This window comes from Ictalurus furcatus, chromosome 3, assembly GCF_023375685.1.
Source record: "Ictalurus furcatus strain D&B chromosome 3, Billie_1.0, whole genome shotgun sequence".
Classification (NCBI taxonomy): Eukaryota; Metazoa; Chordata; class Actinopteri; order Siluriformes; family Ictaluridae; genus Ictalurus; species Ictalurus furcatus.
This window is the reverse complement of record NC_071257.1, coordinates 15553201-15836077: the sequence shown is the minus strand read 5'-3', so window position 1 is coordinate 15836077 and position 282877 is coordinate 15553201. Positions and strand designations below refer to the sequence as shown.

At 39.1% G+C, this 282877-nt stretch overlaps 17 protein-coding genes across 36 annotated transcripts in view; 8 read left to right on the top strand and 9 right to left on the bottom strand.

The window, feature by feature from the left end:
* Positions 1-26108: 26108 nt before the first annotated feature.
* LOC128605513 (semaphorin-4G) lies at positions 26109-80042 on the bottom strand. Of its 7 annotated transcripts, none has more exons than XM_053621000.1 (23): positions 79914-80042; positions 78510-78580; positions 75697-75784; positions 74859-75283; positions 74339-74563; positions 74191-74233; positions 70008-70846; positions 69149-69228; positions 68953-69057; positions 68706-68873; positions 68470-68572; positions 67284-67371; positions 67064-67205; positions 66887-66974; positions 66606-66782; positions 65521-65615; positions 65340-65427; positions 65107-65229; positions 64766-64843; positions 64136-64222; positions 63961-64029; positions 59233-63055; positions 49744-49881 (listed from the first exon to the last, which is right to left on the bottom strand). In XM_053621000.1, the coding sequence occupies exons 3-22, from the start codon at positions 75731-75733 to the stop codon at positions 62579-62581; spliced, it is 3537 nt and encodes a 1178-aa protein (XP_053476975.1). In that variant the 5' UTR covers positions 75734-75784; positions 78510-78580; positions 79914-80042; the 3' UTR covers positions 49744-49881; positions 59233-62578. The 7 variants fall into 7 exon arrangements, with proteins under 7 accessions (XP_053476981.1, XP_053476982.1, XP_053476975.1 ...); XM_053621001.1 differs by having other exon boundaries at positions 70008-70843; XM_053621002.1 differs by having other exon boundaries at positions 74200-74233.
* A 10541-nt stretch (positions 80043-90583) lies between these two features.
* Positions 90584-105617, top strand: cpxm1a (carboxypeptidase X (M14 family), member 1a). 2 transcript variants are annotated; one of them, XM_053620991.1, is made up of 13 exons: positions 90584-91033; positions 92879-92988; positions 93255-93394; positions 95497-95581; positions 95671-95848; positions 95940-96028; positions 96567-96690; positions 97214-97410; positions 98735-98914; positions 103636-103930; positions 104046-104185; positions 104270-104372; positions 104485-105617. In XM_053620991.1, exons 1-13 carry the CDS (start codon positions 90772-90774, stop codon positions 104793-104795), a joined length of 2214 nt encoding a protein of 737 aa, XP_053476966.1. In that variant the 5' UTR covers positions 90584-90771; the 3' UTR covers positions 104796-105617. The 2 variants fall into 2 exon arrangements, with proteins under 2 accessions (XP_053476966.1, XP_053476967.1); XM_053620992.1 differs by having other exon boundaries at positions 90586-91033; positions 95671-95821.
* A 913-nt stretch (positions 105618-106530) lies between these two features.
* wdr32 (WD repeat domain 32) lies at positions 106531-118029 on the bottom strand. The gene is made up of 7 exons (XM_053620993.1): positions 116533-118029; positions 116339-116452; positions 112073-112270; positions 111792-111994; positions 110861-110935; positions 110244-110389; positions 106531-108096 (listed from the first exon to the last, which is right to left on the bottom strand). The coding sequence occupies exons 1-7, from the start codon at positions 116952-116954 to the stop codon at positions 107725-107727; spliced, it is 1530 nt and encodes a 509-aa protein (XP_053476968.1). The 5' UTR covers positions 116955-118029; the 3' UTR covers positions 106531-107724.
* A 106-nt stretch (positions 118030-118135) lies between these two features.
* On the bottom strand, positions 118136-121086 carry pomk (protein O-mannose kinase). 2 transcript variants are annotated; one of them, XM_053620994.1, is made up of 3 exons: positions 120963-121086; positions 119217-119497; positions 118136-119083 (listed from the first exon to the last, which is right to left on the bottom strand). In XM_053620994.1, the coding sequence occupies exons 2-3, from the start codon at positions 119481-119483 to the stop codon at positions 118316-118318; spliced, it is 1035 nt and encodes a 344-aa protein (XP_053476969.1). In that variant the 5' UTR covers positions 119484-119497; positions 120963-121086; the 3' UTR covers positions 118136-118315. The 2 variants fall into 2 exon arrangements, with proteins under 2 accessions (XP_053476969.1, XP_053476970.1); XM_053620995.1 differs by lacking the exon at positions 120963-121086 and having other exon boundaries at positions 119217-120453.
* Positions 121087-121088: 2 nt separating this feature from the next.
* On the top strand, positions 121089-124735 carry grxcr1b (glutaredoxin and cysteine rich domain containing 1 b). Its single transcript, XM_053620998.1, has 2 exons — positions 121089-122047; positions 123566-124735. The coding sequence occupies exons 1-2, from the start codon at positions 121643-121645 to the stop codon at positions 123608-123610; spliced, it is 450 nt and encodes a 149-aa protein (XP_053476973.1). The 5' UTR covers positions 121089-121642; the 3' UTR covers positions 123611-124735.
* A 478-nt stretch (positions 124736-125213) lies between these two features.
* Positions 125214-127332, bottom strand: zgc:123321 (Protein YIPF5-like). 2 transcript variants are annotated; one of them, XM_053620997.1, is made up of 6 exons: positions 127283-127332; positions 127043-127162; positions 126796-126935; positions 126197-126342; positions 125858-126039; positions 125214-125576 (listed from the first exon to the last, which is right to left on the bottom strand). In XM_053620997.1, exons 2-6 carry the CDS (start codon positions 127159-127161, stop codon positions 125414-125416), a joined length of 750 nt encoding a protein of 249 aa, XP_053476972.1. In that variant the 5' UTR covers position 127162; positions 127283-127332; the 3' UTR covers positions 125214-125413. The 2 variants fall into 2 exon arrangements, with proteins under 2 accessions (XP_053476972.1, XP_053476971.1); XM_053620996.1 differs by having other exon boundaries at positions 127271-127329.
* Positions 127333-145319: 17987 nt separating this feature from the next.
* On the bottom strand, positions 145320-161955 carry alms1 (ALMS1 centrosome and basal body associated protein). 5 transcript variants are annotated; one of them, XM_053620987.1, is made up of 18 exons: positions 161763-161955; positions 157916-158099; positions 157665-157779; positions 155544-157581; positions 155294-155453; positions 153882-154877; positions 153657-153775; positions 152507-153395; positions 152287-152406; positions 151106-151231; positions 150056-150984; positions 149704-149821; positions 147572-147793; positions 147234-147481; positions 146406-146565; positions 146234-146303; positions 145777-145876; positions 145320-145674 (listed from the first exon to the last, which is right to left on the bottom strand). In XM_053620987.1, the coding sequence occupies exons 1-18, from the start codon at positions 161763-161765 to the stop codon at positions 145630-145632; spliced, it is 6642 nt and encodes a 2213-aa protein (XP_053476962.1). In that variant the 5' UTR covers positions 161766-161955; the 3' UTR covers positions 145320-145629. The 5 variants fall into 5 exon arrangements, with proteins under 5 accessions (XP_053476962.1, XP_053476960.1, XP_053476963.1 ...); XM_053620985.1 differs by lacking the exon at positions 161763-161955 and adding an exon at positions 161567-161655; XM_053620988.1 differs by lacking the exons at positions 145320-145674; positions 145777-145876; positions 161763-161955 and adding exons at positions 145890-146140; positions 161567-161655.
* Positions 161956-163611: 1656 nt separating this feature from the next.
* si:dkey-33c12.4 (uncharacterized protein LOC560112 homolog) lies at positions 163612-170761 on the top strand. Of its 2 annotated transcripts, none has more exons than XM_053620983.1 (18): positions 163612-163788; positions 164214-164257; positions 164432-164513; positions 165722-165903; positions 165986-166069; positions 166177-166245; positions 166417-166605; positions 166715-166867; positions 167074-167143; positions 167253-167343; positions 167447-167588; positions 167698-167802; positions 168367-168457; positions 168592-168727; positions 168825-168899; positions 169164-169266; positions 169870-169973; positions 170189-170761. In XM_053620983.1, the coding sequence occupies exons 1-18, from the start codon at positions 163761-163763 to the stop codon at positions 170298-170300; spliced, it is 1860 nt and encodes a 619-aa protein (XP_053476958.1). In that variant the 5' UTR covers positions 163612-163760; the 3' UTR covers positions 170301-170761. The 2 variants fall into 2 exon arrangements, with proteins under 2 accessions (XP_053476958.1, XP_053476959.1); XM_053620984.1 differs by having other exon boundaries at positions 163788-163813.
* Positions 170762-172008: 1247 nt separating this feature from the next.
* Positions 172009-178017, top strand: si:dkey-33c12.3 (uncharacterized protein LOC335380 homolog). Its single transcript, XM_053620981.1, has 3 exons — positions 172009-174675; positions 175183-175307; positions 175568-178017. Exons 1-3 carry the CDS (start codon positions 173719-173721, stop codon positions 175626-175628), a joined length of 1143 nt encoding a protein of 380 aa, XP_053476956.1. The 5' UTR covers positions 172009-173718; the 3' UTR covers positions 175629-178017.
* A 99-nt stretch (positions 178018-178116) lies between these two features.
* mrps26 (mitochondrial ribosomal protein S26) lies at positions 178117-180648 on the top strand. The gene is made up of 4 exons (XM_053620982.1): positions 178117-178471; positions 179937-180083; positions 180176-180299; positions 180380-180648. Exons 1-4 carry the CDS (start codon positions 178251-178253, stop codon positions 180509-180511), a joined length of 624 nt encoding a protein of 207 aa, XP_053476957.1. The 5' UTR covers positions 178117-178250; the 3' UTR covers positions 180512-180648.
* Positions 180649-182488: 1840 nt separating this feature from the next.
* Positions 182489-189142, top strand: LOC128605501 (serine protease HTRA2, mitochondrial). Its single transcript, XM_053620980.1, has 8 exons — positions 182489-183694; positions 186367-186571; positions 186715-186909; positions 187024-187056; positions 187172-187280; positions 187360-187429; positions 187539-187634; positions 187792-189142. Exons 1-8 carry the CDS (start codon positions 183252-183254, stop codon positions 187955-187957), a joined length of 1317 nt encoding a protein of 438 aa, XP_053476955.1. The 5' UTR covers positions 182489-183251; the 3' UTR covers positions 187958-189142.
* On the bottom strand, positions 189104-207239 carry loxl3b (lysyl oxidase-like 3b). Of its 3 annotated transcripts, XM_053620975.1 has the most exons (17): positions 206963-207239; positions 203739-204065; positions 203453-203616; positions 202793-203004; positions 200566-200622; positions 197893-197967; positions 197361-197568; positions 197094-197274; positions 196827-196981; positions 194827-194997; positions 194405-194560; positions 193535-193694; positions 192774-193017; positions 192491-192606; positions 192257-192393; positions 191370-191481; positions 189104-190036 (listed from the first exon to the last, which is right to left on the bottom strand). In XM_053620975.1, exons 2-17 carry the CDS (start codon positions 204055-204057, stop codon positions 189963-189965), a joined length of 2541 nt encoding a protein of 846 aa, XP_053476950.1. In that variant the 5' UTR covers positions 204058-204065; positions 206963-207239; the 3' UTR covers positions 189104-189962. The 3 variants fall into 3 exon arrangements, with proteins under 3 accessions (XP_053476950.1, XP_053476947.1, XP_053476948.1); XM_053620972.1 differs by lacking the exons at positions 194405-194560; positions 200566-200622 and having other exon boundaries at positions 206963-207231; XM_053620973.1 differs by lacking the exons at positions 194405-194560; positions 197893-197967; positions 200566-200622 and having other exon boundaries at positions 206963-207226.
* A 189-nt stretch (positions 207240-207428) lies between these two features.
* pank2 (pantothenate kinase 2) lies at positions 207429-212936 on the bottom strand. 2 transcript variants are annotated; one of them, XR_008385564.1, is made up of 8 exons: positions 212420-212936; positions 211573-211925; positions 210707-210960; positions 210354-210530; positions 210034-210157; positions 209663-209788; positions 209427-209563; positions 207429-209265 (listed from the first exon to the last, which is right to left on the bottom strand). XR_008385564.1 is itself a non-coding variant. In XM_053620979.1 (7 exons), exons 1-7 carry the CDS (start codon positions 212715-212717, stop codon positions 209513-209515), a joined length of 1383 nt encoding a protein of 460 aa, XP_053476954.1. In that variant the 5' UTR covers positions 212718-212936; the 3' UTR covers positions 207430-209512. The 2 variants fall into 2 exon arrangements, 1 of the variants encoding a protein (XP_053476954.1); XM_053620979.1 differs by having other exon boundaries at positions 207430-209563.
* Positions 212937-213578: 642 nt separating this feature from the next.
* On the bottom strand, positions 213579-222112 carry mavs (mitochondrial antiviral signaling protein). 3 transcript variants are annotated; one of them, XM_053620976.1, is made up of 6 exons: positions 221973-222112; positions 219757-219847; positions 219542-219671; positions 219210-219390; positions 218087-218997; positions 213579-216369 (listed from the first exon to the last, which is right to left on the bottom strand). In XM_053620976.1, the coding sequence occupies exons 3-6, from the start codon at positions 219662-219664 to the stop codon at positions 215467-215469; spliced, it is 2118 nt and encodes a 705-aa protein (XP_053476951.1). In that variant the 5' UTR covers positions 219665-219671; positions 219757-219847; positions 221973-222112; the 3' UTR covers positions 213579-215466. The 3 variants fall into 3 exon arrangements, with proteins under 3 accessions (XP_053476951.1, XP_053476953.1, XP_053476952.1); XM_053620978.1 differs by lacking the exon at positions 221973-222112 and adding an exon at positions 220605-221959; XM_053620977.1 differs by lacking the exon at positions 221973-222112 and having other exon boundaries at positions 219757-220582.
* Positions 222113-229580: 7468 nt separating this feature from the next.
* Positions 229581-230702, bottom strand: LOC128605058 (G-protein coupled receptor 151 protein). Its single transcript, XM_053620169.1, has one exon. It carries the CDS (start codon positions 230700-230702, stop codon positions 229581-229583), a length of 1122 nt encoding a protein of 373 aa, XP_053476144.1.
* Positions 230703-250544: 19842 nt separating this feature from the next.
* Positions 250545-270218, top strand: rab11fip5a (RAB11 family interacting protein 5a (class I)). The gene is made up of 6 exons (XM_053620168.1): positions 250545-251229; positions 258115-258626; positions 258928-259672; positions 262427-265192; positions 265949-266078; positions 266429-270218. Exons 1-6 carry the CDS (start codon positions 250853-250855, stop codon positions 266684-266686), a joined length of 4788 nt encoding a protein of 1595 aa, XP_053476143.1. The 5' UTR covers positions 250545-250852; the 3' UTR covers positions 266687-270218.
* Positions 270219-270324: 106 nt separating this feature from the next.
* Positions 270325-282877, top strand: part of sfxn5a (sideroflexin 5a) — a 15264-nt gene continuing 2711 nt past the window's right edge. The window contains exons 1-12 of the mRNA XM_053620971.1: positions 270325-270593; positions 274546-274614; positions 276014-276091; positions 276450-276476; positions 276700-276754; positions 277299-277324; positions 277503-277556; positions 277662-277718; positions 278175-278240; positions 279363-279453; positions 281100-281215; positions 281946-282031. Coding sequence (XP_053476946.1) covers positions 270417-270593; positions 274546-274614; positions 276014-276091; positions 276450-276476; positions 276700-276754; positions 277299-277324; positions 277503-277556; positions 277662-277718; positions 278175-278240; positions 279363-279453; positions 281100-281215; positions 281946-282031 — 902 coding nt within the window. The 5' untranslated portion in view covers positions 270325-270416. The remainder of the gene's footprint in view (positions 270594-274545; positions 274615-276013; positions 276092-276449; positions 276477-276699; positions 276755-277298; positions 277325-277502; positions 277557-277661; positions 277719-278174; positions 278241-279362; positions 279454-281099; positions 281216-281945; positions 282032-282877) is intronic.

The window sequence follows — 282877 nt, the reverse complement described above, 5'->3', positions numbered from 1 at the left end:
ATGGAATCAATTGCCACCTGACATTAAGAGTGCTCTCTCAATCTCTTAACACACATTTTTACTCTTTGCACTTCCCTGGCTATTAACTTGTTAATTAGTAACTGTTATCTTTTATTTTTTATTTTATTTCATTGTACATTTTATTGTATTTTATAATTGTTTCTGTACAGCACTTTGGTCAGTGTAAGCTGAATTTAAATGTGCTTTGTAAATAGAATTTACTTATTGACTGACTGACTTAATTCTTTTCAGTGGAGCTAAACTCTGTAGATTTGATGATCCCTTTGATAGATCATGCTTCACTGTTGCCAATATCAAATGTAGTAACATTTTAGACTTCATTGACCAGTTTAAGCTATTGTACACCAATCATAAACATAATTACTGTAAAATACTGTTCATTTTTATTATTTGTTATGCTTATACAGGTGCATCTCAAAACAATTAGAATATCATGGAAAATAAATTTTTTCTGTAATATATTTCAAACTCAACAGACTCAATATTGACACATTTCCCAAAAAAATAGCATAAATAATGAAAATGTAATGTTTTCCTTATACAGTACCAGTAAGTGTTGTAGTGATTACTTCCTGTGTAAGAATTCATTTAATAGTTTTACTTTGTACCATTAAAAATATCAAAGAATAACTAATGTTTTGGCATGTATTGTTTAATGTTGCTTTAAGAATCAATACCTAAGAAAGAAATCATTAGCACAGAAAAACATTTCTAGTTAATGGCATCTTTGTATAGTAAAAATACATTATATTAAGAACAATTAAATGTTCCATTTGGACGAGCAAACATTTGATCATCTATTAAACAGTGCCTATTAATGAAGTTGATATACTTGAAAAAAAACACAAGGAAAATTAACTTTTTCAATTAGTTATTCAACAGAAATACCAACAGATGTGAAAAAGTAAGTACCCCTTGGCCTCAGAAACTAGTATTGCCCCCTTTTATCAGAAATAACTTCCATAATTTTGTATCATTTTCCACCAGTCTCTGACTTCGGCTTGCTTTAATTTTTTGACCACTCTTCCATGCAATAATCTTTCAGTTGCAAGATGTTTGAGGGTTTTCTTGCATGTACTGCCTGTTTCAAATCCCCCCACAACATTTAAATGGGATTCAAATCCGGCTTTGACTAGGCCATTCCATAATCCTCCATTTCTTCTTTTTGACCCATTCCTTGGTGGATTTGCTAGTGTGCTTAGGATCATTATCCTGTTGAAAGGTTCACTTTTGGTTCATCTTCAAGCACTCTTTGAGATGCAGAATTCAATTCAATTCAGTTTTATTTGTATAGCACTTTTAACAATGGACAGTGTCCCAAAGCAGCTTTACAGAAATATATACATTCATAATATAGATTTTAATTGTATGAATTTATCCCTAATGAGCAAACTAGAGGTGACTGTGGCAAGGAAAAACTCCCTGAGACGAAATGAGTAAGAAACCTTGAGAGGAACCAGGCTCAAAAGGGAACCCATCCTCATCTGGGTGACACCTGTGCAATTATAAATAAATCCCTTCTATAAATGCGCTAATACTACATGGTCAAATAGTGCAGTTGGAAGACATGAGTGCAAAACTGTTTGTGGCAATTGCAGTCCTAAAGCTATTATGGCAATTGTAGTACTATGCCATCATAGCATAACTGTTCATATGAATTGAGGTCCAAAGCCATCTTATGGTTTTTAAGTGGTACCATCCTCAGTAATCTCAATGATGTTTAGGCTGCACCATGTGGGGCCATCCTCAGCAGCAGCATGTGACTTCCAATTGATAAGAACTCCAACCAGAAGTAGGGCATCAGGATGGATCAGAATTCATAGTTGAAACAATGCAAGCTGTCTAGTCCCTGAGGCAGTGAAGCAACCCAAAACCATAACATTTCTACCACCACTCTTCACAGTTGGTATGTGATTCTTCTCCTGAAAAGCTGTCTTTGGTCTGAGCCAAACATGTCTGCTGTTACTGTGGCCAAACAACTCTATCTTTGATTCGGCCTGGTCTGGTCTTTGCCTTTATGCTCATTGGCAAACTGTAGTCTTGCAAAGGGTTTTTCCTGGCACACCTCCCATGCAGGTCAAATTTGCGCAATCTCTTTCTGATTGTAGAAGCATGCACTTTGACACCAACAGTTGCAAGACTTACTAGCAGATCCTGTGATGACATTTTGGGGTTCTTGGAGACTTCTTTTTGCATCAGACGGTCTGCTCTTGGGCTGAATTTGCTGGGATGGCCAGTCCTGGATAAATTGGTAGTCATTTGAAATTATTTTCCTTACAGTGGAATGATGTATTTCAAATCATTTGGAGATCTTTTTCAATCCCTTGCCAGACTCTAACCACTAGCACCCAAGCTTGATGTAAGGCCACAATCAGAGACCCACTCATCCCACCACCAGAGAGAGCCCTCTCCTGAATATTGACTCCATCCCACCTCCTCTTGAACCACTTCTGGATTGTAGGTTTATAAGCCATGTGCTCTGTAAGTCTCATTGTGAAGTATTGCCATGGAGTGAGTGTCTATTGGTCTTCTTTTGCTTCTTGTTATGACCCTTGGCCTGTGTTTCTGGATTACCTGTCTGTTCTGTCTACCCGTTATTGAACCCTGGCTGTTTCATAGACCATGTTTGAGCCTGGTGTTTTGGATTTGTTTAATAAAAGCTTCAGCAACATGGATTCCAAGTGATAAATGTATGGGGTGTACTTACTTTTTCCATATGACTAATCTGCTTTTTGTTCATTTAAATTGGGAAATTTACTACAAAATGTCAACTTTGTGTTATTTGATAGAATGTATCAACTTTATTAATAGGCACTGTTTCAAAGAGGATCAAATGTTTTCTTGTCCAAATATGTAAAAAATAAAATAAAATAAATAAAAATAATAAAATAAAAATTTCCACGGGTGTACTTATTTTTTCACCTGACTGTATATATAATATAGTGATGAGCTTTAAAACTTTATTTTAACATATGGAAAATGAACAATGTGTAGTAATTACTTGTTCCATTTAAATATTAACTTCTGAGATTATACTGCATGAAAAAGTAGTCATTGTGTATTATCTAGTTATTAGGGCTATTGAGTCAAGAGACTGCTTACTATGCAAAGGCTTCATGGCATCTTTTATTCATCAGCTCTCCAACCTGAAAACACAATTCACACGTTGATGGACAAACAGGTGCAAGCTGAGATTGCAGCATATTTTTATTGAGACATTCTCATTGCTGACACCTATGACAGGCAAAATGATTTCTGTAACACAATCTTTGGCAAGACATCTCATCAATTCAAGCTGCACAAATAAACCTGAGTTAATGCCAGTGACACAAAATCATCTTTGAAATATGACATCTTTCAGTTTGAATGGATTTCTATTACAGAGGTGCCAAGTCACCAAAGAAATGCATGCGAAGAGAAGACCATTACTGAATATAAATGAGAAGTGGAATCTTCTGAAATATTTCCATCATTCCTCACCTTCTTTCAATTTATGCTGATTATTTGTGTACTTTTTAATCTGTTCTGTAATATCCTTACATTACCATGATTCTCATGTTTAATAGAGCATGCAAAAAAAAAAACCTTCATGTAAGCATACAATCACAATGTGGTGATTCATCTGTAAACAACGTTTTATTTACTTTTTTGGGTTGCTTTTACAATTTATAACAAATTCTCAGTATGACTGTAAGAATAGAAGAATAAAGGCCAGTACAACCAATGCAAATAAGTGCAGGCTAGTCAAGCAGCTATACATTAGTGACTAGTATCTCAGCTCTCTAAGACAGAAACCAGTGTGTAACTCCAGTAAGCAATCTGGCATCTGATTAAATCCACCCCTCATGAAAGCACAGCCAGTTGTGTCCTAAAAAGCCCAGACTCCACATATGCCAAGTGGTAACTGAAACCCAGCTGTAGGACTCAAACGTGTTCTATATGTTTCTATAATGTGGACAGTAGGATTTGCTTTCCACAAGTGCTAGGCTCAAAAATATATTGCACATTTATATAGATAATAAAGCATGACATTTTCTGAATACTGTTTTCTGGATGGTGAAATGTATTTCATTTGTGACTTGAGTAATCTTTTCTTCTTTCTTTTTTTAATTCACTGCAACATTCAAAGATCTAAATAAGGCGAACCATAACCTTTAATTAAAGACATTGATCTAGCTAAAATATGGTATCAACTAACACATTTACATCAACTATGATAAGACATACATGTGGAATCTAGATTTATTATATTTTTACCATTATTGCAGAATTTCAATCATGGATATTAAAGAAATCAAACTGACCACCATTCACTTCTGCGCTGTTCTCACCCTTTTCTTTACTTTCACTCTAACATAATTAAGACATGAAGTAGCACTCTGTTTCTATTCAAACATTCTACAAAGTACCAAGTTTTGCATTTGAATCATTCAAATGAACAAAATGAGTATGAATTCCTTTGTTTATAAATAAATAAATAAATAAATAAATAAATAAATAGGTATGGCATGTCACCCATATTGATGCACAGAAGAACATGCCAGACCTTTAGGCAAGGGCTTCATTTGCATATATTAAAAATCATTCAAATCAGTGGAGTGCCCCAGAGCATGAACACGCTGTCGGAAATACTGTACTGTGGTGTAATGTATGTTCCTTTAAAACAATATCCCTTTTTTTTGGTTTGTGACTACCTAAAAAGGGAACCAGGGCACTGAACCAGCTTATTCTGGTCTTCTAGCACTAGCTCTGTTAATAGTGATCACTGGTTTGGTAAATATGTATACTGAAATCATCATTTCCCATAGATGTATGTAATATTACTTATTTATTTTATATTTATATATCACATTTATATTTCAACATTTGTTTTTGTTTTTATCCACTTACACCTGTGACAGTATACATTAAAAACACCGAGCTGTTTGAGGAGCTGAACAGCTACACAAAATAGTAATAGTTAGCGGGAGTACATAGGAGCACTATAAACATCAACATAAAATAGTCGGTTAAATTATGAAGATACTTAATAAGACACAGTAATATCAGTAATGGAGTAATATCAGTTACCACAAAATCTTTCATTTTAAAATGGATGCTCCTGTGGCAAAACACACTTGGATAGACATCTAAAGAGATACACATGCTCAGGTACAGAGAGCTAATGGAATTTAGGATTAATGGCCAGATGCTCTCTGAAGTGCTGAGGGAATTTGCACAGTAAATGATGTCGGGTAGTTTGTCCCACGTTCATGAAACTAGAAGTTCATGGTTTTACATATAGCCATGCAGTGGATTGACATTAATTAGCCTTTCCATTGTGAGCCAAAATTGGTGGTTGAACATGATTGCAGAGTTCCTGATCCCTTTGGGAAGGATCTATAGGAGATGTTTTCATTATATGGATGCATTTGCCTTCAAATATTTGCATAGATTAGCAATTTGGCAAATGTTGCTATCAGAAACAGCTCACAGCTTTTTAATGTAATGGATGTCAAAATGTGGCATCCTAAATATCACTCATTTTTTCTATGTTCGCAGGTTTGGTGCTGGTTTCAGAGGCACTTCAATGGAAATGCACCCGTAATTATTGCCTGTGCACACATAACTGTTCATAACAAAAAATGCCACAGTAGAAAGGTCACTATTAGGAACTGTCTACTGTAACGTTATTCTAGTTGAAAAATACAGGGTGTGCCAAAAGTTTTGATACAAAGGGGACTATGTTTGCCATCACCACATCGATTGTGACTTTGTCAGTGGATGTTCGTGGGAGTCCACCTCTCGGTCGGTCCAAAACACTTCCAGACTTTGAATTTGTTAATAAGTTTGGTAACAGTGTCATGTGTGGTGTACCTGCCATGTTTCCTGTTAAAGTCCATCACAACCTCGTTACACCTTCCCGATTCAGCCATGAGAATGATTTCAATACGTTCTACTTTTTTCAAAGGCATTCTCAAAGGCTATATATACATATATAATATAAACTACATATGTAAGAAAACTAACTAAGTAAAACATTTTGGAAGACATTTTGGGGAAAAAAAAGTATTAATTTTCCCTATGTATGGAGAATTTTGTGACACCCTGTAGTGACCTGTTGTAAGAAAGTTATCCGAATTGCGAAATAATACACATGCTCATTCAAGCACGTTCTTCCATCTATCTGTTTTCCATACCGCTTATCCTACACATGGTCGTGGGGAGCCTGAACCCTATCCAAGGGGACTTGGGGCACAAGGTGGGGAACACCACGGATGTTGATGCCATGGATGGGATGCCAACGTATCACAGGGCACAATTGCACACACTCTCACACACCCATTCAAACTTTACGGACAATTTAAAGATGCCAATCAGTCTACAATGCATGTTTTTAGACTGAGGGAGGAAACTGGAATACACGAAGGAAACCCCCGAAGCAACCCTGGAGGTGAGAGGCAAATGTGCTAACCACTAATCCACTTTAATGAAAATAAAGATTTTTTAAAATGACATATTTCAGGTTTTACATATTAATTTCAGACTTAATATGTAAAACAACAACAAACAGACTTTAGATGATATTCATAAAAGTAGGCATTTGCAGTCATGAGACTACCTGCACAGCTTGAGCCTTTAAATAATATCTGCATTTAATCTCTCCTTCTGTCACGTGTCATAGCTTCACTCAACTTTAATGACAAACAAGAACCAGTAAAATCAGTTCAGTGTATGAAGAAAATGAGTTGCAGTGATAACAGTCAAGTATACAAAAAACATCTCAACAGCAAGGATTATTAAATATGTCTATCATCAGAGAGTGATTGATTTTTCCTCATCTCTGTATATTTGTAAGCACATTCAGAGGACACTGCTTCATTGCCAATTTATTTATAAGAGTGTGTTTATTGTGCTGAGTGATGGGAGAGAGAAAATTGACGCAAAAAAAAAGTCAAGAGAGAGACGCATTGCACTATGACACAATGCTTTGGATGTATTAGGGACAGTTTAATGGCACTGTGCTGGACAGGCAGAGTTTTACATGAAGGGAATGATATATTTATGATTGTTCATAGAAAGCTGGACTGGACTAACTGAATACAAATGCACAAATGAAAATGCAATATTGCATGACTAATTCCTTGTAATTCATTTGTTAGAAATTACTGCAAAAAACTGTAGTGTTCCCCATTGTAACGCAGAGGCAAAAAATTATAATCAAGTTCAGAATTTATAGCACATCTTCCAGAAGTTATCATTCTGTATCCCATAAGAGAGCCACTTCTAGCAAAGCTGGATAATTGCTTATTGCATAACAATGACAGCCGTTTTAATGTACGCATACCACCTCCTCATGAGCAGAGGTGCATTATAACAATCAGAATCAAATCATTTTAATTTCATCAATTGACTTGAAAGTGGAAATATACTGTATGTGTTCATAGGAATTTGTGTGCTTAAATATTCTGGCCTGTTCTAGGCAGCAATTGAATTAGTTTTCTTACACATTTACTTAATTTACATTCCTCTTGCATTCAGCTGCAAAATTAAATTACACACTTACTTTAAAGTGAAGGTTTTCTGTCAGGCCTGTTTCAGTGTGCCACAGTGCCGAGCCAGTGGACTGTAAACAGTCAGGTTTAACAGATTAGCTCAGAGGCGCTCACTTTAAAGTAGGGTCCTCAGTGTAGCTAATTTAAGCACCCCTTTGATTCATAGGAGTAGTCTGGGTGGGCCTCCAATCCACAAAGGTCTTTGTGTGTGGTGGGGAGTGAGGGGGGGTGGGTGGGGTAGGGGGGGCGGGTTGCAATTGTCTGGCCTGAGTATCTTTCATGATTATCTGAATGAACCATTGTGAAACAAATGGGACAGTGAATACATTTGGAACATCTCTAACAAGATTTAATGAGTTAAGTCATGTTTAGAATTTATTTTCATTAACATAACCCTGTATAGACTGATTAATACTTAAAAAAAAAAAAAAAAAAAAAAAAAAAAAAGGTTATTTGTTGAAGGGTCCTGATTGCTATGTTTATCTAATTCTAATCCACATGTTTTGAAAGTGTTTGAGATGTATAAAACAGGAAATTCTTATAATATAAGGTTTTCAACTGTATACTGCAAGACAAATGTGCAGTTGTGTTTGTGTGTATGTGTGTGTGTGTGGGGGGTGGGTTAACTGATAAACTTTTGAAAGAAGATTAAGAATGTCTTCAAACACACACACACAAAAAAACAATGGTGGACATCTCCTCTCAGACTCTCTCAATTGTGAATGTGTGGGACAGACAACATGCAGAGAGCTAATCTTTTACTTTGTGTGTATTTGCATGTGTAAGAGCTTCCTACAGTGTGTGTGCAGAACTGTGAGAGATTCAGGGCCTGCTCACTGTGTAGGTGGACTGATAATGTGTAAACACATACACAGACGATCAGCGACAGCCGTAAACACAGGCAAACACACACACACACACACACACACACACACACACACACACACACAGATGCAGCATTCCCATCTGTCTCAGAGCACACCAGCAGTCAAGGCCAGGTCAGCTCAGATCCACATATGTTCTATATCTATGTCTCCAAAACCAAAGCTTTTTATGTTATGTTTGAATTCAGATGAGTTTGTGAACTATGAGCAATTCAGTATAGGCTTTTTGAATAAATCACGGAACAAGTGTTAGCACATCAAGAACAAAGGAAACTCTCCATATGAATTATAGCTACATGAAAGCAAGATTAACATCAAAATAGCATTTCTGTGGCAAATGGAGGCTCTTCTCTCAAACTCTATTTAACTAGGGAAGAAGTATGAAGGCCTTGTCTTAGAAGTATCAATAGCATACAGATTTCCTTTTCTCCTGCTGATAATAAGATCCTGGGGCGAGGGCAATAATGAAGACAGATAGTAGACAAGATAGCAATATGCTCTAGGATTTGGGCAGATTTATATGCACTACAGTTGAAAAGAATCTAAATAGAAAAAATGGAAAGAGTTTTCCCTATATGGTCCCATTTAGCTTGAAGTGAGTCAATACAGGGCTTGCCCCCATTTTATAGTAACAGTCCCACTATGCAACACACACTCTGTGTGTAGCAGAAAGTATTGACTAAAAGGGTGCCAATAATTGTTGAACACCTATATTTAACAAAGATATTTGTTTATAAACCTATGTTATGTTTGCAATTGTTTGATATCCATGAAAACAGAGTATTTTTGTGAACTGTTTGAACAAAATAGCAAAAGGTTAAACAATGAAGACAATTTTTCACAGCCTTCTTTGCTCACATTTACCAAGGGTTCCAATATTAGTGGAGGGCATTGTATATAGCACTTTACACTAATCAGCCATAACATTAAAACCACTTGCCTAATATTGTGTAGGTCCCCCTTGTGCGCCAAAACAGTTCTGTCTCGTTGAGGCATGGACTCCACAAGACCTCTGAAGGTGTGCTGTGGTATCTTACACCAAGATTTTAGCAGCAGATCCTTTAAGTCCTGTAAGTTGTGAGGTGGGGCCTCTATGGATCGGACTTGTTTGTCCAGCACATCCCACAGACGCTGGATCAGATTGAGATCTGGGGGAATTTCGAGGCCAAATCAACACCTTGAACTCTTTGTCATGTTCCTCAAACCATTCCTGAACAATTTTTGCAGCGTGGCAGGGCACATTATCCTGCTGAAAGAGGCCACTGCTATTAGGGAATACCACTGCCATGAAGGGGTGTACTGTAGGTTGGTGGTACATGTCAAATAACGTCCACCTGGGTGGCTAGAACCCACAATTTCCCAGCAGAACATCGTCCAGAGCATCATGCTACCTCTGCCGGCTTGCCTTGTTCCCATAGTGCATCCTGGTGCCAACTCTTCCACAGGTAAAAGAGGCACACACACTCTGTCTGTCGACAAAATGTAAAAGAAAAATATGATTAATCAGACCAGGCCACCTTCTTCCATTGCTCCATGGTCCAGTTCTCATGCTCACGTTCCCATTGTAGGTGCTTTCGATGGTGGACAGGGGTTAGGATAAGTACTCTGATTGGCCTGTGGCTACGCAGCCCCATACACAGGAAGCTCTGATGCACTGTGTGTTCTGACACCTTTCTGTCATAACCAGCATTAACTTTTTCAGCAATTTATGCTACAGTAGCTCTTCTGTAGGATCGGACCAGGTGGGCTAGCCTTCACTCCTCATGAGCATCAATTACCCTTGAGTGTCCATGACCCTGTCACACCAGTTGTCCTTCCTTGGACCACTTTCGGTAGGTACTAACCACTGCATACCAGTACCACCCCACAAGACCTGCTGTTTTGGAGATGCTCTGACCCAGCTGTCTAGCCATCACAATTTGGCCCTTGTCAAAATCACTCAGATCCTTACACTTGCCTATTTCTCCTGCTTCCAACACATCAACTTCGAGAACTGACTGTTCAGTTCATAATATATACGCATAATATATCCCACCCATTGACAGGTGGCACTGTAATAAGATAATCAAAGTTATTCACTTGTCAGTGGTTTTAATGTTATGGCTGATTGGTGTAAATAGTCATTTACAAACTCATTTACATGTGAAATACAAAAGAAAAAAAAACAAAGTACCTAAATGATAGAACATGCTGTGGAACATAGTATAGTTACCTCAAATGTACTATGGAAAATAAGAATAAGGCAAGCATTAGGGCATTAGGACAACAGACAGAAGAAAAGAGTTCAATTCAGGGGCAGAGAGGGTATGTGTATGGAGAAGACCTTCATGGTGCAGTGGACTACAGCAGCATTCTGCCCACTGCACTGATGAAATGAGACAGGCACAGAGGCTTGGGAGCATCTGTTTTTAGAACCTGACTTTTCCTACTCAGCTTCGATGTCCTTCCATTTCGGCGGTCCTCTCAGCAACCCTTGGACACTTCACACATGCTCGGCAGGGAACCTACCACCACTATCTCACACACACTTAAAAAAAAAAAAAAAGAAAAAGAAAAAAGAAAACTCTCAGAGTTGTCACAGGGTCAGCAGAGGACAGACTCATTACTGCAGGTGAAGCTACATGTACAGCTGCAGTGTTATATAACACACCTCTGCATAAAATATCACATATTAGCCTCCACGGGTTTCGCTATTAGGTGAAAAACATAATGATTAGCAGGTGAAACGGGCTGCAAGAGACCGCACGAGGCAGTTAAAGACGTCTGTACTCATGAGACCAAAAGGAAAAAGAGGTATTATTAATACAGGGATTATCCCCTTTGGAAAAACCCACGAGCTCTTAAATAAACAACAACAAAACGAGGAAGTTATTTTGTTGTTAACAATGTAGAGATATAGCAAGAAGAAATACAAAGCCTTAAAAGTATCTACCAAACAAATAAAATCAACATAAACAAAGTAAACTACAAAAAAGTAAATGAACATTGAAACATACAAGCTAAATATACAACAAATACTGCAGTGTGACAAAAACGTGGCCATCTAAATAAGATTCAGAGGTGGGGAAGGACAAGCACAAGTCTTTGGATAGAGGATGAGTGAGGTTAATAGTAGATATCTACAGGAATAGGAAAGAAATGGTAAAGTAGAATAAAGTAGTTTAGCAAAGCCAGTGCTGCTTCAAATGGACAAATTTGTGAGTTTGAGAAGTCTTAAACTCCCATGCTCACTGGCAACAGCACTGAAAAACACTGCTGTGTTTTTCCTGACGATGACAATGAGCTCATTATGAATTTATGGATTAGCTAAGGTCCTCCAGGACTAGGAACTTGAGAGAAATCTTATGTGCATGTACTTTAGATAACATTCAAGGACACAAGCTTCAAACAAGTTTGTGTTCGAATATCTAATGAAACATATTGATGACAGTAGTTTTATCTATTTTGTCACCTTAGTTCTAACTAAGTAGAGGTTCTATGACTAATAAGAGGACCTTCAGGGTAGTTTCCTTTGAAAGTAGTGCTCATTTCCTAGCCAAGTACTACCTCCTGAAAATAAGCTCATGTGTGTGTAGCCTATAAAAGACCCCAGCAATGTCATGCTCATGACTCTGGTCATTCTCATCAACCCAAGTGACCTGAGTAGTCTGAGGGTCCTTCATTTAGTTGTAGAACCACAGTTACGGACTGCCATGATGGTTTCCTTCCAGTGTTGACTGCATATCAAACTAGTCATGATGATGCTGAGACCACTTTCTATAGGCAACGATGACCACTCAAATGATCTATACTGCTCCCTCTTGTGGATAGTCATCCAAGCATGATGCTGATCCTTACTGATCTGCTCAAGTACAGATACTGATCTTATTTGACCATATGAATTATGGGTAAGGATAGACAAGTCATTCAAGTACTCAAGTATGTAAAGACAAGGAGAAGAGTCACTCAAGTACTGACACTGTGCTCTGTTGATGTAAATCACTGCTCTATTGATTTGAATCATTCAATCCATGAATATTGCAGTTTGCAGAGGACGAGAATATCATTCAAATGCTGGTACTGATCTTAATTGAGAATCATTCAAACTCAAGCACATGTGATTTGAGGACAACAATTAGTTTGAAGCACAAAATAGTGCACATTATGCAAATTGATTGGCTGGGTGTTTCATTTTTATTTTTTGCAAAGGTTTATCCAGCGTAGAGTGTTTCCTGTCTTTTAGGTTACCATAAAGTATAAGGATTGCATTGAGAAATTGTTGAGAAATCTTTTTTTCTCTTCAAACAACATGATCTGAATCCCCCCTGGTGAAAAATATTTTTAAACATGAGCCAGAGAGTGGTTATACTGAATATCGGCACGGCTGTGATTTCCCCGTAGGCACAACCCCCCCAGGCCGACTGCCATAGGTAGTCACAGCAGTGCCGATATTCACTATAAACTTTAATACAAAAGGTTATTTTGCTTTTATACAACAGTTCTATAAACAAGAAATTAGTACTGAGTAAATGACATTTCAGACACAATATGGCCAAATGTACTGCTTGTTCTTGCTTTGCTAGCGGAAACGGATCCAGAAGAAGCTACAGTAACTTTGTAGCACGTTGGCGAGCTAGCTAGCTAGCTCACATCGATTTCTACATTCCTGTTAAAGGTGGCAAATTGGTGTCCCTTCTTCCTTTTCTGATCTGATGACCTCTACAGTATATTTTAAAGTTAAAAGTTATATTTCTGAAACATATCATTTGCCATGTCATTGATGATGTCATTAATACTACTGTAGTAACTGTTTCGGACTAGGAAGTAATTTTATATCGTGAGCAGAGTGATACAGTGAAATGTCCTAATGCAGTTATACACAATACAAGCACTCTTGGAATGCTGCTCGATCAGTCAAATTAGTGGACAGGAACTAACTGTTGTATATGATTTATACTACATAAGGGGAATTCAAATGTTCTTTTTTATGAGTTTATGTTCTATGTTGTAAAATAACAGTTCTACTGTATGCCATGGTCTTGATGAATCTCTGGCAGAAGTCACCATCTAAGAGCGCATTTGTCCTCAATACAGATTACAGAACATGAATTCTTTGAGTTACAAATTCTTTGTGAACCAGTCTAGTGTAAGACAAGCTCTCCACTCCATGCTAGTGTGTGGAAAAAGCAGTAAAGCAGAGTCAGTCAGTCTCCTCCCAGGTCAGGGGGATTATGTTTTGCCTAAAAGCAGTTTTGAGTGTAAAATGGCCCTCCTGCATGTGCTTAGGGTGGATTCTTTTGAAATCAGCGTGATCAGTGAGATCAGTGTCTGTACTACAGACGAGATCACAATGACAAACTTGAACTCCATCAACAAGAAATACCATGACCAGTCCTGGTTGGAGTTATAGAGGATCAGTGTAAAATGGCAAGAGGAAGAAAGTGGAATGACAACACTGTTTCCACATCGATTCTCAAGTTGTGCAATGATGCTTCATTGCTACAGTCCTACATAGTATATAACCCACAATGAAGAGAAATTTGTAAAAATCTAGTCAGAGATACAACCTACTTTAAATTGCGGATGGGTGACTTATTTATTTGGGTACTACCTCAGTTGAAATGTGTAATACACTGAATCCAACAATTATAAGTTGTTATATAACTGTTTGAGAAAAACTGGGCCACCAGTGTTTCTATTTCAGTAACACATTTTTGACATAATATATGCATGATTGCAGAATCTCTCACTATCTTCAAAAAACAGCTAAAGACCCACCTCTTCAGTGAGCATGTAACTAACCCCTAAAATGCCAACCCCACGTTATCCTTAAAAAACGAAACAAAAAATAAACCTTACTCTGGCTCGTACACCTCTACTCTTTGCACTTTGCTTCTCTAGAACTCAATTATAAATCTTGTATAGTTGCACTACTTGTATTGTTCTCCGCGTGATATATCGCTTTCCTTGTATTTCCTCATTTGTAAGTCGGTTTGGATAAAAGTGTCTGCTAAATGAATAAATGTTAATGTTCTTCGATTTATAGGGTGCATGTTTTCAGTGAATCCTCTTAACAGGTGTGTATATGTGAATGTCTACTTTTCGTCATTGAAGTGTCTGACTGTGTGTATGTGTATTTCACCCCAGCCCATGATGATGTACGTATTGGCCTGGTTGTTCCAGTAGGGGAAAAAATGGGTGGGTGGGTGGGGGGGATACAGGATAACTTCCAGTGCAGCTGTTCCTTTTTTCCCTCTATTTGAAGCCTTCTCACTTTTCTCATGACTAAAGATCAAACCTAGTAGGCTTTCATCAGGAATGAAAATAACAGTTACAACACACTCCAAAGGGCACTTTTTCTGTGCACCCCTAAGCTGGGTTGAGCTTGGACCATATGGAAATTCTGAGATGTGTCATTCTGTCCATTCTCCTGAGACTGGAGCAAGGCATCCATATCTCTCTCTCTCTCTCTCTCTCTCTCTCTCTCTCTCTCACACACACACACACACACACACACACAGCTGCACACCTCTCAAAGTTCTCACATCATTTTGTGGTTTTCACATACAACCTCTTCTAGATTCCAGCACCATAGAGACATATTATAAATGAAAAGATGAAAACTTAGAGCCAAACATGAGCACTTTTAAATGTTTTTTTCAGCATACCAGAGCATCAAGTCTATTCTCTGTAAGGTTCCTACAAAAGTATGACAGAGTCTGCAAGTCTGAATTAGACTGGTTGAATGGAGAGAAAATTGGGACTGGCTAGTGTTTAGATAAAGCTCCATGGCCACTCACCATAACCTCTCCCCCGTTACACAAATCTTCAGACAATGTGCACAAGCAAATGTGATATTCGTGCAAAACGAGCATGCAGACAGTCAGTCCTCAAGGATGACTGTGCAAGCTCACTGTGTCTAAAAGGCTAACAGCAATTTTCAATTTTCCGCTGGCACACACAAACACTTGCAGTGTCCCAAGATTCCAGTGACTCGACCGGTTTCCTGAGAACTGTCATTAGCGAGGCCCTGATTCCACTTGGATCGGCACTCAGACAAAAAAAAAGGGCTGTTGTGATGGAGACAGAGATAACAACCAAGAAAGAATACAACTTAATATAAAGGCAGACCATGTTTCAACCCTTCCACAAATGTGGTTCCACAAATGACCAAAAATAACCACTTAAGTCTTTAGCAATACTCAAAGGTCACCACGGAAATAATGGTAAGCTTAAACTGTTTGCACTCACTGATCCATATTGCAAATTTAAAGGCACTGATGCTTGTTATGAGGAGAGTATGAGAGAAAATGTATTAGATGCTCCAGCAAAAAGCCAGTAGTTTATTTGCTAAATGTTAATCATTTCAAAAAAAGAGGGATCATTAAAATTGCATTTTGGGGTTTTTTTTTGGTACTGCACTGAATAAGCTTTCACATAACAGATATTTACATATAGTCCACAAGACACTATAATAACTGAATTTACACAAACTGGTTACCAGTACCCTTGATTTATACTGTGTGTTGTTACCTGGATGATCAGCGACTGTTTTAATGTTCTGTGATAACTGTTCATGAGTCCCTTGTTTGTCCTGACCAGTTAAACTACTCATTGTTCTTCAGAAAAATCCTCCAGGTCCTGCACATTCTTTGCTTTTCCAGCATCTTCTGCATATTTAACCTCTTTCCAACAGCGGCTATATGACGTTGAGATCCATCTTTTCACACTGAGGACAACTGAGGGACTCGTACACAACTATTACACAAGGTGCAAACATTCACTGATGCTCAAGAAAGCTATACATTACATTAAGAGCCTGGGGAGTGTAAACTTTTGGATCTCACTTTGATTTCTTAACATATACCATTTGCTTAAAAATATACCATATTATCATGGTCTCTTTCTCAACTCCTAAAAATATACTCAACAAAAAAAAAACGTCCCTTTTTCAGGAGACTGTAATTTTGTCAAATCCAAATAAGCTTTACACATCTTTATTGGAAAGGGTTTAAACGATGTTTTTCATCCTTGTTCAATGAACCATAAACAATTATTGCACATGCACCTGTGGAACAGCCCTTAAGACAGGTGGTAGGCAATTAAGGTCACAGTTACAATAACTTAGGACACTGAAGAGACCTTTCGACTGACTGCGAAAAACACCAGAAGAAAGATGTCTAGGCTTCCTGCTCACCTGCGTGAACATGCCATAGACCTGCTGCAGGGAGGCATGAGGACTGCAGATGTGGCCAGAGCAATAAACTGCAATGTCTGTAATGTAAGACGCCTAAGACAGTGCTACAGGGAGACAGGAAGGACAACTGATCGTCCTTGCAGTGGAAAATTACGTGTAACCATGTGTCCCCCCCAGACGTGATCGAGAACTTGCAAATGCCTTGGTGGAAGAGTGGGATCCAGAGAGACACAATGTCCAGAGAGACATAGGGGTAGCACAAAAACTATTGCAACATTATATATTATAAAAAGGTAAATGGTGGCCCTCATGTCACAACCATATAACATTTTAAATTAATTTCCCTGTCTAACTGCATTAGATGCTAAAATTATAGGCTAAGCTATAGCACATACATTTACATTTATTCATTTAGCAGACGCTTTTATCCAAAGCGACTTACAAATGAGGAAATACAAGCAAAGCGATATATCAAGTGGAGAACAATACAAGTCGTGCAACTATACAAGATTTATAATTGAGTTCTAGAGAACCAAAGAGCTTTTTTTTTTATAATATGGAGGTTGGCATTTTAGGGTTTAGTTAAGTGTTCACGGAAAAGGTGGGTCTTTAGCTGTTTTTTGAAAATAGTGACAGATTCTGCGGTCCAGATTGAGGTTGGAAGTTCATTCCACCTCTGAGGGACAGTTAGTTTAAAGGTTCTGGAAAGGGACGTTGAGCCATGCTGAGTAGGTACTACTAAGCGTCGGTCGTTAATCGATCGCAGATTGAGTAAGGGAACGTAAGCCTTCAGGAGAGAGTTGAGGTAGGAGGGTGCTGTTCCAGACAAGGTCTTATACGTGAGCATCAAGGCCTTGAATTTGATACGTACGGCTACAGGAAGTCAGGTGAAGATGGGTGTGACATGGGTTCTTTTGGGCTGGTTGAAGACAAGACGTGCTGCTGCATTCTGAATCAATTAAAGGGGTTTGATGGAGCTGGCTGGGAGACCCATGCAAGAGAGTAGCGCATTGCAGTAGTCCAGTTTTGAGATGAAAAGAGTCTGGGCTAATAGCTGTGTAGCCTGTTTGGTGAGACAGGGTCTGATTTTCTTGATGTTATACAGAATGAACCTACAGGGTCGTACAGTTGTTCAAATGTGGTCTGTGAAGGTCCAAATGTAATCAAAAGTCACCCAAGGTTCCTGGCTGTCCTGGTTGGCTTGAGTGTAGTTGAGCCGAGTTGTACAGTGAGGGGTGGTTGAATGTGTCATGAGGTGTGTGTATATAGTAGGTAGACCTTTGGGTCATGTTGGGGAAATCCAAATTCCACATTGCGAATTTGGTTTTCTGGGTGCACTCTGATTTGAGACTGACTGATTAACATCAAAGCAGCTACATGCAATGGCTTTTCTGGACACTTCAGCAATAAACCCAACCATAAAGTTCAAGAGGTGGGACACGCAAAAAACACAGTAGTGTCCTTTCCCAACCTTGCTGCACTCTAAATTAAGAACATAGTAGTGTTGTTCTTCTGGTTTTACAATATGCTGTTACACATGCTGTGGAATTGTGTATTGCTGCGCAAAGATGGATCCTGTTTTATTAGAATTGCAAAAATCCCCAACCCCCCGAAAAAAAAAATGTCACAGTTTACCTGTTCTGTTGCTGAAATGTGACATCATCTTCAACCAGCCGCCACACTGCAAAAATGATTTAACAAGTGGAAATCTTGAATGAAGGAAACATTATCCAATACTGAGATAACTGAGATAATTGTATCACAAATATAAGACTATTAAGCCTACTTATAGCCATCATTATTCATTTCAATCTTAACATTGTTTTATTCTGTTGGCAGTTACTTTTGCTTTTTTGAAACAAGGACATTTCCCACACTGTGGATTATGGATTTCTTCAGGATGTGGCCCACTTCCAGCATGCAGTACACTAACTGCTTAGATGAAAACAAGACGGAGGTGCAAAAATTCTGCATGATGATCATCAGAGTGGGAATTGTTCAACAGTAGAACTGTGTCAAGGCCCACTGAAAGTTCATTCAGTGCTTTAATACAAACTGTTTTAAAAGGAATAAAGGCAAATAAAAAAGGGAAAGGTTTTAAGGGAAGCGAAGAGAAACTATTTACATTTATTTATTTAAATATTTATGTATTATTTAAAGATTGTAAATCTGTGTGATATTAGACAAACAAATTATTTCACAAAGAATTGTGCCCCAGTTACAATGTAGCACCAATGTTCTATGCCCTAAAATATGAACAAAAATGTTTGTTTGAAGTCATCAAGTTTTTTTTAATGTGGTCATAATTTGTGCAGTTACTTTTCATTTTTGACCAGTCCTAATGGTGCTCATTGCTTTGAATACGTTTCAGCAGTATTCTTGGGTTATTACTGATCCCTAGTGGAGAAAATACACAGATGCAACATTTCTTTTTGTACTATCCCAAAACCGTTATGGACAATGGGTATATGATGGAATATTCACAGCTCCCTATAGTAAACAAACAAACAAACAAGTGTGCTAATGTAAGGCTAAAAAACAACAATTTGTGGACTTTAGAGTTAAAGGAAAAATCCACAGTGATTGTCTTGCACATCAGTATTTATAACCATTATGTAATCTTCAACTGTGCAAAAGATTTATTCTATGATTCAGATTTAAGTTGACTTTTTTTGGTTTTTCATTGACAAGTTTATTTTCACTTTGGCTGCCAGTTTCCTATATTACCCACAATGCAATATGACCGCATGCTGAAAGTGATGCCAGTGGGGATTTAACTATACCTAAAATGAGCGATGCAGGAGCGCTTTAGTCCTTTAGTTTGTTTAGGTGTCTCGCCTCCTTATCTGTATTCTTTGCTCAAACAGGTAAGGCTCCAAAGCTTCAACTTCTTCTTCTCATAGAATGCTAACTGGCCGAGCAGAGTCTCTGCCATAAGTCAAAAATCCTGCATCGTATACTTGCATTACATTCTGGAACTTGAAACATTTGCTGTCTCCATGACTACATTGGATTTCTCATTAATAAAACATTGAATTTCAATGGAAAATGGTGAGTAAAAAGAAAGCTCTTACTCTCTTGTTTTTAAGGGCTAGCAGCAAAACCTGACTGTTAGTAGTTATGGTTGAGCTCAATTAAGCACCATGCAGTGTGCCCCTGTGGCATCAAAGCAATACACAACCTCTAACTTCTGACAGAAACAGCAAAAAACAACAACAACAAAAACAAAAACAAAACAACAACAAAAAAAAACAGCATACAACAAAGTAGCACCAGAGTTGCTAAGTACATCACATATATTTAGACATAAACATAATGTGTTTCAGGGTGGACTTTTCTTTAAAATGTGTCCAGTTTACAGTAAATACAGTTCCAAATATAATGGTTCCCAAATAGAGTTATGAGTTCCTCACTCTTTCCACCATCATATAAGAAATAGACCAGCAGAACCAATATTTGTGGTTGTCCATGTCTACAAAACATACATTATCAGAGGCCATCGCCCCTTAAACAATGCTTTTTTGTTTTTGTTAGACAAAAACCCCCAAAGGACAGAGTTATACGTCAATCATGCAAGTTATCCAAGCTGTGTGGAAAGAGCACTGGTACATATTACTCGGGCTGTTCTGGAAAGTAAAACCAAATTATGGCTGTACTGACTTTCAAAGAAGCTAGACATTTTAGCTAAACTTATATTATTTATAAAGGTGTACTTCCATGACTGACAATTAAGCTTTATGTACATGTATTTACATGTGAATCTCAACAGATGGCAGCATCACAGCATCTCTTCAGTCTCCTCTTCAGGAGGTGAAATGCATGCTCAATTGAAAAATAAGGTCTGGTGATTGACTTGGCCAGTCTAAAACCTTCCATTTTTCCCCCCAGATAAGACTTTGTTGAGTTGGCAGTGTGTTTTGGATCATTGTATTGCTGCATAATAAAGTTCTTCCTTGTTAATTTGGATGTAATTCTCTGTAAATTGGCAGACAAAATGTTCCAATAAATAAACTTCGGAATGAATTCTGCTGTTCCAGAAGCAGCCGTGCAAGTCCAATTATGACACTACCTTCATCATGTTTCACAGATGAGCTTGTATGTTTTGGATCATGAGCAGATCCTTTCTTTCTCCACACTTAACATTGAAACCACTTGCCAAATATCGTGTAGGTCCCCCTTGGGCCGCCAAAACAGTTCTGATCCGTCAAGTCTTGGACTCCACAAGACCTCTGAAGGTGTGCTGTGGTATCTGGCACCAAGATGTTAGTAGCAGATCCTTTAAGTCCTGTAAGTTGCGACGTGGGGCCTCCATGGACCTGACTTGTTTGTCCAGCATATCCTACAGACACTCGATCAGATTGAGATCTTTTTTTTGACACCAAGTCAACACCTTGAACTCTGTCATGTTCCTCAAACCATTTCTGAGCAATCTATGCAGTGTGGCAGGGCGCATTATCCTGCTGAAAGAGGCCACTGCCAGTAGGGTATACTGTTGCCACGAAGAAGTGTACTTGGTCTGCAACGATGTTTAGGTAGGTGGTACGTGTCAAAGTAACATCCACATGAATGCCAGGACCCAAAGTTTCCCAGCATCCTAGAGAATCACACTGCTTCTGCTGGTTTGCATACTTCCAATAGTGTATCCTAGTGCATATGATGTAATAGAAAACATGATTAATCAGACCAGAGCACCTTCTTCCATTGCTCCATTTTTCAGTTCTGATGCTCACGTTCCCATTGTAGGCACTTTCAGTGGTGAACAGGGGTCACCATAGGCACTCTGACCGGTCTGCTGCTACACAGCCCCATATGCAGCAAGCTGTAATGCACTGTATATTCTTACACCTTTCTGTCATAGCCAGCATTAACTTTTTCAGCAATTTGTGCTACAGTAGCTCTTCTGTGGGATAGGACCAGACAGGCTAGCCTTCACTCCCCACGCTCAATAGTGAGCCTTGGACGCCCTGTCACACTGCAAAAATTGGTCAGGAATGGTTTAGAGAAACATGACAAAGAGTTCAAGGTGTTGATTTGGCCTCCAAATTCCCCAGATCTCAATCCGATCGAGTGTCTGTGGGATGTGCTGGACAAACAAGTCTGATCCATGGTGGCCCCACCTCACAACTTGCAGGACTTAAAGGATCTGCTTTTAATGCATTGGTGCCAGATACTACAGCACACCTTCAGAGGTCTTGTGGAGTCCATGCTTCAATGAATCAGACCTGTTTTGGGGCCACAAGGGGGATCTACACAATATTAGGCAGATGGATGTAATGTTATGGCTTGCTTATATATATATATATATATATATATATATATATATACACACACACACAACACTACACTGACTATACAGTATAATGTTTTTAAACTATTAAATGTTTATCTTACAATCTACAGTCATTTTACTTATCTTTAATTAAAAAATAATAGCGCTTTAAAAAGGTACTGATCTGATACATCTGCGTTTGTGGAAGCCACAATGTTCTCTGAACACTCAGTTCAGTCTTATATATATTATATATATATATATATATATATATATATATATATATATATATATTATATATATATATATATATATATATATATATATATATATATATATATATATTATATAATATATATATAATATAATATTATATAATATATATAATATATTACTTATATATATATATAATATTATATTATTTATATATATATATATATAATATTATATTATATATATATATATATATATATATATATATATATATATATATATATATATATAAATAAATAAAAATAATGAGCTATAATTTGGAAAGCCAATACTCCGAATGTACTCAAAGAATAAAAGTCTCATTGTTTTGACACAGGCCTGTCAAGCGAAGGTGGAAAAGGTGGGGATGTTCTGGTTTTTCTGGTTGAGTTGTGGGTGTTCACAGGTATAAGAAAATACATATGTGTTTTGATGTGTAAAAAAACAGGTTCAAATGTTTAAACTGTCAAACTGGAGTTACTGGAGTGAGAAGTGTATTGCGTGCAAACTCTGTTTGGTTCATTGCAATGGAAAATGTGACAGCACTATTGTTTTCTACTGCATAGTAACAAACAGTGAAAGTATACAGAACAGCATCAGTACAGGAGCAGGAGGAAAAGCATCAACCCAAATTTAAATCACAAGGTGTTTCAGTCTCTTTTCCTTTTGGTCCCAGATCGGTGTAGGTAAAATCAGCTCATATTTGGCATTAAGCCCATCCACTCATACAGAGCCCAGCAGAACTTGGACATGCACACCACAACATTTCTAAACTAAAGGAGTTTTCAGAGTGAGGTTGCTTAGCAACTAGTCTGTACAGTATGGAGCCCCTGCAGTTCCCTCCAGAGTGTGTGTTTTGCCTGTCTCAGCAAGGCAGCCCTGAATCCTGTTCCATAGCTCAGCCAGAGCCTTGAAAACCAAATGAGAAGGTGATACCTGAAGTGCAGCTGCGTTGGTGACATTTGCAGCACTATGTGGGAGGGCTCACTGCTACAAGAACTCATCACCGCACTGTAATTTTAAACGATGACACATGAAATTCACTCGGATCTCTGGAAAAAGAAGAAACTCTGGTGAAATAAGTGGAAGCAGGGGTGGACAAAGCACTGGCCTAGGCGTCCGACACAAGCAGATTACGTGCCTGGGCTATTCGTTTTTAACGAATTTGTAGTTACACTGAAGAGAAGTATACTATACACACACACACACACACACACACTATAATAATGTTTCCAGTTCTGCTCTACATTGCCCTGTAATTATTTATTTTGCACATTCTGAGTTAGAGAATGTGAAATGACCTTTAAATGTGACTACAGAAACAAATACATTAACACTGAAACAGACCAAAGTTTTAGCACTTCAATATGTCTGCATAGTACACACATGATTTCTGAAAAACTAGTTTTTAAAACCCAAACACGGCATTTTGTCTTGTAACCCTGAATTCACTCTGGATGTGTCACGTAGGTTCAACAACCGAAAAAAACAAAAAAAAAAAACTCAAAACAAACAAAAAAAAAAACCCCTCCTCCTTAATGACTTTCACAATACGAATATGTTCATTTTGCGTGTTTAAGCTTGTTTCATGTGTTTCACTCCGGTGTAACACACCTCAATGCTGTAACTATAGCAGAACAACCAAAGAGTGATTTGTCTGATGGTAAAATGGTGTTTATTAAATGGATTAATTATCATGTATGAAAGACAGAAGAACTTTTCAAAATCAGGAACACACCGTTATGTGCAAAATAAAGTTTTCCACAATTCTGTCATATAACTCTCCTGCTAGCACAACATGCAGTCACTTCATGGTTAAACAAGTCAACAGAATACAGCTAGCCAGACGTGAATAATATATTTTTACATGAGATGCAAAGGCAGAACACCAAATCTCATCACTAAAACACATTTTGTTGAGGGCACAAACACAATGTGCTACATTTGAAACTTAGTTAGAAGAGTATAATAATCATATACATATTTGTTTCATTTAGTCTGACTTAACTAGGTGGTCATGCATTATTACATTACCAGTAACCAGTTTGGCTTCCAGGCAACCAACACATAAGACTGGGCAGCATACTGGAGATTTCACTTGCCCATTGGTCTAACTAATCAAAGTCCTTCAAGGATTTGTGCGGCTGCAGAAGTGAATGCAAAATCAAAGAAACACCGGAATATTCTAAGGAGCTTGCGATTTTTCAAAATGACGGAAGATTTTGGCCGGGACACGTCATGTGACATCCTCACAACGCGCATTCAGCCAAAGTCCTCTTCGATTCATGTGCGTCGAACATGAGTACGGCTCAAAGGTCTCATTTACCAACAAACATCACTGTGAAAGACTATTTCGTTCAATTGCAATTTCGCCACTTCAAGTAGTTTTCTACTGAAAAGCGCAACAATCTCATCACACATTTTGAAAGAAAGAAAGAAAGAAAAAAAAAGCCGCAGCAAAATCAAGCATTTTTGGCTGCAACAATCAGAAGGAAAAACAATCAACAAAATCCTGTACGGACTGATTAATGAAATTGTAATTTGTCCACCACTGGGAGCGTACAAATATGAATTACAAACTATTTGGATTGACAAGTAGTTATATAACAGCATTTTGTAAATGAGGCACAGGCCAGGAGCCGGAGCTCCACACACAGAGCTCAGATTTCGCAACCTTTGTTGCATGTTAGTTTATCGGAATCCTTCCTAGGAAAACACAGCACACGCCCGCGCTGCAAGTGAAAAGCTTGACTGACAACTGACAACACAAGAGTTCTGTTTTGACTGAGACTGCTGTGCTAAATATGAATCTGTTATGCTGAATAATGAGTCACACTACACAGACAGGTGCTAATTAACCTTCCCTCTTATAATGAAGGTAACCCTGAGTGTTTATGAGCCTAGATATTCATCAATCCATTACACAAGCACACTCCTTGGCGCAATCAACTTCACCAATTTTTCAGTGACGCAGACTGAGATGTCTGAGATGTTCATATCGGTGCAGCTTTTTTCTGTCTCGGTCCCAGAGGATAGTGAGTGTGCGGTGCAGTGTGAAGGTGTAATACGGTGTAGAACTCCTGGTCTTACATAACCCTCCTAGCTCAAGCCCCAGAAATGAGCACAGTCTCAACAGCGAGGTGTGTCTGATAAATCCCAACTGATGCAAGCTTGAATCCACCACCTAAATGCTGTTGGTAGAAATTACATTTTTGAGACATCTACCCAAGATTTTGTTATTTGCGAACATATACAGCACACGTTAGCGTGCTGAAAACAAACCTGTAACACAGAGGAGTGGATGAATGTTTATTAAAGAAGATGTATTGAGAGTGTGTCTCTCCCTGCAGCAATTTGGGAGTAAACAGATCTGATACAGCATGAATATGAAACACTTAACAGGCAGAACAAGCTGGTCCGGCTCAATTGCCTTAAACATACTAGATTGTAGCCTCATCCTCAATTCTGTTTACTACTGAAAATGTTATTAACAGGACAACAAAATATGTATTGCATAGGTAATAGACATTTTACCTGCCAAGGATAATACCATATTGCTGACTGTTATTCCTAAAGATAGATTTAAGTTATCCTCATAATAACCAACGTATAGTCTGTGGGATTAATTGGGAAGAAAATGTAAACTTTCAATGAATTCAATTTACACATACCTCAGCTCACTGTTAATTGTGTTATCAGCACCGAAGCATAAAGAGCCACTCGGTATTCTCTCTGGAGTCCTATTCACTTCCATATTTAGCCTGTGGTGTTGAGTGCAGACCTGTCTGGACACACATAGCTCTGGGTGACTGAGTGTTTCCCACAGAGCATGTCAGAACCATATACACCGACTATAATGTCTTCCAGTCTTGTCCAGGCATAACTCTAAACTGCTTCTACATGCAGATCCAGCGACAGCCTACACACTCCTGCCTACCACTCACAAGGCATACAACCATTTTCTCAAGAGAGCCTGAAATATAGGTTTTTATTACAAGCTCTGAATACACGATGTACAGTTTGCACTTTATGGAGGCCTAAATCATTCAAAATAAAGAGAATATCTGATGCCAGGGTTATGACTTTGTTACAGAACTTTAAAAAAACAAACAAACAAAAAAACAAAACAAACACAACTTTAGACATACATCATTAGTTGTACGTATGTTTAATAAAATAAATAATAAAATATAAAACGTATAAGAATATGATATAAACACTGACCCATATTTAACACCCACTGTAAATGGATAAAGTTGGAGATGGGCAAAGATCAGATTCAGATTGATTTTCTACTCTTGTAAACTCAGGAAGGCGTTGTAGTACAGAGCTGCAGAACTCCCCAATTATTTAAAAACACATGTGCTTCCATTGTTTCGCACTGATAAATCCATCACTAGATGCTGAAAGTCCATTGTTTCTAAAGTGCTTCATTTCTCTGACACTGGCTTATTGGAGATTCCCTCCATTGTGGCAAAGCATGAGCTGGCAGCAAACTGATCGTTGAACCTGCAAAAAAGGAAAGAAAAAAAAAAGGAAAAAAAAGGCAAATATGATTTACAGTCATGCTCAGAATAACTCACACAGCAAAGTCTATGACATAATGTGAGTAAATGCTTTGGGAATATCCAGTCAGTTCTGCATGTCTCCTGTAACACCCCTGTACCTAATCACGAACAAACTGCTGCCGAACCTCTAATGACCTTTTCTTAAGCAGTCTCTGTTCTTTTTCATTTTCTTTAATGTGGCTTAGTTTCTACTGCCTTTGGTTTGAAGAACACATTCAAGATACAGTCATGTCCTGGCATGCTAGATGCAATCTCACATCTTTCTCACTACTAAGCTGGATCTGGGAGATGTCAAACATCACATGTGGTGCCTGAACAACCAGCTTGTGAGCACATGGGCCTCAGAGGGTGCATAATGCAGGCACACATCTGTTCCCGTCATCACAGCATTGGAAGAAAATGGAAGCAATTTGTGAGATAAGTAGATGTAAGCAGGGACAGGGCAGGAGGTGGGGGGGTTGGGGGAATTTGGGGGTGGGGTTTGTTGAGAGGGTGATAGGAGAACCAACAAAACAGGAAATATTTGAAAAGGAAAAGGAGTAATTGATTGTGGATTTAATACACTTTAAGGAGAAAGACAAACACACACTGAAGAAAGAGAAGAGAGAGAGAGGAGAAAGACAGAAAGAGATAGAGAGAGAGAGAAAAAGATGGCTCAGCATAGCTAATCTCAGCTGTGCCCTGAACCTATGGCCTCGATGTTTCCGTCTTAACATTACTGCAATCTGTGCATTTCCACAGAAATAGCAGAGCTTTTCTGACCCCGACCCCCCCACCACTCTTTCTCTCTCTCTCTCTCTCTCTCTAGCAGAAGAGAGGCCAAACTGGTACTCGTCCATGTACGCAATAATACAGTACATTTCCTGGAACAAATTCATTTGAATAACTCTGAAAACCAAAGTACAATAGTATTTATTCTCCTATAAACACATATTATTGTAAGAGTGTCTACTTCTCAGCTATTTTAAATAGTAATAATTCCTGTGCATAGAATCCAATTTGTCATTACTGTTTTGTTCTAATTCACTCTTCCGTCTAAAGATTAAAAAGCCTGTCTGGATGATGGGCTGTAATTGGCTGTCTCAAGAGAATATTTGCAAAACATCAACATCAGCTTACCTCTGCTTCTCTGTCGTCATGGTTAACTGGCACTCTGAAGTTCCAGCGATGTCCGATGGGAACTGCACCAACGCTCAGTCATAAGCTAACCACCTGAGACACAGAATGGCTCTGAACCAGAGAAGAATTACGGTTTACTGTTTACAATTCATTTAGTCTGGGTTATGAGTTGTGGAATGTCTTATTAGTGTTGTACTCTTTTTTTTTTTTTACTTTTCTAAAAAACAAAAAACAAACATGTTCATATAGTGGTTAGTAAAGCATTTGACTCTGACCCAGCAATGGTGTTGATTTTTGAAGAATCCTCAATTTATCCTACAAAACCAGGATTTCCATTCTGATACAGCATGCACCATCTCTTTCAGAACAAGCATCATTTACAACAAATGCCTTTCGCTCTTAAAGTGCATCCCAGAAATTAATACTATCACACTCATGCTCTCCCACAAAAATCGAGCTATAAAAACTGAAGTCATAATGTTAGTGTCTTTCAGTGTTCATTGGTGCATTAAAAATGCAGTTAGATGGAGTCATCAGTGTAGTCAGTGGTGACATAAATATCGCAAAGGTTATCTCAGTAGAAAATACCGACATTTAGTGCAGTTCAGCTATATTGCTCAAAAGCATCCACATCAAGATTAAGTTTTTTTTTTTCTTTCTGAAATTAATAGACTCCAGCCAGCAGTTTCTTTAACCAATGAAAAATAATTCCAAAACCCTGCATGTTCCTGTTTGGACCTTTTCCTCTGTATTTCATATGAAGCTTTTACGCTTTCACTCTGCTTTCTGTGCTGAAGTACCTGCTATTCCTCACCACCTCCCATCTCACACTCCCAGTGGAACGCAGTGCTATTATTATAGCAACAATCTTCCGAGGTAGATTACGCATTGTGTGTTTGTGACACTACTTTTGTTCTGTTCTTGTTTTTCGTGTTCATTGAATCCGTTCTCTTCAAAATAAGAGACGATTAAAAAAAATGTCACTAGACAGGAAAATATGAAACAGAATCTTTCATCAGCCAGCCTATTATCCATTTCAGTTTGTATGCAATATAAGCTGTAGCTGTAACAAAATCCTTTCCAACCTTTAACCAGGTTGGTATTGTTTCTGAAGTGTTATACTGAACTCTCATCAGGTTTGCTACACAGCTGTGTGTGCTTCCTCTTTTCTAGAATCCGGTTGAGCTCCTCGGTGAAAGAGTGGTACAGTGGTGACGTGGCGTCTCCATCGGTTTGTCTGAGTAACACATAACTATTGCCGTTCATTTTACGTAAGACGCTGGGCAGTGTGGCTGAGAACCCGTTGGTGTAGTCCAACTCAGAGTTTGGTAGAGGTGGTGGGAGCGGAGGAGCAGGAAGAAGCTCTTTAGGGGAGGAAACCTGGGCCTCTCCGGGAACAATCTGTAGCAGTCCATCGTGTGTGTTTGCTTTCCCGTTACAGTTGCTGGAGACAGTCTTCAGCTCCATGCGCTCATTCCTGTTCCTCTTTCTGTCAGTTTGGGCTGCTGCACGGAGAGAGTACTTCCCCCGTTTGCTCACACAGAAACCCACATACAGCAGCACTACGGTCAGGACCAGGCACAATCCAGCAAAGATGGTGATCAGAGAGATGTACATGGCCTCCATGTTCCTCATGGACTGGAACTGCGGGGGAAGGGGATAGGGCAGCTGGGGTGATGGATTACTGCCGTTGGGGTTTTTGGGTTGGAGGGTTGAGTGGGGTGGTGGTGGTAGGTATTGGTGCACAATCAAAGTATGGATCACTACATGGATGCGGACACCGTTCTCCAGGGCGAAGCAACTGTAGTTGCCACTTTGCTCTGGTCTTGCCTCAATCACCAGCAAGCCATCAGTGCCAATGCGATAGCCTGAGTTCAGCCCATAGCCCTGCAGCTGCTGCTTATTCCTCGTCCACTGTGGGGTTGCGAGATTAGAGCTGAGCTCACACTGCAGAAGCACGTCGTCCCCTGCCATCACTGAGCGAATCCGATGGAGCACCAGGTCTGAAAACGAAATCATGGCAGTTAGCTGTTACAGTTTCATGTATAGGTGTTAATGAGTAAAGGTGCAGTTTGAGTGTAATCTAAAAGAGGTCTGTTCATTATCAAGGTTGAGTGCTTCAAAACTGCACAATGATTCTGAAAATAAGCAAAAAAAATTACAACTTATTTGTACATTATTAGAATGATAGCAACGTTGGCATCAATAACATCAATACTTGTATGCAGCAATAGCTTATTGCTTAACTTCAGGGAGTCCCAAAATTCTTGTATGTGTGTGTGAGTGTATATATATATATATATATATATATATATATATATATATATATATATATATATATATATATATATATATATATATATACACATACACACACATATATATATATAATATAAATAACGGGAAGTTGTCACAAGGTTGCAATGGACTTTTAACAGGACACATGGCAAGCACATCAGACGCAACATTGTCGCCAAACTTATTAACAAATTCAAAAAAGATTGGAAGTGTTACGGACTAACTGAAGTGGACGTCCACGAACATTCACTGACGAAAGCACAACCGACGTGGTGCTGGCAAACAATCAACACGGAGACTTTTGGGTCACCTTGCATATAGCCCACATTACTTAAAGATATCAATAATGATCTTTATATTAATATATAAGACTATTATCTACCTTGTAAATCGATTATAAATTGCAATCCATGCCTGCACAGCAAGGTGTTGAAACGTGTTAATATTATGCATTTACATTTTCTACATTTAGCAGATGCCTTTATCCAAGCAAATTAGAGAAGTGCTTTGTAGCCCCTATAAAATATATAATACCATCAAGCCAAACACCTTTATCACTTTATTCACAACCATGCACTAAATATTACACTTATATAAAAAGTTAAAGCTATTTGAAATTGTACACTTTAAGCAATGAATGCACCCCCTGTTACATTGCTCTGGTGATTTTGAGATCTGGTAAATCAGTATGCATACCATCTGCTGCAGGTTTTGCACAGCCTTCATTCCCATTAAGGATGTCTTGAGTCAGATTGGATCTGCACATAATAATAATAATAATAATTAAAAAAAAGACAAGATAATTAGTTCTGGTTGAATCCATCTAGAACTAGTAAGAGAAATCTTACTACATTTCAAATCCCCAACTTGTTTTCAATGCATGAGTCTGTAAAGCAACTAATAATAATATTGAAGACATGTGTAGATTAAAACATCAATGCATCTCAAAACAGAGACATGGCCCATGGATTCAAGAAGGTAAATGTGTGAACAAACACCGGGGAGGGATCTGGAATTACACAACCAAAAGCTAGACATGTACCTGTCTGTGCGCGAGGTGATCTCCACACATTCAACACCATCCCAAGCACAGAAAGGGTCCCGTGCTAACACGCAATCAAAGCAGGATGCATATCTGTGACATGTGGACAAGGGCAGCTGCACAACACCTGAGGGTGAGCCCACATACACACTCATCTAGAGGTGAAACAACAACCAGACACAACATAAATATGGAGCGGAATATTTTTATATGAAATATCTATGTTTTGTTACAAGAAAAAAACAAACAAAAAAAAACAATAGAAACTCTCATAGAATTTGTAATGGTTTTAATGGTTATGATTGGAATTCTATTGGTTTAGAGACCTTGTGGGTCTCTAAACACTGGTGGCATGTTATCTCTAGTAGATACCATTAAGGACCAATAATGGTAACGGGAATGGTTTTAATGGTTAGCTGATATTTTGTAAAGGTATTTGTAGTGGAAACCATTAGAATTTCTATGATGGTTCTACTGTTTTATTTTTCATTAGGTATGGGCTATATCCTGTCCATTTTGTCCATTTACTAACCTGTTTCTGAGAGATGACTATACTGTCCACAGGCTGTGGCTCCTCAAACAGCTGCAGCTCTTCGATAATGTGAAGCTGATCTTTAACTTCTACTGCTCTCTGGAGCCATCCTTCATCTGCAGCATGCAAACATCCAACATTATCAACGGAACAGAAGAACAGAACAGCATACCACAATCATATACCATATGACTACACAGACCTGCGCCACCTCCCATGTGTCAGTAATGCAACGTGAAGAATTTCTAATAGATCGATCTGAAGTGACGAAGAGAAGTAGTGCTTTCACATATGCCGAGTTCAGTCTATTTGAATTAAAACCCATTTGCCCCGCCCCCTCCTGGCCGATTCATTCAGGCAGGTGAGAACACAGCAATGACACTCACAAACCAAAACAACCAGTCTCAGAGTCTAGTGAGAAAGATATTTGGTGCTTAATCAGCCTAAGTGTGGGAAGTGAAGCAAACATGGCATGTGTTTTGGGTTATGGATGACATTTTTAGTAGATGCAAGCTGCTCGACTGATTTGCAAGATGCAAATGGAGCCAAAGGACAAAACTGCAGTGTTCTGGATTTTTCAACTGGCAAACAAAAAAAGAGAAAATAAATATTGGATGTGATACACACAGTGTTGGATATGTGTTCTCTGTGCGTTCTACACACACCTAGCAAAGGTTTGTTGATGTTTTTCCATTGCCTTATTTCTGAACAATAAATTAAAGCATTTTATGAGTTGTTTTAATGCTTTCTGGTTTGCCATGTGAAACCAAAGCAAACCAAATCGCTAACAAACCAAAAGTATCCAATTTTCTCTCTCCGGACTGAACAAACGGACTAATAGTTGCGAGAGCATCCTATAACGCACCTGTCCCAATGAAGAGCATGTTGTATGTCTGGCCATCTAGAGCAGTCACTCTGTGCACCACTATTTTAGTGTAGTCCACAGTCCTGCGAAACAACAGGGGACGCTGTCCTAGAGGGGGAATCTGTCGAGACATTAGTGGATGACGACGTACAAAATGCAGCACATCGTCTGGCAGGTCAGTGGACAAGTTGATGCCTCTTTCCCTGAGTCGATCCGTGATGCACTGAGGAGCAAAGACAGGTACACCATGTTTACACTAAACATTACACCATGCACTGCCTATTGCATTCCCTTCATGTAAATGTTTAGGTTGTAATCAACTAAGGCTCACAGGCTTAAAGCACCAAATAAAGATAGCAAAACTCTATTCTCACAAGTTGGTAGACAAGCTAAACAGTTATTGAATCTGAGATATGAAATGTCATATAGCCGCAGAGGCACTCATTATAAATGTCTTGTCATCTTGACATCTCTTTTATTCTTGAACCTAATCTCCATGGCAATGAGTTATTATGCTGTACGATTCTCATCTTTGAGGCTTCATGCTCACATTGCTCTCCTCAGTCTAATTGCAACTCTCTGTCCAGGCTACATATGTCGCGTAGGAGCACAAAGCGAGCAGGTGGAGCCGGATGGATCAAGATAAGCAGGCAAGAGTAAGAGGAGACGGCAGAGCTGCAGAGCTTACCGAGCCAGGTCTCGGATCAGGCACCTTTCCTGTGTATTCAGTCAGTTTGGCGCCAGCGTCCTCCTGATTTTCCATGTAGGGCCCTTCAAAGACCTGCTGGACGTCTTTGATTGAGTAGCGGCAGATGGCCGAAGCTTTGACGTTTTTCCTGTGAAACAAAAACAGTGTTTAATGCAAACTCAAAGCAGAAGTAATGCGAGAGGTTTAAGCGTCAATTCAACTAAAAACCCAAGCAAATGCTCACAAATATGAACGGGTAAATTAATTAATACGTTCTATCATTATTTGAATGTTTCTAGGCAACAGAGTCTAGGAGGATAAAGAACAAAGCTTCGTATCAAAGTTTTGAATCAGTCAGTACAGTTTGTAGTGGGTGGGCTTGCTTCAGCAGCTCAAGAGGTACTCTGCCTCTGAGCCTCGGCTGATCTCTTTGTTTCTCAAGGTCTTGGCATGTTGGCACAGAGGCTCCATGAGCCCAGAGTGTAGCCATGGCAACATGAAAATAGATTACAGATGTATAAAAAAAGACGTCAAAGAGATATAAAGGAAGGTAGAGGGACAGGGGGTGAGAGACTGAGACAGACAAAACTCATCAAGAGCGGCAGTAAATTCTTCCGACAAGGTGCTAGAAAGAGGACTGAGACATAGCAAAATGAGCACATATAACTAGTGACTGAAGAAGAGGGAAGAGAGGGAACATTAGGTGAGGACTAAAAGATAGAAACAGAAATGACCAATTAAAATAAATAAATAAAATAAAGAAGTGTTACCAGCACTCTTTGCAAGTAGTGCTTCTAGTTACTGAAATGATCACAAATGAACATACAGTCAAATTCCTGCTGAAAGCTGACTGGCTGATGGTGGTATTGTTGTTAAGTAATCACTTCATCATTATATACATTCATCACTGTACATGTATCCAATATCACTCAATCAGACTTAAGCTTCCTGACAAACAGTTATTTAAATTGAACACCGCCCCTATCGATGATCACAACCCAAACTTTGCAACATTAACCTCTTCAGAATCTTGAACATGGCTTTCATGTTTCATGAGTTACAGCTATTTGAGTAAACCAAACTCTACTCCACTAGGATTGATTGGAATGTGGTGGCCATGTAGTTTACAAATGTCATACCATTTGCACAAACTTAAGTTTGAGTATGTGGAACTAAATGAACGGAACGAATTTTTTTTTATTTTTTTTTACAGCTTGAGCCAATGAATCATTTTGACCTTTTTTTTTTTTTTTTAAAGAGATATCTGTTTTTAATTTCGAATACAGTAGTAGTGCCTGCCAGTGGCCAATTTGTGTGAGGTTCCGGAGGTTACTAGAGGGTGCTTACATGGCCAGGTTTGGTGATGACAGCTCAGTGTTAACCCTCTCAAATGCTTGCTGAAATCTGATTGGCAAATGGTGACCCTGGTTTTCTCACCAGATCCACAAGAGCACACAAACATTGTATAATCAATGAAACACACATACAAAACACATTCCGGTCAAGTTCTTGGCCATTAAAATTTGACTTGAACTTGAAGGTCAGCACAAGCAGCTCTTCCACCTTTCTGAGTCATCAGACACCAAGCTTTTCTCTGTCCAGTTATCTGTCCCCCATTTATTCATCAGTTTGCAGTTCACATGTCAAATCTCACACCAACCTGCCAGCTCATCAAAACCGCTCTTCTCATAACTAACAAAAGGATAGCCTGAGCGCAACTGAAAGCAACGCTTTTTTCCATGTTATGGACACAAAACATATTTAATACTTGTAATTTTTTGTTAAACTAAAGACAGACAGAAGCAGCACTTCAGAGATTCTCCATGGTTCATCCTCAAATCTGACTGACCTGCTTATGAATAAAAGATAACAGACTTCAGGCAGCTAGAAAACCTGTCAGCCATTCTTCCTGGGATTATGCTGCTGGAGCGAGCTTCTGAGTGCTTCGGTGCAGATACATCAAGCATGAGGTTCATGGACAAATGGACATATGCACTCATGAACAGACTAGCACCTTACTACATTCATCAATGCTTACTGTTCCCTGGAATGATCCTCTGTGGTGTCTGCCTTCTATCAGACACTCATCTACCTGAGCAAACTCGGGATCAAAACTCCTGCAGATTTCTTGTATAACTGCAGAAATGAGTCATGTGTGAGCTACTTGCCTTTGCCTCAGTTGCCTGCTTGATTCAATCAAGAGTTTGTATTGAAAAAGTTGGGCTTTTGTTTTCAATGGAAAGCAATCAAGCCTCCAATGAATCAGACCATTAAGATGCCAAATCAAATCAAACTCTACAGACTTACTGTACTTACCATTCCAGGCCAAATATACCATATAGCATAGTGTCCTCAGTCCTGGGGCCCTCCAGCACAAACATGCTGCGTAAAACATTGAAGTGGAACTCGTAGTCAGGCAGCGAGCAGACCAGCCTAGCCTTCAGGAAAGACGTCCACTTCTTTTGCAGGGTCAGGCGACCTCCTCTGTCGCTCTGCAGAAGAAGAGAATAGAGAATTCGGGGAAAAAACAATCTGACAGGATGCACTCATTACTGAATCCTACTCGTTTAGTATTTTTTTAACACAAAATATTTAATAGGTATTTACTGCTTCCTCTGGTTGGTTTCCCCCAAACAAATTGTATACAGTTGAGGTCATAAGTTTACATATGCCTTGCAGAATTTGCAAAATGTTAACAAAAATAACATAAAAAAAAGAGAGATCATAAAAATGGCATTTTGTTTTTTCTTTAGTACTGCCCTGAAGAAGCTATTTCACATAACAGATGTTTACAGTCCACAAGACAAATAATAACTGAATTTATACAAATGAACCAGTTCAAAATTTACATACGCTTCATTCTGTATACTGTGTGTTGTTACCTGGATGATCAATGATTTTATGGATATTATGCTCTGTGATAGTTGTTCATGAGTCCCCTTGTTTGTCCTGAGCAGTTAAACTCACCATTATTCTTCAGAAAAATCCTCCAGGTCCTGCACATTATTTGCTTTTCCAGCATCTTCTGCATATTTAACCCCTTTCCAACAGTGACTATATGATGTTGAGATCTATCTTTTCACACTGAGGACAACTGAGGCACTCGTTTACAACTATTACACAAGGTGCAAACATTCACTGATGCTCAAGAAAGCAACACACTACATTAAGAGCCTGGGGCGTGTAAACTTTTGAACAGGATCGTGGATGTAACTGATTATTTTGTCTCCTGGGAAACATTTAAATGTCTTATGTAGCTTCTGAAGGGCATTACTAAATGAAAAAAAAAAGATAATTAAACAAAATAATAACATGACTTCTGCAAACTTCAGGTTTATAATGTATACATGAAACTTTTAGCACAACACTAACAAACCTATCATTAAAGGCAATCCTACTATTACTCAATTATTATTATTATTATTAGGAGTAGTAGTAGTAAAGAAAAGTCAACAGTACTATTACATTATAATTCTATTATAGAAAACTAAGACGGAGGTCAAATGCACAATACACTTACAGTAAGTCAGGCATGAATCACTTATTTGCTCTTGGCAGTATCACTTTTCTGCAGCAAGTGTGATCATGGGAAATTAGACCAGGTTGGACTGGGTGGGAAAAGATATTGTACATGCTGTGGGTTGGATTTAGCAAATTTAATTTACACCCTGAGTCCCCAGAGGAAAACAGCTCTTATTGGACACGACACCAAATGCCTCTGCATGCAGTTTTCTCCCAGCTGGGCACCTCCCCTGAGCCAGTGTGTTTAAACAAGCCCTGCACACTGAGCTGTACAGAAATACACTAGGCCTTATACCCTCTACAATAAACAGGTAAAAGTGAGGAGACACTGAATCTCCGGTAGCTGAGTCTTTCTGAATCACCATCAAAATAATATCTTTATCTAAAAATGGGTACTCCTCCACCTCACAAATGTGCATGCCAAGTAGAAACTATTTTTAATGTTTTGAATTTTTCATGCTTGATCAAAAACTGTGATCATGCTTGGAAAATAATACACACATATCCTCATTAGGAATGAATGAAGAGAATATGAAAGAAGAAACACATTTCTCAGCATGCATGTGTATTCAGATAGTTAGTAACAGACTCCTTTTAGCATGTGAAGAACTTTAGTTAGTCTGTGTGTGCAGTGTATTTCGCTGCTAGCATGACGATAATCTTCTCATTAAAGTGACCCTGCTGTGTGGACCGGCAAAGAGTGATCACGAGTCCGCCCACAGTCCACACAGCTCAATATATATGGAGCACTACTGCAAGAGTCACCACGTTTCGGGTTAAGGACATATATAATGTCTTCATTTAATTGCAATTCACAGATCTATAAGCAGCCTACTGGTAACACTGTTAAACAGGCTTATAACCTTGGAAACGATTCAGATTGAAACAGTCAGTGAAAATTCCGCCTTAATGTGGCCCCTCACTAAGTCTTCCATGAATGTTAGATGAGTTTCAATTGAAGTCTATTGCAGTGATTACATCAGGCTGATGGGATTTGCAGTTCACTGTAGACTCGGCATTGCAAACGCAGTAAATAACTAGGCAAGTGCATCCTGACCTTGAACACAGTGCCAAACTTCTAATGAGAACCATGGCAGAACATCCTGGCTGAATAAACAGGGTTCTGCTTTAATAAGCTTTGCCTGGATGAGGAACATGCACTACCTTACATCACACTGATTGCTGAGGATGGAGAGCAACAGTGTGATGGATGAATAAATTCTTATAAAGAAAGAACTGCAAAGCTGAGAGTCACTGAGTGAGAGCAATGAGCTTACAGTAATCTGAGACTGGCACTTTGAGTGGAGTGTGTGGGGGTGGGGAAGCAGCATGTGAGAGAGAGAGAGAAAGAGAGAGAGAGAGACAGACAGAGAGAGAGAAACTTGGCAACTACAGCAACTGCACTGATGTGAAAACTCTATTAAGGACCATATTAAGCTGCAAAGAAAAGGGAACTAAAGAGGTTTCAGCATTCTGCTGTGAAGAAAATGGTTTGGTACACACACACACACACAGACACACACACACCTTGTTTACTATCCTTGCATCCTTCCATTGATATAATTAATGCTAAATTGTTGGTAATTATTGCTATACATACACCTACATCTAACCTTAACAACAGGAAACTTTTTGACACACACAAAAACCAAGCGGCAGAACACATAAAATCCAGTAGGTTAGCTAACTAACCATTAACCTGTAGGATTAATAATGGGCTAAGAACCTAATAAAAAAATTTATAAACTGAACAACTCTGACCGCTGCTCTGAACAACTTTTGCATGATAAACACTGGTTATCATACCTGTTTTTCTTTTGTGTTTGAAATAAATCCACAGCCCTTGTTGTAATATTCTCTTTCCTATAGTCACTCTATAAACACTGCACAGCATCACTGATTAAATGCGCACATTTCTACACAACCACCTCCTCGCTGGGCGTCTGCATGCTTTACACTGATCGTATGTTCATTGGTTTTACATGAAGTGCTTCCAATTCATACAAGGTAAATGTGAGGGAGGGGAGGTCTTAAATATGGATGTAATTAAATTATTGATAACACAGGTACTGACAACAATCAAACAGAATTCAAAGGGAATGAAAAAGGGATTAACAGGGCATGATGTACTGTGATTTTTTAGAACTGCGTAGTGGAGGTGGTTAAATCCCCCTTAATTTGAGCGTTGCATATAAGTATGTGTGTGGTTTGAGAGAAAGAGGAGGAGGAGGAGAGAGAGAGAATTAAAACAGAATTCTGGGGCCTCATTCACCAACCGTGAATACATATAGTTTTGTGCATAAACTGTGCGTTCGTACGTTTGTATGCATTAAATGGGATTGATATATTTTTGCTTATGCATGAGAAGATGTCATTTCAGCACACTCCTGACCATGTGCACACACAAACCCCTAAAGTTAGAAAAGTGTAATAGCAGGTAACATGACCATGCAGTGCTTCTATATCACGTACCGCCAGTCATTTCTTCACGTACTGCAAGTCAAGGCTTATTTATGAAATTATTCGAAAAACTACTTGTAAAAGTGCCAAATAAACCAATTTTGTTTTGTTCGACTTCATGCAACAGTGTCTTTACTTCACTGTCTGAAGTTCCTCTTTTTTCTTGGACCAATAGAAAAGGTACATCTTATCTTTGTAGACCTTTTGACACTTTCCATGTCATCTGAAACAATCAGAACCATGAGCAAGCTATTGTGCTTTTTAAAGGGAAGTTTACAATATATGACAATTTCGGCGGCTTTCGTTATGAAAACGAGTGTGGCCGTGCATGAGCACATCCAATTCAATTCAATTTAATTTGATTTGTAAAGCGCTTTTAACACTGGACATTGTCACAAAGCAGCTTTACGGAAATATATAAATTCCGTTTATAAATGTTAAATTTGTCCCCACTGAGCAAGCCCGAGACAACGGTGGCAAGGAAAACCTCCCTAAGAGAACATGAGGATGAAACCTTGAGAGGAATCAGACTCAAAAGGGACCGCATCCTCATCTGGGTGACAGCGGATAGTCCGATTATAAATATTCCCCTTCTATAACTGCGTGCTATATAGTCAAATAGTGCAATTGCATAACCGGGAAATTCATTATAGTTTTAACATGAAGTTTATTTTGTTGAAGTTATCAACTGTTCACTGATGGAGACTTGATTGAAAATTGTTCGTATCAATTGCAGTCCAAAGCCATCTTCATGGTTTCTAAGTTATACCAATGTATCTTTAGGGTGTCCATATGGGACCGTCCTCAGCAGCAGTGAGTGGTTTCCGAATGATGAGAACTCGGACCAGAAGTAGGGCACCAGGATGGATCAGGCAGGTCCAGAGAGCAGAAGCGGTCAGGATCACTGGTATCTCACAAGTAGAATGTGTAGCACATCAATTTAGACGGTGCAGGATTTATCAATGGCCACTGTGTACAACTGTGTGTACAGACATGGGATAAATACCAATTTTTAGTACTTGTTCTACACACACTTTGATAAATGAGACCCCTGGTACTAAGTGAATGTGTATTAAATCTATGTGTAAGCATATGAAGATGTGTTCAAAGTAAAAAAAAAAAAAAAAAAAAAGGAACTTTATTTCAACACCTCTGTCATGAGAGAGCAGAGGGCTACAGGTTAAGAACGTGTGCTGAGAACAGGAGTGGCTCAAGTTTTACCTTACAAACCCGGGCCACACGGGCCACCCTGCTGTAGCTGGAGTACAGACTGTGTTCCTGACTCTTCTCCGTGAAGAAGAAATAGATTTTATCGTCATCTCCAACCGAGCTATTCACACTCTCCTTCACCAGTGCCGACTCCACAAAGTCAGCCTCTGCACAGGACCGAACATTTCTCTGTTAATATGACGTCATGAGCTCAGTGTGAAGAACATGACCTTAATCCCAACTGGAAAAACTTATGGAAAACATCACTATACAAATCCATGGAAAGCCATTCAACTGGAAAGTATCAGTCTATAAATACACTGATAACAACTGCAGAGCAGATGTATTTTCCATATGCTGTATTGCACTGACCATAAAGCCAGCGAGTGGGGGCTTCCTCTGTTCTCAGCATGGGGTTTGGAGAGTTCCTACGAATGTCTGGAGAACTCCAGAACTCGTACTGAGATGCTGTGTACATTTGGCCATCTGAGAAAAAGAATAGGATTATGATTATGCACGAAAGGTTTATGACCATACAAGATACCACAGGAAAGATATTTTCACCACGCCGGTAGTTATGTACGAGTATGTAGCTATGAGCATATGAATATATAGTTATATTATTTAGTTTTTATAATAATAATATAATTTATTATTATATTATATTATTTACTACTGCCCTGTGTTCACACTAGCAAGTAAAGTCACTGGTGTTGCTCCAGGTTTCTCTCTTGTGAAAATGAAAGTGTGTAATTTATACACAGCTCCATGTTACTTTTGTTTAAACTGTTTTTGAATATTGGAGTAAAAGCCATGAAAAGATAATCTTCCTTTCATTTTTCAGTTCCAAACACTGTTGATTCTAAACTAATCCCAAGTAAGAAGTGAAGAAAATTGGGCAAGAGTTGAACATCCTGCAGTACAGATTCATTCTAACAGCCAATCTTGATTCAATCTTTGATTAACAGCTTTACTACTAATAACAAATTTCCATAAAACGTAAATTTACTCATCCATGTTGCTGTAGTTGCTCCAACCCCCAAACTTGCATAGACAATTTGTGGTTGTCTGCTGCTGGTGTGAATGTAGGGTAATGCTAAATCTTACACAGTGTAAAAAACTGGTGCTGGTTACTTCCTTACCAATAAGCAGGCCTGTGTAGCCTTTAGCAGGGTCATAAGGGCACCTTTCTCGACCCTCCTCAAACATAGAAGACATTTTAAACTCCTTACTATCCTGCAAAAACACAGAAAATAGACACGTCGAAGAATCTGTAATGCTATAAAGACAAAAGTTGTAAGCCTCAAACAAAAATATGAAACCTAAGGTGTGGACTCCTAGCTTTTTCCGATATTTTACTCACAATATATGCACACTGTGGTTTAAATGCATGGGTTCCACAAGTATATAAGTGGGTGCTGTTGAATCGCTGCAGGAATCGGATGTGGTTAAAACATTCAGTCTGTAATAGAGTATAACCGTGTCAGTAAATTGGAACAGGATAAAAAGATATTTATCTAGGTGTGTATGGATGATATTAACCTTGTTATCTTTTGCTTGGCTCTGACAGAGTTTCTTCTGGTCTGCAGGTGCCTCCCAGTCGATCTGTATGAGGAAAAGATCAACATGCGTATTTAATAAGCAAAGTGTCTTTCGCTTACCTTGAGATATCTACATTCACAATACACTTGAATACAAACACCTGTACACCGGCTTATTCATGCAATTATCCAATCAGCCAATCATGTGCCAGCAGCACAATGTATAATACTATGCCGATAGTCCTACTATAGAGCTTGATCTGGTTTCTGGTGCCAGACTGGGCTGGTTTGAGTAAAAGATCCTGCTGATTTCCTGGGATTTTCACACGTACAATAGTCTTTACACAGAATGGTGCGAAAAACAAAAAACATCCCACAATAGTGGCAGTTCTGTGTGTGCAGAAGCACTTTGTTAATGAGAGGTGTTAGAGAAGAATGGCCAGACTGGTTCGAGCTGACAGGAACCCTACGGTAACTCAAACAACGTCACTTTACAACTGAGTACAGGTGTTCCTAATAATGTGAATGTATATGCTGTCTTTGTAACTGTCATTTTCTATTCTGATAGCAGAAACTCTCCGAGGATGTTTTTTTTTTTTCTTCTTCACCACATAGTGGTCTCGTAGACGTGATCTTAAAACAAAAATCTATGACATGCCAGTGGAGCACTCACTGTGTAACTGGAGCTGGAGATATTGGAGGCCTGCAGGGCATACAGCGCTCCTCTAGCTCCCACATACAGCAAACCTGGCTCCTCCTCCAGTAGTAGGGTACTGTAGTTCAAAGCAGAGCCACTGAAGCGCTGGCACCCCCATAGCTCTGATGCACACAACACACATACACACAGGTCATACTAAAGCCTCAAACAGGTATACTATTCAAATCATTGATGTAATTTGTACCAAAGTTTTTACACAAACAGTAGGTACATGCAAGGAAACTAGTAAACAGTCCATCCAGGATTTTGCGATCGCAGAAATGAATGCAAAATCAAGCAAACTCCATAATATTCGAAGGAGCTTGCAATGTTTCATAATTACCATTGATTTTCTGCAGATTTGGGGCAAGACACGTCATGTGACGTCATCGCAACGTGCGTGCAGCCGACGCCCTCTTTGGTTTACGTGTGTCGAACATGTGTACAGCTAAATTTACCAACAAACATCACTGCGAAAGACCGTGTAAAACAATTTCATCCAATTGCAATTGCGCAGACAGAGCAGCCCATCCTCCATTTATACAGCACCATTTCTTTTGTCGTAATTGCATAATTATTCCTATTAGTCTTAATTTGTGGGTTTGTGTTGGCTCGCTTTCTTCTTTTTTTCTCCATAGCCTTTAATGAAAGCCAGTAATATAAAATGCCTGGTTATCACAAACATTTCTCAATGGTATTCTTAGTCCCTAGTGAACCTAGTGAAGGTTCCCTAGTTCCCTACTCCCCAGACCTAGTGAACTAGTCTGAGGATGTGTTTTTCATAGAGACTCCAAAGCACTTCTGTAGGCTGCTCTGGATAACGGCGTCTGCTTGGACGTAATAAAAACTTGACTAAGTTTAAAAGGACAGTAACCCATGCAAAATACATGATTTTGAAGTCGTTCAAATCGAGGTTTATTCCGAAGTTATTCTGAATTTCCGGGATTTTCACGTGTAAACGCTCGTACGAACCGTTTACGAATAAATCCGTACGTATCCAGCTTGACAACTGAGGGCCAATGTGTGTATAATGGTTTATTATTTTATATAGGAAAACATTTGAATGGTGATGGCTTGCTTACGTGGTACTGTTTTTCCAATGATATTGTACACCATGTAATAACATGAACAGACAAACACACTTTAAAACATTTCTTTTCTCCAGTGTGGGTGTCTCTGGCGGGAAGAGCTTTAGAGGCAGTAACAGGAAAAAGTGTATGCTGCTTTAGGAATGCTTTAGCAATCAACTGAAGGGACACAGATGTCAAACAATGGCAGAGAGTGACAGAGTGGAGTTAGTTTCAGAGAGAGAGAGAGAGAGAGAGAGAGAGAGAGAGAGACTGTGCTTTATGACTCCCTGCTGACGCTGCTCTCTATTTTACCTATAAATCACTTGATGCAAACACATTATTCATGGTTCTCTCTCTCTCTCAGTAAAGACAGTCTTATTGTTATCCCTCAACCAGGGTGCGTATGTGCACCTTATCTACAAAAAAATGGGTCAAACGTTTAAACTAATGACACAGGCAGCACACTTCAATTGTGCAAAACACCACAGAAAAGGGAGTCAGCAACGCAATCTCCAACCAGCCCTTAGGAAATCAAAGTTCACCACTATCATGTCACATCACATGGGCAGAGACTAGAAGTGTGATGTGTCTCAATTCGTTTCCTCTTATAGTACGGTATACAGTGCTTTATTTACTGTGCATTTGTTCTGTGGACAAATTGTACTCCCAGGATTGTACTTCCTACATTATTAAACACAGTGCACCATAAATCCAGTACACAACCAATGCTCACTACTTAGTACCACACTAAATGCTACCACAATACTGGGGGCCGTGATGGCTTGACGGTTAAGGCCCTGGGTTACTGATCGGAAGGTCGGGGGTTTAAGCCCCAGCGCTGCCAAGCTGCCACTGTTGGGCCCTTGAGCAAGGCCCTTAATCCTCTCTGCTCCAGGGGCGCTGTATAGCCCCTGCGCTCTGACCCCAGCTTCCTAACATGCTGGCGTATGCGAAGAAAAGAATTTCACTGTGCTGTAATGTGCATGTGACCAATAAAGACTCATTATCATTAATACATAGCAATTTCTTTCAGCTCGCATTTTACAGGTCAGGATGGATACATGCACAAACAGCCTCATGCTATAAATATAAATAAGAATTGTTGTTTAACCTCCTCTAAAGTCAACAGGCAGTTGTTAGTTGTGTATTTAATACAGAAAACGTTAAAACTTGGGAAGTTGTAACGGTAACTGCTGAGTAATTTGTAACGTCCACTTTGTTTATGTACAGTAAGTGCGGGTCATAATGATGTGTTTCCACTGCACTCACAAGCAAGTGTCTGGATTCAGTCCCTCACTGCTGCCTTATATAGTGCTCTTTACAGTACAGCCTAGGGGTGAAACACAATTATGCTATCTTTTAATGTGCAAAATATTTCTAAATAATCTCTAGCTTGATCAACATTTGGAAAACACTGTAAAAACCTTCTTCTAGAGTTCTTTCTCACGCTAGTTCACAACTGAGAACTAGCAAACTGCTCACACATTATTATTATTATTATTATTTTTGTTTGCATGCACCCATAATATTTTCTAGTGAATTTAGTTAGAAATCTATTTGGATCTATTTCCTAATATATAAACAAACTAGGAGCATAATCTAAAACACTGCAATCATGACCAGACATATTCAATGCTCACACCCTCCTACTTGCGCAATTTAAAAATAAAAGAATTTTACATCCTGGTGCACACCTCCAGTCTCAACCTGATGCCCTGTAAACCTTTCTGGCATGTTTTCTTCAAAATAAATAAATAACTAAAATAAACAATATTCAAACAAAAAACAAAGGAATAATGCACCTAGTATTCATATCTATATTTGTATCTGTTCAATCAAAATAAGATATTCATATTTGGTTACATTTTTAGAAATCTATTTATAAATATAACATATAGTAACAGACTGGCTTTTTAAAGAATATCACCCAAAATTAGTGCTTATTTCCTTATTCTCATATTATTATTCTTATCTCTTTATTTCTTGGTAAGCCGGAATTCAATGGAAAACATAGGTATGACTAATGTTAAAAATGGTGGACTGTGGCCTTGACAGTGCCAGTAATGAGAGATCTCATTTCCTTGAGTCTTGAAGTAGAACAATACAACTGTGAGCCCTATCCTTGTAGGGGCAGTGAGAGTCTGTCTCTCTCTCTCTCTCATGTGTGTGAAAAGTACTACGAGTACTAAAGTGTTCAGTCACGCAGTTAATTTGTAATATCCTGTAGTAAAAGATCAAGCCAAGCTGGCTTGTAGTATAATCTTTAAGATCTTCCAATCCATGTACTACTGCAAGAATTATGCATGTACTGTATATACATGCCCACATACTGTATACCTCAGATCCATACATTCCTACAGCTACATAACATGCCCATACCCACACGTGGCCAACATGCCCACACATGCGGCCGTTCATGGCAGATCCTTTATTAGTATAACACACAGACAGGTATGTCAAATGCAGGCTGCCCAGACCTGGATTCAGTAAAGCCGTCAAATACGCCGGGTTTAAATCTGCTACACGAATTCCAAACCGAGGTTATCCAAACCAGACTCTGATTACAAGAGCACAAGTCACTGGCTCAATGGCTTCCACACGATCACCACCCTGAAGAGGGCAAGGCAAAGCAAGCAATGAGTACAAACAAGCATGGAGAGAGGTGAAAGAACATACACCCAATCCAACCACAACAACAACTACCACACACACACACGCGCAAACAGGGCAGTCCAGGCACGTCTATTCTCAGACCTGCTCCTGAACATCTGGCTTTCAATCACCTTAGTGAAGAACTTATGACTCATTAATAGCAGGGTTGTGAGAGAATGCAAATATCAGTGCAGCAAACACACAATACAATACTATTTCGTTCACAGCTTGGATTATAGAGTACTACTTCATACCCCATTCCAGTCAAAAAGTAACACACTGTCCAGAGGAACTCCCTCTACCTTTATTCTGACAAGTAGCTTCATCATTAAAACTGCAAATACGGGGTTTAATGACACCCATGCAAAAGTTCATGTGCAAAAGACATTTATTTTCCCTGACATTTGGATGACTGTGCTAAATCACAGTGCCGTCTTCAGCATGGAGTCAGAGGTGCGTGCTGGCTCTGTAACACTCGTGAGCGTGAATACAAAAATAAGGGCTGTGGAACCGAAGCTGCCACAATGCGAGTGTTACGACTGTGTTGCACAGCATAACACTTTGGGAAGATTATATAACGAGTGATCACATTTTCTGCCTCACATCCATACACACACTGTGATAGTCCTGCCTGCTGAATTCCAATAAGATCCAAGATCACTGAGCAGGCAGCTGTGAGATAATACATGCACTTGTAGGATAGAAAGAGAGATACTGAAGTTAAACAAAAAGCAAATGCTGAAAAAGCTTTCTATAAAATTGATCACTATATACATGAACAACAGAGAGTCAGAGAGAGAGAGAGAGAGAGAGAGTCAGAAAGATAGCAGAGAATGTGTGTCGCCACAAAGGAATGTTTTCTGAGTAAACATCTCTGAAGGTCTCATGAGGACCCGAACAGGGCAGAACACAGTGTTCACTGTGACATTTTCTTTTCCATCATTCAGAAACTTAACTTTGAGGAATTATTGAGTGCACGTCAGATTGTGTACATGCTGTGCTCACCTATGTATTCGGTTGGCATTGCTCTCTATTCGCTAGTGTGACTATACTCTGAGCATGCCAGATAAACTCTTGCCCATTCGAGTCTTGCGTAACAGTTAACTTTAGCCACAAATGACGCTGTTCAGCCCTGCCTATTAATTACTACATCCAGAACGACGTGTCTTCCCACAGTGACTCACTCTTAGCAAAATCTCTGTGTAAAGATGAAGGTTTCTCCTAGAAAAAAAAAAAAAAACAAGACGACAAAACAGCATACAGCCTGAATTTACTCTCACATTAATAACTGTCACTCCCTCCCACACGACTCTGGTAGTTCTGAATATCAAAAGCGCCCAAACTTTTTATCTGGCTACAGTACAAGTAATCTACATTTTTACACAGGCTCGTCAGCTCTTTCATGGAGACATCATTTGGCCCTTTTTAGATACTTTTAAACCAATCATTCCAACCTTGAACATGATACTGACTTCATTTTGCTGGGACATTGTACATCAAATGACTACAGTGGTATGTTATGGTAGTGCTGCGAGATCTGCGTATGTGTGCGTGCGTGTACTATGCGGAGGAGCACCGAGTGATGATGACATCCATCTACGGCTGCTTTGCCAGCTTTGTTCCAGCTAAAGTAATTACACACGCAAAGAGAAGCCCACACAGATGGCCTTGGGGAACCCACACAAATGACCTTTCCATCTTAAATGTGTTGTCTCTTTTGGAACAAATACAGTTTTATCCCGCTTAAAATTCATTTCTTCATTCTCTGTTCAACAATCCAATATTCTACCCCCCTTATCCCTTACATAATTTCTGCGTTACTGGTACAAGTGTCCAAAAACACCATTCTGACAATGGATTTAAATTAGTTGTAGCTCACAAAAAGATGCAGATCAAACGAATAAACAGAAACAGCTGTAGTATATATTATAGATTCAATAATATGAGAATAAGCCATCATTGTATCCACTGGATATCCATTTGTTTCTCCCTTTCACTGGGAGTTACAGATTCTGTTAAAGTGCACGATAGATTAAACAATGTCATTTTAAGCGCAGAGCCCCTCGTATCTAAGCACGCAGTATGATTGAATGAAATGGCTGAGGTGGAGAGAGAGAGAGACCGGTGTACCATCGGATACTTTTCTATACTGAACAAGTTGCTAAGAAACTCGATGAATAGGTTTGACTAAGTTAGGGGCTGATATAAAAAGCCCAGATACATGCATCAGGAGGAGGTGACAGAGTAGAGAAAACAAAGCCTAGTATGTGGGTGGATAGAAGATGAGTGATGGGGAGATATCATTACATGCACGTACTTGCATAATATGACTACACACATCGCTTGCGTGAGCACTAGCGTCACTCGTTTCTAGCAGTTTAAAAACATACATTTTCGTTCGGTTTCGCCTGCGTGTTTGCTAAGCCTTCTGGTCGTCAAAGCAATAGGTCATCCTTGAGCGCGTCAGGAATGGAAGCCAGCTTGTCCGCATGTCCAGAGAGTCAGAGCTGTTGTGCACTGGGTTCTTTCTGCTCTGAGGAGTGCTGCAACACTCTGCACTGTTGCTCCAGGTCTGACCGTGACAGGCCTGGGAAAGATTTGCCCTCGTCATATGTTTTCAAATTAAACATGTGCCTTGGGACTTTCGACATCCACGCTTGCTTAACTCTGAATAGGAGATGAAAGGAGAGCCCGAGTTGGTTCGAGTGACTCTGCTCAATACACCATGTGCAAAAAGAGTGCAGTCAAGCCCAGCTCTCTCACAAGGAAAGATGACATTCCTCACCATCCGAGTAAGAGCAGCCAATCTTGAGGATCTAGTGCTCTCCTCTAAGCATAATGTGCGTGAAAACATTTGAAAAGACGTCCTGGTGGGCCTCACATACTTCAGAGGAAGCATGTATTAGCACTCCTCCCTTCTACATTGGAATTTGCAGTAAGAGAATACTGGATGATACTTGCAAAACTAAATTGAGAGGAAATGGGATAAAAACAAAGCAACAACAAAAAAGCACACTTTTCTACATGTAACCCTGCAAATCTATTCCTTTGCGTCTGCCTCTTGATGTTTAATGCATTACTGCTAAAAGTAAACCGTGACTGAATAGGAACATCCAATATAAAGTTACATCTCTTACAGGAAAAACAATGTCGTCTGTTGCATTGCTGTTTACTTCATTTGTTCTGAATGTAAAACTAGTGGATGTGGCTCATACCACTGAAAAGGACAGTAGTTCTGGGAGTGACATCCAGGTCCAAAGGAGGTGTGACGGGATAAGCAGTCAGTGTAGACACAGCGCACAGCAGTTGCAGGCAGGACAGCCATGCCACGTTGCTTCTCATCCTCATTGCCACTCGTTTCGGCCCAGGAAAGAGGGGAGTGCCTCAAATCCACACTTTCACACTCAGTGATCTTGTGTCTTGTCTCCACAACAAGGTCCCAGCAATCCAAACTACGTCATCATCCTTCTGGACACTTGACCTAAAAACAAACACAAAAACAAAGGGTTAGTGAAGGCGGCAAAATACGAATGAATCGCTGAGGCTGTGGTAGAAACAGAAAAAAAAACAGTCACACTAGAAACTAGGATTAACGAAAATAGCCAGCTGAGATTTTCAACCAGAGCGGTCAAGTGAGAATGTTCAAAACACACCTGAAGTCTGATATACCTGTTTTTAAGTAATATAATGGATGGTTAATAGAATACTCAATGGGAGCTGTAAGCCTTCAGATATCTCACTCCATCTCCATCTCCACTACAATCAACAGACATATTGATGCACTTCCCAGTTTTTTGAGAACTCACAATGTTAACTACATCCTTTAATGGCACCTAAATCGAACATATCTTAAACATATCTTAAACATGTCTGATACAGTCATTTTCAATATTTAGTTTGTGGTATTTTCCACTTCACCACTTACCCACGCCTCCCTTGCAATTGCTCCACAGTTTGAATTCCTCAGACATAGATAATCAGCCCAGCATCCACTGCACATTCCTTGTAAATGTTAAAATTCTCTCTACACATCTACTTCCATAACATCCCTCAATTCATTAGTGTGACACAAATTCAGCTTCTTTTCTTGCACTGAAGAAGAATTCCTAACACATCTGTACTTAAAATGTAATTATTCCTGGGTTTGTGTTCAAAATGGATTCTATTCAGTTTTAAGATTTGCTTAAAAAAAGTTTTTGTAAATTGATTCCATTTCTTGAATAACAAAGTCAGAATGCACATATTCAAGTGTATTAGTGACCACTATAAAACTTTGAAGCAAAAGTTTAAAATCAAGTATTTGATGATTTTAGCATGCATGTTGCATGATGTTCAATGGTGGTCATAACATTCCCTATATTAGGAAGGAAGGGATTAGGGACAAAATGGCATACTGAGATACTACTGCTATACACTGTGTAGTAATACATCAAACCCAGCCAGTGACTCTGTGATGTGTCATGGTGAAAGACTGGCCTTCATTCATTTGACCAATACAAATTTTTACTTTATTTGTACCAATGCCACAATATATCACACAGCAGAACAATGATCTCTGTTCAGCAAAATATAAAGTCATTTGCATCAGTATTGTCCATCCATCCATTTTCTGTACCATCCAATTTCTACAGACAGTCACAGTGAGCCTGGAGTCTGTCCCAGGGAACTCGGGGCACAAGGCATGGATGGGGTGCCAACCCAAAGCAGGGCATGATCGCACAAACAGTCACACACTACAGACAATTTATAGATGCCTTTATAGATCAGCCTACATGTCTTTGGGCTGGAGGAAAAACCAGAGTACCCGGAGGAGACCCCTGAAGCATGAGGAGAGCGTGCAAGCTCCGCGCACACAGGGCGAAGATGGTAATCGAATCCTCAACCGACCCCAGAGGTACGAGGCAAGTGTGTTAACCACTAAGCCAACATGCCCCCCAAATAATTTAATGTTTTTTAATCATTTGATGCTACACAGTATATAATACTTAACATAAAAATAAAGTATAAAGCCCAAGTTCTAGTAACAAAGAAAGACTAGACTAAATTGATCAAACTTACAAAAAAAATTGCTTGAATACTAACATGCTTGTATTTATTGAGAATAATGCTGCATCTTCATCGACCACATTGATTAATCTCATGCCTGCAGGTACAGGCATTTACGTAGAATCCAAGGCTGTGTCCCAAATCGCACAACACCTAAACAGTAATGACTTCAGTGGTGTAATAACATACTCTTTAGTACGAGAGTAAGCTTGTGCGGCCTAAGTGTGCACGACTCATCACCGCTCAGCATTATAGACGTGTTATGAGAATAAAACCTGCACATCAAATGTGACTGTAATAGTTACTGAGTACTCAGATGAAAGAACAAAACTCTCAGTAAGATCTTGTCTTTTATTTGTCCACAGCTGAGTAGATTACTGTGGTCTGCCTGATTAAGCAGCAATGCCCATGCATCAACAACCTGCTGCAGTGTAACTGTGCTCAATTTGTGGGATCATAAATAGAACATATCCTAGAGAATGATCTTGTCACATAGCTAGCTAGCTACAAACAATGATCTTACCTGTTCAGCAAGAAAAAGGCTCAAACGTCATCAATTCAAAGTGTAGAATCAGATTCCCTCTTTCACTCCCATTAGCTTTGTTTTCAGTCTCAAGTGATCACGCACATACTCTCTCTCACGTGATTTGCTGACGCTCCTGCCAATCACCATGTAGTCAAACTTCTTTCGTGCCTGAAGTTAAGACATGATTATGTATGATATATGCATAGAAATGTCCCGCTACCTCCACCCACGACACTCGCACTCGACTCGCAGCAGCTCAGAAATATGCAATAAGAGACGTTTTTTTTTAAACCTCTGATTCATTCATCATAGTTGTTTTCATTTTTAACACAAAAAAATTCCTATCTACTTTAGCTTTAAAAGAACTAGAAGCATGACTATCAATGTTTGATGGTTACACAAGAGTACACGAACTCTGAAACACACACGCACACACACGTACTGCACGATGTGATTTAGAGGGACAGTTGTTCTACCCTCCCACTGTTCCCTTCACCTCTCTCCCCATCGTTCTTACACACTCTGTCCTTCCCTTCTATAAACACTCCAGAACACTCCCTCTCTGTCTAAGATAAACACACGCTTGTTCCCATTAAACAAGCTTACGCACCAGATGAGAGCTGTTTTCTTTTCCGTCCTAACCTCTGTGGCTCCCTAAGAGGCCATGCACCCAGTACCCTCTTAGTCTCTTTGTCCAGAAATCCCACACAAATAAATACAAGCATCTGTGCGAATCTCTCTCTCTCTCTCTCACGCACACCTGCTGCATTACAGGAATCAGCATTACACGACGCTGAACAGTTACGTTGATGCTTCAGCATCGGCTGCTGTGCGTCTCCATGGCTACTGTTAGGCTGTCTCAGCAGGTTGCGAGTGTGGCGTACAGGTGCGGTGTAACTGGCTTTTAATAACAAGCTGTTGCACAAGCAAAACAGGATGTGACAGGAGCCCAGGAATTTCTAGCACAATTACAACCAGTGCCAAAATAACATCTAATCCCTTACTACAAAGAGCAACCAGTGGAACCGCAGCAACTTGCACGTCTGCTTCGGACAAACAACTAGGCATTCGTGACGCCAATTATTTGTAAACTTTTGTACATCTTTGCATCTTATGCTAAGGTCTCGGAATGTTGCGCTTGACCAGCATGGAATATTTCATGCAAACATTTCACAACGCACATATTGTCAAGGTTGTAAGAAACCCTTTACAGTTTGTACAGGATTTCGCAGAGGTTGTTTGTGATTGTTGCGGATTGATGCTTGATTTCACTGCGGCTTTTTTCAAAAGTTGCAATGCAATCTGCGGCGTTTTGAATTGGCGAAATTGCAACTGCACGAAATTGTGTCTTTCGCAGTAAATGAGACCTTTTAGCTGTACTTGTGTTCGATGCGCGCGAACCGAAACGGCACCTCTTGGCCCGAATCTGCGGAAAATCTGAGGTAATTTTGAAAAATTGCAACTCCTCCAAATGTTGCGGAGTTTTCCTTGATTTTTAGTTCATTTCTGCGCTTGCAAAAACGCTAAATCCTGGAGGGACTCTTCCTTTCTTTAGGAAAAGGAATAGATGTTTAGGATAGCTGTTAACTTTAAAAAAAAATAAAATAAAATACTGTACAAAATTTCAATCTACAGGATGTCTGGAAACTCCGCAACCAATGGGGATATGTTGAGAAAAACATGTTGATACTAATATGTCGTGCAAATCCGCAAAAACGTTGTACGGCAGCTGAGAAAATGCGTAGAGTGTAAGGGGGAAGATGTAGCGCATATGATTTAAATAAAAAAGACAAAATGATGTAGATGTAGGTTTACACTCATTTGTTCCTGACTTTTTGGACACGCTGTATTTATAGTTATGTAACAACTACAGTGATACCACGTTTTAATAGAACGACAAAGTTCACGCTTAATATTGCATTGTACGTTTCGACTTTACAATACAGCTGCTGGTTTAGGCCATGACAACAAATCGATGTTTCTCTCTTTTCTTTTTTCCTTCTGATGATTTTGAAATGTAAAGATGATCTTGATACTAATCACTCACTGTGAAATGTTTGACAGACAAATTGCATTGCCAGATTTTATGAGCTTACTTTTTTAAAAAATTCCAAAATAGTAAGCGTTAGAACATTTCTATCTGTATGTTAATAATGAAATAGTCACAGAATATAAAAGACAGTTTGAACTTTTTCAATGAAAAATGAGTTTGGAAGTTTTGATTCAAATCTTGTAAGATTTTTTTTCATGCCTGCTCGGTGTTTAGTCACAGCTCAAAGTCCTGAGATAATATATCCACAGGGCGTAAACAAACATAGTTTATCTATTTATAATCTGCAGTGTAAATCATAAGGGAAGGTATAAAGAATCCAAGAGGTTTCAAAATGGCTCTCTCATAAACTGTGTGAATAAAATATGGCAATATTTTGCAGTTACAGTCATCTACAGATGTCTAGAGACATCATTACAGAAGTCAGTCCAGAAATTCTACACACAGCATCTAGCAGGAATCTCTCACACGCAACACTCTCGAACAATCCTAAAGCGAGGATACAAACAGGGTGGAGGAGGAAAAAGAAATTCAACTGTCAGTATTATAAAAGCTGCCCACATTGGGTTTCATGCCCACAGCGATAACCCCTCCGAACGTGCCCAGAAAAGGTGCAAAAGAGAATGTTTGAGAAACCTCAGCTCCTCTAATATTTCGAGTGTTCTGTATTCAAACCTGACATTTCAGATTGTGTAGAATGATACACAGATCTTTCTAAATCTGAGAAACTGTGAACCTGATAATACTCCATGAATTCGACCCCAAGACAGATTTAGCCCAATTTTTGATGGCCATAAAATACCAGCTTATCATCATCATCATCAGAGCTACATTATTTAACATTTTAAAAGCCTCACACAGAATCCAGGTTAATCAGTGGGGAAAAAAAAAACCTACTCTGCAAAGTATGAACTTCAATGGAGCAAGTGGCATCTGTTAGCAGCTCAGCTGGGACGAGAAGCCTCATGTATGTTTAATCAGCTGTCTGTCACACTGAATACATACATCCTGACTTCTGAAAGGTCAGTCCTCCATCACCCGCTCACATAGAAAGAGCTCGTATTAACCCCAGCTGCCCTTCACACTGTCAGTACACCAACATTTTGAATAGAAGCAGTAGAATAGTAACTGTAGTGAAATCTTTTAGATAACATTAACAATTTACTATTTAGAAAAGAAACACTATTGTAGAAGAATAAATATAGATCGAATCTGATCAGTCTGTACATGATTTCGCTGAGTTTTTTGGTGATTGTTGTAGCCAAAAATGTTTGATTTCGCTGCAACTTTTTTCATAACTTGCGATGCAACTTGCAGATTTTTTGTACTTTTTTGTGAGAAAACTACTTGAATTGGCGAAATTGCAACTGCAAGAAATTGTTTTGCATGGACTTTCACAGTGACTACGTTTACATGCACAGCAGTAATCTAATTATTGACCTTATTCTGAGTAAGACAATATTGTGATTAAGGTGGTTACATGAGTGGCTTTTAGGATATTCCTTTCATGTACCCGTTTTACATGTTATAGAACATAGATCGGCACACATCATTACGTACCCACACCATGCCGTCCCCTCCAGAATTTCACGTATCAACATACAGTTCGTCTTCATTATCGTACTGTATACAGTTTTGGGTGTTTTTATTTTTAATTTTACGAAAGCTTCAAGTGCAGTTAATTATTTGTCATGCTATACGTGCAAAAAGAAGCTGTGGGAAGTGTCCAAAACCGCGTACTTACCTACTATATAGGTAAGTACGCGGTTTGGGATGCAGCCGTGCTCTCTTGATTGCCGTGAAACGGTTGAGCACTGCCGTGTGTGATCTTGTCCTGTCGCAAAATGCGGTGAAAACTTCCACATGACGTTAATAGTGTGATTAAGGTGTTTACATGTCTATAATGCACGTTGATAATACGACTAAAACTGCAATACTCCACATGTCTTAATTCGATCTGTGTTTACTTCGAGTATGACTTAAGCCAGATTAACGTAATCAATAATCACTGTTTACATGGTAGTTTCTTAATCAGAGTATTGTCTTAATCGGGTTAATATCGAATTATTGTTGTCCATGTAAACGTACTGAGTGATAGTTGTTTGTAAATGAGACCTTTTAGCTGTACTCATGTTTGACGCACATGAATCCAAGAGGGGTTTGCCTGAATGCACGTTGTGTTGATGCCACACGATGCGTCTTGGCCCAAATCTGCTGTAAGTTGGAAATAAAACATTTTGCATTCAGTTCTGCGATCACAAGATCCTGAGGGACTGTCTGATACCCATTAATACTAACAAAAAAAAACTGAATCATCTATGGTGAATAAAATGATGAGTGACATTATTAACAAAAGTGGCTTTGACATGTTAAAACTATAACATTACTGATTAAGAAAGCCTTTCTTCGTTAGTTTTAATGAAAGCTCTATGTATCTGACAGAATCTTTTCTTGAACATGACTGAAAACAAGGCACTGTGCTTGCTTGTCTTGATACAAAATGATCCACACTTATTTATTGACTCCAGAGCCTGGGAAGCCTTGTCCTTTTCCCATAAAGGATTGAAAAGGGACTCTGGTGAGCTATAAATGGAATTAATGGAGACAACGAGGTCACATTAGCAGTTCTTTGGCAAAAAAAAAAATGTAATAAATAAGAATGATGTCTTTCTGTTTCTCTCTATGGTGCTCTCTCAGGCTAAAATAATTACTCCCCCAAACATACAGCTCTATTTTTATAAACTTTAATTAACGGTTAATTATATTTTGGCCGTTTTGCCACATTATGTAGTCACTCGAAGTTCCCCATGTTAAAAACTCAAAGTAGAAAATAAAGCCTACAACTAGTGCCAGTGTTAGCATGATTAAACCTTTTTCTATGCGGTTTTAAAAAGGATGACAGATTTGTTGGTCTATGAAGTTATTACGCTTCAGATGACAAGCTTCTATTTTGAGCAGCATCCGTATAATGCAAGACAGAAGGACCGCTTCACATCACTTTTGGAGCATGTTGAGCTTAACAAGGCAGGATGCATGAAGGAATATTTCAGTCAGAGAAACCTAGAACCTGCTAAAGTTATCTTCTAGGTCTGGTGTGAAGCTCAACCGCACACCAGGAAAATGTTCTGCTGTTCGATAGCTTATGTCTTTCATAAATGGCCTACATAAAATTACATAAATAAAACCTACACCCTGAGTAAAGTCAGAACACTTATGTAATCATTTAAACAGGTGACTGAGGTGTTGGATAAATATTTTCCTGCGGTGCTTCAAAATGGGTTTTATATTGAATTTCAGTGCAACTAAATTGAATTCTTTCTAAAAAATAAATAAATAAATAAAAAAGCTTCCCGTCACTGCTAGAATAATAATGTTATTACAGTGATTATCATTCCCCAGTCCTGTGGACAAAAAGCGCTGCATTTTTGTATACCAGACTGCCTACTATTATACAGTAAGTACATTTACCACACCTGATTTAACTCCACGTATTACCAAGCCTGTTGTGAGGTCAACTAGGTGTGATAGAGCAAAGATAACACAAAGAATATCCGGTACTCATCCGGGGGGACGACAAACAATCAGCAAATGCAATTTCAAACATTCTATCTCATAATATCTATCTTACTCAAATGTGATAGAAAACATTTTTGCTTAGAAAAGACAAGGGGACAGTAACGTATCCTGGGAGTGGATGAAAGGTGTCAGAGTAAATTTAGTTTTGTACCAGGGGAAAAAAAAATTGTGTAAAGACTTTATATCAAGGCCAGTACAATGGTGCGGCAGGTAACGTTGCTGCCTCACCTCACAGCTCTGGGGTCCCGGGTTCGATCTTGAGCTCGGGTTACTGTCACTGTGGAGTATCATGTGTTTTCTCTGTGTTCGTGTGGATTTCGTCTGGGTTCTCTGATTTCCACCCGCCCTGGATTGGTAACTCTAAATTAAACAGGTGGGGCGTGTGTGTGTGTGTGTGTGTGTTGCCCTGTGATGAACAGGTGTCCTCATATTCCCACCTCTCACACAGTTTTCCTGGGATAGTCTCTGGATCCACTACACCCCTGACCAGTATTAAACAGCTACTGAACATAGATGGGTATAAGTATTCAGAAAATATTCACGTTATTGTATATGCATTAAAAGAACTTTTAAATCCAGACAACAACGCAAAGCAGTGTACGTTAATAAAGTAGTCTCTGGTAGTTCAAAGCTTCCAAGTTCAAATCCTACTGCCCCAAAAAAGCCTCCGCTAGACGTTTAAATGACCCGTTTCAGCTCAGTGTTTGGACTGTACTCTACATTTCCTCACTGGAATATCTATTTGTATTAAACTTTCTGGTAAATAAATCATAAATGCAGGAACCTGGACCTGCCAGCACTTTTTCCTCTACATGCAGCTCAGTGTTGTCTTGAAGAGTCACAGAGCCGCATGCAAAGTCTGTTATGCTCTGACCCCGTGCTCATCATATAAACACCAGAGGCAGATCCAACAATGAGCAATGCAAATACAGTATCAATGCATTATCAAGTTCAGTCTGGTTAAGAAGAATTTGCTTGCCAAATCCAAAAAGCAAGAACTGATCATATATTAGAATATATATCAAAATATACTGAACTAACAAATAAAGTCAGCACTGCAAAATGCCCATCATTATCATCATCATCGAGTAAGTATAGTGTACAATAAGTGTAATTACAGTACTCATTACAGTTTACATTACAGACAATCCTCTATTTGCACGGCAGTTTCGCTTGTATTTGAGCTGCACCGAGAAGGTAAATAAGACTAAACTCGGTTACTCAATCAGTCAGCTAAACACTATCTACTTTCCAGTAATGATTAACCGAGTCTCATTGGGATTACAGGGTAAAGGGCTTGATCGATCATTAACGTGACGACTTTAAAAAAGAAAAAGAACAAAAAAAAGGGGGGGGGGTGGAGGTACAGCTACATTTTAAAGTTAATTCGAAAGTTTAAAGGACGCAGTTATACAGTTTGTGAGCAACGCAATCATCTGATCCTTAATTAAGCCCAAGGCTAGAACATGCAGTTGTGAAATACCGGTACACTAAAAAGCAGCCTCGTTTTTAATTAAACAACAACAACGTTAACAAAAGTTCATTTGATTCTAAAACTGAATTAATTATAAACTATGACGTTTATAATATTTTATATATATATATATATATATTTTAAACCGTGTTCAACCTACCTTGCTGTGGTTCAGAAATGTTTTCACGCTTGAATTCTACAGCAGAAAGTCCACACTAAAATAAAGCTCCTGAGATTTGAACAGAGACTCAAACGGCGACGCGTCTCAAACTGAAGATTTTCTCCTGTCTGTGTCTCTCTATTTCTCTCTCTCTCTCTCACTCACTCACTGCGTTACTAGCGTGAAAGTCAGGCTCAAACCCAAACGCCTTCCTATTGGACGCAAAGTGCGCTATCTAGTGTGGCCATTATTTCATATGCGATACAGTATACACAGAGTAGATCCTAGCACTAGGAGCGGTTTCGCTTCAGGCGTGGACGGTTAGCCACTCAGGTGAGTAATTAAGCCACGCCCTCCTACACAACCGCCACTTTCGCAACCGGTTAAATAAATAAATAAAGCAAGCAGGTGCTCGTTCAAAAGCCTCCCGTGAATACAGACTCGAAGCAAAGTTATGGAGGTAAAGAAAATAAATAAATTTTTAAAAAAAAAAAAAAACACTGACATGAGAAAGGAAAAGATTCTCAAATCAAACGCACGAGAGGGACATATAGTAGTGTAGTGTAGCTCAGTGCTAACCCTTGTTGGAGTAACTTCCCTACAGGTACGAGGCGGAACCTTTCACAGAGAAGAAAATGATATAAGAATAACAGAAACCTAATACAACCTAGTCTCACAGAACACACTGAAGGAAAAAAAAAAATCCTAAACGTCACTTTTCCTTGCCGCTGGGGTGACACCCTAATCTTTGATATGATTTTTCACCTGGAAACGGATATAGTGTACCTTTAAAATGATCCGAGGTGCACAAGAAACTTTAAAAAGAACACTACGTGCATCTTTCTGTAGAAGATACTTACTAATGGTACAAAAGATGTACCCTTTTTATTTTAACTTTAACATTCATACAATATAACACAACCACATTGCAATAAATATAGACTCACCGTCCACTTTATAAGGAACAGCTGTAGCACGGGGGGTAATTTCTGTGGATTTAATCGTGGTTGTTGGTGCAAGATGGGCTGGTTTGAGTATTTCAGAATCTCCTGGGATTTTCACACACACTACTCTCTAGAGTTTACACAGAGTGGTGCGAAAAAGAAATGAAAAAAAAAAAACATGCTGTGTGTGGAAGGTCTGCAGGCTGAAACACCTTGTTGATGACCAAGATCATAGGAGAATGACCAGACTGGTTTAAACTGACAGGAAATTTATAGGAACTCAAATAAGCACTCTTTACAACTGTGGTGAGCAGAAAAGCATCTCAGAACACATAATACTTCAGACCTTGAGCAGACGACCACATCGGGTTCCACTCCTGTCAACCAAGAACAAGAATCTGAGGCTATCATGGGCACAGAGTCACCCAAACTGGACAGTTGAAAGATTATTTTTTTCTCTCCTAATCTTCAACTGTCCAGTTTTAGTGAGCCTCTGGTTCTTGCTCTTGGCTGACAGGAGTGGAACCTGATGTGGTCTTCTGCTGTCGTAACCCATCCACCTCATGGTTTGATGTTACGTGCATGCCGAGATGCTTTTCTGCTCACTACGGTTGTAAAGTGTGATTATATGAGTCACTATATCCTTCCTGGCAGCTTGAACCAATCTGGTCATTTTCCTCTGATCTTTCTTATCAGCAAGGCGTTTCCACCCACAGAACTGTTGCTCACTCAATGTTTTTTGAACCGTTATGTGTAAACTCTAGAGACTGTTGAGTGTGAAAATCCCAGGAGATCAGCAGTTTCTGAAATACTCAAACCAGCCCATCTGGTACCAACAACTATATCACGATCAAATTCACCAAGATCACACTTTTTCCTTCATTGCTGATGTCTGATGTGAACATTAACTGAAGCTCTTGACCTGTATCTGCATGTTTTGTTTTTTTTTGGCATTGTGCTGCTGCCTCATGATTGGCTGATTAGATAACTGCATGAATGTGCAGGTGTACAGATGTTCCTAATAAAGTGGATGGCGAGTATATACACCAAAAAACATTAGTCATGAAAGCAAAAAAGAAGCCCATAGAAGCTATATTGTGCTGAGTAATGCACAAATATTCAGCTTATTGTTTTTATACTTAGAGAAAAACACATGCATTAATACAAAAATGTAATTATTTTTATTTTACAAATGATATGTATAATATTCCCATGACAAAAATTTGAATATAACAAACACCTCTGGACAACGAAAGTAAAACAGTGAAGCACCTGTTTAAAGATCATGCCATTAGTACACATTCAGTCACAGCCAGTGCAATAGTATTGATATATTACATACACACATAGCAAAACATATTTGATCTGGTATTTTCTATGCCACATTTTATATACATCATAGTTATAGTTAAAGCTGAAGATTGCAGATGTATTTATGCAAGATTTCCCCAAGAAAGTCACTGAATCAAGAGGCCACGGTTTCATCCAACCGAAGCGGCATCAAAGTAAAGCATTGCACTACTGATTTTAAGTGGGAACTTCAAAGAAATTTATAATACAAAATAACTTTAATAAATGTACAATTTATCAATATAAAAATGACTTCTCTAGTTGTATCTACCATCCAATATTAGCCTCATCAATTATATATTATTCAGCCAGCAGTTATACCTTCCTTTGCATACTGCAATAAATGTAAACAGATTTATTGGGCCAATTATTTAACCATTAAAAAATATTTTTAACATTATGTTAAAAAGTGCTTTAAAATTTATCTTCACATATGTCCTCAACTGTGTATCTATTTTCTGTGGCTGTAAACCAGCCACAGAAACAAATTAAGGTGAATTAATTTTGCTCTTTATTATTATTTTCCCCCTACGTCAGATACCTCAGCAAAATGTAAAAAAGCAAAACATAAATAAAAGTCACCAAGGTATCAGCAGCTTAAAGATGAAAAACCCTGTGCCAATGACTGAATAAGGAAAAAGCCCCCTCTACAGGGTTGTTAAGGCAGTACAGTGCATCATACTTATTACTTAATATAAAAATCTGCTAGAAAATAATTGTTCTTTCACACTATAGCACAGTGATTTGAACCAAGCAAGTAAGCGCCTGGTACAGTTGTACTGAGAAATACAAGGAGGAAATATGTGGACAGCCTAAAACTCCCTAAAGAGTGAAATGGGGAAACCTGCTCTTCACTCATTCACAAATTCTTAGGACAGCATAGCTTCAACTCTGTGTGAGGCTTCCTTCTATATTTGTGTTATGCTGCGCTTTCATATAACATTAGTTATGTTTAGGTGATACAGGAAAGAGAGGCAACCTCTCTGTCAATAAATGACTCAATTCAACTAAGAGTAACTTATTTGGTTTCTTGAACATATCTTCCCTGAAAGCTATATTTTCTCACGCTCATCATTTTCTTCCCCCACAAGATCTCCATTTCTATCTATAAACTCATCATCTTTAAGAAGCTCTTCTTCTCTTTTAATGAGGTCTTCATCATCATCATCACTCTCTACTGACCCATCAGAACTTCCTCCTAGTAGTTCTTCATCTATTGCCATATCATCGTTCGTCTCCTCTGCATCTTCATCATCCTGGTTTATTAAGCTTTGTTTCTCTTTTAGGTCAACAGAAACCTCCTGTAACTCTTCAATCTTCTCTTGAATCGTTTCTACACTGTCCTCTAGCTTTTCCTCACTCTCCACTGATACTTCATCTTTCTCCTCCATGCACTCTTCCTCATCTGACTGGACAATGTCAGACTCCTCACTCAGTGACTCCTCTATGTCTTCCAGCTCAGAGGATTGGTTCTCTTTCTTGGGCATTTCATCCTCAGGAAGAGGTTTCCAGTAATCATACAGCTTTCCCTGGGTTAAAAACAAAGAAAGTGTACAATTAAAAAAACAAACAAAAAAAAACACACACACACACACACACACATGAGAATGAGAATGACTGAAATCACAAATACATCTAACTGACAGACCAGCACTACACTGACAGCAATCACAGTTTGAGCCATGTCTGGATCATTATCTGACCCTAGTTTTGAGTGCTGCCTGGTCACTTAACTGCTTACAATAAAATAAATCCCTCATGTCTTAAAGAAGATTGACTGCACAATACAGCAGTGTAGTGAGCTTTGGTAGCCTGTAGGGATGTGACGGTGAGGAAATTTTCCCACCGGTTAATAGACGTGTGACAACACCGGTAATACCGGTATCACTGAGGGGGCGGGTTCCCCCTTGCTTCTGAATGCTCGCGTGGCCGTGTGCATTTCACTTTCGTGTTCGAATTAGCGCCAATTACTTGAATGGTGGGTTCATTATTATTCTTAATGAAAAACACAGCAACTACAAAACAGTACACAGTGACAAATTCCCTTATATTAAACAGAGAACTTTTTAAACCAAATATTCCGCAATCGTTTTGTCAGTCAGCTCGCCTCACTCTCGTTACGTGACAAATGAAACCTGCTAATCCGTGTTGCAACTCTGAGTCATTCGGCTCATGCCGAATTGAGCAGACGCGCTCAGTTTTTAATGGGAGTGTCCGTTCTCTAACTGAACTAAACGATTTTTATTACTAAAAGGCAAAATGACGGTGGGGCAGTGCCGTGTTGGGCAAGTGATGTAAACGGTATGCGGACCAAACACCAGTAACACCAGCTATCGAAGCAAGCCTAGTAGCCTGGTAATCAAGGATACTGGAAAAACTGAAATACTGGTCATATATGATAACAGGAATCATCAGATACACAAATAAATCATACCTCTTGGGGTCTTGATCTTTGGAGAAGCACCTGCCATTTTGTGTATATTCTAGCAACAAAGTCTTTCACCTGAAAAAAGCAAAGAAATATGTGATCATTATGGTTTTCTTTTCTTTTTAATGGAAGATCAACAGTTAGGGGAATCATGTATGGGAGTTTAAGGACATTACTGTACCTTACTCCTGTAAAGCATTTTCTCACTCTCCCTGATGTCACACTTAACATGTTTCTCCAATTCAGCAGACAGTAGTAGCAGCTCGTTCTGAATGACAGACAGACAGCACTGTGTATAACTGCCTAACTACAACTCCTACAGTACACAGGGAAGTATTGTGTTCTTGTAACAGGCCGCATTATAAAAACTAACACCACTTTACAATTAAATGAACGATGCACATTCTGTTAGTTATGCCAAACCAAAATGGTGGACTGTGAGTAAGGCTACTATTCCTTTATCAGTGTAAAAAGACAAGCAATAACTGTTTACAGTGTCTCCAGTGCTCAAAAGACCAGAACTGCTCTATGGTTGTTTGACTATGGTATTTAAATCTGACATTGAGTCCTTACATTGCAGAGAACACATTTAAAACTCACAAAATTCCACCCTTCCACCCACAGCCCTTACATTAGCATACGATTTATAAACTAGACCAATTTATTCAAGTACCTTCTTAGATTTTTTTAAAAGGATAAATGTCGTCGAGAGAGACAAAGCGCAGCTGCCTCTACTGATAGGACTATTTTGTGTCTCATTAAAACACATACACACAAACAAAGAGATAGTGAACAGAGTTGTGACACTTACTCTCTGGTTTGAGGGTAAAAACTCAAAATTGGAGGCTTCGTTTGTCAAAGCCAAAAGGCTATAGCAGAGGTAATAAGCCTAAAGAAAACAAGCATTTCATGCACAAGATAAATGTAGAACGACAAATTCTTGTGTGCTGCAATTTTAAGGTAATCATAAATAGCACTGTTAATAAATAAATGTCTCTCTCTCTCTCATTATAATATATATATATATATATATATATATATATATATATAAAAAAAACACACACACACACACACACACACACACACACACACACTTTAAATTAAGACACATTTTAAAAAATTGTGGACAAAGCCCACATGCTCTCTGTTCACCTGTTGGTCTGGAGTGGTGGCACAGTCATCAGTCTCCTGTGGCTCTGTGGTCTTTGCAGCCATTAAGCCCTTTAACAGCAAGGAGGGACGCATTCGAGGTAGGTAATATCTCAGCTCAGACAGCTGTGAGCAGGACACAAATGTAAGAATACCTCTTGTATACTCATGGTAGTAATTTACTAATGTTAAATAACCTAATCACGATACAAGAAAATTATTCAGATTCTTCTAACCTGAAATTCTGTGCATGAGGGTGTATAAGTGCATCTGTGGTTTAACAGTTTCGAGATGATCGATACGCTCACGTGTCTCCTCAATTGCCTTCCCAGGGACACAAATAAAAAAATAATGTTGAATATATTAATTGATATAAAAAGAGCATACTTGTTTTCACAGAATAACAAAATCACTCACTTTCCGCGGCCACTGTGAGGTAGAAGCTGTACCAGCCGTCTGAGGTTGTGGTGATCCTCACTCAGATTGGTAATGGCCTGGCAAACCTGAGACAACTGCACATACAGAGAAGACCACAGTGAGAGATAAAGAAATGCATGCGGTATGTGTTTATCGGTCTGTACAGTCAACGCTTGCAAAGCAAAACAAGATCAAAGTGTACAAAAGCCTGTATGGTGGTAGATTAAGGACTTTAAAATGCTACCACCAGTGCTTCCCACACACAGGCGCTGGTACATTGGCTCTGTGCCCAGGTATACTGATGACCTCAAAAGTATATTTTCTCCTACTTAAATAAATATGCATTAATTCATTACAGAAAGCAATGTTCCTTCGTTCCAATCATGTGGCAATGAATGCAGCATGGGGTCAGGGAAAGGGGGGGAGAGAGAGAGAGAGAGAGAGAGAGAGAGAGAGAGAGAGAGAGAGAGAGAGAGAGAGAGAGAGAGAGAGGCCAGGGGGAAGGGAAAAGCAGTAGCAACAGAAACAAACAGAAGAACCAGTTTCCTGTTAAATCTTGGATGCAAATTATCCAGTGATTTCTAACTAGTAATTTGCAATTATAAGAAATCTGATCAACTGCGCTACATTAGCAATTTGCCCATTCACATTCCAGTGAGCCGTATTCATCTCTGATATTTTGTGCACTTTACAGAAAATGATCAACAGAGGACAGTTCACTGGAATACCATAATATTGTTTTAAAACATTAAGTTTAATTGTAGAAAGACAAATTCTTAGTGTGCTGCAATTTTAAGGTATAACAACAAATAAATGTCTTAAAAGGACAAACAGCAGATTTAGTAACTCCAGTAATTATAGTTTAAATAATCTTTTTATGTAAAAATCACAATTGCCATCAACAATGCGAATAAAGAGGAAATAAAGCTAAAAAATTTAGGGGGCGTGTCAATTTAAGGAGCTCAATTTACAGGTGAGCTAAAATGAGTTGGGTGGGTGGAAGAAAGAGACAGCAAAGAGATCCTAAAGATATTAAAGTTATATGATTATGATAGCACAGATCTTGTTCTGGTACAGTGCCTAACCTGCATTTCCCAGTCTGTCATGTTGTTGAGGAGGTGCTGTAGCAGGCAGCTGAGGTCTCCAGTCGGCAGCAGCTGTAAACGTGTCTCCAGACTGACTCTACACACCACGGTCAACATCAATAGCAGCTCTTCATCACTGTAAACCCTTGGACACAGTGCTGAACATAGTGCCAGGTACTACATGATGACACGCACACACAAACACGGTAACAATAAACACATTTTATTAAATTCGGAATTCTGAAAACGTACAAATCATACTGTATCTTTTCTAAAATTACCTTAATAATGTTCTCAAAATTGTGCTCTGGAAATGTATCACCACCTTTCTCACTTCTTGTACCATCGGGCTGGATTTCCAAACTTTCTCTAGCAAAGAACATTCAACTAATTAACCACTATTTACCACTGTTTACCACGATTTCTGATTTCCAATGGAGCAGAAGCTCATTACTCACAGCAGGTCTCCCTCGGTGAAAGGGGGTTGTAGAGCCTCCAATGGAAACAAATTGACAAATGACACACCCATGTTAAGGAAGACTAGGGCAAGATCCTGTATACTGGGCACCCACACCTCAAACTTCCTACTGCTTTTCTCCACTACAACACATGAACAGCAGAAATTGTAAATACACCCACTAGTAACATAGAGTACTCTTCAGTCACATCATAGCATACCTATATGTTGAGCAGCAGATATGGCAATAGTCATCATGGCCTGAAGAATCTGTGCACAGACGATGGGGCTTGGGTGGACTGACATCATCTGTCATTTAATTCAAGAGTCGATGTTATTACAAAAATGCATAACTGCACAATCTAAACAGACAACAAAGGAAATACAGCATATAAGATATAATTACATCTCATGCATAAGAGTTTTCACAGGAATATGAGATAAATAAGCCTACATTTGCTTAATAGAATGCACTATTCACCTAAGACCTGCATCATCATCACTTTAAGACATTTATTGCCGTAGTGTAATGGCTGTTATTGTGTATTCACATTGTACAGTCATGCCTGTTAAAATTTAATTGACAATTCAACAACAGCGCTTAGACTTCAACAGTTTTACAAGTAAGCAACAAAAGGTGTCAAAATGCTTGTACATAATAACCGCTCAAACATTACATATGCAGTGGATAGAGATTAGAGTGAAAAATACTGGAGTATTTCATTAATGTGCGAACATATTGACTAAGCATGGCATTTCGCTCATTTTGTCTACCCGATGTAATTGCGAGTACTCGTTGAGTACTCAGGAGCTCTACATGTTCATTCACTGTAACATGGACGTCTTTCGCTTCTGCAACGCATCTTGCTGTTTCAGCGTCTCGCTTGTTCAATATTACAGGCTGTTATAATGTTGTTTGTTACAAAAAAAAATATACAAAAAAACAGCATAATAAAAATAGCACCATATATTGTCATAATGTGAAGACCCACTGGCCAAAATCAATAAATTATTGCAGAGAAACCAGGTCTCTCTGCTTTTTCACTGGTTACCATAATTATAGTAGTATGCGCACACTGCTGTTTGCGTGGCTGACAGGAATGTGTAAAAAACGGATGGCTTGACCAGTGTTGTGCCGCAGAGTTGCCATAACAATCACCCCCCCAAGTTGAAAATAGTTATTTTAAATAACCAGCCATAAACACTTTTAAAAAGGTGGTAAAAATTTATTTATTTATTTATTTATTTAAATGTACGATCACTGTTTTGATGATCGATCACTGATGTCTCTTCCGAGTACTCGTACCCATCCCTAATATTGACTCAGTTTAGTGCACCTTGTATGACTGTATGGAACGGTATGTGTACGTATGTGTCCTGAATATGGTGTGATGTCGATCTCGTTACCTGAAAAAGCCAGCGGGTGACCTGAGGCTGGCAGGGGGAAGACAAGTAAGCTCTTCTAAACAAGCCTGCACTCAACAGTGTCAGAAGCTGTTCTGAATTTGCTCTGCACAGAGAAAACAAGCGTTCAGCACAAAGAAGTCTCACTGGCCATGTATGTCTTAGACTGTCAAATCAGGTTGTGTAGAATAAGAAAATAAGCTTTGACATCTATTGGCATAAAGCATTTTTGAGCTTACTGTAGCAGAGTCTGCTGTGCCCTGTTGTTCGGGGTAACATCCATCTTCCTCAAGTCCAGACTCTGATGGTTGAAGAGTCGGCCAGAGTTGGTAAGAGTGAACACTTCCTCTCCAGGGTGGATGTCTCTTATTACACATGAGGTTACTGAGAATCTCTGTAAGAATTCCCTATAGCACAAGGACCGATGACAGTTAAGCAAATTGTTTCAAACTCAATACCCCACTTTGTAAACACTAACAAAAATACCTTTGCTCATGTGAAAGTCCTTCTTCTGCATTTTCATCCTCTTCGTCCAGTTTTAACAGGTCTTCTTTACAAGCTTGAAGCATCTGCGTTTCAAGCTCCTTAGATCTACGAAAGTATGAAGTATGCATCATGAGAAATGGCTTGTTTACATGTTGTTGTGCATGATTAGTAATGTACAACACATTTCCTGACTTACTTTCGATTCTGCTCTTTCTCCTTCAGCATTTGCTCCAGTGTGTTCTTGTACCTTGTAGCCTTAGTTTTAAGATCCTCTGGCTAAAAGAAAAGAAATAATTGTAGATCAAAATCCTCTGCCCCTTTTCTACTTTTTGGGATATGTTGTCTCAAAAAGTTAGTAAAACTTGAGAAATTATTACGGTTGTTCTTTATATTGAATACATTGAACTACTTTGATAATTTAAAATTATGAAATTCAAAAGCGAAAAGCTTGATTATGATTTTTTGTATGCCTTTGTAAAAGTTTAGGAAATAGCAAACATTCAAAGGGTCATTTGTTTAAAGGTATAGGCAACAAATTCATAAGTTAATTGAAGCTAGCTATTTTAAAATCGTAAAGTCAAGCAAATCCAGCACCTTCCTCCAGTGTTTTCTCCAAAGCCACATCTGCAAAACTGAAGCTAAAGCTAGAATGCAAGTGCAAGAGGGGGAACTTTAAGAATTGACGGGTAATGTGACTGGCCCAAATGGTTGACTGTTGGTAGTTTACATAATTTGTTTCCCTCCCTTTTACAGAGCCTGGGGAATCCACATAATGTTATTCTTCTGAGTAGATATTTTATAGCTTGTTAAAATGTGAAAAGAATGTCACAAAACGTTTTCTGAACTGACTAAATGGCTGACCCTTCCTTTACAACTTGAAGGCAACATTCATCATGGCCTGCAGAATCTGTGCAGTTGAATTAGGGATGCTATGATGTATAGGGCATTAAGTGATTTTCATCAGTTCATCGATCAGTTTTTCAACTATATTCATTATCAATGCACCACTACTTTGTTAATATATTCATTTAAAATGTGTGCTGATGTGGGCTTACAGCAACTTTAAGGCCTGGAGTGCTGGGCTCAGAGAATGTTGCCTTCTCTGGAGTGATGGGCACATGGGTGCTGCACTCCAGGATCTCCTGAAAAGACGGCAGATGATCCTCCTCACTACTCTGGCTGCTGCTGAGGCTGAGAACACAGCTCTCCAACACATCCTCTCCCAACTCCAAATCTAGAGGATCCTTCCACACCAGGTCTCTCTTTTCGTCTACATCCTTCCTGGCTTTGGTAGTGGTCTTTGAATTGTGCAACTCTGTGATGTCCAGAGAGCTGGATGAAGTAACTTTTGGTTGCTGGAGAGGACAGCTGATCTCAAACTTATCCGTTAGGCCAGGCAAACAACTTGTGTGTGAGCAGACAGGGGAAACAAATTCTCCTTGTTTCTGGTTAAGTTTGCTGGAAAGTGTGGGGCAAGGGTCAGCAGTGGCTGTGTTACCTTTAACACATTTATTTTCAGTAGACCTTCTCATGTCTTCTTTTTGTTGACCTGTTCCATGGACCATAGTGCTCAAAGTTGCTGTCTGGAGTTTATGACTTTCTGTCCCTGGTTCTTGAAAAAGCTGTTTGGCTACATTGTTTGAAGCCTTTGTCCTGTCTTCAGTACAATTATTTAATGTTGGGGAGCGTTTCTCATTTAGAGTCAGCACAGGCTCATTAAATGTCTTCAAAAAGGCACGTTTGATAAACTTTGGTGGTGAGCTGACATGGAAAGAACTGCCACTAGTAGAAGATGGGGTAAGTCCAACGTCTTCCAGACACAATCTCTTGCCCTCCCCATATCTTTCTGCACTGGGTTCTCTTCGTCTCTTCAAGGATAGAGATCTGCCACCTACTACAAAAAAGACAAAATGGTGCCTTACTCTTTATTCTCTATAAAGCCACATTTTACAGTGGTGCTTGAAAGTTCATGAACACTTTAGAATTTTAGAACCTCATCCCATCTGTGAAACATGGTGGTGGTCATATGGTTTGGACGTGTATTGTGCATCTGGGCTGGGACGGCTTGCAATAAATTCTGAAGTATACCAGCGAATTCTAAAGGAAAACGTCAGTATATCTATCCATGAACTGAATCTCAAGAGAAAGTGGGTCATGCAGCAAGACAACAAACCTAAGCACACAAGTTGTTCTACCAAAGAATGGTTAAAGAAGAATAAAGTTAATTTTTTGTCAAGTTCTGACCTCAATCCAATAGAAATACAATTAATCCAATAGAAATGTTGTGGAAGGACGTGCAGCAAGCAGTTCATGTGAGGAAACCCGCCAACATCCCAGAGTTGAAGCTGTCCTGTACTGAGAAATGGGCTAAAATTCCTCCAAGCTGATGTGCAGGACTACAATAGTTAGTTTACACATTTAGCTTCAGTTATTGCTGCACAAGGGGGTCACACCAGATTCTGAATTAAAGGTACTCATACATTTGACATTCACAGATATGTAATATTGGATCATTTCCTTCAATAAATAAATGACCAAGTACAATATTTTTGTCTCATCTGTTTAACTGGGTTCTCTTTGTCTAGTTTTAGGACTTCTAAAATTCTGTTTTATATCATATTTATGTAGATATATAGACAATTCTAAAGGGTTCGCAAATTTTCAAGCACCGCTATATATCTGATATATCTATAGTATCTGATCCTGTTTCTATGGGGGTAGTATTATGTGTAAAATCATGTTGTACATCAAAGGACTGAACACAAAAGAGAAAGATGTTTGTTTGAATTCACAAGAGAATTAATGTATATGAAGAAACACAACAGTGTCAAGGCATAAAATACTAGTGGCAAAAGAAGATCACAGTTTCAGAATTGCATAGTGTAGTTGATTCCTGGGGTTGTTCAGTTTAAAAATAAACTGTTGAAAAGAGAAGCCCTTCCTGATATCAAGCCACAACATACAGCAGCTGAACTTTGCTTTGCTTCTTTAGATTGCAGCTGTAATTGTGTCATGTTATCAGAAAACCTACCATTTTAGCTGGTAGCACCATCAGCATGTTGAGCATGACATACAAGCAAAAAGATCTTTTTCCCCTTAAGTTAGCAGTTGCAGTTTTATTATTTTTCCCGCATAACTGTGACTGAAATTGTTTCATGAAATCTTACTCTACCATCTAACCAACAACATAACATTACTTTGTATTTTTTAAAAACTATATAAATTATTGTAATATCAGCAAGGCTGTCCAAACATGAATTGGCAAATAATTCATTTTATTGTGCCTATTGTATCTGTGCTTCATTTCCATTCATTTATATTTTGTAACTGATCCGGTTACACCTCAAAGATCCGACTCAAAGAGCCGACTCTTTCCCAAATGACACATCACTCCGTTACAAAAGTGATAGGAGGTGGCTGGTTTAAAACTCACTCTCTCGTTACTGTTAGAGCTGTGCCTACTGTATATCTACGGTCATGTCAGGTAACCCAAAACTTATCTACATTTTTATGCAACATCATTAAAGATAACAAAAATCTATTCCCCTGTGTATTCAGCTACTAAGATAATGTTTAACACAGAACGCGGAAAATAATTAATTTGAACTAATTCTGTGGTAAAGTGTAAACTGAAAGTTAGCAATAGTACTGTAACCTCAATTTTTTTTAATTAGTCTATTTGCAAATTTAATTGAGACCAACATTACTATAGTGTATCTTTCAAAGAATATATTTTTTTAGTGTTAATTTTATAACTTTTGTATTTTAGCGTACATGTCTCAGCTCAAACAGGACAAGGATACAGTTTTTGCTGAATGTTTACTGTCTACTTATTTGGGGGGAGGGGGGTGTCTGGTAAACAACACAACAAAGAAGTAAAGATAACCAAAATGATTTAGTGGTAAACTTTCAAGCACCACTGTATAGTTATACTCTATCCTCATACAAAGTAAAGTATGGGTATTCTCTGCCATCGGGTGTAACATTTTGACAATAAACTATTGCTGTGCTTTGTGGGGTTTTATAAACACATTCTCCACACTGCTTTCAGAAAACCCCTAAATTACTACTCCATATAATGGATATAAGACAGTTTTAGACATACAGTCAGACACAATTAAATATTGTATTGCTACGGAATGTATGTACAACCCATGTACAAACACTGTATATTATTAATTAATTCATCTTCAGTAACTGTTCTATCCTGATCAGGATCATGGTAGACACAGAACCTATACCAGAAACACTGGGCACCGGGCAGAAGAATTTTCACCCCAGATGGAACAGCAGTCCATCATAGGGCACCATTCTCACACTCATTCCCACCTAGCGACAATTTAGCCTAGCCAATCCACCTACCTGCAAGTTTTTAGACAGTGGGAGTGAAAGAAAATTCTCTTATATCATGTACTCTTATATTATGAACTGCTATTAAGACACCTTGGATACGGGGAATACTGGGTTATAGTTTCTGTTTGTGTGTCTCTGTGCTATCAAATACCTATGATGCATGTATACATTTAATTACCTCTTTGAATAAGCTGATCACCTGCCATCTTTATTATAACAGACTTATTTTGTAGTATGACCCTGTGTGCTGTGTGTTTTGTCTAAATCTGTCTGGCACCTGCACCAGTGGAAACCGTCCAAACACTGCTGTTATCAATGTGTATAAATACTTCTGTTTTGCATGAATAAACCGGACGTCTCTGTGAGCATGCATGTATCGGTGTGTGTTCATCTTAGACTCCCCAGATCGATCTGAAACGCTCTGAGGAAAACCACACTTTCTAAGCACAGAACTAAAAGTTAATAGAAGTAATTGTAAAACAGGCTGAAAGGGCTGATGGAGATCTGAAGACATAATATGAGATTCCTGAGATTCTTGGAAATCTAATAATTTGGTGTCAGAAGTGTAAGTACTCCGGATCAGGGTAAGTGTTTTTCGTTCTTCCCTGGTGCGGTGTATTCCCGAACCGTTGTAGTTGAAAGTTGAATTGAGTGATTATCTCTGAAGTAAAAAAAAAGGCTGGAAGGCATAACGGAAGATCTGAAAGACATAATCTGAGATTCCTGAGATACATGGAAATCTAACAGGGAGGAAACCAGAAAACTGGGGGGAAACCCATGCTATCATGGTACTCCCTAACAAATATCCAAAAATGGAATCTTCATACAGAAACTGCATGAAGTGCATGTAGTGTCAAACTGTAAGAACTTAAAGAAGGGATATACCTGGTGTACCTGGTGTAGTTGCCTGGTGATGCACGTGTTCTCCCTACAGCACAACACAATGAAAAACATGATCATATTAAAGATACATGATCCATATCAAATCATGGTGAAAGAATTACTTTTAACATGACTCAGAAAGCTCTCTTACCTGGCTAAATGAAGATGAGCTACGATCCCAATCGTTCGGTTTGTCCATCTTTTCAACAGGCTGCTGGCTTTGCTGAGTCACACTACTGTCAAGACTCTGTCTTTTCTGAAAGTTTGTTAGAGCAGGTGCTTTTTGGCACTCAGACATAGATGAGGAAATGAGAGCAGGATGCACAGAAGGCATTTTATGCCGAGTATTTTCTATGTGCTGCGCAGGCCTTACAACCTAATATCACAGATTAGGGTAGATCTGTTAAAAAAAGTTCATATTGCTATACATATATAAATATAATATAAATACAAATTACAGTACTTATAAAAGCCTGATGAATTTTATTATGGCAGACCTAAAGTAAAACTGTGTTAGAAATAAAGAAATAAAAGATATATAATAACTAATGCCAGTCTAATTAACATAGAACTATATAACAACTAACAAACATGACAGAGACAGGTAGATTTCTGCTATTATGAAGAAAAAAAACCAGTATCTGAGGAACATCTGAATATCTTTTAGTTACCTTCAAATTCTCATTCAGCTGCTTACAGAAAGCAAAGGCAAATTCTTTCTGTTCGTCATATGAACCCTGCCTTTGTAAAGGAGCATCTTTTTTACCAGCAGACTGGCATGATCCATCATTATTTAAGTGGTGGTTGTTGTTTAATTGTACTTTTCCCATTGGTACGTTGTAATTGGAGAGACTCTCCTGGCCTCCTGCAAAGATCTTTTTGGAGCTTGAAGGAACAGCTATAGCAGATCTATTCCTCCTTTCCAGCACAGAAGTTTGGTGAGGAGGTGTGCATCGTAAGAGTGGGTATAAAGGTTTCAGAGTATGTGCATGCTTTTTATTTGTCTCCTGAGATAAGCATTGTGGCACTGGGTGAGCTCTTCCTCTATCCTTGGCTCTGTGACATGGCGGACCACCAAGTGGAATTATGTCTTTCACTAGAATAGAACAAAGAGAAGGAGGAGTTACGTTTGCTTTGTTCTTGTGTGATGCATTAGCTAAAGAAAGCAATATGCCACCCAGGAAACCCTGCACCACACAACCTAGCCTGAAGATCAGTTATGCTGAAATGCTTAGGTTTACATCCAGCAGCTGAACCTTGAGGTCAGAAGCATGCCCTTGCCATGCATGAACAGAAGGTCAGGGGTAGAGACTGCACGCGCAGCAAGTCACAGCACCCGCGCTGGTTAGTCACCATATACCATTTGCTGTATGTTGCTGCCATTAGCTGATACACAAATTAGATACATGCTGCACCATGAACTTTATTCAGCTAATTATATTTAAGGTAGAAAAACTAACAAACTAAACAGTATTTCATGTATATGCAACACTGAAGTGCATCTCTCACCCATAGAGGTGATGTGCTGCCTGAGATTACTTTGCATTTTAAATTTGAAGAAAGCAAAGTTGGTGTCCTCAGAAGTCTTCTAATTCATCTGAACAGAGACAAAGGCAAGTAAGAGAAAACACCATAGGACGACACTTTTACATTATTCTGTCTTGCACTGTCTTGTCAAAACATTTCTACATTGGTTTGACAGTTAAGAAAAGGTAACTATTATCACTTTAGGAATGAGGACAACAATCTAAAGTATTAAGGAAACATAAACATCTTATTTAATCTCGGACAAAAACCTAGTGATTAACTATAATGGTGAATGAATAGCTCATTGTCATATACACAAAAGCACTTTTTCTTTTTTTACTAAATTTCTCATTAAATGCTCTCTATGAATGAGGATACAGTTTTAAAATGGCTTTAAAGTTTAACACTGGGATGAGTGCATCAGGAACTGCAAAGCTGCTTGTATTTTCAGCAGTGTTCTGTGTCTCTCTGTACTGGTCCACTATCTAAAAACACAGCCACCCAATTAAAGGGTCAGTAACATTAAAAGGGTCACTGATACAAGAGATTAAAAATGACTAGTACAAACTGTGCTGATCAACAGACAACCTACAATCATACAAGTTGACAGTCCAAAGGGGGTGCACCATTATTCATAAAATAAGCAATTCAACAGATCACAAGACCCCACTGCTTACTGTCCAGTGCCACAAGTATACAGTTGCAATCAAAATTATTCAACCCCCATTGCAAATCAGGTTTATTGTCGAAATTTACAGACTTTCAGCTGTTTGCAATAAACAAATCAAACAAAAGCAATTGAAATAGTTCAATACAACAAAGGCTTCAAGTGGTTTCCCCAAAATTCAAATGAAAATGCAACTTATAATGAATTCTCCAGTCTTAAAATTATTCAACCCACTGAACAGAATCCCTCACAACAGCACAAATATGCAAAACAGGTGTTGTCTCAAGCACACCTGATGCAACTAAGCAAGGGCTTCATTAGTTGCACCTAGAGATGCACCGATACTAAATTTCTCAGCCGATAACCAATACCGATAATTCTGCCTTTTATACCTTCTTTTAAATTAATCATGATTAATTTAAAAGAATTTTGAAAGAAATGCAAATAAAAACTTTATTCTCTCCATTTCAACAAGTTGTTTCACAATAACTGTTCTCATAAACAGAAAAAATATTACTCAAATTAACATTAACACATGAAAATTCTGAAGATTAAAGTATGATTTCTTAACTTATTGAATGTTATTAATTCATATTAACATTGACTGAATTCAAAAATACCTCCTGTTAGTCTCACATTCACTCACCACAAACAAAAGCATTTCTACTTCATCACTGAACATCAAACTGGTAATATATATATATTTTTTATATATTAACATTAACTGTATATGAAATATACTACTCTACAAATATTTTTATGGGCAATATATACTTTTCTGTCAATTCATCTTCAACTTAAATCTTTCAACGGTGTACTGGCCCTTTAATTCAGCACGAGGGCAAGCAGACGGGGGGGAGGGGTGGGGATTGACTCGACGGCGAAACTTCTGTGCTGTAAAATTTATTTCCGGTGTAAAATTTTAGCAGTGCAGAGATTACAGACATTACAATCTGCAGTTTTGTCAACATTCCACACGAGAGACATCATTACACACAGCATGAAATCGATGCATTTTTCCACCCTCTTTTGATTGACGAGATATAATCGGCTCTGATCATCAGATGTCTCTAAAGTATCGGCCAATAGTGGGAAAAATAGCCTTTATCGGCCAATACATCGGTGCATCTCTAGTTGCACCAGGTGTGCTTGAGCTGGTACACATGAAATACCTGAACTAGCTAGGGGCAGAAAATACATAAAATACTTGGACGAGGCAGAAAAAGGAAGCGATCGATGGCTGCAACCAGATTTCTGAGAAGGCAGGTTGTGAAAAACCCTCGAATGACTGCAAAAGACCTGCAGCAAGACTTGGTGGCACTAAGGTTTCAGTGAGCACAGTAAGGAGTGTACTAAAGGCAGAAGGTTTGCATGCCAGAACTCCAAGATGTACACCACTACTGACCCAAACGCACCAGAAAATTCAGCTCAAAATCATATAAATAAACCACAGAAGTTTTGGGATTCTGTACTGTGGAGCAATGAAACAAAACTTCTCGGCACGATGGATCAGCCGTATGTCTGGAAGAAGAAGAATAAAGAAAGAACACTGTCCACCGTCAAGCATGGTGGTGGCTCGGTGATGCTCTGAGGCTGCTTTGCCTTCTCTGGCACTGGAAACCTGCAGCATGTGGAAGGCAAGATGGATTCATTGAAGTATCAGGAAATCCTAGGAGAGAATATCATGCCATCTGTGAGGAAGCTGAAGCTTGGACGTCATTGGACCTTCCAATAGGACAGTGATCCCAAGCATACCTCGAATTCCACTAAGGCTTGGTTGCAGAAGTAGTCCTCAAAAGATCCTACAAGGCCATCACAGTCATCTGACTTGAACCCCATAGAAAACCTCTGGTGGGATTTGAAGAAGGCTGAACTGAACTGAAGGCCATTACTCATGAGGAATGGGCTAAGATTCCTAAGGAACGCTGCCAGAAGCTATTTATCTTATTTGCAGCAGGTCATAACAGCAAAAGGGTGCTCTACTAAGTACTAAAGATGCTTTCCATGAAGAGGTTGAATAATTTTGAAACCGGAGAAATCATTATAAGTTGCATTTTCAGTTCAATTTTGACAATAAACCTGACAGGAAAAAGGCAGTCAGAATTACTTTGTAATGATTTGTACTGACCTTGTGGAAGAAAAGAATATAAGCAAAATCCCCCAGAACAAAAAGTCAGCTGTTTTTCCTTCAGATTAAACCTGTTTAAACACATGGAAAGATAGGAATGCACAATCACTTGCTGTTACTTTATTATGGTTATAAATATGTCCAAAGTGCATCTTGTTGTGAATTCTAAACAGTCTAATTACTGTTAATATTTCTGTAAGACTGGACCCTAAAATATAGTCCGATATTCATAATAAAACCAGTAATAAAAATAAATAACAAGCCACACACACACCATGTCGTCAGAATGTACTTGTCTGTGTTTATCATGACACCTTTTTTCTAACTTTTTTTTTTTTACCTTTTAACTAACAGTTATGGACTCTGATTGGAAGCAGCTGATTTAATGTTCAAGTTTTGCAGTTTTAAATCTTTAAAATCGTAACATGTTAACATTTTACACAAGTTTTCATTTTTTATCCGTTTCAGTTGTCAACTTTTTTTCTTTTTTAATGTATTAAAAAAAAACCTTTATCATATCATGATGCATATCACGTGTCATAGAAATGTCTTCTAGTATTGAGATATTTTGGTCACATCACCCAGCCCTATTTTACAGAACAAATTATTTAAATACTTAAAGTCTCTAATGTTAAAAAGTATGTGAATTCTCCATATTTTTTAAACTAATATTTAGTAGAAATCATGTTCATTTCAATAACACACACACACACACCTACTGCAGAAGCAGGTAGAAGGTATTTTGGCCCAGCCCTCTGTACCGTATCATGACTATTAATGATGTAATGAAAGTTTTATTTAACAATACATTAAAGGTTATATTTTAGTAGCCATCCCAGAATCTTATCTACAGGTTTACTTTTGCACTGTAGTCTGCAGAAGTGCATTAAACAGTATCTTTTAACTGCATTTTCAGTGTTGCAGCCATGAAGAAGTCATCCAGATCAATCACACGCCCTCGGTCATCAGACCCAACTGAATTTAAACATTTTAGCCCACCACATGCAGGTAAAGTTACTGTAAATATTCTACAAGGAAACAAAACCCGATTCTGCACATTTCTATAGTTACAGAGTAATGTTAGCTGACAGTGCTGCTGAACCCCGAGTTACCGAACTGAACCGGTTAACTAACTTCCGCGGCTACGGAAAAAGACAACTAGTTCAGCTTTATATTATATTGCAGTACGCAACAAACACTATTTTCTTAAACAATTCAATTAAACCATACGCTTGGTGAATCAGTAATTGCTAGAGAATGCAAAGCATATCCTCCTGTCTATGTAAACACTCGCTAGTTTGTGTTAGCCACTCGGCTAAGTAAGTAGGTGAGGTTCGCAGAGTATATACAGCCGAGCTAGTTCCTTCAGCTACATTTGTTTTAATGACAAAATTAAATTCGTACCTTCACTACATTCTCGTTTCAGTGACAGTTATTTCCCAAACGTGCGTCTGAATGACATCTGTATCAAATAAACTAAATTTCTCCCTCACTCTAAGAAGCCGCCATCTGTGAGTGGGCGGAGTCAGCGCATTATTTCCGTTTCAGTTTCCAAAAAAAAAAAAGTTCCGCCTCATGCGGGGATTGGCTACTGATATGCCGCACATCGATTGGACGGTTGGGACGTCCTTCACAACACAGTGGTCATGGCGATAAGATAGTGCAGCTAGTTGAAATGGTGCCCTGTTCGCTACTAACGACTAAATGTTATGTTTCGTTGTTTGGACGATAATTTATTACAGTACACTGTGGGATTTCAGAAGAGCACAGGAAATTCTCAACAATGCATTCATGAGCAGGGTTGTGATGGTTATTTTAAAAATGTATTCATTTACAAATTACTTCATAAAATGTCATCAGTAACGTAATCCAAGTATCACAACATGAAAGTAATGTAATCTGATTATTTTTGGATTACTTCAAGATCACGTAAATAAAGTCAAGTGAAAAGCAATATGATCTAAAATACTTTTATTTTACATCTTAAAAACATGTTCAATGTTTGGATTTGTCCTAATAATTAAATAAATACATAAAAGATCACTGTCACTGATAGTGACTGAGAGTAACATTACATCACAAGAGCTAAGGTGACCTTATTCTAGTTTTCCAAAAAGAGTTACTATGAATGCAGACTTTGATACACTGAAAAAGACACACTATTAGCATCACATAAATATATATATTATATATAAATAAAATTGGTTTCACTATGCCCACTTGTGACAATTTTTCGTGCATTCTTTTGAATGTCCATGGAATAAAATAAAATATGAGATGCCACAAGTGTACCTTTGAATGACCATGTAATTATAGTATATTTTTAAAGCAAATGGTTTATAATAAAAATAAATCATTGAGTGCATCAGCATATTAAGGTTAAACAATCAAAAGTAAGACCAATCATGTGTGACCAACATATAAGGTATTAAAAGAGAAATCAGTATGTTAATCAAAGAAACAAAGATCATTTCAGGCCAAGCTGGTGAGATCACTGAATACATACACTGCAGTTACAAATGTGTCTTTTCTTTTAGGCCTGCTCTGTTATTTCTCAAGAAGAAATCATACTCTGTTTTAATCTGTATCTTTTTTACCAACTTGATTTTAATGACTTCTTTAGATGCATGGTGAAAACCATGACGTAAGTCAGTACAATAAAAACTTTTTAAAAAATAAGCTGAATGAACTTGCACCACAGTTATAGATACGATGTAGAGAAAGAAACATAATTTTGGCAGGAATTTGGCCAATAGTTGCTGCAAGCCTTTTATAATCGAACAATTGATGTGCGAGAAGGCGGGAATTAAAGAGAGGGATTAAAGCAATGCAAACATGTGCACACATGATGCATTATTAGACCATAAGCACATCATAATGAAACTAAAGCTGAAACCCGGACATTTTCTCAAATTTAGACACTTATTTAAGGTCTGAAAAAGAGGACATGTCCAGGAAAAAGAGGACATGTCCAGGAAAAAGAGGACGTATGGTCACCATAACAAAAGCATTTCAGAGAACAATTAGTGTTCATTTATTCCAAATTAACTTTGGCAAAACATATATAACTTTGCACATGCACCAGGGTGTTGCTCATGTGAACCACGACTGGCGAGAGAGAGCTAGAACTATAATCAAGCAGCTGTCTATATTGTGTTATATGTCAAAAGATTCATTTATTTGGTTTTAAATGAAAAAAAATATAATCCTGATATTATTCCCATTTTTTTTAATAAAATGTACCTGTAATCTGATTACTTTGTTTTTTGACATAACTGTAACGGATTAGAGATACCAGTTATTCCCCAGTCTGTTCATGAGTGACTACTTTTACACCTTCATATTCAAAATAAAGTATGCTGCAGATAATATACTCAGCAAAAAAAGAAATGTCCCATTTTCAGGAGCCTGTATTTTAAAGATAATTTTGTAAAATCCAAATAAACTTTACAGATCTTTATTGGAAAGGGTTTAAACAATGTTTTTCATGCTTGTTCAATGAACCATAAACAATTATTGCACATGTATTGCACAAAACTGAAACATGAATTCAAAGTTTTCTGAATCGCACACAAAATCATATTTTCCTTGGTTATATTACTCTGTTTTTTGTGTGTGTGTTCTCTGACATTTTCTGCTCCTGTTTTCTTTTTTTGAATGCTTATGCTGTTTTTCCCTTCGCGCTTGTTTTCACATTCTCCACTTGGTTTTCCAAATGTTGACCTGCGACCCAGCAGCCAACGCGACATTTCTCTATGTCTATTAACACAACAGCCATGAGTCGCAGCAGAGTGACGTCAGGAAGAGCTGTACTGGACCAATGGTGATGCTAAAGCCCACCCTGATTTACATGAAACTCAAACTGCAACATTTGCAAAACCAAGCAGCGAGTGTGGAAACAAGCACGAAGGGGAAAACAGAATACGCGTTCAAACCATAGTAATATAACCAAGGAGAACATGATTTTGTGTGCGATTCAGAAAACTTTGAATTCCTGTTTCAGTTTTGTGCAATAGAATTGTAAATGCGTTTTTAAATTTTTGATTCACACTTATTATTTTTTGATCCCTCACCACGTTGTTTGCTATTCTGATAACTTTGCATTTATTTATCAGTTTTTGTACAATATATTTTTACATGTGTTTTTAAATGTTTAATTCACGCTTATTATTTTTTTGATCCATGACCGCAGTACATCTGACGCAAAATTAATCCCATAATAGTGCACTGCACCACCTAGTGTGCAGGCGTATGATGCATTCTCAATCAGCGCCACCTATCATGCAGGCGTGAATTAGCTGAAGGCGATCAATCGTTTCGCGTTCAGTGTGAAAGCACAGTTCGCTTCGCTTTATCACATCGCTCTCATTATGAAAGGACCTTAAAACAGTACTACAGAGAGACAGGAAGGACAGCTGATCGTCCTTGCAGTGGAAAATTACATGTAACAATGTGACCCCCCCCAGACGTGATCAAGAACTTGCAAATGCCTTGGTGGAAGAGTGGAGTAACATCTCACAGCAAGAACTGACAAATCTGGTGCAGTCCATGAGGATGAGATACACTGTAGTATTTAAAGCAGCTGGAGGCTTCACCAGATACTGACTGTTACTTTTAATATTGACCCTGACTTTGTTCAGGGACTCATTATTCCATTTCTGTTCATCAAATGTCTGTGGAACTTGTTCAGTTTCTCTCTCATTTTTATGTTAATACAAATATTTACACATTTTAAAAAGTTGCTGGAAATCAAAGCAGTTGAATGTGAGAGGACATTTATTTTTTGCTGAGTATATATTTCCCATGGTGACCCCTGTCCTCCACCAAAGAACCAACAATGGGCACATGAGCATTAAAACTTGACCATGGAGCAATGGAAGAAGGTGGCCTGGTCTGATAAATCCTATTTTCTATTACATCATGTGGACAACTGGGTGTGTGTGCATCAGCTACCTGGGGAAGAGATGGCACCAGGATGCACTATGGGGAGAAGGTAAGCCGGCGGAGGTAGTGTGATGCCCTGGGCAATGTTCTGCTGGGAAACCTTGGGTCCTGCCATTCATGTGGATGTTACTTTGACACTTACCACCTACCTAAACATTGTTGCAGACCAAGTATACTTCTTCATGGCAGTGGTATTCCCTAATAGCAGTGTCCTCTTTCAGCAGGATAATGTGCCCTGTCACACTGTAAAAATTGCTCAGGAATGGTTTGAGGAACATGACAAAGAGTTTAAGGTGTTGATTTGGCATCTGCGTCCAGCGTCTGTGGGATGTGCTGGACAAACAAGTCCGATCCATGGAGGCCCCACCTCACAACTTACAAGACTTAAAGGATCTACTGCTAAAGTCTTGATACCAGATACCACAGCACACCTTCAGAGGTGTTGTGGAGTCCATGCCTCCATGGGACACTGTAAACCGTATGCCTATACAAGTTATTTTCCTATATAGGTTCCTATTATTATTATTATTATTATTATTATTAAATAAATTATTCCCATTCATGATTTAATGTTCAGACCACTGATTAATGGGTTACAACATATTGGGCCACTAAAAATGACCACAAGCTGAAAGAACAACACGTCTTAAAAATAGGATAAATTGTCTCCACCCTTGGCCAAAGTCTTCCTCACGTTACACTCACATGAAAATAAAACTATTAAAATAGTCACTGTTTGGGGAATATCAAGGAAATACAGCTGCAGCCCCTCTTGTTATTATACAATATGCTACAATACTATTAAGAGAAAATATACACATCTGGTTTAATTTGGCACATTATGACTTTTTTTGTCATACATGTCTTAAATGTCCTAAATGTCTCACACCTTATGTTAAAGTAATTTATTACAACGTTGAAAATGGTTTAAGCAAGAATTCGTTATAACGAGAAAAAACAAATTCAAATCAAAATACATTTGTGCAACTAATGACTGCCCTCTACAGGCACAGACTTGTACCTGCAACATCATTTGACATGGAACTGCCTATTTAAATCAGTAGCTACCTTCATCCTTGTAAACTATTTAAATAGTGCACTATGTATTAGCAGGGTGGTGTTTCTGGATATACAGTGTCCCTTTAGCACCTTCGGAGAAATCAGGGTCTGGATAGGAGATTACCACTAAATCATTTTGGTTATCTTTACTTCTTTGTTGTGTTGTTTACCAGACATCCTCCTCCCCCCAAATAAGTAGACAGTAAAGAATCAGCAAAAACTGTATCCTCGTTCTGTTTGAGCCGAGACATGTACGCTAAAACACAAAAGGAATAAAAAATACTTTGACAAATACACTATAGTAATGTTGGTCTCAATTAAATCTGCAAATAGACAAATTAAAAAAAAAAATTGATTGCTATTTTTTTTTTTTTGCTAACTTTCAGTAGCTAACACTTTACCACAGAATTAGTTCAAGCTAATTATTTTCCGCGTTCTGTGTTAAACATTATCTTAGTAGCTGAATACACAGGGGAATAGATTTTTGTTATCTTTAATGATGTTGCATAAAAATGTAGATAAGTTTTGGGTTACCTGACATGACCGTAGATATACAGTAGGCACAGATCTAACAGTATCACTTTTGTAACGGAGTGATGTGTCATTCGGGAAAGAGTCGGCTCTTTGAGTCGGATCTTTGAGGTGTAACCGGATCAGTTACAAAATATAAATGAATGGAACTGAAGCACAGATACAATAGGCACAATAAAATGAATTATTTGCCAATTCACGTTTGGACAGCCTTGCTGTTATTACAATTATTTATATAGTTTTTAAAAAATACAAAGTAATGTTATGTTGTTGGTTAGATGGTAGAGTAAGATTTCATGAAACAATTTCAGCCACAGTTATGCGGGAAAACTAATAAGACTGCAACTGCTAACTTAAGGGGAAAAAGATCTTTTTGCTTGTATGCCATGCTCAACATGCTGATGGTGCTACCAGCTAAAATGGTAGGTTTTCTGATCACATGACACAATTACAGCCGCAATCTAAAGAAGCAAAGCAAAGTTCAGCTGCTGTATGTTGTGGCTTGCTATCAGGAAGGGCTTCTCTTTTCAACAGTTTATTTTTAAACTGAACAACCCCAGGAATCAACTACACTATGCAATTCTGAAACTGTGATCTTCTTTTGCCACTAGTATTTTATGCCTTGACACTGTTGTGTTTCTTCATATACATTAATTCTCTTGTGAATTCAAACAAACATCTTTCTCTCTTGTGTTCAGTCCTTTGATGTACAACATTATTTTATACATAATACTACCCCCATAGAAATAAGATCAGATACTATAAATATATCAGATAATACAACGGTGCTTGAAAATTTGTGAACCCTTTAGAATTGTCTATATATCTACATAAATATTATGTACTGTATAACAGAATTTTAGAAGTCCTAAAACTAGACAAAGAGAACCCAGTTAAACAAATGAGACAAAAATATTATACTTGGTCATTTATTTATTGAAGGAAATGATCCAATATTACATATCAATAAGTGTCAAATGTATGTGAACGTCTAGAATTAGCAGTCAATTTGAAGGTGAAATTAGAGTCATGTTTTTTAATTAATGGGATGACAATCAGGTGAGTGTGAGCACCATGTTTTATTTACAGAGCAGGGATCTATCAGAGTCTGATCTTCACAACACATGTTTGTAGAAGTGTACCATGGCACGAACAAAGGAGCTTTTTGAGGACAACAGAAAGAGAGTTGTTGATGCTCATCAGGCTGGAAAAGGTTACAAAACCATCTCTAAAGAGTTTGGACTCCAGCAATTTACAGTCAGACAGACTGTGTACAAATGGAGGAAATTCAAGACCATTGTTACCCTTCCTAAGCGTGGACGACCAACGAAGATCACTGCAAGAGCAAGACTTGTAATAGTCCATGAGGTCACAAAGCTCAACTGTTGACCAACAGTTACTGGAAAAGTTTAGTTGCAGTTATGGCTGCACAAAGGGGTCACACCAGATACTGAAAGCAAAGTTTCACATACTTTTGTCACTCACAGATATGTAATATTGGATCATTTTTCTTAATAAACAAATGACTAAGTATAATATTTTTGTCTCCTTTGTTTAATTGGGTTCTCTTTATCTAAATGGTACACTTATATAGCACTGGTACCCAAAGCGCTTTACACTGTCTCATTCACACACACTCACACACCAATGCTAGCAGAGCTGCCATGCAAGGCGCTAACTTGCCATCGGGAGCAACTTGGGGTTCAGTGTCTTGCCCAAGGACACTTCGGTATGTGGAGTCATGTGGGCCGGGAATCGAACCGCCAACCCTACAATTAGTGGACAACCCACTCTACCACCTGATCCACAGCCGCCCATCTACTTTTAGGACTTCTAAAAATCTGACGATGTTTTATGTCATAATTATGCAGATATATAGACAATTCTATAGGGTTTACAAAATTTGAAGCACCACTGTACATATAAATGAAAATCTGTATGAACACTTTCATTTCCTGATTTTTACATCTAGATGTGTTAAACAACTTAGGCCATGGCATCTTTTGTTTGAACCCACCCATTTTTATGTGACCAAAAATACTAGTGTGACTGACAGGTGTTTCTTGTTACTTAGGTGTTACATTGTTAGATTGATTGTTTAAACAATTAATAGCTCTGAATATCTTGGTTTGAGCGGTTTTATCTGTGAAGACTGCATTTGTTGTTAAAAAATAATAAACCTATGGGAGAAAAGCAAGCTATTTTGAAGCTGAGAAAAGAAGGAAAATCAATCAGAGACATGGTGCAAACATTGGGCATAGCCAATACAACCATTTATAATGTCCTGAAAAAATAAAGAAAGAAACCACTGGTGTACTGAGCAACAGACCCCAAGTAGGTCAGCCAAGGGAAACAGCAACAGATGACAGAATTGTGTGAGCTATCAAGAAAAACCCCAAAACCAACAGTCAGTGACATCACCAACAACCTCCAAAAGGCACGTGAAGATATCATAATCCAATGTTGAAAGATAACTCTCAACTGAGAGCAAAAATATAGAGGTCATAATACAAGATGCAAGCCACTCATTAGCAGTAAGAATCAGAAAGACAGATTTGAATTCGCAAAGAAATACAGAAATGAGCCACAAAAGTTGTGGAACCAAGATTAATCTCAACCAAAGTGATGGAAAGGCCAAAGAAAGAAAGGATCTGCTCATGATCCAAAGCATACAAGCGCATGGTCAAGCATGGTGGAGGTAGTGTCATGGCTTGGGCTTGCATGGCTGCTTCTAGAATGGGCTCACTAATCTTTATTGATGATGCGACTCATGATGGAAGCAGCAGAATGAATTAAGATTCCTGTCTGACAATTTACAGAGAAATGCATCCCATATAATTGGTATGAACTTCATAATACAGCAAGACAATGACCCAAAACACAACAAAGGACTTTATCAGGGGGGGAAAAGGTAGAAGGTTTTAGACTGGCCGAGTCAATCACTAGACCTTAACCCAATTATGCATTCATTACACATTCATTTACATGAAGAGTGACTCAAATTCTGCAGCTGTAATCCTCAAAATAACACTTGGATGTTGAGGAGTCATTTTGTTTTTAAAGTTTTTTAATTTCTTTAAGGGTGCCAGTAATTCTGGAGTTGACTGTAATTCTAAACATTCTGTTATTGTATGTGTTTGTTACATTTCTGTAGCTGCAATAAGTTATGTATCTGCTAGATCAAAACTTAAAATGGTGCTTTCTGGATCATAATGGTACACAAGGCTACCAGTGCACAGTAGTGTGTGTATGTGTTTGGAGGAGGGGCTTTGGAGAGAGGTTTGAATGGAGAGCATGGAACTGAAGAAAGTGGGTGGACTTTTCCAGTGGTTCAGTCTGGTGGGAGCAAGGAAGCCAACATTGTCTTTATTGTTAAGCACAAAGAAAACTACAGGTTCTAATAGCTTTACAAAATGAAATGTGCTTTTTTCATGATCTGAAAATATATTGTCTAAACGAGATCTCATGTAGGAACAATGACAATAAAACTGATATTCAATTTCAGAGAGTTGCTTATTCGTTTAGAAACACAATAATACAAACTCCCCTGCTACTACATAAAATAAAAATAAGAAACATGGTTGATTAGTGCATGGTTATTAGAGGACGCAAGATTGTACATGTTACCTGTTTATATGAAACATTCTTCTGAACCAAATCATATATATTCACCTCAAGTAGTTAATACAGTTATTTTTAGCACCTCACCTACACTTGAATTATAATTTAACATGAATAATTTAACCTAACAATAACCATGTCTGTTACTGAAAAGTCACACAAGCATGTTGTTCCACACATAATTTTTTTCCTCATGCAGACTTTTCACATGTAATGCATGTTTTCAAATTTCCATGTGTAATTTTTCCACGATTCATATTCTACCCTTACATTATGGAAAGCCAAATGGGTCATTATTCTTGTGGATCGTTATGCCGTTTTAAGTTTAAAAGCGCCGTTTTTTTTATCGCTGTCAGGCGTCAGACCTTATTAATGAATTGCTTAGCTGGGTCTTCAGGCTATGCAGTCTGTTAGTTTACCTCACCTCTCGATCCGAGTCATACATTCTTTTGTCACGTCACATTTGTCACATCTGTTCCCCGGAAACAGAAATGATTAGTTCACCTCTCGAGTCCTTTGGTTTGAGTCGTTCATTCATCCCATGACCGCCCCATAGGCTGAATGCAGTGGGGCTGTGACGTGAACCTGAGAAGTGAACTAATCATTTCTGTTTCCAGTACAGAACCTATGGGGATGTTGCAGCGCATGTGCGGTCAACACAAAATGAACAAATCACTCTCTGAGACAAATTGTTGTTCCCGAGTCATATTAAAGATTTATTCAAAATAAATGAATCGCTCATGAACGACACATCACTACCCTCTCCTGTGTTCGAGGAATCTATGGCTAGTCAGATCATTCAATCGGCAAAACACCAACGATGGCGAGAAGGAACTTTGTTTTACAATGCAAGCTGACAATGAATGACTGCACCTCACTTCTGTTGTCTGATAATCCTGGACCTGATGTCCTTCAATCATTACGAAATAATGAATAATATTTAGGGACAGCAGAGACAAAATCCTTACCTATTTAATGCTTATTTCGCCATCGTTGGTGTTTTGCCGATGGAATGATCCGACTTGCCGTAGATTCATTCATTCAACACACAGCACATTCAAAACGCCAATGATGGTGAGCTAAAACAAAGTAGTAAAGCAAAGTTCCTTCTCTCTGCTTTGTAATACGCAAATGAATGTGCCTATTAAGCAATGTGTCGCATTAACTTAATACCTGGTGGTGATTAGAAAATGGCATTTTTAAACTTAAAGTGCACCTATTATGGTTTTTCAAATATTACCTTTGATGTAGTGAGTTAGAGCTGTCTGTGAATGTAAAAAGTCTGCAAAGTTTCAAAGCGCACGACAAATGGAGTTATTGACTCCAAAAAGAAGGAACCGATTCTGAACAGCTGAAACGAGTCGTTAGTAATTCCAGACTTACTTCCTGTACGAACCTACGTAGGTTTTTAACAAAATCCTTGCCTCTGATCTTCATCGGCAGACAGACAGAGCTGAAATTGGATATGGTAGTGGGCGTTTCCTTTTCGACACACGCTGACAGCAGTAGACCAATCATAACAGACTGGGACATCTGAGCAATCATAGCAGAGTATGTTCTCTGAAAGGCGGAGTTTAGAATGAATCCCTTAGAATTGATCATTTAACGAGTCGGTTTTGGCACTGGTGGGAAAAAGGTAATGCTGCGATTTAAATTATGAGCACATTAAAATGTTTTTTGACCTTGAATGCATGTAAATCTATTGTATGAGACCTCTAAAACAAAATTAAACTATAATAGGTGCGCTTTAAAACGGCGTAACGATGCACCCATTTGGCTTTCCATATTACATGTTTTGTGTGCGCGTGTGTGTGTGTGTGTGTGTGATTTACAATATGTCACGTGTTTACGTAAATTTCTAGGAACACCATGGTGAAATACCCCGTCACGTTTTTGTACATGTGATATTAATATTTCTGGAGCTATGCACTACATGATTGCGGTGAATAAATCGAAATCAAACCCAGTAAATAAAGGGTTGGCTATTTATCACTTCGGCTACTATACACTTTACGGTAACAGTTGTATTATGTTACCGCGCTTGTCTTCTACGGTCTTGTGGATTTAAAGTTCTTGTGGGAGCCAAAAACATTGTTGCAGAGGCACAATGCTCGGCCGAGGTGTGCGCGTGAATGTGGCAACAGTGCTGCTGTATTTTGGACTCGTTACGTCCTTTCAGAACGAGACCGTACAAAGCAATGTGACTTTTAATGATAAGGAATTCTTTTTAACAACTCCTCGTACTGACAGTAAAAATAATGGCATTGAACTGGAGCGCGCCACCAGGACTCCAGCTGTGGGGGATAAGGAGCAAAAAATCTCTGATGTGCAGAAGGAAAAGTCGGACACAGGATACATTACTAAACCTGGTGAGTGAAAAACTTTAATAACTTTTTTTTTAGGTTCTGGGGATAGGATGGAGAGTAGGACTTCACCATAAAGTATGAATTGCATGTTGTATTGTTCTTCGGTTGATGCATATTGTAAGTGTGTGATATGCACTGAGCTTGAACAGTATGGTGAAGCCTTGATGTAGGAGAATGTCCTACAGTATATAGGCTAATTAATCCAAATGCATGGTGGCTTAGTGGTCAGTACATTTGGCTCGCTCCTTCATTGTTGGGGGTTCGATTCCAGCCTCTGCCCAGTGTGCATGACGCTTCCATGTTCTCCCATGCTTCAGGGGTTTCCTCTGGGTACTCCAGTTTCCTACCCCAGTCTGAAGACATGTGTTGTAGGCTGATTGGCTCTCTAAAATGTTGTGTGTGAATGGGTGTGTGTGTGTGTATGCGATTGTGTCCTGAGACGGGTTGGCATCCCGTCCAGGGTGTCTCCCACCTTGTGCCCTGAGAAACCTGGGATAGGCTCCAGGCTCCCCACGACCTTATGTAGGTTAAGTGGTATGGAAAATGGATGTATGGATGGATTTACACTGGATTATTCATCTGTTGTTTGGTACAGACTAGAAATCTGTGAACAAATGACTAGTGTAAAACTTGGAGGCTGATTATATAGTGTTTGCAGATTATTAAGCACTATATATATATATATATATATATATATATATATATATATATATATATATATAATATAAAATATTTAAGACTTTGTCTTTGGAGAATGTACTGTTTCTTGTGTGATTTAGAGACAAGATATGTTTTGCCAGACAAACAATCACGCTTGTGAATCACTTGTTTTCTGAGAAATGTTTATTTCATTGTACCTGTCTTGCCAAAGCTTCCCTGCAAGTTGTACAGAAAATTTTAACAGTGTCAAGTGTTGGAGAACTCAACGGATGTAAAGAGACTTTTCCACAGAAAGGACCAGTGATATCATCTTGCCTGCATTCACACCATTTATAAGTAGGTTTTCATAAAAGTACAGACACAAATTGTTACATGTAACAGTCTGTAATGATTAAAGGACTTGTGTGCATGTTACACAATACCACACCATACCGATGTTGTGCAGTAGGTACATGCGCAATAGGAAGCGGATCTTCTTTCCACTCTATAAGCAAAAATGTTCAAAACAAAACAACACATGGCTGTTGAGAAGTCATTTTATTCACAGTTTTACACCAGTAAAATACCAGTTCTGTTCTGGACTTGACTGTAATTCCACACATGCAGTAAGTTGTTGGAGGGGTGTTGAATAGATGGGTTATCGTGTGTTAAAAACATGTAGAGTTGTGGTGTACTGTATATAAGATTTGCAGTATGAAATATTTTGTCACATATTATATGGTTTCAAAAACATATGGTAAACTACTTTAAGGTACTGGAATCTGGAAATATGTTACTATATAATTTTCAGCTCATCATTTATCATTCCAAAGTACTTTTTAGTTTGCTGACATCTAACATGTCTGACACCAAATTACATGAGTCAAGTCATGAGTCAAAGCACATAGTCAAGAAAAATCCTTCCACATTCAGAGAGTGTATGTTTAATAAGTCTCTCCTGACCAAATCACTCAAATCTATGTTAACTGTGTTTTAGATAAAAATATTCAAACCAATTTTATTAATAACATTTCATCATTTCTAGATTAGAGATTGAAACCCTTCTGTTGTCTTTGTAAGTAAGTTTTCTGTAACTCTTCTTCCAGCTAATGACTAAATGTTTGTCTATTTCTCCCTCGACGGCTCACTCTTTACTCCCATTCTCTGCCTTTCTACATGTCTGCTTTTGCTCTGTCTCCCCCCCTACAGACTGTCCACCAGTGGGTTTGGAGTCTCTGAGAGTGTCTGATTACCAGCTACAAGCTTCGACATCACTGAGCAGTGGGTTAGGCCCCCACCGAGGACGCCTCAACATACAGGTCAGCCAACATTCTATAAGTGTATTTTTTTATTGTAATGGGGATTTTGGAAAATTAATAATCTATTAGCAGACTTGTGTATTCAGCACAGAGTACTGACCTCATTGTAAAATCAATGCACCACACTATGTAATGTTTCCTTTTTTTTGTTTCAAAAGTGCTGTGTATGACACTGCATGAAGTGTCTGTAGTCTGGTGATCATCTATGATGCTGAAGCATGTTAATATATAGTAATAGGAGGTAAATGAGTATAACTGGTTTACAGTCAGGTCTAGAGGACGGAGATGAGTACGATGGAGCATGGTGTGCTGGGATGGAGGATAAAGAGCAGTGGTTGATGTTGGATGCTCTCAGGCCAACACTCTTCACTGGGGTCATTCTGCAGGGAAGAAGCTCCATCTGGAGGTCAGTGTGAACTTTTTATTTATTTCAGCACAAGACAAATTCTCTTCCAGATTGCCTGCCAGATAAGGCTTATTGTTTAATGTCGTTTTCTATTATTCATTTTATACTAATATCAGCGCTCTGAGTATTGTCTACTGCTCAGTAATGATATCGTTATCCTTTTAATAACCGAGGCAAAGGATTATTTGGCTGAGTTACGTGAGTGGGTGCTGGAGAGGGTGCTTTAAGCCAGGTTTTTTTTTCTGTGCTCACGTGTGTCATGTCAATCAACAGCACATGTGTTCACAGCATAAAATACATCACTGAATCAGCTGGTAATATATATGTCAAATCTGAATCCATACCAATCCAGCACTTTAAGCCAATATCTGCACTATTACTAATACTCAGTAATAGATCAGTGTCTGTATATCTCAAGTTTAATTATTTGTGTTGTACCTTGTATACATTTTTGTCTACCTGTCGATCTACACTACCGATCAAAAGTTTTAGAACACCCCCATTTTTCCAGTTTTTATTGAAATTTAAGCAGTTCAAGTCCATGAATGACCTGAAATGGTACAATGGTAAGCGGTGAACTGCCTGAGGTTAAACAATTTTACCTTTTTCAGGTAACAAGTAATTGGTTAACAACTTACAGCTGTTTTGCAGAAATTGAAGTAAATGAAGCCTTGAAAGTTGATGCTAACATTTCCTATAATTTCCCCAACTTTTGTTGATTACTTACAGACTCACTGTCTGTATAAAAGCAGTGTTGGAACATACTGTGTTACCACACCCTCTTAAGCAGTATTTGGACAGTGGTGTATTGCAGGAAGTAGTATATTGCTCTCATAATGGCAAGAAAAAAGGTAATTAACAAAGGAAGACAGACAGATCATTATAATCCTTAAACGTGTAGGTCTTTCCTTTAGAGACATTGCAAAGAAAGCCAAGGTGTCATTGAGTACAGTTTCATATACCATCAAATGGCACTTGTAAACTGGAGGAAACTCTGATAGGAAGAGGTCTGGCAGACCCAAAGCCACAACAGAATCAGAAGACAGGTTTTTGAGAATCAACAGCTTGCGTAATTGGCAGTTCACAGGACAACAGCTTCAAGCACAGCTTAACACTGGTCGAAGTAAGCAAGTCTCAGTTTCAACTGTGAAGATAAGACTTCGAGCTGCAGGTTTGAAAGGTCGAGTGGCAGTAAGAAAGCCATTGCTAAGATGACAAAATAAGAAAAAGAGGCTTGCCTGGGCCATGAAGCACTGCCAGTGGACTACTGAAGACTGGAAGAAGGTCTTATGGCCCGGTGAATCAAAATTTTTAATCGTTTGTTCATCACGCAGGGTTTTTGTACGTCGTCGAGTAGGCAAAAAGATGGTTCCTCTGCGTGTGACACTAACTGTCAAACATTGAGGAGGAAGTGTGATGGTCTGGGGCTCTTTTGCTGGATACAGAGTCAGCGACTTCCACAGAGTGAGTGGCACCCTGAATCAGCGACATGCAATACCCTCTGGTATACGCCTAGTTGGTCAGGGGTTCATCCTACAGCAAGATAATGACCCAAAACATACCTCCAGGCTGTGTCAGAACTACCTTAGAAGAAAAAAACAAGATGGTAGGCTTCAAATCATGGAATGGCCAGCACAGTCTCCAGACTTAAACCCCACTGAGTTGGTTTTGGGACGAACTGGACAGAAGGGTGAAAGCAAAGCAACCTACAAGTGCAACACATTTGTGGGAACTTCTACAACAGTGTTGGGAAGAACTTTCCCAACAATATTTAATTTCCATTGTAGAAAGAATGCCACGAATGTGCTTGGCTGTTATAGCTGCAAAAGGTGGCTACTTTTGATGAGTCTTAAATTTAGATAAAATTTCGTTCAACAAAACAATTCCATGATTTTTTTTTTTTTATCTCCAATTGTCTTTTTGTTCTATGCTTTAATTTCAGAGTACATTGAGACGTTACATTGCATAAATTTCCATAAAAAAATGAAAAATTGAGGTGTTCTAAAATGTTTGACTGGTAGTGCGTGTGTGTATATATACGTGTGTGTGTGTGTGTGTGTGTGTGTGTGTGTGCGCGTGTGTGTGTGTGTGTGTGTGTGCAGCTTGCACTGGGTCACACAGTATAAGGTGCAGTTCAGTAATGACTCTGTGACGTGGCAGCCCTGCATGAATGGATCACAAGAAGCAGTGAGTTGAGGATTATGAAAACTGCGTCTATAATTAATAGCACAGATGTTGTTCTACCAGCCTGTTATTTCATGTATATCTATGTATAGGTGTTTGTCGGGAATCAGAACCAGGAGACTCCTGTTCTGGCTCTGCTCACTGAACCCACAGTGGCCCAGTACATTCGCATCAACCCACAGAGCTGGTTCAGCAATGGCACTATCTGCCTTAGAGCTGAAATCCTGGGCTGCCCTATGCCAGGTTCAATTTTACACCAACACAGCAATGGTGAAGAATTATTATTTAACAGTAATATCCATACATTTTAGCAACTCCTATATTTGTGTGTGTGTGTGTGTGTGTGTGTGTGTGCGCGTAGATCCTAACAACCAATACACCTGGGAATCAGCAAGGGGTTCTACCGACAAGTTAGACTTTAGACACCATAATTATGTTGAAATGAGAAAGGTAAGAGTGTTTCTTTCCTATATGGTCTTCCTTACTGTATATGCATTTTGAATTCCCTTATTTATTTGGAGCTTGATATATTGAAAAGCTTAAAAAATACTTCTTACACCACATTCATCCAGCAGATTCTTAAGATCTTCTTTTATTAAAAAAAAGGGGGTTGAAAGCATATCTCTTCTTCCAGGTGTTATAATCTCATTTTTACTATTGTCTATTGTCTGTCTCTATTTGGTTTTTTTCTGTTTTCCATTTGACCTTTTCTTATTCTCTTCAGCACTTTGGTCAGCTTTGCTGTGTGTTAAATGTGATATATAAATAAAATTGACTTACTTACATACTTACTTACTTAAAAATACTTTCACACCAGTGAACTGAGATCTCCGTATAGTTACTGTACATTTTGTTACTGTTATTGTTCTCTGTATAGTTACTGTACATTTACTGTTATTGTTCTCCATATAGTTACTGTACATTTAGTTAGTTATTGTTCTCCGTATAGTTACTGTACATTTAGTTACTGTTATTGTTCTCTGTATAGTTACTAAAGGCAGTGAATGAGGAGTGTCCTGATATTACACGCATCTACACTATTGGGAAGAGTTACACTGGACTTAAACTTTATGTCATGGAGATTTCAGACAACCCTGGAAAACACGAACTGGGTGAGTGATACTGAGATTTGACAGCTTACTTCAAAATGTAAATTGCTGCAATATACAGATGATTTTAATATACTTCATTTGATGTTATGGGTAATTTGATTTGAATTGTTACTGAGCTGTGCTACATTATACTGCAGCGTAGTGGCAAATCTAACAGCTCTTGTAACAGACCACACACGCATTCCTATGTAACCAGCACTAAGATTATAGTGTTTATATAAGAGAGAGGCCTATTCCTTGCGTCTCTTTGAGAAAATACAGATATCAACACATGATGTACTTTTGAGCCAGATTATTTAGTCATGCATAGTGCTTGCGTGTGATACATTTTTGTAAACATCTGTTTTTTTATTATCGATATGAGCTAGTGAAGACTCTGGATGTTCTTTAGGAAACAGGAGAATCTTTCTTCACTCTGAGAGAACAGAACATTTTTAAGCCGTACCCGAAATGTTTGATAGTTTCAGATCACAGTCGAGAACATTTCCAAGTTGCTGATCCTTTCATTGTGTAATACATGTAGGAGAGCCAGAGTTCCGCTACGTTGCTGGAATGCATGGAAATGAGGCTTTGGGTCGGGAACTGGTGTTGAACCTTATGCAGTACCTCTGCCACGAGTACAAACGAGGCAATCAGCGGATAGTTCGGCTGGTGAAAGACACGCGTATTCACCTTTTACCATCCTTCAACCCTGATGGATACGAGGCAGCATATGAGAAGGTAACAATCTAATGACAGTGATGGAATTGTGTTCTGCAGTACATTAACAAATATTTCTTGACATTTGATAGTACTCGAGTAGGACAGGATAGCATGATCAGGAAAAATGGTATACCGTTACTTATGCTATCAAGGCATTGTGGCATTATTTCAAGGTTTGTACATCATTTGAAATGTCCTATATTATTATTATTATTATTATTATTATTATTATTATTATTATTATTCAGTGTGTCAGCCCTTGCCACAAAATTGTGTTGGACTGGTAAATTTACTTTCACTGCCAAATCTTTAACAATTCGGATTAAATCAAGGCATTCATTGTCTGCATTTGGTGTGTTAGTGGAGGGAAAACTCTCTATGGCCCAGTTTAATGTCCCAGAACTTCCTTTGGCTAACTTCTGTCATTACACTGTTCGGTTAAACACTTCACAATAACAGTTCATAAATACTCATGCACTAATACCTGAATTAATATGAACTAATGATGAGTTAAGGCAAGTACTAATAACAAACTAATGAAGAACTAACCTTAACTACGCCGTGAGTCTTATGAATTCATGCATGAATACAGTCATATAGTAGTTATAAGCATTAACTCAGTTATGTTGAAACTAGAACTGATTCTGTAGAGATTAAATCCTGAATGAATGGACTGACCAGACTAGTTTAATTGGACCACTAATCTATCAAAATCATAGCTAGAAGGAAGCATAACTAGTAGAGATGCACTGATGTATTGGCCGATAATCTGTATCGGCCGATAATTTAAAAATATCCGATGATCAGGGCTGATTATATCCTGTCAATGAAAAGAGGGCGGGAAAACATGTCAGTTTTGTAAAGAAGATGTCTCTTGTGTGGAATGATGACAAAACTGCAGTTTGTAAGCTCTGTAATCTCTGCATTGCTAAAATTTTACACCAGAAGTGAGCAGCAGTGAAGAGTTTCGGCATCAAGGTTTTTTAGAATTAAGTCAATTAATTCTGTTAATATGAATTAATAAAATTCAATAAGTTAAGAAATCTTACTTTAATCTTCAGAATTTAGTTCATGTGTTAATGTTAGAGTAATGTGTTCTGTTTATGAGACCAGTTACTGTGAAACAACTTGTTGAAGTGGAGAGAATAAAGTTTTTATTTGCATTTCTTTCAGAATTGTGGAATTAATTATTATTAATTTAAATGAAGGTATAAAAGGCAGAGCTATCGGTATCGGTTATCAGCATCGGCCGATCTGAGGATTTCTTTTTATCTGAGGATCTCATGCTCGTTTCAGAACTACAGTTCCACTGTAATGTGTGGTGTGTGTTTCTGTGTCTCAGGGGTCTGAGCTTTCTGGTTGGGCTTTAGGTCGCTACAGCTATGAGGGCATTGACATGAACCATAACTTTCCAGACCTCAACAACCTCATGTGGGATGCTCAGGACCTGGCAACAGACAAAAAGAAAGTCAGCAACCATTACATCCCCATGCCAGAGTACTACACCACAACTCAAGCAATGGTATGTATAACATTAAACTGTCATTTCTGAGTTATATACGGTACAGCAAGAATAATATATCTGGGTTTGTCCAGATGTCTGATTGAGTATTTAAAATTTTGTCCGTTTTTATACCTGTTTGTCCCTTTTTTATTGTTTGTCTTATTTTAAAATATATTCAAACTATTTAAGATAAGTAGTACAAAAATGGGTATATGCCCATGACTATTTCACACCTGACTATTGACCTACAATATCATTTAGTCAGTGATTTAACATCACTAGATTTAATTACTAGATTGAATTAATTAACAAAGAAATTTCTCATGGTAATGCAGTAAAAAAGCTCAAATCAGGTATATTGATCTTTTAAAGTCTGGTTCACAAAATATAGATGAACAAGAACATTTATGCATTTTTTTACTGGAGCACTGAGCTGCTCCACCTAGAGGAGCAAGGTGAGATTAAAATAATAGTTTTGCAGCCAAGTAAAGCAGTAAAGTCCGAGTCATCATACCTGGTCATTTAAACTTCACATAAATGGCCTAGGCAGATAATGTAAAAGCTACCATATAGATTTGATTTAATAAATAGCCAAACAATTATCTGGTATATAATTTAGTTTGACACTCAGTAGATCTCTTATGATGTGATCTGTTATGCAGAATAGATTTTCATTTTTTTGTTTAACAGAAGTGGTTAATGAAACAAAAAGTCAGATTTCATGTGTGCAAAAATATCTGAACCCATTCAGTCAATAGCTTGTGGCACCTTCGTTAGCAACAGTAAGTTGGAGTAAACATCTCCTATACACTAATCAGTCTAGATCTGATACAGTGAGGGGAAAAAAGTATTTGATCCCCTGCTGATTTTGTACGTTTGCCCACTGACAAAGAAATGATCAGTCTATAATTTTAATGGTAGATTTATTTGAACAGTGAGAGACAGAGTAACAACAAGAAAATCCAGAAAAACGCATGTCAAAAATGTTATAAATTGATTTGCATTTTAATGAGGGAAATAAGTATTTGACCCCCTCTCAATCAGAAAGATTTCTGGCTCCCAGGTGTCTTTTATACAGGTAACGAGCTGAGATTAGGAGCACACTCTTAAAGGGAGTGCTCCTAATCTCAGCTTGTTACCTGTATAAAAGACACCTGTCCACAGAAGCAATCAATCAATCAGATTCCAAACTCTCCACCATGGCCAAGATCAAAGAGCAGGGACAAGATTGTAGACCTACACAAGTCTGGAATGGGCTACAAGACCATTGCCAAGCAGCTTGGTGAGAAGGTGACAACAGTTGGTGCGATTATTCGCAAATGGAAGAAACACAAAAGAACTGTCAATCTCCCTCGGCCAGGGGCTCCATGCAAGATCTCACCTCGTGGAGTTGCAGTGATCATGAGAACAGTGAGGAATCAGCCCAGAACTACACGGGAGGATCTTGTCAATGATCTCAAGGCAGCTGGGACCATAGTCACCAAGAAAACAATTGGTAACACAGTACACCGTGAAGGACTGAAATCCTGCAGCGCCCGCAAGGTCCCCCTGCTCAAGAAAGCACATATACATGCCCGTCTGAAGTTTGCCAGTGAACATCTGAATGATTCAGAGGACAACTGGGTGAAAGTGTTGTGGTCAGACGAGACCAAAATGGAGCTCTTTGGCATCAACTCAACTCGCCGTGTTTGGAGGAGGAGGAATGCTGCCTATGACCCCAAGAACACCATCCCCACCATCAAACATGGAGGTGGAAACATTACGCTTTGGGGGTGTTTTTCTGCTAAGGGGACAGGACAACTTCACCGCATCAAAGGGACGATGGACGGGGCCATGTACCGTCAAATCTTGGGTGAGAACCTCCTTCCCTCAGCCAGGGCATTGAAAATGGGTCGTGGATGGGTATTCCAGCATGACAATGACCCAAAACACACGGCCAAGGCAACAAAGGAGTGGCTCAAGAAGAAGCACATTAAGGTCCTGGAGTGGCCTAGCCAGTCTCCAGACCTTAATCCCATAGAAAATCTGTGGAGGGAGCTGAAGGTTCGAGTTGCCAAACGTCAGCCTCGAAACCTTAATGACTTGGAGAAGATCTGCAAAGAGGAGTGGGACAAAATCCCTCCTGAGATGTGTGCAAACCTGGTGGCCAACTACAAGAAACGTCTGACCTCTGTGATTGCCAACAAGGGTTTTGCCACCAAGTGCTAAGTCATGTTTTGCAGAGGGGTCAAATACATATTTCCCTCATTAAAATGCAAATCAATTTATAACATTTTTGACGTGTTTTTCTGGATTTTTTTTTGTTGTTATTCTGTCTCTCACTGTTCAAATAAATCTACCATTAAAATTATAGAATGGTCATTTCTTTGTCAGTGGGCAAACGTACAAAATCAGCAGGGGATCAAATACTTTTTTCCCTCACTGTATCTGTCGAGGGATTTTTATCTTCTGCTGCTTCAGTTCCTACCACAGCATCTTATTCGGATTCCAATCAGGACTTTGACTTGGCCAATCCAAAATCTAAATCTTTTTTCTCCTGAGTTGCCTGAATGCTTTGGGTTGTTGGATGACCTACTTTCAGCCCAGTTTTAGCTTCTTAACTGATTTCTATTCAGGAATCTCCTGGTACACCTTAGAACTCATCCATCCATCCATTCATCCATTTTCTGCACCGCTTATCCTTACTGGTTCGCAGGGAAACCTGGAGCCTATCCTAGTGAGCTTGGGGCCCCCTGGACAGGGTACCATTCCATCGCAGGGCCTACCTTAGAATTTATGGTTCCTTTAATGATGTGAAGTTGTCCTGGTCCAAATGAGTAAAAGCAGCTACAGATCTAGAAATTCCCAGCATGCCTTACTGTTGGGATAAGGTTCTTTCGGTGGTAGTCACTATCATTTTGATCAATTTTGATCAGGTCAATTTTGGACCCGTTTGTCCAGAGAATGGACTTGCACAAACTTTTGAGTTTGTCCAGATGTTCTCTGGCAAAATGAAGGCAGTTTGGTTCTGCCAAAGAAGCAGAGGCTTCTTCCTGGCAACCCTCCATTAAATGCCATTTCCATTCAGTGTTGTTCTTATCGATGAAGCATGCACATTTTACCCGAGGGAGGTCTGCAAATCTCTAGATGTTATGTTTGGAATGGCTTTTACCTGATTTATTATTTTTCTTGTAGCTCTGGGTTATATGTTTGGAAGAGCGTCCGTTTCTAAGCACTGTTGTCATGTTAAATGCTCTCCATTTGTAAATCGCCTCCCAGTGGACTGATGGAGCTCAAACCTTTTCAAGATGGTTTTATAGCCTTCTGATGACTGATATGCTTTCACTACCCTCTTCCTGATGTCTGTGAGATCTCCTTTCCTCTTGGCATGGTGTGTTTTGCATTACTTATATGGGTAACACCAAACTGACAGGTCTTACTCCTTTATATGATCTCTCCTTTGATTGGTCAGTTATGTTCCCAGTTATTTATACACATGACTATTTACTCACTTGATTTAACCAATGCAAATTATTGTTCACTTAGTTTTTACATGTACAAGTTCCTTTAAACCAACAGATGGATTTGGTAAATACAATCCTAGCATGAGATTTAAACAAAAAAAAAAAAGTTATTTGAAAGTGAAGATTTCATATTGTAACTATACATTGATAAGCTATAGCAAAAAATAGCACAAAACATAATGAGACAGGACTTTTAAGGCTCTACTCAATATTGTTTTGACCTTGTATACATTGTGGATTAAAATGAATTACCTGCACTGGCAGATTATTAATGCCATGCCTTTTGTTGTACCGTTCCTCCAACATCAGTGCAGGTGCATTACTTCTGATATGCCTTGCTTATAATTTACATTTTCATAAGCTCTGCTCTTCGGTCGTATAGACAACATGTTCATATTGGTGGTTGCATCTTTTCATAAATCTAAGCAACCGAACCTCATTTGCACTCAGCAATCTCCACTTGGCTCCAAGCAATTGCTTTAATTTACTTTAACTTTGTCATTAGATGAGGCAGCGCATGCAACTGGAATCTTTTCTCTCTTTTTTTTTTTTCATTTAATGCACAGTTGATTCTTTTCTGGTTTAAAGGACTTTTAATTGTTCAAGAATTAAAATAAAAACAGTAATACCAGTCTGTTATTTATTGAAAAAAAAAAAAGAAAAGCACTCATATTGCGTTGCTCCATTTGTATCCAGCAATAAATTAAGTTGAGGATTTGAAAAATTATCTGCAGTGATTTCGGTTTTTGAGTGCACTAAACCCCTGGAATACAAACAAGCCTGCACACCACAAACATACACTGGGGAGTCAGGGTCACACAGATCTTTAAAGAATGTGAGCACTTCCTTTCTGAACCGCCCTGTGCTGAGGCCTCCCACAAAAATAACTTCAGAGAGAGTAACACAGCAAGGAGTAGCACACACAATCGCTTTGTTGAGGTATGATAAATAGAGTAATAATTACAGTGAGGTTTTTTTTTGGTTCAGCAATGTTGTTTTAGTGAATGTATCAAGCGTTTTTTTTTGTTTTGTTTTTTTTGTTATCAAGATTTTGATTGTGACTTAAGCCTTGCCAAATGTTCATAGTTTAACATTTTCCCAAATATTTATCTATGCACACTTTACTGATAACACTTACCAACTTCTTCTTGCTTGCTCTTCCTTTAGCAGTTACATGTTTAATATATTATTTTCATTATGGGATGCCTTTTTCTACCCTGCATCACTGTGTGTAAGGTTGCTCCAGAGACACGAGCAGTGATAAGTTGGATGCAGGACATTCCGTTTGTTCTGAGCGCTAACCTGCATGGAGGAGAGCTGGTGGTCACTTACCCGTTCGACTGCACGCGAGACTGGATCCCCCGTCAGGACACACCTACTGCAGATAACGACTTCTTCCGCTGGCTGGCAGCTGTTTATGCCTCCACCAATCTGGTGATGGCCAACCCTGACCGCAGAATGTGTCATTTTGAGGACTTCCAGCGTTATAACAATATTATCAATGGAGCCGACTGGCACACTGTCCCAGGAAGTAAGGAAACACACACATCGACTAAAGTTTTGTTTATTCACTTAATATTACATTATAACAATCTACCACAGCGTTCATCATTTATCATCCCAGTTTAATGTCCCTGTGTTTGCAGGCATGAATGACTTCAGCTACTTGCACACGAATTGCTTTGAGATAACTGTAGAGTTGTCGTGTGATAAATTCCCTCATGCCAGTGAGCTTCCTGTTGAATGGGAGAATAACAAGGAGTCTCTTCTGCTCTATATAGAGCAGGTCAGTTTCTTTTTGTCCTCTCACGCATTGCACTTAGACCACTGTTCCATACTGTACTACTGACACATGCACTGGCTCTTTCAGGTGCACAGAGGCATAAAAGGTGTGGTCAGGGATAAAGACACTAAACTTGGTATTGCAAATGCTATTGTTAAAGTTGAAGACCTGGACCATGACATTAGATCAGGTATGCATATTACATATTTCAATTGTTCTGTTATTGAACATATTGGAGAATATGTCTAATCTAATCAGCTCTCGACATGATTAGAAACATGATGTTTCCTTGCTCTATTTAGCTACTGATGGTGATTACTGGCGCCTGTTGAACCCTGGTGAGTATAAAGTGATTGTGTGGGCGGAGGGCTACTTTCCTGCTATGCGTCACTGCACTGTCGGCTCAGAACCACAGGCCACCATCTGCGACTTCAACCTTACGAGAACACCACAAGAGCGCATCAAGCAGATCCTGGCCAAAGGTGGGAAGATCCCCCGGGATGAGCATCTCCGCATCAGAGCCTTGAGAATGCGTAAACTCAGAGTCAGCACGAAGATTCTGAACCGCCGGCGTGAGCAGCAGCAGCGGCATGCCAAAGTCAAGACAAAGTGAATGGCATGCTGTAAAATCACAAAACACAGAAGCGAGCCAATCCCTGCTTACAGAATCAGAATGTGAGGAGGCTTCGATAGATGGAAAGAAGAAGTGTGTAAGCAAGTATCTTACCTTTCCCAACATGATGCACTATTCATTCTGGCCTCTAAAATCAAGGGCCAGTCTGTTTAAATTTGAACTTTAAAACTGGGTAAAAGGAACCCAAGTATTTTATTCCTTGAAAAGGGTGTGGTGTTCACTATTAAATTAGCCCATCTCTGCTCTGCGCATAAAGTGTACCTGGGAGCAGCTTTTACACACTGAATGTTTTTATAATGAATGCAAATGTGGAGAACACACCAGTGAAAATAGTAGGGTGTAGCTGGTTTTCTACACCCATAGTAATTTTGCATCGGCAACATGTAACAATTTAGACCTTTTTCTTATTCTACATTTTAATTAAAAAGAAATAAATAATCTTGTAGGAAATTTTGCATGATGGAACTTACTTTAATCATCGCAACATGGTATCAGTTGCAATAGTTTTATCTGAAATCAACAATGTCAAAATGCACTGTTGAAAAGACAAGTTCTGGTGGATCCAGAGAACACCGGGCATGAGGTGGGAATACACCGAGGATGGGACACCAGTCCATGGCCGGGCACCATGCACAGGGCGGCTGTGGTTCAGGTGGTAGAGCGGGTCGTCCGCTAATTGTAGGGTTGGTGGTTCGATTCCCAGCCCACATGACTCCACATGTGGAGTGTCCACATGCCGAAGTGTCCTTGGGCAAGACGCTGAACCTCAGGTTGCTCCCAATGGCAAGTTAGCACCTTGTATGGCAGCTCTGCTAGCATTGGTGTGTGAGTGTGTGTGTGTGAATGGGTGAACGAGACACAGTGTAAAGGGCTTTGGATAAAAGCGCTATATAAGTGCAGAGCATTTACTATTCACACACATAATCAAACACTCATCTGCATGCTATTGGGAGATGGGAGGAAGCTGAAGAACCTGGAGGAAACCCACACAAACATGGGGAGAACATTCAAAAATCTGCACAGATACCGAACCAGAGTTCAGGATCAAACTTGGGACACAGGAGCTGTGAGGTGGCAATGTTACATTAAACAGCAAGACCGGTATCTTTCTGTACTGATTATTCACATTAAATGTTTTCTTATATCCATTTGGGGTTCATATCAGAGCACCAGAAAATCCGACTGGGAGGAACGTTCTTCAGGTCAAACCCCAGCTCATGCCGCTTCCCAGGGGTCAGCTGTAATGCTCAGCATTTCCTGTATTTGCGTTGGATTGCTTTTATTCTTGAACTGATATGCACGAGTTGTTCAACACTGAGGTCTTGATGCAGATGATTTGGTTTGCAGCTGCCCAAAGAACTAATAAACCAATAAGGCACTGGATATAACCAAAACAAAATAACAGAGACGGGGTAAAGTATACGGTTGTCCCTGCTCAAAAACCCACTTTAATCATATAGAGGAGTTTCTTATTAACTGTTAAGATAAACCAGGTGTTGGGTCTTCATGGAATATCATGACAGGATTTAGTAAAATAAACAGAATTATTATAATTGCCTCCCAGTCAAAGATGTTCCAGCTGGATGCAGTTATTTTGTGGATAACCCTAACATTTATTTTGGCAAACACATTATAATCATATTTAATATAGAAATAGAATTTAATCATTCTGAATTACAGTATGTTATCCCCACATTCAGGCAAAATGCTCTAGGCAAAGAGTGACAAAAACTTTATTGTTTTGTACCACTATCATGACTCTGTGGCTTAGTGGAGCACAGCTAAGCGCAGGAATGCCATGCTCTCTGTGACCCTCTTCCTCCATTCCCCCATTCCAGATGTTTTAGTTATGGAATCTAAACATTGCAGAAGAACCAAATCCTCCTCAGTTCCATTTAATTTGGAGGCTAAAATAAAGACAGTGTACGTTATGCTGTTCCAACATAAGTGTAAGACTTTGACGCAGTAATAGCGTCATTTCCCATAGTCCTCTGTGTCTGCAATTCCTAGAACATGATGGCTCAGCTTCAGAATCGCGAACGGCGAGTGTGCGCGTACTTCTGAGACAGCACGAATTTGAGGTATAGACAGCAATGCTGACAGAGCTTGTTCCATCTGGGAGTGTTGGTGTGTAAGAAGACAGAGAGGAATTCTAGTATAATAGTCTCTACTCACTATCTATTCTCACTCACACAAAAATCATCGTCTGCACTTACATTATCTACCAGCAGATGCACATACTTTGAAACACACTCACACAAATGTACTGCTTCAACTATCTACAGATCAACCCCCCCAATATCATAAAAACTGTCTTAATTTAGTGTCTCAGGAGGCAAGTTGCCTTTCAAATGTAAGACACAATCACACGAATGACCACTCATTTCGGAGCTGCGTGAACACTGCTGCTTAAAAAAAAATAAAATAAAAAAATAATACAAATAAAAACATTTGGCAAAAAGCTGAAAGCTCCATCCATTACAACAAAAACAGTTTGTACTGCTTACATTCAGTGCAACTTTACATGTTAAAGACACTGTTGTAGAGGGAGGTTAGCATTAGACATGCAGGTCAGGCTTTGACACCAGAGAGGTCATATGCAAAGGAAAAAAGACTGCAAAAGAAACCCTGCAGTCTTACTACCACACCATGAGCACAATCCAGCACTCTGCATGCACCCCCGCCCCCAAATCAGAGGCATGCACTCTGAAGACCATTTAATGGCTATTTGTCTCATTACTGCACATGTACATTCAAAAACGGGAGACATTACACAGTTTAAAGAACACAAAACAAACTGCGGTAAAAACACTCAAATCATTTACACAAACTTGCACTCACACCGTGACACTGTGAACATGAACCCCTCGAAGGGTCAACCTGCCAGAAATCTGTGTGTTTGAGTGTGTTAAAAGTGGGGTTGGTAGAGTGCTACACGTCCGCTGAGGCAGCCTGAGGCCAGCTGACAGTGTGTGGGCGAGAACTTGGAGGTGAGCACCACGTCACTGTGAGAGTAGATTGAGCGAACTTCACGCAGCAGCGCCGTCCGCTCAGGCACACACTCCTCTAGCTCCGCACAGTGCTCGTCGAAGGCCAGCAGACGCACGCCGTAACCATACGGAGAGCAGATAAGGCGACCGTCCGGGCTGAAGCACAGCTCCTTGATGTAGCCGCGGCCCACGTTGGCCTCCTCGATGTAGTGCGTGAGCCGCAGAGAGCCGCGAGGCGAGACTGGCAGCCGAGGAGGAGCTCCCTCCTGAAACTCGTACACACACGTCCACTGCAGAGAGAGAAGCAGAGTGATCACACAGTTTGTAAATCAGTCTTGTTCAGCTTTGCACACTTATGCTCTAGATCAAGTGTTACATAGAATTCCTTGCATAAAAAGGCATGACTGAATGGTAACAACGGTTACCTTTGAATGCTTATCCACTAATGATTTATGTACGACTAGAAAGAAGACATTCTGGCTCCTGACTTCCCCATCTGGTTTCTCACATCCCCTTTCTCACTTAATGTCTTTAACCTGGAAGCTAGTCTGAGGTCCAATGAGCTGCCTTCAGTTTAACTATCTACATAAATGCATTAGATTTGATAAGCTGCAACAAAGAACCTGTTACAGATCTGGTTTCTGTTTAGTACGGAAGCCATAAGAGGCCGTGCATTATTATTTTTTTCTTTCTTGCTTTCGTGATTACGACTTTAATTATCTCGTGATCTCCAAGTGGTTTTCTCACAACGTAATTTTATCACGAGAAAATCTCGCGTCTTGCGAATGGGACTGGAGTTGCATGCACGTATGAATCATAAAGGTAATAATTGCGTACTGTAGAAATGGACTTTATTAAGGCCATTTATTAAGAGAGAGGGGTGTCCCCTTCTCAACTGTCAGAGACTACCGTGGACGTTGTCGATCGCTGACGGACATAGGAGCCATTTCAGCTTGAGTGAGTCCCTGATCAAAGTAAAAACGAATCAGTTCTTCCATGATGCTGTGGGATTGCGCTAAGCTTTTGCTGCCCACAGAACATTTAAAAACATGTTATGTCGAATACACAAAAAAAAACGTTGTGATCACGAGAAAACTTTTATGTCAATATCATGATAAAACAACTATCTTGTTATGTTCAGATCATGACTATACAAATTTTGACAGTCCCTCGAAGATTTTGCGATTGCAGAAGTGAATGAAAAATCAAGAAAACTCTGCAATATTTGCAGGAGCTTGCAATTTTTCAAAATTACAGCAGATTTTCCGTAGATTTGGGCCAAGACACATTCATTCACGTGTGTTGAACATGAGTACAGCTAAAAGGTCTCATTTATTCATTATCAACAAACATCACTGCGAAAGCAATTTCGCCAATTCAAGTAGCTTTCGGCAAAAAAAAAAAAAAAAAAGTCAAACGCCGCAAAATTTGAAAAAAGCCACAGCAAATATAAACATTTTTGGCCGCAACAATCACAAATAAATAAATAAATAAACTTACTCCACAAAATTCTGTATGGTCAAGATCACAAGAAAATTAAGTCGTGATCATGAGAAAACAAGAAATTAATAAATAAATAAATAAATAATGCCCAGATGAAAAAGCATATGGGAAAAAACGGGCCTTAATTCACAGACTCTAAACCACGGAAGCACTAAGAGATCATGGACTACAATATTTTTCACAGTATTCAGGTTGAGTCTGCTGAAATATTTTGGTCCACATCTGGAGCCCTTGTCTAGGTGATTTACAGTAACAGGAGCAAAGCTACCGTTTATAGGTGTGAAATGGGGCACAAAGTTCAGCAGTGTTTTTTGTTTTTATTTTGCACCTCTCTTTTTTTTTTTTTTATTCCTACTAGATTCGTTCCTAGAGGAGATGGAAGAGAAATTGATCAATGTACTGCTTCAAATACACAGGCATGTAAAATGCTGTTTAGAGAAACTTCTCTAAAACTACAGGAGTAACTCTGGGTGAGTTTAATTAGTGCATTAACAGACAGTAACAGATTGTAAAGTAGTTAACTTTACATCCCCAGCAGATATTTTTCACCAAATAGCCTATTACACAAACAGCCTGGTTTTTATTTAGCTTCTGAATACGCTCTTCTTTTTATTCTAAGTGACCTATAACTAATTGATCCACACAGAAAGGAAGATTATGCATGTAATTACAACCCCTGCACTAGCTGGGCACTCAATGCCCAGCCAGCAAAGGCCCCCAGACAGGAACGGCTGAGAGCGACCAGTGATTTAAGCGACCTGCTGATTGGAGTGTAAGCCTACCTTCACTTCACTTAGATGTTGTCTACAGCTCTGGGACCATGAGATTCTGTCCAATATATTTATATATAAATTAGATGATTATACTTGACATCACTTAAAGCAACAACTTGTTTTTTCCCCTCTCTACAATACTGTTATAGTTTGCTCCTGACCTCCTGGTCATCCATGTTGCTGGAGCAGCGCAGGAGTGTGGCCCAGCCTTTGGGGTGCAGCTGCAGTGAAGTGATGCAATTCCCCCGGTCCCTCTCACCCGGGATCTCTGGGGTCAAAACCTCCAGACTGTTCCTAGGAGACAAACCTGGAAAAAAAATAACACCACCACACACCGTTCAGTACAGCAGAAAAAAAAAAAAAAAAACACTATAAAATGGTTCGCTCTAAATTCTTTGAAACAACTATGCTATATTTGATCAAAAACGTTCAAGTTAAGCTCCCAAATGGTGCAAACAGTTGGGAGACGGAGAGTCCAAACCCCAATGATGCCACAGTGGCCAAAACAATCAAATTGGGTCAGAGGGATGGCAATACTCTATCCTCGGTCAATAAGAGCGACACTAGCCAATTGTGGGTGTCTGTGAGCTCATGTAGTTTGTTCAGCTGCCCATTGACATAACATGAGCAGCAATTCAATATGGCTGCTGGCTTCATGTGTCTTAGATAAAGCATATACTAGCCTTCACCCTCCCCGGTCAGTATCTATCATGATGGGGAGAGCATGAAAATTCAAAATTGTGAGAAAATGGGGTGAAAAATAAAAAAATCAACTGACCTTCTCTATGAGGATGGGCTTTGCTGTCGTTGCCATGGCGAGAGCCTGACGTCCTGGAGCCTGTTGAAGAACCTTCTGGAAGGGGGGAAACCAACAATTCACAATCTCAATCAACAAAAGAATGCATTTCTTTGTGCCACAAATACACTATATGACTAAAGGTTTGTGGACACCTGACCATGACACCCACATGTTTTTTTCTGAACATCCCATTCCAGATGTAGTCCTCCATTTGCTGTTATAATAATTTCCACTCTTCTTGGAAGGCTTTCCACTAGATTTTGGAGCACAGCTGTGAGGATTTGCTCATTCAGCTACAAAAGCATTAGTGAGGTCAGACACGGAGGTCAGGTGAGGAGGTCTGGGGCTCAGTCTGCATTCTAAAAGGTGTTCAGTGGGGTTGAGGTCAGGGTTCTGTACAGACCACTCGAGATCTTCCACTCCAACCTTGGAAAACCATGGACCTCTCTTTGTGCATAGGGGGATTGTCACGCTGGAACATGCTTGGGCTCCTTAGTTCAAGTGAAGGGGAACTGGAACATCCAATACAATTATATGCTTCCAACTTTGTGACAAGAGTTTAAGGAAGACGTACATATGGATGTGACAGTCCGGTGTCCACAAACTTTTGGCCATATTTACCCAACATGTAAAGTTGGGTAAATAGATTCAAAAACATGCATACTCTGCAATCAAAATCACTGACCTTGACTGAACTCGGATAAAAAATTTTTTTTTATAAACATTTAAAGATTTAAACAATTTTAACAGATTTTAATTGAAAAGTTAAACTCCTGCTTCTTACAATTACACGTTTTTTTATTCTGCTGCTCCGTGTCAGTGTCTGTGCGGTGCAAATCTTCTACAAATGCTTTGATTGAAAACCTTTCTTTTGCAAATAGAATATGTGTAAAGCGCTTTACATGCATACCTGTGCTGAGTGGGGCGCGTCGGGCCCGTAGAATGCGATAGCTTCCGACTTCTAGGCTCTGAGTGAGGTCAAGGTCATGCAAGATAAGCAGGTAACCAGAGGAGGTGGAGATGAGCATCTTACTGCAATCTGGAGTTAGACGCATCCGCATCAGGTAGCGTGTGTGAAAGAACTTCTTATGGGGACAGCCATCTTCTGTGAACCTGCAAGCATACACCCCAGTTAGATCCCATTAAACACATGCTGTACACAAGATGGTACGAGATTCTATAAGCACAAACCTGTTGGTGTCCCAGGTGATGACATTTCCATCAAAGCCAGATGTAACAAGCAAGCGAGTGTGTGTGTCATACTCGATATTCTTCACCCAGCTAGCATGGCCGTGCAACGAACACACCTTTGAGTTCAGCTTTCTCAAGTCCCACAGTGCAATGGTGGTGTCATCAGAACAGGTGGCAAACAACCGGTTATCCAGAAACCTGCAGAATGATCAGAGAATCGGTTTGTAACCAGAATTTACACACCTAGGTTATACAGTGGCATTACTAATAATATAAGCTCTACCTGTGAACACAGACTAGAGTTTAACTTAAAATGACATTTTCAAGCACAGATGATCCTCTTCATTATATCGCAAAAAGGTTTAATACATAAGCATCTGTCATAATGTTTACCACAGTGCTGTTAAATTCTCAATTCTGATTGGTCAGAAGGTGTTGATTCATTTTCTATAATAGCATGACTCAGTAATTCAGCTACAAGGCAAGTCACATGTTCATATTAATGTGTTCGATCTAATACATTATCATTTTTATAGGAACAATTTATACAGGGAATTGTATGGCAGATGCTTCACATATACAGATTTAAAAATGGGTAATTGATGATATGGAGACATTTTCTGTGAGAAGTTTGTTTAATTTTTTTTTGGAAGAACCAGGGTCTTTGTAACAGTCGGAGGAAAATCTGTAACACCAAAATCTTGCCAACACGTCTTTCAGGGCTCTACAGTGTGACCATTTCACTCGCATTTGCGACTGAAAAATACTTTGTGCGACTCGCACCGAGGCGAGTGACCTGTTCGAAGTTGTATAATACAATCGGAATAAAAACTACAGGAAGTCCAAAATGCGCAACAGTTACTTTTGAACTGCTTTTCGTCACCTCGGTCGACCGAACAGTTGCAAATTGCAAAGAAGCCATTATGAGGACAAGAATAACACTGTAGGCCTACATCATCTGCTTTTCACAACTTACCGATCTCACAAACCGCCATCTTTTATTGATCAGGCAAAATGACCTGAACCTGCGACTGTGACCTACTTGTGTAGCCACAGCGGCGTCGGGCACCAGTAAATTAATAATAATGCTAACGCTAGGGTGCAATTCAAACTTCTTCATTAAATATAATGAAGAATAATCGTAATCAAGAGTAGCAACTGTTCAGTCTGTAAACATGCAGTACGCTGCCTCTCTCCCTTCACCAACTCTAATAGACAATGCATTCACTTAATTTAAACTCACGGTTGCCAGATATCACTAGAAATGTCAACTCCAGTTTTCATGTTTTGATTTAATCTCACGAAAAACACAATATTATCAGTAGACATGGCAACACTAGTGAGGGAAACGATCTAAAAGGAACTGATAAACAAAAAAACTAATGAAAAGTAAAGACAGAAAATTGTCTTAGTTATAAATAAATAATTTAATATAAAAAAATAGATACTATAATAAATTCATAAAATGAGAAATGAATGTTTAATTACTATGGGTTGCATTTAATATCAATTTGAATATCTTAGTAGGCTATTAGCCTTCTTTTTCCTAATATGGATCATTTTTATATTAGTCTACTTTTAATTAGGACTCTTCATTGTTTAAGATATTTAAAAATAAATATTTTATGCTCGTTTATTTATCAATTAACCAACAGTATTTCTCATTGCTATTATTTTAATTCAATTAACAGTGACCATGAGTAGAGAGCTTACATTTAACTGTTTATGACAGACCTCCTGATTAAGGCTTAAACAAAAATAAAGATTGGTATCTGAATCGGTATCAGTTGATCAAGATGACAAGAAATCGGTATCGGCTGTAAAAATCCTGATCGGAGCATCTCTAATGAACACCATTAAACTAAAGCGCTTTGCATCTGGCGGGTAAATGAACTCACCCAATCACATCCTATATGAGATTATTCAGATATATACACAATATACACAGAGCGGTTCGAGAATTGGCTCTGGAGAATTTGGAAAATGGCTAATAGTGTAGCATTAAATATATTTAAGAGGAGTAGTTGAACATTGAGGTTTATTGTATTTGTTTACAAAGTGGAACAAGTTAATGGTTGTTGTTTTTTGCATACAGTCTGTAAAATGAACTGAAATTACTACATTTAGTTTATCAGAAGGTAAATTAATTTCTCATGGCTCACACTATGTTCCTAAATTCTATCATAATTGACAAGCTCAAGTTTTCTCATGCCTACTTGTGCATTATATTGTGGCACGTTAAAGAATAAAAAAACTAAATTTCAACCGTGCTCCTAAATCTTTGTAATTACGAGCACAAGTGCTCCTAAAAAAAATCGTTACCGTAGAGCCGTGTCTTTAGGACAAAGAACTTTGCGACTTCTTGCCAACATGACAAGCTGCGTTTTAGTCTTATAAATTTTAGAGGAACACTGTTTGGCACTGTTACAACTTAACTTTATATCAGGAACCAACTTGTTTTGCGTATGTTCCACAACATTAAACACAACCATAAGCTATAAGTGCTGTGGTATAAGAGGAATAAAATACTTTAAGATGTGCTAGTATTAGAAAATTGTCAACTATGGTGTTGAAACAGCCCTCCTCTTTGCATCAGTCTGCAACAAACCACCACATTATTGATTATTTTCCTATAAAAGTACGTCCCGTCATGTTTTGAGTAAGTGCATCAGAGAAAGAGAAGAACAATTGTGTCACTGTTCATAATGTCTACACCAGAAATGTTGTGTCTTATGTTGACATAGTACCTGAGTGGATCAGTGGTGCACTCCTAAGTTATAAAACACACTGATCAGTAATAACATTAAATCCACTGACAGGTGAAGTGAATAACATTGAGTGTCCCCTTACAATAGCACCTATCAAGGGGTGGTTAGTCCAAGAAAGGACAACCAGTGAATCGGTGACAGGATCATGGGCGACTTAAGCTCATTAATGCGTGTGGGGAGCAAAGGCTAGCCCGTCTGGTCCGATCACACAGAAGAGCTACTGCAGAACAAATTGCTGAAAAGGTTAATGCTGGCTATGACAGAAAGGTCTAAGAACACACAGTGCATTGCAGCTTGCTGTGTAGCCAAAGACTAGCCAGCGTGCCCATGCTGACCCCGGTCCACCAATGAAAGCACCAATAATCTGCATCAGAACTGAACCATGGAGCAATGGAAGAAGGTGGCCTTGTCTGATGAATCACATTTTCTTTTACATCATGTCGACGGCCAGGTGCGTGTGTGTCACTTCCCTGGGGAAGACATGGCACCAGGATGCACTATAGAAATGAGGCAAGCCGGTGGAGGAAGTGTGATGCTCTGGGCAATGTTCTGCTGGGAATCCTTGGGTTCTGCCATTCATGCTGATGTTACTTTGACATGTACCACCTATCTAAACATTGTTGTACACCCCTTCATAGCAACGGTATTCCCTAATGGGGCAGTGGTTAAATACTCTGGGTTACTGATCAGAAGGTCAGGAGTTCAAGCCCCAGCACTGTCAAGCTACCACTGTTGGGCCCTTGGGCAAGGCCCTTAACCCTCAACTGCTCAGTTGTATAAAATAAGATAAATGTAAGTCGCTCTGGATAAGGGCATCTGCCAAATGCCCTAAATGTAAATGTAATGGCAGTATCCTCTTTCAACAGAAAGTGTTTGGTTTGAGGAACATGATAGAGTTCAAGGTGTAGACTTGGCCTCCAAATTTCCCAGATCTCAATCCAAACGAGCGTCTGTAGGACGAGCTGGACAAACAAGGTCCTACCCCGTAATTTACAGGACTTAAAGAATCTACTGCTAACGTCTTGGTGCCAGATACCACAACAGGTCTTGTGGAGTCCATGCCTCGACAGAACAGAGCTGTTTTGGTGGTACAAAGGGGATCTACACAATATTAGGCAGGTGGCTTTAATGTTATGACTAATACCCGGTGTACGCATCCTTGTGTACACACTTATTATTTCAGCTAAACACTCTTAACAGGGAATCAAACTCTGTTCCCACATGGTCAGTACATGCACCTTGTATATTCTGTGCATCCTAATGCCACTTCAGGTCTTCATGCTAATCCCAGTATAGCTCTTTTCTAACTGTTCAATGCAAGATATGGCTACATTAACTTTCTGGAGGGGTTTTGATGGTCAGATGTGCATGGAGAAATGCAATATGTGGCTAAAATGCATCTCAAACCTGCTATGGTACTTTCAGTGATGAGATTGAAATCAATTTCTTTATATAATCCGGACACTTGAGACACATGAATGAGCAGGAGCTGATGTACCTGATGTTGTTCACGCAGTCCTCATGAGCCTCCACCAACGTTTTGATGTGTCTGGATGAAACGGGGTCGAACAGCAGCACTTCTGTCTGCTCACAGGCCACAGTCAGCACCGACCTAAACACAGACACAGTGCAGCTGCAGGTTTAGACATCTGTCCTGCAGCGAGTTTCTGAGATGAACGGAAGCTTTCTTACCCGTCCGGCGAGTACTCCAGATTAAACACAGCACCGTGAGTTTGCGTGCTGAGGTTCATCGAGTCCGTAGCGGGGCTCATGGATGAATAAAGGCGCGTCATAGTCCTAAAGTTATCCCGGACCGGATCCACGAACGGCCCTCTGCGCACACTCCGGTTCCGCAGCCATGAGAAGAGCGAGTCGCGCGCACTTGAGGTCCTGAAGCCGGCGCTCGGAGCTCCGCCGTCCGCCGCGGATTCAGGCCGCGAGCTACCCTGAGTTCGGGAATTGTCGTGCCTACTCTCGGGAGACGACGGTCTCGAGCGGACATCCTTTCCCTCCTCCTCTTCCTCGCTCTCGTCCTTTCGGAACAGCTGGTCGGGGTCGCGATTGAGCCGAGCTTCCTCTGGGTCGCTGCTGTCGCTCGGTTGGTCCGAGCTCATAATGGCAGCGTCGCGCTTGGCGGCTCCGTCTTGAACAAAACAAACGGACAGACCGGCCGACTCACGGCCTCTGCTTTACTGCCCGACCGCTTGCTATTAGTTAGCACCAGACAGGCAAGCACCAAGGCTAAAACTACAAACACCAAAAAGCCTCCATTAATGCAAACAACCGAACCGACGCGAGTATGCGTAGACAACAAATGACGTATTTCCGGTTCCTTTCTTAGATGGAGCGCCGTTTGTACGTAGTTGAAAATAACTGCAGCACTTGTAACCTCAGGTTTAGGGATTTATGAAGGCATTGATTTTTGTCTTTAACTTTGACTGTTTTTCAACTCACACACCACAGCACACGGTCTCTGACAGGCAGGCATTTGGACTTACACAATTTAAAAAGAAAATACACAATTAGAAACGTTCAGTAGTGTACTGCTTCTCACGTGAATTAGTGAAAACAATAGCATACGTTTACCAGTTCACCAAGCACCTTTAGTTTGTTATTTAAAAATTGACGTGTATTTTCTTTTATTCCAATACTAACCTCCCCTAACAGGGATTTAACTTGATGGTGTTCTTATTAAATACCATAAATATATGTTTTGATAGAGATTACAAAGTACTTATGTAAGTCGCTCTGGATAAGGGTGTCTGCTAAATGCTGAAAATGTAAATATAATACACAGAGTACTACACGGATGGGTTTTTTTTAGGCATTATGCTATAAAACAATGACTGGGAAGTTTGGAGAAACCAAGACTTTGAGCACTCTAGCTAAGCAATAGTCTTTCAGCCAACTTCACCATTATGGCTCAACACATCAAAACTGAGGTGTGGCCAATACCCCCTAAAAGACACAGTAAAAATCTCCCTCAATACACTGCATTATCACCAGTAAACATAATTAAATACTTATTAGTGTCACCACAAAAAACTTTGTCCACTTTCTATCCATGTTCTCATGAATCAGTTCCACTTGATCAGATGGATGAATAATGATCAGCCTGATCATAGTTTCACATGTACTGTTGCCTGGTACAAAGGGTAGATTAAAAAAAAAATCTAACTGGATAATGTTTTATACAATTTAATATGGTATTAGTTTTGAAATAAGAAGACAAAAATATTTTTATAATTGGAAGTTATACAAAAGACAAAGAAAGTGAGATGTCACTATCCAAATTCATGTGGTTGTAACTTTATTAAACGTGTCCCGTATTTACCAAACAGTACATAAAGACATTAACATCCTTTATTGCCTATTGTCCTGAATACTGCTACCTTGCTCAGCACTTCTACTTTCCCTGGTGCTGGACTGCTTTTTTAAAACTTGTTCCCAACACACCACCCGAATTATATCAAATTCACAGCATGTCTCTGACGCTTTCTGTATGACTTTCCTTCATGCCGTCATAAACAGAGCGATAAACTCTGAGGACCTCATGCGCTGATGGCCGTAGCTTAGGATTCCGCCTCTTACACTCTGCATGGATCTGAAAGAGGTGCAATTGGATAACATCGCTCCCTGAGACATGACCTAGCAGAAAACGGGTCACATCTGGAATCTTCCAGATGTCTGATTTTTCATCGTAGCCTGGCATGAGGTAATCTGAGAAAGGCACCTCCTCACCATAAGGCCACTGCTGCTCTGGAGCAACAAACTCACCCATCAGCTGCCGATGACCACACTTGATGCCCTGACCCCCATGCTCTACCAATGGCAGGGCATCCAGATCATTCGCCAAAAGCCGCAGGTCAGAGGTCAACAAGAATTGACTGAGTGTTTTTTGCAAATCATTAGAGTCGCACATGACACGTTTACCCACTGGGCTGTTGTGTAAAAACACCAGAAAGACAACATAGTCTAGTGCCAGTCGTAGGCGCACGTGCCACGAGTCCTGACTGCGGTAACGATCCTGAGCAAGAGTAGAATCAAGTGTCAGTGCTGATCCCAACGGGTGGTATTCAGTAACAAACACGCCATCTTCTTCACACACACCCACTAATGATACCACACGCACACTCTGCAAGGAACGTAGCATGGACACCCCATGTAGGAAATCAGCTTTATACTGCTCTGATGTCAAGACACACAGGGCTACTTTTTGCCCCTGCCACTCTGAGAGGTATACCTGAAACACACCATGAAACACAACTTGTTAATTCTTACATGTAACAGTATAGAAAGTAGACTAGAAACATTGCATCACATCACCTAAATATATACAGAACAGAAAAAAAAAATATACACACATGTATATATACCTGCTTAACAGCTCCCTGTCCAATCAGTCTGAGCCGACGAACATTAGCACGGATTTCAGGACACTGCAACCACGGGGTGCAGTTTTTCATAGTGCCCACCTTAAAATAGCCTGGTGAGCAGTGCATGTGTGCTGAAGGTGGGGAAGTGCCCTCGTATAGAGCATCCAGGTAGACATAAAGAAGCAGGTTGGCACAGAGCAGCGCTACCAGACATAAAACTACTGCAGGCACCCCACACCTCTGACCACTTCCAACCCTCTGAGCCATGGTGGCATCTTAACCTGTGTGTCAGAAAAGAAATCTCCAACATTTTCCTACATGTACAAGGACTAACAGCATCCAGAAAATGACCAAAGTAAAATTCTACACATGAGAAATTTTTTGAAGACACATGCAAAAGTAGGCAAAACACTGCCTAAATTAAGAAGTGAGATTTTTGCTTCAGAGAAATTCTACATTATCAAAATTACGGTTTCACTCTTTGCATAATGAAACAGCAAATACGACTGTGTTCATAGAGCTCTATACTGATACTTGATGTGTGACTGTGAAGAAGCTACACAAACAGCATCGTTCATATACTCTCCTGTACACTTTTTGTACATCTAGAGTATTAAATAGACATGCACTCTCCGGGAACTTTTTTAGTAACTCCTGTGCACCAACTCATGCAATTATCTAAATCAGCCAATTGTGTGGCAGCAGTGCACTGCATAAAATCATGCACATACTGGCCAGCACTTTTGGGTAAATTTCACAGCGACCATCAGAATGGAAGAAAATGCAATCTCAGTGATTTTGACCATGGCATGATTGTTGGTGAAAGATGTGCTCGTTTGAGTATTTCTATAGCTGCTAATTTTCTAGGATTTTCACACAAACACACACAACTGTCTCTACAGTTTATAGTGCAATAAAGAAAAAAACGTCCAAATGATCTGAACGCCTTGTTGATGTGAGAGATCAACAGAGAATGGCCAGACTAGACTGGTTGGAGTTGACAGAAAGGCTACAGTAACTCAGATAACCACTCTGTACAATCATGGTGAGCAGAAGAGCATCTCAGAATGCACAACACGTTGAACCTTGAGTTGGATGAGCTACAACAGCAGAAGACCACGTCGGGTTCAAATTTGTCAGCCAAGAGCAGAAAGCTGCAGCTGCAGTGGGCACAGGCTCTGTGCGTCTGTCTGTGTGTGTGTGTGTGTGTGTGTGTGTGTGTGTGTGTGTGTGTGTCTGCGTGCGTGTGTCTGTCTGCGTGCGTGCATGTGTGCGTCTGTCTGTTTGTTTGCGTGCGTCTGTCTGCCTGTCTGCGTGCGTCTGTCTGTCTGTTTGTTTGCGTGCGTCTGTCTGTATATTATATATATAGACTTAAGAAAAGACTTAAGCCTTTGTGGTCACGTGATCTAAACATGGCGGCCACTGTGGCAGCCTACCCACATTCTGTAGAATAAACAGGCTTATTCATACAGTCTACAAAGCCATTTGATTTTTCATCTCATGTGAACGTACATCACATAGCAACACTAAAGGAAGGATAATTTGTTTTTGGTCATCGCTGAGTGATCATTTAACAGATTAAACCTGAACTATGTGAACTAGCAAGTTACTTGTTTACATGTCAGTGACCATCACAACATCTATTGTGGAAAAACGTTCATGTTAAATATACATTTTAGCATGCAACATCATTGATTTCATGTCAAAACATCTTATAATAGTAGTATATTAAGCTCTCACGCTTACCTCCACTTTGCTAAATCGTATGCGTTTCCAAATCCAAGTTCAACATAAGTATAAGTATACCGTATGAGTATACATGATGCTGAGACAGCTACAACACGGCAGTGCTGTAACTGCTAAACCTAATCCTGGGCCTACTCTCGTGTGCTTATTTCGGTTTGACTTATTCGATGAAACTGAAATGCAGATTTAAACAGACTTCACTTCATTCATTACTGCCACCTAGGGGCACGTAGATGTACTGCTCTCTCATAGACCGAGTCAGGTTTATTATTGTGGAGTTATGCAACTTGATTCCTTTTCTGATCCTGATAAGACATGAACAGGTTTGAGTAGAATCGTAGGCATTTATTTCGTCTGTATCTAAGGTGGAATTTTTTTTTTGAATGTGAACTACACATTTTAAAGGGTATAACCTTACCTCTGTTTTTTTAGTTTTTATTTTTATTTTTTTATTCAGATCATTGTTTATTAATTTGCTGAGCTGTGCGTGTTTTCCACGTCTCCATGGATCAGCTTCATTTAATATTAACACATTCGGCGTCAATTTGACACCCTGGCACTGTTATTTATTTGAACATCAGGGCAGGACCTTTAACGCAACAGCACTGGCGATTAATAGGAACGCGTGTTATATTTCGATACGGCGCAAACAGGCGGATTATGGAGGGTAGATTTTAAGGATGGAGACTCTGAGGCGCGTGGAGGAGAGCGGAGCGGAGCGGCGGGTGCGCTTCCGGGTGGCGTCGGCGCGCAGCGGCAAGGTGCTGCGGGAAGTGTTCAGGGAAGACGAGGAAGGAACAGAAGACTCGGCGGATTCAGACACCGCCGCCGCTTCGGAGGCTGAGCGCGACGTCTCTCCTGCTATCAGTGAGGCGAACGGGCATCTGATCGGCCTGGAGGTGGAGCAGCAGGGGGACAGCGGCAGCGATCCGGACGACCTGCTGGTGTACGCGAGCACAGCGCACGAGCAGCGCTTCACTCGCAAGCGCGTGAACATCTTCAGCAAGAACGGTACTGTCCGTGGCGTGAGGGACAAAGTGAGCGCTGGCCAAGTGCTCTTCAATAATCTCTCTAAACTCTATGGGGTGAGTACCGAAGCCAGGGTCCATGTATAGGACTAATCACTCTTAAAAACAAAGTTTCCGGTTAGAACCAAAAAAGGTGTTTCAGCCTGATGTCAAAGGAGAATCATTTTAAGTCGCACAAAGAAACTTTTACTGTCAGGTTCTTTAGAGAACCATCTATTTCCTGGTGCTTTAAAGAAGCCAGAAATGGTAACATCAGCAGTGCCACAAGGAACCAGTTCTCATAAGTTCTCAGGAGTCTTAAGAGTGATGCCAGGAGAACCTTTTCCAGTCTTCGGCTTCACGTTACGGTTCACTTTAACCTGTTAAGGGATGATACCTTGAATAACCAACACACTGCTCCGAAGAACCTATAATGAAACATAAAGAACGTATTTAAACTCCAAAGAACCATACAGCTCAACTCAAGAGCCCTGTAAAACGCACAGTGGTTCTTGACAGGAATAAGGTTCTTTGCAGAAGTTATGGTGCTGTAAAGAACCACTGAAGTAAATAATAGCCTACTTTTTGGAACGGAGGATTAAACTATCAACCGAAGGTATAGTGTCCACTGAAGGTATGTTTAAAGGTGTCATTTTCGTCAATCCGAATGAATTCAGTCTGATTGCAAATTCTGAAAGTAGTGTTTATATGTGCTGTGTAAACACTGCAATCCGATTCAAATATTCGTTCACATGTGCATTACATATCTTCCGAACAAACCTTCTGCGCAAGACATAAATAAACATATACCCCAATGCACTGCGCATGTACGCAAGGTATTTTTGAATCCGATTGAGAAAATAGTTTACGTTGCTAATTTTTTTATTCCAATTTACCGGATTATTTCAGATCTACACCACTCCTTACAATCCAATCGAAAATTCATTCAGATTGAGGTGTGTACACGAAGGCTTTTCAATCTGATTGAGCTATCATTATGATTAATAACTGTAAATTACATGGTTTAATATATGCTTGTGTGTGTGTGTTGAGAGAAAGTGTATTTATGTATTTGAATGATTTTTTTTTAATGAAAAAGAATTAGATGTCATTTTGACAGAACTAAAGGAAGTACAGATAACTATGGCAGAACAGAAAGTATAGCTACATTATGCTGGTTCATATCTACGATGAATATTCATTCATTCATTCGTTCATGCTTTCATTCGTTCATCATAGGTTCAAATTCAGCATCACCCGATGGTGCAGTTTTCCTGGGTTCGTCCAAGTTGAATAATATTGCCCTAACAAACATCCTGGTCATGTTTGTGTAGCTAACATTCTGCCCCATGTATTTTTTCACACAAGAGATTCATTAAGCCTACTTTTTTTTTACTTTTGAGGGGTCCCATTTTGTAGTCTGTTTCTCATGGAGTATTAGCTGCTCTAACAAATAAGCTCATTTATTTTCAAATGAAGATTTAGACTGGATCAGGATCATGGAGGGCTCATATATCCACTAGAAGGCTAACTTCATTAAGGTGCATTCTGCATTATGTCTATATTTTTCCTATATCATTTCTCTTCCCTTAACAGGCCAAAGAGACCATGTCTGCAAAGAAGCTGCCTGCAGGAGTTTAAAGAAGTGCAGAGCAGAACACAGCAGCACATCTGGACAGGGGGTTGCATGAGGAGCCTCAGTAATCTGTTCTGAACATTGACCAGGGAGGGACTGCTTTAATCACTTTCCATTAACACACGTTTTAGGAAACTTTATTTAGGAACTGACATTTCCAGGTGCAGTTCTGTACTCCTTGAAAAAAAAAAGGAATTTACAGAAGAGTCCACTGGATGTTTTTATAGGACATTACACAAAGGAAATTCTGAGGTCTGGGATAATATAGTCAGAATTTTTGGTTCTAGTAAGGACCCTGGACTAACAGCGTCTTGTTTGTGCTTCTACTGGAACACCCAGACAGCAAGGCATTACAACCTGCTCTGATATACAGCATGTGATCACACATGGCACATTTTATTGTTTTGACTTCAACAGAAGGATAATTCTTTTGTGGTGAATCAAGTGCATATTTTCTTTTGCATACATATAGAATTGGCAAGCTTGTGGGATAAGCAAACATACAAGGTGAACATTATCAAATGTTCCTTGAAACTGGAATTAAACTGCTGTAGGGGATGTTTCATCTCTAAAATAAAGTCCTTCAGCTGAACATTAAATGGTTAAAGAGCCATTACTTGTATGATGATCATTGATTATTGCATTTGATCCTGAATTATTAATTGCCTACGTACTCAATATTAGTTTGAATAATAACAACAATGTAAATATGCACTTTATATAAATATTAACTTTGTGGATTTTTATTATTTAGTAACAGAGATGATGGGAATGACACTGGTTCAGAGCCTGTCAGTTTTAGTTTTGTATGTTAATTAATTCTAAAATGAATTGTAACTATGAATGTCATGATTTTTTTCACTTTCCATTTTGTTTAAATACATTTTCTTCTGTAATTTAAAAAAAAAAATAGAATCAGCAGAACAGTTTCTGACACTGTAGATTCAAAATGTCTGTTTCATTAAAAACTGATAAACAAAATAGGACATTGGTACTGGTTTCCTTATCATACTTATTCTATTTGTGTGTAAAAAAAAAAGTTAGTGTTTACTACACATCCTTGAGGAACTGTGCAAGGTGACACACCTTCTGCACCTCCTCCACATGTACAAGTTAAATTATGCACAAGATCAGAAGGTCATACATCTCATTTGCCCCTCAATTATTTATCACAGAGAGAGAGACAGACAGACAGACTTATATGGAGATTATCTCATATGATGCAGTTTAGGATTAAGAGATGGTCCTGAAGAAAGGTACAAAAAAAGTACAGTTAAAGATCATGTGCTCAGGGGAAGGTAAGCATAAACTGTGTTAATGGTATGTAAGTATGTAAATGAAGTAAAAAAAAAAAAAAAAAAAAATTTCCAGATGGGAGCGATCAAACACAAGACATGGAAACTATTAATTTCAAAACAACTTTTTAGGAAGGTGCTTGTAAATCCAGTAATAATATACTTGAACATGAATATTAAAATCTTGTTACAAAAGAAGACAATACACTATAATACATTTTAATCACATGCTTATGGTGATCAGGTCTGGTTTATATAATGTGTTGCTTAGCAGTAATATTAATACAGTCAAGGCCTCAGGATGTTGGATGAATTGAAACCTGTCATATGCATAGCATCTTTCTTTTTAACTGAATTTCAGAATAGTATTTATTCAGGAGTGGAGTATGGTGAATACCTGAATTGTTGTTGGGTTTTGTTTTTTTTCTTCAAATTGTGTAAAGCATTAGTTCAAGTAATTTAGCTCTTTAGTCATCTTAAACTGGGTTTCAGCTAAGCTTTATATTTAGATAATCAAAAGATGGTGAGAAGGGCAAAGACTCCATAGAGCAGAGTGCATGGGTACGCCACCAGCAGCTGCTGTCCACCCATATCCAGTGTAGAAGTAAAGATCTTAGATGCTGATAGACTGCACCAGCCAATCACAAAGAAGGCCAGCAGTGTGCCCAAAACCCCTCTGGAAAAACAAACAAATCATTTTTCTTATATACTAATCAAGATTTTTAATAAATTAAACTATTCAATGTGATTTCTTTCTGATGTTTGCATTAAAACGTTTCATGATCGATTCAGAAAATATAGAACTACAGGCTGCATAGCGAGAAACTCTCCTTCTGAATATTGCAAATAATATTTTGATATAGGCACTATTACACACAGTGCACACAGTTATATTCATGAACATTAATATATATGGGGGAAAAAAAGATTGGTTTTCATTGGTTTGTAGATACTCACTGTAGCGAATAAAAGACAGCGAAGGCAGAGAGAGCCACCATGGGGAGCAGGCAGTATCCTAATACACTAGCTACGCATCCATAGGATATTGTGTATACACTCATTAAATTCAGCAGAATGTACATTCCCGCACAGCCCAGGGCACTGATACCATACACGTAGCCAAAGTGTACTTTTCCTGCCTGCAAAGAAAAGCAAATGCCTACAAAAACCAAGGATTGATATAACAATTAACACACTGTAAAAATTATACTCATAATGGCATAACTATTCCTCAGTCATGAGTCTACATTTTATTAGCGATCAAATGATATGAAATGCATAATAAATCATTTTTACCATCAAAAGAGTGGCTCCCAAAGCGATGCAGAAAATAACAGGACCAGTTAAATCTGTCTCATTCATGATGCTACCATCCGCTGGCTTCATTGGGTTCAGAACAGTCAGAGTCTTCTGCCAGATGTGATCAAAGTTAATGCCTAATTCTGATGAGACACATGCACAGTAATTTCTCTTGTTTATCGATTCAGGATCTCAGCTTACTCTCCCTTAAATATCAAGTAATGTAATTCCATTCATCCATACTGCTTATCTTACACAGTGTCATGGGGATCCCAGGGAACTCAGGGCACAAGTTGGGGGACACCCATCACACACACATTCACACACCCATTCACACACTACAGACAATTTGAAAATGCCAATGAGCCTACAATGCATGTCTTGGACTGGGGAGGAAACCGGAATACCCAGAGGAAAGCCCTGAATCACTGGGAGAACACGCAAACTCTGCACACACAGGGCTGAGGCGGGATTCAAACCCCCAACCCATACAAGTGCAAGTCAAACATGCTAACCACTAAATTACCGTGCCTCCCATTTAATTCTAAAACAGGATTTATTCCAAAACATTACATTTGAACATCTGGGTGGATTACCCTCTAACAGTGGAGGTTCTTCCTCAAAGGAGTCAGTGTGCTCAGCAGCCCCAGGAGAAGCTGCAGGTTGAAACATCTGCCCAGTGTAAGGTGGCTCCGTTGATTGGGCATAGGGGTCTGATGTAGGAGATGCATAAACTCTGCCGATTACAAGATAAACAACTGATAAAAAAACTACATGAATTTCTACAAATAGATATTCACAGTCATGAATTTTCAGCATAGTCAATACCAGGGATACTCTTACACATCTTGGTAATGTGGACTGGTGTATGCTGTGTCATAGCCACATGGCTCTTGGGTCTGATCATCTATGTAATATTCAGACTGGTAGAAGTCTTGATCAAACTGCCTCAACTCCCCCATTCTACACAGCAATACAGCACAAAAGAAGGCTGTGGTGACAATCTGACAACTAGAACCAAACTACAACAAAGTAACTGCAACTACAATATGTAACTATAAACATACATACTGACATGTTTACCTTTAAAAGTTCAGAACAGGCCTGTCCCGAATGGCGTATCGTGGCAAGAGTCTGCCTTCTGCCTACACAGCTGTTATCTGTGTGCAACATGTATTTGAAGGGTTATTTATAGACAACTATATTTGCACAGAGGACACAGACTGCTCTAAGAACACGAACAGTCCAAAGACAAGATATATAATATAGTTTGTATATTATGTAAGCCATAGAAAATCACTAATTGGATGTGACAGGTATAGGTCAAAGGTCATAATCATTATAATTAAATATAATGACAGGTCAAAGGGTCATCATAATCACTTATAATTACGTTAAATCCGGTTCCGATATATTCCAGATACTCACACACACAAGTTGTTTCCTTTCCCATAGATTGTGATACACTCATGAGTTAGGCCTAGGTCAAAAAGGTCAATGATAATTATTGCTGCATGTACATAGCTATAGCTTTCATACGCGTATAACCCCCGCCCCTCCCTGCTTAGGTTGTTAGTTGTTTTTCCTGAGTTAGGCCTAGGTCAAAAAAGGTCAATGATAATTATTGATGCATGTTCATTCCTATAGCTTTTCCTATAGCTCCGAAGCAGTTTCGCAGACACACACACACACACACACACACACACAAATAGACACAGACACACACACACACACACACACACACACACGCACAGACACACACACACACACACACACACACAGCCACACACACACACACACACACAGCCACACACACACACACACCACACGCACACACATACACACACATACATAAGGATGATGAAAAATAAAGTAAATGATTAATAATGAATTTCCATATACATCCAACCAAAAATATCACACACACACACACACATACATACATAAGGCTGATGAAAATAAGTAAATGTTTAATAATGAATTTCTGTACACATCCTACCAAAAATATGACGCACACACACACACACACACACACACACACACACACACACACACACACACACATACATAACCTGTCCAATCAGAACAAAAGAAAATAAAATTGATCCATCTGGTAGGTGACGTTATAAGCACCATAAGTTTATAGAAGAAGAAGGCCTCACCCACCCTCTAGGTTTAAAAATACTCTGTACTTCGAAGATCGTGTGTGAGCTTACAACATGTCTGCTGCTTGTCCTGATGCACCGAAAAAAACTCACTCTTTTTTGGGAAGATTACAAAAAAAATTAGAGCATGAAAAGATTCAATATTGGGTAATGTCAAACAGATGTACAGCTGGATTTTTTTCAGTGCAGAAAAAGGAACCGTTGTGCTTTTCAAGTTCTCGGTCCCGGGTCACATCCACTGGAGCTGCGCTACTGTGAGCGTAACTTTTAACGAGTGTGACTGGAAAAAGTTCAGAAAATGGTGCAAGGATTTTGACTACATTATTAGAATGGACTTCTTTTCCCCGGATGCGTACAGGCATAAATGGAGCAGTACATCTCTGCAATGCAAATACCGCATCAGAGCAACAAATTTCTGCAAGAACCAGGTTTCGCTGCACTGTGTTTCGGTATTAACCGGTGACGACACACCCGATCACAAAGAGATCTGCGAAGTGAGGTATGAACGAACCAGCTGGCACGAACTACAACGCTATTTCCAACAAATCGATGAATTATTCCAAAAAATTGGAAGAGACAAAGAAACAGCGGAAATAAAAGTAAGGCTAGAAGATCTCTTCTGAGATCATCAATATACTACTCCTGAGCAGAAACTCCACCTTCCCAAGACTCCTCCCACATGATATATAATTGACACCAAATACATATCGAGTCATTACATTCTGAGAATCAACATTCGATATGGCTTCTGAACTCAGACCTGATTTCTACAACTCTGATGCTTCCCTGTATGATGATGTGACCAGTTCAGGGTTTGAAGACGGCGAAAACCTAGGAAAAAGAAACCTGACCTACCTGACAACGAACAATGAAACCGATGGCTGTATAACCAGCACCGTGCTAGCCATCATACGCACGGTTACTGGAGAACTGTTGGACAGAATTATACAACAAGATCTGAAGGATAACTGCCACGGCTGCGCGATCGATCATCCGAGTCAACTCCAACACGCGTGTTTGTTCGATCCTGAAGAGTACTATCTGCACCTAAACACCTACAGATTGCTGAAAAAACTGTTTAAACCGTGGTTCAAATACACTTTGGCAAGAGGTCTGAAATTGTGCGGTATCAAACACACTCCATCCCTGGAAAAAATTCAAGGTATTGCTGAAGCCATCGTGTGTGAATGGCAAGACGAGCCTCACATCAAAACCGTTCTGAACGAGGTCAAGGAGAAAACCAAAGATATTTTCAACGAGCAGGTGTACGAAGACGTTGTGGACTACTGGACCTTTCACTCATCTCTGGAACCCGCTGACCCACCGCATTCGTGGGAAAGTTCAAAACACGCCACGTCTATTCTGACTGCAAGAAAAGCCTGAAGCCAAACAACAAAAAATGCTGAAGACATTCGTAAATAGAGTGTGTCCTTAACACGTTGTTTGTATCAAGTTTTATCTTACATGTATTGCTCAAACAATTGAATGTAAAACTAATCATGTCTCTAAACCAATGTTTGATATAAATTGACACTCGAAAATGACTGAGCGATTGATGAAGAATATATATTATATGCCATCAGAACCTGGTTCGTACAGTGGCGTTGAGAGTTTGCAAAGAGCTATCGTTGAGAAAATAGGTAAAAGAGCTAATGATACTGAAATAAAAAACTGGTTAGCAGAGCAGGATGCGTACAGTCTACATAAACCAGTATCTACAAAGTTTAAAAGAAACAAGGTTTTTGTAAAGAACATCGATGAACAATGGCAAGCTGATTTAGTCGATATGAGCAACCTGTCAGAGAGCAATGACAATGCGAAATTTATGATCATGTGCATAGATATTTTATCCAAATATGCCTGGGTACGTGTGTTACGAAACAAGACCGGACACGAGGTTACTAAAGCCTTTGATTCCATTCTAAAGGAAGGTAGAGTCCCCAGAAAACTACAAACTGATCAAGGGAAGGAGTTTTTTAACAAAAATTTTCAAACATTAATGAAAAAACATGACATTGTTCACTTTGCTACAGGTACGGGGCAAAAAGCATCGGTGTGTGAAAGGTTCAATAGAACGCTAAAGACCAGGATGTGGAGATATTTTAACTTTTAACACGAGAAAATACATCGACGTAGTCCAGGATCTGATTCAAGCATACAATCACAATTACAATTCCAGCATCAAAATGAAACCCGCCGAGGTCAACGAAGCCAATTCCTTCACAGTATTTAAAACCCTCTACAGACTGTTCTCACCTAAATTAAAGAAACTAAAATTCAAGTTTAAAGTCGGTGATATCGTTAGAATTTCCCGTTTAAAAAGACAGTTTGAAAAAGGATACGAGCAAAACTTTACGGATGAATATTTTACAATCTCCAAACAGATACCGAGAGATCCCCCGGTATATAAATTACTAGACCATGATGGTGAAAAAATTGAGGGAACATTTTATGAACCCGAGTTACAAAAGATCATTATCGGGAAGGACAAGACGTTTAAAATTGAGAAAATCTTGTCTGAAAAGACCAGAAACTGGAAAAAAGTCTGCCTGGTGAAATGGGTGGGGTGGCCCGATAAATTTAATTCCTGGGTTCTGGTCGAAGACGTAGTTAACATAACAAAAGGATCGTCTTGAACAAAACTGAAATCTATATTCATTAAAACATGGAAGAGTGAGCGTTCTTTGTGACGCTTCCAAGCAACGCGTCACTGGATATTTACCCTAATAATAAGATCATGCACTACACTACTAAATTCGCCAAACCAATCGATTTAAGCATATATGCTCGGTATGAACCCCAGTGTTCCGATAACGGCCCGAGAACCAGACCCGCCTAACCCCGCTGGTATTCACGCAGGCTTTTACATGATGTATGTATATACAGACGTTATCGAGTATCAGCGAGTTGGTGACAGTTTTGCCCCGTTACTGAGATGTGTACATATAACGGGAGAAAACAACAAAGTCGTCACAATTATTTATGATAAGCTGCATTACGTACCTCTCACCAAGAACCACATCACCAATATAGTAATCAAAGTCAAAACGGATCAGAACAAGCCTATACCTTTTAGTTACGGAAAATTTATAGCTAAACTACACTTTAGACCCGCTAAACATTCATTCCGTATGTAAAATGATGGATAGGGGCTACGTTCACCTGCAGACCTACGTGGATTATTATGTCCATCAGGCTGGAAATGGCCTTCCGGGGTTTCAAGGCGCCCCCACCATGTATGGGTCGGGGCTAGGAGGTCTGTTCAAGGGTCTATTTAGAATGGCTGTTCCGTTCCTCAAAAGGTGGTTTGCTATTGCAAAACCTCATTTAAAAACAGCGGCTAAAGGTTTCGTAAGCGACGTAGTGAGCAACATTATGAGCAAGACACAAACTCAGAATCAAGACGGATCAGGCCTTGCATTGATTGCGCGTAAAATATCTAAAAGGCTGCCAGGGCGTCGACACGTGATTCCAAATAAAAGACGTAAGGCTACTAAAATCAAGACCAGTGTGAAAAAGACCGAGCAGAGAGGCAACAGACATCATTCCATCTCTCACAAGAGAAAGTGGCTGAACATTTTCTAACATCATGGCTTTCTTACACAGTCTATCCTCAGAGTGTACCAAGACAGAATTGGATACTTTCACATTACCTTATACTCAAACGAGTATCGAGAAGTACACTTATGTTGAAATACCTCCACTTTCCGCTCTTACGGACAACGGGCCCCTGGAGTTCTACGTGGCTGGAAACGGGGAGGATTACCTCGACTTGAACAACACTTTTTTACATCTGTCCTGTAAAATCGTGAATCCCGAGGGTTCCAATATAGCTAACGATGCAAAGGTTGGGGTCGTTAACTACCCCGTAGCCTCACTTTTTTCACAAGTGGATGTCATGCTCGGGGATCATCTTATTTCTTAGTCTAGCAGTACATACCCATATCGAGCTACCTTTGAAAGTCTTCTCAACTACGGAAAAGATACCCTGGAAACACAATTTTGCACCGGGCTATTCTACAAAGACACAGCTGGGCATATGGATGCCACAGACCCAGACGGCCAAAACGAAGGTCTCCAAAAAAAGGGCCAGTTTCAGTGCTGAAAGCAACACCTTTGACCTGATTGGACACATTCACTCGGATATATTTTTTCAGGATAAACTTTTACTGAACGGAATCGATTTGAGGCTTAAAATGGTTCGCAGCAAAGCTGAATTCTGCTTGATGAAGGAAAGAAATGCAAATTTCCTTCTGAAAATACTCAACGCTTCTCTTTTTGTGAAGAAAGTAACCGTCTCACCGTCTGTAAAAATCGGTCACGGGCAAGCTCTTCTCAGTGCCACAGCCAAGTACCCGATCGAAAGAGTCTGTCTGAAGACCTTCAGTCTAGTTGCAGGGAGCCGCATTTGTTCACAAGAGAACCTCTTCCACGGCCCCTTACCTAAAACCATTATCTTTGGGATGGTAGACAACGATGCCTTCAGCGGGTCGTACAATAAAAACCCATTTGATTTTAAACATTACGACGCAGAGTTTATCGCTCTCTATGTAGACGGTACTCAATATCCTGCAAAACCTTTTCAGCCTGTTTTTCAGTCTGGTAACGCCGTCCGTGAATTCCATTCTTTAATTTTAGCATCAGGAAAGCAGCTGAAAGATCAGGCTTTGTCAATAAACAGAGAAGAGTACCTGAACGGATATACTTTATTCGCATTCAACCTGAATCAACATTTGTCATTAATAAAGTCGGGAAATATGCGATTGGAACTCAGATTTCGACAACCGCTTCCGAGCACAGTGAATCTAATCGTGTATGCCAGTTTCGACAGTATTCTAGAAATAAACAATCGAAGAAACGTGCTCATCGATTACCAGTAACGCATGGATACCAGAGAACTAACCGAGGTTATGAGAAGTTGTCCTGAAATAGAAAAAATATTTCACGGTGTGATGGCCTGTGACGAGCTACCTACGAGTACGCTGAGAAAGTTTCCCACTTTGTTCATCGTAAACACACATCCGAGACACATGCCGGGCGAACACTGGCTAGCTTTATGCCTTAATGACGAAACCACCGGAGAATTTTTTGACTCGTACGGAAACCCTCCAGACTACGAACTCTTTCCTCGATCAATTCATTATTTTTTGACAAAGAACTGTTGCAAAATAAAATATAACCCTGTACAAGTTCAAAACTTTACTTCAGTTTGCTGCAGGCAACACTGCGTGTTTTTTCTGTGTCACAAAGCTAGAGGTTATTCGTTTAACCGTATTATGTCTATGTATAGCAATGACTTAGATAGAAATGATAATGGTGTCATGTCTTTTGTTAAAAAAATGTACCCTAGAGTAAATAAAAAGCATTCATTTACTTGTGTACAATGTGCTAACTGTCTAGATATGTTTCATTTGCATGTGTAGTGGAATGATAAATGATGACGCTTCACAAGAAATTGTTAAACAAAAGTTGTTTATTGAAATAAAGGGTAACACAATATAACATTCGTTGTCCATCGTCATTTCAAAAACCAAACCATTCAGAACTGTTAAAAACGGGGGATTTGAAAACTGGCTCAGAATCATAGTCTTTGCTTTTAGGTGGGGAAACAAGATGAGAGACATCTTTAGATCTTTTTATGTCAGATATTTTGCATCGAACGCCACCATTAGGTATTGCTGTAAAGGGTATATTTAGGTTGGCTACTGTCTGTAAGAACTCTTTCCAGCCTAAAGGCCTCCGATCGTCGGCTACTCTATGATGTGCAGTGAGATTTTTAAGCAGATCCACCATGTGAGATCCTTTGATAGTGTTTCGTTTAAAAATAAATTCACCGCTATCGTTCCACGGTGCACCGGCTTTTAAAAGTTTTTCCATAACGTACGGAGCGTTTCTTTTGTTTCTCGCAGAAATGTTAGAGAGCACCTCTTGTATGATGTCGTCTTTGGGTGGTTCAGTTACCGCTGCTTCCGTTTTGCTTTCCGGTATTTTAGGTAGGGACAAGGTCAATTGAGTGGTTTCCTGCTCTCCTACTTTAAACAAGTTTAAAAAATTTTGCAGCACCGACGCGTAGAGTTTCACCTTATCGTAATCGTTCAGATCAGTCCTCGATAAAATACCTCGTATTGCATCGTCCAAGTTGTTTTCGACAGTCTTTCTTAAGCTTTCCTTCTCTGCTGTGATGTTTCTAAGTTTATCGATCTGATGTTGAGGGACTAAATACATTTTCTCTGCAGTCTGCTTATGAAAGGAATGGCTACACTGAGCAAAGGCAGAAGAAATCCCCCGGATTGATTAATAACTTTCCTTTTTCTTTCTACGGACGCTCTTTTGTCCGCAAATAGTTTGATCCATTTTTTTTGGTTTTTTTAAAACCCAGTACTGTTTTGTCGTCAGTTTCCCCTGAGTACGTTTAAAGCTAGTTCACATATGCTCAGTATGAGATCTGTGGGCGCATGACGTAATATACCCTTTCTCCTTTGGGGTGGAGACCTGTGTAATGAATTCAGTAGCGGGAGGGTTTTTTTCAATCGATCAGACAATTGTTGTCGATACTTTAAAGTTTTTTTTTCTTCTTCTTAGGAACATACACAACCGGATTCTCCCCCGGAAACACCCCTGACCAGAGACGAAGTTCTTCTGGCGTTTGTGCTTTCAGGTCAACAAATAAATACCCATAAGGTCTAGAGACGGCGTCGAGAAAGCATTCTAAAAAATACTTGCTGTTACCCGGATACATTTGACGAGCCAATATGCTGATCTGTAATTTGTCTCTAGGGTTTTTAAAAAGAACCATGTAGTTGGTGTTCAGGTTGATTGTTCTGCTAGTTTTGCCTTGAAAAAACAAGTTTTGAACGAGGTAGATGACGCTCAGATTTCTGTGGTGGGTGTATTTTGTAAAAGCCTTTTCTACTTCATCGTTTTTACTGGCGGATTCCATCAAGTCATCGATTACCAACAAGTTTTTTTTATTGGGCGGAAATAGTTTGTCATCACACAAAGAATCAGGGATTCCTTGAAGAAATTTTATATTTATTCTGGTCATCAATTCAAATCGTACAGAGGTTGCCAACATGTATAACACCAGACAATGTTTTCGGGTACTACCGACATTACCTCTTTACAGTTTTCCAACAACATTTTGATAAAATAAGATTTTCCGCTATTACTCGGTCCACATACTATACATGAAAAGGGAAGCTGCATCCTAACATCAAAAGCTGTCACATTCATATTTTCCATTACAAAACACATCAACAGAAACTATATACACATATAAACACGAATAGTCTTAATAGCCGTAAGGGAGAGTTGTGAAATCGGGTAATAGAACACGCTTATCGTACACAACCCTGAACCTTTTCATCTGTGTTTTGTTTCTCAAATGAAACCCCTTTTTATCTCTCATGATTTGGTTAAGCGTGGTTACGAGTTGACCGGTTTGATCCGGATTTTTCACTCGCTCGTCCACCAGTTCTGTCAGTGATTTCAAATTGACAATTTCAGAATTGATACAATTTAAAGTAATGCCTTAAGCTTTCATGGTTGTTTTTCCTTTTACGGTTTTGTAACCGTAGGTTTTAGGACCTGCACTTACGAATTCCTACGATTTGATCGCCATCATCTAGTTCGCTGGTAAGACCACCCAAGTAATCGCTTAAGGGCGGCATCCAGTCACCTTCCAGTCACCAGTCACCTTTTAAAAATGACGTTGTTCGTGTCTGTGTACAAACAACGCTGATCCAATCGATCCATCAAATTGTACAGCTCAAGTCTTGCGTATGCGGTAGTGAAAATTATGATGAATATATTAGCGTTCAGCGGTTTAATCAGTCTCTCGTCTGTGTAACGCCACTGCACCATCGCCACCTTCTCATTCAAAAAAGAGAACTGACTCACATTATAAATATCGAAGAACATGAACTGCAAAAACTCGGTAGGATCGCGAATTAAGGTCGTGTTTGATCTGTCATGTCTTTGACACATCTTACCCCACAACGAGTTTAGTGCGAGTTTAGCCACGGATCTTTTGGCAGGATTAACGGTGATAAATTTCGGATCCAACGTGATCCCTTCGTTCTCCTTATATTTGCGAATGTACTCACATTTAGAGGATTCATCAACGACCCAGGACGGATAACCTGAACTTTCCTGTTTGGTCTTGAGGAACATTTTAATATATCTCGTAAAAAGCTCATCAGACCTTTTAGGAAAGTGCCACACTTCAAACACTTTTAGAATTTTGTAACCTTTTTCGATAACTTTCTCAATTTCGATAGATGCCCATGTTCCGGTAAGAGCTCTCTCCTGTTCCGTATGATTGCATTGTTTTAGCTGATGTTCAGCGCACGTTCTACAAAGAGGAAAGAGGAGTTTGCTTTTTACACGAAACGGTAGAACAGGTGCCCACAGACCCCTAGGCGGTAATACTTTTGCTCTGACGATACCGAAGTAATATTTCAGAGGTTGAAAGTCACGATAAATGATGATAGGGTGATCGACCGGATATGTCTTTGTCTTATTCACAAATGGGTAAAGAGAGGTAAAATCAAAATAATCGATTCTCTCACCGGGTTGAGCTACATAATGCAAATGTAACGCGTTTGCTCGACCGCCCGAAAAGAGCATCTCGCGGGTTTAAACGCTCAGGAAAGTCTTTTAGAAAGTTTAGCATGCGGTTGTCGTTTTTTTTTCATTTCATTCCACTCGTGTTCCCACATCAGAGTGACATGCAAATTGAGAGTGTCTTGCAAATTCTTAATTCTCTCCATCGATTTTTGACGGATATCTCCGAAGGTAGCATTGGATTTGGTAAGAGGATGCGTGGGAATTGAGGGAAAACACTTTGCACAACCCTGATAAAAACATCAAAGAAACTCAAAAACCTTACATTTTTCCCCATCCTCACAGTAACCATCTACGTAATAGTTACCAAATCTGACTTCACCTTCGTTCAAAGCGTGGCGAATGGGTAGGTTTTGCGTTTTAGAAACGTATACGAGCCATTGTATGAAAGGTGATGAGTAAGTTTTCTGAGTGGTGATGTAATTATCAAGTGGAGGAATAGCTAAAGTGTCTTTACGCAGGAACTTGGTTCTAAAGATTTTCATGCACACAGAAGCGATCGTTATGCTTTTAAAAGGATCGACCTTTGTACTTTCCAGAATTTCTTCTCTGAAAGCTATACACCCCTTTCTCAAAATCTCTACGTCGTTCACACAGTATTCTGCCATCTCTTTCTTGAAATCAAAGACTTTGTCAGAAACCGTTCTGTACCACTTAAAGAAATCTTTTCTACCCTTAGGCATCATGCCATCTACACCGTAAAACTTAGGGTCAGGATACGGTCCTACTTAATCCTGATGTTCTACGGTGTTCCAGAAATGAGGAAAATAACCTTTCTTGCTTTCCGAAAAACCCATGGCTTTCGGGATGCTGCTCAACTTCATGGGTAAGAATGATAGACTATCAATGTAGGACTGGCGAAACGCGGTATCGATGAAGCACAAAATTTTACCACCTTGCGCTATGATTTCGGGTGTGATTCCTTCTTTCACTAAATGGTTTAACAAAAGGTATGAATCGAACCCTCTAGCGTTATGCGTGATAAACGTGTAACCGTGGTATGTATTACACCGAAACTTTTTAAAGAAGGCACTGACGCAATCATCCCCTTCAGCCACCCACTCCTCTCCCTTAAAATCAATACAGCATATGAAATTGGCTACATGAGTTCCTGTTTCCTGCCTAGTCTCAAAATCATAAAATACATAATCCGTATTTTCGCGTTCTTTCCTAGCCCGCTGTATAAAACATCTATCGATATCCTCGTCGAGTTTATGACCACAGAGCATGCATTTCGGATGTGTGCACTCATGTTTCTCATGATTAGAAGGTTTATCCCTTATCACACATTTACATTTTCTGCAGTAGAACCCCGTTTCACACATAGAATATTCTCCTTTGCTCGACTGAATCTTCACTTTATGTCTCTTGAAACAGTATTGGGATCTACACAATCTCTGACACCCTGGGCATTTAGTTACATTCTTTGGGTGTTTGTAACATTCGGGGTCGTGACAAACGTTGCAGCTATATTCGCATTTATGTTTCCAAAAAACGTCAAACCCTGAGTGACAGAAATGACATACATGACTCGTTCCTAAAAGTCCGGTGATACTTTTTACTCCATAATAGTGGTTGTCATGCAAAAACAAGTGAATCGTTTTTTCGTGGGGAGTCTTGCTAGTTTGAAAGAAAGAGTACCCCGCTTTGCTGACAGAACAATGTAAGATTACGATTTTACAATTCAAATGACTCTCAAATCTCGATACGTCAGCGAAGCTGACTGCGGTGTTTATGGATAATCCCACATCGTGTTGTAATTGTTTAGCGATTTGTTTGGTTTCAAAATCGTTTTTTTCGCGATTCAAAAGTTGGGTGACACACAAGGCGAAACACATATTGTCTCTGTTGTGAAAAACGTATAGATGCTTCATTTTCTTCCGCATGGTTTCTGAATTGAATATATGGCCTATTTTCCTTCTAATTCCACCACCCCGAGGTGGACGGACAATCTGGACAACTATTTCAAGGGTATCATCCGTAAAAATTTCGCGTTTACTCTGAATTACATTTTCGAGCATGGTCAGAAAAGAATGTAAATCGATGACACCGTTGTCTAATTGAACGCGTGATGACACATTGACCGTATCACCTCTGATTTCAATGGTGACGGCATCCTCAGCAGAAATTAAACTATTAGCAATTTCAATCACACTGTTTAAAATCTCTAAAACATAATTATAAAAATCTGCAAAGCTGTCAACATTAGCAATTGAAGAAAAATTCACTCTTCGCCTAATCTCAGTGTTGTTGAACCTTTCACGATTAATTATCCTAATATTAGGATCTAACCCACCCCCATCTTGCTCAACTCGGATACCGGGCGATTGCATGTTTTCCATTTGAGAATTTTGGATATCGGGCGATTGTATGTTTTCCGTTTGTGAATTTTGGATATCGGGCGATTGCATGTTTTCCGTTTGTGAAATTTGGATATCGGGCGATTGCATGTTTTCCGTTTGTGAAATTTGGATATCGGGCGATTGCATGTTTTCCGTTTGTGAAATTTGGATATCGGGCGATTGCATGTTTTCCGTTTGAGAATTTTGGATATCGGGCGATTGCATGTTTTCCAAAGGATGGTTGCACTCAATATCGTATTCCGAATTTTGTGTTATATTGACAGGGTTTTCGATTAAGTTAACCAGACTGTCATTTATCCTCATGAGACTTTGATTAAGTTCGTATATCATATCACGAGAAGATGACGGTCTAGGTTCCTGAGCGTTTTCCGGAGTTGAGACGGTATTCTGTTCGGGAGATAATGACATATTTTCATTGAGTTGATTCACCGCTTCTATTAAACATGGATTTATCTGCATAGATTGTCTTTGTTCATTTAGGTTATTTTGTAAGTCTAAAAGACATTGATTTAATTCGAAAAATATGTCGTGCGATGCCACCGGCATGCTTGATACAGTTTGACTGGAATTTCGGCTGGGGTTTTCATTTTGAGTATTGCTCTGTTCTGACGATCTTAAATTTTCATTCAACTGATTGACTGCATCGATTAGATCAGGGTTTAATTGTACTGAATGACCGTGTTCATTTAGATTATTATGTAACTCTAACAAACATTGATTTAATTCAGAAAATATATCGTATGGCGTCACCGGTGTGTTTGTTACGTTGTAATTTGGACTCTGATTAGGTCTCTCACTAACAACCTGGTGTGACGGAATTAAACTTTCATTCAGCAGGTTGATCGCTTCAGTTAAATATGGGTTCAGGGTTGTGTACGGATCACGATGTAACAGACCATTTGAAGAACTCTGGTTTCCATCACAACAGAAATCATGCGGTGATGGATTATTTTCAGTTCTCATTTTTTTAGTCACTGTATCCGAACTGCATTTCGGTCGTTTCTGCGCCATATCTATCATACAATATTCTGATCAACTTTATGTTCACTGTGAGACAACTATTCAAATTTTCAAGTGTGTTGTACAGTAAAGGGACAAAATCCGTACCTTGACCAGATTCAAATGTAATATCAAGCTGCCCAAAGTTTTCCAGTCTTTGCATTCCAGTATGCAGTCTTTGCATGGAAGAATTCACACCACCCTGTACAGATCTCCTGCAATTCGAGATCAGGTTGAATGTCGGCTTCCGAGTTGATTTCCTCTCGATCTTCTACTGCATCAAAATTTTCGACATCACTCGTATCTATAAGCCACAGAACAAGTGAAAGAGTTTTTATTTTTGTTTTTATTTTTAGCTGGGTAAATAGAAGGTAAAATATACGTCATCTCACCTGAAATATCTCCGCCGTAAGCACTGATAGTCACGACGCCCTCATCTTCTGAATATGACACAAACAAAAAGTTATAATTATGTATGAAAGACTTTACAGCATGAAACATTCATGATTTTATGTTATGACTTACGTGTAGAGCTCAGATTCAAAAGGCTTCGATCACATGTCTCGGAAGTTTCATCGTCAGAAATTATGACGACACTGTTATCTACAAACAGTAAAGCAAATAAAACATACTTTTAGTACCTTAACAGTTCCCTTTCTAGCTTGCTACACAGATCTAAGACACAAAATTTTATTACCTAGTAGACTCGCATTCGTTTGATACGTTATCCTATACACTAGAATCAGACGAGCTTAGTTCGGTCTTGCGCTGTAATATAAGTGTATTGAACATTAAATTTAGATATAGTATCGTACCCATTTACATAATGACCAGATAAGGATGATGATTGTTGTATTCAGAAAGAATAGTTTTAAATTTATATCAATATCAATATCAAATGGGTTATTACATAAACATTGTATTTCAATTTATAATTAACTATTTCAGTTGTTTAAAATACATCTTGTTACCTGCTGAGAAATCCATGGTGTCTGGAAGTTTTGAAGGATAGAGTCTGGAAATTCTTTCGATCCCTTCGAACTATTCGACTCTTTGCTGATTTTTCCAACTAACGAAGCAATAATTATAATCTCTTTGTGATCGGGTGTGTCGTCACCGGTTAATACCGAAACACAGTGCAGCGAAACCTGGTTCTTGGGAGTCTTGGGAAGGTGGAGTTTCTGCTCAGGAGTAGTATATTGATGATCTCAGAAGAGATCTTCTAGCCTTACTTTTATTTCCACTGTTTCTTTGTCTCTTCCAATTTTTTGGAATAATTCGTCGATTTGTTGGAAATAGCGTTGTAGTTCGTGCCAGCTGGTTCGTTCATACCTCACTTAGCAGATCTCTTTGTGATCGGGTGTGTCGTCACCGGTTAATACCGAAACACAGTGCAGCGAAACCTGGTTCTTGCAGAAATTTGTTGCTCTGATGCGGTATTTGCATTGCAGAGATGTACTGCTCCATTTATGCCTGTACGCATCCGGGGAAAAGAAGTCCATTCTAATAATGTAGTCAAAATCCTTGCACCATTTTCTGAACTTTTTCCAGTCACACTCGTTAAAAGTTACGCTCTCAGTAGCGCAGCTCCAGTGGATGTGACCCGGGACCGAGAACTTGAAAAGCACAACGGTTCCTTTTTCTGCACTGAAAAAAAATCTGGCTGTACATCCGTTTGACATTACCCAATATTGAATCTATTCATGCTCTAAATTTTTTTGTAATCTTCCCAAAAAAGAGTGAGTTTTTTTCGGTGCATCAGGACAAGCAGCAGACATGTTGTAAGCTTACACACGATCTTCGAAGTACAGAGTATTTTTAAACCTAGAGGGTGGGTGAGGCCTTCTTCTTCTATAAACTTATGGTGCTTATAACGTCACCTACCAGATGGATCAATTTTATTTTATTTTGTTCTGATTGGACAGGTTATGTATGTGTGCGTGTGTGTGTGGGTGTGTGTGTGTGCGTCATATTTTTGGTAGGATGTGTACAGAAATTCATTATTAAACATTTACTTTTCATCAGCCTTATGTATGTGTGTGTGTGTGTGTGTGTGTGTGATATTTTTGGTTGGATGTGTATGGAAATTCATTATTAATCATTTACTTATTTTTCATCAGCCTTATGTATGTGTGTATGTGTGTGCGTGTGGTGTGTGTGTGTGTGTCTGTGTGTGTGTGCGTGTGTGTGTGTGTGGGTGTGTGTGTGTGGGTGTGTGTGTGCGTGTGTGTGTGGCTGTGTGTGTGTGTGTGTGTCTGTGTAACTGCTTCGGAGCTATAGGAAAAGCTATAGGAATGAACATGCATCAATAATTATCATTGACCTTTTTTGACCTAGGCCTAACTCAGGAAAAACAACTAACAACCTAAGCAGGGAGGGGCGGGGGTTATACGCGTGTGAAAGCTATAGCTATGAACATGCAGCAATAATTATCATTGACCTTTTTGACCTAGGCCTAACTCATGAGCGTATCACAATCTATGGGAAAGGAAACAACTTGTGTGTGCGTGTGTCTGAAATACATCGGAACCGGATTTAACGTAATTATAAATGATTATGATGACCCTTTGACCTGTCATTATATTTAATTATAATGATTATGACCTTTGACCTATACCTGTCACATCCAATTAGTGATTTTCTATGGCTTACATAATATACAAACTATACTATATATGACAAGTGACAATGCTATTAATTATATATAGTATATATAGTGTATAGTTTTAGTGTCTTGTACGATAAATCTTTTCAAACTGTATAAGCAGAATTGGCAAGATGGATCTACTGTATTCTACAGTACACTGTTATGATAGGACACTTTGGATAATGATGTATTTTAATAAGATTTTAAAAAAGGACTCTTCAGAAACCAAAATCCCTTCAAACCTCTTGAGAAATGAGATGATGACAGATTGCTAACACCATTTATAAAGAATTCCTACCTATTAATACTCTATATGGATCATTTATACCCAGTTAGTTACGGTCCACTAATTTGATTGGATGAGCGGCATTCAAAGAACGCTTATATCAGATATAACCGCACTGGGACGTTTCATTCTGCTCGTCTGTATTCGCCACTTACAATGGCAATTCTAGCAACAGTCCCACTGAAACGTTACTACAATAGTGTTAGCGACATCATCAGCCGACATGGCAAATGATATCTCTTTCATGAATATGAAAAAGCTACGGTATGTATCATATTTAAGCAATATCACATGAGGAAGAGTGCAGGTATTCTGAATATCAGCATAGCTGTGATCTTGTGCAGCATTTGTACCTACAGCCGAATCACAGCTGTGCCGATATTCACAAAAAGCACATTTTTGCTTGAGTGATATTACTTGAATATGGTACAGTACATGCATTTTTAAATACAGTAGTTCCACCACCATAGAAACCATTTGGGGAAAGCAGTATGGGCTGAAGACTTATTTGGTTTCCTAAGACAAAGTATTACTTTCAGTTAGCATTTTAAGAACTAATTACTGATGATATTAGAGCATGCATTTAAAAATACTCACTCATAATATTACCCACTAGTAATGGTGATTTACTATTGGACATGCTGCAATGATGCAACTTGATTTGTTTTGGACAGAATTATTCTGTGCTTATTATAAACTATTTTAAACTGGCCGTCACTGTTCCTGGGCTATTCTGTATTTGAAATAGTTCGCTTTTTAATCAACAATTATAATCATTCATTAAAACCTTTCTTTTTCCAAGATTGAGGTAAAACAGGAGCACTTAACTGAATTATAAATTGAACCATGAAACTGCAAATTGACCCATGGGTCATGTGCCTTTGAAGGTGACAAAGCCAAATACAACATAATTTGTGGCTTTTGGAATCCATCTGATAATCCACTTCTGAAAAAAAACGCTTGGAGTTACAGCAAGTCAATAGGACTAGCAAGGCTAACGAGGAAAAGCCAACTAGAAGCTAGTGGATTACGAAGGAGTTCCATCCATAACTTTTCAAAAGAAAACCTGTTTGCACTGAGGTGGAATAAATGAGATACACTATATGGCCAAAAGTATGTGGACACCTGACCATCATATCTGCTTGTTGAGCATTCCATTCAAAATTTGGTCCCCCTGTTGCTTCTATACTAACCTCCACACTTCTGGGAAGGTTTTGCACTAGATTTTGGAATGCAGCCATGGGAATTTCTGCCAATTCAACCACGAGAGCCATAGTGAGGTCTGGCGAGAAGAGTCGGTGTTCCAGTTCATTCCAGAAGTGTTCAGTGGGGTGCAGGCCAGTCGAGTTTTTACACTCCAACCTTAGCAAACCATGTTTTAATAGACCACGCTTTGTGCACAGGAACATGTTTGGGCCACTTAGTTCCACTGAAGGGAAATCTTAAAGCAAACAGTACAAAGACATCTTATACAATTGTGTGCTTTCAACATTGTGGCCATATAGTCTTATCTAGAAAGTTTTTGCACTGTACTATGATTGTAGCCTACCTACACTCCCTGGAAGGCCTCGTTCCTGCAGTCTCCTAAACAGCGAGCTAGTTACAGAATACGCCATATTTCATACTTTTCAAATAAACGTTGTGTGCAACAACCAGTCAATGAATGAGGTGTTTTCAGGCTGTGGGGCCAATCATCAGAGTGGAGGTGTTGGCCATTCTTTTAAGACACTTCCATGCACCCAAAATCTCAACATCAAATCAACATCATAATCCAATCTCACTGGCAAGCAGAATGTTGGGCCGGATGAAGAGGAGCAAGCAAATTTCACACACCTCTACACATCACTTTATCGCTAAACAGAAATGATCTCAGTGACGCAGGTTTCTCTGGGAGCTCACTTCCTACCCCCCTTGCTGAAGATACATTCATGGATACAGTTTATATGGATACTATATACAACAAACATCACACTATTTGGAACAAATACATCTTTAAGTCAAAGGACAGTCTACATAGAAAAAATCATAGACCATATATGAAAAAGTCTTCTTTATTTGAAAGAAAACAATGATAAAAACATTTTTTTTAAATTATGGTACTGGACACCATTCATAGTTAATATAAAAATATTTATAAAACATTATTAAAATATTAAGAGAAATTAAATATCAAGATAAATAATTTGGTTACTACATCACATCTGGAAAGAGCTGCTCTATTGATTTGATGACACACTCGACACAACCACCACCTGTCTTCTACACTCAAATCAACACACAGAAAGAACAGAATCAGCTTGAAATCACCTCTGCAGTATAACGGTTTGGGTCGATATTTCTTTAAACTACTGCCAAGGCGTTCTTCTTCCCAGCACGTGGTTGGTGATTTTCTGTAAGAGATGATTCACTTTAGCTTTAACAGAAACATGCCTGAACTGCATTGGGCGTGCTTAAAAGAAAAAAACAAGTTTAAAACATTAACGAGTAAACACCTTATTAAATAGCTGAGCATTAAGGCGGTAAGTGTGGTATTCCGCTTTCCTCCTTTCTTCCTCCTTCCTCTTCTGAACCTCTGGTAGCTGAGCATAGATCCTAATGGGTTACATACAAAGATGAGATCATGTTTTCAGATTTTCTGAAAATGGTTCTTGTTTTAAAATGTAATAATATTGTATATGTTTGACATCCTCCATTTTATTCCACAATTGAGTGGACCTGGCTAACCACAAAAAAAAAAAAAAAAATTCTTTTCCCCCAAAACATGATCATCATTTCTCTATGGGGCTCACTCAGTCCCACACACAATCCTACCTGCTGAATCTTTCTGTCCTGCCTATTCTCTGAGTGTGTACTCCACTGACAGTGTGGAGAACAGCACAGAAACACTGCATCAATAACTAACTCAGACAGTGTTTTAAACCAAGTTTGTGCATATTACTAAGAGCTTACCGCTTGGATCTCTGGATCCTCTCACTTCTGGGAATAACTCGCTTAGATGGAAGAGATGGAGGAGCTGGAGCTGGCAGAAAGGTGAGTAATTAGGTTAAAATATGTATAAGACAATCAGCCTAATAGAGTGTTGTTTAAGGTTTTGCTGCTTGGACAAGCAAATGACACCAACCTGCTTTTGACTGTTGCTCGGCTGAACGACGATTGAAAAGCTCCTCTCTTTCTTTGTTGAAAACGGCTTGTATCTTTCTCTCCTCAACCAGCAGGCACAGTCTTTTCATCCTCTCCCGGGAACGGGAAACAAACTCTGGTCGATGTAACTCTAGCGCCTCCTGCAACATAAGCATTCACACAAAGAGTACTTTTAAGGACACGGCAAGAAAACAAAAGGAAATTACATTAAAGTGCACCTATTAGGGTTTTTAAATGTGCCTAATGTTGGTTTAGAGGTTTCATACAATACATTTACATGCATCCAAGATAAAAAAAAACTTTAATGTGCTCATAACTTAAACTGCAGCATTGCCTTTTTGTTCCCCCAGTGACACAAACGACTCATTCAATGGTCCTTTCAGAGAGCATACTCTGCTCTGATTGGTCAGATGTCCCAGTCTGTTGGAAACGCAACTACCATAATGAGTTTCAGCTCCCTCTGTTAGCGAGCAGCGGATGAAGACCAGATCTGGGGGTTTTTGTTACAAACCTACGTAGGTTAGTACAGGAAGTAAGTCTGGAATTACTAACGTCTCGTTTCAACTGTTCAGAATCAGTTCCTTCTTTTGGGAGTCAATAATTCAGTTTGTTGTGCGCTTTGATTTTTGAAACTTTGTAGACATTTTTACATTCACAAACAGCTCTATAACACACTACATGAACGGTAATATTTGAAAAACCATAATAGGTACAATTTAAATAAAATGTAATGTCTAACGAATATGAGACATAAAGCAGACTACAAAATATCTTCACTGTAGCTAAGTCCACTTATATACCAACACACCTGCAGTGAGAGACGGACCAGGGCAGAGGGTTTGCTACCACAATCATTCTCCAAATGCGTTTTTTGCTCAGAGGGCTTCTCTCTTTCCACTTGAATGTGTCGTTCTCTAAACGGCTCTCTCCATGGCTGCGTCCTGGTGTAGGGCTCGAACCAGGCTTGGCCTTCAGACTGCCCTGCATCTGTTTGGGGCTTATTCTCCTTCCGTGCATCCCACTTCAGTTCATCAGCAGAAACAAACCATGACAAACCTTACAGAAGAGAAGGAAAAAAACAAAAACAGTGAGGGCCCATGTGAGAGTAAACAGCTTAACTTGCCATCTCCTGCTTCACAAACTTACCATTTGGGTAGCAGGTTTGTTTGTTGAGGACCTGTCTCCTGAGCACTGGTTGGGATTGAACAAGAGCAGCACTGGAAGTCGTGAGGGCGGACGTACTGGACTTTACCTCACTGCGGGCTGCTGAAGACGCCCTGCTGACTCTGGCACTACCTGGAGAAGGGAAGGTAGTGCCGACATCCCGTGTGTCTCGGCGGGTGCCGTTTACCACAATCTCCAAATCCCCTGACGAATAAGGTGGACATTTCTATAATTTCTTAAACAAGCTCAATGGATTCTCTTAGCCAAATATAGTCAGTGTTAACCTTTGCATGGGTAACAAATTTGCTTTGAAAACTGGTGGGGGCATGGACAAGGACAGGAAAAGTAAAAATGAAAACTGTACACTGTAACCAACACTGTAGCTTACAGGACAATTTACAACAGAACCGCCAAACAGGACACAGACGTCATTTGTGTATTTGCAGTGTAAACAGTTTCTGCAACACTCCAAGTATTTAAGTATAGCTTAAATGATGGAATAAGCAAACAACCTCCCCAAACTTATGTTAACAACCATACATTATTGGACCTGCAATATAACAATCATCACATAATCAGTAAAGCAAATTAAAAACCTTGCTCTGTCAACTGAAGGATTCTAGGACTAATACATGTATTTTGGTTTTTAACTGTGAAGTGCTAAACCGTTTCCTTTTAATAGCACTGTTGCACTAAACTTCGCCAAGCTAAGCTTTATGTAGAAAAGTTACTAGAAAACTAGAGGGTGCATATATCTTCCACATATCTTATTTTATCCATTTATCTATATTCATTTGTTGAACTGATGCTTCCTTGAATTGTTAACAGTTTAAACTCAACCCCTTTCTCAGGGTATCTGCAGGTATCAGCACATCAAATTGAATACTTTTTAATACCATATTCAAGACATTTCCAAAAAAAAAATTAAGACCTGCATATCACTTCAATCATGCTACACTATACATCAGCTATAATGGATTGTGTTCATGCATATACATGCACATACATCCAAGTAAACTATAGCAGGGTAAACTTCTATAAAGGTATATGGGAGACCATAGTAAATATCCTTTTTGCATTACCACTTGCTCCAACAACGAAAGAAAAAAAATCCAGTATTTCCTTCCCATGACTTTCCAAGAGAGGAAAAAAAAGAGAGAGAGATGGATTACAGCAATCAGAACAGAAAAAGATGTCAAACTGACCATCACTCCCTCAGCAGCTGTATTAGAAACCCCCTCGCAGCAGTGTTTACTAGTGTTTTTGTAATTTAATGCCAGGGTAATGTAACAAGTAGTGTTATAAATCTACAGAAAATTTAAATATAAATATATAAACATAAATTATATTTTAAAAAATTGTAATTTTGTAATATTACTATTGTACTGTATTATAATATTATAATATAATATTATTATAACACTTATACATTTTTATTTTGGGTACAAATAGTAATATAACAATAGTAGTATATTTCTAACTAAATTCAATTTTATGTGTTAGACCTTGTGGCTTTTATTTCGGCGGAAAACCGCAGGAAGTCCTCCTTTTAGTTGGCAACTTCATTTCTTGTTACCAATCAGGTGAAATGCTGTAATCCTCTGCCCACACTCTGAGTGCAACACAGTCACACGGGTTTACCATTTCAAACAGAACGAGTGAAAATAAAATCTAAATCTACTTTACGGTGCCGGTTCGGGTGCATTTTTCCCCCGGTCGCTTTGAAATGTGAATTTAAGACATTTTAATGCTAATTAAAGGTCTTATTTTTATATTAAGGAATTTAAGGCCTTAAGACTTAAGGACCCGCGGACACCTTGTTTCTAGTCATTCGTGCGACCTCCCAAAGTGTAAAACTTACAAATACAGTAAAAATATTCCATTTCTACATGACATTACTGCACAGGAATGACCAAACACTTTCTTAGTGACGTTGTAGAAAGTGTTGACAAGTTTCTGACATGAGCTATGACAAATATTGTTATATCTACAAATATACAAAGCCCATGTCCTTGGAGATGACAGCCAGCATTCCCTGCATAAATTACACCTACACTTATTCCATTTTCATGATTTACATTTGGTGAAACCAGGCAATTGTTAGGAGGACCTACCTGCTTGTATGCTTCTGCTGACTAGTTTGACCTTTGCCCTCTTAAAACTAGTGGCGCATCCAGTGCCTCTTTGGGAGGATAGTGTATAAGTGCTTGAGGATGATAATGTTTCTGAATCCTAAGGGAAATGCAAAGCACATACACAATCGGATTAAAATGGTTACTGATGTCTGAATCAAACACATTCAGGCAGCGCAATTTGTCTTTATCACATTACATTTTTCACGGCTCTCTATTCTGACACAATAACAACCAGTACCCTAAACAAAAACAAGCCATAAAGGAAATATAAAGAAGGCTACATCATTCAAGAATACTTTTTAAACTAACATTCTTAGTATTAAAATCTTACCATGGACTCATCTGTGTTGCTTATCTCCGTGGCGACAGAAACAAGGTGGTTTTCAGAGCTACCTTTGCCATGTCCTCTTTTCTGCTTCTTAATGGTGTTATAAAGTTTCAGAAGGCCATCACTGGGCATTAGTGTCTGACTTCTGGCTGCTCCTTCTCTCCCACTGCTAACTCTATGTGGTCCGAAAGCTCTGATCAACCGCTGTGTGTCAATGGTAGACTGGCTGCTGCTCGTCTCCACAGAAATGCTGGCAGACTTGTCTCTTTCTGCAGGACAGCGATAATCTTTTTCTTTCTGCTTCTGCTGCGCTAATGTCTGCTCGGTACTTAAGGACTCCTTTTCCCATGCTGTTTTTGGAACACCCCTCACTTCACTTCTCTCTTTCTCTTTTCCCTTTTTGGTTGTGTCTTTTCCCTGCGTTCTCCTTGGCTCGTGTTCTCTCTTCCTACTCTTACCTTTCTCCTCTCTACTGTGTGCCGGTTTATGTGTGTGTGGTGGGGAGGAGCTGTGCAGGAGGCGGGACAGGCGTTCCAGTCTCTCCAGCAGTGACATTTCTATGTCGTTAGGCGTTCGAGTTTCCTGAAGGCTGCATCGCTCATTGAAACGACACCACAATTGGTCCAGTGAGCTGCCAATCTCTCTACCAAGGTCTTGAGCCTTCATGTCCTGCTCCTTCTCCCTAATGGCCTTAGTAAATAAAGGCAGAGTTTCTCTTCCCAAGTTATGCTTTTGTACACTGTGGATAGGATGTAGTTCAGTTGTGCTGTTGTCAACCACCATGTGCAGTGGGATAAATGCTTCCCCCTCCTCAATTTGCTCAGCCACCTGCTCATTCTCAGGGACAACAGACTTAGTCAAACCAGTAAGCTGATAGCGAGGACCAGTTTTGCCTCTTTGGTCATGAAAGTTTTTTCGAGACAAAGTGGATTCTGTCAAAGAATATGAAAAATAAATAAATAAATAAATAAATAAATAAAAGAATCCTTTCATTCCTGTGTTAATGCTGGTACACAACATCTTAAATTACCTCCTATGTATGTCACAACCCACCTCTTTTCATTTTGGCCCTCTTGCTGTAAATGCCCTCCTTATGTTTTGGTGTAACCTTGCTGTCCACAAGCTCTCTGGATCCCAAAACCTCAGGCATAAATTTAGGAGGCACAGCATCATCAGATCCTATAGATTATATAAGGAAGAGTAGGAGTTTAAACAAAAAGAGTCTGTGATAAATTTGTACAGTTAGTTGAATTAGTTAGAGCCGGCCCACAAAAAGCTTCACTTCTGCATGTGATGAAGCTCAGCATTACGGGGTTCGACTTTCTCTCAGACAAAGGACACTATGAATAATGCAGCCGTGCAAGGTGGGAGGTGCTTTAGACCGTGTAACAAATGAGCGCTTGAGGCAGAATGAGAACAAAAGACAAGATGGTACAAACAATATATTGTGGTACTTCCTCCCCATAGTAGTAAATGCTACTGTGATGCAATGGCTTTAGTACTGTAGTGTTAAATTGGTACCAAATTAGTTGTTTGTTAACAGTGTATTACATTGTTATGTTATGTCATGTTGAATTATTAAGCATCTTTCCAAGTCCCAGAGCATGAACATCTCAACATCTCCCAGACTTAATCACAAACACTCCCTCACCTAAACTTAACCCTATCTCTTGGACACTCTTATCCAGTCACACACTGCTCTATATCACACCTTACAATTGTTTAAAATAATAATGCATTTAGAATAGGCACTAACATTCACTGGAAAAAAACTATTACAATACATTAAAATCACCTGCATGTCATGTGCTCTACCTAATCGTATAACATAGTTGCCTTGCACCCTACGCAGCATTGAGTATAGGAGCAAGCATGTATTGCCTATATGTAGATATTCATTATTCATATTTTACCCTTTTTTTAAAAGGTGATAAATTATATTAAATGATAGGTTCGGGCCAGAAAACACTCACTGGCCAGGTGCACCATTTAATAATGTAGTATAGTATATGTAGGTTGCTACACAGGTATTCAAATAGCCTAATAAATCCTGTAAATGGTCTATAAAATCACGAACACAATAATTTTTGACTTTCAGCACAGTTTTAAACATAATGAAAGTACTTTAAAAACTGCCCGTATACTGGCCTTTAATTCTCACCCACGTGTCTAAACAGTTTAGCTCTATAGAATTATGTACTTGTGTGTCATGCAGCTGTGGTTCTTTTCTGTACCTGGATGGGAGCTCTCCACTGTGGTATCAGAGTGATTAGGGGAGAGCTCAGGGACAGTCTGTGACATATAGAAGAGCTCGGAGCTGCCGTGAGGTTTATACGGCAATAAAGTTGGAATAGCTGCAGGAAGCACACAAAAGATGAGTTGAGTTATACTGTAATAATGTGTCACATACTAAAAGGAACAATAAAAACCATATTTCAAAATCTTTCCACTTACCAGCTGTATTAACTAATAAAGGTCTACTTGGACCAGCCAGTCTTTGGGGAGGAGTAAAGGCTTGTGTGAATCTGGAGGTCATCTGTGCATATCCACTAGCCGTTCCTGTGTTCTGAGCCTGGTCTGCATTTCTGTTTTTACTTAAGCTGGTCTCATTGGATACGGAGACTCGCTGTTCTTCACTGGTTCTGTAGACTGGGAGGCGGACTTCTCTCGAGGTGTTCGGACTGTCTGAATGATGTGTGTGTGATGTAGTCCGCAGCTCTGGGTAACTGCAGGAATCGCTGGCAGGAGTGTGAGGTCTCTGGGCGGTGTTTTGCTGTAATTTCACTGAAGGTGTGAGGTAGCTGTTGGACAAGTGAGGTTTATGACCAAGGGCTGAACCCGACTCCAAGCCTGGAGGGAACTCTCGTTTTCCTCTGATGACAGTGTGAGTTGCCTCTGGGATTGGTAATGGATCATTTTGCTCATTTTCTGGGTGTTCATTTTCACCTCGAAGCTCTTTTTCCTTTCCCACTGTCCCCTTCTCCCCTTCATTCTTTGTTGCTCTATTTGTCACTTGAGCCTGTAATTTCCATTCCTCAGATGACCTTAGGGTTGTGTTCAAGTTGCTTCGTAGCGCAATGGCATTGTCTGCACACAGGCACTGACCAGCTGACTGAGGGGAGGGTGTGTGCTGAGGGTTACGCTCCTCCTTGATGGCAATCTGACTTACTTCATCCTCCAGTGGTGTGTGCAGTGCAACACTGGACTCGAGTGGAATCCGACTGACTCTCTGCAGCTGCTCAGAGAGACGGTCTTCTGCACTGCGCACTGCTGTAAAGCCTACAGCAGGCTGGGGGACAGTGCCAACACTAGACTGGGAACTGCTTTCTGAATCTGAGCTCAACTGAGACATGAGGGAGATAGAGATCAGGCCATCAGAACAAGAGTGATGTGTAGGTAAAGGTTAGCAGAGACAGAAGGATGCTAAAACGTGGCAGTTTTATGTTCTCCTGTACAAAATGCATTACTCTGCCTGATGCACACAATCAGACACACTGTTTTAAACTGAGTAGTCTGCCAGCATCACAAAAACAAACACCCCATTTGACATGACTTTACTAAAAAAAGAGATATTAGTTTCTCTCCTTCCAGGGGGTTGTCTTACCTTGGTGTGTTTAGTGCGTAGCAGCAGCTCTCTTTTTATCTCCTCGATTCTCCTTCTGTCCTCGGCATTAAGTTCTAAGGCTTCACACTTGCCACCAGACACCTTCATCATGATCCACTCTGGTTATGTGACAATTCAAGACAAAAAAAATTATATTTTTTTGCAATATTATATTGAAACTTTGAATGGACCCTTCCTAATAATCGAAAGTAATTTGATGTTTACCTCTAGCTCGGCTCTCGTCGGGATCAGCAGTACTTGACCGGCTCGTAACCACAGAGACAGACGACTCGCTCTGCAGAAGCTTAGCAACCCTAGAAGCCAGCGAATGCTCACTGCTGGCATCACTTAAAACATCCATTTCTGCCTCTCTTTGACTGTGGGCGGGACTTATCTCAGATGAACTGATGCCAGCATTCTCTGTATGGTCCTGGCTTTGCGGCTGGCCATCTGATGTTGAGGAAGAGTTTCCCTGTGTGATCGACAAGCTCACAGGGCCTACCCTGTCTGGGTCTGCTGCACTGCATCCCTCAGGCTCTGCTCTCCTTGGAGCCACACGAAAGTCACGCGACTTTGGATTTTCCTCCCTGCCCTGAGAGGGTGCAGAAGACCCTTTGCTCATGTGATCAGACTTTGTGGACAGCTCTAGAAGCCCAGATGAGGATGAGGAACTATCCTTCAAGGCAGAGTCTGAGGAAGAGCGAGCTAGTACCAAAGAAATCTTTCCATCAACTGACAAAAAGGAGTCATCATGATATGCTTGTTTGTTCTGCCTGAGTGCCAAAAAGGACGCACTGTTCTCAGAGTAACAGTGAGAGCCAGGGGAGGAGGCCATAGAGAAATGACCAGAAACAAGACTTTCTGCATGACCAAGCAAACGCCTGATCTCCTGCAGGGTTCCAGAACCCACCAGAGAGGAGTCCCCTTCTTTAACACCCTCCCAGGTCCCAGGAGCAGGTGCAGACTCCAGGTTCACCTGAGCTGGCAGGCCGTAACTGCCCTCTCGATGAGAAGTGTCAGCTCCTTGAGGAGCACTGTGTGACAAAGTATGGAGCTCAGGTGAAGGGTCTGTCTGGAAGTGTGCCATTCTTATACTGCCTGAACTAGCTTGTCTAGCTGGCTGCTGAATGGACTTTTGAATGAATAACTGTGTTAAAGAAGCACTGGAATCTGCAGAGAGCACACTGGAACTTGAGAAGGTCTGCTTCTGAAGACTGTCCCCTGTATATAATAACAACACACAGGTCAAAAACAATTATAGAAACAACCCTGAGGAGACAGAAATGCTTCAAGAGTTTGCCAGATGGTGAACACTTTAAATAATTTAGTACAAACAGCCATTTAGGTTTCTTATGTTTTATCCCCCCCCCCCCGATAGAATTTTAATGAAGTAATATATCATGGTAATAATAATCATAGCAGGTAACTAAGACACATGGTCTAAACTAGCCAAAACTTTATTACATTATGCTAATAAGAAATGTACATATAGAAAATTGCCTTTATATATATATATATATATATATATATATATATATATATATATATATATATATATATATATATATATACACATATATATATATATATATATATACATATATATACATATATAAAATAAAAATAAAAAAGTTTACCATCAGATGGTTGTATGCTCTTGGTGGGTGTTCCTACTGAGCCTTTAATGGTACACAAATCAGTAGGTGAAAATTCAGGCTCTCTGATGGGTCCACGGTGTGTAAAGGGATTTAAGATTGTTGAAGGTGACTGATCAATCCCCAAATTGTGAAGGTAGAGCTGCAGAGTTAACCGTTTGTTAAATACACTAATAAAAGTATTAATATCTATTAATGAGAGCTCTGTGGATCAAAGTTTGTTTTTACTTACAGGAATTCTGTCTTCGATGTTAAACTCAGGGGGACATGGGGGGGATCCAGGTATGGACGTCCAATAAGGTGCATAATTGTCCACTTCAAGACTTACAACAGAGGAGGCACCTAATGACGCCTGAAAACTCTGGTCAACATGGTAACCACCTGGAAAACTGGAAACGGTGTTGCTCACGTTGGTATTTAAGTTCACGCCACTGTACTGATCCTCAATAAGCACAGCAGGGTTCTTTAAAGGACTGGGCCCTGAGTCATCAGCTGACCTCTGGTCATTTGTTCCACTTGAGGACTGTGATGATTCAGCTGCAGTGGACTTGAAGTCTGGAGAGATGGCATCAGCGCACACAAGTGGAAGCTGATTTTGATTTTGTTGCAGTTCATCTTGCTGGATGGGGGTGATGACTGTTCCGAGAGACGAGTGGGAATGGGAGTGAGTAAATGGTGATGGTGAGGTGGATCCTACAGCTCCTCTGGTCTCTTCCACACCCACACCACTGCCTGTCTTAGTGGGTGGTGTGCTGTTATTGGCACTTAATACTAAAGACGTCTTGATAGGTTGTTGTTGACTTTGTTGTTTTGTGGCCTCAGACATCTCAAAGTCCTGTTGTTTCCTTGTAGAAGGTACACCATCTAACCCTTGCAGAGACAAATTGTCATAAAATGACCTGTTGGAACTCTGATTGGCCTTCCAAGCATCAACTTTCTGCACATAATTGAAGCTGGGTAGAGAATGCACTCTTCCGGCAGACAGCCTAGGCTCCTGATCATTGAGCTGTTGGTTAGATGTGGGCAGGAGTGGGGCTAAGGTAGGTTGCTCAAGGGGTGTGTCCTCGGAGGCAACCACAGGCACATCTAATCTTGGGGTAGGGGCTACTTGGCTAGGAGTTGTCTCAAGTTGAAGGTGTGACTCTGTATGAGCTTCACCTGGATCCAAAAAAGTGGCAAGGGTAACTCCAGCAATGCTTTGATGGCTTCTAGTACTCAGGGTTAATACTGGTATGTCGTCTGGTTTAGGGCTGCTGTTTTGGGTTGATGCGGCCAGGGTCCCTTGATGGGAATATACAGGAGAGAGTTTGGCTGGGACTAGTGTTCCTCTACCAAGGAGCACTGCAGGTGTGGACTGAAACACAGGCTGAGAGGTCAAAAAGGAACCATCTGCTGCTTGATGGCTGCCTGAGCTCCAGAGTACTTTCTGTAGCCCTGCCATATATACACCACCTTCACTGGCCGGAGTGATATTCTGTCCAACGGGAGCGTTTTTGACCTCAGTTTGATTTCTACCTCCTGGTGCAGATAATGAGGAATCACTGTGGAGCTGAAGCTGCTTGAAGGGACAGTCAGTGGTGCCATCTGTTTGCTTGCTCGTGGAGCGAACTGTAATATTTGAGATAGCAGATAAACGAGAGGAAAGTGACACACCACCTCCCCCCATAGTCCTTCTTTCCGATAACAAGGAAGAAGAGCCACCTTGTGGCTGCTCTCTACTCTCAGATGGTCTGAACTGAGGTTCCTTTGTAGCGGTACATGCAGGATCCTGCTTCTTGGCAAAACCAGAGTGTTTAATCTGGTTCTCGGGGGTGTTTATTGAGCTTAGGACAGCATCTGTCTGACTGAGAACAGTCTCAGAGGAAGAGAAAACTACACCGCTACTGCCTATACCAAGATCTGTTTCCAGAACCTTCTGAAAGGAGCGAACAGGAACGCCGCTGCTTAAACCACATGCAGTCCCTCTTCTGTCCAAATCAGCATCAAATTTTTTCTCTCCCGCTTGCTGTTCATCATTGTTCTCCAGGCCACTACTGTGTTCCTCATCATGAAGCTGTGTTGCCTGGTAATTGCTACTAGGTGACAGGCTGTGCTGTGATAGTGAGCAGCAACTACTAGCATCCTCTAAAATTGCAGACATCACCCCCAAATGATGCTGTGATAGTGATGCCTGTTCATGGGATCTGTTTGGGAGGTTGGATTCTCCATCCACGTCTAAGCGTGACATCTGGGGGCACCTCTCAGAAGCAATGGACATATCAGGAGACCCCCTTAACACACAACACAAAATGTTTAGCACGCCTGCAGAACTAAAAGTATACATTTATCTTCGTTAATTTTTTGAACACCATACCTCAGGGGGACAAACTCTAAATCTGTCTGATGAAGGAGAGTAGACTCCGAATGTAGGAAGGCCTTCCCCTGAGGAATTAGAGTCAGTGCAGGAGATAAACAGCTATCCTGCAGTTCTGCTCAGGTGAAAAGAAAATAATTTCAGCAGGTGTACATGATGTATAAAACTGTATAAAGCAGAATCACGTGTGATTTTATGTAATTATTTCTCATTACTTGTGGTGGAAATGATTATACTTGTGTTCTGTTTACCTAGCTGTAAAGATTCAAATCTGTCAGCTGCTGGCAGCATGCGTAAGTCTCCTATGATGGCCATTTGTCCTTCAGAGTTAAGTGTGAGCCCTTGTAGACCATCAGCATTCAGCAAGCCTGATGTTTGTCCCATAAACTGACTAGGATCCTCTTCAACAGGGAGTTGGTGCCATGACTCCACCTCCTACAAAAAAAAAGATCTTAAAACAGTTAACAATTATATTTCAAACGCTATTTTACAAATTCTGCAGGAAGGCACTGGTTATTATCAGTACCAATTAACTGATATACAAGTTGTATGGATTTTTTACATCACATTAATTATTATTATTATTATTATTTTTATTATTATTATTATTATTATTAGAGATGCACAGAAATATCGGCCAATAATCGGTATCGGACGATAAATTCTATATCTCACGTTATCGGCTATTGGCCAATAGTTTAGAAACATCAGATGATCAGGTCAGGTTATATCCTGTTAATCAAAAGAGGGCGGGAAAACGGCGATTTCGTGCTGTATGTAAAGAAGATGTCTCTTGTGTGGAATGAGGACATAAATGCAGTTTGTAATCTTTGCACTGCTAAAATTTTACACCAGATGCGCAGCAGTGAAGTGGGAGTTTCAGCGTTGACTCTAATTTTATTTTTTTGCCCCGCTATTCGCGTTGAATTAAAGGACCAGTACACTGTTGAAAGATTTAAATGAAGAGTTGACAAAAAAGCATATATTGCACAGAAAAATATATTTGTAGAGTAGTGTGTTTCATATCCAGTTAATGTTAATGAGTTAATATCATCAAAAAAAATAAGTTTATATTATATATTACCAGTTTGATGTCAGTGATGAAGTACAAATGCTTTTGTTTGTGGTGAGTGAATGTGAACCTAACAGGAGGTTTTTTTTTTTTTTAAATTTAGTCAATGTTAATATGAATTAATACAGTGAGTGGCACAGGGCAGTTAGTGGTTAAATTCATCTTAGACTCTTAGACCAGAATTCCAGTTAAAAATTTAACACTATATGGCCAAAGGTTTGTGGACCATTGCCCGCCCATCCATCCATCCATTTTCTATACCGCTTATCCTTACTGGGTCACGGGGAACCTGGAGCCTATCCCAGGGAGCATCGTGCAAAGGTGGGGTACACCCTGGACAGGGTGCCAATCCATTGCGGGGCACAATCACATACACAGTCACACACCCATTAATATACTACGGATACTTTGGCACAATCAGCCTGCCATGCATGTCTTTGGACGGGGGGAAAAACCGGAGAACCTGGAGGAAACTGAACCATACAAATTCCACACACATGCAGCAGGAATCGAACCCCCAACCATGGAGGTTTGAGGTGAACGTGCTAAATACTAAACCACCATGCGCCTGGACACTTGACCATCAAACCCATATGTGGTTTGACAGTTTGGTTCTTCCCCAAACTGTAGCCACAACATAGGATGCACACAATTCTATAGGATGTGTGCTATAGCATTACAATTTCCCTTCACTGGAAATAAGAGGCCCAAACATGTTCTCCAGTATGGAAATACTCATGTGCACAAAACGAGCTCCATGAAGACCTGATTTGCTAAAGTTGGAGTGAAAAAACTTGAGATTCCTGCACAGACTCCTGACCTCAACCCTGAACACTTTTTGGGATGAAGAACTGAATAAGTGATTGCACCCCAGACCTCCTCACCAAACATAAGTAATGTTCTTAGTGGACTAAATGAGCACAAATCCCCACCACCACGCTCCAATATCTATAATATTCCTTCCCAGAGGACTGGAGGTTATAATAACAGTAAAGAGGGACTAAGTTTAGAAAGGGATGTTCAAAAAACACATACTGGTGTGTTTGCCAGGTGTCCACAAACTTTTGGCCATACAATGTATATGTATGTAGATGCTGTTAGTGGTACTGTGAAGAAACATGCTGATGCCCTGAAAATTCTGTACTACAGATCCCTGCAGTACAGTCTGATGGCACACAGAGCTCCAGGCTCAGTAATAAACAAACAGTGAGAACACACACACACACACACACACACACACACACACACACACACACACACCTGCCAAACGGTGGCGCTGTACTAACCCTAAAGCTGAATGCACACCTGTCTACAATAGGATGAAAGCAAATACAGGACTACATATGCACACGATGTGTTAAAACACTGGCATAAAGTTGGCTTGACGTTGTACGTTCGATATTCGCGGATATGCGGAAATTAAGGGACCATCTCTAAAGTTACATACGACATTGTTAAACACGTTTCTAACTTCAATAGCATTTGAAGGGAATGACTTACAGTCATATAACCAACTGTAAAGTGTTCATCTAGGTGTCAGGTATGATGCACACCTTTTAGATTCTTGATATTTATTAAAATGAGCTATTAAATCATATGTAAATTAGATATGAATTTCACTACCGAATGGGCCCATACACAAAATATGCCATTATTTAAAGCTCAATAGCATTTGAAGGGAATGACATACAGTCACACATCTAACTGTAAAGTGTTCATCTAGGTGTCAGCTATAATGCACACCTTTTAGATTTTTGATATTTAACAAAGTAAGCTATTAAATCATTTTTCACTAAAGAATGGGGTCATACACAAAATATACCATAATTTAAAGGGAATGATGTACAGTCATGAAGCCAACTGTAAAGTGTTCAACTAAGTGTCAGGTATGACGCACACCTTTTAGAGTTATGATATTTAACCCTACAATGCATGAAGCAAAAAAACCTTCACGAATGCACAAAGGGGGTCAAAATGACCCGTACTGGATTGAATAGTTTTCTTCAAAAAAAAAAAAAAGATACGTGTGTGTGTATGTATATATATATATAGGTGTGCATTATAGCTGACACCTAGATGAACACTTTACAGTTGGGATCATGACTGTACATCATTCCCTTCAAATGCTATTAAGCTTTAAATAATGGCATATTTTGTGTATGGGCCCATTCTGTAGTGAAATTCATATCTAATTTACATATGATGTAATAGCTTACTTTAATAAATATTAATAAATATCAGAAATCTAAAATGTGTGCATCAGTAAGTCATCCCTTCAAATGCTATTGAAGTTAGAAACGTGTTTAACAATGTATGTAACTTTACAGACGGTCCCTTAATTTCCGCATGTCCGCGAATATCGAACGTCAAACCAACTTTATTCCAGTTGTGAAAACATGATAGGAAAATCACACAAAATGATACGCAGTAAATATTGTCCTGTACTTTATCTTCAGATCGGTCAGATGTGACATGAATAGACAAAGCACACAGCACAAAATCTCAACTGTTTCCACATCAATGCTGTTCTTCATTGGTTCATCTTTGTTTTCTAAACAATGGATACTATTCCACAAGCCACGAAATTGTGCTGGTTAAAGAGTTAGCCTACAGAGCTTTCTGTTGTTTTTTTTTACCAAATAAACCTAGGTGAAGCCGGCTGAGCTTAGCTATGCACTTGTTGCTACTGTGACTAAACCAGTTTTACTAACATTTTTGACTAGTTATACAACTGGCGGGAAACGATTTATAAACGACAACTACTTGAAGGTATTAATTTTTTTTAAAAATCGCTTTTTTAATTAAGGCGATGGCACGCAAACAAACTCACTCTGTTAACATTTGCTGCATCTCCACCTTCTCCTAACGTCTCCATTGTTGTTTGAGGAGCTGTGAGTTGTTTCTATGCGAATAACTGACATTTTTCGCGCCTGCGCACATGAAAGGAAGGCGGGCGCACGCGCGCACATACGCCTCTGAACCATTTTGAAAACATATTCTGCGTCCGAAACCGCATACTTACATACCATTTAGTAGGTGAAAAAGCAGTACGCCAGAGGAGTAGTATGTCCGAATTCTCGGTTGGTGAGAAATACCCGGATGATGTACTGTTTCTGCTGAGAATTTGATGTATGCAACCGATGCACACTATGCGAATCAAACAATCCCATGATGCAACGGGACTGGTGCGGACGAGCTCAGAAAAAAACGCGGGTGACAGCGTCGGTTCGTTTTAAGTATTAAACATTGGTTAAAAAGGACTTGTTTACAAAACATTAATAAATTGTTAACTTGATTAAAATTTTTGTGTTTATGATGACGTCGAAGGTCACATGACAGTGCTAACATGGCGGATGTAGTATGTCCGGGATTGTAATCATAATGCACACATACTAATTAGTACGTATTGTCATAGCATGCTCTTTCAAATATAAATTTCCTCATCTACACACACACTCTCATATATGTATACACCCCTATTCTCCTCCTTCTCATTCCCTACTAAAGCTCTGCTGACCTGCTCCCAGTAGGTGAGTAGGTAGGGGAGTTTAATGTCACATGATGAAGGTATACCAATCAGATGTTGATTCATGTTCAGTGCTTCTTCAAATAAATATGTTTAAATATGACCACAATTTAGAAAAAATAAGAATATTTTAATAAGCTGCTTCCTACTGTACTATACAGCAACTTATTGTTTGCTCTTGGTTAGTTGTCGTATTTATTAATATATTTATTTATTAATATAGGCCTAATATCAAGATTAATTTCATAATATTAATATTAGAAAATAAAATACATTATTATATTTATTATTGTAGTAGTAGTAGTAATGGCCTGTTAAGGCGGGGGGGGGGGGGTAAAATTATTAAATTAAATGTGGATTGTGGGAATGTGGATTCATATTAGTACTAAAATATAAAGTTTCAGTCCTGATTTCAGTTTCAGTCCTGATTGAGGAGTTGGACAGCTGAGTGGTGCAGCTCTCCTACACTGTACCCAGATGATGCCCCTGACTAGCTAACATGCTGTCTTGATAGTTTTATATTCTTTGTCACACTGTTCTTATGTTTCTGTTTGCCAATTTTACAAATATGACTTGATATCTGTTCATTGCTACTTCAAATAAATATGTTTAAAAAGCATTTATGTTTCTGGTATATTTTTATTCTAGTCAGTGGTGTTAAAAATTGGTCTAACCATCAATGAGCTGGTGTGTTACGATGGGGCTTGTTGTGGGCCGGGTGTGGTGGTCCGCGCAGAGCCAGAAAGTCCAGGGCCACTTTTTGGTCCCAGTCCACCCCTGATTATTGCTATTAATGTTGAATAATGTATGCGGAAAACTTAAATATTGATGTTAAAACACTGAAATGAGGGCCCCATTCCTATATTTTGCCTAGGGCCCCCAAATCACTAAATCCACCCCAGCTTAAAAGATACAGAGAACAGACTCAATAATGTTCCTTGACAGGAACAGAAGGTGAGCTCTCGCTGAGAAATGACAGAGCGAGCCTGGAAGAAAAAAGATACAATTTATGAGTGAGGAATGTGTGTTCAGTGAAAGTAGGGTCACGTCAGATTGTCTTAGTTATTATATTACTGTTTTATATCTTATACGCTGATTATATATGATTGGATCATACTTTGATTACATAAAATATAACATCCTAGTCATTTGTATTGACCTGTTTGTTCCAGCTAAAAGTGTAACAAGCTGAAAGAGGATACTATTTTATCATTTTAAAGGGTTTAATTGTATACGATTTAATAAACCCTTTGACTTTGTCAGTAAAAAGGGACAAAGTTGAACATGTAGGTAAGTCTTGTGGGCTGAAAGTGAGGACTGGTGCTAGGCGCAGTGAGGTAATGCGCATGCGCACGGCAGAGGTTTTTGGTTAAGGTGTGAGTTGGCCGGAAGAAGTGTGGTTAGCGTGCTTATAATGCTAGAATAATAAAAAAAGACTTGATTTATGAACACTTAAATAATATATTTAGTACAAATCTGTACATATATACAATATATAATGTCTAAACGTAATGGATTCGGACCTGGTAAGTATAAGGTAGTTTGCCTTCGGTACGTGAGGCATAGACTACGAGTTTTCCCCAAACTTTAGCTAGCTAGCTAGCTTACTAACATTAGCGTAAAGTGCGTAGGCAAGGTGAGACTCCATACTGTACAAGTTTTGAAAGATTACAGAATTAACTATGAAATTATTTTAGATGTGTTTTGTTACGTTGGTTTATTTTCTCTATATAATTAAAAACATTCTAGCTCGCTAGTTTTTATTGTTGTTTTTTAAACCAAGCTAACACATTTGTCGAGATTAGCTTGTTAGCTACACAACAGTGTTTTACGCGGTACTGGCTAACAGGTTGGACCGGTTAATTACGTCATTGTAGCCTGTTGTGAAAAACACACTGGTGTTAATGTGTGTGTGTTTATATTGCTGATTTCCAGTCATCTGTGTTCTCAGGTTACTTCCGTATGCTTGAGAACGCACGACTGATGCAGGCCCATGTAAGTATTTCTTTATTAATGTCTCACCCGGTTAGTTGCCTGTTTTAATATGGTTTCCCCCTCAAAAGAGTGTTGACTCTCTAGTGTTTTACTTTAAGGTCTTTGTTGGTTAAAATGTTACATTGTCCTTTGTTTTTGTTTCTTGACTAATTAATACCCGATAAACCTCCATAGGAGGCTATGGTCGACGTCATCAGTGGAAGATCTACACAGTGTGATTTTGTACTTAATGCCCTGGGATATGGTTGTGGACTCGGTAAGCTTTAATCATTTTTCATAAGTCATGCTTTATTGGTGTTTATATGTTGGCCCAAAACTATGGGCGTTGTACTGATTGCTATATTCTGGCTTGATAATGTTCACTTAGCTGTGTGGAATATTTGAACCAATCACAGTGTAATCCAGTCATTTATAACCAATGTATAAAATATGAGTGTGTGTACATGCACGTTAGTCAAAGAAACTAGGACAAACTGATGTGAGAAATCACTGAGCACACATTTCTCACTCGTAGTTTGTATCTTTTTCTTCCTAGTTTGCTCATTTTTCTGTCATTTCTTATTGAGTGCCATGCGAGTGTGTAATCTCAGAGGAAGTTATGATCAAAAATAGAGCAAACTTCTAATGTTAAATCAGCATTTAAGCATGTGATTATGCTGTAATAAAGTATTACGCCACAGTTAAAGAGAAAGTAGAGATGATGATAAGATAATTGTGGCTTGTAGGGTGTGACTAAAAGAAAAAAGGGAAAACACCGACTAATGAGAGAATTGTTTTAGAATAATATAAACGCATAAGCCACGGTCATGTTTGTCAGATGATCTACAGACATCTTGGCCTTGTTCGGTTTTTTTTCTATAAAGTCTGATTTTTGGCATCTAAGACCCCTTGACTTTGACCTTTTTTTAAATCTATGGCTGAGGAGATTTTCCACCACAGTCTGTAGGTGAGAGGTGGTTGTTTATTGTTGTAGAATAGTCAGAAAAATCTGTGATTACTGTATGTAATACTGCACATGATATTAGGCTTTAAGATGCTTAATTTTAATGTAAATTTGCCTAACAGTGAATTATAAAACTAATAGTGGTGGGTGTTTGAACATCACTTAGAAGGTTCACGCAAGCATCCATAGGCTTAGCTGAAAGGATCATAAATATTACACATACATGTTATTTTTCAAGTGTAAATTTATCATCTCACTACATCGACTCTGTATCTTGGTTCAGGGCCTCAAGGTCACATAGCCTAGTCTCCTACCTCATTATGTCTATCTTTAAGCCAGCTCCATAGATAAGTTGAGCACATTATCATAACATTTAACATAATTAACATCATCTCCCATATCTGTAACCCCATGAAAAGTATCGCAGGGTGCACTCAATCAAGAGATGGATGTGGCATTAAGGAAATGAAGGAATTTTATTTAATTTTGATCTATTTATCCTACTAATGTTTGTCTTTCAGGTCTCGATTACCCTGATCATTTGGACGATTATGAGGAGTTGACTGACGATGAGGACGATGATGAATATGACCGGCAACACAATAGATATTGTGGCTTTACTCAACGCTTTCTAGATAAAGGAGTTTCCAAACAGCTGCCTGCAATAACACATTATAAAACAGTCAAGTATCTCACACCCGAGGTAAGTGCTGTTTATGTATTTTGATTAGTATATGCATTCCCTACCAAGCGAGGTACATGTGTAATGTGTTATGCCCTTTTAGGAGGCTGCAAAAAACGCTAAAGAACTTGTAGATGAAGAGGATAAACGTAAAAAAAAATCTGAAAAGAAAAAACAGAAGAAAATGGTAATGTAAACATTACACACTTGTGCCATTTATGCTAAGATGCACCATAAACTTAATGGGGGATTTAAAGGTTTACTTGTGTTACAACTATTTCTTGTGTACTATAGAGGCAGCGAGAGAGACGTCGGCTAGAAAAATTAGAAAAGGAAAATGGGAATAAAGATGGTGCCAAACAGGTATGTAAATGTTTATAACTATTTTATAAGGGCTTAGTACTTAGCCAATATTTCTCATCTATTTTGTTGTTTTACTGTAATTCATAGTCATGTGTATGTCAATATTATTAGTACTACACAGTGTTGAAACAAATGTAATTTTCATATGCATGTCTCTTTTTCTCCCCGTAGGATGACGCTGCTGTTCCAGTTAAATCTAAGCCTACAGAGAGAGAGTGTCAAAATAAGAAAAAAACAAATAACAGTGTACCTCCTGACCCGGGCCCTCAGCACAACTCTGTCACCACAGAGAGCAGTGACAGTTGTGATGATGATGATGATGCTGATGATGAGAAAGAGAGCGTAGGTGATGAACTGGAGGTTGGCTTGTTTTCTGCGTCTCATAGCATCTATACAGTTTTCAGCAAGAGTCTACTTAGCACCTGCATGTGGATCTAACAATCATAATGTGCAATGTATGTTTCAATAGCTTGATATGAGCAGCTGCTTTGTGACCAATGCAGCAGCCATTGCAAAACGCAAACTTGAGCAGAAACCTAAGTCTGACTGGAAAGACAAAAAAACTGAAAACTTCAGGAAGCTTGGGACTGCACAAAAAAGTACAGAAGAGCCCCAAATTAAGGTTTGCAAAAGAACCTTTCAGGAAATTCCACTTAGTTTTTTTTTTGTTGTTTTAAAGAAAATATATTTTTCAAGTTCATTCCCTTAACAGCTTTGTAATGCAATTAGTCAGTTCTCTCAAACATGTATACACTAGACAACTTGGTTAAGAGATTAAGATGATGTTCAGTAAAAACAATGCAATTTTTAAACCACATCTATCCACAGAATGTTAATGAAAAGGAGGCATCAGAGGAACCAGTGAAGGACAACATTACAAAGAGCATGGAGCTGGCAGGTGAGGGTATCTTCCTGAAAATATTTTGGTTCAGATGTCCAATGATTTTTTGTCTGGTTTTTTTTACGTGTCCAGTGACCTCATTTTCTGTCTTCCTTTTTATTTTCAGTGATTGGTAATAAATATGCTCAAACAGGAAATTTGGATATGGCTGTGAAGTATTTTACTGATGCTATAAAGCACAATCCTCAAGAAGTTAAGTAAGTTGTAATATTACACATGTACCTCTAATTGCATAGCACAGATGTTCAGTGTCATTTCCAGAAACCAGCTGAAATTAAAAAAAAAAAATCATTACTCTAGGTTGTTTGGAAATCGTGCCTTCTGTTATGAGAAAATGCAACAATATGAGAAGGCTTTAATAGATGCTGATATTGCTTTGTCACTGAACCCAACATGGATTAAAGGACTCTACAGAAAAGGGAAAGCATTAGTTGGACTTAAGGTAAATTACACCTTGTACTCCGGGACTTTGCATAGAAACACACACACAAAAAATATCATCGTTTACCCCCCGCCCTTCTCATGCTATCATCAATGCCTCTTGTTTGTAGAGATACTATGAGGCTAGTTTGACCTATAAGGAAGTTTTAAAGCTTGATAGCTCCTGTACTGACGCTGCTCAGGAGCTCATGAGGGTACAAATAATGCAGTTAATGGTAAGTAACAATGTGTGTGGGTCTTTATTTAATGGTTGTGCAGTGTGACTTGTTAACCTTGCTGGTTTTGATAAAATATATAGTTTATTTATTTGTCCACATGAATGTCTGAAGGCTGACGTTCCCATCAGTGACAGTTGAGCAGTTGAGATTAGTAGGCTCAAATATAGTAGTTTTTGAAAAATGAATTCCAACACAAAGAGGATGGCCCCTGATTGTATAAACTGGTTTATAAATTGGTCAACTAACTAAACACTACATTTGGCTACCTGATCAGCCGGACAGGATGGTGGGAGTCCACCAGTTCGTGTTTGCATCATTCCTCAAAGCAGCACAAAGAAATCTGACTCAAAGTAACAATTAAGATTTTGATTCAAAACTGTTTACTGATTATTTAAATAGGAAACTACCATAAATGTAAGAATAGACCTTTTTTACATGGCCTGAAAGACTACCTATCTTATCCAAAATAGGGACCAATTAATACACCTCTTTTGTCCTTGCCTGTTACATGTATGCCAGTACTATTTTGATAACATGTCTTTTGCCTGATATTGTCTACAGGATATGGGATACACTAAAGAGCAAAGTTCAAATGCTCTGATCATACATGGAACAGTAGAAAAAGCTTTAGAAGCTCTCTCTGGTTTACATGGTAATACCACATCTGTTTAAACTCAGTGCTCTTCCCAGAACAATGTTTTACAACAATGCTGTTGTTTGGGTTTATTTTTTAACTAAAATTCTGTTATCTTATTTTTTTTCTGTCCCATTTTTTTTCACGTAAAGGTAATATGGCAGCTGCACATGTGCATGTTGAAGAAGTAAGAGTTTCTCCTGAGAGAAATCTTCAACCTATGAAAGTCCCATTGAGACCAGTCCCCCAGAACCCACTTAAAGTCACCACAGCTGTACCGGCTACCCTGTAAGAGTCTACTCTTTTAGGTTCATACTTGTAAGTGATCTACCTTTATTTATAAGGGTACTGAGGAGTGTGTGTGTGTGTGTGTTTTGGCTGACAGAGAGCTGTTTCCAGTCTGGGTTGGGGATCTAGTGCCTGCTATATCAGAATTAAGACTCCATGAGCTCTTCGGCAGGTAAGTTGTGTCATCATCTCTAGCAGCTGGCCTTCATTTTTTACTTTATACTTGCTACTTGGATATAAAGCCCTGAAATCTGCATTTTGGCTCTGTGATTCTTTTAAAGCAGAGTAATTCTTTTCAGGGAATAAAAAGAAAAAAAGATGATCGAGACAAATTTGTTGGTGGTAAAATTGTGCATCAAAATTATGCTGAATTCAACATCTACACGATGGAAACATTAATTTGCTGTTTGTTTTCTTGTTTATTATTTTTGTATAGATTTGGGCCAGTCCATAGTGTAAAATTATTGCCAGCAAGACGCTGTGCTTTTGTCAACTACACCAAAAAAGAGGACTGTGAGCAAGCCATCAAACAAATGCATGTAAGTGTTTTTATTTCTATCATCTAATGTTGCAAAACAATTGGCAATACGCAGGGAGTTGCATTTACAGCACACAGGCCACAAGGTTACAGAATGGCTTGAAAGGTCACGGAGTATTACTATTCCATAATGAAAACTGTAGTACCGCAGTGCTTAGTAAATTAGGTAAATTCTGCAGTGCAAAGAGTTGAGCTAGTAATTCAAAAGAAATATTCCGTGTAGAATGGGACCCAGGGATTGTCATTGCCAGAAGTATCAGATCATGAAGTATCTTCTGCAGGGTTGTAACTAGGTTACTCTAATGCAATTCCCAACCAAAACTGTGACATAATGGAGAAGAGCACTAACCGCCCACAGTGACCAATTTTGTATATATGAGAACAGGGTTAGTTATACTGGTGGTGTTATGAACAGGTTTTTGTGAACTACTGACAAGGACAAAAACTAGTTTTGTACTGGAGCTATAAATCTTGGTGTGGCTAATGAGTGAAAAGCTTAAAGCTGCCAACTACCTGAAACATGTCCTCTCAGCATGCTGCAGATCATGACTGGTGATGAGAGAATATTTGTGCCTCATTTGTTTGATTGTATGTGTATTTTTAGGGTTTTTGTGTAGCTGGGACTTATCTTGTAGTTCGTTACCCTGACAGAATCCATACACATCTTGGTGTATCCAAATCTGCAACAACAGATGCAGGAAAATTAAAGTAAGTAAACACAAATAAGGTTTTCATTTTCCCATTCTGTATTTTTAGAAAATGATTTATTATTATATGTCAGAGCCTATTTAGAATTGAGGTATATATTTAAATGTATTCCTTAGTAATGTGTACTGTACATGATTTCACTTTCTTTTGATGTCTTTGCAAGGAATTGTGTAAAATACTTTTGTTCTCATATGTTTTCTTTCTCACTTCCTCAGCAAGTTTCCTGATGAGTGTTATTTCTGGAGGACCACAGGCTGTATCAAGAATAATCGGTGCTCCTACAGACACGTACCTGAACACAAGGGCATTGATCGTCCGAAGGTTTAGTAACAGGAGGAAATGGAATTGCTAACTGGGAGATTGACATTAATCCAAATGTTTCTCATATCGCATTTATTAATGACTATTGTTAGCTAAACAAATAACCAAATAAGTGGCAGTATACACAAAGTTATAATCACTGTAACTGATGATTAACTGGCTGAAATCAAGTTATGCTACTTGTAGTTAAAATTTCATTTCTCTAGAAAGGTTCATTTTGTGTCATTGCTTTGAATGATAGCTATTACCACCATTATTTCTACTAAAGGTTCATTTTACTTTAATTTCTAAAACCAGAAAGTATTGGGACTTGGTTGGTACCAAAGTAGAAAATATTGGCTGTTCTCAATGCACATCTAAAAGTATTTAATTTATTTGACTATTAGACCTTGCAGAAGTACTCTTATGAACAATAGCTTTTTTTTTTTTTAATAAGGTGTAATAAACATTAGAAAATTTTTGCTGTATCTCCTCTTTCGTATACCTTGTCTTTGTGGTTGCTTGCATTACATTCTTTGCAATTACAAGGTTGTAATATAATTTTTGTTCCCCAATTTTTCCCAGCTTTACCCCTCAGTTATGTTCTTCTCTCCTCAATGAAAAATTCTCTCTTAAATTGGAAACTTTGCTTCGACTAGGGTTTTTAATTGCTTAATTTGTTCAGTTAGAATTGCTGTTTGTATTATTTTAAAGCATTTTCATGTTTTCTATAGCCCTACTAGACTTAATCCCACGAAAAGCTGTCCTGAAAAGTTATCACTAATAAATTCTTACAGACTTACAAGTGCTGCATAATAATCATTATGTTGCCACATAACCAAATTACCCAAAACTAATCTGTATATTATTTTTTAAACATATGAGGTACAGCAACCTTATAGGTGGATTTTGTTGGTATACAATAACAGATGTAGCACATATGTGCCATCAGTGGGAAAAGGACCACCATAGGGCTGCTGCTGGCCAGCAAAACAGCAGATAAGCAAATTGCTATCTTAATCTGGAGTAATTGACCTTCTGATATTAAGGGACAACCTGGAAGCCCTGCCCCCTTCCCCTGTCTCACATTAGTCTCGTTTCCTGTGGTGCCCTAGCTTTCTTTCAAGGTAAATGGAGAATGTTTCAAGTTCATAAATGTGAAACAACCTCTAGAATGACTTAGCTAACATTAGACAAACATATAGTTAACATCAGTTAATTGAATATACACCAAAAACTGAAAAGTTTTTGGCCGAAAATAGTTAAAAACAATGCAAAATTCCGAAAGCTACTTCATACTCTGTGTGTGTGTGTGTGTGTGTGTGTGTGTGTGTGTGTGTGTGTGTGTATATATATGTGTATGTATATGTGTGTGTGTGTATATATATATATATATATATATATATGTATATGTATATATATGTATATATATAGTGTGTGTATGTGTGTGTGTGTGTGTATATATATATATATATATATATATGTGTGTGTGTGTATATGTGTATATATATATATATATATATATATATATATATATATATATATATATACACACACATATACACACACATACATACATATATATATATATATAATATATATATATATATATATATATATATATATATATATGTATATGTATGTATGTATGTGTGTGTATATGTGTATATATATATATATATATATATATTATATAGTGTATGTATGTATGTATGTATGTATGTATGTTCGTTCGTTCACCAGGCAAGTTAGCAGAGCTTGAACCTATAAGATAGGTAGCCCTTATCATGTTATGCACACTGTCTCTCTAATAAGTAAAGACACAACACCTCGAATTCTCTCTGATGTATAAACACACATGACATGGCTCTAATAGCACCACATTGAAATTTAATCACTTTGTGGTGTGGCTGAATTTGGTCTTCAGGGATTCAGGTTAAGGTTGCCCGTGAATACTTGGTGCATTCTCCAGTGCTGGCTAAAATGTGATGAAGTAAGAAATTAACTGCTGGCAGTCTTTCACTGAGCATGTACCAATGCCAAATACATCATTTGCCTGATGCTTTTATTCAAAGTGATTTACTATTGAGAGAAAAGAATTTAGCAGTTGAGTAGTCAGGGACCCAACCATTGCTGATTGGCAGTACTGGGATTTGAAGTGTTGACCTTCCGATCAATAGCTCAAAGTCCAAACCGTTAACCATTGATCCACCACTTCCCTAAAAGTAGACTTGGGGGGGCCTGAAATATTATTTACTCATTCTCTTCAGTAACCACATTATCTCGGTCAGGGTCATGGGGAAGGACAAAGGGGAAAACCTGCATAGAAACCCAAGCTCAGTATTCAACCAGAAACTCTGGAGCTGCAAGGTGGCAATGCTACCCGCTGCTACACTGTGCCGCCATGTCATCAGTGTACATAAACACTGCGGGTACATTTCTACAATTTACAGAGAAGTTTTTTTCTAATTAAATCCAATGAAGAAATTCCATTAACAGTCCCTAACAGTGATTTTGCGATGGCAGAAATTAACGCAAAATCATGCAAACTGTGAAATTTGGAAGGGCTTGCAATCTTTCAGAATTACCACAGATTTTTTGCAGATTTGGGCCAAGACGGGTCATGCGATGTCATCACAACGCACATTCAGCCAAAGCCCTCTTCTATTCACATGCATTGCACATGAGGACAGTTAAAAGGTCTCATTTACCAACAAACATCACTGCGAAAGATTGTGCAAAACTATTTAGTGGAAAGTAGTTTTCCACTAAAAAGGCACAAAAAACTCTGCAAGTAGCAAATGTTTGTAAAAGCCGCAGAAAATTCACGCATTTTTGGTCACAACAATCGCAAATGAAACTGCGAAATCCTGCATTAAGACTGCATTAAGAAGGTACCACTATTTAATTAACGTTGAAGCAGTGCTAATTTTGGTTGGTGCTGATTTTCACAATATAATACTTAAATCAATCGAATTTGTATAGAATATTTACTTGCATACCATTGCATTTATTTGTATACATAGGTTGTTGTTTTTGGTTGAATTCCCCATCTTTCAGGCTGCCGTTACATACAGTATCCTTCAATATACAGTGTGCTTTCCTTTTCTGTGTCCTCTACTTTGGTGTGAGAGATGATAATGAGAATCCTGCCCTCTCTCTTCCTGCTTGTGTGAGTGAAACATAAGACCAACCTCCACCACTGCTAAGCACCTTATTGGCTGTGGCTGAGAAGATGCTGTGTGTGTATGTGTGAGTGTGTGAGTGAATGTGAGTGCCTGCTTGTGTGTCCCCTATAAAGCCTGCTGCACAGCAGTATTTCTGAACTGGTGCAGTGCCGGTTCATCTCCACAGATGGTGTGCAGAACAAGGGGGACCTAGAAGAAAAACTGTCAAAAAATCTCCTTTTAATATTAAAAAAAACACAACTTAAAAATTCATCATCATGAGTTTAATTTCCTCCTCCTCGCTGATCCGGCGCAGGGACAACCATTCCAGCCCCTACCACTTCTCCCAGATGTCCTTCACTTCCTCGCGGAGACTGCCGAAGTCAGTGCCACTGCACTGCTGGGAGCCAAATGAGCTGAGCGTGGTATGTGCAGAGCTGGTGGGTGTGAGAGCTCAGGAAAGGGAAGAGTTAGTGGGGCTGAATGACCGCTTTGCCTCCTACATCGAGAAGGTGCGTCGTTTGGAACAGCAGAATCGGATGCTCACGGTGCAGCTGGAAGCTCTGCAGGGCATGCAGGCTCAGCCATCTCGGCTGCAGCAGCTGTACAGGCGAGAGGCGCAGGATCTCCGACAGCAGCTGCACCATGAGACTCAGGACAAGGAACATATGGAGGTGCAGACAGACAAGCTGCGAGTGGAGCAGGAAGAGCTAGAAAAGCGCTGGCAGGAGGAGGTGCAGCGGCGTGAGCGGGCTGAAGATGAGCTGCAGCGTGCAAGGGATGAGGCAGACAGGACAGCACTGATGAGCAGTGACGCCGAGGTGAGAGTGATTTCTTTGGCGCAGGAGTTAGCCTTTCTGAAGCAGGTGTTTGCAGAAGAGCGGGAGGGGCTGAAGGTGCAACTGCAGGTGACCAGTCTGAGCTCGGAGCCAGATGTGAGCAGACCAGACCTCTCAGCCGCCCTGAGGGAGATCCGTGCACAGTACGAGAGCCTGGCCAGGCGCAACATGCAAACAGCCGAAACCTGGTACCAGGGAAAGGTGGCCGACGTGGCGCAAGTAGCCAATAAGCAGCAGGAGGCTGTGCGCTTGGTGCGTGAGGAAACGGCCAAGCACCGTCAGCTGCTGCTTGCCTGCTCCACCGAGGTTGAATCTCTGAGGAGTGTCATCAACTCATTAAATGCACAGCTCAGAGAACTAGAGGAGACACAGAGTGAGGAGGTTGCCAAGTATCAGGTATTATACGAATCACTTGCAGATGGCATTCTATAGTGACTAACACATTATACTGTTATTATAGTTCTTCTGTATGACAAATATCGTATCCTGGTGATTCATACAAAAGTGGCTTAATGGAATAGGACATAAATCACAGAAAATATGTGAAGGAGAGCAATATGGCTACTTCACTCAATTACAGCACTTGTTAACACAAATCTTTAATTTGAGATCCTGCAGCTCAGCACAATACTAACAATATTATAAATAAATAAAAAACTAAGCTTTTCTACTCGGCACAGCTCCTGAGGCAGCATGCTGACTCACTCTTACTGCTGATGGATGACTGAATAGCTTTACTCAGAGTGTCTACAGACTGTAGATGTAGTAATCAATTGTATGAAGCATCAGAATATGAGCGTTTTGTTGCATGTTTGTATCTAGACATATCTATGTTGCGGATTTAATTGATCTTTCCTCTGTAGCATTTTCATCAGTATTTTGTAATTGCTCTTTGCTCTGTAGGGGAGGATAAGTCATCTGGAGAGGGATATTTCTGAGGCTAAAGAGGAGATGTCACGCTACTTGAAGGAATATCATGATCTGTTGAACGTAAAGATGGCCCTGGACATTGAAATCGCAGCATACAAGTAATATAATACTCCCACAGCCTCTCATATTAATATCACTAATCAATCAGTCACAGCATATAATTAAATTGGAGTGTTTCGTGCTTGCTTGCATCAGTTAATGTTTGAGTAGTAATACTGTACTGATACTGTTTTAAAAAAAAAAACAAAACCATCTAACAGCAATACTGAATTACTCTTACAGAATTGCCATTTTAGTCTTCCATGCTGTGCTCGCTCTGATTTATTTTCTGAGCTTTTGTTCGTATTTGTTTCAACAGGCAGCTGCTTGAGGGGGAGGAGATTCGGCTGACGTTCTGCTCCTTGCCTGTTTTGGCATAAGCCCTAACCTACAAATCCCCTTTCAAAATTTCCATCAACCTTGTCCCATTGATGCTGAACCTTTATGCTCACCAAACCACCTAACTCTTGACACTTGACCAAGTCTTCAATCTTGTCCACAAAGAGCTGGTGTGGCTGCAGGTTTTCATATCAACCAAGCTGGAGCTACATTTGATTGTTTAGCTGTGCTGTACCTCCTGTTTGGCTGGAGTGAAGGTCTGCAGCCACAATGGCTTTCATTTTAATCCTAATTCTCCATACCCCAAACTATGTTGCTTTAACCCTCAACCCTAGGATCTAAACCCACATTATGATACCTAACCATATATTCCCATTACCAGCATCACTGATTTAAAGAGAAATGAGCCCTTGTGTTACACAAGAGGTAAACCAGGATCTTCCCCCTTCTTCTTCACACTCTAAAGAAAACAAGGCCACCATGGAGAGAACACTAAGTTCAGCACTTGCCCAGTCAGAGTTTAATATCCTCTTGTTGGTGAATTCTCACTCATCTGTTCTTCTCTAAGTGCCAGTCATGGTTGGTGATCAAGCCCCTTCTGTTCAAACTATCAGCCAGTCGTTTGTGAAGGTGGCTTCTTTTCAAAAACCAGTCTTGTATTAGGCACTAGAAATTTACTGAGGTAGTGACTTTATTGTCCTGAATTTTGACACAATATCCACCAACAGGATGTTACTCTGCACACCGGCCCTGTAAGCGTAGTAAGTGAACTAACTGAATGTCTTCAGAGACCATTCAGAGCTGTAGCACCACATTTGCTTGTCGTTCATATTCCTAGATAACTTTTAGTCTGCATCCTAATACTGTGAGCATTGGTTGTTTCATTAAATTGTAAAGTATTTTACATACTAAATATATGTTGGCTAAAAAGGTCAAACATTGCTACTGAAGAAACATTAGCTGAAAAAATTGTGTTTATCCTTATAAAAACACTACAGTAGTGAATCTTTGTGTTCTCATCTGCTTCTGTTACATCTGCCCATCAATGTGAAACTAAGTCAATTGCTAGTGGGTTGAACAACAAGCAGAGAAGTAACCGACACCACTCTCGTCATGTGATGTAGTCTGTACCTCTGCTCCTAAAAACAATACCTACTGAATAAAATTAATACAAAACTTACTATGTGTTGAATCTCTGTTCATAAACTATAGACTACAGCTATGAAATCTAAGCAGTGTCTGGGTCAAAGAATAAGTATTTAATATCCTATGTTTACTGATAAAGGGTTTTACTGCAAAATATCTGTTCCAGATTCTAGTCTAGCCTAGTATTGGGCATGTCATCCCACAAACACACACACACACACACACATTCCTAACATATTTGGAGGATTTTAGACATAGCATATTTGTTTTTGAGAAATCAGAAGCAGAATTTCCCCTTGGGGAATCAGTAAATCAGTTTGTCTGGATATTTGTCTATGCTTAGCTTGTCTTTTTTTTAAAAAATTATTTTTTATTTTTTTTTTAAACAACAACAACAGAAAACAATATCTATCCATCTGTAGCATGCTATTACCAGACAATCATTTGGATGCATGAATTGCTGGTGTTTCACAGTTCCATGCTTTGGGGGTTGATCCTGAGCTCCGGTTTACTGTCTGCATGTTCTCCATGTGCCTGCATGGGTATATCCTGTGGTAGCTATAGGACCTACACAGTTACTTTACTGCCCTTAGAAGTAAGCGGGTGTGTGATTTTCACACTTGCTCCCAGTGCTTCCAGCAGAGGCTCAGACTAGGCTCTATTACACGACTCTGAACAGGAATATGAATTACTCAATGTGAAAGAAAATAAAGAGAATAAAACAAATAAACCATCACAGAAATTCTAATGCTTTCCACTACAAATACCAGTACAAAACATCAGCTAACCATTAAAACTATTACCATTACTGGCCCTTAATGGTATTCACGAGATATAACATGCCACCAATAGAAGGCAATGAATTACCAATAGAGACCCACAGGAACCATTATAAAAATCCCATTAAAACTATTACAAATTCTATGAGGATTTCTATTGGGGTTTTTTTTTCCTCAGCAGGGAACTCTTAAGGTCCTAGATCGGGACAGACTTGTGATCAAGTTTTACCAAAACTATGTAGTGTATGTAGTGTTAACTTTACAAACTCAAACATTACAAACAAAACAAAACAAAATGGCTTATGGTTTGTGTTTTAATAATTTCATTATAATTTTGAATTCCTTAGCATTTGGTAATTTTGTACTGTGTCTGGTTTGTGAAACTTCTTGTGACGGCACTAATATGCCATATTGTTTGTCAATTATATCATTTTAGAGGAAACAGACGTATAAACGCTCCTATGCAGCATTTTCCGGATGGAAGGAAACGTCTTGCAGGTTTACTTTTCACCATTAGACGGCACTACAGTGCTCTTATTTCCTTTTACACACGCACACGGTCAGTAAAAGTAGAGGAAGCACTTCCTCTGTGAAAGGTCTTAAACATGGCGAGCTCTTGTGAGAGGCTCAATGTTACACAGCCGCGCTGTATGTAGTGGCTCTGTTTATATTCCGCTGTGCTTTTCATCGCCTGCGCCACACTAACGGGTGTTAATCCAACAGACATAAGAGTTTAAAATGTTTTCGGTTGTAGTTCGGAGCCGGACTCCGGTCTCTCTTATGCTGTCCCCTCGGTTCGGTGTTGTAGTTGAGAGTGTACGGGGCAGGAAGTCTCGCACTGACCCGAAAGCCAAGTCTAAAGCGGGCCGAATCAAGACCCCGCCCCCGGTGGACCCTGTGGAGATGGTGGTGCTGAAGGAGCGCTTCACTGAGTATAACCTCATCATGAGGGCGCTTAGGTAAAGATTTCTACACCTCACTGTCACAGCAATATGCTACTCAACATCAGCTTTACTCACTGAGGGACACAAATCTGCCCTACTAGCTGGAGAATTGCTATCATTCCATTCTTTTAAGCAAAAGAGTTGTCTATAGATGACTTATAGACAACTCTGTAGTTGTCTTAGACAAGGCTGTTTGTCTAGAGACATTCGGTTTGAAGCTTTTTACGGTCATGTGCATAAAATGTACAATCAAATTATTATTAATTAACTTGCATGTTGTTCTTTCAACATTCGTACCATGACATTACTTATTTTTTTATTTTTTATTTTTTTAAATATAGCATGCTATGAAAGACGTATGTTTTTTTACACACACACACACACACACACACACACACACACACACACATCTGAGTGCTGATAGTTCTGTAGCTTTATCCTTATTGGAGAATGGTACAGTAGATGTGCTGGCTGACTGAGCTAGTGTGTGGTAAGTGTCCTTCATCGTGAGAAGTTGTATTCCAATGATCCTCCCAGATCATTGGCATCCTTATCACCCTCTTCTGTGCACTCATACGTTTGTACATTTACATTACAGACGCCCTTATCCAGAGCGATTGCAGGTTAAGGGCCCTATACTTCATTGTGTTGCCTTTCATTTTAGTTCTGTACTACAGTACATTTGAATCCAAAAGAAACATTTAAAATGGCAGGGCATCCGCAGAGAAGGTACTCAGCACCCTGATTCTGATTTCAGACAGGGGATATTCGAAAGTTATTCAACCAAATTCTAAACTTGTCAGTTTTTATGATTATATTCAGGGTTGCAACAAAGCAACAGAAAAAAAACCTGCTTCTCCTAAACCCTGTGCTCTGCTTGAAAGGGACTGCCACTGCCAAATATATTGTAATATTTATAATGTAACATAACATTAATAATTTCTTAATTGAAGCAGTTTTAAAACAGCATCCCTAAACATTTATTTAAACATATTCCTACAGTAGTCTTGTATCATTACATCCTTTGTCATAAATAAAGTGCAACAATCTGAATGAGTAGATCAGGTCACTGACAAATGGAGACAGTATTTATACAGAGAAAGTAACCTTTTTTTTTAAAAGACTTATTATATGATTATTATGTCTTCACCTGTTAATTCACTACATTTGAATCATAATCACTGTGTTGTAATGACTATGCATTTATTTCATCTATTGGGTCAGTTCAATTTAATAAATGCTGAAGTCAGCAAGTTTGTTAATGTGTCCAATTATTTATGGTCTTTGAAAAAAAAATGGGGGACCATGTGTATGGGTCTCTTAATCTAGATCGAGATAGATTGAAGTTAAAGATGAAATTCTGCACTTTATATTAATTGATTTAAGACTCCATGTACTTGAGTACAAGGCTAAATCAATAGCAGTGCTATTTTCCAGTTTTTTCATTACTGTGCGTGTCCGCGTGTGTGCATGTGTGAAGGTTACAGTTTAAAGAGGAGATGCTGAGGAAGCGCTATGAGGAAGAAACCGGCTCTTTAGCGGAAGAGAGAGCCAAGCAGGAGGCTGAGGAACACAGATCATTAATGGCCTGGAATGATGCAGAAAACCTCAGATTGCGAAAAATCCGGTGAGACAGAAAAATGCAACTAAACACTATCACAACACGCACTGACTTATTTTTCAACACCGAATGAATGTGTATGTTCTTGTGCGTGCTAGTGAGCTGCGTGTGCAGACAGAGACAGAGACTGCTGAACAGAGGAGGAAAGAGGCAGCAATTTTGCGTCAACAAGAGCTTGAGAATTACATAAAAGAAAAAGAGAGAGAAATCCTGCAGCTACAGGTGGGAACGGTACACAAATAATAAGAACAAATGTGAAAATGTGAAAACACACTTACATTTACATTATCTCTCTCTTTCAGGAAGAGGCAAAGAACTTTATTACACTGGAAAATTTGGATCAGCGGATTGAGGAGGTGTTGGACAACCCCAAAAACTACAACTTTGCTATAGATAAAGAGGGACGAGTGGTCAAACGAACTGCACTGCAATAAGAAATATTGATCTAAACATCAGGACTGAAAAATTGTGTGTCTATTTACTTGCGCTATCAAACCTATGTGACTTTAATTGTAAGCTGTAAGGATGTTACTTTGTTTTCCTAAGTAAAAGTTAATTTGTGTTTCAGTTATATACATTTACGTCATGTGTCTAATGTGGGAATGATTGTGGTTAAGAGCTCAGTTTTTGAAATGTCCCTAATGAGGTGGGGAACACTGTTGCAGCACAGGGTCCTGTTTCAGTCTCTCATGTCTTGGCTACACAGTTAAACTCTATTTAACTAGGTTTTCAACTGACGTGACAACAATTTTAACTACCTCTAACCAATTCTGCAAAATGTACATTTAGAAATAATCCAACTTCCTCCTGATCCAAAAAATGTTTATGTTTAGAGAACTAATGGGCATTTTTTTGTGGTAACTCTCTGAGGCTTAGTGCTAGGCTACTGTTTCTAAAGGATTTTGGTTACTCAGCCATTTCATGAGTGTTCCAGTAGAAATGAGCCTAAAGCCCTGAAGTGGTAGTCCTATGACATTATACAAAGTACCACAAACTGTAGAAGCATGGTCTGTTTCATTGCAATGAAAATAGCGGACAATTCAGGATGTTACTCAGAACCAAGACTCCAACAGTGGGTGTGAAGTACTTAAACAGTAGTATGTATTAACTACTGCTGCTAAGTTGGGGAGGGACAACAAATAAAAATGCAGTGTGTTCGGTCGTTTTGACTTAAAATTAATTTATATGCACTGGCTATTCAATATGTTATGTCTTATTTTGTTAAGTATAAGATTTTTTTTGGGTGCAAGTTTATTTGGAGCTAGCTTACCAAGGCAAACGTTCCTTTATTAAACTTCAAGATGACCGCTAAGTGTCAGCTATTAGCCTGCTCTCGGTATCTCGGTAGCAACATGATGACGTATTAGTATTACACAGGGCCATTGTCATTGGCTGTAACAAGACAGCGACGTGGGGATGTTTTTCACCTCCACCAATCAAACCCTGACTGTTAATGTAATTACCAATAAATCTTACCTGGAAAAATGATTGCTAACCAATTTGAATCAGATTTAGTTTAATATATTTTTGCATATTACAATAAGAAAATCTATAATAGTTACCTTCATATTAGATTTTACTAATATTCCATAACAGTCCTATGATGGATAATAGGATTGCTGTAGTATTAATTTAGAAAATATAAAGTATTTGTAGAATTTTGTAAATGATTTAGTCCTGGTAAGCATGAGGAGTCGCTTGTAGTTTAAAAGATTTTAATACCTAGTCAAGGAAGACAAGCAAACAGTGTCAGAATACAGGCCCTCTGTCTTCGGGCCCTTCGTCTTTCATAGGTAAGAGCCTATAGCACCACACTGCCATCACCTGGACAATACTTGCTACACAAGAACACGAGTATTATTACATTTAAAATATATTATTATTGTCTCAGCCTATCAGTTCAGTTCGAAGCATTAATTAATATTCATGGTATTGCCTTGGGCTTCATACGATTCTACATTTCCCGTCTGAAACCAAATAATGAAGATATATTTAAAATAGCTATGATGTATCTTAATCTTCTTAGCTCATCAATAGACAACAATAACACACTATGTCTTCCGTTTCAGATTGACACTTTAAAAAAATTAATGCTCAGAACAATACACAGACAATAACATAATGAGAAACAAAACAAAACAGAGAAGGAAAAAAGAACGAAGGATCAGAAGTCACTAAAAGTCGCATTTAAAGCTTTATTTTTGTTCTTAGACAATTTAAGCAGTGTAAGATATTGCTGAAATTCTTTTAGAAAAACAAAAAGAGAGGGCTAGAGTTTGAATATTTGGATCTGTAAATGTGGAACTTAGCAAGCAACACAATCAGATTTATAAGATACGTTTTTTAGGTTGATATATTTCAATCTTATATCATTTTGAAACTTTTTCATATACTGGTTTGCAGGGTAATAGTTGTGAGTTATTTTGAATGAAATCGTTACTTTGCTTGTTAAGGGGGAAAAAAAAGGTGTGTTTCTTCCAGCAAAAGCTACCTACTGCATTATTCCAATAAGCAGTCACAGAGGGTACAGTAACAATGTCCTGTTGAAATAAAGAGCTGACTAATTTATTACGTTTTGCCGGGTGAAGCAAAACACAGTCTGCCAACAGGAGTGTCAATCGGATAAAGTGAGATCTGGTAACAAGGAATGAGCCCCCCCTCTTCTTCCTCTTCTTCTTCTTCTTCTTCTTCTTCTTCTTCAATAAAGCAACACCTGATAGAATAGGACCAATGACTATAGAAAATTATTTTGGGGGAGATGGGAGACTGAAAAAGATCTAGAAAATTCCTTGTATTAGAACAATATCCCTTGAGAATTAATTAACTGACTGACTAACAGAACATTTTTAAAAATCAAACCAAGTCTGCCTGTAAATCTGCCTGTGAAAAGCAGATATTGCTTCAGACTGACACACGAGTCCCATTTGAACTGCATCTGACGTTTCTTGATTATGACGGGACATATCCACGCATGCGCAGTTAACAGACTTCCGGAGCACGAGCTGTGTGGAGGTAGTACTGAATTAGTGTAAAGCTCCAACCCGGAGTTTAATTTGATGTGGGTCGGTGGTGGAATTCTCTCGGAGAAAGTTTCGTAAAAAGGACTGTATCAAGAATATTGGTTGTCAGACGCGTGCAGAGTTTCCTGAGAAGTTATTTAATATCTGATGCAATATGGCAACAATACCTCGTCCTCTCATAAGGTCCATCATATGCCTCCAGGAGAGTGGACGTCATGTAAAATTGTCGCCACTGGGACTTGTTCGAACTGTATCCAACACATGTTCGGGGGAGCAAACTAAAGAGAAAACGCCGATCTTTAGAGCCCCGGTGTCGGGAGGAGGACGGGAAGGCGGTGGTGGTTCAGCTCGGACATATCTCCTTGGAGCCGCGGCGTTAGGACTGGGGCTGAGTGGAGCTGCTTTACACAGTGAGCGGGATAAAGATGTCTCTCAGAGGACAAGATTTCTCACAAAGACTGTAAACCACTTCCTCATACCCCAAGCTTACTGTGCTGCCCCATACAAAGACGACACTCCGCGGTATAAATACAACTTTATTGCGGATGTAGTGGAGAAGTCAGCGCCAGCTGTAGTCTACATTGAGATATTAGGGCGGTGAGTTTAACTCCAGACAACATTAATGACTCCTTTATACACAGTTTGTAGTTACTCCAGTACTCCACAATGTGGGTGTAGCAGGTAGAGCAAACTCACTACACAGAACATATGATTTTTTTTCACCTCAGAAATATAACAAGCTAAATTTGTCTGTAGCTGAAAAGCTGATAAACTCATTCGTTGTCACTCGGATAGGTTACTGTAACGCCGTTTTAGCTGGAGTTTCTAAATCCACACTCAATAAGCTCCAATATGTAGCCTACAAAACTGTGCTGCCAGGATCCTGACTCGGACCAGGACATGCAATCATATTACTCCTGTTCCGTTCAGGTTCCGTGTCGAGTTTAAAATTATGATGCTGACATACTAAGCATTACATGGCTTGGCTCCCCATTATTTGTCTGCTTTGTTAATCCCTTACATCCCAAATCCTAGACTGCACTCCTCACAGTCTAATTTGTTGACTGTTCCACAAACCCGCTTAAGGTGCACCTATTATGCTTTTTTAAATATGACCTTTCATGTAGTGTGTTATAGAGCGGTCTGTGAATGTAAAAACGTCTACAAAGTTTCAGAAATCAAAGCGCAGGACAAACTGAGTTATTGACACCCAAAAGGAGGAACCGAGTCTGAACAGCTGAAACGAGTCGTTAGTAATTCCAGAGTTTACTTCCTGTACTAACCTACGTAGGTTTTTAACAAAAATCCCCACCTCTGGTCTTCATCTGCTGCTCGCTAACAGAAGGAGCTGAAACTCGTTATGGTAGTGGGCGTTTCCTGTTTGAAACACACTGACAGCAGTAGACTAATCACAACAGACTGGGGCATCTCACCAATCAGAGCAGAGTATGCTCTCTGAAGGGAGGAGTTTAGAATTAATCCTTTAGAACGAGTCATTTGTGACACTGGGGGAAAAAAGGTAATGCTGCAATTGAAATTATGAGCACATTAAAGTGTTTTTGCCCTTGGATGCATGTAAATCTATTGTATGAGACCTTTAAAACAAAATTAGGCACGTTTCAAAACCATAATAGGTGCGCTTTAAGATCTATGGGTCACAGGGATTTTTCTGTCTCTGGTCCTATCCTTTAGAACTCTCTTCCTCTTGAACTTAGGGAAGCTCAGACCTTTAACATATTTAAAGCTCAACTCAGGACATACTTTTTTAAACTAGCATTTGCTTGCTGATGTCTACTTTTATTATTATTATTTTTATTATTTTTATTTATATATCATCCATCCATCCATCCATCTTCTATACCGCTTATAATTTCAGGGTCACGAGGAAACCTGGAGCCTATCCCAGGAAGCATGGGGCACAAGGCGGGGTACACCCTGGACAGGGTGCCAATCTTGTATATCATTATTTTCTTTTTTTCTGTGTACTGCTTATTTTGTGTACGTTTAAAGGTGCACTATAAAATAGTTTTTCATTATTATTATCATTTTTGTGTACTACTTTATTGTCATCACTAAGTTATTGTCATGTGGACTTAATGTAAATTAAGCTAAGGTATTTAATGTTTACTAAATCATTAGATTATCTACACTATATGGCCAACGGTTTGTGGACAACTGACTGTCTTGCCCAAACTGTTGCCACAAAGCCAGAAGCACACAATTGTATAAGATGTCCTTATACATTGTTGATTTAAGATTTTCCTTCACTGGAACGAAGAGGTCCAAACCTGTTCCAGTATGACAATAATCCTGTGCACAAACCAAGGTTGATGAAGACATGATTTGCCAACATTGGTGCGGAAGAACTCAACAGCACTGAACAACTTTGGGATGAACTTGAACGCTGCAGGCCTTTTCCCCAACATCAGTACCCGAATGTGCTTGTGGCTGAATGGGCACACAGCCACATTCCAAAATTTAGTGGAAAGCCTTCCCAGAAGAGTGGAGGTTGTTATAACAGCAACAGGGGACTAAATCTGGAAAAGGATGTTCAACCAGTACACGTGACTGTGATGGTTCGACACACTCCACAAACTTTTGGCCATATCATCTCAGGGAGTTTTTCCCTGCCACTGTCGCCTCTGGCTTGCTCATTAGAGATAAACTCATACATTTAAAATCTATATCCTGAATTTATATATTTCTGTAAAGCTGCTTTGGGACAATGTCCATTGTTAAAAGTGCTATACAAATTGAATTGAATTGAATTGAATATTGTATATAGTAATAGATTTATAAAAGTTCCTTAAACTTAAGAGAACCCAGTTTTAGAGTATTAATAACACAATAGTGCACAACACCAGCCATAGGCATATGGTAAAATTGCAACATTGAGACCTTTTGTATATACAAAATGCCCTTTTGGTATTCATTACAATTCTTTGTCTTATCATATTGTCCTAGACGTATGCACATGTTTGCACTCAAATGAATAATTTCATTGAATTATAGGAGTTGAAAAAGCCAAGTTTACGTCAGTGAGAATTTATAGATTTGCATTCAATAAGATTAAATCAGCCTTGTTGTCTGAGATCACACAGAGGCCTGAGCACATAGTGGTTGCCTCAGCAATGTGGCCCCACTTTGTTTATTAAACATTGTGCCCGTTATACAATATAATTATTGTATCTGAAATATTAGTTTGAATAAACAACTGTACTTTGCATAATTATGTAGACTAAGCCATTCTGGGCATCATTTCTTAACAGGCATCCATTCTCTGGCCGTGAGATCCCTATCTCTAATGGATCTGGCTTCATCATCAAGGCTGATGGCCTCATAGTGACCAACGCTCATGTAGTAGCCAACAAGCGTGGGGTTCGTGTCAAACTTGCCAACGGAGAGACATACAATGCCACTGTACAAGATGTGGACCAGGCTGCAGACATTGCAACAATTAAAATCAATGCCAAGGTAACACTGATAATACTGTGAGTGTTACTGATGATACACAAGAATAGAGATCATGTGTGCTTGGTTACAGCTCATGCTTTTCTATATTTATCATCTTCATTGGCTTTGTCACTGATCTTTGGTTCTTCTGGGATTGTTTTCAGCATCCCTTGCCCACATTGTGTCTTGGAAAGTCGTTAGATGTACGTCAGGGGGAGTTTGTGGTTGCCATGGGGAGCCCTTTCGCTCTGAGGAACACCATCACATCTGGAATAGTTAGTTCGGCTCAAAGAGGCAGCAAAGAGCTGGGGCTGTCTAATGGCAACATGGACTACATACAGACCGATGCTGCCATAGATGTGAGCATGCACCAAATTGTCCACTTATAGATTACGTGTTTCTATCAAACTCTAGATGTGTAAAAACAAAGTGGTGAAATCTTCTGATTTATCTACTGCCTTGTACCTTTACAGTTTGGGAATTCAGGTGGTCCACTTATTAATTTGGTGAGTTCCATAAACCTACCATAAACAATACATAAACACAGAGTCGTAAATTTGTAATAGGAATTAAAGCACTGTATCACACACTCAGTATTCAAACTTTTTTTTTTACTCTCAGGATGGCGAGGTCATTGGTATTAATACCATGAAGGTGACGGCTGGGATTTCCTTTGCCATTCCCTCTGACAGGCTTCGTCTTTTCCTTGAGCATGCAGCTGACAAAAAGAGTACTATGGATCATTGTCCTTATTCTTTTCCATCATTTATGATACTCTGGATTGCTAATTGCTAACATGTTGTTTACAGGTTCCTGGTTTAGTGGGTCTGAAAACAAACGGCGCTACATAGGAGTGACGATGTTAACTCTCACACCCAGGTACCTGACCCATCAGTGCTCATGTAGATATACACACACACGAACTGAAAAATACACAGTTGCAACTTATCAGAGCTGCATTCATTCTTGATGTCTTATTGCCCTTTAGTATAATCGCTGAGTTGAAGATGCGCGATCCCTCCTTCCCTGATGTAGCACATGGAATCCTCATCCATCGTGTCATCACTGGCTCTCCAGCCAACAGGTTAGCAGATTAAAATGCTGACATTGACTACATACTTCTTACAGATTTGACATACAGTGTCAAATTCATTACTGTTTGTAAACACAACATTGAGTATCTAATCTGAGTAAATGTGGCCTCACTTTGTTGTGTGTGTGTGTGTCTGTGTGTGTGTCAGAGCGGGTATGAAACCAGGTGACATTGTGGTGGAGGTCAATGGCGTGAAGGTGAACACATCAGAAGAAATCTATAATGCAGTACGGACAAGTGACAGCATCAACATGGTACTGCGCAGAGGTCAAGACCTCCTGATGCTGCACATGACAACTGAGTTCACAGAATAACATATACCAGACTCAGTATTTTGCCTTATGGAAAAGTTGCAGAAGAGAAATATACAAAAAGGAAGATTAAAAAAAAAGATTAGGATGTCAAATGTTCTGAAGGGAGACAGATCCATTGGCAGGGTTCATTAAATGGGGACATATAGAAAATAATTTGTACTGTATATGGGGGGGGGGGATTGGTATTTCCTTAACATTGACACGACCCCCCCCCCACCCCCCTCTAAAGAGTGCGTGGTTACACCCATGCTTGGGTGTATGTTAGCAATGAGTTTATATTAAGTTCTAAGTTGAAAATGTCACAAGGATTCTTGGGACAAATTTTTCCTCAGTTAATGTGGCTTGTTGAAAGTGATGTGATGGGGCAGATGTGCACACATACAGGTTTTAGACAATATATTGGAATGAGAGAGAAAAATGTGAGACATTAAACACATTGCGAACGAAGGCTAGTATTTTTGAACAGGCATCCGTGTGTATATGACTCAAAGCCATTGAAATGATGCTGTGAGCACATTTGAGCCTTAGACCTGGAAACAAAAATATGGTGTGTGTGTGTGTTTTTTTTTTTTTTTTTTAATAATGTTTTACACTTGTATGAGAAAACCATGGCAACACACCAATCCACACTTTGTTGCGTAATATTGCTTTTAAGCTTGCAGCTGTTCCAAATATTGTCTGTTTATAAAAATGGGCCAATTTACAGCTAGAAAGTTCATCATGAAGTCAAAGCTGGCCCAATTTCTTACCACTGATTTTGTTTATCCCTGTACATGTGAAGGAGAGGTTTTTAATTCTGTCTTCTGTCTTTGACATACATTTACACATGGTTTCCCCCCCCCTTAAAGTAGCAGTAAATGATTACGTTTGAAACAGTGTTGGAGAAATTATTCTCATAAGTTTTCTGAAGGCCACGAGTGGTCCTAATGCACCTGTACATCCGGTTTCTAGTGCACACTTTGGCATACATTGTGTTATAAAATGAACATACCTTTGACTGCAATTCTGTTTGAAACAAAAAATACAAATAAACTTCTAATGTTAAAGAACTCAGAAGAATATTTGCTATACAAAAGCGAGTAAAGTGAAATGCCAGGAGCCAGTCAGCAAGATTTCATTAATTAAAAAGCAGTTTACTTAGGTATGTATAATTAAAAGTAAAAAAAAAAAAAAAAAAAAAAAAAACTTTGTTCATTCACTATCTTGTGTGGTTCATGAAGTATAGTTAGAAGTATAAATAAGTTTTTGTTTTTAAAAATACAGCATGAATATGTAACATAATTTTACAAAAGCCACAGAAAAGTACATAATGCTTTTAAACCCAGAAATTGGCCTAAAAACATTCATAAAACTCAGTCAAAAAACAACATTCATTACTTTGATAGGGTTTGTCTCAACAAGACCCTCAGTAAGAATGGCATTATGGGAAATATTTTTTAAGATACTGTTTGTTTATGTGATGTTTTGATGAATAGGAAGCTTGTGTTCATATGAAATAAAAATGTTTCAGCTGAATTATTCCTATGTGATGAAGACACATTATTCAAGTAGATGACAACTGTCACATTTGCACATTTTTGTGTAATACTATATAATGCTGTCCTTAAACATTTTTGGCAGTCAACACATAGCACCATAAACATAAACTATGCCTGTGGAGTGAATAAATGCGTGGCACACACTGGTTATTTTCTGATGATTATTAAAACCTAAAGACTAATGCCCATATTGTTACCTAAAAATGAGGTTATGTTTTGTTTTTTAAATAGAGCACTACTTAACAAGCTCAAGATTCGAACACTTGACCCTCAGAATGGCAAGGTCTTAGGTGCTAACACCATGAGTGTGATTGCTGGCATTCCCTCTGACAGACCTTGCCTGTTCCTTGAGTGTGAACATGAAAAGAGTAAGAGAGATCCTTACTCTGTAACCTGGCTAATATATTGTATATGATCCAGTCCAAATGAGAAGGTCAAATGTCTGAGACGGTGTGCTGATTTATGGATTAGGAGATCTCATTATTGAGCTGTCCTGGGTATTTCTCAAACTTCCTCTCTGCCTCCTCACTGAAAGCATCACCTGTCAGGAAACAGAGAGTGTAGACAACTGTCCATATTCTTTTCATGCATACACTGTACAAATATAAGCCGGTAGATAAAAGTAGATCAATCGGAATAAAGTCTGCTTGAAACACCACAGTGTGTGTGCTCACACTGACCTTGTAGTTAATGACACAAACGTGAGGACATCTAGGTAGTGTTTCTGTCTATTTTTGACCCTTACCTAAATCTAATGGCTGTTAAGCCATCTCTTGAGAAAGCTTTGTTATTTTCTCAGTAGGTATAATAAGCATGTATCATGTATCTCGGTCTGGTTTCCAGAAGAATCATAGTACATAATCAGTATCAGTTTCTTGGATTGTGGACATGTTCTGTTTCAGTAGTGCTGGACTAAAACGGAGCATTTGACATTATTGACCATGTTTTAATGGACAGGCCTGGAAACACACTCGGTTTAGCCAGACAAGTTATTATCTCTCTCTATGTCCAGCCTCTTGGAGATGTCTTCTGCAAACATAATGCTGGCTTTTATTCCTATGCTGATGATACATACACTATATGGCAAAAGTATGTGGATGCCTGACCATCACACCCATATGTGGGCCTACCCTAAACTGTTGCCACAAAGTTGGAAGCACACAATTGTCTTTGTATACTGTAGTATTACAATATGCCATAAGTGGAACTAAGAGGCCCAAACCTGTTCCAATAGGACAATGTCCCTGTGTACACAGCGAGCTCCATGAGGTTGGAGTTCCAATTTATCCACTTCATGCCAGCTCTTCCTGACTGCACCCCAGGTGTCCTCGCCCAACATCTGTGCTTGACCTCACTAATGTTCTTAGGGCTGAACTGGCCAAATCCCCACAGCCATATGGCCACACAGTGTAACTACACTTATCAGTCTGACCAGATTCGGTTGCATAACTATGTAAAATGTTAGAATGTAAAAGACATAGAAGCCTGAAAGACCAGAAATATCATTATCAATATCAATATCAAGCTTGGGCCTTGGTGTTACACTAAATATGATTCCTAGATTGACATGTAAGTAACATCTCTGAAAACAAGACACAGAAAGTATAATCAATGCTAACACAAAATAATGCTAACAAGCTAGTGCATGCTTCCATTACTTTTATACTGGACTACTGAAAAGTGTTGCTGGCTGCTTGCTGTATCTTTAAGTTAGCTTCAGCTAGTTCATATTGCAGCAGCCCATACCTTAACTTAAAATTATACTGTGTGTTGCTGGCTTAAGATCACTTTGTTTTCAGTTGTTCTGGATTTACATCATGAATGTCTGAAGCACTGTGTGGTTGTGTACAAAGCTGCGAGTAAAGAACTCTCACCGGTATGACAGTTGTGAAACCAGATCCTGTGGCCATCATATTTGCAGTTGCATTTCATGGCATTATTTGTGTAGTCGCTCTCAGACACCTCAAAATTAGGATTTATCACAACCTGAAACACCAATAATACAGAACACAGACATCACAAATTCATTCATGTCAGAAATTCTGCCCAGATATTAGTTTAGGGGAAAAAACGATGTTTCTCAGTGTATAATTTTGCCACAAGATTTGGCTGCTTGTGAAAGGAAAAATACTTTCATATAATTAATATTTAACTACTTTTGGGGCAAAACTATATTACAATATACAAAAGCAAACATAAAAAAAATCTAATATTAATGTTGAAAATATAAATAATAATTAAGTAAAAATTTCACAGATCTCACAGAGATATGAGTAAAGATTGGTCAGCCTTACAATATTCTAACATTTATTTATTTATTTTGGCTTATGTGATCTTCAAAAACCACACACATTTAAATATGTGGAAAAATCTAAGATTGGTCAGGATGCACATAGCACACAATGGTACATATAGTTATTTGCAATAGCAAAAGACGTATTTGGGTCCCAAAAAGTCTCCATACATCGGGGAAATTAAGACATTTTAGCAAAAACTTTTCATACTTAGATCATATTAGATACTTTTTTTCCCCATATAGCCTTATTGAAATTATTCTCATGGCTGGAATTACATTCATATCACCACACGTGTTAATCATGAGTGGGAGAGATGACTCCACGTGTGTGTACAAAAAAACTGTCAATCATGTAGAGAATGTTTTGTAAATAAAGCTACATTTGCTATGCTAATTGTGTTCATTTCCTCAGTGTATTGAGACTTTTGGGACACCCTCTATTATACACTCCTAGGCATGACTGACCTGCATGATGTAATTTCCTGGTTTGACATCAGTGATGTCGATCCACTGGCAGTCGATATCATGCCGGTACAGATCCCAGCATCCTACTGTGATGCCCTGCTCTCCAAAATTAGCACATTCATAACGCTTGGAAACACCTGCAATATTAACACAAACCAATGTGTCATTTAGAGAAGCAGCAAGTATCTATATACAGTATATATATATATTTGTGTGTGTGTTTGCTTGTCTTACCCTCCTGACAGTCGCTGTCTTCTAGACAGAAGCTAGCTTTGTGTCCCTCTGCCACCTTGGTGCCATTGACACTCAGCAAGTCATAGTGTGTGAAGATATCCATACTGTGATAATGCCTACAGAACCACGCAGTAACCCACATTATGCCTTTTTCTTCTATAATGCATGTGCATATGCATGATCTTAGAATACTAACTGCATGCTTTATTACAAGTGTGTGTTTAAATGATCACCTCCCACCAGCCCCATACAGTAATTCCAAAACATCACACAGCATACTTACCCATGGCATGCGTGCCAGACCCAGGAGTGGCGTCCAGCTTTAGGCCTGAAGTCAGCACGACCAATGTTGTGGATCTGCGAGGAGAAGCGGAGCAGGCGACGGTGGCCGTAGGGCCAGTTGACTTTCGCGGCACTTTTAGACAGACAGTCCTCCTCTGCAGCGCAGTACAGCATGTGCAGAGGACGGTCCTCAATATATGCCGTCTGCTGCACCAGAGATGCGTTCAAAACCAGATCAGATGCAGCTGACGAAACACACATACACAACATCACGAAATTCAAATAAGTGCAAACTCTTGGTGTGTGCTCATATAAAGTAGGAACATGTAGGCCTAATGACATGACAATGGGACTGGTACTTGTTGGGCTGTACTCTATATGTAGTGTATTATGTACATTGTGTGATTTCTTTGATCCAGTCATTTGATTTACTGTTATATTGAAGTATTTTCTGCTCAGTTTTAGATCAGATGCCAAGTTTTGTAAGTCAACAGCTTATTACCGTAAACCTGCTACATAAAGTATCCTCATAGTTTTATTTTTATTTTTAGAACTGTGCAGCCAGCATTTCTCATCTCACCTTTTAATGTCCTGGCTGCATTGTTAAGAAAGCACACATGAGCAGGAACAAAAAAACAAAGCAGAAGAAAAGTTGACATCCTCATTTTGTTGTGCAAATGAATTGTTACAACACAAATGAACCGTCACACTAAAACCCCCTGTGCTGTGTGCGTATTTGTGTGTATTTTTACGCTTACTCACTCTCTGAGCAGATAACGCCTGCAGCGAACCGTGCAGCTGTTTTCTGGCAGGTGACGGTTTTGTGTTGCTGGCACTGGCTGAGGGCCAGTTCGTCTCCCGTGCACTTCACGCCGCTCATCACCATGTTAGTCACATTACTGCCGTCCCAGTACCACGTTTCCTTAAAAGCCACCACACAAACACAAACACTGTACTTCTGATTTCTTGAGGACTGAATGAAAATGTGTGTGTGAAGCTGAGAGAGACAGAAAATGCTGAACAGAGTTACTTTTAGCCTAAGAACATACACTGTATATGTGCACGTCCTGTCTGATACTAGTGAATGCTGCTGACTTCAGTAGTAGATTTCAGCAATAAAGCAGATCACAGAACAAGGGATCATAATACTCATAATGTACTTATGGCTGTGTGCACTACGCATTTGTGTGTTCAACAGAAGCAATGGACAGAGATTAGATCAAAAACTGGTGTATTTATTTATGGCATTTGACAGACACCCTTATACAGAGTGACTTATATCTCAGTTATACACCTGGGCAGTTGATGGGTAAGGGCCTTGCTCAAGCGCCTAACAGTGGCAGCTTGGTTGTTTTGGGATTTGAACTCATGACCTTCTGAGCAGAAGCCCAATGCCTTAACCACTGAGCTACCACTGCCACCAAAAAGTTTAGAGTCTGGGGGGAGTGGGACAGACTGTCAACTACCAAAAGCCCTGCGGGATATTTAAAATCTAGACTAGAACCACTGTAATCTACTGCAGACTTGTAACTATGTACTATGTGGATCACTGCATTTCATGAGTACTCAGATATTACTGAGAGTGTGTGCGTGCATGTGTGTGTGTGTGTGTGTGTATGTGTGTATACTCACAGTAATAGCATGCATGCTGAACCCCAGCCCTAGCTGTCTGCAAGCCACCATGGCCTCTTTGGTGGTCCAGCCCTCACTGCACACACTGCCCCAGCGCTGACCCACCCAAACCTCCACTCTCCCCTCATACTCTGACCGCCCACCCACCAGCCGTACCTGTACACACAGCCTACACGTCATTACATACGCTCACACCTTCTTCTTTTTTTACATCACACAGTCACACAACCTTTCCTGTCTGTTCCTGCACTACCTTCAAGCTGCCAGTCTGTTCTCTATGTGTTACTGTTAGTGTAATGTCAGTGTAAAGCAGTGATTTGTAATATGTTAAGCATCCGTGACATCAGTGATGGATCTCAGGAAAGGGTTTATGCAAAGCAGATAGTAGGCAATCGGTGCCACTGTTAGTGGTATTGTCCTACTTGCATGCCATGGTTGGAGTATCCAAGGCCCAGCTGTCTGCACACCACCATGGCCTCACTGGTACCCCAGCCTTCTCCACAGATCAGACCCCAGTGTTGTGTTCCGTTAGTGCTGGTGCGCAACACTTCCACACGGCCTTCATAGCGTGTTCGACCGCCTGTGATACGGACCTGATCAGGAAACAGCCCAAGGAGAAAAGAAGCAGGAAGGGGTCAACTTCCTCTATAGCAGCAGGGTCATAAAGGAAGGAGGGTTAGGAAAGAGTTTGGAAATGCAGATGCACTGTGAGTAATGTCTGCTAGGAGGCTGAATATAACTTAATATGCATTTATTTTTTGGCAGGTCTTGAAAATAACCAGGCTTGAAATTATTCTTCAATTTTAATCTATCTCAAAGCCAGATGGCTAAATTCTGATTTCTGTACAGTTTATCAACCCTTGCCACCACAAAAGCAGGGCAGGGCCAAAAATGTCAGAACAGCAAGCACCGGAGAATAAAAAGTGCATTTTCCACAAAATAAAATCACCAAAAAAGTGTTTTTACCAAACAATCACCAACAAAACCCAGTGTATTTACCAATAAAATCAACAAAAAGTGATGGACAGGTCATGAGAGGCTTGGTTTTGTCAATCAGTTAAAATGTTGCTTGTTCACAAGTAACCACAAAGTTCATTTCAAGCCCTGGTATATTACAGCAAGCAATGTTTTCAAACATTTTACATAATTGGCCAATATTATGGTGTGGAGTGTCACACTGAACAAGTTATTTATAATGGTTATATGTATTTTAGCAGTACATTACCTATTAAGAGCATACTGTAGCTTATCAGATATATTATTAGAACTTATTGCAGCAGGATAGAGCTTAATTATGTAAACCCAATTTGCATGAAATACACTGCCATTCTGCAATGCTTCAGTTGCAAATTTCAATCTTACTACTACTACTACTACTACTACTACTACTACTACTACTACTAATAATAATAATAATTAGTGTATCAAAACATTAATCAGGCCACACAATAAGCCGAATTAAAATGATGTAAGCTGATGTTTAGTGAAGATAGGTTTTACTGTTGTAAGCACCAGGAAGTTCCTTTCTGGTGAGAGAAAAAACTATTGTCTATATTACAGTATCACTGCATCACTGCCAAAGACATTGATTTCATTCTATGCATCTATTAATGACATCCTCAAAAACAGAAGTAACAATAAAGCAACAATACAAGGGACAGAAAAAGAGACAATAATTCTTCAAAAATAATCTGTCACAACTAAACTACATAGCATAACACTAACATAAATCTAAACACAACAACATCATTTATTAGTAGTGTTTATTAGGGGTGTAATGATACACTGTGATACGATTGTAGAAATATGCAATTCATATAGTGTATATGAGCATTCTATTAATTATACATGTAATGCAATTGCACTGTTTGTACACCAGAGGTCCCAATCTGTGCAACCCATCCATCCATCCATCCATCCGTTTTCTGTATCGCTTATCCTACACAGGGTTGCGGGGAGTCTGAAGCCTATCCCATGGGACTCGGGGCAAGAAATGGGGGACACCCTGGACGGGGTTCCAACCCATCTCTGGGTACAATCACACATACACACCCATTCACACACTATGAACAATCTGGAAATGCCAATCAGCCTACAATGCATGTTTTTGGACTGGGGAAGGAAACCCCCGAATCACAGGGTGAATATGCTAACTCTGTGCACAAAGGGCTGAGTTGGGAATCAAACCCCCAACCCCTTGTTAACCACTAAGCCACCGTGCCCCTCTCTGCGCAACCTATAGAGTCGAAATATATATATAGCCGAGAAAGAAGCTGCGGAAGTCAGGCATTTTAGCTGATTCTGAAGCGCCATTTCCAGTTCAAATGAATCACGAAGCCAGTATCATGTATTGTGAATTGAATCATGCATCGTTACACCCGTAGTGTTTGTGTGTATGAAAGGTGAGAAAGGTGGCTCTGACCGTTTTCTCAAAGCCCATGTATGGCACGTTACATCGGACTGCAGCATCCTCTGTGTGCTTGCAGTCTTCAGCAGTAATGTTCTTATAGCGGCAGTTCCATAGAGAACGCTCATGACCTGTGCACTGGACCTCGTTCATGTAGATTGGACCAATGCCTGCAACACACACACACACACACACACACACACACACACAGAGTCACATAAACATTATGCAAATATATTTCCCTGAATGTGCTTGGCTTCTATCTCTGTTCCTCCATCACACCTTGTCCCATGCGAGCTCCAGTAAGAGCCTCCTTAGCAGAGCCATAGCCCAGTTCTCTGCACACCACGCTGGCAGACTGCATGTTCCAGCGATCATCACACACTGTCCCCCATTCATTGCCTTTCAGCACCTCCACACGGCCCTCTCCTGGCTTTGCTCCGCCTTTCAGACGCACTGTGCTCTGCACGAGAGAGAACAATCCATAAGAATAGTCCGGCAGGATAAAATACAGGTAAAAACCTGGGTTATTCACACACAACATATTACCGAGGATTTGAGTTTTTTCTTCATGGCACGGTTTTGAGCATACTCTGGTCCAGGCACACAGCTGACGACAGCAGGCATGCCACCTGGGCAGCTTTCAGTGGCATTAACGTGGTTAAACTCCAGAGGACAGGCAGCTAGGTGAACCTCCGTGCCTAAACATGCCACAGAGTGAACCAGGAAGTAATTCTTCTGCCGGTCTGCATACAGTCTAAGACAGCGATAGATAAGGAAGGACAGGTGTTGGTATATACGGGGTTCTAGTTGTGTCTGAAAACACAAGGCCTATAAATAGAATAGTGTTCTACTGACAAAGAGAACATCCTCTGTCGTATTGAGTGATTTTTTTTTCTCTTTTCTGTCATTTTATTCAGCCTAATCGGATCTAACTCTAGTCTAACAGACATAAACGCAAAACACTTGAAATAAACAACTTAAACATTTGGTAGAAACCAAAATTCAAACATCTGTACACATGCTCAGCAGCTACACAAGGCTGATCATGGTCAATTACCCCCACTTTTAGCAAGGTTACCTTTTGGCTGTGGCCGAGTTGCCAGGTTTAGACTTAGAACTAGCTTTAGTGATAGCTTTAGCTTTGGCTTCTTGCCTGCAATGCAAACATCCATTAAGTCTGAAAAACATTCACCTTTCCACTATAAATCTTGCATGCATTCACAAACACATATATATTATGGGTACATGGGAAAGGTGATTAAAAAATGAAAAAGTTCTGCATCTATGGTGATCTTACACTACATGGCCAAAAGTATGTGGACACGTGCCCAATCATACCTGTATGTGCTTATTAAACATCCTGTTCCAGATTTAGTTGCTACTTTGCTGTTCTAATAACCTCTCTTAACTCTTCAGGAAGGATTTCCACTAGATTTTGGAGCATGGCTGTGGAGATGCGTCCATTCAGCAACAAGAGCATTAGTGAGGTCTGACGTTGATGTCGGATGAGGAGGTCTTGGCCAGAGTCAGAGTTCCAGTTCACCCCAAAAGTGATCAGTGGGGTTGAGGTGCAGGACACTCGAGTGCAGGACACTTTAAGTTCTCGTCTCTGTGTGCTTCAAACTTTGCGGAAACAGTTTGCGGAAGGCAAACATATGGGTGTGATGGTCAGGTGTCCACAAACTTTTGGTCATATAGTGTATTATTAGGTGAACATAGGATAGTATGCATGCTAGTATCAGTTAAATGTACCATCATAGTATGTAATATCTTACAATAACAGATAAATACTTAGTAGATAATGATCTTTTTGCTTATCCACCTTTCCCACTGCTCATATTCTTATGTTAGGGAAAAAAAACAGTTAAAGACACTTCATGGATTCATAGATCCATGGATTGTGAGTAACGGTGGTATATACTATTATTAGTAGAAAGTGTTATTAGAATTGTTAGTTAGTAGTAGTAATAAGTGAATTGCTTTATGATGATGTCATGAGTAACCCAGAATGCCCTCTTTCTGCATCTCTCTCAGTGTCCATTAGTTTTTTTACTCAGACAGAGGTATAGTTTTGAATTAGGTTAATAGAACACACAGATGTGAAAGAGTTCCACATGGGTCATGATCCCTGTGTCATTCTCTCCATTCCTACTCTGTCATTCTCCTCTACCCCCCCCCCCCTTTTCCTGGCCCAAATGACTTTTTCTGTTTTCCTTTATAAAGTGTGCACAGTATGAGTTTTTCTCTTTATCCCTTCGATCCAGTCTTAAACCTCAGTTGTATCCTGCCTCTGTTGTAAGTCACTTTGGATAAAAGCAAAATGAGCAAAAATAAAAAAGAACAAAATGACAAAAACGAAATATAATATATATTTTTTTCTCATTTTTATATTTTATTTTGTTACTTATATAATTCTAATTTTACTACAAATGACTATACTTTACATATTGGTACTACAAATGGTTGAATGTGTTCATAAGGTATTTAATCTCTAGGCACTAGACTATATTAAACATATTGAGCTACACATTACACAATACTGTTCACAACTTATTGTTTCATGTTATTTTGGCAGTTATGTAGCAGAAATCAAAAATTATTTGTTGCATTTTTTGCATTTTCATTTGGGTACATTCTTAAAAGCCAAAAGTTTGAGGAATAGCAGAAAGGCGAGGTACACATTTAAACCTTAATACTTTTTAACCTCATTTTAAAACCTGAAGAATGTCACTAAAATGATCATTCCAGCATAAAACTACTGTTTAATATTTATTTTATATGTATGTTATGTAGCATTTTTCCCCTCAAAATACATTACGCAAATAAGTCATAAAATCCCAGGGAATTCCCACCCTGATTAAATTTTTTTTTCTTAATCAAAGATACCAATTTACTTTTAGATTGCCTTTTGGCTGTGGCATACCCAGTATTATATGTATAAAGAGGAGAAAATTAAAGACATAAAACAAATAGTTGTCAAAGCCTATGATGTTCATATTTCAGCCAGCACTCGATTATGCTATAAGAGAGATCTGATATCAGAATTATTGGGATTACCACCACAGAAAATTCTAAATAAAACTATTATTCCATCTATGTTCCTTACAAAATGGGTGCAAAACACGCTCCTTGTCCTCATAGTGTCAAGAACCTCATAGTGTCTCTTCCTGAGGAACTATAAGGTCACCGGCTTAATAGCTTATTTTTTATCCATAGATAGGTCTATGTAGGTATATTATTTTGCAATGTATCCTGCTATAAACAGGAATTTAAGTGCTCGTCTCTGTTTATTTGATAACACCTACTATTATTGTCACCCCTCCTGCTAATCTTTAAGACAAATCAATTAAACTCAACTAAAAGTGACCTTAAACAGGTGCCAGAAACAACCACCATCAAAGTGGTTGTAGTTCTTCACTTTTACGATGAACCGTGAGAGGGTGATTATACCACAAAATGTGACTCTAGAGACAACTGTGTTAATACTGTATGAGGCTGTAAAAGGCAATCAGGCATGCTTAACAATGGACAAATATTTTCTCTTTAAAACAACAAAACAAAAGCACGTGAATTAGCCTCAATTATTCATCAGATAATTAAGCAATTCACTGAAAACAATGTTTACCCCGAAGCAAAGTTAATTGTTAGTTAGAAAGTGACTACCACCACTAAAGATGAGTCTCTACAAGACACAATGCACTATAGACCTCTAGGGGAAGAGCACTACCAGGTTCTCCCCCTTAGATGATACCTGTCTGCTTTTACTCTAATTTTGACTTTTGGCACAGTGGATCTCTTTCTGAGATGCCTGCAGGAGATAAGGAATGAAATAAGGATCTATTTTACGCAGGGATTGGCACATGTACACAGACACACACAGAAAGACACAAAGACATATACAGACACTGACACTAATTCTGTAGTGGGACAGGGATGTGTAATACCTCACTTATGCAGTGGTCTGAAATAGGAATAACTCTGTATCCCACTTCTTCTGATACAATGAATGTAAGGAAAGTTATAAGAATTAGACTTATTATAAATGTATTAATATTAAATGTTGTTAATATTAAATTAATATTAAATATAAACTGGTTATTAAAATGACCAGTTTAAATTATCAATGATAATATGGTTTAAGACATTTTAATATCATAATATCTTAATTCTTTAATTATTACTATTAAAATCTTCACATTTTCCAAGAGAGTGATAGTTGCAGACTACTGTGTCTGAAAGAAACGGATCTGATTTGCTTTTAATGCCGAGAACGAAGCAGTGTATTTTAGGTGCCAGACCAGCATGCTTTGCACATTTCTCCAAAATCAGACATTCCACAGTCCTAACAGAGTTCCATTTACAGTTTCCAAAAACATCCCAGGAACTGTAAAAGCTTCTGTGGGGAAGTGGAAATCCTATCAGATGCCACACAAGAGGGTTTAGTGTACAGTAGGTTCCATAATTATTGACCCCCTTGGTTAAAAATGTTCAGCATTTCAAGTCTATTTGCACGATGAAGTTCATTAAGGGAAAACCGTGAGTTGATTTTTAACCTCAATCCACCACTACCATTAATATTACATATGTACACTTCACATACAACCAGCTCCAGAATGATTGGCCCACTTGGTAAAGATGGGTTTTTAAAAAAGGTTATGGAAAATGTTTTTTGTGGTGTTCTGCGAAGAACAGCACATCATTTGTACTATTCTCTATTCCTCCCCATGTTGATGAATGACTGAAGGAATGTGGCCTCTGTGTTACCTCATATGTCTACCCCAGTGAAACAGGAACTCATGGATGACTAATTAAGGGTTCCTACGCATGCGGCTGAACTTAAAATTTAAATAGAAACATGATCCAGTTACATTTTGTTCAAGGTTCAAGAATTTCTAGTTTTCAGTCATATTTTCAGTGTAGGGTTTAATTAACTAACCACAAAAATGTTTTTCATGAACAACATGTCTAGAGCTGTGGAATGTAAAATTTGCATATGCAGTTTTAAAGATGTGCTGGATTATTGGAAAACTGTGAAGGTTTTCTTAAGGTTACACTCAATTCACAGGTTTCCTTTAATAAACTGCTTCATGTAAACTCATGCAAATAAACTTGTTTGCCTGGGTGTGTGTGTGTGTGTGTGTGTGTGTGTGTGTGTATCCCTGTAAAGTATTGGCGGTGGTGGTGGTGTATTTTTTGTTGGATGGTGTATTTGTTTGCGAGTGTGTGTGGGGAAAGGGGGGTTGCTTGGTGATTGACAGCATGAACTTTGGTGAAACAGCCATTCCTAAAAGTGTGACATTCCTCTAACGTTCTGTTTTAAGCAGGCACCCCATTCTGTATACTGTCTACTGTCTCTTTGCCACACAAGCAGAAACATTCTTTTCCCAACCAATCTTATATAAATTCAAGGATAATGCAAATAATACTTTTCACAAAGCATCCTCTTAATAAAGCAGAATCTAATCTCACTCACTTCCAAAGACACAAGCACGATGATTATGGTAGGTTGTGTTAATGTATACTCTTTTCCAGAGATTTTTTCCCCACAGACAACATAGTGGACTATTGATACAACAGTCATTTCAGTGTTAAACTGGTGCACTAACATACTGCTCTCTGTGTTTCAGGGCAAGCACCAAGCAGAATTACACGTCTACAAGTTCCAGTACTGTCTGTGTATGGTATAGGAATGTAAAGCATTCTATTTATCTATATATGCTGTCTGTACATTATGTTTACTTGTCTGTGTGTATGTAAGTATGTACAGTATGTATGTGTGTATCAAACACAGGCCTGTCTTGGCCAGCTAACACACAGGAGAATATGACTCATTATTTCCATTTCTCAGCATGTGTATGTGTGGGCAGAGATTGTTATTTGGGAAGCTAAATTAACCTAAAAGAAAACAAAAAAAAACAAAAAAAAAACACTGCCTCCAAAGTGATCACATAAAACTATTTATTTCCATGGACACTCACTTGTAGAAGTTCTTGTTGACCTTCCTCTCATGGGGGAAACCCATCATGCCGCAAACAACCCTTGAGTTTTTAGGTGTCCAGCCGTTATCACAGATTTGGGCCCATCTGTCTTTATACTTTACTTCCACCACTCCCTCTATCACTGGCAGCCTTTTGCTGGATACCACAGGCCGGAGACGCACCTCCTCCACATGCCTTTCATCCATCTGCACCTAAGAGACAGACACAAAGCAACCAAACAAGAAGGAAGGCCAGTGAGACAAAATCTTAGCAAGAGAGACAGAGGGAAGGCGGTAAAATATCAGAAAGAGGCAGAGAGTGTGAAGAGTCATTCAGATTAAGGTCAATTTAATTAAGCTAATTGTCAAATGTCAGTCAATGAGGGATAAATGGAAAAAGTCAGTAGCAGACATCAGATAATCAGAAAAACCTGGTGCAGAAGATTGCCACAAAAATGCTTCCCATATGATATCCATTTGTAAAGTGAATAAATTCAAGGATTGTAATATGTATCTCTTTTTACAGAAAAAAATGTCATTAACCAAGTTTTTAAGTTTTAGGTTTCACTCATTCATTCATACATACATACAAATATAGATGTGTTACTGAGAAGTGGTTTGTGTAGGTACAGTAGATGAGGCAGTTTGGTACAGACTGTACCTCTATGATGTTGGAGTCAACAAATCCTGGCAGCCTCTCATCCTTACAGATCACCCCAGCATCTTCATCATGAGTACAGTCACTGCTGCCCCATCCCCGTGACTTACACACTGATATACTCCTCTCACTGCCACTGCACTGCACGTTATCTAACCAGATCTTACCTGAAACACACACATACACACAACCCATCCAGAATGCATTCAGTAGACGCAGTTGAAAAACATGTGCTCTGAGTGTGATCTTTAAAAGGTAAAATTAGCTTGCCGTGTGTTATTATTGTTACCTGTGCCCTTTCCGTATTTGGCGCTGTGGGCCCAGCCTGTAGCAGAGACAAACCCGAGCTGGCGACAGAGCACATGAGCATTGGCCAGTGAGAAGTCATCGTCACAGATGGTTCCCCATTCGCCCTTATAGAAAACCTCGATTCGGCCCTCATTGTGCTTTCGCGGATGACCAGCTAGTCGAAACTTCAGATACTCAGGTGACTTGACTGTTGGGGTGGGACTTGGGCGCACAGTGGATGCCGTCTGAGCGAAGCATGATGGAACCCAAATGCCAAAAAAGAGGAAGACTACGTGTCTCCACCACTGAGAGTGCTCCATAGCTAGATCTGTAGAGAGGGAACGTGAAAGAGAAGAACTCTTTGATTGAATACTGAACAGAAGCATGGATACTGAGCATGCCTGTCTGTGAGTCTGCATGAAGGAATGATGTGAACCAGCTGTCTAGAGTTTAGAAAAGCAAACAGGGTGGCCAAAGGGATGAGCCACTAGCACTGTGTAACTAACATACACATACTGTGTATACTGTATGTGTGTCTTCATGACCATTTGTTTGAGTAAATTAGTCAGATTCAGCATCTCACGAAGGCCTCATTTTCCACGTCCATTTGGAAATAATCTCTACCCTTTGATCTTGAGTTCACTAGTCTGAGCCTGAAACAACTAATCCAGCAATGTTGTGAGAATACCCACACAGGATACCCCATGCATATTTGCACATAAATCAGACATACACACAAAGTGATGAATTATAATAACCATTCCTTAAGAAAAAAAAACAAGAAAAAAAAAAGAGAGATAACTGTGTCAACACTCCAAAGCTACCAAAGCTAGCAGTCAGGGTTCCCATTTAGTGTAAAACCCCAAGTTTGTACACTAAAAATTATTTACTTTTTTACTACAAAGTATTTACTTAGCAAATATAATCCAACAACAGGCAAAGATGCACCATCATATACAGTATACTGACACCATTAGAATCCTGTATTTCTGAACCTTCCTACAGAATTCAGACCATTGGATTAAAATGTACATTTGGAATATTTTATGTTAACAGCATGTTTTCTAGTATGAAAGTAGCAGTTAACATCAAGTTGCTTTACATATATTACAGTTACTGAACTTTAGATTGAACCCATGCTATTCAAGTGATCACTTCAGTGATAATGATTAATAATGATTAAAGAAATAATGATTATAACAATTATAAATATGTTTGACAGTAGTTAGACACTGTGATCTAAATTGTTACTATTTACTGTATAACTTATTACTGGATCTTCACTTTGGTGTGTGTTGGATAAAAAAAAGTCCATAGAAATTCATAGTGAACTCCAGCAGGAAATTAGTCTCTTTCTATAGAAAAAGATTAGACTGCATCACAGTATAAATTGCAGCCTGTAAATAACTAGTATAATAGCACATTTTTTGGCTCTGTACTGTGGCTCTGGATTTGAAAAGAAACAATGACAAAGCATATAATGTTTGCTTTGAGAATATTATGTCACTATACTGAGTGACTTATATAGCAAACATTGCCTCCTGTTTTAGCGCACCACTAGTAGGGACAAACCAATACTTAGTGGTTCTGAAGCTCTGACGGCTGTGGCCAATGGACATCATAACATATTGACTGCCTTCCTTTCTGGTGCTTTGGCTATAATTGAGGCTATAATTGTCTTCAATAGGTACTATGCAAACTTAATCTCCAGCTTATGATACTACTATTCCAAATGAACTGCAAGTGCTTCTCTGAGTTTTGTATTACATATGACCACAGTTACTTCTACAAAACTGCTAGCTAACATAACACATGGTAGATTGTGCGTAAAAGGTCTCAATTCAAATGACCATATCTAACACACATCACTGATCCACAGACCACTTTAATACAAATTCTGCATACATCTGAATGTACACAAAAATGCATATGGTATCTTTAACAATGTTACATGGAACCCTATTAGTATAAAAGCATATAAAATAGGTCTGATTGAAAGACTCATGCTACAGACCTTTTATCTCTGTCTATCATACATCAAAATCATATAAATATCCTCTGTCTCAGTACGGGCGTGCATTTTTCTCTCTCTCAAAACTGCTACATCTCAACAGAAGCAGGCACAGAGGTTTGCATTTCATGAGAATATTTGACAGAAATGTGGTTTGCCAGTGTGGATCTTCTCTGACAGTTAGTAGGTTATAAGATTGACTGACTGGAGGGGCACCATGGCCCTAGCGGTGCAAATACTAAAGTCAAAACAAGAGTCTGCTGATACCACCAGTTATATGGCTTTGGCATGGGTTGAACTTGGGAGCTTTGGGATGGGTTGTCACAATATTAACACAGCTATGTTTTATACGAGTGGATTTCAAATCCTGTGCACTGTACATTTCTGTAATTTCTTTGCACTCACCCACTTGACACCAGATAATTATAGGCCGTTCATGAGGACAGAACTATAGTGCATGTTACTCCAGCAAACAAGCATGACAGGGGTCATAAGGCTAACATGATAGGCTGGTACTAGATCTACTCGTGTCTGCATACAATTGATGAAATGGGATTCATGGGATGATTGGCACAACAGCTCATTTGGAAGCTGTCCTTAAAACAGCCAATAGTAGCATATGAGAAATCAGCAAAACTGAAATCCAGCACAGCAAACACAAAACTGAATGCTTATATTTAGCTTATTGTCTGTTATTCCAAATAAACTGCATTTGCATGATGAAGGATGTTGAAGTCAGTGGTTAATGATATGGAACTAATATTGAAGAAATATAACTGAAGATTAAATTCCAGGAATGAAATCACAGCATAATCAATTTACTATTGTTCAACTAATACCTTACAGACTGGCTGTTGGGGTCGATTATCATGCTTAATGTTGATTTATTTACTCATTATTATCTTTAGTGTGCTCGATCCAGGAAAGGTGGGCCTAAATAAAACATTGCGAATGAAATCAAACGAAGTAAAATGTAAAAAAATAAAATAAAAATGCAACAGCTGCTGAAATAAAATAAAAATGAAAAACCACTGAGGAAAAAAATTGAGGGCACTGAATAGGTGGAATGAGGCGTTCATGTAGAAGTCTACGTGTCGACCAGCCCTGATCTTCTTATCAGTCTACTCAAAATACCGAAACCGTTATTCAACAACATATTTTGACCAGAGCAACAAAAGAACGAGTAAATGAAAGAAAACAACAGCGGCTCCTACCTTTTTTTAAAAAAGCTTATCGATCCTTTTCAGTTTTGCTCGATTCCCTGAAGAATTTTTTTATTTATTTATTTTAGTTTAGTGGCAAGTTATGAAAATGCCTCAGACCGCTGAAGACTTGACATAGCTGCTGTAAAGAGCGACGTTTATCCTGTTTATTAACAGCACTGCTACTCCTAATAACCAGATAATGAGTGCGACCTGAAAAAAAGAAACGTGCCAGATGGAAAAGAGAGAAAGAGGAGAGAGCGAGAGAGTTGGGGAGAGAGCGAGCGAGAGAGAGGAGGAGTTGAGACTGCGGGCAAGAGTTTCTCAGAAAACACACACTGGCCCTTTCACCATTAAGGAGCATTTTTCCATGTTTCCGTCTGCTTAACTCACCAAGCAGTAACGTGTCTTTACAGACTCGTGCGTCTCTGCATGCAGCATAAAACAATGGCGTTTGAGCTAGTCACGTGTCCATGTTCTAAGTACTGAGTAAATACTACGGAGTCAAGAACATAATTTAATTTTTTTTTATTATAAAACAAAAAGTACAAAGCTGGGTCTCAATACATTCCTTGTAAGTCACCTTTCACCTGTCATTTGAAGCAGCTTTGTCACATGATTGTCTTTTATTTAGGCACTTCTCATGTCATACAGCACACTAGGCTGTAACTGCTTAATATGTATTCATTATTTAAAACTTAAATGTACCAAAAAGCTTAGGGAAGAAAGTTACAGTTTTACTGTGAGGTAAAAGCAGAACTGTTGGACCACAATCCATGTAACTTCCATGTCTCTGGTTAGTCCCTAGTATAGTTGAAGGTCCAGACTTCCATAGAGCTATTATGAAATTCATACAGACACTAAAAGAAATGCATGAAAATATGCTCACCAGGAGGCAAGGTACATCTATCTACATTTGCGGGCAAGGTAAGTGAAAGCTGATGGCCCATGTTTTCCCATAACATTTTTACTGTGTGCAGGCCCAACATTGAAGACGTTTCTTTTGTAAAATAACATTAATATACAATACAATTCAAATGGTCATTCTGCGTATGCAATATTAAAAAATTTACAGCAACAATAAATGAAGACCACAATGAAAAAACGATCAAAGTCACAAAACTGTATTTTTGGAGTTGTGCATCCACAGCTGTTGATTGAGCATTGAAGAATGATCTCATAAATGTACTTGGATGATAGAAAGATCAGGGTCACAGAATTTTCCATTTAAAATAAAGCCATGCTATGGAAAAATGATCAGAGTCCATAGCCTACTGTGAGAAAATGATCACAGTCCAGTCACATGACCGAAATCAGCCAATAGGCTTCGAATAATGGCAGACGCCCAGCTGAGTGAATTTTATTAACAACTTGCTGTCAAATTTCTTCGACATATCTCATTAGTAATTGCTCTCAGCAAACTTCAGTACTAGATCAAACGACATGGATGAGTATCCTCAACAGACTGATAAACCAAAGAAGAGACAGATACATGGAAGTAAGGCAGAAAAAGAACTCCCTGTAAATGACAGAATTATGGATAATATTCAAGTTAAGATTGATGTATAATGTATATTCTGAGAGTTTTCAGTATTTAAGTGATGCTGATGATGCTCAGTTGAATAAATTTGTATAAGTTCATCACTGTATTACTGTGAATACCCACAAAAGAAAGATCAGAGTCCGTGCAAGCATTTTTTCATGCTTCAATTAACACAACGTAAACAATAATGGCTGATAACTTTTGCTGTCTTCATAAAGACTATGAATGGGTCTAGTGAACATATCATCAAGATTTTCTCTGTTCTCAACTATTATGACATAAGAACGTTTTGAACTTCTAAATTCAAATTCTGGAATTGAAGCACAATGTGACTCTGATCGTTTTATCATTGGTGCCTTCAAATGTGTCTTTAACTCTCTAACTATATATTTAACAACTTCTTGAAATGTATGTACATCATTGTTTTTTTTAAAAAGTGAATGATTTCAAGATAATGAATGTTTTAATAATGAATGTCTTCTGAACCGATGAAAACGATGCCTCATTTATGATCCTTAATTCAAAAGGAAAGTACTGACTGGCCTGACTTGTGAAATATGGAAAGTGCATTTCTCCTTTTCACATTTAACTGAAGTGCCTTATACCTTTAAAAAAATATTACACTGACTGTGTTCACTAGTGTGTGCATCCTTATAGATCATGGCTTATGCCTTTAGCCCTATACCAAAATAATGCAATAGTGTAGCTGGCAGTAAAAACTGTCCTTGGCTAAAAGATTACCTTGGAAATCTTCTTAGCAAGAGTTCATGACCTAGAAGACAATGGGGACAGTTGGCTGTACAGATCCAAAAGAATTGGCCAAAAGCTAAAAGGTTTACCTGAGTCAATACCTAGGCACCAGAACTATAGTACAGCTAAGGGATGACATTATACACAACTACTAATGTCCATTAATAATACATGTGTCATTACTTTTTCTCATGGGATAACAGCCAGACATTGAAGGCATCTGTGGTGAACCTCCAGAGTTACTGAGAATTTTGAGGAGACAGCAGTGATCAAGACGAGTTCATCAGTTCCAACAGCGCTCCAACAGCACCGAAGTAGCCCTTTAGAAATAACGCACATAAAGAAAGGTCACTCATCCTTAGAAGCAATTTCTTCTTTTAGTGTTTCTTTATGTTTTGTCCCACAACACACACACACACCTCATGTCTGAGGAACAGAGCTTTGAGTTGTCCTTTACTCCAGTAGTCCATAGCATATGCCAGCAACTTCATGGATAATGTGTTCACCCGCAAGAAGTTCCCAACAAACACCACTCTCTCGATGCTCTAAATAAGACACATTTATCAAACACATCCTCTGAACAGACTTCCTCACAATCCCACAATGAAAGAACATGGACAACAGCATGTGCTGCATGGACCCTGGCCACTCATAGCCCTGTACAATGCTGCTTGATCCAGATTCCACAAGGCAGCACCGTAAAGAGGCTGAGAGACAAGGGCAAAGACAAACTGGACTAAAAACACAAAGCAGAAAAACATATTAGCATGTGGAAGTGTGTAGGTCATACCTCATTTAGTGCACACATGCGTGTGATTGAACCAATGTTGTTTGTGATGGTGACAAGTGTGGCTCTAGCCAGATCCTCTTTTGAGACGGAATCTCGCTTTTCTTTGCAAATCATGCTCCCAAAACTAAAAATATACACATAAAATTATATACCTACAACAACCATGCATATATTGCATATTTACCATTTATAGAACATCATGACTCAAACACAAGTGAAATGCCATATTTCATCATGAGTTATTTCAGTTTATAGAACTACCAAACTTCTAATTTGGAGTTATGGCTTTGTGCTTGTGACGAGCTGTAGTTCGTACACACCTAGAAGCAACAGCCCATCCTGGCAAGCCAAATCTCTCATAGTCACCCCCGTAAATGTCTCTGACCAGTTTATCCACACGAGTGCTTTCTCCCATCGAAGCCATTTCCAGCGCCTCTTCAAAGGTAGAGCAGCCAGTGAGCAAGCAACACAGCCCAAGGAAAGTACCACCACCCAAACTATGAAAAGAGACAAATAAATTAGCAAACTGATTCTACTCCAGTGTCTCCCAGGTACCTTACAAACTCATTCTACTGATCACATCGACTGACTTTATGATACGTACTAATTAAATAACAATGATGTCTTATTAGATATTTAATGAACTGTGCTTCTTTTTTAAGCCCTGACTGACCTGGTACCAGTGACTCGTTTGTAGTTGTCTTTGGAGTAGACGGCCAGTATGCTGACACCGGATCCAATGTTGACCAGGAGCAGAGGGTAAGGGTTCTCCAGATTGTAGGCTTTCTGTTCGCAATGCTCCGGGTCTGTGGGGTTCTCATAGTAGTAACACTCAGGGGGACCATTTGAGACCACTGAGTCGATGTAAAGGACACCCTTAATCAGACAGTCTAACTCGTCCAGCTTCAGAAGCTGCAGGTCTGCCGTCTTAGAAAGAAGAACCATTTAATGAAAAATACTACACTGTCACACAAATCTCAACACTACAATCTAAGTGTGTACGCATTTGAGTTAAAGCACACCTATGAGGGTTTTGAAACATGCCTAATTTTGTTTTAGAGGTCTTATACAATAGATTTACATGCATCCAAGGTCAAAAACACTTTCATATGCTCATAATTTAAATTGCAGCATTACCCTTTTTCACCAGTGTCAAAAACGACTCGTTAAATGATCCGTTCCAAAAGATCCATTCTAAACGCCTCATTTCAGAGAGCGTACTCTACTCTGATTGGTCAGATGTCCCAGTCTGTTGTGATTGGTCAACCATGGTCAGCGAGCAGCCAACGGAGACCAGAAGCGGGGCTTTTTGTCACAAATCTACTTAGGTTTATGCAGGAAGTAAGTCTGGAATTACTAACGACTCTTTTAAGCTGTTCAGAATCTGTTCCTTCTTTTGGGAGTCAATAACTCAGTTTGTTGTGCACTTTGATTTTTAAAAACTTTTTACATTCACAAACAAGATATAACAAACTACATGAAAGGTAATGTTTGAAAACAATAATCGTTGCACTTTAAATGAATCAGGCAGGTACACACCGTGCGGAAATCAGCCTCAAACTTGTACGCGCCACCACCAGTGGCACAGAGAGTGGTATGCAGGCTGGAGAAATGCTTGTCTCGGCCCATCTGCAGAAAAGCTGGGAGCTCTTGTGTGGGAAAGCGGATGAAGTGTAGGCTGCCCCTGCGCCCCCACAGAGTCAGGTCAGTCAGCTCCAGGTGCACGTCTCGGATGCCCGTTTTACCATAGGCCGTGTGTGAAGTGAGGTAATGGCGGATACTTTTCAGACTTTCTACCTCCTCCTGCTCTTCTTCTGCGGTGATGTCTTTGGGCTCAAAGTAAACCAGCTTGACCAAAGTACCACCTATATCCATGCCAAACCATGGGAAAGCTGTGAGACCAATAACAAACAAAATATTACACAACTACGTATGGTAGACAAAACTGAAGAAAAAAAAAAAAAAAAAAAACCACTTCCAGTGTTTAACCTATGCGCCCTATAGGTTTAAGGATAATACAATAAAGCAAAAATATTTTGATAGTGATATACAATTCGACGAAAATTACTTTCCAGTGTAGATTATTTACAATAACACACTTGTATTCATTTACTGCTCGTTATAAACTACCTGTAACTAACTCGTTATTAGCAGTATTGCACCGTTAAACATTATTAGCGTACATTGTGGGCGTGACGCTATTACACTCCGGAAAACGCTATTTCATGTATACATATTTTTAAAAAGGTTTTCACAAAATAATTTATTGTTTTCTCAAGCTGTCGCCTTTTTAATAAGCCGGTTCCTTCAGCTTTGTGTTTATTGTGGGAATTAACATCGCTTAAGCTGTGTAGCTAGCTAGCTAGCTAACGTTAGCGCCACATACGCGGCCTGTTTTTCTTCAGCGAGTCGATCCTCTGTCTCCCAGAGCTCGAGTTCGACACAAGCCGCTCTGGGTGAGGGCCTCCCCCGGCAGGACTGCGCTCCAGTTCCGCTGTACCGACGAAGCCACAAGGCGCTTCGGCCCTAGAGCGGAGAAGCCGTGTCTCCGTCGTGTCCTCATCTTTGAGCTCACTGTCACAGTGGTAACCATTCAGCTCCATGACAGAGGTGCGCCCACCTTTTTTTTTGAAAGCTTTTAAAGTTACAACCAGAGCGTTAAAATCGGACACATCCTCCTGCATCTAATCTAAACATTATGATTCGCGAATTCTCCAGCCGAATTCTCATCTGTGTTTAGAACACAAGCATTAGCCATGTGATTGGTCACAAGAAGGGTGCGTCATGCCAAATGAAACTGCGACGGACCAATCATCTCCAGAGAGATCCAGAATTGAGATTAAGAAAGAAAGGGGATCTTCTTTATTTGATCCAACAGTAATCACGGTCTTAATTAGCGGGCTGCATCGATGTAAAGACTGATAGCTTTAATAATTAAGATAAAAAAAAAAAAACCAACAACACCGGTAGGACTTGATTCTTGAGTCATAACCTACGAACCAGCGTTCACTCAAAGTCTACACTCAAAAATCAGTTTATGGGTGCTTTTTAAAAAGGTAGTAAGATTTGGCAGCTTAATTTAATTTACTGGCATCAGACTGTAACATCTACCTCAATAGTAAACAAAAAGTACTTGTGACCAGTTAGCAGGACTGTCATATGGGGGAATGGTGGAACTGATTACTCTGGGACTTCTTGATAAAATGGGTCTGAGAAAACCTTTTTTTTTTTTTTTTTTTAAAACACCTAAGAAGGTGGTTCAGGGGCTAACAGTTAATGATTCCAGTTCAACCTCAGGCAAGAGTGTAGACCTTGTCAACCTCCTCTTTTACTCATTTTCCAGTCTGGATTCAGTGAAATAATCAGCAAATTGCTTCTGTGCTCAAAGCTGCTACAGTGTGCTAGCTGGTAACTCAAGATATCAAGTTCACACAGTTTCCTCTTGTGCATTGTGGAAAGTATACTCAAGTACAGGGTGCATAGAATGTAGCCTAACAAAACATTCTGTTGTATTGTGTTCTTGTTGATCAAGCCGTCACAGTCAATGTTTTCCGCAGGTACCGTTTTATTTAATTCCCATTAATTCCCACAAACATGTTTATTTATATCTGAATTTAGAGCAAAAAAACAAACAAACAAACAAACAAAAAAAAAACACATAAAGAGCATAAACTAAGTTGCTACTTTATAGCTACACCTATCGAATTGTTGCTTTATTGGTATACCTGCTTTGTAACTACAATTACTGGCTGTTTATTCATGCCCATGCAGCATATGCACTTTGTAGGTATACAATTACTGACTGTAGCCCGTCTGTTGCTAGGCAGTTTGTCAGTTAACCTCTAACCCATCCATTAATAAAAACAGACCATTACAGAACCACCAATGAGCAGATATTATTTGTGTGGTGCAACATTAAATGTGAGAAACACAGTGTACACTTACTGGCCTCTAGAAAGTCCTACTATGTCTACAGCTAGAGACTAGGTCTTTTTTCCATTCACTGTGTTGATTGTCCTCTTGCCCTTCATCAGTTCGGATTCTGAACACAGGGCTGCTACTGGCTAGATCTTTGTGTTAGTGGTCTATTCTTAATCCCTCAGGTGTTTAATAATTCCAGTAATGTCTCAAACCCTAAAATTACATGCTGAATTTGCCCCATCACCCACTTAATGTCTGCTCAGTGGTGCTCTGTCCTTTCCTGGACAGGTCAGAGGGTAGCTGACAGTGCATATGAACAGCTTTTAATTTTATTCCTAAAAAGTAGCCACAAAATTCAAGGTGTACATAAATAAAGTGAAAACTCAGTGTATACAATCTCAATTTCATTAATAGAGTGCAACTAGGAAAGGCTTATATATCCTAGTGAATTAGCAAACTAAGGTGATACTTATCAGCATCACATTACAAAGAGAAACAGGCATTAATTTTACATGGTTGGCAAATGCATGTGCACTGGTCTAGATGCTATAAATATATCATATGTACCTCTACACAGTGTTTTTTGGTGAAAACTTTAAAATATCGTACAAGGCTGCAAATTTATAATGACCTTTTGTAATTGAGCATGAGTCTACACATAAACTATATTAAGGTGAATTAGGACATGGAATCATACCTGATGTATTTGAAATACAAATATAGCATAGCTGATATAGCTATACAAACTTGGGCACCCCGTATATGATGTGGCAATATAAGTTAAATAACTCAACTTTCATTATTCACTTGTATAACCATAGGGCTTTGAAAAAAAAAGCCCTGTATTCACAGTCAAATTCAGTTAAGATTGTACTCAGTTTTTATTATTTCCCAAAATAACCTTGAGAGGTTTTCAATGGGTCCCCTGTAAGGACAGTATAGGATTCTACTTGGAAGGTTTGTTAAGTTTATTGAGCTTGTAGCGTAAGTACCCTAGCACTAGATGCAATGACAACACATTCAATGATTTCTACTATACACATACTTGTATTCTAGATGATGTCTGTAAGACAGTCAAAATTAGAATGCAGTATATTGCAGAAGGAGCCACAGGAAATGAATGTTTTGTGAGGCAGTATGCTTAATATTAACACAGGCTGGCTGACTGAAATGGCTTGAATGAAATAAAATGTGTAATTGCATAGATCACACAAGTACTAGCTTTAATTGATTACATGATTCACATGCAGCTGAGTTAACTAACAGTCAGTAAGTTTGAAATCAAAGTGGTAAATAATAGGTTTACTTGTTTAATCACTCATTTAAATCTCCACATGATCATCACAAGCACAGGGCTGGTTAGTTACTTGGTCAGTGAATCCTGGTCAGTTACAGGACATAATATAGTGTAAAGGTAATAAATAAAAAACATGGCCAGAGCAATCTTGCGGTATGCTAAGACAACTTGGTCATGTTTTAAGGCACCAGTGGTGGCACATAGCAGCTCCGATATTAGTACTTGAGCCTCCAGGCCACAAAAACAGCAGCCATGCAAACAGCTGCAGCTACAATAAGGTGCGAGCTAGACTGAAATCGCTGAAGCACTCCTTGGGACTCTTCTCTCTGCTCTGATTGAGGGATGTTAATCTGGCCTGAAGCTTTTAATTCTGACTTTTGAACAGTAGCCGGGTATGCTGGCTCTGCATAGGTTGTTAAACCTGCAGAAGGACTAGCCTGCTCACTGGCATTATTTTCCTGTATGCACTGTGAGATGTCCTGGATGTGACGGCTAGGTTGATCTTCAGAAATAGACTGAACAATACTCTCAGTTTTACCATTGTCGTTTAATCTTGCTGTGGTTGGTCTAACCATGCTTGGAGGCTGACCACTGAGATTTTGGACTGATCGCCCTTCAGAAACCTTAACAATGTGCACTCTTGTCTGCAAACTTTGACAGATGGACTCATAGTGGTCCTCCACTGGCTGATTGGGACAGGGAACTTCTTGAAAGCCATTTTCCAGGGCCCTAGGAGCAGAGTTTTGAACAGGGACTACAGAATCAGAAACATGCTGTGACAAAACAGCTGTGGTAGAAGAGCTGAACATCGGATCATCAGTAGTGACTGACACAGACTCATCAACAGGTTCTTCAGCCCTGTAGGGGTTTGGCACAGCTTGAGGTTGGAATGGTGAGCGTTCCATGGTCATATGGCTGATCTGCAGACGGTCAGAACTGACTGAGAAGGGTTCCTCTCCTCTTAGGACATCAGGCTTGCTAAAATTCTCTTCGTTTTCTGCTGCTAAGTTGGACAAGCAACCAGCAACGGCATCTGTAGATGCTGAAGGTGTGGCCTGTGCTGTTCTCTGGGATGTTTCCTGAGTCTGGCAGTTTGGCGACACTGCAGTGTGTACAACCTGCAGGGAAAATGAAAAATGTGTTAATATGCAATACACTGTAGAATGCAGGACATAAACACCTTAAGTACAAGCCACAGGTTTCTACATGTATACAGGGGGGAAATAAGTATTGGACACTTCAAAATTTTTTTTCAGTAAATATATTTCCAATGAAGTTATTCACATGAAATTTTCACCAGACATCAGTATTAACTCAAGAAATCCGGAAATATAAAGAATTCACAACATTAAAGTCAATAAATAAAGTTATGTGTAATAAAGTGGAATGACACAGAAAAAAAAGTATTGAACACTGTATATTTGGAAATCCTACATCACACACGAAGGCACTAGAAGGTAACTTCTTGGCCCTGAGTGACATTTCAAATGTAGTAGCAAGGGAAACATGACAGGAAGAAGCTTGGGTGGAACAATTTATACTATGGGTTTAATGGGTCTACAGTGCATTGCACATGCTAAAAATTTTTTAACTTCTGCTGTAATAAATAGGAACTTCACTCAATAGTAAATAGCTTCTAGAAAAGTCCTTGTACTGGATTAGTGTAAATAAATTTTCTATAGACCAACTGTTGCATGTGGCTACAAGAAATTATTTGTTGTTGGCATTAGTCTAAACTACACCCTATGCCATAATAAAAAATAAATAATACACAGGGATGTAACAATACACCCTGGTCATAATTCGATTCAGGATATCAGTTTAATTAGATTCTCACAATATTTTGAGCAAAATATCAATGAAGCAAAATTATGACTGAAAAGATTAAATTTATTATTTAATCTTTATTATTTTTTATTTTGCTTTATAATATATAGAGATAATATATAGAGATATATAGAGATTATATAAAGATTTATAAAGATTAATAAAGATTAATCTTTATTAATCTTTGTTATTTCTGAATCCAAAACAATGTGCATTTAAAAAATGGTAGAGAGGTTTAATATTGTAAACAAAAATGTATCATAAGTTCACCATATCTTAAAAATATCCATCCATTTTCTGTACCGCTTATCCTACACAGGGAAGTGGTGGAACCTGGAGCCTATCCCAGGGGACTCAGGGTCAACCTATCACATGGCGTAATCACACATGCATTCACACACCCATTCACACTCTACAAACAATTTGGACATGCCAATCAGCCTACAACTCATGTCTTTGTACTGGGGGAGGAAACCGGAGAATCCGGAGGAAACCCCTGAAGCACAGGGAGAGCATGCAAACTAGTGCATACACAGGGTGGCGGCGGGAATTGAACCCCCACCCCTGGAGGTGCGAGGCAAACGTGTTAACCACTGAGCCTTCTCTTCTCTTCTTCTTAAAAAGAAATAAATACATTCATAAATTCTCTCACACATTTTGTTCGGTATGAGTTCCATAGCAGAAATAACGCTCCAAAGTCTGTACTTTGGTGTTATAATGTGGTCATGTAACCATACTGACTATTAGACTTCACAAGTGCAGATCTCGCAGGCTCTTCACGAAAGAACATGGTCAGGTGACCAGCTGATCTCTATGGGTTGTGCAGATTGGGACCCTTGGTGTTTTTACAGTGCAACTGCATTACATGCATTTAATAGAATGCTGATTTCCACAATGTGAATCACATATTTTCATTCTGCACATTGTCACAATTCTGCATTGTGATGCATCGGGTCACGATGCATCGTTATACCATAACAATACATCAAGCCCTCTTCTATATATTACCTGAGTGATTGTTGGGTTGTTCTGTGAGTCCTGTCCTAAGACAGTCCCATGAGGACTTGAGTCTTGGATGGGGTGTTTCACATAACTGGAGCTCTCTACGACTGCCACTGGAACATTGCTCTTTTGAGGTGAAGTTGGAAGGGTACATGCAGTAATTGAAGATTGTCCAGAAAGGGCAGTATTAGTGGGGCCACCTGAGATACCCAGTGTGGGTGTTTTTCTAGAGTCGACTGGGACTTCACGTTGCCCAACAGAGGGGGTTACCTCAGGAGCAGAGACTGGAGAAGGGGGAATTGCATGTGGCACTAACAGTGGGGGTTCTGCGGGGTGGGCTGGTTTACGATGAGGCTGTACTGAATTCTCTAGGGCTGAAACTAAGGCAGGGGCTTCAGTCATGGCTGGAGAAGCAATGTTAGAACAGGGCTCTGGGGAAGAATTTATAGGGGCAGAAGCACCTGGGACTTCACTTTGCCCAATAGAGGGGGTCAATGTAGGAGCAGAGACTGGAGAAGGGGGCCTTGCATCTGAAGCCAAGACCGACAATGGGGGTTCAGCAGGTTGGGCTGATTCAGGAGGAGCATGTACTAGGGCATCTGGGGCTGAAACTAAAGCAGGGGCTTCCGTCGAGGCTGGAGCAGCTATGTTGGAATAGGGCCCTGGGGGAGAATTTATAAGTGGAGTAGCTGGCTGAGCTGAGGCTTCCACTGAAGTTGTGAGAAAGGGTGGGGTGGAGCACGGGACACTGTGGATTGTCGCTGTGGTCACTGTTGCTGAAGCTTCTGCTGGAGCTGGGGCTGGACTGGGTACAGCAGCAGCTGGGGCAGGCGCAGGAGCAGGAGGTGCTGCAGGACTGACAGATGCAACAGCAGGAAGGACAGGAGCCGAAGCAGCAGCAGCGGTTCTTCTCTGGGCTGAAGACAGAAAACAGAGAAATTAATAACACAAGTTTATAGAAGAAATGATGGAACATGTTATCTATATAAAACCCAATGAAAACAATTGTAGCAAATAAAAAAAATTAATAAATCTTTTTGTTGGTTATCTTCAAATCTTCAGTTTTGTTGGTTAGAAGAGGTTGGTTTGAATGTCCTTTGTTGTGCATTAATTATAAAAATTAACTTACTGTGGATTCCCCTTATTTTGTCATATTCTTCACTGATCTTATTAGCCAGAGCCCACTGTTCGCATGTCCGAAGTGCTGAGATAAACTGATCAGGCCAGTTCTCTCGTCTCTGTAGGTTATCAAGCAGTACCATCATAGCATTGTAGTTTCCGTAGGTTTCTCTTTTAGCCTCTATCTCCTCCTGCATCACCAATCAGGATAATTGTAAAAAAAAATAATAATAATAATTTTATTATAAAATCTTTAAACAAATAAACAACAATTTAGAACATAAAGTTTGAAAGCGATTTTTGTTCAATGTGTATGTATAATACGTGTTATGCATATATTACCCGATCAGAAAGTGTGAGGCAGGGCAAGTAAGCTATGATTTCTCTCACTCTGACTTTTGTGGCCAAATCACCCATCATTTTCCTGATAACCTCTTTATACAGTCGGTCACCTGCATATGCCATCTTCACACTGTCAGAAAAGGAGGAAATGTGTACTTGGTGAGCTAATGCTGATGGAAATGATTAAGTCTACACATTTCCAGTAAATGTAGTACCTGCTTCAGTTTGTCAGATTTTTTAAGGTGAAAGTAAATGCCTTTTACTTTAACTCTCCTCGAACCTAGGTCCAAAAATCAAAACACAGCACTGGAAAGAAAAGCAGAATGTTCATGTGAGAAATTTTCCATAAATATCCAGCTCTTGCTCTACAACAATGCTATAATAATCTAACTAGATTGGTTTGCTGGTATGATGCACTGTAGTCAATACTGTTCACACACAGGAAATGTGCTAGAAAGTGAAAGTGAAAATGGAGATGCTACATATGTAAGTCTTTGGGAAAACCAAGATTTTCTGGTCAGATTTCTTATGAAAGGAACATGAAATGTAATCGCTAAGCAGTATTCAATAAAAACCACTTAATGTGCAAGTAAAAAAAAAAAAAAAATGTTTCCAAAGAAGGAAACTTTCTTCAATGAGGGAACGTCTCAACATAACTGTCTAGGTCACCAGGAATCCCCAGAAAAATCCCCATGCTTCAAGTTGTCTTTAAAAATGTATGAACTCTTTGGAAGGAACTGTAAATAAGTGACTGAATACATGTTTCACTTTACTGAACCTAGGATATGACCCAGTTATATCTTACCATCCATAGATCTTACCCTCTCGGTTTAAGCTGCCCTACTTTTGATACTTAGACCATCTTTGATTAACCCCTACAAACACTGCACCTACACAATGTAGCAACTGTGCACCCCATTTAAAAGTTTGTTTTAAAATTGTATTATTTACACATTAAGCATTCAGTTAATTGTAGTGCATAGCCAAGGACTGTGGCCAAACAATACTGATCCTGTTACAAACTGTACCAACAAAAATGTAAAAAGCAGCGAAATATAATGACCTTGAAAGGGAGCAATGATCCTTGGCATTTAAGCATGTCTCAGTTTTTCTACACATGATTGGAGCTATAAGGACCTGGACATCATCCAGCTGGTGACCAATTAATGATCTCCAGACTTCAGCAAAGACCTACTGTAAACACTGACAAGTTTTTAAACACTCTGTGTTATAGATTTATATCAACATACAAACGCAACCATTAATTAGACTGTAATTAATGGGATTAATTGTGGATTATTATACTCTGTCACCATCAACGTTTCCAAACACAATTACACATGTATGTTTTGTTCAAGAGTTTGGAGATTCTCACCTATTTATGGGTACATATTTACACAGTTCAGCTAGTATAATCTGTTGTGACAGTCTGTCAGATGAGACAGATTCCCCCACGAGACAGTTCAGGACTGCCTGATGAAGGTCTCTGTGCCGCCCTTCACGCTCCAAACATTCATATTCTCTTTTGACTATCATTCACACACTCTCACAAACATTCTGCATATTACAGTAAGTCTGACGTTAGACACAAAACAGCAATCTCTTTAATAACACTGATTGAATCCCAAAAGATTCTCTTTTCTCTATATAAGTGCACTACATTGTATATGACAACGTTTTCCTGAACATATATAATGCATTGTATTTCCAAAAGATTGTCATCTCAAGTTCAGCCCATATACATGTACTAACAACAGGAAGTGGCAGTCTATTTTGACATTGTTTACTATGAGTGTAGGCAGTTTGGGATATACAGCAGGCCTTGTCCACTACCCTACACCTCTCTTATTAGCTGGCTTCAAATGCAGACCATCCACACACACGTTCATTAATGTATTATGGAGAAAGATGACAGAGAGGCATGTTGTTCAGGCTAGGAGGAAACGTCAAGGGCAAATATGGCCAACGACCTGTAAGACGCGCCCTCTAAACACCTAGGTCACCACTTATCTTCTTTAGAGTGCACTTTAAAAGCCGAGCGAAGTCGAAAGGACAAAATCAATAAATAGTATGTCGTATTCACGTACAGGCTTTATCCTGAGTGTAGTGTGGAGTACAGCTGCATGATTGTATTGCCGAACACCGCGCATGTCACATATCACAGAGCAGGAAGAACATGGAGGCTGAACATGGAGGCAATCCAAACACGAGCTAAACGTCATTTTATTTGGGCCACGTTTATATAAAAGTCTCGACACGAGACGTCAGATGTGTTTTGTCTTGCTGTAGATAATTATTCCTGTAAAGCAAATGTCTTCATTCGAGGCAGTGGCCGTGGCTTTAGAACTGAGACGTACATACACCATATTACTATTAATAGGAGGCAAAGAAGGAATGTCGTTGGTGTAAAGGAAGATAAGCTTTAACATACCTTCCAATCGAGACGTGCAGGAACTTCTGTCCAAATCGGACTTGACTTTCAATTCGTGACTTGTCTTGTCTTCCGCAACTGGAAGTTAAAACCCCGCCTACAGCGCTGCCGCGTTCTCATTGGAGCTCACTGATACACGCTCACTGGACACTTTATTAGGAACAATACTGGGTAGGCCAATACTATGGCCTTGAGACTATTGCCATCATCTTTAAGTCATTAATTTGTAAAATAACTTGTTTATATCAACACAGGTACCTCATAATGGAGCTCACAAAAGAGATAAGGCACAACAGTTTAGTATACTGGAGCAGCATGACTTCTGTTTTTTCAATAATAATAATAAAAAGAACAATAAAAAGAAGTTCACGTGCATTTCCTTTTTATTTACCCGAGTGACTAACGTTTAGTTTTGCTGTAGTGTTGATGACTGAGGTAGACTCCTGACCTTACAAGAGTTTGTATGCCTCCAGACAGGTATATCATGATTGAAACTAAAGCAGGGGCTTCAGTCAATCATGATCTGTTTAGCGTAGATGAGCAAAGCCTGTTTGCCTCATGTCAGGTACCCCATAATGGAGACAGAAAAAGAAGTAAGAAAAGACACAAGTGTATAGCACAGTGGAGTGGCAAGTCTTTTGTTAAAAAAAGGATAAATGTAAAGTTCATTGCCTTTAGATTTCATATTTATTAACCAGAGTAACAAACCTTTAGTTTTGCTGCTGGTTTTGCCTTAGTGGTGACTCAGGTAGCGTCTTGAACTTGTCCAGGAAATTGTGTGCCTCCAGACAGGTACATTGTGATTGATGGAGTGACTGGAGTGACAGATGTAAGAAAAGACAAAAGAGGTAAGATGTAAGAAAAGAGGGGAAAAGTATTTAAAATAGTGAATCTTGCACTATACTACTACAGTATTTTCAGCATTGTTCTGTTGAATATTTTGTTTCAGCATAATTTGAATGAAGCATCAAAGAAATGTTTTTTTTTATTTGTCTTTGCTGAGCAATGAAAGTTTGGAGCAAATGCTAAAAATGCTTTTCGCTAATATTTATTTACTTATTTGTGTTTACTTATTTCCCAGAGTTGTAAACATGTTACGACTTTATTTATTTAGTTGTTTACTTTAGTTATTGTTTGCTAGCTGAAAGGGACTGTGTGTTTTTTGTTTTTCTTGTTGCTGATTTAGTTTTCTTTAATACAGGAGCTAAACCTATTTATTAAAATCTGTGATTTAAGCTATGTAGTGATTGTAAATAAATTATTGTCACATTGCAGTGTGCTAAATATTATGGTGTATGATAACACCAAAACCTGAATACTGTTTGTTTCCATTTTGGTTTCACTTTTGGTTAAATGTTTACTCAGTGAATAGGGTACAAATATAATTACAAATTAATATCAGCACATGTCTAATGATTTTAAAGATGTACTATACAGGCATAAATAAAGTGTGTAAATGCAAAATGCATAAATATGAATTCACATATTTTAGAATATAGAAAATTCACTGGTACCCTTTCCCCCCAGAAAGACACATTTTTTTTAAAAAAATATATAGATTAAGAGTTTAAAATTCTGACTTATTGGCATGGAAACTCAAACACAATACTGATGATCTGTTTGAGCAACATGATGATGGCCATCTGAATGAATAGGTCAGTCAGATATCCACTAGGGAAGAGGTGTCCAAAGTCCAGCCCCAGGGCCAAATGTGGCTCATGGAAAGATGATAACTGGTCCACAGCTTCTCTATTACAACGTATGATGCGTGGCCCACTGCTCAACACTTTGCAAGTTTTCCTTTCACCTGATTGTGGCAGCAGACTGTGTTAACAACATTAAAATACGAGAGCCAAATTAATTTACAGAATTAATTTACAGAATTCCTAAACTGATTTGAAAATACCAGCAAATTAAAGATGAAAGTCTGCACTTTTCATATTGATTATTTAAATTAAACTCCAATATACTATGATAGACCTATATGACCGGCCCTTGCGTATTTTGGTGAGGTCTAATCTGACCCTCTTTGAAACAAGCTTGGACACCCTGCACTATGGTAACACTAAACGGTCAAACACAAGAAACTGTCAAACTTGGTCATGTCCACTAGGGGGTGATAGAATCATAGTATTAGTTCATTCAGAATTTATTTAAAAATAAAAATGCACAGGAGTTTTAAATTAAATCTTAGTGATGACTGGTATGAGACTGGATATAATGAGGTCACCTCATTATCATGATCTCTTTTCGAGTCTTTAGCTGTCCAGTTTCAGTGAGTCTGTGCCCATGATAGCATCAGAATCCAGTTCTTGGCTGACAGGAGTGGAGTCTGATGTGGTCCTCTGCTGTTGTAGCTCATCCACCTCAATGTTTGATGTGTTGTGCATTCTGAGATGCTTTTCTGCGTTAATCATGACATGCATATTAACACCAGAATGACTGGTTTGAGTATATCAGAAACTGCGGATCTACTGAGAATTTCATACACAGTAGTCTCCAAGGCTTATACAGAATGGTGTGAATAACAAAACAGTTGTCTTTCTGCTGTTGTTTGTTTTGGGGCCTTTCTCCCTTTAGTCTCCTCTTTTATTTTGAGATTTACAGTCAGTTGCAGAATTAGTGTCACTCTTCATAAAAATGAATGTGTAATGCATGCTCAACTGGGTTAAAGTCTGGTGTTTGAATTGACCAGTCTGAAACCACTTTTTCCCCTGATGAAGTCCTTTGTTGTGTTGGCAGTGTATTTTGGAACATTGTCTTGCTGCATGATGAAGTTCCTCCAAATTAAATTGAATGCATTTCTCTGTAAACTGGCAGACAGAATGTTTCTGTAAAATTATGAATTGACTCTCCTGCTACCATCATGAGATATATCATCAATAAAGATTAGTGAGCCTGTTCCAGAAGCAGCCATGCAAGCCCAAGCCATGACACTACCTCCACCATGCTTGACTGATGAGCTTGTATGTTTTGGATCATGAGCAGATCCCATCTTTCTTCACACATTGGCCTTTCCATCACTTTGGTAGAGGTTAATCTTGTTCCAGAACTTTTGTGGCTTATCTCTGTATTTCTTCATGAATTCCAATCTGGCCTTTCAATTCTTACTGCTGATGAGTGGTTTGCATCTTGTTGTATGCTCTCCATATTTCTGCTCTTGTCTTCTTTGAACATTGGATTGTGATACCTTCGTCTGTGGAGGTTATTGGTGATGTCACTAACTGTTGTTTTTTTGGGGTTTTATTGACAGCTCTCAAAATGTTGCCAGAAATTATCAGGAAATGAAAAACTGAAATTCTGATTTATTGTCTCATATTCATCTTTTGATCTCAAACCCAAATGTCATCAGTGTATAGCAAAAACAAGTCTCTCTCTCTCTCTCTCTCTCTCTCTCTCTCTCTCTCTCTCTCTCTCTGTCTGTGTGTGTGTGTGTTTGTGTGTGTATGTGTGTGTGCGCGCATCCATAGAAATTCATGGCTAATACTGAGATGCTTCACGCATTTAGATCAGCCAAATGTCATCAGCCCTCAGCCTCCTTGATCCTAAGTCATTTATCACACCCCATTCTGCACCATGCTCCCTTCAAGCCTCTAGCACACCTCAGCTAGCACCACCATCCCTCAAGGTACACTGAAGACATGTCTCTGTCCTGGCAACCAGGTGATGGAATGAACCTACCATGGCCAGTTGGACAGCTGAATCAAACAAAGACATCTTAGGACAAGCAAAGGCTGGCTTCAAACGAAGATTAAAAATCCACGAAATCACTTGAATTAGCACTTAGTTAATCTAAGTAAACGTCAACAACACAAAACAACTCTTGTTTTTAATGCAGTTAATGTTTATTATTCTTGTATGTATTATTAATGTATAAACTATAGTAAAATATTTCTTAGAGTGGAAATGGGCATCTCTAAATATTAACAGGTTTGTCTCCCTCTTCAGCCTTTGGGGCGGTCAAATGTCTGATACCAGTTTACTTTTTCCCTCAAGAAACTGGTGGTGAAGATGCCAAAAGTGTTCAAAATGTCATGAGGAATATTCTAAAATTGTAGAAAATAGTTATTACATTTTTTTTTTTACTGAAATGTTGATTTATTTGTAAAATAACATATATAACTCTTGAATAATAATAATAATAATAATAATAATAATAATAATAATAATACCACCTGATAATATGGTAATTACATATTCTAGAAGGCAAATTTACCAAACAAAAATAGCTCATTACTACACCTCATGTACAGAAGACAGTAAGCGTAAACAAGATCTGTGAACATTTTCATATTGTGTTTCAAATATGCCATTTTTCAAGACACTGTCTGACAATCGCAAAGATTTTAAACACTACATTACAGATACACCCTATCAGATTAGACACAGTAACAAACACCAGTGGAAGGTAATGTTGGCTCAAATTTAGCCTATTACCCAAAAACACTTAAAATTCAACATAGAAGCAAATACTCACATCTATCTCCGAACCCAGTTGGAGATAGAAAAAAAAGACACCAGCCGTGAGTGAGAAGAAGCAAGGGTCCAGATTTATTGGTTCCGTTCCACCACACGAGATCCACACCGATGAGAATTCTCAGAAGTGATCTGACACCCGGAGCTCAAGCTCCAGTATTTATATTGTATTTACACAGTAGATAACCAATATATTTCAAATAGACTATTATATCAATACCAATAGCGTTAAAAAAGAGCTCATCTACATTACCATTATGTTTTGAAAAAGGCCTTTCCAATTTACGATTAGGTTCTGAAAAAGGGCTTTCCAAGTTACCATTATGTTTTGGAAAAGGGCTTTCCAAGTTACCATTAGATTCAAAAGTGGAGAGACAAAACAATTTAGAGTGACCTTGGTCTCAGTATTATCTCGCCGGGGGGGGGGGGGGGGGGGGGGGGGATGTCAGCTTGACTCAGCTACCCTTATAAATGGCTCCTCATGGTTTTCTCTTAAAATTAAGGCCTTCCTTGCGAGACAAGAATCTTCACCATCTGAATTATGAGTAAGTTACATTTTTCTGTATTTCTAGTTTATAATTTATTTTCATATTTGCTCTATATCTCTATTTTATATATAGTTATACTGCTTGCAAAATGGTTTACTGTACTTCCTACTTGATAATATCATTATATTACCCTTCTACTATCCTACAACTCTTTATTTTTATATTTTATTATTATAAGATATTACCCTTATAATATCTTAATACTCCTTTTTATTATTCTTATTAAGTTATAATGTTGTGTGTGTGTGAGAGAGAGAGAGACAGAGAGAGTGTGTGTGTGTGTTATGTCTACATGCCCACCCTTGACTGTACGAGAGTGTGTGTGTGTGTGTTTTCACTCCTCAGCTCTTATAGTTCTTTTTGACTTTTTGACTAATAAACCATAGTGTGTTACTCTTAAAGTGTGAATCCAATTCGTCAATATCCGCCTAATACCGCTTCTGTGTGTCTAGGTGCCCGTCATCATTTTTCCTTCTCTCCTTTACTGGAGGGGCTGGATTTGAATCTGACTATTCTTCCCTCTTCTCACCTGTCAGTCCACCCTACTCTCAGTGGTCTCCTTATTTCACCCTTGCTGGCTATCCCATGTCCCCAGGACACACCCCATTTTCTTCCTCCTACCGCTCTCCTCAAGATTACGCACCCACCAGTCCTGTGAATTATCAATAAAATTACACAATACTCATACTAGGTCTCCCTCATGTTTATTTTATGTCATTTTTATCCACAACAGTAATCACCATTATACTTCAATATTATTTGCATAGTTTTAATTAAACGTGTTAAGTATACTAACAGACAGAATATCAAATAGTTTACACGTATGCATTTATTCTTCTTTTATGTATTTTATTATAATTCTCATTTATTCTATTAGGCTACTGGGCTTATGCTTTACATATAATACCAGTCTTATGCTGGCCCAAATTTAGCCTATTACCCAAAGACACTTAAAATTCAACGTAGAAGCAAATACTCACATCTGTAAACCCAGTTGGAGATAGAAAAAAAGACACCAGGCGTGAGTGGGAAGAAGCAAGGGTCCAGATTTTATTTCCACCTCGCGAGATCCACACCAATGAGAATTCTCAGAATTGATCTGACACCTGGAGCTCAAGCTCCAGTATTTATACTGTATTTACACAGTAAATAACCAATATATTTTAGAAAGACTATGATATCAATACCAATAGGGTTAAAAAGAGCTCATCTACATTACCATGATGTTTAAAAAAAAGGCTTATCAAATTTACCATGATGTTTTGAAAGAGGACTTTCTGACTACCATTAGGATTGAAAGTGGGAGAGAGAGAAAACAATTTAGAGAGACCTTGGTCTCACTTTTATCTGGGGGGGGGGGGGGGGTTGCAACTTGAGATTCTTGAGACAAGAATCTTCAAGTAAGTTTCTTTTACATTTTTCTGTATTTCTGGTTTATAATTTACTTTCATATTTGCTCTATATCTCTATTTTATATATGGTTATACTGTTTGCAAGTGGTTTACTGTACTCCCTACTTCATAATATCATTATATTATCCTTCTGATATCCTACATATCCTACTACTCCTTATATTATCCTTATAATATCTTAATACTCCTTTTTATTATTCTTATAAAGTTATAATGTTATGTGTGTGCGTTGGGGCCTTTGGGTGTGTGTGTGTGAGGGAGGGAGAGACAGAGAGAGAGTGTGTGTGTGTGTGTGTGTGTTATGTCTGCACGCCCGTCCTTGACTGTGTAAGAGTGTGTGTGTTAGCTATGTGTGTGCGTTTCCTTAACTCTCTTTCTCTGTGACTAATAAACCATAGTGTGTTAATCTTAAAATGTGAATCTAATTCATCAATATCCGCCTAATACCGCTTCTGTGTGTCTAGGTGCCCGTCATTTTTCCTTCTTTCCATTATTGGAAGGGCTGGATTTGGATCTGAACACTCTCTATCAGATCGCGCATCTCACAGCTGACATCGCTGTGTTACTTGACGTTCTTCGCACCCCCTCTGGAAATGGCAATGCGGGTTCCCCCCACCTCTCAGATACAGAATCCGCCCCGTGAATGTGTGTATTGACGCTTCTACACAGACAGACCCTCTGCCTGACCCTCCCTCCAGCTTTCAGTCTGAGGATGATATCGCCTTCTCTGATCTGGGCTCTGACCATTCTTCCCTCTTCTCACCTGTCAGTCCGCCGTACTCTCAGTATTCTCCTTATTTCACCCTTGCTGGCTATCCCATGTCCCCAGGACGCACCCCATTTTCTTCCCCCTACCGCTCTCCTCAGGATTACACACCCACCAGTCCTGTGAATTTTCAATAAAATTACATATTACTCATACTAGGTCTCCCTCGTGTTTATTTCATGTCATTTTTATCCACAATATTTATCATATATATATTTATAATATATTTATAGCATAATAAATATAAATATTTATAAATATAAATATAAATATAGCATAATAAATATAATTTATAATATATTTATAGCATATATATTGTACATGTAATACCAGTCTTATCAATATTGTACATGTAATACCAGTCTTATCATTAATATACATATATTTTTTATTAAATTGATGCTTGTCAGAGTTCAGCATGGCAGTGCTCCAGTCCTTCCCAGGGAAACGGGTTGGTGTTGTCTGAAACTACTGTGTTCCGCCTACTGGTCCAAAAATGCTCGACATCAGGCAGAGGTCTGCCGAGCGCGTCAGTGTGTATCATCATGCCTTCGTCCAGCGCACCGACAGCCATCGAGCTCCGCTCCGTTTTCCCTTCCCATGATGCTCCCCGACACATCAGCCAGCTCAGGTTGTCTCTGAGAGGCACAAGCATGGTGAGGAGGATGGCAGGAGACGATGCGCTGGTCAGGTACGTGCACACCTGAGCGAGGATGAGGAGTGCGGGTGGGGGCTCGCAGGTCTCGCGGGGACGGTGGCGCAGGAAGAGCCATATTGTCCACTCGGGCAGCAGCAGAAGCGCGTTAACTGCAGTGACACTCAGCAGCGCCAGGCGGCTTTCAGTCCTTCCCGCCGCGCGCGCCCCGTGCCCACGTGTGATTCGAAAGATGGCACGCACATGGCACACGGCGGAAAACATGACCGGGAAGGCGTAGACCACCAGAGCGTATACTTTACTGTACACGTGCATGAAGTCAGAGGAGTGACTCGGTAACTCGGTGACGCACAGACTGAGGTTCCCCTTCACCTGCAACTTAGAAAAAACCACCTCGAAGACTGGTAGCGCCAACCCAAAAACCCATACACAGCCAACAGAAATGAGAACTCTCTTTAGCTTGAGGTGAGAATCACAATCAAACTGATATCGCTCTCGGCTCATGGTTGCCAGCGTGAGAGATTTTGCTGCCAAACAGCCGTGCTGGAACCACTCTGCTGTCCGGCAGACGAAACGTCCAAGTGTCCATGTCCGATTGTGATAAGTGACCGCCCGGGTCGAACTGCACACTGCGAGGATCAACAAGTCTGTTCCACTGAGATTAGCCAGCATCACGACAATCCCATAAGCACTTTTCTTAACCATTATATTGTGTATCAGTACGACAAGGACCAAAACATTTCCTACTATTCCTACCGCGCAGATCGATCCAAAAACGGCAGGTAAGATGACTGCAGTGTCCTCGCCTCTCAGCTGCTGAATCCCTCCACTAAACACCACAAAGCACGCGTTCAGCGCCCTTCCAGGATCCATGAGCGCGTGGATTAGTCAGCGTCTAACTATTTATTTACTATTTATTTAGACCTCCGCGCTTCTGAACACTGTTGTGCTGCTGTTTTGCTTGAGTTATTCTAAGTAAGATGCGCCGACAAATGCACATCTTGCATGCGCATAAGTGCGCGCTGTGGCTGCAGGGCATCATCACACAAAGTGGCAAATTCTCTGTCCGTTCATTTCAGCCTACTGCTTCAATCAGTCTGAAAATGAACTACAGAGTTTGTGATTTGTGTCCACAAATCAAATATTTCCACCTCACTTTAGGATTATATTACCATATAATAGGTATACCATATAATATATAGTACAGTCCATAACTATACCACATCTGGAACCAAGTCATGTTCAAAAACTAGGTCATGCCTGCGAACCAACATAGGTACACTAAATTATCTGGAATATTTAGGTTTAGATTTAAAATTTAGTTGGTGAAAAGATTTAGGGGCTGCAATAAGCATGAATGATGGTACATTGTCTTGGAAAGGTCTCTGGAAACTAGATGATTTCTAAAGAACATCATTCTCTCACCCTCAGTTTACATTACAGTTATTAAATTCTCAGTATGTGTTTGTGAATGTAACACCAGTACATTATTTGTATTATGCACCATGATAGAGACTGTAATAGCATTTTCTGTTCAGTCATTTTTGTATTTATTTAATTGTGGATATAGTTATCTTGATGTTTGGATTGTTTATTCTTCTATGTCTTTTTTATTATTTTAATTATTTGTTCAAATGTTCATGGATATTTTTTGAGTAAATTATTATGAGGCTTTGGGTAAGATTATTAAGTGCTGGTCTGGGGCATTTGATGGAATGCACCCTAGATGGGATGCCAGACCAGGGAATTGTGCACTCACTCATTCACCTAGGGGCAATTGAAAGTACCCAGTCCACCTACCAGAATGTTTTTGGGAGGTAGGATGAAAACAGAGAACCTGCAGGAAAGCCGCCACGACCCTAACCAGGATAAAGTGGTTACTGAAGATGAACAAATGAATGAAGGTGCTGGATTACTGAGCATTTTAAGAGTGAAGAAGGAAAGTGATGAAGCAGGCTTTTATGTTTATACTCGGAACATTTGCAGTTACCATCTTACATAGCATCCATTAGTATATTATTGTGCCATGTATTGCCATTTAATTTCTTGCCATTTACATGCCTTGATTACTTAATATGTTTGATTTATTTTAATAATAATGTGTTTCATTTGTTTATTTTATGTATTTTGTAGCCATTAGTCTCATTATACTCAGCTGTTTTGTTGTTTTGCATTACCATAGATCCTGGGTGATCTAGGGTTTCCACTTCACAGGCATGTTCTCCCCATGTTCATGTGGGTTTCTCCAGGAATTTTGGGTTTCCTCCCACCGACTAAAAACACAAGCTGATAGTTACACATTTCCCCTTAGGGGTGTTGTGTGTGTGTGTGTGTGTGTATGCATGTTGCCCTGTGATGAACTAGTGTCCGATTCAGAATTAATTCTCCCACCATGTACCAGGTATTCCCAGAATTGGCTCTGTATCCACCACAATCCTGGCAACTTGCTGCTACATATCCTCTTTTATTTACTGTTTAATTTTTTTGTGAACTTTGTCATTGAATTATGATTTCCTATGTTTCACTTACCTTGCATTGTACCTGTTCCGGCTTCTCACTCTCACTCTGGTTGCAGCAAGCCATATTTAGCAGTAATGTTTTACTAATCACCACAATGCAAGCTAACCAACACCAGACAGCACTAACCAGCATAAACTCGCTTGGACCATCATGGTTTCATGTTTGTCTATTGTTGTTGTTGTTATTATATTGCATGCTGATTAACATAGTGTCTTTTCTCTTTTTCATTTTAGTCTTGTTTTTCTCTGTGGTTTCTTATTCTTTTTTATTTTTTTAACTTTCACTGTTCAAACAGGGATTGGCTATTGAACTCAAAAACCAAGATTTGGGCAATATCTAATCTGGACATGCTATCTATATAGCGATACAATTCAAATGAATCCTTATTTATAAATAAATGTGGGTGTGTGTGTGTGTTTGCCTGCCTCCATCTCTCTCTTTGTTACACCATGCCCAAGGCTTTGAATCTGTTGTCTCTTAATGCACACAGTACTATCTACCATCTTAATTTTTTTCTACACAGAACTGGCTGAACCATTAGATTAATGGTCTTTTTGGGAAATTCAGGTCACTAGTAAAAGGAAATTGAATTTTACTTCAGGGTATAACTCCTCTGATCCCACAGCCCCCCCCCCCCCCCCAACAGACACACTTAATTTAAACTATAACATCTTTTAAGAGCTTCATGTGTCACTAAAAATTTTCCTCGAAGGCTTTTAAGGCAGCAGTAAAGCACAAGCATGATTCCAGTGGACAATAAAAACCTCATACCCGAGATTATTTCGAATGAAGTAACACGTCCTTGACCCAACTTCTTGCCCTCATAGTAGAGTTTGAGAAAGAAATGCAAAGTTATAGAAGTGTAAAACGCTACAAGCTGGTCCATGTGGTGAGGGCAGCACTTAGTCTGGGGCCCAGCTGGGCTTGTTTAGTTCCCAACTGTCAATGGCTTGAAAATTTTTAACAAATATGAGGATATTGGCACTGGCTGGAAGGCATTATTAGCGCCTGATTAAAGGAATAAAATTGCCATTTGAAAATGTATTACTTTATTAAACCATGAAGATAAGGCAATAGTGTAGCAAATCGTTTTTACAAACTGCATTACATATGTGTGGAAAATTGTCACTAAACGTGCATGAAGACTGAAATAAAATCTACAGATGGGTAACTAATTGAAGGGTGTTGCCACCTTACCAGGTCAGCTTCAAGATCCCTTGGCATAGATTCTACAAATATTGGAACTGTAGGGGAGGGATGGAGCACAATTCTTCTGAAAGAGCTATATCCTAAGCTATTTTGGTAGGGCAAGTGTTTTTATGATGGTGGTGGAGAGTGCTATCAAGCACTTGAGTCCAAAATTTTCCACTGGTTGAGATCTGGTAGTTGTGTAGGTTATAACATATGATTTGCACATGCACTCATGGTGAAGGAAGACTCATCTCACCATATCACTTTTTACCATATGTCAGTAGACCAATGCTTGTGTATTTTGCACCATTGAACTCTCAAAGGTGTTTTGCATGTGTAATCAGAAGTTTATGCACTACAAATCTAGTACTATCTCTTTCTCTGTAGTTATTGAAGTCTTGTTCTTGCTGTGAGTTGGCTAACCTCCTGCACTGTCATTCTCAATCACCTGAAGAACAGTTGCTCTTCTGTTTTCCTTACATAATGAGCTTCACAGTCATTGAACACATGCATTCAGCCACAACTGAATTTACTCAAATGTACCCAAGTCTTTCCTAGGGATGTAAATACAGATGTTACTTGAAACACTGTTCCTAGTCGGTGAGCTGTTAACTTGTCTGCTCAACATTTTATACATACCATAGAGCAGGATATAATGTCAATTGCTTAATTTTAAACCATAGGTAACCTGTCTAGAATCATCTGGACATATTTATTCATTTATTCAGGTTCTTTATCACACAGTGCACAATCTGCCACCTAGTGGTCATGACTGTTTTTTTTTTTTAAACAGATTTTCTTAGGCCTACTTCATCACCCTGATGTTCAGAGAATGGTTAAATTAGTGGATAATATGACGGCCTGTGGTTTGCTTAATTTTTTTTTTTTTTAATTAATAATAAAAAAAGGTGTATGTGTGTGTGTGTGTGGTGGGGGGGGGGGGTGGTTAGTTGTCACCATAGTAGTCATTCTTGCAAAAAAATATTTTATGGTGTAGCAGAATTTACTGTAATAAAAAAACATCTAAATAAGCAGTCACACAGAGGAGGAAATGTGAAATCCACCACAAAAGATGCCAGTTTATTCACATATGATTTGAATGTTTGTCCTTAGTTTATGTGCAGTGCATAAGATATCCAGCAGATGGCAGCACAGCCTATTGTACAGGCCGAAAACTAAGACCTAATTTATATTGCATAATATGTGACGCGACATAAGGCGATTTGTATATATTTGTTGAGCGAAATGTAGTTATTATATAAGACTTTTAAATAAAAAACAGTGACAGATTTCTGGTATTCAGTATCCTATGCTTCCCCGTAACCTAGGGCTTTTTGTAGACATTCTAAGTGGGCTAAGCCACAGAGAAAAAGGTCAATTAGGCTATTTGTGCTGTTAGGGTTCATTGTTCGGCAGAAAGGAATATGTCTTTGGAAGGTTTGGATTAAAAACCACTTAAACTGAAAAAAAAACCCCTGAAATTGAAAAGTATCTCTCATCAAAACTGAAGTAGACCAAACTGTGTCTTCATATTTGAAGCCGCTAAATTAAAAACTTTTGTGAGACTGCAGGAAGAAGGGGCATGTGGATATGGAGAGAACGTTTTGTTTTTTGTTGTTTTTTTTACGCAGAGGCCATCTTTATTTAATCTAAACTGTATTATCTTATTTTGTTATTATGCATATTGGACGCGTTAATCTGGGCAGTAATCTCGGGTGGTGTATAATGAAAAGCGTTTATCCCGCAGGGCGCAGCGCCACTATAGACCTATAAGACTGAAGGTACCTGAGCGCGTGCAGAGTACTGCACAGGTAGACCGCAAAAAGAAAGCGGGGGGGGGGATGACAAAACAGTCTATATGAAGAGTCCAATTTGGGAGAGATTAAAATAAATAGAAGTCATTGCAGATAACGCACACACAATTTCCTCATCTATTTAACATTCATTGAATTGAATAATCCTCCCCTTATTATCGTAAATGGTCTGCATATTTACCCTGAATATGCTAATTTATGTTGGCTGGAAGCGGTTCTTGATTTAATAATTTTTTCATCAGTGTATGCATATCTTTCCACTTTATAAAGGCTTGCATAGGTAACAGGTTCTATGTACAGCGAGAATAGAGGTGATGGGTTAGGATGAGAAGGTGTGGGGTGCATATGCTTTGTCTTATAACTACTGATTGTCTTTGAGGCTGTTAGATCCATTTCTTGCGCTATGCCCGCGGACAAGGCAGTTACATTTCAATCAGTGGATGCGCTGAAAAGTCATTACGCTAATCTAGGCGCTGAAAGGCACGGCGTCGTTACCCTCACTCAGCGTTTATAATTGGTTGTCACTTTGCATATAGGAGCAGAGCGCAGCCCCTGGGCCAACCCCGCTCTTATCTTTTTCTTTAAAGGGAAAATAATGGACAACTTATTGTTGATCCGATGATAGAAAATATTAACAAGTTAAATGTCATTTCCCCCCCTACGCTCTACTATGTAGGCTTAAATCCTATTTCCTTATGGTTTCAGACCTTCAGCGTTAACCGGAAGTTCTCAAACATTGTCCATTTTGAATGCTGACTTCGGACCACCAACATATTCGCATTTGTTTATGATTCTGGTGCCGTTTGTGTGGGAATAATGACAATGAGGTGTGCATTAGGAAAGTTTGAAGTGATGCTTAAGCTATCACAGACACACCAATGTAGGCTCTAGACCTAGTTCTTTCAATAGCCTAAATGACAGGTCCCTGTCAGTAGGTAACATTTAAGAGCCTGTAAATACAGGAAGGCACCTGAAACTACTGCGTAAATGCTTCAAAAATGTGAAAACTGGTCAAATGGTTGGATTCATCATAAAATCTTGCCCTGGTGTAGCCTCAGTCCTGTACATTTAAGAGATTTACCTGCTTTACCAGGGTTGGGAACCTGTGGCTTAAATGAATATCATTTAGCATGAAGAGGAAAAAACAGAATGTTAAATTATACTGAAATTGATATAGCTAACGTGTCTCAGGAGGCAGCCAGGACCAGTATTGGGAATCGGTGATATAGCCTCTATTGTCCATCCGCCTACGCACACTGTAACTGACTGATTTACAACCCCAGAGAGGAAGGATTCCCCCTTATAAGGTTTTTTTTTTGCTCACCAAAATGTCATTAGGCTTAAAAATAATTCTGAACCCCCATTATATTCCATTTCAGTGGTATGTTGAGCTGTAGCAAATGTAGATATGTGTGGAGCAACATTAGTTGCTCTATATTATTATTATTATTATTATTATTATTATTATTATTATTAACAACTTTAAAGGGTAGTGAGAGATTTCAAGCACTGGTTTTGACTTCACACAGGAATGATGGTAGCATTTTATATAGGCTACACTAGCTATCAGCAAATCAATTTGCTTTACAGGAATAATAAAAGTAGGTAACATTTAAGAGCCTGTAAATACAGGAAGGCACCTGAAACTACTGCATAATTGCTTCAAAAATGTGAAAACTGGTCAAATGGTTGGATTTATCATAAAACCTTGCCTCAGGTGTTCTCACTGTTTGCAGGATGACCAGACCGATAAAATATAAAACCTTTTTGGCTATATAACATGAGACTAAGCTAGTTTGTGTCACTAGTCAAGAGGAGGCACAACTAAGCTATCACTGTATGGTTTAGCTGCTACAGTGCCATGCAAAATACATTATCTGTTCTTATGCTCTGTTCTTATCATGTTCATGTAACTTGGAACTAACATAGACATTTAAACACCTTTACAATCACACTGTTTACAATCCCTTTACTGGTTAAAAACAAAAAACAAAAAAGCGTATATCCATTTTTCCCTCACATTAACTGACATTGAGCTAGCTTCTGGTAGAATTGAGAGCTGTTAGCCAATAAGACATGAGTATTTCCACGTATTTTCCTGTAAACTCTGTCTGACTGGTCTCGCCTCCATTCACTGAAGATAATAAATTACAATGCTGCCGTCTTCCTTTACTGACGTTCAGTTATTTAGTGACAAACCGCTCCAAGTGGAGAATTATTCGGGACTGGAAAAAAAAATATTTGGGGCTACAGCCCTGAATGCCCAGGCCAGGTTACACCCCTGGGAGAAGCTAACATGTTAACTAATGTAACGTTTTGAGTCATGGGAGCAAGAGACATGGTACTGGTACTTGCCAAGTGGTACTGCTGGTATTGTGCACATCATTCCCAGTACCTACTGAATTTCGGCCCACATTAAGAACTGCTAACACTACTAAAAACATGCTAACCCTAGCTAACTATTGTTAGGAATTCATGTTATAATAAGGTAAAATAAAACTAAAATTGGACAACTAGATGTGGGTTTGTTTGTCTTTAATTATTCATTTGTCATTCTCTCCATTACTTACAACTGCTGTTTCCTCTTTTCCTCCTCCTCTTGTTTTCCCTTATGCTTCTGGCTGCCAGATAGGTTCATTTTCAGGAATTAAAGCTCAAGTGTGGAGGTATGGACCAGGAGCATAACCAAGTCCTCAAACGAAATTGCATCCCACAAAGGAGCCCTGTTTTAAGCGGGTTGCTGCTATGATGCTGCAAATTATTTTAAGATGAAAATTTCTGATCATTTAAATGACCAGCCCTCAGGGGCCCTCACAGTATGCGGGGTCCCAAGCAATTGCATGCGTTGACTGCTCACTAGAAACGCCTCTGATGCCGCCTAACTGTAAAATACACTCGCCGAGCACTTTATTAGGAACACGTGTACATGTTTTCATTCATGTAATTATCTAATCACCCAATTATGTGGCAGCAGTGCAATGCATAAAATCATGCAGATACGGGACAGCAGCTTCGGGTAATGTTCACATCAACCATCAGAATGGGGGAAAATGCAATCTCAGTGATTTTAACTGTGTGATGATGTTGGTGCTAAACCAGCTGGTTTTAGTGTTTCTATGACTGCTGATCTCCTGGGATATTTTACACACAACGGTCCTTTAAAGTTTACTCAGAGTGGTACAATAAAGAAAAAACATCTAGTTAATGGAAGTTCTGCGTAAGGAAACGCCTTGTTGATGAGAGAGATGAATAGAGAATGGTCAAACTGGTTCGAGCTGAAAGAAAGGCTACAGTAACTCAGATAACCACTCTGTACAATTGTAGTGAGCAGGAAAGCATATCAGAATGTACATCAAAACTTGAGGTGGATGAGCTACAACAGCAGCTTCTGTCAGCCAAGAACAGAAAGCTGAGGCTGCAGTGGGTACACCGTCACCAAATCGGGACAGTTGAAGACTGGAACAACATGGCCTGCTCTGATGAATCTTAATTTCTGTTGAGGCACACAGATCATAGGGTCAGAATTTGGTGCCAACAGCATGAATCCATGGACCGAACCTGCCTTGTGGCAACAGTCCAAGCTGGTGAAGGTGGTGTAATGGTGTGAGGAATGTTTTGTTGATACACTTTGGGCCCTTTAATACCAATCAATTGTCATTTGAATGTCACAGCCTATTTGAATGTTGTTGCTGACCATGTGCATGGCCACATGGCCACAATTTATCCATCTTCTAATGGCTACTTCCAGCATGATCATGCACTGTGACACAAAACAAAAGTTAATCCAAACTAAGTTCATGAACATGACAATGAGTTCATTTTCTTCAGGGGCCTTCCCAGTCAACGGCTTCAGTAGAACACATTTGGGATGTGGTAGAACGGGAAACACACAGCATGAATGCGCACCTGTAATATCTGAAGGAATTGTGTTATGAGATCATGTCAACATGGACCAGAATCTCAAAGGAGTGTTTCCAACATCTTGTGGAATCCATGCCATGAAGAATTGAGGCTGTTTTGAGAGCAATGAAAGGCGCTACCCAGTATTAGTGCAGTGTTCCTAATAAAATGCTCAGTAAGTGTATCATAAAGGGTGCCATTTGTGGTAGACACTGTTACTCCTAAACTGTTTCCATCTTTTCCCATATAGTCTGCGGATTACGCGCTGTTAAGATGGAAACAGCACTGGAGTTAATGACACGTTTGACATGCAAAGAGCACTCTGGGTCACGGCGATGTACATGTTTGAACACAAATCAATCAACAATCAAGGGCGAAGGGCGAGAGAGTGGCAAGCATGCTGTCCAGATAGATTAAAATAAGCGTCTCTGTCTCCAGGCGCGTCCTGGGCCCGCGCCTTCATAAACGATCTTTTACAATCCTGCTGATTAATGCGCACACAACCTCGCCTTTGACCTTGGATGAGGCTCTTGTTTTTGAACGACAAAAGGCTTTATACTAAACAAATTCTAATAGCCTATTCCTGCAGACACTCTTCGATTGGCCCTGACACATGAGTGTATTCCTTGTTTCTGGTACGTGGTCAAAGTTACACATGCAGTGGCAGGTCTAGATTATTAAAGGAGACAGGTTTGGGCACTTGTAGGTTCTGATTCTCTGACTTAACACCATAGTTGCCCTTGATGTAAATATAAGAGGACAATATTGCCATATTGAATAAGATCCGGCACAGTGGATAGTGAGAGTCTTGTGTGTTTTTCTCATGCTCCTGTGGATTTTTTTTTTTCTGGGTTCTCAGTTTCTGACCCACCTGTGGTGGACTGACAACTCCAGATGAACAATATCTAAGATGTTGAACAAGAATTACACTCTTGACAGTAAATTAAAAAAAAACGAATCAATAAAAACATAGACTTTACAGAACCATGTTCAGATCTGTCCTGTAAATTCTTCCTTGCATTTCCCTGCCCTAGACATTACATTACATTACATTACATTATATTATATTATATTATATTCACATGATATCAAAATAGATGGCCACCATAACCTCAAATGAATTATGCTGCTGATAGGGACTGTGGTATTAATACAGATAATAAGCTTATTATTACCAATTAAATTTCATTACACATTAAATAATGTGAGATATTAATCATGTCAGATGCTTGTCAGTGTGGTTTCTAATATTGTATGACTTCAGTGTTAAGCATAGGGTTATCAGTAACAATAAACAAAAATACACTGCATACTTGAAAACAATCTGAATTACCTAATTTCATTTATACATTTTATATGTGGTTAAAATATATTAATAATTCCATTAATTGTTAGCTATATTAGGCTGAACATGATTTGTATTTTCATTATCATCTTGTCTTTAAAGAAATTGTTGAATTAAAATGTGTGTGCACAGTTTCAGCCTGCAGAGTACAGCTAATTAAAGACAGGAATGAGACAAACGTTGCCTTTTAGCAAACAAAGAAAGTTGAAAATGGCAAATTAACTTCAAGGCATTCATTTACTTTATCAATTTATTTACTTATTTCTCAGTCTATTTATGTTTGCCCTGGAGCGTTAGCTCAATGATGAATGTTCTAGAATCAATCAGGAGGTCTCAACTCAACCATTAACATAGTGGGAGGAAAGAAAAAAAATGAATAGCATTATTATACTGAAATAATCGTTGTCCCAACATAACTGCATCTATCAATCAGTATATTGCAGCCTATCCTGACCTCATCACAAACAGTCTCTTGCTAATGCTCAAACTGACTTTGATGTCAGAATTGTTTTCACTGAAAAATCTGGAACACGATGAAAGATATGTGAGGATTCAGATTCAACCACACATGTTGTTTACCTACCTTTAACTATGGGTCTGTGAGTGAGAGATTGTCTGATTTTTATGCCTAAGTCTTTACCCAGGTGCATAAATGAACAGAATTTCACATTTGGCAAAAAAAGATGTCCTTATCCAGAGTAAAAAAAACAAACAATACATTTTATATTTATCTAATTTTTTTGTAAAATACAACTGAGTAGTTGAGGGTCAAGGGCCTAGTAGTGGCAGCTTGGCAATGCTGGGATTTGAACTCATGACCTCCTGATCAGTAGAGGTGGGGTGTTAGCCAAAAATACACATTCTAGAATTTAAGCCAGTTCTTCAGCAGGATTGATTATTTCTGTCTGGTTTCAGCCCCCTTGACCATGACAATAGACCTCTAAGTAGAAATGCTGAAGATGTGTGTGTGTGTGTGTGTACACTTGATTGTGAGCACACAAGTGAGTGTGCTTTGTTTGCAAATCAAAATGTACAAACACAAACACACACACACACACACACACACATGTTCAGGAAGAACAAGTATTAGTGCTTTAGATGACAGATCGACCACCCATGATCATGACCACAGACCCAGTGATCTTCAAACCCTGACCTCTCACCTCCCCAATAGGTCTGCTTTATCCATGTCATAATGGACTCTGAAATCTAGCTTAGAGGTCTCTCTGCTCCATCTAAGCTGTTATTTAAACAGTGCTGCCTCATTGGCAGATCGTCCCATTATCATTCTAACATTGGAGCCTTATTCAAGGTTAATCCTTTCTGCAGGCAAAATGAAACATAAGCACTGAATAGAAATGTAAACTGTAGTTTTTATTGTCTGCTATTCATGAGATAATTCTGTGATTGCAACAGTTTAAGACTATTAATGAGACATCTGGGAATTTTTTTTAGACCATGTAGGAACATTACAGTGTTAAAAAAAAAGTGCTTCGAAGACTTTGAGAGCAGAAATATAGAAGCCATACCACACGATGCAAACCTCCCATCATCAGTAAGAATCAGAAAGCCAGATTGGAATTCGCAAAGAAATACAGAGATGAGCGGTGTTACAAAGTAATGCATTACTGTATTCTAATTACTTTTTCTGATAACGCAGTAATGTAACACATTACATTTTAAATTTATGTAATTTGATTACAGTTACTGATGTCAATAAAATTATATTACTTACATTACAAATTTATTGTTAAGAAAACAATATTAAGTAAAATGCATTTTTAAAATAAATCACGTTTTGCATGGCCTAGGCATTCGGGCTTGTAGCCCCTAAGATTTTTCTTTTAGCCCCAAATTATTCTCCACTTTTTTCACAATGTAACTGAACATCAGTAAAAGAAGAGGGTGGTGTTGTAAGTGAACAGGGGCAAAACCAATCAGACAGGGTTTACAGGAAAATATATGGAAACACTCGTGTCTTATTGGCTGATATCTCTCAATTCTGCCAAACGCTAACTCACACAGTCATTGTGAGACAAAATGGATATATGCCAATTTTTTTTTTAAACCAGTAAATGGGTTGAAACTGAAATAGTAACATCCTCTGATGCTGAGCAGGAAAACAAGGTGTGTAAATGTCTATGAGTTCCAGTTTACATGAACTTGATATGAGCAGAGCATAAGGAAATATAATGTACTTTACATGACACTGTAGCAGCTAAACCCAGATAATGATAGCTTAGCTTTGCCTTCCCTTGGCTAGCGACACCAAGCTAGCCTACTTAGAAAAGTTTTATATTTTATCTGTCTAGTAGTCCTACAGTGACAACACCTGAGGTAAATGTTATGATAAATCCAACTTTTTCTGATCATGTCATACATTGACACACGCTAAAATTACTATGAGTATAAACTATGAGTTTCACTTTGTAGTGTATTTTTGTAGGTTTGATAGATTTTGAAAGTAACTTCAAAGTAAAGTAATTAGTAATCTGATTACTTTTTATATGCAGTAATCAGCAATGTAATCAAATTACAATTTTAAAGTAGTAATTAGTAATCTGTAGTGGATTTTTTTTTTTTTTTGAGTAATTTATCCAACACTGGTCATTGATAAGATCCTGCATTAAACACTTGGAAACTAAACTCTGTAATGATACCTCTTCTTGTTACACAGAGACAGTTGTTATCAAGTAGGTATATTTCAGAACGGAAGCATGTCAAAAAGTGTAGTAAGAAAATGGCTGCTACACATATAGGCATACAATGGGGCGCTCTCATTAGGGGCCACAGAGTGAGCTATCTCATTAAGCACAACAGCTTTACATTATTAAAACACACATAGGCTTGTCAGACAGTAGAATAAAACTTTACATTGATTTGAGGAAGCTGTTTACCTAGACCAGGATAATGTAGTTAATCAGTCCATACAGGATTTTGCTGAGATTGTGATTGTTGTGGCCAAAAATGCTTGCTTTTACTGTGCCTTTTTTAAAAAAATTTTCTTCAAAATTTGCAATGCAACTTGTGGAGTTTTTACTTCTTTACTAGTTTTTAGTTTCTACTTGAATTGACAAAATTGCAATTGCACAAAATTGTTTTGCATGGTCTTTTGCAGTGATGTTTGTTGGTAAATGAGAACTTTTTTGCTATACTCATGTTCGATGCATGTGAATCTAAGAGGGCTGTGGCTGAATGTGCATTGTGATGAAGTCTTGTGAAGACACGTCTTGGCCCAAATCTGTGGAAAATCTGTGATAATTTTGAAAAAATGCAAGCTCCTTGAGGGTTAAAGGCCTTGCTTAAGGGCCTTGCTCAAGGGCCCAACAGTGGCAGCTTGGCAGTGCTGGGGTTTGAACTCACAACCTTCCAATCAGTAGCCCAATGTCTTTAACCATGGAGCTACCACTGCCCTACTGTAACCCTTCCCAGATTGATGTATTTCAATTACTTTCTTCCTCATCATTTCTGGAATTTCTTTCGACTTTGGCATAGTGCGTAAGACCTTTTAATCAACTTCATGCTGTTGAAAAAATTCTTGATTTGATTGAACAGGGTTTGCAGTAATCAGGCCTGGTTGTGTCTAGTCCAGCTGAACCCCATTATGAATGTATGCTATGAATGCTATGGGGCAAATACAGGTTCACACAGGTCCAGTTGGTATTTGATAACTATTTTACTTCAATAAATAACTATCATTTAAAACCGTATTTTGTGTTTACTCAGGTTACCTTTATTTTATCTTAGATTTTGTTTTAATTTCTGAAACAATTTAGTATGAGAGATACACAAAAACAGAAGAAATCAGGATGGGACAAATACTTTTTTTTCACAGCACTGTAAGTGCCTGTTAAGTTATATTTTGGGTAATCAGCCTACTCGGTCGACAAGTGATGTTGATGCGGCACAGTCAAAGATGGGGAAAACTCCCTCTTTAGGCCATGGTGGAGGTCACACACGCCATAATTTTTTTTGTCAGTTTAAAGGATTTTTTGTTTTGTTTAAATACCTCTTTATTTAACTTTATTTATGTTTATTGTTCATAATGAATACTTGACTGCTAATATTGCTCCTTATTGTGCCTTTGAGGGAGAGTGTGGATTGGCATGAGAAGGTCATTTATCAGATGATTGACATGAGAAGTTGCTGAGCCACCACTCGTTCCCACAAATGGCTTCCGCGCACAGTTTAGCGGATAATTAAAATTTAAATCGAGTTAAACCATTCAAAGAGAAGTGCGCAGCCCTGAGCTCGTAAAACGACACCGTTGATAATCCCTGAACCAGAGAGACGCACAGCATATGCTCAGCTGCGTCAAACAAATGTGTGCTGCCAGAGAACAGCCGCGGCTCTGGAGGCTCTGGTTGGACACTAGGCATGTCTCCTAATCTGTTATTACTGCAAGCAGCACACTACCGGACAAAGTGCACAACCAAAGCACCGGTGAGTGTGTCGAGGGCAGACCACATAGGCTACTCCACATTCTCAAAAAGTTTCTCACATCTTGACTGTCTTCTACAGTAACGGCATAAGTCTATAATACACACTTCACATTCGTGACTGTGATAAATGCTATTCATACAACCAGTGGCTTTTATATCTCACATCCCACCTCCCCCTAATACAGGCAACCCCAGTAGTTGACCCTATTAGAGAGAGATGTGTGTGGGTGTTTGTGTATGTCTAGGCCCTGTAAAATGTCCCCAAGTTCAAAACTCTCAGATATTCTGTCAGATATTATTTACTGATCAGACTTGTGGCAGTCCTGGAGCCTCAGGGATCTCAGGAACCATCTGTGTGAGGCAGACATACACCCTGGATGGGGCATGAATTACAGAGCACCATGCACACACATTCACACAATCCTTCACACCTAGCAGCAATTTATTTTAGTCAAGCCACCAACTGTTTTTGGGAGGTGGGGGAAACCGGAGAACGTGGATGAAACCCATACAGACACAGGGAGAACATATACAGAAACTCCACACAGACATTCACATGAGCTCAGGATCAAACCCTGGATCCTGGAGATGTGAGGCAGCAATTGTAGCTGCTGTATCACCACAAAATAACCTCTTTCAGTTAAAAATAAAACAACCCTGCAGTTTTTGTAAACACCACCACAACCAAACAACAACCCTAAGTCTACTACTTGGGTAACAGGATGAATGTGTATGTGGGCCCTGCCAAATGTTCCCACAACTGTTTACAATGTCCTTGTAAGGACATTTGGACCCCACCAAGATATAAAAATATGACCCCCTGTGCACACACTCACATACATATTTGTCTTACTATAGTTGTGAGGATAATCCACACCCACTCTTCATTCACTGCACACATTCATCTGGTTACCAAAGTAGTTGACTGTTTTTCTTAAAGATGAGAATGGCTACAGGTCACTGATTAAAAGAATAAAAGGGATAAATGTGTCCTAACAATTCTGAAACATGATTTTAGTGACATGTTAAAATACTATTGCATGGCTTTTTGTGGTGTGGCATAGTCAAATGTATGAAAAGCATCCTCACTTGAAATCTTTTCAATCTTAAATTCAATCATATCCAATTCTAGTGAATAACAGAGTAGCTCAATTAGTTGAGATTAGTTGAATTCAATTATTGAAATCCAGCTTTATCTTTGAAAAAAAAAATGCAACACTATTAAAGAGTTTTCACGTTGGTCGAATCACAAATTAGCAGTGTATGTCAGCTATAAATCGGAGGGACATTTTGACATTTGTGATATATTCAGAGTGGTTGAGCTGCACGTGTGCATCAGTCACACACAAAAAAGAGAGGAGAACAGCCTTTACAAACATATGCCAAAAAGTGCACAAGCTGATTTAGGATGAAAACTCTCGAAAATCTGAAGCTCAATAACAGAGAGTGCTTTCAAGCATTATTGAAGTATTATACCTGTAACTCAATCTCAGCAAAAACTGTACTTTATTGAACTCCACAAAGCTGAAGCTGTTCAGAAATCACTTGAGACAAAAGTATCAGTGTACTTGGTAAATTTTCACCTGCTATAGTGAGAGTCAAACCTGGACTAATAAGCCAACTCTATCTAATTGGATTTCACGTGCATTAAATTGAAAAATGTGTGATCACCAAATCCTTACCAAGCAGTTTTAACTTACCTAACCATTTAGAATTGTCCATGTGAGCTGACTCATGCAATGAATTGGCAATAAGGACACCATAATGCCTGAGCAATGGAAAAAAAGCAACCATCTGACGAGTTGTGTTTATTCTTTTTGATTACATTTGAAATTTTTTTTTTTTAAATTAACATTTAAAGAACACCAAAGCCAAAAGATGCCACTGACCCACAATGTCTATCCCAGCTGTTAAACAGGGTATTAGTAGCCATCTCTTATGAATCATTACTCCTGTATATACTGTATATAGTCCTTTTACACAACCAGGTGTGTTGTATGTTCCCCCATCATCAGACATTATTGAACCTTTAACCTTCTTCAAAATAAGGGAATAATGGTCCAATATTCCATTCCACATTTCAGGGTGTATATGACAGTTTTTCAAGTTCTGCTATAGAAGAGCAAATGGTGTTCCAGTTAATTAACATTACTATATCGTTTGGTCCTTGTTATGTTGTCAACTCTTGTACATGTGTGTGCCTGAATGGCAGGGAGAATATCAGTGACAGCTGCTCAAGGCTGTGAATAAGTGTTGATTAGGTCAGTGTGTGTGTGCGCGCCGATGCGTGTTTGTATAAGAGTGTGGAATTTCATTATGTAATGCAGCACTGTGGTTCTGATCCCTGATTAAGGATCTAATTACCCAGTTTAGACTGTAAGTGGTCTATTTGCACTTTGGTGCTGGAACTGAACCCTGTTTGGATTAGAGTGTGTATATGGAGGAATTAATGTTTGTTTGCGAATCCTTTCTGTCAGGTGTAGATATGTGTGGTCTGGTTCTCATGTGCTCATTTTTACTCAAACACTGTGCTTTTGGATGTCAACTCCAATTTTGTATCTGTTTTGGTGTTTACCAGGCAGGTGCTTTGGACGATGACTGTAATGTGGCCTGTGTGAATATTTTGACACCAACACATTTGTCCAAACATTATGTATTAAACAGATATTGGAGTGAGCTAAAGGTGAGCAGCTGAGTGAATAAGTGTGAGGAAGAGAGAGAGAGAGAGAGAGAGAGAAAGAGGGAGGAGGGAATGTATGGTCTATGATCTAACTGTTGATTATTATGCAACAGCTGTGGGCGATATGGATCACAGATAATGAGTGGATGATGAGAAGAGACTGACATATCATCTCTAAGAATAGTTTCTGTTAATTGGGATTAAATCAAGGACACTCACTGTGGACTCAGACCTTTATATTAAATTAAGGCCATTAAAGAGCTGAGTAGAATTACTCAGATTAACATGGTGATGTGGGTGTTGCCTCAACTGTCTGCTTTTTTTGCAATGCTCCTTTCATACTGCAATATTTAGAGATTAGTACTGACAAGTCAGAATTGACCATGGTTTTCTATTGCTTATTTTTTTCTAAACATCATTTTGTAAGGACAGAGAAACGAAATAAGGAAGAAAATAAGAAAGGAAGAAAATAAGAAAAAATAAGGAAAGAAAGGAATAAAGAGTATCTGTAAAATAAAATAAAAATCCAATGGAATGACAACCATTTTGTGTAAACATAAAATACAGAATTGCATGGCAGCAAATAGTAACACAATACTTACAATTTTTATAGTCATGTAATTCTGTGCTATCTTCTTCAGATACTTCTAATATAGACATATTTTTCTGCACATCATGTTGGAAATTAAATGATTACTGAGACAAGACCAAAAAAGAACTACAGCCAGTGGAGAACCCTAGAAATCTCTGCAGGAATCAATTTTGACTCCAGTCCTGCATAATTTGATCTAAAATGAATTTTAATCTGATTATAAGAATCATTGGCATGGACATCTTTGCATCATAGGAGGAAATTGCAGATGTATATGTTCATTGCTAAGGCACTTCTAGGTAAATTTCTAATCTCTTACCATCCATCCATCTTCTACCGCTTACTCCTTCTTCAGGGTCAAGGGGGAACCTGGAGCCAATCCCAGGGAGCATTGGGCACAAGGCGGGGTACACCCTGGACAGGGTGCCAGTCCATCGCAGGGCACAATCACACACACTCATTCATACACTACAGACACTTTAGACATGCCAATTCGCCTACCATGCATGTCTTTGGACTGGGGGAGGAAACCGGAGTACCTGGAAGAAACCCTCGCAGCACGGGGAGAACATGCAAACTCCGCACACACGGCCCCGGTGGGAATCGAACCCCGGACCCTGGAGGTGTGAGGCAAATGTGCTAACCACTAAACCTAATCTCTTACCTTTTTATACAAATAGTTATTGTACTAGATCTCAATCACACCTTCAGTTAAAAGTCCAAAAGGTACACTCAGAATTTGGCAAACATGCTTTTTCTTTTTATGCTCCCTGGGCCTGGAACAATCTGCAATATGCAGTAAAACTAGAGATATTTCCTCCTCTGAGTACTTTTAAACGGCTTTTGCACAAGGTGTTAAAGGAGTCTTGTAAGTGTTTCTTGATTTTATTCTTATTAATTGTTTTCTATGGGTATTGTTTTCTGTGATTATCTCTCTGTGAAACTCTATGTGCCGCCATCTTGACAATTTCTCCCTGGAAGAAGAGATTGTGATATCTCAATGGGATCTTCCTGGTTAAATGAAGGATAAATAAATAAATAGATAAACAAATTATATATATATATATATATATATATTTAAATGGAATGGGGGGGGGGGGGGGGCTTTCACTATCCAGAGACATGGACATGAATTCTTCCCCCAAAAGTTTAAGTGGCCTACAAATATTAATACTTTTAATGTCTCCACTAAGTTAATGGCTCTGGATACTTTCTACATGTATGAGTAGCATACACCGGTGGTCACCAACCCTGTTCCTGGAGATCTAGCTTCCTGAAGACTTTTGCTCCAACCATAATTGTGCCCACCTGACCATCTATTCATTGCCTTAAGAAGTTTGTGATGAACTAAAACAGGTGTGTAAGATTTGGTTGGAGACGAAACCTGCAGGAAGGTAGATCTCCAGGAAAAGGGTTGGTGACCACTGGCGTACACAATCTAAAGCAAGTTTAAATGTGGTCTAGGGAAAAAACTATCCAACACATCATGTCTGCCCCGCCATATTAGGACTTTGTGTTATTTCTACTTAGAAGGAATTTCACACATTAATGCATTCTCTATTGATTTCAGATGTGATATTTTATCATATGCTGCTCTTGATGAATCCGGGGGGAAATGAGGACATGTGCATGAACAGACCCGAACAACTAGCCTATAGCTTAATGAAAACTATGCACATAGCCACGCCCGGATTTGTGGCAATTTGAACCTAATTGCACGCAGATTATAATATTGGCCAGGCGCTGTAGCTTTCAACATTGTAGTGCTCCCTGCTTCGGCTTGTTGGCAGGTGAGTCAGTGCATCTTCGAAAACAGTCTTCCCTTGTTCACAAAGTGTCTCATTACTGCCATCTGGAACAGCATGTCATTATTAGGCAAAATAAGGGAATTCCCGTACAGGACCTCTACCGGTGTAGACATTTTAAATTATTTAGTACTGCAAAAAAAAAAAAATAATAATAAAAAAATTAGGCTACTTAGAGAGAGAGAAAAAAATGAGTAGTAGCATAGGCAGACAAGGATAGACTCTAACAGTAGTTCGGAACGAAATCTACAGTATCACATCCTATGGCCGGAAGTATGGCAGATAACCGGTGTTAATACAGTACTAAATACTAGAAATAGGCTAGTGGAATACTATTTGGACATACTGTGTAGTAAGGTAGTATGCGGTTGGGGACGGATCTGCGGGGCTTTCCGGTACTTCCTCGTGTTGCGGGAAGATAAAGCAGTGACGTCGGCGGACTGATTCGGTGGCAACAGCGCCGCAAAGGCAAAAATCTTCGGCCGCTGGAAAGAGATACAACGCGACACACACACGCAGGGAGAACGTGGTCCATACATTTATTTGAAGCAGACAGTCACATACTGTAGCAGGCTTACCCGCTGACGGAAATCATGCTTTGTCGCGAAGAAAGAGATTAGGCTGACGATCACTTTGCATCGGCGCATTACTTGGGCTTCACGCGACGGTGCTAGACTTTTAACGTCACCATCCGTCGCGCGGTCTATGTCTCGGAACCGCGAGCACGCGCGCCCATGGCCTCGGTAAACAGGGACGAGGAGCAGCGATGGGTGCCGACGCACGTGCAGGTGCTGGTGATCCGCGCCCGCGGGCTCCGCGCCAAGGGCAAGCACGGCACGAGCGACGCGTACACCGTGGTACAGCTCGGCAAGGAGAAGTACTCCACATGCGTGATAGAGAAAAGCACGGAGCCCGAATGGGGCGAGGAGTGCACATTCGAGCTGCAGCCTGGCGTGCTGGAGGACGCGGGCCGCGACGCACACCCGGCCGGCACCGGCGACCTCACCTTCACCGTCATGCACCGGGCGCTCATCGGCCTTGACGTGTTCCTTGGCCAGACTGTGATCGCGCTGGACAAGGCGTTCCGTGAGCGTGCGTGCATGAGAAACGAGTAGGTTTTATTTGCTTATTTGCTTGTTTACTTAAGTGGCGTCAGTAGTTCCGTGTTTATGCAAAAAGCAAATCGCAGTAAGGTTTTGTCGTATTGGTAAAGATGATGGAGATTATAGCCGCTGCCTGGTTTTTATGTCAGAAGAGCGATCTAGCTCAAAAAGAGAGACCGAGAGTGAGTGAGAGAGAGATTGCTGCAATCCACTCCGCAGTCACGCCCTCCTTCATACAACTCACGGAGGGAGGACTGTGAAGGAGGCCTCGGGACAGTTACTGATGCCATCTGAGTATTAGTGTGGTGAAGTAAATATAGTATATTTAAGCATCATGTGTACGTTTCGGAGAACGTTTCAGCCTCAAGGTCACAGCATAAAGAGTGACCTCTTACAGATGCAGAGTCTAGACTTTCCGGTTTCTAATGTGGGAATGATGAGCGTCCTGTTCTCAGAGAATCCATGTTCTCCTCTGTCGGCTTTTGCATTCTATACATTTAAGCTAATTTTAAGCTTACACGGGCAGGCCTCATCAGTGATGTAGTCCAGTCTGAAATGGGAATATTAAATGATGATTAGAAGTTACAAAGCAGTTTGCATACTAAGTCTGGATGGCATTGACTGAGCCACTGGTAACTGGTGATTTGGACTTTTCTGAAAACAGGTCACTGTCATATTTGTTTTCTCATGCAGAGGTCTAATGATGAACAAACTGCTTAGAACATGATGTACACCACTGTAATCTACTTGGTTTGAGTATACAGTGGTGAATTTCTGTAGATAATCTGGGTATTGGTCCAAATACCAGTTTCTGTTAAGCTACAGTACTTTGCAGTGTTGACCTCTGCCAGAGGCTACAGTACAGTAGCTTGAAAAAAGCTTTTTGTTATACAGTAACCTGTTAGAAGAAGCTTTTGTTGTACTCCACTAACTAATTAAGGTGTGTGTGTGTGTGTGTGTGTGTGTGTGTGTGTGTGTGTGTGAGTGAGCAGTTGGTGATGATTAGAACTGGATGTGTTGAATGTTCAGGAATGGGGCTGGGCATTGCTTAACTAAATATAATATAACCTTGCAAAGTATTGTTTTATTTTTACCATGCTATTCATACAGTAACATTCCAATGAGTCACAAGCTTGACAATTGTAAATATTTTTCATAAGGGCCATGTAAGTAAGTTTTAATATGCCACATGGAAAGATTAGGTTTTAATCTGTGTTAGTCCGTTCAGTCACAGTAATTTGTGACTTTAGTAATATAACATTTCTATTGTGAGCAGGAGCTGTTTTGACACATAGCCCATCAAAGTTGTGATTCTTTAGTTAAGGTACTGAAATCTACTTTTATAACTTAGTTGTGTTCCAAGGTTATGTCAAATTTACAGTATGAAAAATTCAACTAAAATTATTCAATAATTTTTTATTTTTTATTTTTTTTTAAAAACACTGGCAGTTGCAGACCTCCTTATGGTCATATAAACTTAAGTTTTACTTTTCTCAGTTTATTTTTCGACATACAAGACATTTCACTTCTAAACAAGATGTGACCTTAAATGGCATTTCAAAACATTTAACAACGTAGTCATATTGAAATACATTAGAACATAAGGTATATGTTTCTGTGCAAATGTGCACACACACAGTCCAGGTTGCACTGGAAGGATTCTGGTTATTAAGGAAAAAGCATGTAGCTAACTAATGGAGGTAATAATTAATGTTGTTATCTGACCTTAGTTATATATATTAGGGTTTTGCTGCACTGAAGAGTATTGTATCAGAATGTTTACTTGTCTTAGAATAGGGTAAAACAAGACCAATCCTGTTCTTTATACTTGCTTTTAGTTAGGCTCTTGGGTATATATGAACCTCTCTACAGCTGAAAGTTTTTTCCTTCTCTGGCTCACCACTTTGAGGCTCCAACTTTATCTTTTGTCAATGTGAAAATATCACATGGTTGTTGACTGGCTACAGCACCTGGATGAGGATTGGCTGTCATATAGAAGTTTAGAAATCCAAGTTTATCTGTGAATTTGGAGAGTTTCGTATTTTATTCAAATAATAACACCTAAAACCTTTTGTAAAATGGAAAAGATAACACCACACTAAAATCAAATTTCCCCTAATGATGAAGCTTATGTGGTTAACTGATTCTTTACCAAAATGCCATATAACAATACATATATTTATTGGCATAGAGAAAGTGTGTTGTGTGTTTTTTTTTTTTTAATAAACTGTATTTTACTGTCATTTCAGCTCTGTGAGCTTTTCCTTCTTATGGTGTTTTGTGGGTGTGACAAATGCGATTCAACTGTGTATTTGCATGCACAACCCTTGCATATACCTGGTAATTTACGGGTGAGTAGTATGCATGAACATGCACGTGCAAGCACAGATAAAATCAGGGGTCCTGAACTGGCAAAAAAAAATATTTTGGTTTGGCTGATGCAAACATTTTATGCAACTTTGCTAAAAGATTGATAAACGATACCCGATAAGTGTTAGTCTGTGTGCTTGTGAATGCATATATCAGAGGAAATGAGAGCGTTTCCTGAGACAACTCTTCATCCTCACCACTTCCTTTGCATGTCTAGGAAATAGGAAATCAAGTTGGTTGGTGATTAAGAAAAGACGCATGAGAAAACTAAGTACATGTATAAAGAAGTACGTGTGTGTGTATGCTTTGCATTCTTGTTTTTCTGCACAGTATAGTTACTCGGTTCCTATATGACTTTGTATTTGAGTCACTCTTGGTAATTGGGTAATTTCTGTGTTGTGTTGGTGTTTTCCAGGATGTGGAGGTAAGGTATGTAGGCTAGGTTGTTGATTGTCTGAGTGTCTGTGAGAAAGTATAGCTTGGCATCTTAAACAGTGACACTGCACACTATTTTAAATCTGGCATTTGGTATTTTAATAATACGCACTCATTTTAGGGTTAAAGACACTATTTACCCAATTTTCTGGACTGGCACTTGTTGTGTGGTTTCATATTCTTCAGGTAAATGTTTACCATATCTAACAAAATTGGGTGTAGTGTGATTACTGATGTTTAAAGAGGAAATGAAGCAAGCATATCTACAGAATTTGGCAGAATCTAAAGTGAATGAGAAGTGTTGTGTAAAAAATTTATTCTAGTGCAAATGGCATCCTTAGAGTCTGACCTATGAAGCTAAAACCTTGAGTATGGATGCAGATGATGCTAAAGTCAACAGAGCCTGGCAGATAATACACTAAAACCACAAGCCTGCCTTACAAGACAAACATTGTCTGCAGATTTACCTTGATATGTTTGTTACCATTCCATACAATAATATTAGATATTTTAGCAATTAAACTGTGTTATTTTGGCTGAAGATGCAGGATAAGAATCATCAACAGTTCTTATCCCATCTACTCTCATAAGTCTACTCTCATAAGTCTACTCTCCAGATGTAGCCAAGTTTAAGATCCACACTCGTGTGTGTACGTAAGCAAAGAGAGGAACAGGTGTAAAAGGAAGTAAAAACTACATGCTAGACACCCTGGTCCCCTTTTACTTTAGTGACAGTATATAGGAATGAAGGTCTAGGACATTGGTGCTAAACCCAGTTGTGTGAGGGTGGGGTGGGTGTGAGTGACCGTGACTGTAATGGTGTTTGTGTGCATTGGTGCAGATATGCAGCTGTGAGCAGGAAGAGAAATTTGCAGCATGGTCATATTAATCTCTGGACTCATTACATTATGAAAGTAATGTTTACTGTAATGCTAAATGTGTGCATATACAGTGCCCTCCAGTAATATTGGTACCCTTGGTAAATATGAGCAAAGAAGGCTGTGAAAAATTGTTTTTATTGTTTAACCTTTTGATCTGTTCAAAAAATTCACAAAAATATTTTGCTCTCATGGATATCAAACAATTGCAAACAAAACACAGGTTTATCAAAAAAAAAAAAATCTTTGTTAAATATGTGCGCAACAATTATTGGCACCCCTATGAGAATATGAGAGAAATATATTTGGAGTACATTCCCATTGATATTTAAAAATTTTTAGTACACCTGAGTGACTGGGAACAGGAAATTATTCAACCGTAACTTCTTGTTTCACAGGGGTATAAATATCAGGTAACACAGGCCAAATTCCCTTAGTCATTCCTAACAATTGGTAAAACCAATGAATATAGCTGTGATGTGTTGTGTGATGGGCTGTTGAGCTTGACATAATGGGAAGTGGCTATAAGAAAATAGCACACGCATTGAAAAATGTCCATTTCCCCCATCAGGGCTATAATTAAGAAGTTCCAGTCAACTGGAAATGTTATGTATCAACCTGGAAGAGGACTTGTCTATATTGTCTCAATACACTGTGAAGAGGATGGTTCGAGTGACCCAAAAAAAATCTCCAAGGATCACAGCTAGAGAATTGCAGAAGTTAGTTGTGTCTTGGGGTCAGGAAGTCTCCAAAACTACAATCTGAAGTCACCTACATCACCACAAGTTGTTTGGAAGGGTTTCAAAGGAAAAAAGCCTTTACTCTCATCCAAAAACAAACTCCAGTGTCTTCAGTTTGCCAGACACTACTGGAACTTCAAATGGGCTCGGGTTCTATGGTCAGATGAAACCAAAATAGAGCTTTTTGTCAATAAACACCAGAGGTGGTACCTCATGCCCACGGTTAAATATGGTGGTGGACCTTTAATGTTTTGGGGCTGTTTTTCTGCGAGGACCTGGACATTTTGTTAGGAAACATGGCATCATGGACTCTATCAAATATCAGCAGACATTAAATGAAAACCTGACTGCCTCTGCCAGAAAGCTTAAAATGGTCAGTGGTTGGATCTTCTAGCAGGACAATGATCCAAAACATACATCAAAATCAACACAAAAAATGGTTTACTGACCACAAAATCAAGGTCCTGCCATGACCATCCCAGTCCCCTGACTTGAAACCCACAGAAAACCTGTGGGGTGAACTGAAGGAGAGTCCACCAGCGTGGACCTGGGAATGTGAAGGATCTGGAGAGATTCTGTATGGAGGAATGGTCTCAGATCCCTTGCCATGTATTCTCCAACCTCATCAGGCATTATAGGAAAAGACTCGGAGCTGTTATCTTGGCAAAGTATCAAAAGGTTAAATGATAGACAATTTTTCACAGCCTTCTTTGCTCCTATTTACCAAGGGTGCAATGTATTGTACTGTACTGTGTATTGCACAGTTTTGCAGATCAATACTGCTGATAAGCATTAAATTGAGCTTTTGATGCTGGTTATGTCAACATTTTTGCATGTGTATATAGCTGAGATGTACAGTGAGTCATTTTAACACAACTTGCCTAAAGAAGGATAAGAAGACTAAGAAGCCATATGCCATTTCACCCACAGATCACCTACAGTAAAGTTAGCATTTAATTGGCAGGGCAAAGAAGGCATGAATGACAAACCCAGGTAATTTCTACATAGTCAAATACTTGAGATGAAAGCTTTCAAATTATGTGTAATAACTTTGTGTACATTTAAAAAACAAACAAACAAAAAAAACTTGTTTACAAACAAATGTATGTTCAAATTCTGAACCTATCTTCTAGTTAACAACCAACATTTTTTAAGTTATGTTTACAGAGGTCCTACAAAGGTTTGGAGGTAATGCTTTTCTTTTTAAACAGACATTATGCAAGTACGATCAAAATGGCAGTGACACAGGAAGTGCATCAGCGAATTTTCTAACTTTCATCTTGAGGCTTCATCTTGGGCTAGTTAATAATACTAAGCAATTGACTGAGTTGGTTCACATGATATTGTTCCAACCTTTTCTGCGTTATTGATCTACTCCAACTTTTCCTTCTGTGCAGATCTAATCACTCCTGGGTGCATCAGTACATCTCTGAGCATTACCATCATATAATATTATGTATGATGTGCTTATGCCTACAGCAGGTGCAACTGATAGGCCAGCTAGGCCATGATAGATTTCTTACATTTCCTCCTTGGATAGTAATCATATGTCTCAGCTGGTTAATTATGTGGCTTTATGCACAGGATGTGTTTTTCTAAAGTAAAATATTTGCTTCTGTGTCCCATGTCCCTGCATCAATTCAGCCCTTAGTAGGAGTATTCATTAACTGTTGTAACAAGGTATAAGTACAAAGTTGTGTGGATGGGATATGAGGATAAGTGCTGCTTTTCTGAAGTGTATACAATCATCCACTAATGATGTCTAGTTATAAAATATGTCAGCATGTCATCTGTTTCCCTGTTAAACAAACAAACAAAAAAACTTATATGGAGCTCTATGAAATAAGGACTTTTGAAATAATCTAAGGATTTATTGAATAATTCTGTGATTTTGAAGGACATGTTGAATTCACTTTTGAATTTGCTACAGAATAAAATTCTCAGCATTTTTTAATCACAAGTTGGAAAACAAAAAATTAAAAGTCTCTGGAAAGCATATAATGGTAAATGGTCTGCACTTATATAGTGCTTTTTTTAACCTTTAGTGGTTCTACAAAGCGTTTTATACTGTTTCTCATTCACCCATACACACACACACACACACACTGCAGAGCTGGCATGCAAGGTGCTAGCTTGCCATCAAGTGTCAAGTGACACTTCAGCATGGGGAGTCATGTGGGCCGGGAATCGAACCACCAACCCTACGATTGGTGGACAACCACCTTTTTAAATGTACATTAAAAGGGAGCTAGATTCTGCGCAGCGGTGTAGGCTGTGAGTTTCTTAAAATACATGTATTGTGAAATTGAGCACAATGAGGTATGGAGTTGATGCAAAACCTAGTTTAACCTTAACTAATGCCTGATCCCATTTTTAGAACAGTATGTTAACATATATAATGGAAGGAAGGAAAAAGAAGAAACAATTGTACATCCACTTTTTCTAAGTTCATCCTTCTTTTCTCCTCCAGATGGTACAAGCTTCATTCTAAAACTGGCAAAAAGGAGAAAGAAAGAGGGGAGCTTCAGCTAACGGTGCAGTTCACTCGCCATAACCTGACGGCCAGCATGTATGACCTCTCCATGAAGGACAAACCTCGGTCAGCCTTCATCAGGCTGCGTGAGCGCATGCGTGCCCGGAAGCGTGGTGGGGATGAAGAGTCCAACTCAGCCATTGTGCCTGGGGGTTATGGTGCGTTGGCGCGCATGCGGAGCCGTCTGCCAAGTGATGGTGGTGGAGAGGAAGACTATGAGGATGACGAAGGAGGGGAGTTGAGGAGGAGTAAAATGAGGAGTTACTTCCTTCACGGAAGGTTACGGAAGTCTTCAGACACACGTTCTAGCACATCTCTGGGTTCTGAGAGCAGCGAGTCATCTTCTAGAGGGGGCAGCCTTAGCCCAACTGCTGGCATCAGTGTAGTGGTCTCTGACCTCTCCAATTCACCCAGCAACAGCAGCAACCTGACTGCAGACAACAGCCCAGGTACACACACACAGAGTTATTGCTGTATGTGTGAACTGTAACCTGTCCCCCATTCATTGTTTAACCTTAATCATTATTCTGTTCCAAAGCTAAATAGAACTATAAATGTAAAGTTTTCCTTCAAAAAGACTAATCCCAAACTTCTGTTCCAGACCAGTAAAAGGCCAAGGCAATCATTTTGATTTTTATTTTGATATCTTTTGGTCTTCATAAATATTGAAAGACAAGTACACATGCACTTTCTATGGCTTTTAATTCCCCTCTCTCTCTCTCTCTCTCTCTCTCTCTCTCTCTCTCTCAGAGCACACAGTAGCCCCCTCACCACTGGTCTCTCCTGTTAGATATGTGTTTGATGAGGAGTGTGACCTTAGCATCCCAGTGCCTCATTCCCTGACCACTGACAGTGATGCCCCCATTCTCCTGCCCTCTGTCTGTGTAAATGGAAATCCAGTGGAGACATCTCCTCTTACTCACCAACCCCCCTCACTGGTACTACAACATCCTAGGCCACAGACAGAGACCCAACAAGAATCACCAAACACTCCTCAGACTAGCCCACCACAGAAAGGCAAACCTACTCAGGCCCAAACCACCCAGCCCCCAGAAATCAAACCTCAACCCAGTTCAGAATTTCAGACTCTTCAGCCTAAAGTGGAGTCTAAATCCAAGCCTGACCTGCAGTTCCCTGCAGTAGGACTGCTGCAGAAGGGTTCTGCTCTCTCTTTATCTTTGCAGAACCTCTCTCGCCGTAAAGAGGAGCAGCAGGGCGGAGGGCCTATAGACGGCCGCCGCTGGTCTTTTGACAAACCAGGAGAGGAGGAGAAGGCTGCCATTGCTGCTGCACTGGATAATGCTGGGTTGATGGCCGATGAAACAGTGGTGGAGACTGCTGTGTCTGTAAGCGAGATAGAAGTTCAAGGCAAGAAGAAGCGAGGCTTGTTCTCACATGCACGGGCTGAAAAAGTGGAAAGTGGTCATGCTCAGCCAGCTGCAGAGGGAAGACACAGAGGCTGGTTCAGCTCTAAGGACCCATACAGTAAACCAAGGTAAAACTGTGTATTACTGACTGATTCCATTCAAAACATGTGCGTATAGATGGGTTCTCAGTTGTGATTACACTAATATCACTGCAGATAGGACTGTCATCCCCCCCATTTAGCACACTCTCTCTCCCCCTTGCCTTTCCTCTTTGCTCCTATACATTCTACATTTGTCCTCAGTACTATTTGGATGTGTGTTTCCTGTTGTTGGGTCCCTAGGGATGATGGACAGATTATATGGCTGTGTGTGTGTGTGTGTGTGTAGTGTAACTAGATCAGTAATGATTCTTGATCAGTAATCTTAAATACCTGCACCAGTGGCATAGCTAGTGATTCATTTGGGGGTGGATGAAGAAATATGCTGTGTTTATATAAAAAAAAAAAAAAAAAAAAAAAATTTAATTGCAATCTGTACATTTTATATATTGCTAAGTGTGGTGCGCTCATGCATTTAAAGTGGATTTCAGACAATAGTAGGAACAATGATGGCACAAATTTGTTAATCATTTAAGGCATGATCTACCATCCACCAATCTTGGTATATTAATAAGGTTGCCATGAGATACCTTTTGACAGTTCTATGAAAATAATTCTAAAGACATAGTAATGGAGTAGATATACTACATCTAGTAATAGAGGGAAAATTACATATCTTCTTAAAAAATTAGATATGGTTTTATCTTCTATTGCAGTAAACCTCCAGTACTTTGTTAGCTGTCTGCTGGATATCCCAGTGACCAGGGTGTGGCAAGCTGGCTATTAGCTTTCAAACAGAAACAAGAGCAATACATGATCCTGATAATACTTCTCACTGTAACAGCTGGTAGCCAATATAATGTGGTGAAAATAAACTAAGGGACATATTAATTTGCGACTAGATATGGAGGAATTGCACTGATCACACTGACCATCTTTATGGTGTTATGCTTACCCACAAATAAGCATTTGGAACTATCATAAAATATTTCAGGTGAGGTTCAAACCTGAAATCCTCCCATCTATGCCCCTGAGCTGCACAAATTCTTCTCCTGGGTTAGTAGGCTGTTTTAAATAATGTCTTGTGGCTGTTCGAGGAAAATAATGAAGAAAGGAAATTTGGTATAACTGTTAAATCTATTGTCAACTCCAGAAATATTGGCACCCTTCATGAAAATGAGCAAGCATGAATATACACTCGCAGAGTACTTTGTTAAGAACACTTGAACACCTATTCATTCATACAATTATCTGATCAGTCAATCATGTAGTAATTTGTTTATCAACTATCTAGTTGCATTTATTTTAAATATTGGTGACTGGTGTCTTTAATTTTGCTGCATGCTTTTTTTTTTTCTTTTTTAAAATTTTTTTTTTTAGAAAATACTATTATTTAAAAAGAGATTTTTTTTTTAATAAGAATGTTTTTCATAAAAGTGCCGATTATTCTGGAATTGACTTGTGTAACTGGCTGAACTGTTACTTTTTATTTGTACATTTTTGCTGATTTTGCATGTTTTGTATATACCGAAGGAAACCCAAAAGATGAACCCAGAAATATGTTGTTTAATTATTTTCCAAGACCTCTTGTCATTGAATGTCAACCAAACAAGACATTTGTGTCTGTCTTACTGGTTATTTTGTGTACACTGATTATGGACAGTGTTTGGTAGATTCACTGAAGACTGCTGCTGAAACTCACTGAACATTTCATATTTTCATGGAAAAGTTGAACAAATGTGTCCAAATTGTACACCAATGTGATTATGACGCATTACAGTACTGAATTATTTTATTCACTGCCCTAAATAACATTTAGATTACAGTCGCCTTTTCGCTTGTATTCATTCCCTCCATGCTGCTTGGCTCTGCTGCTCTCATTCTTTCTTTGATATGGTTGGATGATCATTATGATGTGTCCTAGCTCTGCAATGCTAGCAGTCTGCAGTGCTGCAAGATAAAGCAGGTGTGGTATGATTCATTTGCTATTACTCATTCTATGTACACATACTGTACAGTTGTGTGCATGTGTATTTTAATATATAAAGAGATGTCTTTAAATTAGGCATAGGTTTTTACCCTGACTCTGTTCCACACTGACCTTAACTGAAAGCATTCTAGCCTTCAGTGCTTCATTTTAAGGTTACTTATTAAAATACAAACATGACTCCCTAATAATTATGTGATCTAGCCAGGTTTAATGAGTTATATGATCATGTATTTGATCATAAAGTGTTTTACAAAACAACCTGGCCTTGATGACCTTGATATGCCTTGATCATTCTTGATAACCAGTAGTGGCTCTGTTTGACAAAAAAACTGTATTGTACAGGTACAACACTCATTAAAATGGTAAACAATATAATGTAAAGCACAACTGGATTATAACTTGTCAACTTGTTATAGGGGATTTTGTAAATTAGGTGTTAATTGTCTTCTTCAACGTGTAATTTTGGCATTCACAGACCATGTCCATCACCTGTTAGAAGGGATTTTTGTCATCAAATGTGTCTTGGGGAGAGAGAGATACCAGATTCCATCCAGTCATAAAAAATATTGTAGTCACATTTGTTTAAATGTTTTTCAGAAACTTGATATGTAGCTTTTCTAGAGTACCATTTCAACCATAGCCTTACCCCTCAAAATATATTGCCTCCAAAATTCACAGTACATATAAATACAGTACTTACTGCAGGCAATAATGAGAGATCATTTAGATTACTAAAGGTTAAATTGATACTAAGGGTCTCTAATGGGGTGACTGTGTGTGCCTTCCATTCACAGCCAGCTGGCTGCTCCTCAGATAGACTTCAGCTCCAGCACAACCCTCTCTCTTTTATCCCCGTTTCCCACTGATCTCTCAGAGGGGATGACTTGCCAACATACTAACCCCTTCACTTCCACCTCATTCATCTCTCCTGCTAACCCTTTCTTTTCACTACTTAAGCAAAATCCATTTTTCCAAGAGCTGCATACTGTCACTCCATTAACACCTGCTTTGCCCTTTCTCTGTAGCCCAGCCATCCATCAACCTGAAGTGCCTTCCTCCAGACCAAGAAACCCCACCCCTCCTCTAATTGTAGTTGAAGCTGGAAATTCAAAGGGAATCCTAGTGGATGGAGCATCACCTAATCTTACAAATTCTTTTTGCAGAACTGATGCATCAGATGACTCTGACAAATATACACAATGTGGTGATTTCATTGGTGATAGATTGAAGCTAAACTCAAAGATTGGTACTCAGAAGATGACTACCCTTCCTTCTTCCTACCCAATTGAACCAACTAATCAAACACCCACATGTGGTGAAGGTGACCCAGTTGTGTCCAACAAAGCTTATGCTCTAGAAAGTGTATGTAATATAACCCCAGCATGCACTTTAATGGTAGATGCACTTTCTCATTCTGAAGCTGAAGCTAATTTTATACACTGTGGTACTCAGAAGACTGACCTCAATAATTCTGTTCCTCTGGATGCGTCGGAATCTGAATTTGACTCCTCATTGCCTCATAACTCGAGCATAGATTTCTCTGAACTTCATGCCCTAGCATGCCCTTACCCTACACGTTCAAGCTGCACATTTAATAGGGACAAAGTCAGTGCAGTCTCAGTCTGCCAAATAAATATTACACCGAATGCAATGTCGGTGTTGTCTATGACTCCTAAACCCTCAGCACTCAGTTCTGAATCATTAAATTACTTTGGCCTGGATGAAAAGTTTGAACATGAAACAGGCAAGTGCATTACTTTCAAGAGACCGACAGATGATGACACTAAAGGGTCTGTAGAAATCCAGAAGACATCTCTGCCTTACTGCAACTTTGATATTCGGGAAACATCTTCCATTGTAACATCTGAATCTCCAAGCAGGGGTTGTAAAGTCCCAGAGTCAAAGTCCCTCTCAAAAGGACAACAGAACTTCAAATCAGATTTTGGTATTGGAACAGGAGATGGAGACGTAGTATTGAAAGAGTCTGCCATTAAAGAAAGAACATGCTTGGATGTCCATCCAGCAACATATCCATTAGGATTGTCCATTCCCTTAGGACTCAGTGACTCTGTATTACAAGGAAGATTGACAGTGGAGAAAGATGCTGCAGGTAATCCAGGATGTGGATCATTAGACACAAGTGAAGTTTGTTTTGTAGGGAAAGGTTTTGATATTGAGAACTTGAAGGTTCTTATGGATTCTTCTTCTACAGAATCAAGAAACATGTCATTTACAAAGGAGAAACTCAGTGATTCTCCACATAATCCATCTAAGGGACGTTTCAGTTTATCTGAAACCCTCAGTGGACCATATTTGGTAGAGAGACCAAATGGTAGCAGACAGACATTATCTTCAGCACTGTCTCCTGGGTATGTGCTTTCCCATAGCCACTATGAGAGTGTAGACTCTGAGCACTACCTCACATGTATGTCACAGCACGGTTCTCTTACCATTTCCCAACTCTCTCCAGTGGCCTGTCTGAAAAGTGACACTTTTCAAGAAGCCAAGCCAAAATCTGGTTCATCCCAGGAAGTCCTGCCAACAAATTACCAGTCTCAGAGGATTGTATCAGAACTACAGCAAAACCAAGCTGAAATTTCTCAAGAAACTTTGCCAAAAAATGAAGGTATTTCTCAGTCTGATCCTTCAAACCCACCATTATCTCTTACCTTCTTGCCAAAATCTTTAGAAAAATGTGACATTATAGAAGAGGCCATAACAGGCACTGTTACAAATGAATCAATACAAAAATATGATCCCCCAGTGGACACAATGATGAACCATGATTTGCTACATGAGAGAATTCCTGATATTTTGGATATGATGACAACAATGGCAGCGGAAGAATGTTTAATGTTAGATTCTCATACGTTTATGGATAAGGATATTTGCTCAACTGAGTCTCATCAGTCCCACCATGTGAAATGTGATGGTGCTCTAGAGGACCTGGAGATTATCACAGATTTTGGTTGGTCCACTGAGAATGTGTGTGTCTGTGATTTTGTATCTGAGCCAACCTCTAGCATTACTGAGGACTTGGTTATGACAGATTTGCTCCTGGAGAACGTGTTTGTGGCCCAGCATGCTGTGACACATTCTGTTGGCACAAGCCCTGTCGCGCCCACTGTGCCTAGGGAGACTTGCACAAACATGGAATTGTGTCCTGATTCTGTTAAAGCATCACAAATAAGTAAAAATACACAAGCAACAACTACTGCAGCTTCTGTTCCACAAGGGGAGTATTTGGGCAGCATTATACACTGGTCTACTATTCAAACACCTCTGCCTGAACCATCAAACCTGGACCGGCTAACTTCAGGGCATGATCTCTTGATAAGCTCCCCTTTGCTTGAACTCTCACCACTAGCCTCATCTACACCACATGTAGCAGTAGGTAGTAATAGTCTGCCACTGTTGTCCTTTCCTATGCCCTCTGCTCCAGCAAAATCATTGCCGCATACTGTACTAGCTTCTGCTGCTGCTGCTCTTCCCCCCGTATTTGCTGCATCCCATGATTATTTCCCCCAGGAAGAACATCAGGTACCCTGTCATAACAGCAGGTGAGGTCAAAAGGGTGATCTTTTGAGATGAAATCAATTTGAGGGTATGTATGAGTAATGCAGCCTCTTTGCAGATTCTGTGCTCCATCTGTGTGTATGTGTTTGTTTATATATATATATATATAATATAAAATATATTAAAAAAACTTATTAAAGAAACAAATAAAATTACTGAGTGTTCAGATCTGCATGAAATTTGCACTACTCAAACATCATCCCAAATTTTTGTGGGCTGTCATTAAGGAGATGGTTATTAAATTGTTTAGAGTGTGAGGATGCATTTTTAATCTTGTTCTTTTTCCTGGCTGGGGTCTTTCTCATGCTTTCCAGTCTGAATTTTGCTTTAACTTTCTTTAATTAATGTATAAATCAGACAACTTATGGTGTCGTGGTGTTTTTATTTGTTGTGGTGGAGTATTTAACAATAATTGTACATTCAATCTGTTTTTTTTCCCCCCTTCTTGGTGCATACACTCCCTCACCTTCCAATTCAGTAAAGTTAATTGCTGATGTTTGCATGCCTTGTGTTATTTCTAGATGCCGAATATGCTTTCATTCTCTTGTGGTTTCCACAGTGGTGGGTGCATGTCTTTTGTCTGGATCAGGGGACTATGTGATTTCTTCCTACAACACACTGTCTTCATTTCAGAGATGGCTAATTAAATCTACCATGGTTAATCTGTGGTTTTGATGGTCCTACTTTACTGTCAATGAGTAATTGCATATCTTTGTTTCTCTCATCCTCGGGTGTTTTAGTCCACATCCAGTGAAGCCTTTGACACCGCCAGATGAGAAGAGGTCAGAAGGGCGGTCTATGCTGGAGAAGATCAAGTCCACCATTCATCCAGGACGAGGTCACCAAGGAGACCAGGAACCTGAGAAGAAGGTATGAATAGTTTGGGTATTTAACGTTGTTATTATTACTAATAATCAAGAGAAATACGCTACGACAAGAAGGAAAGAACTGCCATTAAACATTTGTAGGGTTTCACTGTTACTGCTTTACACTCTTAGGTTAAATTATATAAACTTCAAAGCTTCTATGTAGAATTACTGAGAAAAAAGGAGTCAAGAAGGGTTCCAGGTAGAAGACTTTTTTAGAAAGCTAAGAATCCTTGATTATGCAAAGAACCCTTGAAAAAATAAAAACCTTTAGTGATTACATGATGATGGGTTTTTTTTATTTTTATTTTTTAAATTGTTGTTTGTGGTCATGTCTTTTCAATAACTTCTCAGCTCTTGGTGGAGGGTGGAGGCTCCTACTACCATCTGAACCACAGTGAGCTGGTGTCACTCCTGGTACAGCGGGATGCTGAGCTCCAACAGGAGAGGGAGGAATATGAGCGCCATGGCTTGTTGCTACAGAAGCGGGAGGTGGAGTTAAAGAAGATGAAAATTTTAATCCGAGATCTAGAGGACTACATTGACACTCTGCTAGTCCGCATTATGGAACAAACGCCTGCACTGTTGCAAGTTCGTTCCAAAATTAAATGACCCGATAGAGATTCAGCAAACATTTCATGGTCACTTCACAAATCTTCCACAATCCCTGGGCAGAAGTTGCAACCCTGCACTGCTACTGCTACCATGTAAATGTAGATTGAAGCATTATTGAACAGGCACAGAAAAGATATATATTTGGCATTCTTCGCTGTCTACCTACAGTGTCTACCTATGTGAGCCTCCCGTATGTGGCCAGGTGCACCCACCCACCCCCTCCCTTCCTGACTCCCGCAATTCTTATTCTTATAGGAATTTCTGAGAAATTTTACTTTCTTGCTCACTTCCTCTAAACGGATGTGTAAGAGGTGCATCTGTCCAGCTAGTTACCAAAGCTGCCTGTCAATCAAAGGAAGGTGTGGTCTGGTTTTAGGAAACTTGGGTGAATAGTCTTTGCTGCTTGAAATAATGCGTTATCCAAATGTTCTATTTTGTTCTTCCATTCTCCTCACGTTAACGGGACCTATGTCATGTCAAGCTCATAAAACTATGCTGCTTGAACAGGCCAATTCTGAAGCGGTCAAGTTATAAAAACAGATATAGCTGCGTAAGAAAGCAGAATCGGTCAATTCACATCTGCTTGTGCCTCATGTCATGTCTTCCGCACTTTAATGATAAGCATAAGAGTAGAGGCACACACTAACCTGCTGGTTCCCCAGTCTGTGTCTGTCAACCGGTCCCCTTCCCACCCTGCTCGAGCTAACATGCACACATTGCTGCCAGTGCTTTCAGGGGTAATGAACAGGATATATACTGTTCTTACTGCATATATGCCACTCTGGTGAAATGCCAAATGCTGCCTTATCATATGTCTCTGTTCTGTTATTGGTGAAACCATCACTTTTCTGCTCTGTACCTTACCTTGAAGTGTGATTGTAGGGGACTGTGTGTTCAGACCTGATTACCAACAGACTGTTAGGTTAAATCAGGTAATGTCACAGGCTATTACTGCCTCAGTATTGAGCGATGAACAAACAGTACTGTCTCTAAGGGAGGTGGATGATCATGGAATACAAAATGCCAGAAGTTGCTATAATTCAGTGTTCCAGTATTCCCAGTGCAGCAATGGCTCCGGCCTGTGTCAGTGTGCCTGTAGTGTTCTTCTGATGTTACCCGGATGTTGCCACTATCAGTGTTTTTTGCAGTGTAGCACCATCTGTAGTTGTGTGGTAGCAGCCTGTCTAACAGCACTTTCAAACCACACATACACTTAATTAAATGGTTCTTCCTCAAAAGCATAAGTACTGAGTAAACACGAATACATGCACATATACACTGCACTAGCTCATTCTCTGAACCTAAGATATTTACAGTATTCCTGTGCTACTGTAATTCTTATAGTCCAGCTAACCTAGAAAATCAGAGCTCAATATATTACATGTAACGTGTCAAAAACTTGCAATTAGAAGCACTTAAGGTTTCACATGTTCTGCCTCTTACTGAATTATGATCTCTAGCTCTTAGGTTGTGATTGATATATAAATTGAGTGAATTAGACTGGTATGGTACTGTCGTTTGAGTGGACTCATGGAATATTAATGTCAGTCAGAGACTAAAGTTTACAGTTCTTAATAAACCTGGTGTTTTACCTTTCTATGTCCTTATTTAAAGGATATAATATTTATGCTTTGCTTTCTTTTTGTTCCTTTTTTTTTTTGCCCTTTAATTTGCTGTTCCACAGAGGTTATATAAAATTCTAGTATCTGTTCTAAATTCACTTATGGGTTGCATTTTACTTTCTTGCGCTTTGTTCCATTTTATCAGCTATTGAAGTTCTTTATTTATTTTTCCTTTTAGGTTTTACTGCCTTTTTATTTTTACGCCCCGTTTGAGAATATGCTGTTCTACCAAGGTATGACTGTGTTCGCTGAGATGTTTTCACGTTTTCTCTTTAGAAGTCTAATAATGTAGGAAGCAATAGTGTGGTGTGCTAGAGAACGGTGAAAAGCCAGATGCAGCCTGCAGTCCAGTCCAGCAGGAGGTACAAGTGCCCTTGACTTACTGTCATGTTGTAGAATGTGTCGGTGGAATGAATATAGAAACCATTATTTGTGATTTTAATTGTTTATTTGTTAAAGCTGCATTTCAGTTTGAAAATAAAAACAATTTTGTGTTTATTCCATTCCTACACACTTGTTCTTGTAATTCTAAAAAAAGATAAATTACCATTGTACTTACTTTATTTTAAATAAAATGGGCTATTGCATTATTTAACAGTTGATTGGTTATATAGTAACAGTTACATACATAGTTGACTTTCACATTTAGGTTTCTTTTGATTTTGTGAATCCATGAATATATAGAGCGGACCGGTCCAGGTGAAGCTCACGGACCCTGATTACTCCACAGGCATAGAAATGTTTCATTTTTAAATCAAATCTTTCCTTGAGGTGCTGTTCTTTGGGATGTCCAGGTTGTATTTTGCCTGTCTCCTAGATGGCAAACGTTAGTTTGTTTGATTATTGTATTGATAATTGAAAGGGAATGTTAAAATCAGCTCTCTGATTTGTCCTTTTGCATCTCTCAATGAAATAAACTCTTTTCACTTTGAGATGGGTTTTTTTTTTTTTTTTTTGTATATCTTGTGTGGTCAATGGGGGATGTGAAATTTTTCAGTTATGTAACACAGTCAGCATGGGGTCATACAGCCTATAGTGCAAATATAATACTATTAAAATAAAATTTTAAAAAAGGCCAAATAGTGACCAAGATTCAATTATTGTGAATCTCAGTGATATACAGTACATATCTGTAGACTGACATAGCATTTAATATAGACACCATAATAATATGTCTGTTTTTTGGTAGGCCTCTTAATAATTTTTAATCCAATCCAGAACACACCAGAATTCTTGCTTAATTTAACTGAGTAGCTGAATTAAAGGTAGCTGAATTAAATGGCCGGTTTTATTTATCATATTAAGCTAAAATGGACCACTCTGTAAATTTTCCTCTCTCAACATTTTGTATTATAGAGGCCATAAACATGGATAATGAAATCATACTTCTCAATGATTATGATAATATAATCAACCTTATATAAAATTTACAAAGAAAAATATTGACTCTTTGGCCAAAAGAATGTAGCCACCTAATCATATGTGCTAGTTGAACATTCCTTTCAAAACCATGGCCCTTAATATGGAGTTTGTCCTCATTTGCTGTTATAATAACCGCCACACTTCTAGAAGGCTTCCCACTGGATTTTGGAGCATGACTGTGGGGATTTGTGGTCAGCCAGCCACAAAAGCATTAGTGAGTTCAGTCACTGATGTTGGGGGAGGAGGACTGGGGTTTTCAGAGTTTAAACAGAGTTCCAGTTCATCTCACAAGTGTTCAGGGTTGAGGTCAGGGCTCTGCGTAGGACATTCGAGTTCTTCCACTCCAGCCTTTGCAAATCATGGATCTCACTTTGTGCACAGGAGCATTGTCATGCTGGAACAGGTTTGGGCCTCTTGGTTCCAGTGAAGGGAAATTGTAATGTTACAGTGTTTAAAGACATTCTATACAATTGTGTGCAACCAAATTTAAAGATAATAGTTTGCGGAAGACCCACATATGGGTGTGACAGTCAGATGTCCACATATTTTTGGTGCATATTGCCTAATTTTTACCTGGAATTCGGCTATTAAAAAAAAGCATCATGTGTTTGTTAGTATTAAGTATAAACGGTAAGTCACGTTGAGGAGGGGAAAAAATACATTACCCAAAATGCAAGGAAACGATGACTAGGCCCTTAGGGGGCGTGACCAGATTGTGTGTTATTTGTATCTCACACTACACAAGACCAAGAGCAGTTCAGCACAAACTTTACTCAGTGTCACTGCGCGGGGTTTGGTCCACTATGTCTGAGTCCACAATGTATCCTCAGTTTAGACTTGGCGAGTCTCGGTTTGATCAGGTAAATGCGGGGAAACCCAACTGCCTTTTACACACATACACACGCACGCGCTGCCCGATTGGGTCACTAATGTGTTTCGTTACTTTGTGCAGAATTAAAAAAAACAACAACAAAAAAACAACTTCATTAAATAATAAGACATACATATGGGTGTTATGTGTGCTGGCTAATTTGACTCGCTTGCTTTCATACAGTATTTTTTTGGTGTGGAGAAATCACACTGATAGAGACCTCTATTGGTGTTATAGTGCCACTGCGCACACACCCGGGTTTTCAGTCTGGCTGTATAATTCTTTAATCAAATAACTGATAATAACCACACTTAGATTCAATGAAAACACAGAGTGTCATGCACAGAATGAATGCATCCTTGGTAACATTATGTTATTAGCATGATAAGATAGGCTTTGAATAGCCATCATCATGGGGTTGACACAGTCATTACACCTTATGCCAAACTTACATGTTACAAATGAGTACTGAAAAAATAAAGAAACAGCACAGACAGCATATGAAACATGAATATAATGTAGAGCGCGTGATGTTTGATTTGAGAGCTAAAATCTAAAGTTAATCCGCAGCTTGACTGTGAAACTATTAGAGTTGAGCAATGCGTTATGTCACGAGGATTATAGTGTAATAAGAATGATGTGGGGCAAAATAATTCACACCCACAAACACACATTTAAAGACAAATAGACAGCTACATTCATGATTTAAATCTTTGCTCTTCCGGGTTCATATATATAATTTATTTATTTTTTTTGATTGGACAGTGCGTGCTAAGCACTGCTATCTACTTTTTAGTTTATTCTACAAAGGGATCTTGGTGGGAAAAGTATGACAGTAAATAATCCACTTCATTTGATTTAATTAAACCCATGACTATATTTCATATGTGCCTTCTCAATAACTGCTGAATATGTGTTATGATTGTGACAGAACTGCACTGAAAAGCCCAAATGGATATCAAATCTAAGGCACATTTCACTCTCTGTAATCAGCTGACACAACTGTTGCTGCATGAATCTACATCTATCTACACGATAGACTATGCTTTGTGCATTTATAATTGCAAAAACAATTAACATACTACTAAAAGGTAACATTACCCACACATGAAAGCGCTTAAATTAAAGATTGACTGTGCACTCCATTTTGACATTTTAGTGACTAAACTGATTTTAAGGTGTTTTGCATTAACAACCAAAATATTATTTTGAGGTATGAGGTAACAATTACCTCTTCATAACCGCTGCCTTTTATAAATTAAGATTTTATTATTTTTCATTTTTAAACAGCATTAGATGGTGTATATAAATGTGTGCCAAATAACTCCATTCTTTTCTATTGATCTCTGCAAACTGTATTTGAAAATCAGTACCAGTTTCATGTGTATAATAGCAAAACTACTGCTACCTCACCCCATATACAATACATTCAATGTCTGATACAGTCCCGTCTGAAACTATTGTAAAGGCAAGGCCTATTCATTTGTTTGTGCTATATACCAAATACAAAAGATGGATATAAGATGAAAGTTTAGGATTTCAGCTTTTATTTCCTGATATTTACATCTAGATGCCTTAAACAATATAAAACATAGTACCGTTTGTATCAGACCACCCTCTTTTTTAGGTAAGCAAAAGTATAGGAACAGCTGTGCCTTGAAGTAAATTAAAGTAAAGAACACTTAATATTTGGTTGTGTATCCCTTGTTTGTAGTGACTGCGTCAAGTCTGTGTTTCACTGACATCACCAAAGTGTTGGTTTCTTCATTTGTGATGCTTTACAAGGCTTTTACTTTTTACTTTTTTTTTAGGCAGCCTCTTTCATGTTGTTGTTTGTTTTGGGGAGTTTCTTCTACCAGTCTTCTTTTCAGGAAGTGAAATGCATGCTCAATTGAGTTAAAGGTCACCCGATTGACTTAGCCAGTCTAAAACTTTCCACTTTTTTCCCCTGATAAAGTCCTTTGTTGTGTTGGCAGTATGTTTTGGGTCATTGTCTTACTGCATGATGAAGTTCCTCTTAATTAATATGCATGCATTTCTCTGTAAATTGGCAGACAAAATGTTCCTGTAAAATTCTGAATTCATTCTGCTGCTACCATCATGAGATTCATCTTCAGTAAAGATTAGTGAGCCCATTCCAGAAGCAGCCATGCAAGCCCGAGCCATGACAGATATGAGCTTGTATGTTTTGGATCATAAGCAGATCCTTTCTTTCGCCACACTTTGGCCTTTCACTGGTCAAACATTGGTAGAGGTTAATTTTGGTTCCAGAACTTTTGCGGCTCAGCTCTGTATTTCTTTGCAAATTTCAATCTGGCTTTATAATTCTTGTTGCTGATGAGTGTTTTACATCTTGTGGTATGGCCTCTACATTTCTGCTCTTCAAATGGAGGATTGTGATATCGTCATCTCTGCCCTGTGGAGGTTGTTGGTGATATCACTGACTGTTGTTTTTGGGTTTTTTTTTTTCACAGCTCTCATATTATTTCTGTCATCAGCTGTTATTGTTTTCCTTGGCAGCCCCATTCAGTGTCTTTTGCTCAGTACACCAGTGGTTTCTTTCGTTTTCCAGGACATTCCAAATTGTTGTATGTTTGTGCAATGGCTCTGATTGACTTTCCCTCTTCTCAGCTTTGAATGGATTGCTTTTCTCCCATAGATAGCTCTCTGGTCTTCATTTTGGCTTTTCCTTCATTCTGGCTTATTTGGCAAAAAATGCAGTCATCACAGTTGTAACTGAAGTCTAACACCAAGAGTAGCTGTTCAGAGCTATTTATGGTTAAATCAATCAATCTAAGAACACACCTGGGTAACAAGTAACACCTGTCAATCACATGTTCCAATATTTTGCTTGCCTACAAATTGGGTGGTCTGATAGCACATCTTGCATGTTCTGTGTTGTTTAACACATCTACATATAATAAAATATAAAAGCTGAACTTCTAAACTCTCTTCTCATATTCATTTTTTGATCTCAAACCCAAACATCTTCGGTCTACAGCAAAAGCAAAAGAATCGGCCTTGCGGTTCCAATAGTTTTGAAGGAAACTGTATTTGCTGTTCTCTAAACTAACTAGTGCTGGATGGAAGTGAGTGTTTGATGAGCTCACTAATGCATTTTAACAACTAAGCCATGCACCATTACACTATGCCACCTATGTTTTAAATTAGTGTTTTTGTGAGATGCACTGGCAAAAAACCCCCATTTATTTTGTCTAAAAGAATGAAATTTTCAGGCCACGATTTTTTTTGTCCAAAATTATGGCTCTATAAATGATTTATTTTCTACCACATTGTCCTACATTATACATTGTACATTTTGATCCAAATTATGAAATTTTCATGCTTAATGATGTTTTATTATGTGTGATCAGTGTCAGTTCTCAAATGATGAAGGATATTCTGAATGCATAGACTGCAGGTGTGCTGTAATTAGCTCCATGCTAAACGAAAGACTGGGAACAGGTGAATATAACGTCTGTTTTCAGAGATGTAGTAGAGTAAAATATAGTGTGAAAAGCGGAACTTTGCCAAACACACACACACACACACACTTGCGAAAACTTTAATTGCCTTCACTGCTTATGAACTAGCAGACAGTTGGTGTTTGTAACGAGCCAGTTGCACCTGGTGGCAAAAACAACTGGCTAGTCCTGCTGCTGAGACCTGAATGCACCAGCTGCCTCTTAGAACCTACAGACTGAGGCTGGGAAATCTGTAATATGATCTAATATAAATAAATCTAAAATTAATTAAAACTAATTAATAATGAATTGAAGAAAAGCTTACTTTTTAAAAAATTCATTTTGAAACAGCTGCTTCAGAGGGTCATTATATTCATCCGTCATTATGTTCAAAGTAAATCGAACCATTCCTCGCTTTGTGTCAATAGTAGGAGATAATGCCACAGGATTGTTTATTGTGTTTTCTCTATGTCCCAGGGGTCCTTTTATGGGAGATTAAGACATTTCCTGGATGTGATTGACCCTCGCACACTCTTTGTATCAGAGGTATGTGAGATGCGTTTGTATTCTGAGTATAAAAAGAGAAAGTGGGTGTGCCACTTTAGAATAGAGCAGGTTTGAAAAGTGAATAATAAAAAAAAGACCAACTCAGTGACCATGTACAAGTGTGTGTTATCAGCAGACAATTTGTTTAGAATTGAATCAGGTCATGCAAAATAACTGTTTGCTCCATTTCTCAAATACAAATGATAAAAATTTGATTACATACAACCCCTATTCCAAAAAAGTTGGGATGCTGTGTAAAATGTAAATAAAAACAGAATGCAATGATTTGCAAATCTCATAAACCCATATGTTATTCACAATAGAACATAGAAAACATATCAAATGTTTAAACTGAGGAAATGTACCGTTTAAAAAGGTCATTTTGAATTTGATAGCTGCAACAAGTCTCAAAAAAGTTTGGACGGGGCAACAAAAGGCTGGAAAAGTAAGTGTTACTAAAAAGAAACAGCTGGAGGTTAATTGACAACAGGTCAGTATCATGACTGGCTATAAAAAGAGTATCTTAGAGAGACAGAGGCTTTCAGAAGTAAAGATGGGCAGAGTTTCACCAATCTGTGAAAAACTGCGTCTGTGAACACTGTTTGCTGTGCCATCCACAAATGCTGGTTAAAGCTCCATCATGCCAAGAAGAAGCCGTATGTGAACATGATCCAGAAATGCTGCTGTCTTCTCTGGGCCAAAGCTCATTTAAAATGGACTGAGACAAAGTGGAAAGCAGTTCTATGGTCAGACAAATCAAAATATTAAGTTCTTTTTGGAAATCATGGACGCCGCATCTGCCAAACTAGAGAGGTCTAAAGAGGAGAGGGACCATCCGGCTTTTTATCAGCGCTCAGTTCAAAAGCCTGCATCTCTGATGGTATTGTGGTACATTAGTGCCTATGGAATGGGCAGCTTGCACATCTAGAAAGGCACCAACAATGCTGAAAGGTATATACAGGTTTTAGAGCAACATATGCTTCCATCCAGATTACATCCTATCTTTACTTCTGAGACACTCTGCCTCTCTAAGGTACTCTTTTTATAGCCAATCATGTTACTGACCTGTTGCCAATTAACCTAATTAGTTGCTAAATGTTTCTCCAGCTGTTTCTTTTTAGTAACACTTACTTTTCCAGCCTTTTGCTGCCCTGTCCCAACTATTTTGAGACGTGTTGGGGCCATCAAATCCAAAATTACCTTATTTTTTCGTTAAAATGGTACATTTCCTCAGTTTAAACATTTGATTTCTATGTTCTATTTTTATAGATGAAGGTTGATGGGTTTTATGAGATTTACAAATTATTGCATCGCACTGTTTGGTTGAAAAATATGATCATGTCAAACATTTTATGATGAATTTCTTTGGATTTCATTGTGTATATGTTTTCCATCTTAGAGTCACCTAAATAAATGTGTGAAACTCTTAGAACACTTTAAAGATGGCACTCTACCCATAGGTGTGACAAATGCACAGGTAAGGCTGTTATAAATCATATTTCTATACATTTAATGCACACACACCCCATTCAAAAAAACCATTGACTTCAGGAGGATGGAGCCGGATGTGCAAAAATGCTAACTCATTTCCAGGTTTTAGGACTCACCTGGTTGATTTAGGACTAATCCCTCTATTAATTGTCTGATTCGGTTAACATTGGGGAGTTCATGACAGGTGTCAGGGAGGTCAGAGGCCACTGTGTGAAAACAGGTTCCATGTACCTGAATACACTTAGTCTATCTGCCCCATTCACATAGCTTTACATTTTCATTTATTCACAGTTTTTTTTTTAAGGTCACAAATTAAGTATAGTTCATCCTTTCCTGTTTTCTAGCTTTGGGAGGCTCAGAAGGTAAAACAGGTGAGTCCAAATCTAAAAGTAGTAATCACTTAGTGATTATTTAAATGCTCATATGCTATGTACATTCATATATGTATACATATTCACGGACAGACCATCTTTTGTCTTAAGTAGAATAATGAAGTGATCACAAGTTGTGTTAGCCCGTGTGCTTGTCTTCTTTTACCCCACTTCTCTTTCTCACTCCCCCTCGGTGCTTGCTGTGTGGCCATTACACCTGCAGGCCATCTTTCATCCAGACACTGGAGAGAAGATCCCCATGCCCTTTCGCATGTCAGGTGAGGATGTCAGTATGCCTCTAACATGTGTGAGTGTGTGTCGGTTGGCTGTTTGCTCCTTGTTACCAGCACAGGAGAACTGGCAGAATGGCAGGCGGACTGTGTGGACCGAGCGATTGGGGAAAGGTCACACTCAGCTGGATCCTGATTAAAGTCTTCGGCTCCTGCTGCCTGGAAATGCTGTTGGGCCTCTCAGAAATAGGAGTGTTTTAACCTGGTGTTAACACAGCTATTTAAAGAGACAGAGAGAGAGAGAGAGAGAGAGAGAGAGAGAGAGAAGGAGGGAAGGAAGGAAGGAAGGAGACCTGTTTGCTGGAAAAGTGTTGAAGATCGCGACTTCAGGAATGAATGCTAGAGTCTTTTTAGACTAATCACACTGGTATTCCCATGTGAAAGGTCAATGATAATAATATATGGGTGTCTGTCTACAAGATATTTTCCCGGATTCTTTCCTCTCCAAGGTTTTTGCTCTCAAATCTTAAACTTTACTTTCACTTATTCTGTATTTTCTCTGACATATTTTTCTTTGTTGTTGTTTTCTTAGGTTATATCCCCTTTGGTACACCAGTGGTAAGTTGTTTACCCAAAATGAAGAGCATGAGGGCAGCCATACTATAAATCCAGTTTGTTTTGGTTTGTTTGAAGAAGACTTGACATCCAAACTATATTTTATCAAATGGAACATTTATGAAGCTGGAATGTACTTTAAAAACCTCTTGTTTCTCATAACTGCTGTCCACTCTGATAGGTTGTGGGTCTTCTACTTCCCAGTCAGACCCTGGCCTCTACTGTTTTCTGGCAGGTACAGCCCCTTCCTTTCAACAGTTAAGTGTTCATAGATAATGCTGGTTAGTTTGTTGATGATTCACTCTCTTGTCTTATTTTTTTCTCTTTCTGGATCTCTCAGTGGCTGAACCAGAGCCATAATGCTTGCGTGAACTACTGCAATCGCAATGCATCTAAGGTACAGTCTAAGCAGCGCAGTCTCCTCCAGGGTGCAGTAGAGATGTGCAAGTGGTGTTGTAGTTAGTCCAACTTGAAGAGCACGTCTGGTGGTCTTAACTCGATTAGGCTTGATTTATTGGAGTCTCACAACTCCAATAAATTTGACTATTTTACTGGAGCTTTAAATCTGCATGTATAGTCCCCTCCGAAAGTATTAAAACCAAATCTTGTAACCAACACCTGTCAATCACATGTTCCAATATTTTTGCTTACATGAAAAATGGGTGGGTTCAAATCACAGGTGCCAGTTGTTTAACACATCATAGATGTAAATATCAGGAAATTAAAGTTGAAATTGTGATCTTTGATCTTTTGATCTCAAAACCAAATGTCTTCAGTGTTTTGTAAAAATATTCCATCTGCCTGTCCTTCCTGTTATCACTGCTGTTTTAAAACCATTGACTCTGTTTTATAGTCTACAGGGATGACAAAATTCTTTCAGGGATACCTGGGTGCAGTCAGCAGTGCAGTGATGATTGCAGTGAGTTTAACACATACACGCAACACAGGACACAAACGCCTAGTTTTCAAGTGCGCCACACAAAGTGTTTTGAATGTATTTGATCCTAGATGTCAAGTATAAATTTGTCAGTCATTGACTCTGTGCACCAGCTAAGAGCTCAGATCTCAGCACATGTGTCCATGTAACCACGCCTCCCTCTGTCCTCAAGAGCCAATTAGCTGCCCTGCTGGGCGGCGGTTTGATGCCCTGGGGCACGACAACCATAACCACGGTGACAGCAACTACAAATGGCCCCATGCCTGTGGGACGTGAAGGGAGGGGTCACTAATTAAAACCCGAGTCCTGACGAGGCCCCTTGCTGGGGAGGGGAGATGGAGGGGAAAGGGGGAGAGCTGTTAGATGGCAGTTAGACAGGCCTGTAACAGGAGCTGCTGGAAATGACCAGAGACTCCCAAAGACAGGCAAGAAGCAACTTCACACAGCCTGTCATGACCTGTCAAGAAGCCTCATGGGTCCATAGGGGACCTGTTGTCCTTATACACAGGAAAACAAATTTATTAATTATGTGAGAGTTTTTATCCAAAGGATCAACTTAAGGACATTTTTGTTATGTTTAAAATATGACTACAAGTCTATTAGGAACTGATCTCAACATGCATCAACAACACAGCATAATGATTTTGTGATCATAAGTCATTCACACAGTGCAGTTGTGTAATGGTTATTTAGCTGTTGATATTAAGCTGATATGGTCCAGTGACATATTATCACTATTATTGTTACTCTGTCCTTTTATTTCAGTCCTGAACAGTGATGATAATGATATATCATCAGATCTGTGATGAATATGGTCTTCTAGGAGCAGAGAAAGCAGTATTGAGCAGTATTGAGCAGTAGGGATGCTTGTAAAGCTGCCCGCCCAGCAACAGCTTGACTGAGGAGCTTGCGGCAGTCGTTAATATGTGGATTAGGGTTGAGTTTATACTAAACGTTTAGGTTTGAGTTTGTATTATTATGGTTAGTTTTAGAGATGAATTAGTGTTATAGATTAGTTTATATGAACTGGATTGTACTTGGTTTGAGTAGTTTTACATAACAGCTTTTCAGGTGTGTTTGTATGTTCATATGTGTACTGTACAGGTGGGACTGAACGTTCTGATTCAGAGAGCCGAGCATTTCAGCCCAGCCACACGACTTCTGGTTCAAAGATTCATCCCTTTTCCTGCAGTTGGTATGTATGTGTGTGTGTGTGTGTGTGTGTGTGTGTGTGTGTGTGTGAAGGAGAGATTAATAAATGTCTTGATGTTTTAGGGTCCTGTTTTAGTATATATATTTTTTTTTTTTGCCAAAGGTACCCCCTCCCTGACTTGCAAGGCCTTATGCATACCTAATGATTAGAAACGGGATATATTTAAATGACTGAATCAGTAGAGCTAAATATTAATTCATTAAGATCATGTGAGCGTTTATGTCATGTCATTTTCTGTCTGAACGCTCATTGCCCTGTGTTTGTAATTGTAATGACACTCACGTGTACTATCCTTTAACCACCAATACATTAAGCGTTTGTTTATTTTTGTTTATTGGTGTGTTCTATTTTGACTGGTGTCAGAGGGGAATCATTGGAACGCTATCTCACTGTTCCATTAGCGTTCTGCGGCTCTAACAAGGCCAGAGGGGCTCTGAGAGACAGTCCCAGGATGCCGTGGGGATACTTGGCTGTAATTAAATTGTTTTTGTCCCCTCACCCCTCTCCTTTAATTAAATCATCCAGTCCCCCCTTACCTTTTGGCTTGGGTAACAGAGCCTTGTTAGCTCTTGGTTGCTGCTCTCTAATTGGTTAATTAGGCCTAAAGTGCTCTCTGTGTCAGCACAAGGATGTGTGTCTCCAGGCCGCCATGTCGTCGTCTTTGTTGTTGTTGTTGTTGTTTCCCCCAGTGTTTATTTATAAAAGGCTATTAAATTGTGCTAATTGGACACAATAGAGATGCTTGGTTTAAAATACTGCCTTAATTTTCATTTTTGACTTTACTTTGATGTCTTGACCTTATTGCAGTAGCCTAGCTCAGGTCTGGAATTCTGTTAATGTCTGAAGACATGCTTCAGGCGTGCATAAGCTTATTGCAACAGTTCTGGACTGTGTATGATTTCCATGTCATTCTGACACACATAGAAGAATTAAAGTAGAGTTCGTTTACTGTACATGTTCTGTTTGAAGTGTGTTGATGTTTTCAAGCTTGTACGTTCGCACATGTTAAATAGTGTGTGTGTGTGTGTGTGTGTGTGTGTGTGTGTGATCGCGCACGCCTGTATCTCTGCCTGTGTGTGTGTGTGCACGCCCATGTATATGGTTAATTCATCTGGTCTAAACCCCTCAGAGGTGAATAGCTATTTACTCAGCCAATTAACTCAGCCCCATAACACTGCAGCGCCAAACACTGATAACTCACAACACAAGGCCTGCAAATTAAAAATGCTTCAGGCTTTCTCACATACACAGACACACACTGAGTAAACTGTGTAAATCAATGTCCTGTTTTAATGTCATTGTGATTTGTGTAATGTGTGGAGCTACTTTAAAGTTGTATTTTAATGTTTTAATCTTATTACTTTGTTAATTAAATCACCAAGCACATCTTTTAACTTTAATTATAACAGTGTGTTTTGTCTGTGTTGTTTTGTGCAGCACTGTTGCTGACAAAGATTTCTTAGTCATATATTGAATCATTTTATCTGCTCCATTCAGCATTATAAATAGAAGCATATGCGAGTCTTCTCAATTAAGAGGATCTCTACATCCACAAGATGCTCAGAGAACACTGATTTATTTACAGCTCCCATTCTAACCACCTTTCCTGTCCTTTCTGTTCCTCGTAGCAAGTGCCAATGTGTGTAATGTGCTGCTGATGCGCCACAGCGAGCTGTCTGAAGGCATCAGCGTGCTGGATGAGCATGGTAACATAGTGGCCACCTCTAAGCTGGCAGCCAGACGCGTGAGTGGACACTGAGATCTTCTTCTATACATACACTATAAATACAACACATATGGCAACAAATAAATTCAGTCAGGAAATGCTTCTTACTTTTGTAAAAGGCTGCTAATGTTATGGCTACTAATTTTTTGTCCAACTACAAATCTGTGTGTGTGTGTATGTATGTGTGTGTGTGTGTATATATATATATATATATATATATATATATATATATATATATATATATATATATATATATATATATATATATATAAAATGAATCTGAAAATGGTTGCATTGTATCAGCCAAATTGACATTTCAATTTTTTTGTTCATAGGGCTATTAATATAGTGTTTAGCACATTTGCCTCGCACCTCCGGGGCTAGGGGTTCGATTCCCGCCCTGTGTGCATGGAGTTTGCATGTGCTTTGGGGGTTTCCTCTGGGTACTTCGGTTTCCTCCCCCAGTCCAAAGACATGCACTGAAGGCATTTCCAAATTGTCCGTAGTGTGTGTGTGTCTTTATGTGCGCTGTTGTGCCCTGTGATGAGTTGACATGCCATCCAATGTGTCTGCCTCCTTGTGCCCGGACTTTCTTTTAGGCAAATTTTGTTCTCACGTACTCGGTGGCATGTAAATAAAAATGACAATACTAGCTTATTTTGTCAAAAACCTTGATTCCATGGTCTCAGATTTCCTATTTGTTAAGTCTTTCTTGATTATGAGCTTGAGTGGATAGGTTTGTGTGCAGGCTGTGTTGGAGACAGCCATGACCCGTGTAGTCCTGCCCATGCCTATCCTGGTGCTTCCACCTATGCTGATGGCCATGCTGGAGAGGTCAGCAATTCTTGTTTATTCTTAAATGTTCTGTTTACAGTTCTGAAATGAAATACTTGATATTTGTGTAACTATTATCATACAGAGTAACCCTTAATGGTGTTCATGCTTTCTGTAGTCCTATCATGTAGTAGATAAATTATGTTTTACTCTGCATGTGCTTACAGGATTTTCACAGCTTTAAGCTTTTTTTTACTGTAAAAAGCTTAAGTAAAAATATCTTGACTATAGGAAAATTCAATTAAGATGTCTCCTTATTGGATTTAAGATTGTTAAGCATATTTTTTTATAATTTCAATTGTTTATTTCTAGAAAAAAAACCCCCCTCAAAATTAGTACATTTGGCTCGAAGAAGGCTTAATGGTTTTATATGGTACATATATATATATATATATCATAATGAGAAATATTAGATAAGTTCCTTTTTTCAAGATATCTTCACTTGCTAAGATATTATTTTGCAATGTTGTATTTGTGTGTCTGTCTTCCTACAGCTGTGTGTCTACATAGTAGTCTTTTTCTTGCATAGGACGGGAGTTTTGGGAGAGTTTGATAAGACTGGCATGTTCTGTTTCACCTACTCCTCAGTTTTCATAACTTAACTCGTGCGCGCACGTGTATGTGTGTGTGTGTGTGTGTGTGTGTGTGTGAGAGCAAACGGTGAGCTATTCTGTGCAACGCTGCCAGTCAGCTCACCCTCACTGGCTTTCAATAGAGTGAGAACATGAGATGAGAGGGGTTATTGTAATGTAGGGGATTTGAAAGAGAAGTGTGTTTGATGGATTAGCGTGCTGAGAGAAGTGTGTTTTTACATGTGTGTGATGGCTGAACCTTTAACATAAATTT

Coding starts and splice junctions, on each gene's coding strand:
- grxcr1b (XM_053620998.1), top strand. CDS start 121,643: ATGGAGACTCTGAGGCGCGTGGAGGAGAGCGGAGCGGAGCGGCGGGTG. Junction 122,048..123,565: donor ATCTCTCTAAACTCTATGGG/GTGAGTACCGAA, acceptor TTCCCTTAACAG/GCCAAAGAGACCATGTCTGC.
- alms1 (XM_053620985.1), bottom strand. CDS start 161,611: ATGGAGACGTTAGGAGAAGGTGGAGATGCAGCAAATGTTAACAGA. Junction 151,232..152,286: donor AGTGGAGAGCTCCCATCCAG/GTACAGAAAAGA, acceptor TATAATCTATAG/GATCTGATGATGCTGTGCCT. Junction 145,877..146,233: donor AGGATCCAGAGATCCAAGCG/GTAAGCTCTTAG, acceptor GTAACCCATTAG/GATCTATGCTCAGCTACCAG.
- LOC128605058 (XM_053620169.1), bottom strand. CDS start 230,702: ATGGATCCTGGAAGGGCGCTGAACGCGTGCTTTGTGGTGTTTAGTGGA.
- loxl3b (XM_053620975.1), bottom strand. CDS start 204,057: ATGGAGCACTCTCAGTGGTGGAGACACGTAGTCTTCCTCTTTTTTGGC. Junction 203,617..203,738: donor CAAATACGGAAAGGGCACAG/GTAACAATAATA, acceptor TGTGTGTTTCAG/GTAAGATCTGGTTAGATAAC. Junction 197,968..200,565: donor ATTAGAGTAAAAGCAGACAG/GTATCATCTAAG, acceptor TTTGCATTGCAG/GCAAGAAGCCAAAGCTAAAG.
- LOC128605513 (XM_053621000.1), bottom strand. CDS start 75,733: ATGCAAAGTAATCTCAGGCAGCACATCACCTCTATGG. Junction 66,975..67,063: donor TTCACCGAGGGAGACCTGCT/GTGAGTAATGAG, acceptor GTTCTTTGCTAG/AGAAAGTTTGGAAATCCAGC. Junction 65,428..65,520: donor CCTCACAGTGGCCGCGGAAA/GTGAGTGATTTT, acceptor GTCCCTGGGAAG/GCAATTGAGGAGACACGTGA.
- mrps26 (XM_053620982.1), top strand. CDS start 178,251: ATGTTTTCGGTTGTAGTTCGGAGCCGGACTCCGGTCTCTCTTATGCTG. Junction 180,084..180,175: donor CTCAGATTGCGAAAAATCCG/GTGAGACAGAAA, acceptor TGTGCGTGCTAG/TGAGCTGCGTGTGCAGACAG. Junction 180,300..180,379: donor GAGAAATCCTGCAGCTACAG/GTGGGAACGGTA, acceptor TCTCTCTTTCAG/GAAGAGGCAAAGAACTTTAT.
- rab11fip5a (XM_053620168.1), top strand. CDS start 250,853: ATGGCCTCGGTAAACAGGGACGAGGAGCAGCGATGGGTGCCGACGCAC. Junction 258,627..258,927: donor GACTGCAGACAACAGCCCAG/GTACACACACAC, acceptor TCTCTCTCTCAG/AGCACACAGTAGCCCCCTCA. Junction 259,673..262,426: donor GACCCATACAGTAAACCAAG/GTAAAACTGTGT, acceptor TTCCATTCACAG/CCAGCTGGCTGCTCCTCAGA.
- zgc:123321 (XM_053620997.1), bottom strand. CDS start 127,161: ATGGGGGAGTTGAGGCAGTTTGATCAAGACTTCTACCAGTCTGAATAT. Junction 126,936..127,042: donor AGTCCACATTACCAAGATGT/GTAAGAGTATCC, acceptor TGTAATCGGCAG/AGTTTATGCATCTCCTACAT. Junction 125,577..125,857: donor GCTGTCTTTTATTCGCTACA/GTGAGTATCTAC, acceptor TTGTTTTTCCAG/AGGGGTTTTGGGCACACTGC.
- pomk (XM_053620994.1), bottom strand. CDS start 119,483: ATGGCTCAGAGGGTTGGAAGTGGTCAGAGGTGTGGGGTGCCTGCAGTA. Junction 119,084..119,216: donor GACAGGGAGCTGTTAAGCAG/GTATATATACAT, acceptor GGTGTGTTTCAG/GTATACCTCTCAGAGTGGCA.
- LOC128605501 (XM_053620980.1), top strand. CDS start 183,252: ATGGCAACAATACCTCGTCCTCTCATAAGGTCCATCATATGCCTCCAG. Junction 186,572..186,714: donor CAATTAAAATCAATGCCAAG/GTAACACTGATA, acceptor GATTGTTTTCAG/CATCCCTTGCCCACATTGTG. Junction 187,635..187,791: donor ACTGGCTCTCCAGCCAACAG/GTTAGCAGATTA, acceptor TGTGTGTGTCAG/AGCGGGTATGAAACCAGGTG.
- si:dkey-33c12.3 (XM_053620981.1), top strand. CDS start 173,719: ATGAGTTTAATTTCCTCCTCCTCGCTGATCCGGCGCAGGGACAACCAT. Junction 174,676..175,182: donor AGGAGGTTGCCAAGTATCAG/GTATTATACGAA, acceptor TTTGCTCTGTAG/GGGAGGATAAGTCATCTGGA. Junction 175,308..175,567: donor ATTGAAATCGCAGCATACAA/GTAATATAATAC, acceptor TTGTTTCAACAG/GCAGCTGCTTGAGGGGGAGG.
- mavs (XM_053620976.1), bottom strand. CDS start 219,664: ATGGCATATGCAGGTGACCGACTGTATAAAGAGGTTATCAGGAAAATG. Junction 218,998..219,209: donor CAAAATAAGGGGAATCCACA/GTAAGTTAATTT, acceptor TTCTGTCTTCAG/CCCAGAGAAGAACCGCTGCT. Junction 216,370..218,086: donor ACAACCCAACAATCACTCAG/GTAATATATAGA, acceptor TTTTCCCTGCAG/GTTGTACACACTGCAGTGTC.
- cpxm1a (XM_053620991.1), top strand. CDS start 90,772: ATGCTCGGCCGAGGTGTGCGCGTGAATGTGGCAACAGTGCTGCTGTAT. Junction 96,691..97,213: donor CCCTGGAAAACACGAACTGG/GTGAGTGATACT, acceptor TAATACATGTAG/GAGAGCCAGAGTTCCGCTAC. Junction 103,931..104,045: donor CTGGCACACTGTCCCAGGAA/GTAAGGAAACAC, acceptor CTGTGTTTGCAG/GCATGAATGACTTCAGCTAC.
- pank2 (XM_053620979.1), bottom strand. CDS start 212,717: ATGCAGGAGGATGTGTCCGATTTTAACGCTCTGGTTGTAACTTTAAAA. Junction 211,926..212,419: donor GCTGAAGAAAAACAGGCCGC/GTATGTGGCGCT, acceptor TTGGTCTCACAG/CTTTCCCATGGTTTGGCATG. Junction 210,158..210,353: donor GGATGGGCTGTTGCTTCTAG/GTGTGTACGAAC, acceptor GTATATTTTTAG/TTTTGGGAGCATGATTTGCA.
- si:dkey-33c12.4 (XM_053620983.1), top strand. CDS start 163,761: ATGTCTAAACGTAATGGATTCGGACCTG. Junction 167,803..168,366: donor TACAAATAATGCAGTTAATG/GTAAGTAACAAT, acceptor TATTGTCTACAG/GATATGGGATACACTAAAGA. Junction 168,458..168,591: donor AGCTCTCTCTGGTTTACATG/GTAATACCACAT, acceptor TTTCACGTAAAG/GTAATATGGCAGCTGCACAT.
- wdr32 (XM_053620993.1), bottom strand. CDS start 116,954: ATGAGCTCGGACCAACCGAGCGACAGCAGCGACCCAGAGGAAGCTCGG. Junction 110,936..111,791: donor ACGCGCCCCACTCAGCACAG/GTATGCATGTAA, acceptor CCCCCCTTCCAG/AAGGTTCTTCAACAGGCTCC. Junction 108,097..110,243: donor GCAACATGGATGACCAGGAG/GTCAGGAGCAAA, acceptor CTCTCTCTGCAG/TGGACGTGTGTGTACGAGTT.